Source organism: Thunnus maccoyii, chromosome 20, assembly GCF_910596095.1.
Source record: "Thunnus maccoyii chromosome 20, fThuMac1.1, whole genome shotgun sequence".
NCBI classification, from domain to species: Eukaryota; Metazoa; Chordata; class Actinopteri; order Scombriformes; family Scombridae; genus Thunnus; species Thunnus maccoyii.
Genome location: NC_056552.1, coordinates 13,993,600 through 14,237,392, shown reverse-complemented (window position 1 = coordinate 14,237,392; position 243,793 = coordinate 13,993,600). Strand labels below are relative to the sequence as shown.

Here is a 243,793-nt window from a genome sequence, read left to right as displayed (position 1 = left end):
GCAAAAATAATGAGCTATACTTAATTAGTGTAGCTGTTTTTAGGTTTTTAGGTTGGGTGTAGTCTGATTAAATCCACCCTGAAAAAGAAAGAAGTGCATGCTACAGGTGTCAGTTGCCATGGCGATACTGTACAGGCCATAATTCAGATGATATTTATCCTAACCTTGGAATATTTTGTGTGAGAAGTGACGTGAACATCTCTGGATTTTTTTTTTTGTATATTTATATTGATTCTTTTGTATATTAAAGACAATAAGTTGAAAACAAGCACAGACATTCTCAGGGTCATGAAGTGAAAATGGATCGAGGTGAACAAAGCCCTTACTTAACACTGTTATCTTAGTCTTTATTTTGTCACAATTGTATGTCAAATATATATACGTCTATATGACATATATTATATGACATTTATAATTTCATTTCTTTACAATAGAGAAACAACATAGAGATGACACACTATTTTGGTTTCTAAGTAGAAGCTCCCTTTAAATAGTGGCATTTTTTCAATACACTGTTTAAGTCAAGCTCCCACCCAAGTCACGGTTTTGTTTTCCTTATTGAGTCACATTTATTCACAATGTGTGCTTGTTTGTCTCTTTTTCTTTAGAATTGGATGTCTTTTGTTGTGTCAATATTCTTTCCTCTGCAGTTCAATCTGTTTGCGTTCCTTCAGAAATTGAAAGCCATCTGTTGTTGGTCCATGTGGCCACACAGATGGTCCCACCTGCTAACCATCCTGTGACACCAGCAAAGGTATATAGTTATTGAAAACAGTGTCTTTGAAGCTTTACAGAGTTAATCCAATCAGCTTGCAGAAGGCCTTGCATAAGCATTTCCAGTTCCTCTGCAGCTGGGTCCTTTGGTGGCCAAGGAGATGTTTGCTCTTCCGTACACAAGGGATGTCTGACCTTGGCTCGGTCCCTGGGCTTCTCTTTGGCCTGCTGCCTTCAAACCTCTGGTACCACTGCCTGTGTGGAGAACTCTGGCTGAATATTGGACACTTTTCCCTTCTGACTCCAGCACAGTCCCAGCCTCCAGAGTGTTTGTGCCACCGCAATGAATCTCGCTGTGAGACCCAGACATTTTCATGGGGTTGGAAAGGCTTTTCTGTTTTAATTCCGGCGTGAGTTCCACTGTAATTTCAATGGAGGAGGGTGTTTGTGTGGAGCTTGGAGCAGCGGTGGTGGCAGGAGGGCTAACACTGCTGGGCATAACACCAGGCGCCAGCACAACAGTCTCACGGGGGGTAGAGGGAGGGTTGCTAATTGGCACCGCTGTCTTTCCAGCCAACATGGGGTGCCACTTGAGAAGTCCCCCTTGGTTCCGGTCACTTGTGTCCGCATGCCCTGCCTCGCGGTCACATGCCTGGAGCGAGGGGATGATGGGCACAGAGCGGGTGCGCAGGGAGGGTGGAAGGAAGGTTGTTCCCTTATCCAGGCGGGTGCAAGGGACCTCAGTCCATCCCTTCCTGGCTGCAAAGTGAGAGAGTGAGGTCCTGCTGAGGAGGGTGCCGACCCTTCCGCTGGCAGAATCACACCTTCAGGCAGAAGAAAGAATAGAAATGGCAGGGTGAGAATTAGAGAGCAAGTCATTTATGCTGTGACCTTTTCGTTCTAGACACTCATTTCCTAAGATGAATAAAAGAGAGTGAGTAATATAGAATGTGGTGATAAAGCTGCTTTTGTGCTTTCACCCATTTCATTCCTCTCATCATTCCATGCACCACTTCCACAAAAGCAACCTTCTTGTACCAAAATGATTATTATTTAGGTATTGTTCCTTCATAATCTTTGTGTAATTATTTATAATCCTCAGCATGAGCAGCCTGTATTATTGCTGCATGAATGTTTAACTGAAAAATCCCTTCTCTCATGAATGCCTTATCGGAGATTTATGGCTTTAGCAAAACAGCTGCTGGATTCCTGACCCTGGCCAGTGTGAGTATGCGGGCAAAAAAAGCCTTTTTGGACTTATATGTGTATTTTAATTTTGATTTTTTGACATGAAACTTATTGTGCAGTCTCACTGAACACGCCTTGTCTGACAGGCTCATACTGTAATGTGACAATTGGGGTGAATGTAGGTGTGCTAATGGGTGTGAGAGTCTCTGCATGTATATTTGCATGATAATACGTTGCTGCAGTCAAAGATCTCAAAAGAGTGGAGTATTACAGTGGCGACAAGATTGAAACACATCATTTTCAGTATGAAAATAACACAGGAAAGCAGAGGGAACTTATCCAGAGCTAAGTGGGTATGTTTGTATATGTGCAGAATTGTGCACTAGAGCTAATATTGTTATTGAAGACTCAATTCACATTTAGAATCACCTTAGCCTTAGGAGACAGCCAGTTTTATTGTCAGCCTTCAGAGACTGGTTGTAGCATAACCAAGTTTAAATAATTGAATTACTTTCCCACTCCTCCCTCGGTATTAGAAGAGGGGAGATGCAAGCTGGAGGTAAATCCGGCAGATTAAAACATATCTAAAAATAACTTCCATAGCAAATTTGCCTTCAATTCTGCACTTATCTTCGATGGGTAAATATATGTTTTGACAGCGGATAATGAAACTGACAATACTCTGCTGGGGATTTGTTGTCACAAAATGGAAAACATGGAAGGGTTATTCTCGTGTTTGTTTGCTGTTCTCGCCTCTTTCTTTTTTTTTTTACACTCTCTATGGCGCGCATCACTCTGCGCCTCCATCTTTCCTCCACTGCACTCTCATCATCTCTGCACAATCTTCCTTCTTTCCTCACTTTCCCTCTCTCGTTCTCTCACTCTCCCATCCACCTCCCATTTCTCATTTCCAGAGATGAGAGGATGTATCCATGGCAACAAGGGAGAGGTGGGGGCTGGAGGAAGAAGAGGAGGAGGGGAAGGAGGAGGAGGAGGAGGGGGCTGTGAGCTTGGTAGCATGGTGTTGTATGTCTGGTAAGTCTAGAAATAGGTCATTTCAGCCTCCTGGAGGCCAGCGAAAGCCATACTCGACTGATGGATCTGTAAGGGAATTATCAATGACTAATGAGATCTGAAACTGTTTAACTATACAAATGCAATCTTATCCCCAAGAAGATGAGAAGCCCTCTTATTTCATCTCTTCTCCTAAACACTTGAAAATGCTGTGTTAGATTTAATTGCCTATAGCTTACAGATTTTGCCTTTGTGATTTTAAAAAAGAATTCTCATTAGTTTCTTCATTAGTTAGTTAGTTTGTTTGTTATTCTGCGTGTGTGCTTGAGCACATGAATGAATGTGTGTGTGTGTGTGTGTGTGTGTATGAAGGAGGGAAACTGTTATGCTCCTGGAGGATCTCTCTGCACAAGCATTTGAAAGAACTGCTGAGCTCCATGGAGCTTTGTTTAAAAATGTAAATTATGGAAATAGGTCACATAAAGAGTTTGGCAGCTTGCAGTGTATCTTACAAGTCACTGTAACGCTCAATCAGGTTGGCATGCTAATAGGAACATTGCTAGGCACTTTTAAGTGTGTGGAATGCACGAGGGACACTACTGCTTTAATGACAGGCGTTTTTGATAACAGTGCCATCGCTCAAGTTGCACACACTGACAGCAAATTAGGCTGTTTCTGAGTCATATGCTAAATAGGACTGCCTTACTCAGGCTTAAAGACGCTCTCGTCTGCATCTGTAAATAAAACCTAAAATTATTCAGTGTTTTCAGTGTTACTTTTTTAAGTGGAAATGCCTGTGGAGCTGCTTGACATTATGCGTTATTCTACTTAGGAAAACAAGTACCTCAATGAGCAGTGTAAGATAAATATTTTCCAGCTCTGGTAGATGTTAAGCAACCACCAGTCTTATTTATAATCTCCAAGTCTTTCGGGCAAAAAGAAAAGTTTTAACGGATGTGAAATAATGCGCAACTTTGTCTTCACATCTCTTCCCTCCTTGAGGACACCGGATGAATGCTCCTCTTTGATAACAAATGTGTCAGAGAAGATTTCACATCAGGCTACTTTTTTGAACTCATGCCAGCGGAGAGCATCAGACTGTACTTTTAAAATGTTGAAGTTATTTTAAGCCCCCAGATAGCCAACTGGTGAGAGGTGGCTCTGCCAAAAGTCCTTCCTGCTTTTAATGCCTCCTGAAACAGCGCCAGTAGCTGTACTTCACTCATGATAGCCATGAAAATAGGGCAACTTGCTGGCCTTCCTCGACATCAGGCCAAGCATGAGAATTCAAAATGTGTAAATGCCTGAAATTAATGCTTTGGAATTTGTAGTCTTGTTCTTTAAAGCTGCCCAATGTGGGTTTGTGTTCAGTTTGTAAGAGAAAATTAAATAATTTCTTTGATATACTGTATAAACCATGAAGCTTTCACATAACGCTGGAGCATTTGCCAAAATCAAACCATTCCGGACATCTTGAAAATCATGTGAACTCGTGTATCATCTGTTAATTAGCTTTGGCGCTGTCGTTGTATTTCTAACCCTGATAAAACCATTGCAGATAAAAACACATTTTCATTCACAGCAGCAGCCCAGTGGCAAGTGAAGGGAGGATTACACACAGACTCATATCTTGCTCTATCCCAGTATCAGGATACGGTTGGGATCAAGTGTGTTCTCCAAATTAATTGTGACAGTCCCAGTTGAAGGAGGGCACAGCAGATTTCATTTATTTGTCTGGATCAGATTTCATAAGCCAGTTCACGGATTTGAACTGAGCGCATTTCAGTCATAAACTCATTTCTCCCAAAATTATCCCTCTGCCACTCCTACTTAACCTCAGTTAGTCCGGGGGGCTGTATCACTGAACCATCTATTTGACCTCAGTGTGCAGAGAATTTCCTCTTTGAGGCTCAGATAAGCATGACAAAACAAAACAAAAAAGAAAAACAGAAAAAGTTTCACCTTCCTATGGACTCCATATCTGTTGACTCATCCTCCTGTAAGTGTTTGTATACATGGCCAGCCACTCTGGATCCATCGATGAGATTTGTCGATATTTTGTGTTTTCCTCTGGAAATTGGTGGGGTCCTGAAGTAATTGTTCTCCCTCCGTTGTTGGGCAGGACTGAGCGAAAGGGAACTACTCCTATAATCAGAGGGGAAAACAACAATGGGAATGAATATCAGTGATTTAACACAACACTCCACACAGTGCTTACTAATCCACTGTAACATCTCTGTCTCATCTTTTGTGCTCATTCATGTAAAATGGACTGTAATGGGTTGACCTTTCTGTTCAACGTTTGAGGGAAAAAAGCATAAATTTAACCCGTGCATACATAAATGACCTTGATATTGTGTTCAAAGCATCAGGCTGGGGTATCATATTCATATGAAAAGAATAGTAATTTACCAGTAAGCAATACAATTTACATAATCATTAGTTTGTTATGGCTGAATCAAAGAGAGGAGAGAAGGAACTGAGGTAGAAGACCAAGAGTCTACAGTCCTGCTAATGGCTCTGTGAGGCTGTACTTAGGCACAGTGGTGCTTTTAGCTAAATGCTAACATGCTCACAGTCACAATGCTAATATGCTGATGATTAGCAGGTAATAACCAAAGTATTGAACAAACTAAAATGTTGATGTTTGATCTATTTTGGCTAGAAGTCAAGGGATCACCAAAGGGATCACAATTCATCCTGAAGGGAACATGAATGTCCCAAATTTCATCCAATAGTTGTTGAGCAATTTCACTCAAAATCACAAATGTCAACCTTGTGGCGCTAGAGGACAAGTCAGTGAAATACATCATCATCGTTTATAGAAATGTCATTACCTTTGCAGGTATTTGGTCATAAACCAAAGTATTGTGTAAACTTTGACCTGCTTGTGGTGCTACAGGAAAAGTATTAGAAATAATGCAAAGCTTTGGTGAAAGTTCAAGAAGGAAGATCTCTTCCCTCATGTTCCTCCTTTATTCCACTATGAGTGAATGTCTGCTATTTCCTCCTGTTCTATTTCTCTCCATCATGTCAGCTTTCCCATGCTGTCAAAATCCTTTCATTCACAATTCTAACATCACCATACCTGACCAATGATCTTTCTGCCCGCATTCCTCAAGCCATTCAGTCCCTAGATGCCATTCTTTTAATATCGCAGCAAATCTGCCATCCTGTCTTTCAGACCTATTGCGCAACACACCTCCTCCCCATAACCTCCATGATATCCATGGAAACGCTAAAGGTTTCCATCAACCATCTGCTGGCTTGACTCAACCATCACTCCGGGGGGATCCTGTCCTATCTCCTATCTTCATAAGGGCCTATGCTTTATGAAGATGCTTCACATTGCTAGTCGCCAAGAATCTTTGTGTTGCTGACATCAATAAATATTCCTATACACTTCCAATTGATCTCTCCTTATTGAACTTCTATCTTTTCAGGGCAGCAACAGTTGTTAAGATATTTCAGTCTGAACCACAAATGTTAACCTTGTGGTGGCAATAGAGGAAAAGTCAGGAGATCACCAAAATCAGTTTGATTCATCCTCTGGGAACCATGAATGTCTGTACAAAATTTCATGACAATCCATCCCGTAGTCCTAGGCACGTAGCTGTGGGTGGGCCTAGATGGGCCAGATTGCCGCATTACACAGAGGAACAGAAGCCTACTTTCCACTATCCAGCTGCTTTTAATGTAGGTTTAGATAAAAACCATGGTGACACAAATCAGTTTGCTTAAGTTAGTCACAAAAAGACGTCATGAGGAGCAGGAGGAAGAGAATTCAGCTCAAGTTCAGCCATCATTCTCAACCCAGACACCTCCTCCTGCGCCAATTTCTACTTAACAAGTGCCAAGTAGAAACGACACGTACGTGTCTGCTAATTCAGCCCTTTCCCTGACAGCAGCAGCATGTGACTTAGCACTTGATCCTCCAACGATGACATCCATCCCTCCATGCCAAAGCACAGGTACCTGCAGCCAATTGGATTTTATGCTGATGTTGCTGTGTCTGCCATCTGTGTGTGTGTGTATGTGTGTGTGTGCATGTGTGCGTGCATGTGTGTGGTTTATGTGGCCACTGTGCCAGGCTATGTTCAACTGTCATTTTTAACGTTACTGAGCGTGTTAGTGCCGGTGTACCTCTATCCATACACTTGATCAATGATGCTGTTATGTCTGTCAGCTGTGTGTATGTGTGTGAATATGTGGCCGCCATGCCAGGCTATGCGATGCTGTTAATGTTCATCTTGGTGCCTGTAACATTACCTCTGATGATGTATATGGCTTGTATGATTAAACTGTGGTGCATTCAGGCAAGTGTAGTGGTAATGACCTAGCTTGTCCTTAAACTGAACTCTCTCTTTATTTCATGCCGTAAACTAGTCTAGTAGACGTTTGGTTATTAATTAATAGCCGACTGAAACAGTGCAAAAATACTCAGCTATAACAATTTCCCAATGTTCATGGCTGTGGAACAATTAGCATGGCTAATGTTGGCTCTAGTTTTTTCCAGCATTAGCTCTTGTATCGACTGATGTTGTAAAAGGTTGATATGAATAAAGCTGAATTATGCCTGTTTTGTTGGCTATTAGCGTGCTTTTTTAATTAGGATTAGCTGAAAATGACAAATCATTGACAAATCGTTGTTGAATGTCAAAGGTCTAACTGAAAGGCAGCTGCTTATATCCACAATTCACCAAAAATATGTCTGATTTTAACAGGAATGTCCTACTGTGAGAATAGTCCTGCACATATTTTAATCAGTTTTGCACTGTTTCTGCTTTAATTGGGCAAAACCAGAGAGAGCCCGAGGGTGATGACAGGTTACAGAGGTACTGGGTATGTCAACAGAGCAGATACTTTCCTCCACTGAACCAGCAGGGTACTCCAAGCACTCCCACTCAGCATGAAAAGAAAAACTCATGCCCACTCGACTTGAGCACATTATCGATTGGCCTTCAATACTCCAATTTCCTCATAATCCAATGACAACGATGAAATCTTGGTGATTGATCAAATTCCACAATAGCACCTATGAAAACAATGATTGACCACTGGCTGTGTGATGACACATTGATTTGGAAAGTGTTATTTCTGTCAGAATTTGCTGGCAAAGCAACAAGGAAAAGCGAGTGAACAGAGTGAGCCATGCTGGTCAGTCTATTCAGTATGTATCAAACGTAAAAAGGACTGATTCAAAATGATTGATTTGTGCACTTTCTCTACTTGGTTATGTATAGCAAGCATTATGAAATGTAAAGGGAAAAACAGAATCCTATACTTTGAAAGTAAACTCACAATATAGCTTTTGGCTGAAGAGCAGGGTATGTGTTTTTCTAATTTATGAGGTCTATATTTTCTTTACTGTTCTAGCAAAATATCTGTTCAGCAGATAAAATAAGCATTCAAGCAGGTAAATCAATCTGCACATACCCATACCCTATGATAAGGCCCATGATGCACAGGTTACCTTCTGAGGCAATATTGATGGCGCATATTGACATGTTTTTATGGGGCATTTCTCTTTATAGCTCGCAATGTGGTCCAGTTTCTCAGGTCAATAGCCGAAAGCATCTCAACATCATCCATCACAGTCTAGTTCTCCCCCCGCCTCCCCCTTACTCTGAGAACAAGCTGAACAGATGATTGACTGTCAGCTGCCCTCCATGAAGCACCTGCATGACACCGTGGAGAATAAAAAGCCAGGACGAGTTGGCAGCGTCCCTGCAGCCACACATAGACAAGCTTTTGGAGGAAAAAAAAAACGTTCCTCTGTGACACAGCAGCGGTCCATTAAAACAAAGAACAACTGCCGCCTCAGCGGGGGTTTCACTAAAGTTGTCATCATAGTCAACCAGGCATCCAAAGACTGCCTGTATAGACAAAACCTGTGAGTTCCCCATTATCTCCCCAAACATAGCCGCCTTTAATCACTTTACTTCATGTGCTTCACAGTGTGTCCTTGCTACAGTATATAATGCTGAAAGCTTGTCTAACACACATAGCAACAAAACTTAAAATAAATGTCTGGAGCTTTATGCACAGATGACCTGGTCTCATTTGTATCCTATTATACAGTACAGTTAAAAAAAACTCTTTCAGTGTTGCTTGTGATTAAGACAACACCATCAGATCAAGTGAAAAGTAGACATCTAACAGCAATCAAACAATTCTAGTGATTTACCAACAATAAATGCAAAGGGTGCTCAGGGAAATTAAGTTTTGCCATGAGAGTGAGTTTTCTGCGTTTTGCGTGGTGTGAGTGTCATTAATTGTCAAAGCGTGCCTGCATCCACATCATCAGAGGAAATGAAGCTTTTCTGCAAACATCCCAGATGGGGCTATTGTTGCATGCTCTATATTCACACCCCTGTGTTCTTCTGAAGGGTTTTATATGGCAGCATTTGATACTGACTGCTGTGATCACAAAGCACAACCACTTCAGAAATCCCTTGTAGCAAAAATGTTAATTTTGTTTGAATCTTCTGTCATTTGAAGGATAGCGTGAAAAGAATTTGGCTAAATCAATGTTTAACTCCGCACATTAAAATTCCCTTTTTTATCCCTTTTTTCAATATGCTTTTCCTGATCCGAGAGCAAGTAGTAATTTCAGGATCTGCCTGAGTACACATTTTATCACTTTGCACAATTTACTGGACATGCATGTAAATAAAGACTCTATCTACCCTAAGAATCTACTCTCCCAACTATTTTGAGGCAGTCTTTTCATTTTATTAAATTAGATAAACCAATAATCCTCCTATAAAATGTCTGATTCTGACTAAGGATATGCTCACAGGCAAGGTACCCAATATACTATATAATAGTTGTTCCCACTTATAATCACCATAAATCTTTTTATAAATGTTTATAAATGATCTGTTTTTTTATTTTTGAAGTCTAATATTTTACCATATTGCGGGATGATTAAATTTCTTACTTGGCTGCCTCTTATATCTGGATCTGGGCTGAGTGAAAGATATGAAACAGGAAATAAGAGGATGCCACATTTTCACCTGAAGCGTTTCCCTTTAGACAGCGCTCTGCTGAGAATAGGTGGGGCTACTGTTGATGCGCCTGGTGCCACATTGCCGCCTTTGACAGACGATCCATGGGAACTGCAGCTCTGCAAAAATGAAGAAGAGTAGAGCATGTGGTAAGTGGTGAAATATACAAATAAATATACATGGTATCTGTGGCTTCAGGATACAGCTTAATTTCTATCACTGTTGATCAAAATCAAAAATAAAGAGTGTGCAAGTGCAAGGAGTTACAGCATGTAAGGCACAACAGGAAAAATGCTCAGAGTATAATACATAATGGCAGGAATACGTGGCTTAGTAGCAGCAGTGCCCACTCAGGTTAAAGTCCCCTGTCAGGTTGAGGATGTTCTCTCACTGATGTATCCCCCCATAGTCAGACAGTGTCTTTAATTACACTTTACATTTTAAACTGCAGATTAGGAGGGGACGCTTTGTGAATAAACTCCACACTGGCCCTCACAGCACTCCCGCTGCACTCAAGAATTAATCCCACACAAGATTACATTAATGGTTTCCTAAAGAATTTCCCCCCTCAATTCTTTCCCTTTATTCTTATCAAAATTAACACCATTATCTTACAACAAGCCCCAGACATTGCTTTGGCACAGCGACCATGAATGCCCCAAGAACCCCCCTGTGAAATACTAAATCATGAGATAATTCTGTTATTCCTCTTACAGTACTTCCTGCGCTGCCCTTTCTCTCTGTCTGATTGTACATCATTAAAGCAATTGCATGTGACTTAGAGCTGGCTCAGGGTTCTCATGCCTGATAAGCCTCTTTTTCTCCCTTACACCCTTGACTCCCAGAGGGAGCTGTTACTGCTGTTCACTAGTTGTGCAAGAAAATAGGATAATTTTGGCCACCCTCTCATATACCCCGCGGGTGCAGAACGTCTCACTTTCTGGAACAATTGCCATGGCAAACTTTCCTGGAGGTTGATATCTGTGTCAGGGGATAAAATAAATAGCTTGTGGCAGACAATGGCAACCCTGCATGGTGCAACCCATTTCACTTGTTCCTTCCTATCTCACTTTTACCTTGTTTTATGCCACTTGTGAACAACTTGGATAAACACAATGCAATGTGGATTTATTTCAAGGGGAGACAAAGGGAGAATACAGGAGCCTGTAGAGAAAATCTATCAATATGTTGACTATCAGCTACATAACAAGGAGAAAGGCAAACCAATGCATTCAGAGCAGCATTAATCCTACTTGGATTACTATCAAATCAAAGGTCCTGAACTGTGCGTAATGGGATATTTGACCAATCTTCAAGAAGGACAGTCCATTGGCTGGCAGCACAAGCCGCCGCCAGATGTAGTTCACCGCTTAAACTGAGCCATGTCTCTGTGCCAAGATGAGACAATTTAGGCTGTACCTGATAGAAAAATGTTTAAAAAAAAAAGCTATTTTAAAATTATGCACCGACATGCACATAAGTGTAGAGTTTGTAACACTTGACAGCATTATTAATTTTCAAGCAGCACTGGCCTGTCATTTTATTAATCATGGAGATACCTACCGAAGCTTTCATATCATCCCCTCTGCTGTCACAACACTTGCTATACAAGTGGCTAATATTCCTCCTACATTTCCCGTTCATACTAGCACGCTGGGTAATTCTCTGATGGCATCTGTTTTGTATATCTCAACTTCAAGAGACGTACTTTCATCCACAAGAACATCAGACTGTTTCAAACCTCCCCTTCATTTGAAAATACTCAAAAGGAAAGTAGGCAGTAAATTCACTGATTACCTGCCCTAATCCTGTTTATTTAAACATTTCAGTCGGGGGTTTTTGGATATTTTAATTCCACAAACTGCACTCAAAAATAGTTAATGATCCTCTACTTAAATGATTCTGCTTCAACTTTTTCATACATTTGATGGAATAATCTGAAAATCATCTGAGGTAGGTGCTTTCTTGGTTCAAGTCTTATCTAAGATACTATGTACTTTGTGATACTTTGAAAACATAAACTGACTTTGTTGTAATAAAACATCATCAGATATTTCATTACAATATTCTGACGTCTGGATTTTGGTCTGTTCTGCAGCCTTCAAAATTCTCTATTCCCATGAAGTATTCATACAGTATGCTCACCTCTACCTCTAAATCATTCCTGAGGTTGGCTCAGTCTCTTCTTAGAACAAGGCTGGACTAGTTAGTTACCACCAAATCAGCTTTCTGCTGATAGGAAATGAGTTTTTGTATCTTTGTCTTCCCAGTCTGGGTGCCCCTATTCCTTCATGTTGGTGCACTTCCGTTTCATTGCAATGTGTCTCATGGGTGTATACCCTCCCTCTTTTTATTTGAGACACAATTTTATCCCAACAGAGGTGTTAATTTAATTCTCCAAGGTGGTGAAAGGTGTTTAACTATGCAATTACATTTCTTCCTTGGTTTTCCCTTCCTTAAAAAGTGCCTCAAAGGGATTCACACTATCATATATGACTTTCAACTGTTCAAATGTCTGTGCTTTTATAGTTAAGTGCAGGCGCAAACACTACTGTATGAGTAGTGTGTGCAATTCAAACCGCTATTCAAACACAGATGGAGGGAGCATATGCACAAGGAATGTTTCCAGATGCGCAAGTATTCATAGGTATTCACAATCGCAGATGGAACATACGCGCAGAAATATGTACAAATGCAGCGTGTGGCAGGGCAGGTGCACAAAGAAGTCAGAGATAATAGTTCAGAGCTGTAAAGTACATATAGGTACCGGGAGCATGTGGCTATTTTGAAAAGATATATGCTTTTGTAACCTTTTAGTAGGCTCAGCCTTGGAGCATTGCTGCAGAAATCATTGTGTAACAATGATGTCAGCATATACAGTGTAAGTCCTTCCATTGCGGCTCAGTGCACCTTAAGGGTAAGTGTCTTAGGCTGTAATGCCTTGGTCCAGAGAGCTGACATATTGTTTGGGACATTACAGACACGCTAGCGATGCATCAGTTTATCACAGGGATGGTATGGAAGACAGTGACCAAAATGGACTTCAGTTTCATCCTCCCTTCTGCACCTGCCTCAACACAGCCAGCCTTTCGTTTCCAGCTCACTGCGCTCATCCTCCACCTTATTGCCTCAAAAACACACACGCACACTCACACACACGCACACACACACACGCACAAACCCGCTGTGTTCTGATGCATACACCGAAATGTTTTGAGCCTCCTTAAGAACACTCTGCTCTGTTCTTCCTTGTACAGTGTTTCCATTTTGTCAGTCTAACTTATCCTTGATAGAAACACCAGAAGACTTGTAGGGCTGCACCACCCACAGCACATGTCCTCTCCCTAGATGGTCGCAAGCTGAGGGAGTGGGTGGAGAGAAGCAGTGGTCTGGGGTCGCTGTGTCAAATCTGTGGAAAAATAGGTTTCACTTGTTAATCTTTCCTTGGCCTGTGCAGCTCATGCCCCCTCCTGGGTGCTTATAGCCGGTGATCTTTCACATCCCACCTTAAGCTTCCCTCATGCTGTTCTATTATAGCTTGTGTTTCTGTGTTGTGGTGTTATTATTACTGTCTTTTACTTTTGTCTTTTCCTTCCCGTTGGCTTCCTCCCTGTGTCCACCTCTGAAAGCATTTTGTGGCTGGAAACACAGCTTCACTGCATGCTGAGCCCTCATACATTGCTGTCGCCACATTCGCTCAGTCATGGTGTTAATATAATAGCCTGTGTTTGTGCTATGGGACAATGGACCTGTATCTGACTAAAATACATTAAACTGGGCTTTGATGCGCTGAAACTGGTTTGGTGTCGGTAGAACTTTGCGGACTCGTTACAGTTGCAACACTTCAGGTTTTTGAGTTGTATGTGCAAGAGTGAAATTATTTGCTGCTTCTTGCATTTTGAGTTTTGCACATTTGAATTTGTTCTTGCTTATTTCAATTTAACAGCTCCGACATTTATATTTAATGTTCCACCACTTTTCAACTGTCAACAGCTCAAAGCCATAATTTCAAATGACACCCTCAAAAAGCTTTGAGATTGTGCCAACTGCAGTTCCGTGGGTGGGGCCAGTAGCTCGAGGGGTGTTTGTTTCAGTGGGTGACACTAGACACTGTTGCATTATTAAAGAGCCTCAGCAGAGGCTACATTTGGCAAAGTACTAACACAGAAAAAAAAAGACAGAATAAGGCTGAACCTGAACTAAGAATTTCAGACAACAAAATGCAACCGTGTCTAAAACACCAGCCCGAGAGATACATTTTCATGTAATCTGAGCTGCATCTTATTTGTAATCAGTGAAGTGTGTTCCCTACCTTTACACACACATATTTAAGGGAAAATCATGCAAATGAAAAAAGAAAAAAAAAGAGGAAAAGGCAGGCAAACTAGCAAATTAAACTATATTAGGAATATTATATCTTTTTTCTTTTATTCAGGTTTTGTTACTAGTATCGTTATTATTATTGTTATTATTAATGTGGTGGTAGTAGTGATTAGTAGCAATGGTTTTATTAATATTCTTAGTATTGATTATTATGGTAAATGGACTGCATTTACACAACGCCTTTCTAGTCTTCTAGACCACTCAAAGCGTTTTACACTACATGCCAAAATTCACCCATTCAAACATACATTCATACACTGATGGCAGAGGCTGCCATGCAGGGTGCCTGCACATCAGGAGTCACACACACACTGATAGCACAGCCTTCGGGAGCAATTTAGCATCAGTATCTTGCCCAAGGACACTTCGACATGAGGCATTCGACATTGTCCGATTAGTGGATGACTCGCTCTACCTCCTGAGCCACAACTGCCTGTTGGTATTGCAGGTATCTATTATTATTATTGCCATTATGTTATTATTTTATTATTATTAGTGCTGTCGCGGTTTATTATTGTTACTATCAATGACAGTGTCATTATTATTAATACTCTTGTTTGTATAATTATTGATATGTGTAATTTTTTTTTTCAATATTTATTTCTGATTATGACATTAACACTATATTATTATATCACTGTTGTTGCTGTTGCTATGATCGTCAGTACTATCACCAGTACTATTACTGCTATCAATGATTATTACTAACATCCTCATTGTGATGTTATTATTATGTTACTATTGTTATTGTTTATTATTATTATTATTATTGATATTAATATTATGGCCGTTGTTGTTGTAATGGTGATATCATTATCACCGTCACTATTATTGTCACAAAATGTTATTAGAGAGTTGCCCCAGCTCGCCTGACCCATCCTAGTGTCACCCTGGCACCCCAACCAGAAATACCCTCCCAACAGCACTGTAGCTTTCTTCTTCTTCTTCTTCTTCTTCTGTCCCTTCTGCACTCTCTCCCCTCTATATCCTTACACCTTACTTATCACCTACCCACATTAACACACAGACACAGTCACAGACACACCTACACACATGCATCTAGTATTAAGCCAAAATTGTATTTATTTATTTTTGTTCATGTTGTTTTGTCTGGGTTATAGTCTGGTCCTGTTGCTTCTCCCGTTTGTACTGTCCTGTGTCATATATGGGTTTTGTTTGTTTGTAATCACTTGTCTTACACAAAATTAAAAAGAAAAAAGAAAAGGTTATCTGGAAAGACAAGCATGTACACAGACATTCACAGACACACACAAACACATGCAGTACACAATACTGATTGAGTTGAAGGCTTGAAGGCACTGCAGTAAATCACTCTGGCTTTTCTTGGTGTTTGAAGAGGCCAAAAAGCCTTCTATCTTACTGAGGAAGAAAAGGATCATATTGCAATCTCCAGTAAGAACAGATGAGATTATTTTAAATCAGGACATGAATAAAAAAGAAGAAAAAAAAGAAAGAGGAAAAAACAAAAAAAGACAAAGAAGATCATGCAAATGGCAGACAATATGAACAACTGTGATCGTGGCTGACTGACATGTACTACAGGATTTATTTATTTATCTCCTTACAGTTTGTAAGGGTCAGTTATACCAGGAAATTTCCACATCTGCAGTATAAACAGTTGGAGCACATTATAAGAAAGTAGAGTTGGATATAACATCATCTAACAATGACAGAAAGCTGCACGCTGAGCAAATTCCTCACCAAAAATAACGTTATCAAAAAGACAAAGAAGTTGAGGAGCAAATTATAAATGAACACAATATGTGACCATTTTCTAACTCCATACAAAGAGGATGCATTCAGGGAAGTGCTAATGCGCTGTGGCGATTGCACTCTCTTGATGAGACCTTTACAAGTGTGCATTAGGCTGCAATTACCCTGGGATTCTGTAGAGACCATCAGCCTTATCGGTGACACCTACATCCTACACTTGCTCTTCCATGGATGTCGGGGTCAGCTCTCTCTCCTGCAGCATCTGCCGCAGGATGTGGTGGCTTGTAAGTCGTTTTTCCAGCAACTTTTTCTTTTGTGTCTACACCCTGTCCTCTCTCTTTCATGCTTTTTCTTTTTTTTTTTTACTGTTGGAAAGAGTTGCCCAAATTAGATTTTCTCTCCTTTGGCTCATTGGGTTTCACTCCAGAATGTCTTGGTATTATGTCTCTTCATTAATCAATAATTCAATCACATAACTTCATTTTTCTTTTCATTCAAAAGCTCTTTGAGGGTTCCTAATTGTTTTTTAACTCTGTTACGAAAAAATACAAAAAAAAAGTGACTGGAAGGCAGTCTGAAAATACAGTTTTGGCGTTCTGAGTAGTGAAAGGGCCACGAGAAAAGTGCCACTTAACATTATTTCTCTACTATATAGTACTGCTGCTGTGCTTGCACAGTGAATACAGGATCCCTGACACGCTACAGATTAGAATTTCCAATCTGCAGTTCGTCAAGGGAATCTGTCATTGTGAACATGACAAGTAGATTTTTCCTATATAACACATGATGCATTTATTTTAAACCATAATACCCCACTGTCTCTCGAGCCTTGTCAGATATGAGCGTGAACAAAAGGCTTGAGCCAGTACAGAGATTATTAAGACATACATTATACATCATCCTGTCAAGCACTCTGTTTTCAGTGCTCTAAAAATGATATTCTAAAGATGATAATGATTGGAAATAAATCAATTATAGGTTAAGACTTGCCTTTTGGAGCTGAAGGCTGTATTGAGGCCGAGGTGCAGATTTGGACATGAGGCCAGAGGCGTTGATGCTGCAGTCCCTCAGGCTGCGGCCATCGGAGAAATGAGCCTGGAGTTTTTCCCTGTGTCTCCTGAAGGAAATAGAAATTACAATATTACAGCTATAATTTCTAGACTTAAAGGATAGGTTCGCAATTTTTCAAGTCTCTCATAAATACAGATTAATTAAAAAGTAATTAAAAAGCAACAATATTTCCATGAGACAGAAATGGGCTGGAATACAAAAGATGACCATGGTGGTACAGTTGGCTATAAAATGTCTGGCAGTATTTTCTATTTGTAGCGGTCGAAACCTTCTCTCTAATGATAACACCCTCCGATAACTGTTTTTAGTCTAGTCATTGATTTCTACGACTCTCTTAGCCATCTCTTCTCACACACACACACACACACACACACACACATCTAACAGAAATGGTAGGTGATAATTTTTATTGACCTGTTACCTTTTATTCCTGACACCCACTTTACTGTATGTGTGTAAAAACAGGCACATACATCAAATACAGTACATGAGCCTTGAGATGAGAACTGCCAATAAAACTGTCACAGTTGTCTACTGTATGCCAGGAAGGATTTAAAACTATACATTGTAGGCATGTGTATTGAAAATGTGACAATGTACAAATGCACATTTTTATTACTCCGATTTTTAAAAAGCAATTTTTGATTTGTCTTAACGGTGAAACTGCGAGATCTGACAACATTTGTCAAACGTAAATGTATGAGAGCCTTGAAAGGTCAGGGTGACAAAATCAGCACCAGTCAATTTGTATCTTTCAGAGGTGTAACTGAAAGCTTGATGGTGATGAAAAGTGCTGAAAAAGGGCTACAAAAATAGCATTAGGAGAGAAGATGTCTTTGCACAAGTGAAAATTGAATCCAGGCAATGTACCGTGAAACGAACATTACATGCTCTTGTGATAATATTCAGGGAAAAGAAAGAAAGACAAAGATTTCCAGGAAATGTCACCAGAGACAACAGAGTCCAGATCTTTACTTTAAAACTATAAAGAAAACCAGAGCTTGTAACGGTGATTTAATGTATGGATGATGTACGTATGATTAGTTCAGACTACGAAGGGAACATTTTGCTTGGATGGTTAAGTGGTGTTAATTTATCAACTAAAGCAGAGTTTCCAGTTATTTAGCATAATATCATTTATTTCACCTACATCATATAATTGCTACTGATCTTTTCCCTTAATGATAAAAAAGCAAAATGTGAGACAGAAAAAGCAAAATGGCATCTTTTAGCTATGCTAAATATGAGAGTGTTCCTTCATTTTTGGATTAAACTTTGATTGGATTAAAAATTAATTGATGCTTAAGACTTTTGGATTAAATGTTAATTCGCCATTAAATGTTCATTTTTTAACACTAGGTTGCTAAACTCTCTCTCTGCAGCCGAGCCCTGTCGAGTTTTTCCTGAGTGAAAGACAAAGCGAGGAGTTGAAATGTGGGAAGCAAAACTGGTACAAAAGAACAAAAATCTAGATTGAGTGATTACTGAACACCTGCTTCTCTGAGAGCACAATTAACTCAATTACAACTTCAAAGAACCTGTTCAATAATACTGTATAATATGGTACAATACATATTATCTAATTAAGTTAATTTCATAGTCCAATCTAAGATAATCAGCGACTGCTGGTGGATATTAGGCAAGCATCAGCACTATTGTGATATGTAGTCCCTCTTCCATATCCTGCTTGATTACTAAATGTAACAACCACATATAATTAACTAGGCTTTGATTTTCATTTCTTTGGGTCTTTAAAAATGTAGAAGTAGCTGTCTTATCTCTAACTCCTCTGTATAGTCTTCAAACAATATGGGGAATGCAACTGCGCTAATTGTCTCTGTGAAGCACTGATACAAAGGAAATTTTGGGTCTTTACTAGGGAGCGGAATAAACCTAAGCATTAGCAAAGAGAAACCATCTATCTGAGCGACACTGTCAAACTACATTTGGAGGAAAAAGAGATTAAATTTAACGAGGACTCTGGGTTTGGATCATTTCCGGTGCACTCATACTACCAGTGAGCCAGAGCTCTCTGGTCACGCTGACAGATGCTGCACTTCTTAAGAGCTCTACTCTACACTACCGAAAATAAACCCCTGATTTTGTTTATAAAGTCCCATTCAATCAACACAACCTACATTAACGCCCCCTTTACACTCTGCCATTACTTCTTTTTCTTACATGAGTATCTGTCCCAAATGCATCCTGCACAATTTAGATTTGATGCCTTGCTTAAAACATCCTCTAGCTGACTCAGAATTTCATTGGGCTCCATGCCATGATAGTAAAGTGCTCTTTCTGCACAGCTGGGGGGGGATACTCCACTAATGTGGTGCTGGCTGGCATCGCTTACTTGTTGCGGCGGTAGAGAGCCATACATGCCACTCCAAGAAGACAGATCCCTGAGGCAATGCTGAAGATGGACAGCACCTGCCTCTGGTAGGTGTCACCGCTCTCTGTGGAGGAGAGAATACAGTTAAGGCCATTGAAATTCTACTGTGACACAAAGGATATGGCTGCGGCTGTGATTGAGCGGAGAGGGAGAGATGTATCACGAATTAACATACCGAACACACAAAAACACGGGCGGACGAACACACACAGACATCCACCCACAATGTGCATTAGCATAAAGCGACCATTGCTGCTGTCAGTAAATGTCAGTGTTTGAGCACAGGATAGGGGCATGGCAGACACAGGCAGGGCTCAGTGACATGTGCTAACTGAAGTGTGATAATCATTTCGTTCAGACAAACCCAGCAGGCGCACCGATGGACTGTCTGCACAGCAGGGGCCGCGCTGAGTGTGTGTGCGTGCCTATACTGTATGTGTGTCAGCATTGGGAGACTGATGGCGACAGGGAATTAGCAGCAAATGAATGCTCCCGGAGCTTCTTGTCAGACCCCTGCACATCAGCAACAGAGGCTTAAGGTCACAAGCAGCTGGGACAAGTAGCAGTTGATCCCAGCAGATATCTGTCTGGCTGAGCAGCTGGATTGTGGAGCTGCACTACTTACCATAGTGCATGATGCGGGGGGGTGAAGGCGGTGCATGCACTGGCTTATTGAGAGAAAAAAAAAAAAACTCTCACAACAAACTGTGTAGTGGACAGGATGAGCACGATAAAGCTGTCCGTCCAAACACTGCAACATGGTATGTAACTAATCCACTGACATCCACTGAGTTAGAGAGACTTCTCTGTCCCACTGTCACTCATGACCTTGAACACAACCTCCTGTGACATGACTCAATCACTCAAAAACAATAATTCCCCCGAGTCTGATCTCGCCACCTTGACAACTGCAGGAAAAGTGCAGAAAACATCGCCGCAACCTGTTCATGACCTTTGAGGGCTTGTCTGTGGCTTTTTGTGCTGTCAACAGAGAACTGTCCTGGGAGGTCTTCTTCATCCATGCTTGTCTGCCCAGGTTTATCAACTTCCTGCAACTCTTGTTTTAGGGGCAGAGTGGACTGTTAGAGAGCTTCCTGTGTTCAAAGCTCACACAGGGGTGCAACCAAGCATTTCGTTCCATTTTCCTCCTCTGCGTTACGTCAGTGCTGTATCAATACATTTAAAAGATAGTATGGTGTAACTGAGTTCAAACCCGAGGGAAACCTTTATAATATTAGAATGCTTCTGGCATAAGATAAAGATAACATCAGAACACATCCCGGGGATACAATATGTGGATAAATATATATATCAGAGGTTCAAACTGCCCACTCAGCTCTTGTGAGAAGGAGGCAGGATATACTTAAAAAAAAATAGAGCAAGTCTGAAGAAATGCTGTAGCAGTTGCCAGCTGTGACATACAATTGCACATTTAATGCTGGCTAAATGACAAATTAGTATCCATGTAGCAATATGGTATTTTGAATTGATGAATCAAAAATGGCTGTAATACATATGCATATGATCATATTGATGGCCGAAGAGCAAAACCTTCTATCTGAAAAATGCACTTTTTTGAGAAAAATAAAAAAACCTTTATTGTTTTCTTGCAGAATGCTATTTGTGAAGGATACCCAATGCATAATACACTGTTTTTGGACTATATTAGTATATTATGTGTCAAGAATATCGTAATAACCATACAAACATACCGTAAACAATACCACATAATATAATAATATTGTCCAAAAACAGTGTATTATGTATTGGGTATCCTTAACAGATAACATTCTGCAAGAAAACAAGTTTTTTTAAAACAAGTTTTCTCAAAAAAGTGCATTTTTCAGATAGGAGGTTTTGCTCTTTGGCCATCAATATATTGGGTTTTGCTTTTGTTACGACAAATACGGTTGGAGATTAGGATTAATATTATAGTTATTTGTTTTTGCCGGTATTTTATCATCTTGAAAAGAGACTGTGATTTACTAGTTTAAGACTTAATGTGCATTCGAGCCTGACTGGTACTTTTTGAGGTTGACAATATCAGTATTTGAGAATATTACAAAACTTAATAAATCTGCCTATAGTCATGTTTTTTCATAAACATATAATACACATTTAGGCTAGCAATATCCTTCAAATATCATTAATTTGTTTATCAAGAGTTGTGATAATGGTATGTACACAAAGGATTTGTAGGTTTGTGGAAAAACTTTTTGCAAAAACATAAGATATGAGAACATTTTATATAATTATTTTTTATGGGAAATTAAATTACAGCAATACCATAAACTGTATATACTGTATATTAAATACAATTTATGTCTAAAGCACTGATAAAACAAAAAATATATTAAACTCCAATTACATAAAATGATCAAATATATTTTTATGGTGCTATTTTACCTTCATTAATATTTCTGTCTTTCTATATGTGCCAGCATATAAGATGATGTATACAGCATGTATGATAAGCCAATATCAGCTCTGTGATTTACCTGTCAGGTTCTACTGTGCATTGTGTAACCGATCGCACATTTGATGCTAATATAATATGTCTGAGTGGTGGAGATGCCCAGAAGTTGTTGACTCGCAGATTCTTGACCTGTCCTGTAATTTGTCAGGAACACAGCAGTGGAATGTCTTCAAGCTGCACTTTACAAATGAACCAGATAAGTTGCCTCTGTTCTTTGTTTATAAGTAATGTGTCACTTGTATATTGGTGCCCCTGAAAACCCTCCAGCCTTTACCATCAGTGAAATGACCTCTCAACAGTTGCATCTTTGAAATATATGGGGAATATCTTCCCCTGCTGCCACATCATCAGCGTTCATGTGGAGCACAACCTGAGACAAGCCTCTGCCTTTTTTGGATAGATGAAATAGGGTTTTTTTAAAATCAGAACATAAAAACAGCTGTCTACAAAGCTCTGCTGAATGGCTGCAAGGAAAAACCAACATGCAGTCTGTACATAAAACCATTACAGGCCTTTCATGCCCGATGCCTACGAGGCATTCTTGAAATTAGATGCATGAGCATGTTTGAAAATGGAACGAACCGAACAGCCTCAGCTATACTGACTGAGCCATGTCGTATTGACACAAGGACAAGACAATCCCATATGGCCAGCTATGCCGTATAGCAACCACTTCACACATGACAAGAAAAACGCTCTAATGAAGACCATGCTAAAGTAGCCATGACAAAATGGGGTATTCAGACTGAAATACATCAGAGCAAACTAGTGAGATACACACAGAATGTAAGAGAATCAAAAGACAGCTTTACTGTATTCTGACTGTCTCAGACGCAGACTGTCACATATTGGACTTATATAACAACTATCGAAAGATTCGCTGCTAAAGCTGAAGAAGAAGTCATAATGGAACACAATGAATAAGCAGGTGAGTATGCATAGTGCTTACCTCAAAGCCCCCCAAAAAACCAAAAAAACAACAACTATCTGTGCTTCTGTCTGTCATCTTTCCAGCTATCAATCGATCAATTCTGTTCTCATTTTCTCTAATGCATCCACCCACCTGCAGTAGCATTCTGAACTAATTTAGTCCCCAGATTAAAGTCACTCAACTGAGGAATGTTGTGCGCAGGCTTCTCTTTCAGACTCTCTTCTCCTTCTTCCTATTTCCTGAAGCAAGCGTGTGATACGACGGCGGCGTATGGAGCCGTGTTAATGGAAAACTTCACAACACGCAATGTTGGTTTTTTATATGCACAAAAGGGAGGCAGAGAGCAAGGGAGAGATGGCAAAAAAGAGAAAATGAAAAGCAGTATGAATGTGGTGGAGCCCGTGTGTGTGTGTGTGTGTGTGTGTGTTAGGAGGGGTATGATTGTATATTCCCTCTGGACAAAGAACAGTGGGTCATTATTAAAGGAAGAGAGGCTGATAATTTGGTTTTTAAAGATTTGTTAACCACCTGCAAGGTGTAAAGGCACCTAAAATAATATCAACGCAATTCCAAAGAGTTTTATATTGTATTTCTATTGCTACTGGTGGACTTTTTGCTCATTTTTGCATTATTTTAGATGAATTCTTTTTGCAAATCCAGATGAAGTACACACACCATTAAACACAAACAGATAAAAATGGCTTTGTTTTGTTAACTGGATGACATTTCTCGCATCATATATGCTGTAACATTTTCATAAAGTGCTGCTAGAATGACTGTACATACATGTAGCAGGAAGGTAGACACACATTCACGCATGCGATCTGTCTTTATTGCTCTATCCTCATTACATCACTCCTCTCTTACGGTACTCTTCTTCATGCAGACAGAACACACCTAATTCACCACCACTGTGTTTCCATGGCGACTGGCCCACATTAATTTTCCAAGGTGAGCGGCCTTGTTGTGATGGATTGTGTGTTTTGTATGGTATTTCACAGACACAAGGCACATGAAAGATCGAACACTCCACACATTCAATGAAAAGTTGTCTTACCCATGAACTCGATCCCAAGTTCATCCGCTGTTCCATTCGAGGCCGGATAGCATGAGAAAAGGGAGGGAATGGATAAACAGAGAGGGTGAGAGGGAGAGGGAGAAGAGTATAAAGCAGTTAGAACATGATGCGCCTCTGTCTTACTCAGAATTCACTTTAGGCAGAGACACATGCTGCAACTTGACCATAAATTTGGTTTGACGGCTTCCTGTGACATGACTCTCCCTTGTGCACCAGGTAATGAGCAAGCCAACCCCGGATGCTTGGTAATGCCTTTCCGTGATACACTCTGAATGCACACAGCCTGCAGAGGCTTCGAATGAAGAAAGAAAACAACAAAGATATGTGGGCTGAGAGGATTAGAGGAAGGATCATGAAAATAAAAGTTGAAAATGACATATCATATAGCTTTATGTCACTGATGTTGCTTTGCACAGGGCTTTTATATTGATTTGAGCCCGCGGCATTGCAGTAATTGTTCTCCTCTGTCTCCAAGCATAGCGAGCGTTTCAATATTCACAAGCTGGTCGCTTAAAGATGCGCCACGCTAACACACGCATGCACACACATGCTTGCGCACCCATAGGCATACAGTACATTACACTCTTGTCTGTATTTCTTTGTCTCTCTCTGTCTCACACACACACTCTTTGACATGCACTCTCTCTCACATACATACTACACAGTCTTTCTTCATGCAAGTCTTTTTCCCCCAATCCCAGTGCTGGGGAAACAGATAAAAAGGAGCTCTCGTATTCTTTCCACCCTGACAGTGCCCCTTTTTCATGTCACTGTAATGTAATCTCATTTAAATTAAAATGAAACCCTCACTAGTAATTGCTTTTCTGACAGAGGTGGTCTGAGTTTTAAATAGAATGCGGCTTGCCAAGCTCTCGACAGATTATGTGGTGGTCAAAAAACGGCAAAAAAACCCCCACAAAAAATAAAAAATCTGTTTCTGGATGCATTTTGATTGTGCCATGGGAGAATCTGTCAGTGCTTTGGCTTTAAAGGTTTGAGAACATATAGCGGACTGAGATCCAGATAGGCACAAGACAAATGAACATTAGAATGAATGGATTATGATAATTGTACGGGGTTATCTCACTCAATTAAGGGAGCAATTTGAGGAAATATGTCTTTTTAATGATCAAATTTTAAATACAGAAAGCAAACTTATGCCATTTAGGGAAAGTTTTAGAGAGAATTTAACCTGGAAAATATTAAAATAACTTACTTTATATGAAGCCATTTACTATAAGACTTCGCTGACAGATTCTTAATGAGGCAAGGGGATTTTCATCATAACAGTGATAACGAGAAAAAAGAGAAAAAAAAGCCTGAAAGCAGGTCTGAAATCCCCAATTTAATCAATCAACTCATTCCTTTATGCTTGTGTTTAGAAAGGAAGCAGGTGTCATCATGCTTTTATTGAACACAATGTACAGTAAGTTCATCATTTCCAGATTTATCTCCTGCAGCCTCAAGGATTAATAAACAAGTGTCAGCATTTATTATACGCTCCCGCTGATTCATAGTCAGTCTCATTGCAACTCACAAACTAATGATTAAAACAGTTAAGAGCCAATCAATTCTGGCCGGCGGACATTATGATTTTTGCCATGAGGAGTTTCTAGATATAACGGCGTGATTAAGATAGGGCTCACACTTTTGTTACTAGGCGCTTACTGTCACCGTGGCAATCACTTGGCAAGGCCGAGGAAGTGAATGCAGCATCTTACTGATGTTGCCTGATCTGTATTATCCATTCAAGCCTTTCCCTGTGATTGCCCATGGCAACAGCCAACACTTTTCCACTCTAAATCGCCCTGACTGTCACAGCCTGTGCAGATGATGTCATTACAACACTGATACACATCCCTTCCTCTGGCATCGCCTTGTCTGGAGACATTCACCAATCATAATATGTGCAGGCTCCCAATCCTCCGCACTGGCAACTCAAAGCACCCCGGGGAATCATTTACGGCGTCTTGTGGGAGCCTTGAGCAAGCTTGGAGAATACCTGTGCATCATGTCAGATGCTTTTGGCCTGATTAAGAGGCAGAAATCTGGCAGGTGGGAGAGACAATGGCAGAAGTGAATCAAATCCTTAATCCCCTCCTTCACTTGGGTGAGCAGGGAACTGGGGAGTCAATGTGTGCGAGTGTTTGCCTGTGTGTGTGTTATTGAACCCAATATCCTTTGTAGCTACTTACTCCGGGCTTAATATCTATCCGAGATAAACAGTTCAAATTAGAGGCTTGTTTTCTTCCTCTTTGTAATTTAGCTGGGTAAAACCAAAAGCTTGCTTTCCCTCCCTCCTCAATCTTCCACCAGACATTATCTCCATAGTCTCAAAGGTGCAACTGGCCCAAGCGAACACCATTAGTGGCATGCCCTTAACTCTCTCACAGTTAAGAAAGTAACTTGTCCAGGTTCTTTACCAGGTAAACTAAATTGCAGTCTTCCTACACTTCCATGCCTCCAATTAAAGACCTCACCGCTTCCCCACTGTGCACCAATATGTAAGAGCCCAGCACCTTCTCCCCATCTCATTTCCAAAGCTGAGTTCACAGCAGTATAGCTGGAGCACCTGGCGGGGTGTCTCTTTTACCTTTTGTTGCTGAGCTTTTGAGATGTGCACAACAGTCTCCACTTCTCTTTCTTCCTCTGTGAGGATGTGTGTATGATGGAGCGGTGCTGAGTGCAAGCCAGTGCAGACTGCTCTCTTGAGTGGCCGCTTTGTGGCCGGTCAATACCGAGACAAAGGATGAGGGGCGACGGATTATTTGTGATTGCAAAGTGCACAGAGATTGTTTTCAGAAAAAAAAAGAAAAAGCTGAAAGGAGAAAAGTGTGCATCACAGATAAAACTTTTTCTAACCCCAGGGTGTCATCTGTGTGTAATGCTGCCTGCTCAATGAATGAAGATATAGAATTAAACTCGGCATGCAAACATGCAAGTGAAAAACAAACAATAACTCGCTCACACACACACACACACACACACACACACACACACACACACACACACACACACAAACACACACACACACACACCAACAATGAAATGAATTTCACTGGAGCTTGTCTCACTTGTAGTTGTTGTTAGTGTGTGCATGTATGTGTGTATGTTAGTACATGATTTGGCTTTTGAAAGCAGGATAATCCTCAAAACCCTTGGTAATCTGGGTAAATTTTAGATTACTCTGTATCAACAGAGATCAAAATAGGCTTCGTTCCTCTCTAAAATCATCCAGGGTGCGCATCTCTTATGGTGGTTAACATTTGTGGCCATAACACAGTTTTTTGTAGTGAACAGGTGCATCTGTAGAGTTTTGATACAAGATAATTTGTATGCAGCTCTGTATTCCAGCTGTCAATATTTATTTTTTTCCTATGAAAGAGGAGATGGATGACTTTACAGCACAAAATTACTACTGAAGATTTCTGAAAATATGTTTTGACAAAGTTATAACAAGGTCTTTTATAGTGTTTTTTATTACTATAAATACATTTGTGTAAAGTATATGTCACCCATTGATTCATGCATGTATTCCATGCACCCATTTATTCTTGTATATACTTATATAATATTAACATTAGTGAGACATTATATAATTCAAAGAGAACTGACTACAAAAATATATACTGAATGTTGTATGATATTTTATATTCATGGCAGGTCTGGCAAGGCTGTGCTTAAGATGTCTGCTCATACTGTATGCAGGCTGTATATATGTATATATATATATATAGTGGGGGAGGATGGGGATAACTCTGGGCAACCAGAGTTCACTATGGAGCCTTCTAGAAATGTCTGGAGCCTAATTTAATGAAACACCTGTGATGGGAGGTGTCTTGCAGATCTTTGACACACCAACATTCGCCCATCTTCTTTTTATATAATGTAGCATCCACAGGTTTTCCACCTACAGCATGTGTTCTCTTTCCAAGCAGTACTGGACTATTGTATATACAGTAGTGTATACACATTCTGTATAACTACGGCATGTGAAAATGTTATTCCATATATTTATTTGTACACATTTTCATTCCCACTTACTATCTGGACTCTAAATACATTCACATCTTCTATTTCTTAAGAGTTGTGTTTACCCAGTGTTGAATAAATTGTTTTATAGGCTTACGTTTAGCTACTGTGAAGATGCTGAATCACAGTTTTTAGTCCTCTGAAAGGTATACTGTAGCAGTTTTGCTTTACATTGCAAGAAATGTAGTTTTTAAAGCTGTAAATACTAACAAATGATATACAGTATATTTTATTGCGGAGTCTAAAAAATATATAGAAGTGCACAAAATAACATAAGAAATGCATATAACACATTAAACAAACCCTCTTTTACATTTTGCCTTCAAGGCTTATTGTCTTATACTGTACATTTTTAATAAGAAAAATGTATTGTGAATGTGCTGTAATCCATTTGTTTCCTCAAGTGTCCATTTTTTTGAAAAACACAGGATTCCGCTTATCTCAAATAACACCAAACCAATCTCCTGGGCTGGACACACAGGAAAATTGATGTCTGCCTATAGAAGGTAAAATAAATCCCATAGTGAAAACTGGGTGCCATGAGGGACCATGAAACATACTTCCTGACATTGGCTTTGGACCCCATTAACGGACTCTCAGTGGGCCTGGTGGCATCAAACAGAAGGCAATAGGAGTTAAGTTTTCTCTCTGACTCTTGGTGCAGAAGAGCCAAGTCACTCCATAAAATAGTGTAAATTTGTAAAGCCGCAGTCTCGTGGGAAAGGCTCGGGGCCCTCCAATTTCTCTTTCTTGTACCTCTGACTTTTGCTTTATTTTTTAACTACACTACAGAGCTGTCGTGGGGATTCAAAGACTCCAGGGGAACTGTTTTTCATGAACAACAGGAAAGTGAAGACTTCCTTTCCTTTTAGCTAGACTAAAGCAAAGCAGGATTGAAGACCGTAATAAAAGATATCGGAGGTTTTATACACAGGTTTAATTCTAATAGCATAGCTGCACAGTAGTACCTATGTAGGCTAATAAAGGAATGCAGTCTCATGATACATTTTTACTTTGTCTAGAAACTAAATCATGTTCATTTATTGCTTTAATAATTGCTCAAATTCAGATTTAAATGAAAATCATTATGACAGTATTGATCAATGTTGGACCACCTTTTACGAAAAAAATGGACGAAGTATGGAAATCCTACAGTAGATAATGCACCAACTGAAAACATCTATGTTTTACAAATCATACACTGTATACTGTAACTATGTGGCTCTGTGTACTCATTACAGGTTAGAGAAATCCTGTTGTCTCTTTACTAGATTTACGCATTGCAAGGACCCACAGGACTTTACAATCCTGCACTGCCTGAGTTAATTTAAGGCTGATCTCACTTGATTTATATTTATCTTGTTGACTGATACAGTGCAGTCAGAGATTCGCTCAAGGGCTTGTAACACACATTTGTTATGAATTCATTTTCATGTTGCAGATCAATACACCAAAGCTGTAGGATGAAAAATAGAAAAGAGAGCGTACTTGGGTCTGACAAGATAGCATCTGTCTTGGGTACAAACTGGTCACAGCGTAGTCCATGGTAGCCCTCCTTACACCTGTGAGAGAGGGGGAAAAAGAGCAAGATTTGAGATTAGAAGTAAGACAAACCAAGCAAAAAGTAGCAAAGTACAGCATGAACTATCAGGTGAAGAGGCTTTCAGATAAGGAAAGTTAAGAAAAAGGAGAAATGGATGGTAAAAATTGGAGTGCTCACTGAGGACTGAGGTGGTGGAGGGAGATACACAGAAACTGTCGAGAGGGGTGGGGTGAGAAGAAAGAGGGGAAGGCGGAAGATAGTTGGGCAGGCCTAAGCAGCGCCTGCAGCCGCGCTGATAGCACATGACTGACAGGAATGCCAAGTCCCAGTGGAAGAAATGGGATACTGGGATGGAGAGGACTTGGCTTGATGCAAGTGACGCAAGATCTACAGTGGACGGAAAGCAGCCATAGTTGGAACACCCATATACACAGAGTCCTGTCAAAGTCCAGATATTTGCCTTCATCATCAAATACATATCTCTGCACTGTTGATGCCTGCAGATCCCTCTGCAACGGTCATGAATATTACCACAGAAAGAATGAGATCTGGCTGTGTATGTTCCAGTGTTTTAGAAATACCCTTTATGCAAGAACATTATAACACACATATAATTCTTGTTAATGATCAGCTATTTTTCTAATCTGGTCCATATAACTGACTGAATGAAAGACAGAAATCGACTCTTCCAAATGGGCAAATTAACAAAAACACTGTTACTGTAAGAATACTTGAAGTAATACAAAAATCCAGGACAGAAATATAAAATTCTGTGTAGTTCCTCCAATTTGGCACAATCTTGAATAGTTTTTGTCTCAGACAGAACTTCGGCATTATTTCTCCTATCTTCAATAGTGGCCATACTGTGAGCACATTCAGTGGGCTGATCCATCCCTCTGCTCTTTCAAGGCTTAGAGAAGACAATTGGGGATTTGCTTTGATGTGTCTGCTTCAACATAAACTTCTACATGAGTGAGCGATATGTCAGAGTTGTCTGCATTTTCTCTATTCCATCAGTCGATGACATATTGTGGGTAAACTGGGGGGATTTGCACTCTAACATTATCCATCAATATCTGTTCACCACATTTCCACCAGTGTCACAGATACCATATACAGTATAATGTATTGGATGAGTGACATGACTCCAATGGACCATTCAGTCTTACACAGCTTGGCTTGACCTGATAGCTTGGAAAAACAAACAAACAAACAAAAAAAAAAATACAACTGAGCTAAAGCATTATAAACTAATTGAGCAATTTAGATCACTGTTGAGTTGGACCAGAGTGAATACTGAGAGATTGTCTCCGTAGTCATCTTTGTTTTTACATCTCAAACTACAGTTTCAAGTCCATTTGTTCAGTTTGTCTCAGCTCAACATATGTAGTTCTGATATCTAATATTTTGTCTATATTTCAGTATGGAACTGCACAATTGATGAAAATCAAACACTGTCTTCTAATCTCACTCAGAGTTAATTATTGTGCCAATGCAGATACAATGCCATTTTTGTAAGGTGTCTATTTTTTCAGTTTGCACCTGTTTGGTGATTTTGAGGCTCAAAAGAAACCTGCTCTTACCAAAGGTAGATGGAGTGGCACAGGTGAGTTTGTGTTTAACAAATCACCTGACGTACAGAATGACTTTTTTAGTCCCATGTAGTAAACATAGGCAGAGGTGCACTGGATAACTGCGTTGGTTGGTGATATGGCTAGGTTGTTAGCAACCAGTACTGCACACACTGAGCAATATTAGCATTAATTTAGAGTTGTGTTTCCGGTCACCTGGCAAACATAAATCTGATAGTCACTCTGCTTTTTTGACATGTAGTCTACAGTCAGTTTTTAGAGCTTTTTCACTGAAAAAGGCTGCCTGCTGTAGTCGAAAATAGCCATGTTTTCATTAGATTTGCAAGAGAATTTTAAGCAAACTTTTGAAATATTGCAAAAAGGAAAGTGCGAAATAGGTGCATTTCCTTCAACTGGTTTGAAGCTAATAAACTAGGCTGCGCAGCACATAGTTTCATCAGAAAATGGCAGTATACTTCAAAATGCGCATAAAAATAGATTAATGGAAACATGACTTATGACACTGGGACCAAAATGGTAATGGTACTAGCTGGAAAACCAAAACAAAAAGCTGAAGAAGGTTATGAATCTCAGCAGCCGAGGGGAACTGCAGAGGCAGGAGAAAAGTCTGACCCCTTTCACATTACAAATTTCATCCATATTTACTATAAGAATATTGATTGTAGCTGCTTTAAATAAAATTACATGTAAACAACATCACCGATGATGAGAAGGATAGAAAGTGAGTTTTTAAAGCTTTTGAAACCGCATTGCATTTCATAGTGATCAGCACCCCTGTTAAGCTGCAGGGCGTGATCGTTGAGATGTTCATTTAGCGTTATGTGGCAGTAAAAATCTCTCTAACTGCACCTTTAAACAGTGGGGCTCATTACTGCTCAGATGAAGTGTGAAAAATATCCTTGAATAAACCCCCTCTAAATCTTAAACCTCAAACTCTTTGTGTCATTTCACATCCACAGTAATAAGCAAAACCTTTATAGTTTCTCTGCTCAGGCAAGAAGGGATAAAGAACTTGATTCTCTCCTGCCGTTCTCTCTCACACAGCCAGACTTCTACCTCTTAATCAGCCTGAAAACAAATGACTAATGCAATACACTGGTATTCTCCAAACTCTCTCTCTTTCAGACACACACACAATTATGTTGTGTTATGTTGTCCTACAGAGCAGCACACAGAGTTACCAATAGACTGACAACTGAACACTGCCAAATATCAAATACGACAATATTCTGAACCAAAAACTATAATATCAATAAAATGGCAACATTTTGTGGCTGACTACTGGTGTGTCCCGGAGATATTTTGTGTAAATGAATATGAATATGATGATCAAACCGATAGAAGTAGTCACTGATTGTAACACTGAGCTAAAACAGTGACATAAGCTCAGAAAATCTTAAGTTGTTATTATAATATTGTAAATATCTGTGTTCTTCTGAATCAGAATTGTAACCACTAATGTCTCAATAATCAGTCTTATTGTTCCCTTTGAATTCTGTATAATTTGTTTATGTTTAAAATTAGTTCAGTCTGTTTTGCTATTTTCTTGCCAAATGCCATATTCTTTCACTGAGAACTCACTCTTAAAATTGGTATGTTTTTAGCCCATATATATAAAAAATACTTTTTGTCTAACTTGTCAGCTTTTATTCTCTGCTGGTCTTGTTTTTATACAATTTTATTGCTTTTATCCTCACTGTGGGACAGCAGGAAACCTGTTTCTAAACTGAGTCAGGCCCACAACTGTTTTTCCTGCTAAAAATAAAAGAAAAAAAGAAAAAAAGAAATGATTTTGCCATATTAAGATATCAATGTTGTATCTTGACCATTGTATATTTGTGAGGCTGGGTTTAATTAATTATTTGCATCACACAGTAAATAGCACAATAATAATTTCTATGATGAATAGCATGACTTGGATTCTTATGTTCATTATTCATAGTGCACTCAGTTTCCATTTTACCAAAAAAATTAGGCAAAAGCCAGCATGATTTAAATGCTCTGAAATATAGAGTTTCAGAAAAAAAAGAAACAGATTTGAAAATTATCATTAATCCCCATGGAGACAGACCATTAAATCAGACCGAACATTTTAGAGTGAAATTGAATATGCAAAAGAACATGCCATATGATGCGTATAGTACCAGTCCAAATGACTAATGCAAAGATATCAGATTAATTACCAAATTAGAGCTGCTTTTGTATGGGAGAAATTAAGTCAGGCAACAGTGGGAGAGGGGTATAAAATAAGACAGAATCCCAGGAGAAGCTGGAGTTTTGACAGAAATATTCATCTTTCACACAATATTAAAATGGCATGTTTGTTTTAACCTTTTGCTTGAAAAGTTGTCATCATGCAAATGCATGTCACAGGAAACAGCTTTGACTGTCTCTTTTTTTGTCAGCGTGCCAATGTGAGCCAAACAGCCAATGATGCGCCGCAAAATTTAGAGAGGCACCCAAGGCGACCAGTCAGATTTCAAGGGTAAATCATCCCTCCCCTCCTATTACTTGGCTCTGCCCTACATCACACTTTCAATGCCTGGGTGTGAGCTGAGACGCCTTGTTAGTATTCTGAATCACAAACCCAAAGGCAGAATGCCTGTCTGGCTATCTGTTTACGTCTGGGCTTGCTTTCTGTTTGTCTATGTCTCCATCTCTCCCCTCCTACCATCTTTGTAGCACTGTGAAACAAGCTCAGCCATCCTTCAATAAGATGCAAACAATGCTTTGTAAATGTGTTTGTGTGAACATGAAGTCGAATGCCTGAATGGATGATAAACAATGTGAGATAATGACGAGCTTTGAGTACGTTTGGGTGTGTGTCTCCAATGAGGGAAATAGGAGAACAAAGGACTGTATTTATGCATGTGTACGTTCAAAAGGGGGAAATATTTCAAAGTGAACCCAGATTTGTGTGTGTGGATTGGAGCACATATGACAGCTTTCTGGAGTCTGTGTGTTTATATCCTATAACCAACATACATATGAACAGCAGCTATGGACTCCGAGCATGTTTTCCCCCCACTGCTCCAGAGCTTTCTGTGATTACCCAGCTGCTTTTAACACATGTTCCAGTCACAGAGAAAACACACCTCAGAGTCTGGAGGATGACGGAGGGGTGGGGAGTGCTGCCTCATAACTAATCACCATCCTGCCTGTTAATTAGTGTGAAGAAAAATGGAGGATAGTTTGAGTGCAAGGGGAGGGAAAGGAGGTTCAAGGAGGAGAGAAGGGAAGGGAATGTGATCATGTCAACCAAACTTTTCATTTACCTCCTGACGCCCATGCATATTAGCTCCCACATGTCTTATGAAATTACTCCATATGAGCTATAACTGATGAGGCACAAGGGAGGAACCATATAGCTTCAGAGAATTGAGCACTTGCTGCCTGGAATAACTAAGTTGCAACTTACTTTTGGATGTAAGATATCTGGATGTCACTGATGGTTTAAATAAAATATATTTAAACATATAAAAAGTAAAGGGGTATTAAGTATCCCTCACTTTCTGACATCTGTTGACCACCAATTGCAATGAGCCTGTTGGCCTTTGACTGATGTAATACAGCCAAATCTTTACTATTTTAATTTAGCTGGGTTTCAAAGTCCTTTCTGAACCTTGGAAATAGTTCCAGTTTCCAATTTTTCTGAGTGCTTTAAAGGAATAGTTCAACATTTTTGGAAATATGCTTATTTGCTCTTTTATTGACAGTTAGATGCCACTTTCATGTCTGTACGGTAACAAGACTAGGTCAAAACCTAGTATATGGCTGGACCGTGTATGGTCAGTGTGTGAAATTGTGGCCTATTTGTTACAAGGATAGTCAGTTGTAGTGTCTATTATGTGAATTCCTGAATATTAAATGTTCATCGGCAACTTTCTGTAGTGGTCCCAGTAATATTTGTTGTTAATGTGTACAGAGGTATCATATCACAAACATCTGAGTCAAAAAAAAAGGTTATAAATGCAGTTGCAAGAACTCATGTCTTTGGATGTTTGATTTAAAAGAGAACTTATTTTATTTTTAGTTATAACTATTGTAATTATCTGTTAACTCTCCCTGCTCTTACATCTGTTTCTATCTGCGGATGTCTGTGAACATATGGTCTCATCCATATGTTTACATAGGATTGGCTTGCTAGGCTAATAGTCTGTCAGCTATGTGACTTCATATCTGCGCCGGGACGTCTTTCAGAGCACACAAACACCGCAACGGCTACATCTTATTATCCGCGGGTTGGTGCTCCTGTCAGTGTCAGAGCCTCCTGGTAAATGTGTGTTTTTAAAGGTGCAGGGTGTAGATTTTAGTAGCAACTTGTGGAACGGACTTGGCAGAAATGGAATATAATATTTATAAGTATGTTTATTGAGCTGTTTATATCTACAGATGGAGTAGGTCCTCCTCCATGGAACCCGCTATGTTGCACAGCCATGTTTCAACATTAGCCCAGAATGGACAAACCAAACATTGGGTTTAGTGAGGGCCTTTTGCGTTTTTTCGTGGCCACCATTGGTTATCCTACATGCATGGAAGGGGAGGGGGGCGGGTGTATTCAGTTTGTTGCAATCTGCAACCTGAACGCTAGATGCCACTAAATCCTACACACTGCACCTTTAAAACTTATTTTGGGACTTCGCTCACTCTGTCACTCGAGAATCCGCTGTGAATGCCCCCTGAGGACTTAATAGAAACCAGGGTTGCCAACTCTCATGCTACTGGCATGTGACACGCACGTTCACCGTCAGTCTCACGCTCTCACGCTGACCAAACAATTTTCACGCTAAAACTCTGTGACAGCAACAGAGATGAACAGACAAAAGTATTATGGTCAAAGTCCTCCTAGCATTCGAAAACCGGGTGTTTCATTTTGGTGTTTCTATGGAGCTGCATCCACAATGCTTATCTCCATGTTGATTGGACAGCTGCTCAAGTTCACAGCCAGGAGCCCAGAAGGTGTTCAAGAAAGCCAACCACACTCCAACTAACCTGACATGAACCAAGGTAAGTGATGTGGATTAATTAATTAACAAACCAAGGGTGTTTGTTATAAAGACTTGCACTAGATGGGACACTGTCATCCATTTTGTGCATCAAAAGTAATCGGATCGAACCATGCTGCTACAAATACGAGCCGCCGGTAGAAATGATAATCAAGTCCAAATCTGCTGCTTATAGTTGAACTAGGCCCGAATAGACCCCTGTGTGTGTGTGTGTAAATGTGTAAGTTAGCTGGGCCGGATTATCCATACATCTCATCCAGTGAGTGCCTGAAGGCACCAGCCAATTTGCCGTGCTGGGGGACACCAATGTGAAAAAACCGAAAAACGTAAATAGTTTTGTGGTCAGACACAGCAGCAACATTTATAAAGCAATTGATTTAGCTTTTATTCATCATTATCCTAATTAATAAGAATATGAATAACAATAATAAGAAAACAGTTGAAAATAGCCTCTGCTGTGTGCCTTTCAGCACCACGGAGGCGTGGAGAGCGGTGAGGAGAGAGAGACTCTGTTTATTTCAATAACAGTGGTACATTTTATTGCTGAAAGAAAATATTTCAAAGACCATTTTACTACTCCACCCTCCTGTGTGGAGCGAGCACACCTTTGTATTCAGGAGTGCTACGGTTCATACATTAGTTAACTATTTTATTTTCTGTTTCACAAAGGCAAGAAGGAAAATCAAGCCTGCTATAAATGTTGTATCTGCCGTTTCTGACAAGGAAAAAAAAAATGCCTTTTTGTTTGTGGATCTTGAAATGAAAATTAAATCAATATTCTGTTTTCATTCCTTTAATTTCTTTAGTTTCTGAAAACGATAGAACAACAAAACAACCATCACATTACCTGGCGCTCTATGATCATTGCTTGCAACAGGTGTTATCAGGCTTTCATTGTTCGTTATATGCGTGTAATGATTTTTTTAGACAAACTCTGTTATGGTTTTGCATGTAGACCTCATACAGGCCATTTATGATGGAGATAATAATATTTAACATAATGTGTTGCATTGGGATGTGAGTTGCATTCAGATTGGAGCATCATTGTAAGGGTTGGTATGGCATGTCTATCTATGGTGTCAAGTTTATGGTTGTGGCTTACATTTTTCTGCAGTATGTGTTTTGAGCATGTACTTCAGCAATAAGTTTATGTTAGTCTATGGTCAATATTCTCACAGTAAATTTCACTTTTTTATGTGTAAAGTGGGAAGAGGGGGGCACTTTAAGTGTGGTCACCCTAGGGCACCACACTGTGTTAATCCATGCCTGAAGTGAGTGAATGAGCGTTCATGTATATATTTGGCTAAGTGAGTGAGTGAGAGAGAGAGAGAGAGACACATGTGTAAACTGTATACTGCTTTAAACCCTGATGGTGAATTGAGTCCAAATAGGTGCATGTGATTAAGTGCGCATGTGCATACGTGTGATTAAACCCATGGCATATAAATCCCACTCCAGCCAGGCAGCCAAGTTGGCAATCCTGTAGAAATTGCTTGCGCCAATTCATTTTGAAAGAGCAATGGCAAATGGGAAAATTCCAACACTGGGCTGGCCAACCAATGGTGTAACTTCATCACTCAGTCAGTGAGTTAGTGATGGACAGACATACAGGGTTATATGGCTGGTCTGTGGCCAGTCCAGCCAAAAATGAAGCTACAGCCGGCAGCTAGTTAGCTTAGCTTAGCATTAAGAGTGTAGACATGCAAAAACTGTGCCAAGCCAAGAAATAGTCCCGGATTTTGTCACCTTTGATCAGGGCAAGGCCAGCTGTTTCCCTCTGTTTCTCCCATTCTTTATGCTAAGCTAAGCAAACCATCTATAGAAAGCAAATGAGCCTATCTAGCAAAAGGTTGAACTAGTCCTTTAAAAACTTCCCAAATCTGAGGTTCAAAGTTCATTCTTGACCTCAGAAACTGCTCTGAAAAATCCACAATTTCCTGAAAAAATCCCTCTGCTGATGGTGCTCAAATGACACATGAAGAGCTCTTCACATGAAGAGCATGTGATTTGATAGAAAGCTCCAGAGCAGCTATTAATTAGACCTTGTGCTGTAGTTTTCTCAGATGTATTCTCTCATCTGGATCTATCATGAAGCATTAAATAAAGAGGCACTAATTAATAATTCATGATTTTTTTTCTATCATTGCTATTCCAATAGTAAGAATTGGGATGATATATCATTAAAAGTACTTAATTAAGTTCATTTTTTGTAGCTTTGTAGATTATATACTGCTAAAAATTAAATAAAGCAATTCATCTCTTTTATGGTGCCTATATTCTGAGATAGTTAAATGCAAATGCTTTTCTAAGGACACAAGTAGCTGCATTGGAAATTTAATTAGCGATTAGAACATTTGGAATCCTGTAGGGGTCAATATTTTGGTTATGCCATGTAAGAAGATAAGGTTCAGCACAGTCACAGCCTCAATCTGACAAATCGGTGTATCCCTGAACTGCAAGACATTAATATCACCAGCTTTTACACGTTAGCTGTATGTGCCAAAATGAAATGAATAACTTCTTAGTCAAGCTGGCATTAACATATGACTGAAAAGAAACCAAGTAAACCTACAGTGAGAGGAAGAAACACTGCATGCTTGCAAAACTTGGCACTTGATCCAATCATCAGCATGATGATTGGGAAGTTAACATGAAGAATCTACAAATAAATTGAAACACAGATAACGTTCGACTGAATCCGATTCCCTTAATTACCTGACTTCTTGGAAATGACTTTTCTTCAGTCTCACCATCAAAGGCAATCATTATTTGGCAGCAGGGGTTCTCGACACACTCAATAGACACATTTATCACACTGCACCAAGTCTTTTGACTCACTGCCATGTTTCATATGGCACACCAACTGGCGCAGTTGATGTTGTTAAGTATTACTGAATTGGGCGTTACCCCTAATTTCCATAACTTGACCTACAAGTCATGCATAATAAAATCAAGATTTGCATATGCATAGACAGCACAGATGCAATATGGCATTATGTTAATTGCTAAATATTGAAATAAATTATTTAAATTCCATTCACTATGTAGGCTTGGTGACTACTGTGATATTTTAATTTGCTCATTTCTGAGATATACTGCCCATGCTGCATTCCGCGATGCACACCTATTCTATCAAGTGTATAAATACAGCATAGGAGAAGGTGGAGGGCATGCAGTCCATTTACGCTGAATTTGATTTCCACCACTGCCTAATTTTTACCACTGGGAAGGTCGGAATGACTGACTAAAATACATTTTTTATGAGCAGAAAAATAAGTAGACCTCCAGAGATCTTGTTTCTTTTATAATAAGAAAAATACACACATAAATATATCACATCCATCACACACACACATGCATACACACACATGCACACAGCCATCCCTGCTTCACTCTCAATATCAAAGCCTAATCAGTGGCTGACACTTCTCTCATTGTTATTGATGGGCTATGAGGGAAGAATAGGCTATGAGTTGGCTGCAATCTGCCAAAATTGTTCTATAGTAAAAAAAAAAAAACACAATACAAGGCCAAAATGCCTCCAATAAAGACAGTCTTCTGCCTTTATCGCATAAGCCATACATATTCCTATCTGTCTTTTGCAGCAGTGCAGCGGAGAAGGTAGGTTAGACATGATTTATACCTTAAGCGAATTTGATGGATGTCTATTACTATGTGTGAGCTGTTTACATGCAAGAGTGATATGCAGCTGCCAGGCTGTGTCTGTGTTCAAAACTTTAATGTTATACCAAGAAGGGGCCAAAAAAGAGGTAAAGCTAGAAAGATAGCTGTCACCGAGGAACTTGCTGAAAATATGTGGATAGAAACATAACGCGGCCACAGCAGTTACAGTAAATAATTGGCATCATAAATTTAAGTAGACTTAATTACTGTGATGACAAAACATATTAATAAAGTTGAAGACATGAAAAGTATGATGTATGAGTTTTAGTGCTATAATGCTGTGATTAAAATCAAGACTGTCAGTCAAACAACTGTAGTCTTAGGGTTTTGACTAATGGGCCTCTTTACTGTTGTAATAAATACATGGTGGATAAAGTTAAGTAAAGTTATACTGTCCTGATTCCATTAATAATATTTCACAACTTTTTGGATCCTGAATACATTTTGTGTCCCCGCTATATAATTTTTACAGTATATTGCATTTTCTTGAGCTGTACCCTGGTGTAATTGCTGCAGCAATGTCCTCATGTTGCTGCAGGGATCATTACATTTTCATCAGCTAACACAGTAAACAAGGCTGCTGCAGCCATTTCATTTATCAACGTATACACACACTTATGCAAATTTACTATCAAATGTCATCCGAGCTAACTAGCAGAAAAAAATATTTCAATAGTCACAAACAAGCGGGTAGTTCCGAGTCTGAAAAGTGAAGCCAATGTGGAAATGCTTTAAACCTGCATTCTCACTAATGGTCATTAGGGACGACTCCACTGGCTCTAAAAACAAGTCTGATTGTATAGCAGTCTATGGGAAAATCACCCTCTAAGGAGTCGAATGTTCAGTTTTTTCAGTAAGTACATTTTGTTTTAATGGTTTTAAGCTAGAGAAAATTAGCATTAGCAATAGTGTTATCATACTTAACCATAGACTGTAAATGCACCGTGCAAACCAGGCTAGCAGCTAGCGTTACGGTCAGCTCCACCCTCTCATCCAAATATGGTCACTTCTCATCACTTCTGGCTCCAAAAATCCAAGATGGCGACGGTCAAAATGCCAAATTCAAGGCTTCAAAATAATTCCATAAACCAGTGGGTGACGTCAAGGTGGTTACATCCATTATTTTTATACAGTCTATGGGTACAAAGAACAACACAGCACAAGATGTTCTGGTCTAGTGCACCCTATCCAAAATGCTCCAAAAAGTCATTAGGCTCTTGGAGGATGAAGACGTCCGGCTTGTTTGCCTCACACATCAGCAGGGCTGAATGTGAAACTGGGAGCTGGCACTGTATCACGTAGGAGTGCACACTACATCACGACAGAGCTCCCAAGCTGCGAGTCGGTAACAGGTGCTGTTTCAAAGGACTAGAGATAACAGAGGGGAAGAAAAGGGTGAGGGGAGATGGACACAGTGAGAGAGGGGGGTTGCTGCTGAAGGGGATGTATTCCTCTTCATCTTCAGAGATTTCTTTTCGCTTTCTCTTTCTAGATGTGTATGTGTGTGCACGCGAGCATGTGCACACAATCACATACACACACAAAAAAAAAATACTGACAGACTGGGAAATTCTATTCTGTTTTGAAGAGAATAATACTTAAAGCTACACTCTTGAACAGTAAGGATGAATTTTACCAGCAGTCCACATAGGTTAAATATTTATAACATTTACACTCCCAACCCTGTATAATACTACAGTAGACATCTGCATTGTGTACTATTAACCTCTGCTAGGAACTTGCTTTCCCACTTGTAGTAATTGATCATCTAGAAGTTTCCATGATGGACAAATAGAAAACAAAACCACTCTCTTTGCTATTTGGAACAAGACATTTCTAATTACTTCATATGTGAATATAAGCACAGAGCAAGCCTAACACAGCACATGGGGAGGGGGGGAGATAATGTTATCATCCATCAGCTGTATTTATGTTGATCATCTGGAGTGTTTGCTAAACATCATCAATTAATGTGTTTAGAAACGCCAAAGCAAAAGAACCAACAGCTCATATTCCAGTTTTGGCCGGTTTTTAAAGAAAAAAATGAAGTACTGTGTTGTTTCTGGTTTAGGTTTGTTGTTTATTTTGCCTGCAGGGAAGTACGTTTTTACATAATTCTTACATGCTCAATGGACATGCTAAAGAGACACAAGGACAAGATGAGATACCTATAAATAAGAGTAACAAATTACACTATATCAAACTGAATTATCCAATAATTCACCTACCAACTTTGTTCTATATAAAATACTGCAAACTAAAAATGCCACAACATGGCCATTTGAGTATGGGGGAAACAGATATAGGTTAATAACGTTTTGTTAAATGGCAAATTGAGTCAATCTCTACATTTTACCTGCTGTAACTCAAATCGGGGGAAATAAGTAGAGTGCACTTGTTTTGTCACTTGTTATGTGTTAATCTAATGTCGACTTTGGCCTAGTTTGAGGCTGAACCACTGCCAACAGTTGATGTTAAATGTATTTGTTTACACCCTACCATGGGATTTCTGCAGTGGCAGGAAAGTTAACTGGCTACATATTTTGCCTGAGATCATCCTGACTATTTTAAAGACACCAAAGAGCTTATGAGAGCCATCAAAACAATATCTTCATGAATCACCAGAGACATTTCTGTGACTTTATTATTCATTAGACTTCCCATTTTGCAAGTGACTGCCAGACAGCCACACCACAGACTGTTGGCTGCCTCTACTATGATGCGCTACATTACGAATTTAGCAGGGGTGTTTGAACTATACCTTGAGAGGACATAATGTGATTATTAAACAGTAATAAAGAAAGATGGCAAGAGAGAGGGGAAAAAACCCTCTAGAGCCCACGCTTGTCAACGAGGTGTGTAAAAGCTTATCCTCTTTGATATCATTCACATGCCCCTTTAGGACTGGTGCCAGTAAAAAAGTAATTAAATTCAACTGTGTTGTTTGGAACCTTTACAATAGATAGAAAAATCAAGTCTTGAGTGATTGAGCTCCATTTTTATTTGCTAACAGCCTGTTTCACTTGACTTAACAAAAGGTGGCAAGAGTTGTATTAGGTGCGGCAGATGACATCAGCATAGCAGGAGCAGGAGTGACCTGAATAATTCACCTCCTCCTGGTAATGGGTAAGTGGAGATGTATGTAACATCATATTTTCGTCCGGACACGTAGTGTAAAAAGGGGGGCCTTTTGTCATTTAGCAGGTGATCCTCAGAGTAATGCAGATCACTTGCATGTTATGTTAAGGAAACATGACGAGTGCATTTAAATCTTGAATGGATTTAAAACACGCGATGTCCTACAGAGCTGAGAGAGAACTCACGTACATTTTTACAAGCACTTCCTTTATATGTTTTCAAATATACATAAGGAACAAATCATCTTTTATAAAAAAGCAAATCTGTATTGTAACTATAGGTCTTTTCTGTGAGTGATCATTTCACAGTGTGAAAGAAAGAAAGACTTGTCCTTTGCGAAAGCATGTAATGGTGCAAATTATTTGCTTTAATCTTTTGCCACAATATCAGGTTCAAGGCTTCTTTATTAGTAACCAGGGGTAAACAGAAATAGAGATTCAGAAGACATCAAAACAAAATACATTAAAACAAGTGTCATCATAGTATCAAAAATAGTATCAGCGTATAAGAACTCCTAAGAAGGTCATGACAAAGTGCTTCTACACACACATAAACACTCGCCCACTCACTCAGAAGCTTAAAGTGCCATGCATGGGTGAAGTGCATCATTTTGTGCTAGCTTTGTCTGGTAGTGCAATGGCTGCAGGTACAAAAGCATTTCTGTATTGTTTTCTTCTCCACCTAGGGGCCACAAACCAACAGCCGGAGCGAAGGAGCTGGAATTCGCTATGTAAGGGATGAGAACAGTCCTGAAGAATAGAGCTCGCCTTACACTGCAGCTGTGACGAGTAAAGAATTGATGGGTTGAGTTTAGACTTACCTATTAGCTTACTAGCCCACCTGACAATTTGGTTTAGAGAATTTTTGTATTTGCAGAGACAGACTACCAAACCATGACACAAGGGAAAAAGACAAGATTGACTCAATAAAAACCTGATAAAAGACAATCATCATGGTTTTATCAATGTGAAAATGGGACAGTTTTCTGAGACAAAACAAATGCTGGTCTTCAATGATCATAGTCTCATAGATTGAAGACTGACTTCTAAAATCTATGATCATTTCCATTGTCTTGGAAATGTTTGGCTCCAAGAAAAATTCATCACACCAGGTGACAAACTCATCAATGACTTGACCTGGACTCATTGTCGTGTAGGAGACTCACAATGACTGAATCATCTGCAAATTTCAGTATAGTCCTGTTGTCATGCTTACTTTGGCACATGTTTTTGTACAGAATATTAAGTAAAGGTGAGAGAACATAGCCCTGGGGGGGGGGAAGAACATAATGAATCTGATAAAATGCCGTTCACATTCACCCTTTGTGTTCTGTTTGTCAAAAAATCCATTATCCAACCCACCAGATTGTGACTCAACTCAAAATGCTCTGTCAGCCTCATGGCTAAAATGTAGGATTGTACAGTATTAAAGGCTGAAGAAAAATCAACAAATAGCAATCTAGCATGGGTTTTATTCCCCTCTAGGTGTTTAAACAAAAGGTTAAGTAGGGTGACTGTAGCATCCACAACTCCTCTGTGTGTCCTGTACAGTAGGCAAAGTGCATGGGGTCGAGTACATGCTCAGTTTCCCTTGCAAACTCTGTCTTCATAAGCTTTTCAAAGGTTTTCATTACAATAGAAGTGAGGGTGACCTGCCTAAAGTCATTAAAAGCTTTGGGGCTGCTGCCTTTAGGAACAGGGATGATCAGAGCCTGCTTCCTCAGGTTAGGTACACGTTGTAGGTTCAGAAACATGTTGAAAATATCATAAAAGATAGAACTTAATTGCCTCGCACAAGACTTCAGTAATTTGCCACTGATATTGTCAGGATCAGGGCTCTTCTTTATCTTTAGAGAAAGGAAGAACTTTTCAACTTCTCTCAGCTCCAGGACAAAGTGCTGATTGTCTTTAAGTTTACATCTAAGTCCCTCAACTTCATCTCTAAAGTCAAACTGATCAAGCAGCCCATCCTCACAAGAAAAACAACAGTATAGGTCTAAAATTCAGGCCAACAAAAACGACTGTAGTCTACTATAGTTACATTTACTCCATCTAGCAGCCGTTGTAATTATGCCCCATAGGTAGGTAGACTTTACTGCAGGAGACCACTGTTTGCTTTCCATTTCTAATCATAAGTCAGGACATTTTTTTAAAAACTGTAACGTTGTGGTGTGTACTGTTGCCATGATGACAAAGATTGTATACTTTTGTTTAGACCTTAGTATTTCCACTTTCACCTCGCTTTTGGCTGCATCTGTTTCAGAAGCTCCTCCTTTACTGAAGAACAGCTTCTTCTCCTGTAGACTAGACTTAACTGCCTTGGATATCCAAGGTTTGTTATTGGAATAAACTTTAATCATTTCACTAGGAATAATCATATTCTAACAAAAGGTAACATAACATCAATGTCCTTGCAAGAGTCTTTGAACACCCCCCAGTCGGTGCAGTCAGAGCAGCCCTGAAGACAAGCAGTGAATTCCTCAGACCCTCTTTGGCCTTGATTTTTTCTCCCTAAAGGTATAATGTGTAAAAATTGGTCACCTGATCCAAACAAATAGTGGGCATATCACCCCATATTTAGTTAATTTGTTAATGTTTTTAACTAAAATTCTGGCCAATTCACACATTATACCTTTAGGACAGTTTAATATGTGGGGAGAAGGAGCACACAGTTGTGGTCGGCAGAACCTAAGGAGAGCACAGGGATTGATTTATATGCTCCTTTAACTGTACCATAACAGAGATCGAATGTCTTATTCTGCCTGGTTAGACAGGATATATATTGGTAGAAGTCTGTCAAAGACTTTTTTAGGGACACATGATTAAAATCTCCAAATATGAGTTTTGGTGCTTCAGTTGAAATGGACTGTAGTTTTTGCGCCATATCAAATATAGTACTTGTGGCAGTGGATACACAGTTGTTATCAATATTTGTGGGAACTCACGGGGTAAATAGAGTAGATGGAGAGACACTGATAGAAGTTCAACATCAGGGGAACAGAGCCTTTCTCTGACAGTCACAGAGCTACAGTAGTGCTTTCTGACATAGAGGCACACGCCCTCTCCATGAGATTTTCCTGTCACCTCTGCTTTCCGATCAAGGTGATATCGAGTACCAAATCTGTCTATGAACAGATTGTTATCCAAGTCCTGCATGGTGAGCCAAGAATACCATGACGCAGGTGTCTCTGTAGTCCTGCAGAAAGCTAATTTCCTTGTAGCTCATCAAGTTTATTCCACAAGGACTGGACGATCTCTGTAACCATTTTACCTCCGCTTTCCACTTCCTTCTTAACTCCACTTGAATGACCATAAATCAGAGTTTTGTTGTAGTCCCTCCGAATAAAGACGGGCAACTTAAGATCTAACGTTAGCCCGGCGATTTGATTCTGTGTATTCTATTGCAGCAGGATGTCTCTAGTATACTGTGTCCTCAGAGAATGAAGTGTGACCCTGATGCAGACGAGACTTAAGTTGATTAAAATCCACAAGGCAGTGTTAATTAAAAGCTCCATCACTGCAGATCAATAGTAAAATGTATAAAAGCACTTCATAGGTATAGGCAATCAAGCATAAAAAAACATGCACAAACTCACTAAAAAATAAAACATAGGATGCTGAAAAACCCACTGCCAGTAGCTGCATAAGAATGCGCCCTGTTACAGCTTTTAATCTCCATTTCCTTGTATTCAGTACATAGAAAGTACATAGAACAGTAATGGTGCTGTGGAGAGATAACTGAGAAGAAATGACCTTTACCTAAACAAGTGCTTCAGTTTGTAAATAAGCGTAGAATTAAATGTAGATGAGGGTGAGAGGGATGTTTTTCTGTAGACTAGCAATTTGGTCTTAAAGGAGAAGGCATTGTCATTAAAAGATAATTATACTGTGATTATAGGATAAGAGACTGTGGGGAGGTAAGATGTGATCTCTTTTACAGGACACTTTACTAACACTTGACATAGAGTATCACCAATTTTTTCAAACACTGTCATTATCGGTCTCCTCAGGAACCAAAACATCCGGCATTTCGCCTTGTTTTTGAGTTCACCTTTGCTTTATGAGAGATAAACAGTAACCTATGGTTGGTTCAGCTACTTTTTCTTTATTCTAAGAAACATAGGGTGTGCTGCCCCATCAGTGTCAATTGAATATTTTTGAGTTTTCTGCTGGTTGGACAAAACAAACAACTTGAGAACATCTGCTTGGGCTTTAAGAAATTGTGGTGAAAATAATTGTTAGTTGCAGCCCTAGCTAAAACCATTATCACGATAGTAGCAAGGATATTTTCACTATTGATATATATGACAATATAGTAAATATAAAATAACATAAAACAATTAAACTGTTGTTTAATGCATGTAATACATAAGGTGAAATTGTTTATGTGTGTCAAACAAAACAAAGGACAACTATCATGATCATATGATCATGACATTTGATAGACAATATTATATTATTGCCCAGCCTGAATTACATTGTTTTTGCAATTTTGCTTTTTAAAATTATTATTAGGCAGTGACAGCAAAGATGCAGACAGCTTTTACAAAAAGCAAGAATAAAACACGAAAAAACGAGTAAAAATCAATATTTTAAATCAAATAGCATGAAAAAAGTGAGGAAAAAGGACTAGTAAAATAGCAATATACACACACATTTTATATATACACATATTTGCAAGTTATAATTAAGTTATATGTAATTGCATTTGTTGGTAAAAATGTTGGCAAACAGCATAATCATAGTTGAAAGCAGCATACTCAATATGCCACTTTATAACTTTCCTGTTTGTGAATAACCACTGTTCCACATGAATGTTCACACTGACAGTAACACTTTCAGTCAATAGAACAAACACAGTGATTGGCCAACATATGACATTGTGCCACGCTCAATAAGTTTACATCAAAACTGGGTAGAAAACACTGACAATGTGAATGCCCTCAAGAGTTGCAAGTAAATACTATTATCATATGCGCAGGATTATGTTGTGGTTTTCTCCACAAACATAAATGATATTAGTTATGCCCATTTCCCCTGCTTCTCATCTTCTCCCACATGGTGCAAATCTGGCTCTCTTTTGTGTGTGTGTGTGTGTATCTGGGAGATCATTCCTCTTTGTGATGCGTAACAGAGTGCAAAAACCACAACACCACGTGGCTCCAGGTGTTTCCACTGATCTGCATTCATATACAGCTCATCAAAGAGGTCGAACCGGGTTAACGTTCTGTCTTCTGTCTGTAAATAGCTGAGCTGTTGCTCTTTTTTTTATCCTCACAGGCCCACCCACGGTTGAGTGGGGACACTGCAGTTTTTTGAAAATGATTTTCTGTAAAAGAAAGAGGACACTGCTGCCTTTTGTGCCCAATGTTTTGGATGCTGTTGACATCTGCCTCTACAACCTTAATCCTGTCGGCTACATTCAGCATGATTGAGTTCAAATCATTGCAAATGCTAATGGACTCCAAAGGACCTATACGTACCCACAAACACAAACGCACACACACACACACACACACACACACACTTACAAATACCCAAACACACACAAGATTGTATAACACAGTCGAGGCTGAGCTTTGTCTGTAGATGAACTGTCTTGAAGCCAAACCCTCTGGCTCAGCTACAGTATCAGCTGTAAAAGATGGATTAGGGTCCTCTATAACTACTCTCACACTGAGGCACAATGTAATAAGGTGATTGTGTGTGTGTGTGTGTGTGTGAGAGAGAGAGAGAGACAGAGACAGAGACAGAGAGAGAGGAGAGGGCATCTTAAAGTGACTGGCTGCACAAAGCTACTGTGCCTCCTGTGCGTCGAATGTGGTATGTTTACTTCTGCAGGCTGCCCACAAGTGCAAGAGGTTTAGAGGAGTGTGCTCTGATAGAGACGACTAAAACAGCTTACACTAGCCTCTAACAGAACCCAAACAAGTGTCTGGGGAAAAAAAAGAGATTGCTCCCATTGTGATCAATCTGACTGCCATAGCCAGCCAGCCAGCCAGCCAGCCTTGAATAGATGGTCACATTTCTTTACCCTGCAGGCAGAGACGCTACGCAGTACACTGTCATACACAATGAATGACATCTTAGCCAAGCTTAAAATCTGTCATTAAACTCATATTGTGCATGGTGCCTTTATAATTATGTCTATCCAATATCTCACAGTATAATACTGGCTGAATAGATCCTAAATGCTTCCAATCATAAATCAGAACAAGTGAAGTAGACATTTTTTTTCATAAGACCTAAATTTTCATAGTTTCTTGCACCTGCAGTTACCTTAATAATGTGCAAATGTAAAACACTGTCAAACTCAAACAATTGACTGCCGCAGCCACTTAGAGAGCACTGTGGTTATTGCAGAGTGAAAGCTTTCAGGGGCATCACAGAAGTTAGAAAGAAAAAACTGGAGTAATACTGCAGATTCCCAATAGAATATTTGAACAATCTGAATATGGCAACCATGCTGTGCCTACAATCTGATTGTACAAATCTGAATCTAGTCAAGTCACAAATGTTAACATCCTTAAGGAGTTAAAATGCACAACCAAATTTTACAATGTAAATTTTAAACATTTTATTTTGTTTACCAGAAAATCATACTACTATATGAGTCCTCTTAGCATTCTGATATCTTTTATGTCACCTTTAAAAGGGATGTATCATGCACATTTCTAAGTCTTTATTTATATTTTGGATCTCTACTGGAATATCTCTGCATGATTTACAGTTCAAAAAACTCCTTATTTATCTAATACTGGCTCCTTGTGCAGCCCCTCAGTTCAGCCTCTGTCTGAAATAGGCTGTTTTAGCTCCTATCTCTTTAAGGCCCCTGATGAGCCCACTCTGTTCTGATTGGCCAGCTCCTGGAAGCTGCCCCTCGGCCAACTTCCGATGGCTCGGGAGGTTATGTGAACAAACAGTAGTAGTAGGATTTCACTTCTTTTTCTCATTCTTTACTTGAAATGGAAATTTCTCAAATACATCCATATATGTTCAAGCCCAAATCTGATCTGAAATATGCAAGTGGACGACGTGAACAACCCCTGGAACAACATTAGCAACAAAGTCTACAGAGTGGACGGCCTTTTGTGGGCACGTGGGAAAAATTTGACATTATCACAACAAGAAAGTAGAGATAACATTGCAAATGAAGTGCTCAGAGCCCTGGCTTTTGACTTGCAGGGAGCATTATTACATATGTTAACCTCAGGTTTTGGACAATTGACCATTTTTAACATATACATCTGACATCATAAAGGTATAAAAATAACAGAAGATCACAAAAAGCATGATATGTCCCCTTTAAGTTATAATCTTAACAGTTATGCAGTCAAAGAGTTAATATTAACCACACTATAAGCAGGTCAATACTTTGACAGAGCACAAATGTGAGATCCAACAGGAACAGAAAACAAATATAGTCCTTAGGCAGTAGAGAAAACAAAATCCCCCCTAAAAGATTTAAGGAATGGATTTCACATTTGGAGATGAAAAATGAGGCGGTAGAGCAAAGTTATAGCTGGGATGCTAATTGGAAGAGAATTGAGCCGGAGAAATAACCACACAGTCTCACAGCAGATGTCAACCCTATAGATTTTCTGTATGGACAGTGATCTATATTTACTATATACTCTGTAAATACACCAATATTTTATGATTTACCTATTGGTGAGTTTTTCATTTGAGTAAAGGCTATTTTTTAACTTGTGGACAGCTTTGAATTGCTATTGATTAAATTCTAATTCAATTCCCCCCCTTTTTTTTCCTGTTATTGCCAGCAGAGGCTGAGATGTACCACCTGTCTACGCAAATGCAGCTCCAGCACAGAAATAGATGACCTCTGTTGCTTTAATTACCCTTGATCCCATGGAGCTTGGTCAGTGTGGTCTTTTTTGATTTGTTGAACTATATTATTTACATTCACTAGTATATGGGGTGGAGAAATTGTACATTTGAACAGTATAATGTCTTTATTGTCCTCAGTAAAAATACTACAAATAAGACTTAGCACCTGGTGGATGTTTCCAAGCTGATTTGAGACAGTTTTCAGTGAAATGACAGCATTTCAGAGGAGTGCAAAATACTGCAGTGAGATCCCATGATTCCCTCCTCATTTGTGTCACTGTCCAAAAACGCAAACAAAATAAACCCAAATCATACATCTGTCTGAGGCGAGCAGAGCTCCAACTATGCAGTTGTCAGCGGATACGCTTCCACATTTAGCCTTTGGTTAAATTCAATATATCTATCTATGTCACACTTTGAATCACTGCTAAAAGGATGAACATGAAAGCGATGGGCAAAAGAAATGAAAATGAAGGGTGGGTGAGTCTGAGAATTATAAGCGGGAAAGCGTCAACGTGGAGTGCATCAATGTCAGTCAAGCTCCATCCCCAATGATGGTGGCTAATTAGATTTTCCCATGCTCAACAAATCATGCTGATAGGGAGAAACATTTTGCAACTCAATAGCCAGCTGACATGTACTGATAGCATTGTCAACAGAGTCAGCTGTGCTGCCTGCAAACATAGTTCGAGTGGAGAATTAGGGTTGTTATTACAGATGCATGTTCTGCTTACATGCAGTGACAGGTGGAGGAGAACAGCATCCGTAAATAGAAATAAATGAATAAATGACCTACAGGAATAAGAACTAAATGTTACAAATAAATGAACAGAAATTAACAATCAATCATACATGTAAACATACTGATCATTTATACCAACGATTCTTTCCCCTTTTCTTCTATTCTCATTACTGTAGATTCCCTGCTACAATAACAAGGCTTTCTTAATCCCATGTATGTGGGTGTTGAAGGCCATTCAACAATGTCTTACTTGATTGCTTTACTTGGCTGACAACAAAACAGCTTCCCCGAAACAAACTTCAAAGCCAGCAGAATCACACAGCAAAAGCTGACAATGCTTCCCCTGATTACCTGAGTTTCAGTGTAGAGTCAGTGAACTTCTGGTTTGATTGTGTGTCAGACAAGACACCCACATAAAAATCAATTTAGCATCTTTTGCAGAAGCAAATGCAGAGACACACATGGAAATTAATTATTTGGGGAAAGAATATCGATCTATCTGTCTATCTGTCTATGTTTTTATTCATATTTAACTCTGCCGTCTTCACACAGATCACCCTCTCTGTTTAGGCTACTTGGTTAGAGGCTAGCTAACCAGCTAACGTTAGCCGTGACTTCACAGCCTTTTTGCCAACATTTTCTTGTTCAATATTGCTACAGAATGCAATATAGTGTTAATAAGTGTGTTGTAGTTGATAGTTACTGGGTAGGGGGGGGGGGGGGGGGGGTGTTTTGGTTTTGATCATAAACATAGAAGCCAAAGCAGCTATTGCTGGTAACAATCTGGTTTGGTGTGAATATTAACATAATGCAACTGTTTCCTTCAAATAAATTGAATGCAACACCCCTCTATCTATCTATCTATCTATCTATCTATCTATCTATCTATCTATCTATCTATCTGTGGCTGTCTGGCTGTCTGGGTGTTTGTCTACATGGATGGTGTTTGTCCTAAATGATTCATTGCCAACTCCTCACATCCTTGTTTGACCTTGATGCTGCAGACAGTGTTTTAAATGTTTAAAAGGAATTTGGTTCAAAATGAGCTCTAAAGCCTGTAATAATCTGTCATGTTGAATGTACCACATGCCGTTGCTTATAGCCTCTTTTACTGCCTTCCAACCAATCAGTAGCACTGCATGGTGGAGTGGTAAAAAATCTTCAATTGTAGTCCTCTTGGCAGACTGCATTTTCATTTGGAATCCAAAATGCTGCAATTCAGCAGCAGTGATTCAGTAACTTGGCCAGCTCTTTATAGGGACAATAATGAGGACAATAAAAATAACAAAGACACTGAAATGGTTAAATTAAAACAATCTAAATAAGGAGGAAAGGAGATTTTCTTCTTATATTGACACACATATATTTGTTTGATTGTTGACTTTGCAGAAAAGTGCTTTGCATTTTTATTTTTTTCACCTGTAACTGTCATTGCACTATATGCACATATTTTATCTTGCATGTGAGGTGCTGCTGTAAGCACTAATTACTTTCATACACACTGCTGATTAGCTTTGCCTGGAGCCCAAAGCTCCTAGTGTGTGCGTGGGTTTATGTGTGTGTACAAATGCAAGGATCCTAATCACTTCTGTTGTAACTAAAATAACAACACATCTGCAAAATCAATTTGATTGCACCCAGTAAATAACCATTTTTCATGAAGATGAAGAAAAGTCAAGGTTTGCTATCAGCCACTGCATAAAGCTGGCAATCCTTAGAGCATGACCACGTGTGATTTTGGGATAACTGATCGCTCATCTGCTCAATTAGCATGTGGTGGCTCAAGATCCCTCACTCTCTCCTCTCATTTTGAAGTGGAGGTGATGATAAGATTACATTGTGGCGTGATCAAGGATAACCTTCGGTGTTTTATCTCTACAGCTCCACCCGTTTGTCCACATCTTTGGCACTGACATATTCGCCTGGAAGAGAACACTGCCAGATGTCTAAGCTTATCAGTGCGCAAACGGTTTTAAGAGGAGGATCGCTTTCTGTCACTTGGTTTGTGTTCGATGTTTTTTTTTCAGATGCGTTACTAAGTAAAGCTCTCTCTGCTTTATAACTGGCAGTGCATACGCCACGATGAGATTTAAATTTGTGAGTAGAGTCGAGCAGATTACAATGTCCTTGTAGGCTAACTTTCTTGTTTGGAGGACGGCCAAATAATACTTTTCCTGAGGCAAAATAATTGACATATTTGTTCGGAAATCAAAACTTAATCAAATCCCAGAAACTTCATTTCAGACCTGTGTTGGTTTGGGCACCAGCTGCTCCTGCAGTTTTGTCTGCTAAAAGGGGCGAAACATGAAGGGACCAGTGTCTTTCCTTTTTATTTTGTCCTTTTATATTTTCTTTTTTGTGTGTGCACCTAGGTGAAAACTATACAATCACTTATAGAATCATTTAGATTGAACCCTTGTGTTTTGTTAAGATGGCCTTCACATCCTCTATGTTTGGGGTCCCACAGACTCCACTGCTGTGTGTGTAAAAAAAACATTAAAAAAAAGCAATATTACCCATTTTTTCCCCTTTAAATACTCTGCTTTTATTCCAAACTTATTAAAATACAAACTGCAGAAATAGCCATAATTACACTAAATCAGAAAATATTTTATGTTCTGTATGTACTATTGATTCACAGACAAAGAAATGTATAGTTTGTTATTCTACACCATGGTGCTGAGACCCCAACACTTATGGTACTTTCTGTAGCAGACTTCTGAAACAGGTCGTTGTTTAAAAATAATGATTATAAGCCATTGTAAAATTAGGAAAAGATATGAAGTATCAAGCTGATTGACATTGTTAAGTATGTGTTTTGAGCCCTGTGGGCCTCAGGGATCCCAAACAGATTAGATTAAAGGTAGAAGTACTGAGCAGAATTCCAAACAAGACCATATTCAAAAAAAAAGCAACAAAAACAAAAATCTCTATCACTGAAACACATGATTATATCTGGGAGTATCCAACTATGTTATTCCTTGCATGACAGCCTCAGTTAGCAAAATAACAAAGAATCAGTTTTATCAAAGCAATTATGTGAGCAGAACTGCGCCAGTGAATGTATTCCACTCTTGACTTCTCTTTGATGAAAGCAGCAGGAGCCTTCTCACTCCCTCCTTCTTATCGCATTGTCAAGCCAGCTTGCCTGCTCCCACACTGTGCTTGCCAGCAGAAAGGGCACTGCTCGTTAATGCCAGTGAGCTGGAAATGAGTCACAGCACCTTGTCACGTGGCTGATCTGTACCCTGACGGCGCCCTCTGCTCAGGAACTTAAAGAACATGGTTTTCCCCGCTCGTTGACATTCAGTGCTGCTATCATGACTACTGTTCTCATCAAATTGAGAGAAAAGAGCAAATGCGCCTTGTATGGTGAATTGAACTGCAGGCTTTGCCATGTGGATGCTAGATCCTCCGCTGCTTGTATTGTCTGATAACAATATTCTCCTCTTTTTTTTATATATATTGAACGTTAAGTTCATGGCAGATTTCAAATTACTATAATTTATAACAGCTGCCATGAAAATAAAGAGAGTGCTCTGCAGCTTTAAGTTATAATACAAATGAGCTTCAAAAATTGTAGTCTTCAATAGTTCCCAGACAAAATTATTGATTTTTACTCTCGATCTACTATATGGTGCCATTATTTAAGCTACAGTATCTTAAAATGTGTGATAATAATGTGCAAAACACTTTTTTCTAGTACATCCAAGCTTGTGCGTGCAACAAACAAACACAGGGGAGTGCAACACAACTTTAGTCGTGCGTTGGTGTGCTGAGATTATATAAACATGCATCCTCTCACTCTGTATTTTCAAGTGGGGGTTTGGGAAATATTTGATATAATGAGGTTATATTCCACAGTTTTCCAGTGCTCTGTGGAAGATTGACATAGTTTTTCAAACTGACTCGCAACTGTCACATTAGCTCTGCAGAAAGGTCAGGTCCTGAGAAAAAAAAGCTTGGATACTGCAAGCTAATTAGGTGAATAACAGGTACTAATTAAAAAACGGATATTTACCCAGTTATACACTGTATCACCAATTAGTGATTTGTGTTCACTGCTTTCCAGAAGTTAATTTGTGGCGAAATGTAGTCATTTAGTCTTTTGGTATACCTATTTCCCCTAGTCTAACTGATTTATTTCTACACCATTAGGTTTGTATTAAGAACAGAGATTAGCACTTAGCTTCACCTGAGTCAATGCAAAAAAGCTGTTATAAGCACCACTCGAGCAGATTCTGTATGCACACAGGTGGAAATTACACAAAAGGAGCTGAATTCACTGAGGTTCCAAACTCAACAAAATGTCTGGTCTATTGTGCAGTGTCTGCTCTGGAGAATAGGTAGACTAAATATGAAGTGACAGTGTCACACACAGCTGAGTGCAAAGTAATTTTGTAATAATCTGTTAAAAACTGTTATTATAATCGTTACAAGGTTGTATGCACACTCAGAGTGGACTGGTGACTGACGTGTGGTCACTTCTTATACAGACAGGGCCATGGTAGATTTTAAAGGCAAGCACACTGATATTAAATGTGTTTTAAATGTATTACTATTTATATTTTTTCCCTATAGAGTTTTACTACATTCAAAACAAGATCATGGGCCAGAAGATGCCACATTTTGAACTCTCTCCAGCTTTTATACTATACAGTGTGCACCAAGCACTGTATTATTATTAGATTATAGCCTGAAAACATTATTTTCACATTTCCGTGGTGGTCGATCTAACCTGGGTTCTCAGAACTGAAAAGTACATGAGCACTTGCTGTGTTTTAGCACTGTTTCCATTTCAAATACAGTACATGCAGAAAATGAAATATAGAAAGCACAGTGGACCTACAGTGAGCGCATTTTTAAGATGAATCCTGCCTACTTCCCCCACTTGAGCATATTTTGAGCAAATTTGCTCAGAAACATGACTAAATACTAAATATAATTTTAAGCCTGCCAGAAGACATCCACATGAGGAATTTCACCATCAACATCAATCATCTTAGACATAGATGTTGGAGTAGAATCAAAATTAATACACAAGCACAGAGACACTGATCAAAAATCTGTCTTCTTTATGTCCAGTTTAGAAAAGACTGAGGGCTGTTTAAAGGATAAGCCAAAAAGGGGCAATTTGGCATGCCTTGTCTTTGAAATCGATTTTACATGGTGGCATAACTCAAAGCAGCAGCCCTAATGAAGTAGTGCGTCCTCAGCCAGGTCTAATGAAATGACTGAAGGATGAAGACTTTGAAACTTTGTAAGAGCTTTTGTTGGAAACAAATTCAGTGTTCATGGTCAAAGTGAGCTACTTGGCTCAATTCTTTACGTCTTCCCCTTAAAATCAGCAGTGCTTTAAAAATACCAGTGTTAAGATACAGTTGGTTGCATCGACACTCACAGGATGTGCTATATATCATATTACGTGTCACTACTTTGACTGCTGCTGTCTTGAAAATGAAAGCCACCACATTTAGGATGGTGTCTGGTAATCTGAGCCTTCCCAGTGATTCATGCATGTTGCGTCAGAACCTCTAAATGAGTCAACCTTCCCCTGTTTTTGAGTTTTGCCTTTGAATGAGCTCTCTAGTCTTTATAAAATCTGTGCACCATCCTTGTGTGATTTGTGTAAAATGCTATATAACTTTGATGTAAAAGCAGGATATACTACATTGTATCCTCATAGTACCTATTATAAGTAGGTAGTAGAAGACTAGGATAGTATAAATTTCTTGCAAATAAATGAAAAAGTAATCATTTGTACCTGTATGCATGAACAGTTCAAACACAGTCTTCAGTGAACAGCCTACAGTGACTGCAGCAGATGGGGATAAATGCTTTGCTCATGCTGGGTTTTCAGGCACAGAAGAAATCTCACACATTCACATCTCCCACCTACATTTTCCAAGTTGTACAACTGGAGCCAGCAGCCTCATAGTGTGAACAAGTTTCTCTAATCATTGTGTTTCCAGCCAAGGAAACTGAGAGAGGAGAGAAATAGCATGAACTGAAATACAGAAGCATATATCCACTGTGTTATCACAGATACCCCAGAACACTCTATATGCACATCTCTCTCTCAAACCAAAGAAGTGAGAGTTAACTTATTAAATATGTAGTGTGTATGTTTTACTGGAAAAAAACATTCTGGGTTGCAATTATTTATTTGAAGGTAAAAGAAATGACAATATGTCTAACTGTGCTGCTTTGGTGTAAGCCAACAAAGTTGCCTATATGCGCACGCACACGCACACACACACACACACACACACACACACACACACACACACACCCTAATTGGTCAGTGAACAAAAATAGATCTGTGGTGAGTAATGAATGCAGGTATTTTTCTTTGACTGTGCCACTGTAATAAATATAGCCTTGGTTAATTAATACAGCTGAAAGTGAAAATGATTGATTAACTGCAATGACAATGTAAAGATGCAATCACCAATGGTAATTAAATGGGTCAATGGTAATTAACTGATGATTGCAGATTATTTAATTGATCAATAATACAATTCCATGACTTAATTACATAATTTATTTAACAGTTGGCTCAAGTGACTTCACAAAGGAATTTAATACTTTTATTTGGCATTCAATTTCATGTTCAGTATTCTAATGTATATTCACAAGCCTATCAAACCAATGTTCATATAAACAATTTCTTAGAAAGACAAAATGAGTATTTTTGTGTTGATATGTTATTGGGATTATTTTGTACATCAATCCATTTTAACACGTCAGTATTGCATTTCTGGATGCTGACAGTCATCTTGAAATGTACAGTAATTACATATCAGAGAGACGTCAGAGATTATGAGCAGGTTAGTCATGGGAAAGAGTTAAAGGACCAGTGTGTAGGATTTAGTGGCATCTAGTGGTGAGGTTGAAGATTGCAACCAACCGAATACCCCTCCCCCTCCCCTTCCAAGCATGTAGGAGAACTTACGGTGGCTGCGAACTCACAAAAAACACGAAAGGCCGGTGTTTGGTTTGTCCATTCTGGGCTACTGTAGAAACATGGCAGCCTCTATGAAAGAGGACCTATGTAGATATAAAAGGCTCATTCTAAGGTAACGAAAACACAATGATTCTTATTTTCGGGTGATTATATACCAATTAAAACATACTTATGAATAATATATTCCATTTCTGCCAATATTTCTGCCAATAGATCCCCTAAATCTTACACATTGGTCCTTTAAAAGCTTGATCAAAATTACATGTCAGTGAATGGAAATGAGCTTTGGGCAAATTAGCGATGTTAAGTTTTCTGAGCTGCTAATGATCAGATTAACAGAGGCAAACTGGGGATCCCTCTGGCATGGTTTGAAACCTAGGGATTGGTGGCATGAAAGTAGATTAGACCTCATTTAAGCGGCAAGTCGATAATTCATGGGTTAACTTAGCTTAATGTAATGCAAGCAAATAATGCTTATACTTTCAGCTAATTCTAGTGATCCAAAATATCCTCCTTTTCACAGGAGAATAACACAGTTCAAACAAACTGGGGTAACATTACACTGCCAAAAAATAAAAACTTTATGACAAGATGTAACTACAGCAATCTTTTATTGTGTGTCGCAGGGCTACATTCACAGTCCTATTAAAATACACAGCTATTTTACCCTGGCACTTAATTTATATTGGCTGAGGTAATACAAGAGAGCACTTATTTAGGTCTACGTATTTATTTCAGAAGGGTGACTCAAATTTTGAAGGAAGTGTCTATCCTTGAATGTTAGATTCTCTCAGGAGTCCCACTGTCAACCTGCCAGAAACTTGACTAAAGTAGCCTACAGATTCACTTCAGTGATGTGCAAATATTCATCACTAATATGTGCAACCAGTTCTCCAAATTAAACAACAAAATATGCTGTTGGTCTGTGCACTCCAGAATGACACATACAAGCGCAGGCGTTTTCTGATCTGCCGCCCCTAGGCGACATCATCTGTCTTCAGCTTCCAAAATTACAAATCATTGTTGAAGAAAAAATATGTTTTATGATATGACAACACTATGGTTACGATTTGGTTAGATTTAGGAAAGATCATGGGTTAGATTTAGGTTAAAAATACTTTGTTAAGGTTAGTGAAAATTTTGTGGATTAGGTTAAAATTTCTACTTCCTTAAAGTTATGGTTGTCATGGTTACAATAACAACCATGTGGGTTGAGGTTAGGGGTTAGATTGTGGTTACCCATCGATCCACCCCAATCTCCTCTCTACACGGACTGTCAACAAATATAATCACTGATATTAATTACAACATAGAAGGAAACTCTTTAAATCAAAACTGTAGGCCATAAAGTTTTGACGTTTTACAACATATTTCAAATGTGACGATTGTGCTTCTTTAAATAAATAATTAACAGCCTACAGCATGTGGAGTTAATTCTGGTTATATTCAATGAGGCCTCATATAGTGAGAAGTAGCCTGATTGATGACATTCTACCTGTGTTTAATGAACCTGTAAGGCAAACACAGACACAGCCCATTAATCAGTTACTAAAAATACTGGGTAGCCTGGTGATGATCAGGTGTGTGTGGTTACACTGAAAACAATAAGGGCAGAACACACCCTGGTAAGTCTCAAAGTCACAAAGACAGTACATTGCCTGTGCAGCCATTCAAACATGCTACAAAATGCAGACAACACATCCCATAGTCTTTGGGCATTTTGGTTTGGTTTGGTTATTATTCTAATCAATATTTTCATACAAACAAAGGCTAAAATGACTATTTGAAAGGGCTTACTCTTGGTGTTTTAGCATCTTCCATCTCATTGTTTTGGTTTTACAGTCCACAAATTTACTGTCTTGGTTCAGTCCCACCTGCCACACCTGTCAACCCTGTTTCCTGATGCAACATGCAGCTGTTTTCAGGTAAAAAGCCTTGATAAACCCACTGTACGCTACCTGCCCAGCACCAAACAGCAGACTGCGTTAGCAACAAGCTAATAAAACATAGTGGAGCATCTAGCAAACTAAAGAATAAGATATATTTTTCAGGAGTTGGTGGAAACTAAAAGAAAGCTTGAAGCAGAATTAATATTGGACACAAACATTCATTGGGTCATAAAAAAACACAACTCTGAATAAATGCTAACATCGTTTTTTAATATTGTCTGCTGGATGTGTAAACAGGCAATGTTTTGCTAACTCATTAGCCATACTAACTTTACAGGCGATAATATGATTTTTTAGCTTACTGTAGAGATCCATGAGTGGCCAAAACAAATAAATAAACAAATAGAAAGAGATTGATGTGGCTTTACTTAATAAATAAATGATTCTTTGTGTCTTTCTCAGTGTTTGCCATGACCTTTAGAACACAATACGCTGCTATGTCTCTTATCCAAGTGAAAGTTAATGACAAAGGATGGATTTAGTAAACACAACTAAGACAGTATCCCATCTTGAAAAATCTGTGACCCGTTAATTAAAACTGATGTGTGAAGTTACCATGGTAACTCTGAGACTCACATGAGGTATCTCTATTCAGCAGCACAGCACAGGTGATGAAATAATTATGCAAGTTCAGTGTTGCATATTTAACACTCAGTGAACTGATTGCCTATGCACCTGACTAAGTCAAAGCGGAGTGCATTCTGGCCATGACAGACCTGTAGAGAGAAATAATCTTAGCCTAGAAAGTCATTTGTGAGAACAGGTGCCAGGAACATGGCAACTGAAATTGAGCATAACAGGTTATATTGCTCCAGTGCAAAAAAAAATTAAATACAATTTAAAACACAAAAACAAACAGTTGAACAGGGTCTGTTTTGACAGGCAAGATGAAGAAAGCAGTGAAAATGAAAGCAGGACAATCAGCACTCCCTCCACATATGGGCTGGAGGATGTGAAGGAAAATTAATAAGAAGAAACCTCATTAAGTGCAACCCCAGTAGAGTGTCAATGCAACACATCTTCATAATTAAACAACCAAAGAGGTCAATTGTACCTGCACTTCAGAATGACCCATAAGAACATTTTCAGAACGACCCATGGGAGCGTAATATCCTGCTTTCCAAAACCGTTACAAATCAATGTTGTAACGGTTAGGTTAAGGCACAAAAACAAGTTGGTAAGGATTAGGGAAAGATCCTGGTTTGGGTTAAAATGATCACTTGAAACGTGATTTCTACTTCCCTAAAGTTACGCAACCTTCGTCATCATGGCAATAGTAAACACCACGACAATAGTTGTTACGGTTTTTAAAAAAACTCTGTCCTGACTCGCGGTTCAAAACATGACACTCATGGTTCGAAACAGGAAGTGAACAGTGGTTTCCTGTAGCCAAATCCACTTTTTGCCATCTATCTATCTAGCCAAGGAAGTCACCTTATATTGACGTCATCTGAACTGTGTAACTTTACGTCGTTTTTGCCACCTGAATTTTAGACCTATACTGTTGTTTTTCTAGTGAGGACGGGCTGGTAAAGGGATTGCGTGGAATCTCTGCAAAATATTTACTCTGCGTCTTCAGGTCAAAGCTTGTGAATGTTTAGCTTTATCCTGTTAGAGTGATAGCATTGATGTGATGTCCATATTTTGAAGTAATGGTTTATTTGACTAATTTTGTTCCTGCTGTGAGAACACAAGTAAGCCTCGATATAACTCCTCTTATCCTGCGGGCGACACAAATGCCTCCTCCATCAACTCAATGTGCAGAGGATGTCCCAGGTAGCTCTTATCAGCACTCCAACACATCCCCTTGCCAGCCTCCACTATGGATGCAAACCCCTCAGTCACCTCAACACACATGGCACCCTGCCCACAATGTCAGTGAATGACCTGGGGAGCATTCATCTCTGTGAGAAAAACAACAACTAGAAGCCAACTGACTAATAAATGTACAGTGTAAAAGGTCAGATCAATGTTGTAAGTGTAATGGTTTAAGGAAAAACTGCACTTTGATATGCCACATGTAATTCTTTTCTACATGTGAACTCACACAAAAAGAGAGTGCAAATTTTTCAAATAATGAAGTGATGCTATATTCTACATTTGGAAATCGCACAATCCAAAAATTAGTGGAAAAATGAAAGAAGAGGGCAAAGTGAAGAAAAGGAGAACATAGTTTGTGAATTTAAAGAAAAGTCTGGTGATACTCTATATCTTATTAATGTCAACAAAGACCAAAACCAATCTTAAATTGATTCTACTAGCAAGTCCTTCATTACAATAAACATGGGCACTGTCATTAATTTTGAGCCAATCCTACATACAGTATTGTATATAATCCTGGTGCCATAAATACTCGCTACAAAACGCTTAAATACGCAGCTGAAAATAGTCCTAGCAAAAACACAATTTACACCTGTCTGAGTAATGTTTGCTAAAAACTTCAGTGCCCAGATGTTGAATGAAACTATTTTTTAAAAAACCTGTTTTTAAAGATTTACATCTTCAATAGGTAACAATAGTTTTGGGTTGAGAGCCACAAACAGGGTGTGGAAGGTACAAAGCATTAAGAAACAGGCTAAAACATTATTGATTTTGGTCTTTTCATGGGATTTGTTGACAGTAACAAAAATATAGAATATTGGCTGCCTTATTCTTTAAGCCCTGATAAAATGAATTCAAAATGAAACTGAATAAATCATATTTACATGAGAAGAATAATTATAATAAACTGCATGAAACAAATGATTTATTAATGGCACAAAGATCAACAAATGAATAATTATTTAACACATGATTGACTGATTTATAATTCATTCATTTTTACATGTCAACCAAACCATGTGACATACACACATTGGAAAATCATCCAAACATTTCTGGCCAGGTAATAATTTTTTGATGTTGCAGCCCTGTTTTCTAGCTTTACCATGAATCTGGCTCTGCCTGGCTGAAACTGTATACGTACCAGTTCCTTTGTGCATGTTTATTGCTATGTGCCCATGCCCATCATGACTGATCTCTTCCTTTTTCACAACTTCCCTTTCACTGGCAGACAACCTGCTAATGAATAATTTACACTTGTGCTAACGTCCTCAGATTAGACAGAGAAAACTGTTCGGGAACACATGAATGTTTAAAGACGAGTCACTGAACCTCTGTGGCGTCTGGAGGGGCCTTGCTGGTGTCATTAATTTGTGCCCAAACTACTATCAGAAGGTTGAGGCAACAGCATGAGGTTCCATGCAAATTCAGCAGAAAAAAAAAACAAAAAAAAAAAACAACATCATCATTTGACTTGGTGCGAGGAATCATTTGTTACTGTGCTGATTCCTTTCCAGACTGAAACAAATGAGTGAGAGACTTTACATTTTGGTGCAAAATGCCAGGCTGCTGTCATCTGGGGGGGGTGGGGTGGGGGTAGGTAGGCGGGTGAATTTTAAGCCACCTCTCAGCATTGTTGGCAGTGTATCTGCATGTTCTGGCGATATTCCCTGTAAGCTCTGCATACAAGGATTCACTGTACATGTCCACACTGTGCATGTGCACACAAACACAAACTCTTATCTCTGTCCCAGTCCTGTGCAGGGTATTTACATCAAAATTATATGAAATGAGAAATGAAATCAGAAAATAAGCATCTCTCGGAATGCCTTCTGTGCTGACATACTGTGTAAGATTCTCTAATGATGAACATTTTTCACACATTTTGTCTGCTTTCATACAAAAGCGTATGGGTCCTTTCATTGCAAAATGAAGTTTTATACAAATCAGATTTTATTTGAGATGAGAAATTAAGTTCCTTGTGCACAAATGACTGGGAAAGAAAGAGCTACAAGCTGGTTAAACGTTAAGAAGAGAAGAGCTCTCATTTAAGTGCTTTGCTGTTACTCTCACAGCAGCTGTTGCGACATTTTACACTTAACCTAAGTCTGTGTATTTTGGTGTAGCCAACCTTTCTAGTTAACAACAGTGGAGCCATGGGGTCTCAACTAACATTCCTCAATCACTGCAAAAGCTTTAGTCTCATCCTTCTCTGATTCTTTTCAAATATTTGAGCTTTTAGGGCTCTCCTTCAGAATACAAAAAGGAACAGAAATAGACTTTTTCCACAAAGTATGCCAAACTACAACCGGGCAAGGGCGCTGGAAGTAGGGGGTCCAAGGAGCCATTGGCCTCCTCACTTTACCGTCCTTCCAAATGCCCCTATATTGCACTTATGGTAAAAAGACATTTCAATCATTCCCGTCCAAGACATTAGGTAAAAAAAAAAAGCAGGAAAACATAAAACGGGAAGAATATTTACATTTTAATCCAGTTAGGAAATAAATGGGGCTATATCTGTTTGCTTGTTTATTCCAAGATAAAGTTTGTTGTTAAATACATTAATTAAATACGTTTTTTTCTTTCTTCTTCTTTATGAGAGAGGACCTGCTGATGTGCTGCTACAACTACATTTCTACAGACGAAACCTATTTGGCACATGCAGGCAACCAGCCAGTCAACACACGTTTTGAAAGTTCATGTGTATTGGTTAACTGTGTATTGGTTTATTTAGGCTATTGTAGGCTATGACTGACATTTTCACAACAGCATGGCAAGGTTGATAATTTGCGAAGGTGAAGCAGTAGGACAATAATGTCTTTCTTTGATCGTTAAATATGGATTTGGGGCATGGCTGCTTACTTAATATTTTTATTGCCTGCTTGCTGTGACTCAGCCGCAGAAGTGTTACTGTCCTGTTAACTTGTAGTTTTGGGTAATTGAACAAAAAATCTTGTATCTAATTCCTCAGACACTAGTTAGCTGCTTTGTGTTTGAAATTATACCGCCACCATGTGGTGCAAGCAAGCTACAGTAACTCCGCAAAGGTTAAGTGAGAGTCTCCGGTCTATCTACTGCTACACATACACACACACACACACACACACACACACACACACACACACACACTTTTTGGCCTCTGCACTTCTGAAATGAATTCGGCACCCCTGCAACCAGGCTTCATTTCCTGAAAGCATCTTAAGGCTAAAATGATCATAAATCCCTGTGCATCTTCTTACATTTTCAAGGTGTTTTTGACTTCATAGATTAATGACTGCCTTCTACCCACTCACAGAAGGTTAACAGCATCTTTAAAAGCTCAAACTCCTGCAGGAGGAACAGAGGACTACATACTTTATTTACTAAATAGTGTTTGTGTTCATTTCATTGCATATTTTAGCTTATACTTTTACTATGACCACAAATGCTCTCTATACATGCAATTGGTGTTTAAGGCAACTTTAGTGGTGATGTGTAAGTAATAAAATACCTAACACAACACAAAAAGCAAAACTCGCCATCTTCCACTTGCTCATCACTATCATGTAAGGGTGACATGTGCAGCAATTATATAGACAGATAGATTGTTCTCATATACTTATATTTTATCTTTATTAGTGCGCCCTTGAATTAAGTTTCTATCAGTACCTCAAATATTAATCTCATAGCTGAAATGCTGCTTTTCCTACTCTTTTGTGTGCAATTTCACATTTTCTCCAGTTCATTCTAGTGTTTGATCTTATTTTTGTCACCAATAGTAACCTTAACCCTGCTTAATCATGTTCAATGAAAAGCTCAGAGTAAATATTCTTAACCTCTCAACACTCTTAACCTCAGAGACCAACTTTTATTGGTATAGTACAAAGAGCTACAGTGCTACGCTGCCCAGGTGTGAGTGTTCCTCCGTCTCATTCACACCCACTGTTTTTGTCTTGAGTGAGTGCAACTGAAACTCTGAAATGAATTTCAAACATAAGATTACTGGCATGCATATTGAACAGTATTAATTGTGCAGTATTTCTCTGTGCTTCTGTTTTTTTCATACCCCAGGAAAACCTCAAGAAACCTCTGCTGGGGGAAACAAGAGTGTCACAGAGCTCATTTTATACAGTTTGATATTCTAGTTAGTTATTTGCTTTTGTTCAATATTGTTTAATATTGCAGAGTGTAAGAAGAAATGTGAAAGAGCTGCTTACATACAAGCACATTAGAATCTTTGGGCTAAATTCACCATGATTACAGAAAATCTATTTTCCTTTTTAAACATTCTTTTTGTCACCTTTTATCACACCACTGCTTGGTAGCTTAACAACTCTCCTCGCTGTACTGTTTTTGGTAAGTAACTTTTGATACAGTCTAATAGCTACACCTCTATTTTTCTTTGTATTTATCATTATATTTCAAAAAATAAATATACAGACACTGGTTTGTTTGTGGTATAATTATTCAATGGATGGAGAATTGTATTAAATCATTTTGCCTCTCCGTACAAAAGATTATTACATTTTCTGCTGTAACAATGTGTGCTGTATTACTGTCTAGTCCAGACAATAATGGAAAATAATTTTGTCTGACCATGGTCGCCTCCTAAAAACTAATTTCTTGTCTATATTCTGTCTGGTTTCAGTTTAAATATTCATCATAAGACAGCATCCCAATGATAGTTTTTCTGGCTTTGATTCTGCAACAAGTTAACTATTATAAATCACTGAAATAGCAACTTTCTCTGTAAAATACACAATCGCTTGGTAGCATATGTATGAAACAACTGTTGTGTTTGTGTTTAATATATTCAATGACTCAAGATATTGTAATTATGCATAGCAGTGATTATTAGTGTTTAAATTTCTGCTTGCACATTTTAAGGCAGTGGTTTCTGTCTCTGCTTTTCACAGCTTCAACATAACTAAGCGGAACACGTATGGGCACAAATGGAGGACACGTTGATGATGTTTTGGTAGCATAGTGAAAGATAAGAAGGGAAATATTATCATTAGCAAGCATTCTTCGCTTGAATTGGTAAAACCATGTCAGGAATGATGATTTGGGCTGACCTGACTTGAAGGGTAAACGCTTTTTGAGCAAATTACTCTGAGCCAAACTGATGTTTGATTACGGTCCTTATGACTAAAGGTAAGATTGCAAATACAAGCCCATCTGCTGTTTGCAGGAAGATTCAGGACATTGATGTGGACATGAAGCTGTGTGTAGTCATGCATGACATTTACACTGAAGGAAGTGTAGTATGATATAAAGTAAAGTACACTGATGCATCTGAGTCGGCGACAGTCCACAACCCTGTTGTTTGTAAAACGGAAAATTCATTTGAAAGGAAATTAGTTTTAACTGATTCATTTCTGGGGAATGATTTTAAAACAATAACATCATTAATGCTGCAACCTGTAAATGTTGCACAATAGGACCTTCTATCAATCCACCATTTAGACAGACTGTTGTTTAAAATTTAAAATCCACTTAGCAAATGAATTGATCAGAGCCTAAAGCTTGAAGTGACACTTAAACAGCAATTATTATGTCAGTGCAACAGTGTACTCATCCGTCTCGCTGGAGTAACGGTCTGGCCATGAGTTATTCAAGTTTTTATTGTTCTTAATATTGAGTCTCTTCATTCGGGTCTTGATAAGTTCATGGTTTGTTTATTTGTTTATTGAGAGTATATTGGTATCAAATGCATGCAATAAAAGAGATTGTTCATAGACTGAACATTTGATTAATACTGCTGCTTCTGTGGGCTTCTATTGTCTTGATAAAAAAAAATTGTTTATTTCTTTGCTATCAAGTCAAAGTCGCACATTAGTCATCACTCTGCACTGAGTGATGAATAGTTGGGGTTTTGATGAGTGTTTCCTCATATTGTTTGTATCTTGTGCTCAAAAATCAGTGATGTGATGAACATTTCTGCAGACTGCAGAGACGGCATTACAAATGCATCATGGTGTATATAGCAATTGAATGAACAGACTAGATTTAATGATCAATTCTGTTTTCGGATTTGTCTTCTGAATAGACTGGGCAATTTGAGCATGCCAATATGACTGCCTCCATACTGAGTTACATGCTGAACCTTAAATATTTTATAAAGACTTTTTCTAAAAAAGTACAATTAAGCTCTTATGTTTAATGTGTTCAGGAAATTCTTACTTTGGCTGGAAAAACCTCATCGCTAGCTAGATTTCCATGTCAAATTAATTGATGTGTTAGTACATATCAGCTGTTGATGATATTAAAGCACTGTAAAAAGCAGCAAAGTGCCAATAAAGTAGTAGAAGATGACCATGACCTGATGTAAACAATACAGATTTCCAAATATTAAAAAAAAAAGCTTTGCAAATCTTTCATGAGCAAAGAAGTGCATTCAAAATGTTTGTTCAGCTGCATTTGTTAATAATACATTTTTGAGTACCTTTAAATTCAAATTAAATGTAAATCAGCCTCCACTGCAGTGTGCATAAGTACTAAGTTGGAAAGTGCAGAGATCTGCCATCTGCTTCCCACTAGATAGTCCAAAAACATGTTTGGATAGTCTTAGAGAGGGCCAACAAGCTGTCAACTGAAGGGGGTAAATATAATGAGAAGTACCATTTCTTTGTGTCATTTTTGAAAATCTAGCAACTCTGGTTTCTACAGAAACTGGGTCGAGGAAAAGTCGTGGAGATACATTTTGTAAGATGAATTCTAGGCAGCCGTCAAGCGGAGGTGGCTTGTGGCTTCATGTTTCAAAGCAATAGGCAAATTATACAGTGTTACTGCTAATTGAAGGTCTTATATTGTGCCCATTTTGAAGACAGATATTTAAGAGTAATTAAGCAAACAGGGTAAAATCAAACTTCATTGAATCGTTGCAGATGAATCATTGCAACTTTAAGATGACTGCGAAGCCATAATTAGCCGTTTGTGTGATAAATTCTCTAAATGACTACCGCTGAAAAGGACAACAGAGCAATACGATAACCTCACAACTCAACAAATCTTTCAGGTGACACACAGAGAAGACTGAATATAGCACTTCCAACTGCAGTCTGCACTCCATGCTACATTAACAGCAGAGTGTCTTCCCAGGCAGAGGCAGAGAGAGGCAGACTACAGGACAAGTCGGTTCCAAGAGGTAGGCTCCCATCAGATTACATAACAATGGAGGATGAACTCTGACAAGGACATTATGTGATAAGACATACCTTGATGATTTTTTTTTCTCCTGCACATGTGGAGGATTTCTTGTTTTGAAAAACCACCCTCCAGCCTAACTTTGGTGTCTAAGTCCCTGTGATCCATCTCACATCATTACCAGTCATGGGAAATAAGCGGAGCATCATTGTAGCAGTGATGTGTCACCGAGTAATTCTGCTCAGTTGTACTACAAAGGGATCCTGCCACAAATGTGACTTTGGAGCTATAGATTTTTGGGTCAATTTTCAATGCAGTCGGAAACTCTGCTCTACTTTAATACTTTCTGGGAGCAGATTAAGATAAGCATCTCCCTTCCTGTCCTAAATTCAATGAAATGACAACCCCAACTGTGCCCCTGATTCTGACGAGAGAAAGGCTGGGCTGTGATACGTCTTGCTTAAGCAAACTGGCACTGAATTTCCAATGAGTTTGACCCAGGTCAGACTCAGCTGAGCCTAACCTCAATCCCAGACTTTCAAGCACAGAGCAGAAAACCCTGCTGAATAATCTCACAAAGGATGGGGATAATTAGGATGACTGCAAGTGTTTTTGCAAGGCTGCGGTTACCCTGTGGTTCTTTTCAATATGACTTGTTCTCACACAGTCACGCCAGGATACTTTCATTGACAAATCTAGACATATAAAAATCAGATTTTGCTTGCAGTTTTACTGCACTGTCGATACCATAAATTAATGTGGCCGAGCTGGCATTGTGATTAGCATGATATATATATATACATGCAGGTATGATAAATGTAAAGATATTGTGCAGGAAGGCATGAAAAAAGTAATAAAGGCATATCTAAAGGCACACAGCCATATCTACAACAACAACAGGCCAACAATTGTGAATATGATAAATATCACAATATCTTATCTCCAGTCTTGGTTATTCAAAACTACATATGAATGACAACAGTAGCGTGGATAGCATTCAATAGAAAAAAACCCCCAATGTGATCTAAATGATATTTTCTGTTTACAACAGTTGTTGTGAGCACAACAGGTCAGCAGGTGGCCCACTGAAGGCACAGTTTGGTTGCTCATTTTGTTGTCTGAAATATTATTTAGTGGTTTACAGGACACGGCGAACAGTGTCAACCTCTCCACGTCACACAAATTTTATAGCAAGAATCAAGGTGGCCAATTCAAACTCCCCTGCATCGTATTGATCTGTTGCTGACATGGCTGTAATGCAGGACACTGGTGCTAATGGAAGGTAATAAAGTAACTATAAACCTGCAGCAACTTGCCAGCGCATCACTGTAAAGACTGATATCAGCCAACAAGAGCTGCAGAAGCAAGAAGACTAACAATTAGGATGTCTACATTTTTATACTCCCTCCATAAACACAAATTTTTTGGATTTGTTGCGTGGATGACAATAAGAAAGCATTTCGCCACTGAGAGCAACAAATGTAAAGTGTATAATTTGGGGGTCTTTTATGGTCTTCTGAGACTGTAAGCTCAATGCAGTGGTTGCTTTCCACTTGAGCCTTAAATATGCATGTACTGAGAGCTTGGTGGGGGAAAATAGCTGGCCTTTTTGTTTGTTTACTATGTCTCAGGGGGATTTTTGTAAAATGGCTTAAGAAAGCTAATTGCCTTTTTTGTTACTTCTAACCTTTCACATTTGGATGCATGTAACTTTCTGCAATTACACTGTGTGCCAAAGGATATGTGATTTTTCCATTAGATTTCAGAAATCTGTTCCCGTCAGAGTAAACCCACAGCATGTGCAGCTCACAGGCCCAGCAGTATACTGTAACACTTTAATCAGGAAAATGTTTGATTTGAAAATGTCTTTACCAAATATTATTTTTGTGAGAGTTCACTTACTATCACCCGTCATATGTGCTACTTGCAAAATACTAGTGCGATAATTATTGATCGCTACAGAAGCAATGAAATTTCAAATGTACTCTCTTGCTGCAGGGGTTGAGTCTTGCTCGAGGACATCTCTACTCTGATTTGTCCAGTTGGCTGATCAGCACTGTGACCCTCGGCTGTCCTATATACTGAATATGTAAAATCCATGGAAGCGTAAACACTTAAAGGGGTACTCCAACTATTTAGTAAGTAAGTCACTTTCATAAAGTTGTGAACCTGCATGAGAAAGATCAAAAAAAAAAAAAAAGAATCACCAAAACTCAAGCAGCAGAGGCTGAGATATCCTGACTTTTAGTCCCTACAGTATGTGTCAACCACCAAAAACACCAGATCCTACATTTCCCATAGTGCAACTCAAAAGCAGGGTCCATTTGGCGAGTAAATCTCAGAAGGCCATCCGTCACACTGGCAGGTAAAGGTTTGTACCAAAATAATAAAAAAAATATGTTTTTTGAGAGCACTTTAGCTTAATGAACAGAAAAACATTATACTGAGAGTCTCTAATGTGTTTTGCTGTCATTTATAGGCGCACTGCTTCTTTCCTCTGCTGTCTGTGAGTTTCACCGAGGGCGGGGCTTAGCTCGAGCTTTAGTCGAGTCGACGACAACTAAGGTCATTATTGAAAGTGCAATAAAAGTTTCCAGAGAAAAAAGCCAATAAGAAATTATCAAAACACCTCTTCAACAAGCATAAACATGTAGAAAAGCGCTATTTTTAACTGCTTTGTCTGTAGCGCATTGTTATGAACAAGCTAAAACAAAAGCTGTCTGTATGTAGCCTCACTCAGTTTGCCACAAATCTTAAAATGTGGCAAATTCTTGTTAACTTAGCCACTGGTTGAAACAGCAGCCGCCCTCCCTAACCAGCCCCTCCTCTCTCTACCAGCAGCAGAGGGTTTCTAAACTTCTCTCAGTATTTTGATGTCAGGAATATTATTTATTTTGTTGTAGATTTGTTTCCAGTGAGATATTATTGAGGTTATATAGTGACTTTGCTGACTTACTTTACTGTTGCTGCTCTTAAAACAATATTTAGTTATATTTAAATGTATATGTGACCAAAAAAAAAAGGCAATTTATTATTTTATCCTTGGCTGGTGGATTTTTTCATCTACCAGTCCCCTTGGCAGGTGAGTCAAAAAGTTGATTTTGGATACTGCAATAGCATCTTGTGTTTGACACCACCTGCTTCATGAATGCCAATTTCTTTCAAACCCTACATCCCCAGTTTGTAACACAGGCTTCTAGTTACAAAGTTGAAGTCTCAAGCTCAAGCCAAGATAACCCCTGATGGCATCATTAGGGTTATTTTTTCTCTTTCTTCCCCTCCAGAGCCAAAGGAGACACTTTTGAACTGTTTTTCACAGGCTGAGTAGTACTGCTGATAGGGGGGGGAATCTCATGATTCGATTCGATTCCGATTCTTGGGTGTCCGATTCGATTCAGAATTGATTGTCGATTTAAAACCAATTCTTTATTGAATGAATAGAAAAGGGGGCACTATTTTCAGTCTCTTGCTCCAGTATACTGGACAAGATTACTCTAGTGTGTACATGTTGTAGACTGTCTAAGTGCTGCACTTCTCTCACAGTTGAGTTCCACCTTTTTCGTTCCGTCAACATTGTTATGGAATTTTCCGTCTTTAGAGGTTACAAATTGGGTTACATTGGGTCAAGCCTGGGCCTTGAGGTCACACTGTAATTTTTAAGCAGAAAGGAGACATTCTCTCCTCTCCTCGAGACTCAAGCACCCTATGTGTTTTTTTGGGGAAGCAGAAGCCTCTCTGTTAAATGGTAAATCAGAATTGCCATGGTTACCAAGGTCGGAGGGGACTTTCCTAGACAACACAGATAGGTGAATGCGTAGATTTTATTGACACAATCAGACATTCAAATCAGAATGTGCTGACAGCGACCTGAACTTACATGCAACGTGACCTGAACTAACACAGGTAAAATGCAGTTCCTTGTTTAGAAACTAGTGAACCAATTAGACTATTTTTTCATATTGTAGGCTGATCTGTTGAGGTTAAAGACTAAGAGTCAGACTTTCAGAGGGCAGAATGGAAAGAGACAGCTTCTTGGCCAGAACACCTTGATGTGTACTGTTTCAGTTCTCCGCTTGATCAAGTGCTTCAATAAACATTTTCAGCTTTAAGACATCAAAGGCTCGTGTCCGCTTTTCTCCACTGAAGTGCTGACCATCACTCAAAATATCGACAACAAACATTATAAACTAACTAACTTAGAAAATCATTTTTTGACATTTGTGAATCGATTCAGAATTGTAGGGGATAAGAATCGAGATTCTAACTCCTGATGACAAGTAAAAAGAAATTCACTTGTAAAATTGGTGTAGTGCGCCTTTAAACCTGATAACATGTATAGAAACACACTGCAACAAACATTGTGTGAGAATTGACACAAGGTTATTACTGAGGGACAATTATACCACATCAGGTAGACGCATGTGTCAGGAGACTCATTAGCAAAAGTGTCATCACAGCTACAGATTTTTTTTTTTTAATCATCTTATAATGAGTCTATTTTAAACATATCTGTGACATTTTATTCACCAAAAGTTGTATAGATTTCTCTAAATCCATCTTTCCTTACAGCCCATATTCCCCTCTGTCCTCCAGCAAGCTGTTTCGGAAGCTATTTACATAAAATCTGCATTATTAATGACCACCTACTCCGATTGGCTGGTGTAGCCCCCACCTTTACCCCTAGCCAATCGGAATACTACATAATGAATAATGCAACTTCACTTACACCACATCTTACCTGGAGTAACGGCTGCAGCTGGAAACTGAATTTTTATATATTATGAAATTGAAACTTGTTTTTGAGCTTCACTGAAAATTCAACTCTATATATTTCCACATTCAGTTCTGGCAATTAAAATTCAGTTCTTGCAATTCAATTTCAGTTCATTGAGACACACATCCAGTCGTTGAGGAAGGGCAATCAGGTGTCTCTAAAAAGGAATTTCAGCCATTCCATAAATTTCCATCCTCTGGAAGGCTGTAATGACTTTTTAGCTGCGGAACAACCAGCATCAGCTCCCAGTGTCCTGTTTTGTTCGTCATCCAGCTGAAATGCAAACTGAAGGGTGGGCTCATGCTAAAGCTTCCCAGCATATTTGATTTGACTTTATGGTGTGACATAGTAACGCGCTGGTTCCCCCTCAACACCGCTTGCTGGCGCTGGAATAGTGGGGACAAGAAGTCTTTTTGTCCCCTCACTTTCAGGTGTTATGGTAATAAAGTGGTAAGCCAGGTATTATGGTAAGCCCACTCTAACCTGTGGGACCTTTAAATCCAATCAACCATTGTGTGATTCAGATGAAATCAAAGTGAAATTTGATAATGAATTGTGTGTGTGTGTGTGTGTGTGTGTGTGTGTGTGTGTGTGTGTGTCGTTTGTGTGTTTGTTTGCCTAACTGCAAATCCTGGGTGCTGTCTTTGCTAGCATACTGTATATTATGCAGGTACTGGGGTAGGCTAGGCTAGCTAGCTAACAAAAGGCTGAGACTGAAAGGAAGTTGATGTGAAAAAGTTCACTAGCCTATTATGTCATCCAAATCTGGATGTCCACTCATTCAGGTACTGCTGACACTGCTTTTTCTTAAGCCACAAATTTCAAAAATTCAAATAACTTAAAAATACAGAGGAGATAGAATTGAGTAATTTTACAGCACAGAAGGGCCCCCACCATCACCCTAATCCACCCAAAACTCATTTTCCATGTTTTCTACAATACCAGCCCTTTAAGACAGACTAGAAAGTGAATTTTTGTGGGGTTGCAAATGTGTCACAGTTCTTTCGGTGATGTAGAGTAAGCTCTGAATATGAAAATATCAAAATTCATTCTAAACAGGAAGTAGTGAGCAAAGTGTTGGTTTTACAGTATGTATCCAACAGAAGCAGAAAATGAGATTCAATTCTATCTCGGCATTTCTGAGATTTATAAGCTTCTTGTTAACCTTGTGGTGTGCAGAATTTCATTGTACAAGAGCTCTAATTTGTTAGAGGATATCTCCAATTATTCAACGTTTATAGCTATTCATATATTTGTGTGACCAAAACTGATGGTGTCCTTGAAGTTTTGTTCTTAACAGGAAGGGTCCTGTGTAACAAGCATTTCATCACGTTGAGTGACAGCTGAGTTAGAATTAGTGCTCTCATTAGATGGATGGAGTCACAGTGGATGCTAAGAGAGCTTTGATAAAAGTCATACATTTGCAGGAGCTCACAGTGAGAAGACAACATCTGATTGAAACATATGTTCAGTATGCATAATACACATATGTTACATATAAATACTGCACGGGTATGTACAGTCAATCTGTCGACAGAGCAGTGAGTGAGGAAGACAGATATGGTTCATGAATTTATATATAAACCATCAAAATCAAACGGTCGCACTAATTTGAGTTTTATTCATCCGCAGACTGATTTGCTAGACCTTACAGTTATCACAGTTCAATTTATTATTTGACAGTTAACTGTCTGTCGAAGAGAAAATGTAGTAATATATACAGTATATATAAGAAATTGTAAAAATGCAGAGGAAGTTTCAGGACATGAGAACATTGCAGATGATGCTGACTGTGTTTGAAAGTATTCTTTGAACCTCAAACATTGATTGCACTGTAGTTGAGCATAAAAATAACATATGAATCCTTAAATTGACGGCTATTCCCCCCTTTTCTGCTGTGGTATCGATAGTCTTCATTTTTCGTAGACTTTCTAGGGTGCTAAACGGTCGGCTGATATAGATTTCTATTAAGATGGTGTAGCAAATTTTAATCTTCCTCTAAACTGTTCTGTCAGACTCTTTCACAGCCTTGTAACATTGAATGCAGCATCTATTTTTTGCTCAATTTAATTCCCAAGATACTTCAATATACATCATTCTTCACACTATCACCACCTGGCAAAATAGCCAGTAGCATCTTTCCATTCCACTTACCTCATGTCCATCCTACTCTCACTTCCTCCACTTGACACCCTTTCTCCCTGAACTGACTACACTAAATCCATATTTCTATTTGCCTCTCCACCTCTTTTGACCTTCTCTGTTCGCTTTCTTCTAGACTTCCCTGTCAATCTGCCTGCCTCTTTGCTGTCTGGGGCATTGCAAATTGAGCGAACACGAGTTCAGGTTGCTGGAAGAAAGTGGCTCAAATCTGGCTTGTCTGATGACCTCTCTCACTTTCAGTTGCTCCACACCTTCTTATCGACATTTATTTCAGCTGCTACCTCAACCCTCTTCGTCTAATTCCAATTCTGCACTCCTTACCCCGGCAAATAATTCTCTGGATTTCCTCTCCTCACCTTCATCCTCACATGCCTCCCTACTCTCTTCCCTCTGAGAGTTCTGTCACCTGCCTTGACGAGAAGTTGGACAATATTCGAAACTCTTTCTCTTAACTACCCACCCGCCCTGTCCTCAATTCCCCCACTACTTCCTGTGCTGACCTTAGTGACTTTGGTTTAAATTATCTATCTCGTTTCTCCACAGATGAGGTCCTGAAACTGATCCACAGTCTTGCCACTTTTCCTGATTGCTATCATCAGCACCCCTCTGACGGCAGACCGATTACAATCTACCTTCAAGTCAAGTGAAGTGCTACTATGGGAACACTTCACAATAATGGGACTTTACAAGCTTTAAGAAAGATAATCAATACCAATCATACAATACTTATCTTAGGATAACATTTGATTTAGCAAATCATTAGCACTGATAGTTAAATGTTATATATGAGTCATAGGAGAGGAAAAACATTGATGATAGATAATTTATACTGCATTTCATAATTTACTCTTACTTCTATATATGGTTACACTTAAATACTCTTTTCTTAAGTTTAAAATACTTTACTACTGATATACAAATATTCATCACACACAACATTCAGAATGCCACAGGCAACACAGCAGTAACACATCACAGTGATATAAGTGTCATTCTCAGCTCATTTCATTAGTTTATTGCCTTTTAATTCACTTTAAGTAACCATAATGTGCAAACAGTATGCTTAATCTTTTTTAGTAGCACTGACAATTGTCAGTTGTTTTTTGTTTGGTCCCTCCATTGTTGCTAAAATACATTATTATGAGCATTTTTGGCTCTGCAAAAAGTAACCATGAGGCCAAGAGAACATAATATGCTGACTTGTACAGTATATTCATATTGTATATGTGCTACATGATAATCAAACCTCTTTATGGCACATGACCATATTGTTGTATGGCTATGTGCTGTGGGGATAGATATAATCTTTGTGAGTACAGGTCCAAACTACAGTGGTCAATATGTGCGCTGACCAGGTGAGCTAATGATAAATTTATAAATCCATATGAATTAATATTAGACACTAATGAGGAATTGATTGGAGTGTATAGTGTAAGAATTTACTTGTGTTTAACTGTGAAAAATAATTATTTCAAATCTATAATATAAGTTAGTTAATATTTTTTCAATGAAGGACACACTTTCATCAACATTTGCAATCTGTAAGGCAGTTCAACAAAAGTATAGGTAATACTCATGAGAAAAAAACAACCTTATGCTGTATATGTTTATTATTGTGGTGTTGTTTGATGTATTGCATTACATTGTAAGCTGCTTCTCACTTTTGATAATGCACACCACAAACCAAAGCCTCAAAAATCAATACACAGTTGAATCGACTCTCAAAAGAGTCACATCCTTTGAACATTATAAGCTTCATAAAAGTGCTGTTTATTGCATGGCTGTTGCATTCGATTGCATTATATGATGACCAGGAGCAACTTGTGCCATTTTTTCTCTGGCTGGGTTGATCCAAAGTATTAAAAATGTTCCTTCACTTCTTTTACTAGAATTAGAAGAGAGGATATGGGGCTCTTTAATCAACTTGACTGATAGTACACAATAATTTTCCATAAAAAGATACAAAACACTTGCACACTGCCCATGAGTAATAGAAATACATTAAATTCCCTTCACAAGACTTCAAGGTCTTAATGAACCGCCAAAGAGAAGTAGATGCTAATTATGCACATATAGTAGCATATGGTGCTCTGGAATTTGATTTTCTGCAATAGAATCTGATTAAAATAAAAGTTAAAACTACATAAAAGCACAACTTGTTTTATTATAACATACGTGATTTCTGATACTTGTATTTCTGACAATAAGCTGACATTTTGTTCAGTATAGTGTTTCAAAGTTTACTGTAAATATGTTGATTACAGGCTTTAATATTTAATATATTTAAATATATTTCATGTTGTTAATTTGACACAGGTGACAAATCTAATTGCTGGTGTGACTCATATCATCCTTGAGGAAATTCATGCTTCAAAGATCTTATTATTACTCATCACACTGCATCATCCCCCCTTACATGCTGTTCAGAAAGTCACATGCAACTGATGTTCTGGCTTTGTGAAAATGAACTACAAACAACATTAAACAGAAACAGCACACTGCCGACATTTGAAGTAGCTTCATAGCCTACGAAAAACACTGTGCAGCCTAAAATGAACTCACCCCACCTTGTAATAAATAGCATTAAGTGATTTTCCACTTTATTCTTGTTTCCCTCTCTTCGTTTCCTTTCTGCCTCATCTCATCTCAGAGATTGCGCTTTCATACAGTAAGAGGCGTAACTGCTGTCAGTTTAATGTTTTGAATGCCTTCCTGTTGATTTTCATTTCCTGATCCAACAGAGTCACTTCTCCCAGTGTATGGTGAATTTGAAAAGGTATTTTGCTTTCATGTGGGTTAAAGTCATCGCAATAACATTTTAGCCAATCATGGCATCATGGAGGTTCTTCCAAATATTTTGAACTTTTCACCCTATATTCACCTCCATGATGGAAAAACAAGTGTTAGCATATATGTAACAGGGGTTACAGTCATAGACACATATGAAACATACTACAAATGCTGCACATAGCCAACACACATACGCAAAACACATCACGCTCATGTTCATTTTAATGCTATTAATACCACTAATTAGATTATGTTATCCAATTCAGCTTTTATTGTAATATAGATTTATTAGACTCTTTAGACTGCAGAGGCTAAGGTGCTTTTAGAAATAAACTGTGCATCAGTTATCTCACCTGCAGTTACTGTTAATTTGTTTCACATCTCTGTCTCATCAGTGTATTTTAAGACATAGCTCTTGACTGTGTTTTCATCACTTTAGCTCATTTGCACATTCATATGTTGCTAAACTACATAATGTGACAATGAGAACAGACTTATTTTTCCTCTTCTTTTTAACTCTTAAAGGACCATTTTTCTGTCTTAAAAAGATAGTTAGTTGCCTATATGAACATCAAAGCAGGTTGTGCTTGCTGCAATCATCCCTCCTGTTCATACTGACCATTCAGAGAAATCTTCCTGATGTGCTTCTAATGTGAGCGATGTGGGATAAAATCCACAGTCCTCATTTATCTCAATTTAATATGAGGCTCCTGCAGTCTGACATAATCAAATCAAGCTGGTATCTTCCAAGGTTGCAGTCTTTTTATTTCAAAATTACCTGCTTTGTGTTTCCCCAGACAGTTTCTTTGTTGAGCACTATACTTTGCACTGAAAACGGCTGTAACTTTGGAAGATATTCACTTGATTTGTCTAATTCAGACTGCTGAAGCCTCAGATTGGCTTCAATAAACTTAACAATGACTTTTCAACCTGAACAAGGACTGTGGAAGCAGATTAGGATGGAATCTCTTTACAACCAGTATGAACTGGAGGAACTGTTTCCATGCTCATATGGGCACCTGATTATTAAGACAGACTTGAAAAACTGTGAACCTATTCCTGATGTGTGAATTCACCTTTATCTTGTAATGAGAATGACTGTCATGTGTGCATGAAAAAGTAGTTAAGTGATAAATGTATAACAGGTGGCACAGTGGTGCAGTTAGCACGTCGCCTCACAGCAGGAGGGTTCTGGGTTTGAACCCACTAGCCAGCTGGAGAATTTCTGTGTGGAGATGCATGTTCTCTCCATGCATGCGTGGGTTCCCTTCAAGTACTCCAGCTTCCTCCCACGGACCAAAAATATGCAGGTTAGGTTAATTGCTGACTCTAAATTGCCTGTAGGTGTGAATGGTTGTCTGTGCATATAACCATGGAAACTGTATGTGTGCACTGCACTGTGCAATACTAGGACCATCTGTAGAGGGAAGTGAAAGATACACTGCATGGCAGTAGATAAAAGAGACTGGCTGACAAGGTGGGAGGTAAGGTGGGATGTGTGATGTGTTGAATAAATGGAGTCTGGACTTAAATACTGAGACATCGTCTGGTTTCCTAACAATGGTGGGAAGCTTGTCCACACAGAGGGGTTCCTATTGTCAAAGGTTTTTGTTCCCAATGTGTCCTCTTTCAAATGTATGCATGAGTAATTCTGCAAAGCCATAATCGATATGGGCATTTGCAAAAAGATGGTGAAGAGAGACTAAGGAAGACTGGATTATGTTTGTGATTTTTGCGGACATATTTGTGGATGATTGATTTGTGTGAAAGATTGCAGTTGAGGAAGCCTTTGCATTGTAGCAGTTGCTTCAATTGGATTCTGTTTTTCTCAGCTGCTGAAGAAAATGAGAGAACAAGTAATCCAGACACTATTTAAGATGTAAATAGACTTTTTCGGATAACGCCTTGGTGCAGCTGGCATACTCTCAACCTTTGGGGTAATGTTGTTAGAAAACTGTTGCACCAACTTTTAATGTGATGTTATATACTGTATGTGACTGAAGGGGACCATCTTGGACAAGTGAATAAATCTATACTTTCGGAGTTGCTGAAAACCATCTGAATGATTTATTACTCAGGTATTAGCAAAACCAGCTGAGAACAAGACGGGAGATGCCAATAAGATTGTTGTACTGAGACCAACAGCATCAAAGGCTACACTTGAGTCCCAGAAAACAAGGACTAATGCAGAGCCCTGGTCAAAGTAGCAGGTCATTTGTTACTTTCATTAGACCTGTCTCAATGCTACTGTACACTGCAGTCTGAGGCAGATTCATGGAGGTGATAGATATAGAGAAAGTAAATGGGTTCAAGATTGGAAATTCGCCTGTCATTTTTCAGATTTCAGTGTTTCTGATGAGCTTTTGTAATAGTTGTTTGAAAACTGCAAAACTGCTTCTTTTGTCAATTCAGGAACAAAATTAGGTGGAAAAAAGTATTTATATCATTCATTAAGAGTTTTGCCCAGAGCAGGGAATTGTTCTTCTGTTAAGTTTCCAAGGATGGTGACTGTAAGTAGTGGTAGATCATTTTCATAACATGATTTGCAAAATTCCTGATCAGACTGGAGTAAAATAAATTTGCCCTCTATTGGTTAATTAAAGATTTGTGGTGCTTCTTTAAATTCTAATGCACCAAATAAAGTTGTTTAATGTCCCCCACCACTCACAAAATAGTTTTTCTTCTTGTTCCTACAGAATGATGTATGTGCAGAGTTTGACACTGAAGGACTTTTTCCGCATTAATCTGCTGAAATTGGAAAGTTTCTCAATGAAAATCAGATTTTAAGAGGTGGGCCTACAAGCATGATTTGTGACAATCACAACTAGTTTGCAGCCAATCCTGGTCCAGTATGCAACTTAAACAAGTGTGATGTGGAAGCCTCCAGCACACAAACACTGAAAATAGCCTTTTCAGTGAAGTAGGAGACATCCTGTATTCAGCAGTTAAACTTCTGAAATGAAATATATTTGCATATTCATAGATTCTGGAATTTTTAATGACAGAGAAGGAGTAATGCCATTTTAAGGATTTTAACGAGGCAATTATACATTTTTTGTGGAAAAACCATATCAGAACATACATTATTGAACCAAGCAGAGTATTTTATGTGTCTTTATACATGTTTGGAAGGGATCTTTAACAATGGACAATGACACAACTTTGGCCCTTCTCAAACTTTCACTTATAGCTACAGTAATATGGCAATAAAAACCACCTCAGTGACAGTGGGAAGTGCACTTTAAGGGAGCTGTCCTTTCAGCACCGCAATGCAAACCAGAGACAAGAAACACAATAACAGTATCTTATCCAACTGCTGTCCTTCAGTTGTTGCTCACTCGAATTTGTATTTTTCAAGGCAATTAATGCCTCACAGCACATCATGCATCACACAGCAATCATATTTCATGTTCAATTAAGAAAAAATAGTTTACAGCAGTAACTTTGTGAAAGGAGAGATGTGTATTTTATTCCAGCACGTTTAAATATAATCCATAAATCTAGGACTGGAGCCCACTTTAATTAAGACACTGACCTTTGTGTTGAACAGAGAGCATTACTGAATTGCTATTAGCCTTCATTCTTGCAGAAAGAAAAAGTCCAAAATAGGTTTGCCAAGCTATGCTTAGAGTACTTTATAATTTCTTTTTGCACTCCATTGTACTCCACAGATGCGCAAATCGCATTGTAAATAACCCAGAATTATGTTATCAACTGAAAGAGATGCTGGAGTGTGAATGATCTGTTGTTTATTTTTCATTTCAACGGGGAAAAGTGCCAAGTACCAGAATTGGAAGACATTTCGAATTTTGGATGGAAAAAAATAGAGGAATAAGCACTCCTTGCTTCAGGTAGGAGACAGAGATTTAAGTATTCTTCCAGGCTTTTGGTGGATCTCTAATTAATAAAACGTTTCCATAAATATACTCTTAAAATCAAATAACACTATTTTTCTTATTCAATTCTATAAAGCCAGTAGGTAAATATTAAATTTGTATTTATGTATTCAAGCCCTACAAAGCAACCTATTTGATGTTAACACTTAGTCAGATGTGAAAAAGCTTGCTGGTACTGCTAATCCCACTGACAATCACACTCAAATTTTGCTTTTCACAGCCGCAGAGTTGGAGTTTCAGCTCTTTGTTTTCACAGACTCCCAGCAGATCTCATCAACACATCCATACATTCTGTGTATAGCATTCATTATAACACTGTGGCCAACTGCTCCTGCTACATTATCTGATGATATGCCTCTTTTGTCGCTTCAAATGGCAGAGAGCCACCGTAAACAAGAGCCTGGTGAAGAAAGTTAAGGATTTATCAACTTAAGAGAACCAAATAATTTCTCAGGAGTGCTTTGGGTGGACCAAACCAGATTTATGTGCGGTGAATACTGTACTTCATAAGCTGATAGTATATCTGTCTGAGTTTGTTTGGGAGTTTTTACACGCCAAAATAATCTACTTTCCACACAATTGCTTAGACAACAGTGACAATTTTCAAAAAGTACCTGTATCCTTTGAAAATATTAAAAACAGAGAGTGATGTCAACAGAAACAAGTTGAAATGTTTCCTGGACATGTATTGTGTAATGCTGAATTGAAGCGAGGCAGCTCACTCTATTCATGGCCTACTCCTTGCTGCTGCCAAGGCACTGGACCCTGCAAGAGCTTCCCACGTCCCCCCAGCCCCAAGATTACTCTTCATTTATAGAAGTAATGTGACACTGCCATCTAATTGTTGACTACAGATGGGCAATAACTGGAGCTCTATTGTGCCAACTTCCACCAGATTTATCCATCCCAACAATCAAATGTGAAATCCCCATTAGAGGCTTGGTTGGGAGTGACGGTTAGGACAGATTATCTGCTGGTGTGAAGGCTTTACAGATTTATCCATCCATCTTAATCACTCTTAATTGACTTGTGGACCGTTCTGAGCCATCCTGATAATATGAAAACTCTTAGGTATCAGCGACTGCACACACCCTTTGAAGGGGATCAATGTTTCTCACCTGCCACGGCAAATTCTGTTTTGTAGGTTTTTATCGCCACATGTTAATGCATACATGATCACGCAGGAGCAACCAGATTAGAGGTCTTGACATCAGCGACATATCAGGAGTCTCATCTCGGCTGTATCGCTGAATGTGCAATACTCTTTTTCCTAATCATCTCGCATGTAAAGGAGTGAGACAAAGGAATCTGTTGAGTTTTGTGATGTGATGCATTTTCAAAACGTCTGAGGATTATACAAGTTTTCTCATGTGGCCCCAGCATTTGAAAAACAACTGCTGTTCTCAATCTACCATGACGTTACGCTGTATCTCTCTCTCTCTCTCTCTGTGCCTCTTCTCTCCCTCTTTTTCGTCTAGAGCCATTATTCATCTTATCTCTCATTTTGCCTCATAGTTGCTAATTATTTTGCTTTACAAGCAAACTTTTATTAAAGTTGTTAACTGCTGTGAAATGGATTAGTTTGCCATCTTTCTCCACGCTGTATGGATTTGTGTGTCAGCTAAGGTAATTGGATCATTGATCTGTTCATTCATCCCTTTATTTGTCATATGTAGTAAAACTGTTCTCTATTGAAAACTGAGCCGCATTATATAGTCAGTGTTTTGTGTAATTACGTTCGGCCTCATCAAGTTCAAGCTCAAGTCCACACCTCCCCCTCATAAACAGATAATCACTATCAGAACTACCGAGTACAACTTTATATCAACTTTACCCCTTTTGACACATCAGTATTAATTTGATTCATGTATGTAATCATCCATTAAATTTTTCACCATAACATACACCGACGACATATTGATCGCACACACATTTCACTAATCAAATATTAATTTAGAAAATAAGTAAAGACAAATATATTTACATATTTGTGTAGAGTCCTGTGCACAGACCTGTTTGGCTTCCACAGATTCGGGCCACGACTAACATCGTTAAAAACATCCAAACTTCCCTAAACTTTGACTATTCATAGACAAACACAAGCCCAGAATTTCACTCAGCTTCAAGTATTCGGCGAGAGTTTTAAGGGGTGGGTGCACACGCATTTGCACACATTTGCATGTCATTAGCACTTCAAACCTACAAACTTGAAAGGCTTTCGTTGTCAAGACACTCTAATCTTCCTCTCTCTCCCCGTCTCCCTCTCTTTCTCTCTGTTGTACTCTCTCCCAGGTCTCTGCTCTCTCACACAAGCAGTGATTAAGGAAGCTCAGGACATCAATTAGAAAGTTTAACCTTCTGCTCTGTCTTATGACAGCTCCCGGTGAATTGAAATCTATGATGAGCTTGTTTGTCTGTGAGTGGAGGCAGGTGCCACACTCTTGACAAATATTACAGAAAATGCCTGAAGACAAAAAAGGGAAGAAAACTTTAAAAAAAAAAAAAAAAAAAAGACATTTGAATCTCAAATGGTCCATTTATGAGCTTTCTGGTAATTTGAACAATAAGTGACTCAAAAAGGTTGCCTAGTAGAACACAGATAGGGTATTATATATATTGTAGCTATACTCTAACCCCAATGGGAAATTCACAACAGAATCATAAAGAACAGGAACAGAAACAGGAGTCATAAAGAACAACAACAACAAAAACAAACAAAACACAAGGATACAAAAATAGGTAAATGAGAAATAATAATACAAATACCTAAAGTCTTAACTAGACACTGAACTAAAACTAAAAATTAGGATTATACCATAACTCTACAACAATAGCGCCTGGTAATATTCTGTGCATGGTTAATGCAAGTCTAGTAGATACTGTGTCGTCTAGTATTGTATTAATACGGCATGGTCCTTTACTGGAATTATATACTGTAGATGAGAATTGTGAATCGCTATACAATGTATAAATAACACTGTGATTATTATTTAGTGATTAAAATGTATGTTAGTTTGTTTTGTGTGTGTGTGTTTTTTTTAATAACGTACAACTCATCCCATTCACCAGACTGGCTATGTCTGCATCTCTGTGTGTGGTTTTACATCTCACTTTCCAGTAAAACATCTTTTTTAGTGTTCATTACCTACCATGCAAATTAACTTAACAGATTCTAAATATTTTTTTTTTAGGATGGCTTTAGAGTAATCTCTCTCTGTCCCTCTCTCTACGTGTGTGTGTGTGTGTGTATCTGTGAGAAAGTAGCATTATGTAGTATTACTTTACAATCAAGCATTCAAGACAGTCTAATTATTTTTAATTTGTTGTAATCGGCAGGTTCATACAACTGTGTTGAACTCCTTCAACAATGTTAATAGAATACTAATTTGATTAAGCCATTCAGTTATTAAAAGAATAAAAAAGAAACTAAAAAGCAAGTTTTTAAAAAAAAAATAAACATCAGCAACTCTGGAGCCCATCAAACATTAAATCTGTCCAGACATAGTTTTGATCCATTATAGAACTTAGACTATGAGTGCACTTATGTGAATTTATCACAGTCTGATACTGACTGTGAAAACAAGTAAATAGGGACATGTGAAAGGCGTGCTGCTCTGCAATGCCCTTTTTGGAAACATCATAATATTATACAAGCTTTGGATTTCGACACAATGACACGATCTAATTAAAGATGGCAGGACCTTTCACAAAATTCAGCTCTACTCAGATTAGTAGGAACAGCGCTGACAAGCAGGAGACTGGCACACTTGCAAAAATATCAACAAAGCTTCAACGCCATCAACATCCAAAAACCCAAAGGCATTTCAAAACATGTAATCACTGTCATGCTTCCCTGTAAAATGTTCATATCTACTGAACTGTTTGGAAAATGCAGACGTTGACAACATTGCTCCATTTCTTGACACAAGTTTAGACAGCTTCCTCAACTGAAAAGAACTTCTTGGTGCAGGCAAATAGAGAATACAGCATTGCCTGGTGACATCTATCAAGGAATTTCTTTGGTGTTGGCTAAAAAAAAAAAAATAGAGACATATTTCCTTATGATGTGGTTTATTAATTACAAGTGTAACATGCCATGTGTAAACTTTTATGTATAAACATATGAATCCCTAAAGTGTTTGAATGCTGGTAAAATTGTATCAACATAGAATGACTATCATCATTATTGAGTAAAACATAATGAGAATAGTTTTCTGTTATGCTACTGAAAGTGCAAACATAACTCCGATGAATTCTCAGATTGACACTTGATTTACTTTGTATAGTGAAAGGTGCCAGAAACATCTATTTGTTGAGATGACATGAGAGTCTGTGACAAGGAGTTCAGTGTCTTTCTGCAATTAGCTCAAGGAAAGTTGGAAGACACCCAGTTGGACAGTGACAGATGCTGCAGTATTTCCATTGCAATTAAGGAAATCTAGTGGCTCGCTGCACATACTAAATTAAGCAGAAGTAACATAATCACCAATAAAAACCAAAAACGTACTGACAGATAACCAGTCCGGGGCAGTCCCACAGATGCCAGGGCAATGCCTCAGTTCATTATTTGCAAAGCCAAAGGTTGGGCAGAGGTCAAGCAGCGTAAGATACAATGTCCATTATTCATAGACCATTTGTAACAGATATGGATTTAATCTGCATTTGATTATATTGATTAAATCAAACTCAAGATTTCTCACTCCCAACTTGAGAAAAATAAACAAAATTAAGCTGAAGTTCCATCTCAAGAGGTGAGGTACTTTTTCTCCAACTCTACTTCATGACATAATGTCCGTCAAGGTCAACGGTGAACAAATGTGACCTAAATAGACCTGGAATTTTTCAAAACACTTTTAGGTTTGTTTCCAGCATGCTTTCATCACAATATCAATTCACTACAGTTACCTGGTTAAAGCTGTACACTGACAACTGACTGTTTTCTAAACCCCTCTCCCGAACAGTGATTGTCCAATCATAGCTTAGCAATAGCAACTAGGCACAGAAGAGGCCTGTTCTACGAATCAGGGTTTGGGGTTAGTGAGGTAACTTCAGGGTTAAGTCTGGGTTTTCAGGGTTCCCTTCTTACCAGGGTACATCACCATGCTAACTTATGCTGAACAGCTAACCTGCTCTGGAGCAGGTTAACTTCAGAGGACCAGTTCACAACCTGTCAACACTGCAACTGCTGACCAGTCACATCACTGGAGAAAAGGAGTCATCATTTCTACAGGACCCTGACATGGACAAAAGTCCTGACAAGTAAAAAAATGCAATATATATATTTTTATAGGTCAGTGGAAACATTTTATTGTTCCAGGCTTTCTATTTACAATCTGGTTTTAAAACAGAGCTTCTAATAAACAGAAAGATCATTTACAACACTAAACACATAATGATGATTTTAGCTGCATTTTAATTGTGCAAAGTTTATTTTATCCCCAAAGTGATAGCTGACAGTGTGGATGATTTTACACTCTGATTCCATCACTGTAGCTCAGAATAACATGAGACAACTGTGTGATGATAATTGGAAATAAAAACCAAAGTTTGTCTTTTATTAGAAAAAGAACCCACACACTATTAATTGGCTCCCATGATTATAAATGCAGCGTTTGGTTAGATAGACCTTATCAGTCATTAAATACTTTTCCACTCTTTGCTTCGGCAGCAGAAAGTCTGGCATGACTTTTAAGTTGTTTTATGCGACATATTCAGAAGAGTTTCTTCATCATCCAACTAAATAGCAAAAAATACTCAATCTACACTTAAGTCATATAATTACTATATTATTTTAAGCCTTTATTAGCCTACTTTTAATGTGTGGAAATGTGTTTCTACATCTTCTTATTCAGTTGTATGATTACAGACTATCATTTACATTTCACTTCATTGAATATGACTTTTTGCTGTTCCTAAAACAGAAGTTTTCTGCAGGTACTTGGTATCACTGTTTAATCTCTTATCATATGAAGTACTTCATTCATGGTTCTGATGATGTCACTCGGAATTAACAACCCCACCTCTGAGCAAGTTAGCTAGATAGCCAGCTTCGTAGCACTGGTTATCTGGACGACCAATGTCAGTGAAGCCAGCTAACGAAAAGATATCCTGGGTATGTTGGACTTGCTTCGTAGTATAACGACCAATTCTGTCAAGCTTTGATTTATCCACATCCCAAAGCAGCGTGCTTGGGGCTGCAGTCAGAAAGATACTAGGTATCTAAAGGATCTAGAAGGTGTTGTCTCTTTTTAGCCTTTCTAAAACCAAAAACACAAGAGCAAATGTGTAAGAAATTGACTGAACAATTGATTTAAAACTAAACTAATCTAATTTAAGCTGCAATCATAAGGAAGTCCAGCTAAGTGGCTTTAATATCAAGAGTTAGAATATCATTAAATGACTATATAAGTTTGTGGCATGACAGGATACATAAAAAAAAGTTTGTTCATTAGACTAGAGTCTAATCTAAATCTAAAGCTACTGTTATTACGCTTACATGATAAGCGTGCTAGACTGGATAGCTTGACAGGCATGGCAACAGAAACTGAGGGGGCGGTGCTTGATGAATGGTCAATTAATCGTTGCCACTCTTGTTTTTCCCCACTTTGGTAGCTCCAGCACATGGAGTTACACAGTATGACCTATTTTCCACTCATGACTTCCCATGTGAACGCACCAATTCAGAATAAAACATCACTCTTTACCATAAACTCACTGCACACCAACACTCCCATCTAGTACTCTGTCAATACAGGTCACATGCAAAAGACACACACATTACACAGCTTTCTAAAAAGGGCTCCCTGAGAGTAAATAGTGACAGAGATTTGCATATAGATAAGATGGTTTAGCCTGGAACCGGGTGCACACATGACAGACGCCTGTGTTCAAATTCAAATTCACTGTGGTTACATCAGATGCATGTGAATCAGTAGTCCTGTCTGCTGACTGTAATGTGCATGTAAGTATTCTCATGTGATCATATGAAAACAAGGAAGAAATTCTACAGTTTCAGTGATAATTAAAAATACTCAATAAAAAAAAGGCAATTAAACTTGGTAGTGTCTTCTGCTGCGACCAGTCAACCCATTGGTACATCCAGCCCAGTATAACTCTGAAAAAGGGATGTTATACTGTAGTAGTACTCTATACTGTTAGCAAATATATGTTGTTTTTCATGAGTTATGTTTGTTGCTTCATTAACTTTTAGAAATTAAGCTGGATTAAACTAATGTGAGTAAGTGCTCTTTTGGCAGTCGGAGAATCCTCCTTACATTCTCTCTCTGTGAGTCAAGATCTATCTGTATTGACAAATGAATATTTATCTCCCAGTTTGCTTGTTTGTTTCCCTGAGAACATGGATTAAACTAGTCTGTTCCTTGATAATTGATCTCAGCCTGAGACAGGTTGAGGTGGAACAACGGGATTTCTTTCTGCCTCTCTCTGTCTCCTTTCATTTGCTACTTTACTTCATTAAATTCGAATTTTAATTCAGGAGTGTTCTATCAATAAACATGGACAGTTCTCCCAGTGCAATACCAAAGCAAACTCTCTTGTAAAAAAAAACGTCAAGTTAGAACAAAGACACCAGGAAAATCAAGAATCACGTCAGATCACTTGATGATGAAATATCACCTTGGTCAAGCAGCACTAACTGCACCTATTTCTTTTATTTCTTTCCTTACATTTTCTATCTCTTGTTCAAAGTGGGCTCTTCTTTCCTGATTTTGCTCAATCCTCTGCCTTGTGTTCCCCAACTAACTGATCTGTTTATCTTATTTGACACCCTCCAAAGGATAAAATGTACAAGCCGCAGCTCAAGCAAAGCTGGAAAAGATGCTACAAAGGAGGCTTGAGACTTACTGTACTGCATGTCGGAGAAAGAGAAGGAAGGATGAGGGGAAGACAGAGGTGAAGTTTGGCAATATCATGGAAGTACAACAGAGACTTATTAGTTTCATTTTCACTGAAAGGCTAATTAGATATCTTGTAATCCACAACAATATCTTTACATGTAAAGAAAATTGGCTTCGCATCTGTAATGATGAAACCAGTGGAGCTCCCTCTGGTGGAGTACATATGACAATCCTTGGAACGGTTGTGAAGTATGTTTTAAGATCTACAATGCACCTGATCTGAGAGGCTCTACCATCTGATACCCCTGGCATGGAAGGGAGCTACAGCTTAAGTCCCCATCTCCTTCATTGTTTCCCCCTTAACAAGAAAAAAAAAATTACATCTAATTATCACAAACAACCTACCACCTGTCCCTCTTCTTTTCCTTTTCTGTCTGGTCCTCTGGTCCTAATGACAGAGTAACAGACACAGTTAACAGTCCTTGAGAAAACCTCCAGAGACCCCATCTGCATCCGAGATACATCAAAGTCTGCTGTCAACGTGTTTTCTGTGCTCAAACGTGATGATGTAGCGACATGGTCTTCATTCGGTGTCCACCGCTAAAAATCATTTAGTCTAAACATCGGTAACGAGAAGCAGCTGTTATCCTCCACCAGCTGAGCTCACAATGAAATGACAAGTAAAGTGCTGCAGGCAACTGACTGGGGTTGTACTGCTGCCTTCAAATCCACTGCAGTCTCTTCATGGTGGTTACATCCAAATGCTCTGTCATTACATTATGGAGAGACTAAGCGTGCATTTGATGTGGGGAAGAGAGAGTGGAGAGAGATGCTGTGCTTTTGTATGCGTGGGTGTGTCTGTCATCTTGTTTGTGATCTTCTTTGGCTTTGCAAATGGGATTTTGCAACTACAGTTCTCTCCAGAAATGTGACTTTGTAAATGTGAAAGTGAACAGTGATATAATGTTTTGCACTCTATGGTGGTTAAGGAAAGGCATTGAAGTTCCATCAGTTTATTAGGTGGGTGATGTAAAATGTAAGAAATACATTTCCATCGAGGTTTTTTTTTTTTGTCTTAATTTTCACAGGCAACATGGCAGAAACAAAGGCACGTGTTTGTGCTCATTCCTTTGGAAAAATGTTTTAAAGTCAAACTGAAATTTTAATTCTCACTTTTTGTGTGAAGAAATATTTCTGTCATGATACTGCAGCTATTGTGCATATTTTGTTTTTTTCAAAAAAGGATGAAGATATTTGTGGAAACAGCTTGATTCCACCCTCAGAGTGTTTATTTCCGATGGCAGAGAGATGCACTGTCAACCTCTGTGGTGCGCTACTGACTGAAGAACATCATACTGTACAGCCTACAAACATTGATACAAGATATCTTCCCCCTTTTTCAACAAGCCCATATAGTGCTGCTTGTCAACTGTTAGTGATTTAAACATAATATGGGAGGACCCTGATGAGTTTGTATTCCACTCGGAAAGCAGAAGCTAGCAAGGAAGACTAACTAGCTTCCACTCATAAAGTGGAAGCTCGATTCAAGAGGTGGAAGCTACTTAGCCTAGCTTGGTAACGTTAGCACTAGACCTTAGTTTTGGTCTAAGATCATTTCATTTCTGCTGAGTTGTCAGCATTCAAATCACATGCTAAAATCAAAGATGGGACAACAGTTAAAAAACGGTTAGCCTATATCTGTGTGGCCAATGGAATTGAAGACATATTATCAACTATTTTAAAAATGTACACAACTCAAAAACAACAAAGATATACAGTATATACTAATTTCTTAGCAAAATGAATTTAGTTTCAATTTCAGCTCTACTTGAAGAAAGGGCATTTAACATATAGCACCTTGTAGTACTGTATTTAACAAGGATATATTTGCTCTACAACAGGGCTGTCAACTACTGATTTTAACATGGAGTGAGATTTGTTCCCGAGGGGAGGAGGTTATTTTAGCAGTATTGACCAACTTGACCTCTCTCTGGCCTTATGAACCAACACCTTTTTCACAGACTTTTTCTTTTCTTTTTTTCTTGCTAATTTGTGTTTATTGGGTAGCATTTTTGATACACCCTCCAGATATTACACATATTTTTCTTCAAAACATAGGATAAGAAAGATCGATGCTCTTCACAAAGTCGCTCCCATCATCCGACACTCTCCACTTAATTCTCTCAGGTCTATCAAAATAGAAGTAATATCTGCATAAATTATCAGTTCCACCAGAATGCGCATCACTATGATTTGTTGCTGCATGCTTTGGGTTCAAACAGATGATGATCAGTGCGTTGACGGACAATCCATGAAAAGTTCTGCCTTGACTTTATTACGCTCTTTGCCTCAGTCCATCTGAGCTTGGAAAAAAAACAAACAACTGCTGTTCCTTCACTTAAAAATCACAAATTTTACATCAGAGGAAGTGAAGACAAAAAGTTACAAACAAAGGCATGTGTAGTGTCAGATTATGAGATGCATGAGTCTCACGCTCAATGTGTGAGAGTTGGCAGCCCTGCTCTACAATGACATCAAAAATTCAATTAAATGTACTTTTTTTTTTTTCTAACTAAGCCCAGTATATAAAACTGTAAATCACAGACTAACACTGTGTGAAAGCTTTAATTGTCTGCAGGCATGGTGGAGCGTGCCTGTCCTATGCTCATTAAGTCTTATAGCTTGAAAACCAAGGCAGCCTTTGTAAACTGAACGCATACACGTGACTCTTTCATCTGCAGTGTTGGTGACAGGCCTGCAGAATGTAAAATATAATGCTGAAAGAACCAAGTCGGTAGCAAAGTATGGCAAAATCAGTCATGTGTGTGTACTGTGGTAGTCTGAGTAGTTATAAGAAGGATAATGTTCGGCTTGCAGATGTATTTCGGAAGAAATTGCTCATATATTCAGAGATAATTGAAGATATACTGTTTACTTGTTGCCAGAAAATGAGTGCATATTTTACACTAATTCAATATTTTAGGGAAACTTAACAAAAACTTAATGTGTCAACTGTACTCAGCATCATCAAGGAAAGATATTTGGTCTTGGTCATGGGATTCTGCCAACAGGTAAGTCTACTCCAATGTTTATAATTGTGTTGCTTTCATACAGCTGCTGGGTGGGGTAGTGGGGGACATGGCCCATTGGCTTTAAGCCTGGAGAACGTCATCCCTAGCAGGATGGATCAGCAGAGGAGCGACGGCATCGTGGATTAGTGCAGCCTGTCAAGGTCTGATGGTGCAGTGACAATTTAATCGCTGAACTGGCTCCCCGTAGAAAAAGGAAGATGAGGGGAAGAAAAACAGGAAGGGAAAGTTAAGAGGCTGTGGTCTTCATTTATATGATTCATTTTGTCATATCAGATTCTGTTAATACTGCTGTCAACATCTCCTGGGTCCTGGGAGAAAAACATAAACAGGCTCATGGAGACACAGACAAACACGCACAGGCACTCTCAGCCTATCCTTAAGCTTAACCATACAGCAAACTACCAATAGAAATGGTTCTTTTCCTCATGGGGACTAGAGAATTGTAGAGTGTTTTTTTTTCATTCTTTTTGTGGGATTTCATATTTTTCCTCATCAGGTTACACAAACATGTCCCCTAAGACATTTGGATGCACACACGCACACAACGTAAGCACTTTGCTTATGAAATACTGGTTTTACTAGTTACCCAGATAGGTCTTGGAGGAACAGACATAAAACAAATCAATGTTCATTTAAATGTGATCGAATATCTTATGTCAGCATGGCTTTGGAAGAAGCAATCAAATGTGCAAATTTGGTCATGAATTATTCACGACAGCAGTCATTCATACCATTAGGTGGCAATTATTTTAATGTCTGATCAATCAGAATCAATGCACAAAATATAATGTAAAGGATAAGCAATGATAGAGCATTTGGATGTAACTGCCATGGCAGGCACACTATAAGTGAGTCAACAACTATTTTTTTTTTTTCTGCTTCTGGCCTCACACTAATGAGGGAAGACGTTACCATGGTGATAGTAGACACGAGCTACCTTGAGCTTTGCCAGGCTTTTAATGAACACGCGCACACAAGGACACACACACACAGGGGATAGTGATTTCATCCTCCACGCTGAGGAGAATAATAGTTAAACCATTAAATATGTACGGACATTTAACGGCATGGTCAAGCACACAGAAACCATTGGGGAGTGCCATGGCAGCTGAATGTTTACTATTTATGCCACATATCTTGCAACATCCCGTAGTCATGTCTCTCTCCCCTCGTTCCCCCGTCAGCCTCTTCGCAAGTAACTGTCCAATAAGGGCAAAAAATCCCAAAAAAATAATCTTAAAAGAAAAAGAACCCATTGGGAAAGTCAGACTTTTTCTTCTATAATCATCATTATTAAAAGGCAGCAACAGATCTCCTTTGCCTTTTCAACGTCTATCAAGGCATGACTTTGACTAAAACTATAATTAATGTGCTGAACGTGCACATTCTTTTCATGAACACCCATTATTACAGGATCATTATATCTATGTTTATACTTTTCTATACTGGTTTAATGTTTTAGACCTTTTTAGATCAATTACACATACATGCCACTTAAGCCTTGATACGTGCAATATTACAACATTAGAACAAAAGACATTAAAAGTTCCTACCAGTGGAGATTTAGATGGAAAACTGTCTTTCTTACTTACTACTTAATATGCAAAATGCATCCTGTTTAATTCTTATATAACTACTTTCTCAACTTTGGTCTGGAATAATAATTTTGAATTTTTACGTTATTAGTTTGGATTTGCATATCAATCAGGATGAAACAATATTCGAAACCCATAATAATGGATTTCAGAGTATAAAAAAAACAGCACCCATGCTCCATTTCTCTCAGTTTCTCTTTGGTGAGGAGGCATCATCAAGCTGTTTCAACTATAAATCTCACTTGCAGCAGCTTTGCATCATCTGTGCAACAAAAGCAAGCCTCTGTGTACTGTGTTGTTGATACAATGCCCATACAAGTTAGGAAACATTCTGTTGAAAGGGAGGCAAGTGTTTTCAGTGAAGGGAGACCATTTTCCTACTGATTTTTGCAAGAGAAATCTTTCTTATTTGAGTAAAGAAAAAAGATTTTTTGCAGCCAGGATGATGGTACTGCAGAAAAATATCACTTTGATGAATACATAAAGAATAAAAAAGAGCACCCGCATCATCCAACTCCACATACCAAATCAAGAATTGACACGTTGTCTGTATAGCAGACCCTGAGTACAGAATTCACAGCTTGTCAACGCCTGAATGTTACGACCATTTCTGTGTGTCACCAAAACACTACACAATGCTGCAGGTGGTGGCCAAAGATGCAGTGCGCCATCATTCCAGTTAATATAGTTCACAATACCCCTCCAACCGCAGCTAACTGCATGCTTTTGGGTTGTTGAGCACATGTCAAACTGATACTGCTGAGCCCTCACATCAAAGTCAAAACCCGCATCATTGAGCAGGTCCCATACTTTGAAACTAAAAACCTGTAAGAAATAATTGTATTGAAAAATTCATCAAGAACGCAACTCTATCTGGGGCTTATCATCAATAAAGGCTAATCTGAAATGAAGGGCATCCAGGCAGAATGATCCTGACACAGTTATTTCCATAAGATATTATCGGGGGCCATAAGGTCCTATTTAGTCTCGGGGTCTAGGAGGACTTTAAGTGGCTGTGGCAAGCTCTGCTTCACTGACTTACCCACATGCCCTCCTGTAGTCCACAGACCTCACATACAGAGCTAACCTTTACACCACAAATTAACCTCCCAATATCTATGGACATGTTACAATTTTCTAAGGTTTTGAACCAAATAAAGTTAGACAATAATAATAATTTCTGCTCAGCAAATAGGATTTTTCTGTTTTGCTGGTGCATATTTGGTATTTTGCTGAACTGCCACGAACTTGGCTGTGCTTAAATAGAAGGAGAGAAAAAATATGTTTTGTGTCAGTAGTGATCATGCAACACTGAAATTCTAGTGTGAGGAATTAACATAATTTGCCCTTGTACTGCCTGCCCATAGAGATTATATCAAATGTGCATGGTGCAAGGCACAATCATATGCTATGTTTAGAGAGTTTTCCAAACAAAACACAGGAACAGATATTATTTAAACTCTTTTTGTGGATGATTTGTTAGGCAATTTCACATGTATCCCTCATTTGGGGAAAAAAATATCTTAAATCATTTTTTGTCATTACTTAACACACATGGGATGTGTGTTGTGACTGTTATTCTACAATAAACTATCAGCATGCACCAATATGCATGAAATGACAGTTGTGGAGGTAGCTGAATCCTCCATGGCGCTGTCGGGCACTGGCAGGTCCGAGCTGCATTGGCACAGCCAAAGTGTCCCAACAGTCAGCCGCAGGTACTGTTTGTCTCATCACGTACCAACACTGAATCCTTACACTGGGCAACAGTTCTCGTTGGACCACAGCAACATGTGTTATCTCTTCCAATTCTAATTTAATTTTAAGGTGCCATATATTCACTTGTGGTGATTCTCTACCTCTGGCACAACAATGTACTTTCCCCTTGGGGAGAAGCTTCTTTAGTGGCGGTTTTATTCCAGACTCGCCATCTCAAAACTGTCTGAGCGCTGAACACCAGAACAGGAAAGCAAGTGAAATTATTGGGTATGACGGCCAGCTCTACTACACCTCCTGATAATGTATTCCTCCACCTTTGGCTTTTTCATATTTTCATAGAATATATGTATTCTACTTTTGTGCGCTCAGTGAGTCTGACATTGAGGGCCAATGAGATGTCATCATCTTAGTCTCTACTTTTCTAACTTGTATTGTGCATTTCAAAATCATGTTTCTCCTCCTCCTGAAGGCAGATTTGATACCAGGACAATATTGTGATTTATAATTATTCATGATTTGAAGCCTAATGTTTCAAATGAGACCAGTAATTTATTTTTTAGATTTCTGTGAAGCAAGTCGACACTGCATTGATATAGTATTGCTTTTCAACAGGAATGTGACTCATACTGTACAAGTAACGGAGACATTGGGGACAATTGTCTTATAGCTTAATATTTGTCTTATTAAAGTAAACATTTATACTCTTGCTCATCCACAGATTGACTGTTCAGTATGAGGCTGTATTCTCAAATCTCACATTTTATAATTGTTATGCATACAGTATAATACATACTGTCCAAAATGATTTTAACATTCTATAATATGTTTGGCTTCAATTTTTGGTCCTCTTAGGGAAAAACTTTAAGCACCTCTAATTTAAAAAGATTGAGACAGAAAAAATATATTTTTCAGTTTGATCTTTAAGTGATTCGTCTGCCATTTTCAACTAATCAAAGAAAGAAAATGTTGGGAAGGTCACTTAAGTAATGGCTTGGTTTAAAAGTCTTCGATCAACAATGTATTATTATTCCTCGTTATCTACACAGTCATACCTCTATATGTGGCCGTCATGTGTCAGGCCCCAAATACCTCAAGACCTCTGAATCTTTGTACATTTATTGCACTTAGTGTATAAGAAGCCACGACACTGATGTGAAAGTAGGTCTTAAACTCAAATTTGCATTTTTATTTTGGGAACCTTATTAGCATTGGCAAACATGAACATCCGGCAGAAGGGGGGGTGGGGGGGAGAAGGAGGAGGAGAAGGAGGAGGAGGAGAGTGAAGGAAATGTTTCATAACAAAATTAATTGATTCCCAAGTTCAAAATTGTGTTGGCATCCAATGATTCAAGTGTTCAAAGATTGTTCTGACATCTTTACTTGTCTAATGTTGGAAAAGATCCAACCATCTATTATGCTCTTTGCACTGTGGCCTGGAGGAGAAGATGACGTCGAAGGAGGCAGCAATCATTAAAGCTTTATTTTTCTGTACTTTAGAACAGACTGAGGAGATCAGCTGTTATTGTCATGAGGACACTGATCCGGCATTGCTTGGAGGGATTACTGATCAACACAAATACCTCCCGCACCTGAAACCTGAGTGTAATCATCTACCTTATATTCCTTCAAATAACAACTTTTTCTCTGTTTGTTGTATCCATAAATGTTGATGGACAATATCTTGATTTATCCTCATACACACTACCTCTGACAGGAAGAAGACCACAATCAACCAGCAGGATAATTTACTCTGTAGTGTAAATGGATAATGTACAGCATTGTATGAATATAGTAATGGCACAGAAGCAGCTCCGCAGCGATCTGCAGGTTTCACATCATTGTTTTGGTTTAGAGCTCCATATGGTTGAATCTACAAAAAATAAAACCATGGGAAGCCATTTTCAGCAAGTAGTCTCACACAAGCTGACTGTACGTTACTTGCCCAGCATGAAATGGCGAAGATTTGAAGTAAACATACAGCTGGTGAAGAGAGTTGAACATTTAGCAAGCCAAAAAAGGACAAAATATTGTTATTCTCAGGAGTTGGTGGATCAAACAAGAGATAAAAAAGGGCAAGTGAATATCGGACTTTGACAGAAAGATTTGAATACTCATCTGGTAAATGTGTAAGAAGGTAACTGTTTACTCAGTCATTCTACTTGACAAGTTAATAGTATACAGTATCAGAGCAAAGTGTTTCTTAACACACACAACAAAAGGATTTCTTTTAGCAGAGCTCAAGACAGTTTTCTCAAATCACTATTGAGAAAACTGTCTTGCCAAATTTCTAGAAATAATTCTTCAATTCCATGGGTTAAAATAATTTTGTACAGTGAAGAATGACTATTTTATCCATTTTATCTCATGCATTGACCATGAGACTCACACAATTTACACTTTTCACACACTCTCACACCACACGTCCATTTTCTCAGCGAAAAACAAATTCATAACTGATAATGTCGTGATGCGAAAAGAGGACACTGACAGCACACAGACAAACAAGACAGAGCAGCACAGCACAACAGCGGCACCGTGCAGAAGTGAGTTATTCAGACCATCAAGGGGAAAGCAAGAAATATACACAAATATTCACAAATCTATTATGGCACGTGGGCAGGAGAGTGAGATACTATGGTTACGGGTTGACAGGTATGCAATGGTCATTTGTCTTATTTTATGAACTGGTCAGGTGTTACTCAGGATCTGTCAGTTTAAAGTTGTAGAGCTGGCCTATGCAGAGCAAGGTTAGTAAAGGTATTGCAGCACTAAACAAGGCCAGAGAGAGGTTGAGTGGGTCAATTTACCACAAATAATGATCATGTTATTATGAACAAAAATAAGTGCTACCCCCTGCCCCCCGAACAGGAACAAATCTCACTCCAAGCTAAACTCAAAAGTTGGCAGCCCTGTTTATTTCATGGAAATAAAATAATCAGTTTAAGAGACTGAGTGTTTGGTATAAGTTCAATTGTTTCAACTCTACAGTATGAAGGATCTGCTGAGTGACTTTCTGCCCCCTAGCGGTCAAAAATCACTAAATGCAGCCTTAATGTAGACTTTAGGTTCAGTGTTTTTATTTCCAAACTATTTGTTGCAAGTTCTCTACAAAATCATTCACTTTTGTGATAATTGTTCTCCAAAGCACTTCTTTAAAACCACAAGTACACCTGGAGTTCCACCTGGTAGCAATGATATTGTACATCTACATGGAAGTGATTTTTGAGTAAAATTATTACATTTTCCAGACTTATTACCTGTACTTTTCTCACGCATAAGCTTTACATAAAAGTACTCACAAACCTGTAATCATTCTTTCATACAACAGGCACTCAGCTCGAGAGAAATTGGCAGACAGCGCCTCTAGGTTAGGCCCTCCAGTCTTTTCCTGAGTCCTATATTTAGTCATTCAACTGTCGCTAATTATAGCCTAGAGTGTAGTTGCTACAAGTCTTGGAGGATTCTTGATGTTGCTGTCACACAGGTGGTGCATTCTAAATGGTTGTGCCGGCCACCGTCATATGACATAAAACACACACTATGATTTCCTCCTATCGTGTAATTACTCTCAGAGCCTTAGCCAGACTCATTCAGTGGAATCATATATAATATATTATCAAATATACAAGTATTGAGAACATGAAAACCTGAATCAGTAAAGTTTGCTGCCATACAAAATTATATCTAATTACATATTTGTTCATTTTTTAGTTACTGTACTACTAAAATTGTAAAACAAATTGTACTTTATATTTTTTATAATATTATAATAACTCTAAACTATCTCTGATAATAAATAATGTGATTGATTTAATTATGTTAGTGAGTTTTAATTAAATGCACCTTTTTCCTGACTTTTTTCCAACTTCTTTTACTTAACATTTACTTTTCTAAGAGGCTTGATTCATGCTCATGCGTCATTTATACCTTTTCTTTTTCAGATGAAGATTTAGGCCCTTTAATTCCAGGTAGGTGTACTAATGAGCTGTTTTTCAATTCAGCACCATTCAGCACAAGTCTTCCCTCAGAGAAAATTTCTTATCATGTATTTTTAAAGTGATGTATTTTTAACGTGGTATTTCAGAGTGATTGCAGACTTGAAGTGGTAGTGTATTGGCCCACAAGGGGGGTGGGGTGTGTGTGTGTGGGGGGGGGGGGGGGGGGGGGGGGGGGCAGACATGACATGTCGGAATGTACAAAGAAGAGAGAATAAATACATATATTTCCTATATACATACTATTACATATGCATGATTAGAAGCGTGCTTTCCTTGCATAATGTTACTCTCATGAGTGTGGTTTTTGCACGACAATAAAAACACATTACATTTATTGGCTAACATTACAGTAATGATAGCTAACAGAATATGCTGCTGCTGTTAAACTTATGAACTCTATTATTTGTTTGCTGCAAATCATTATTTTATACCATTTACTTAATTCTATCATCTATACTATATATACACAATCAGAATGAATCTTCTACTATTGTTGGCTCTCTATCATAAAATTTGAAGAAACGTATTGTAACAGTATATGCTTGCTAATAGGCAAATAAGTTGTCAAATGCATTACATATAGTCTAGGATTGTGTCTGTTGATTCAATAAATTGAATCTAGTTAATTGACAACATTTTACTTGCACCTGCCACATTAGTTGTGTCAAAGTCTGCCTCAGGTATATTTATAGGAATTACTTCTATTTATTCTGTTGGGCAGTCAGAGTGTGAGTGACGGTCTGAGTGAAACAAAAGGGGAAAAAAGGAAAGGGAAAAAAATCTGTTGCTTTTAAGTAAGATCAAAGAAGAATCTTGCAAGAGCCCCTTTTCTTTACACCTACCATTAAAAAGTGCCTCATACAGAAGAGGTCATATCATACAACACGTATGTCAAGGTTAATACATGAGGAGAAAGCTGTTTTATAAAACTGACATCACTATTAGAAGGAACCAAAATGAAGACAGAGGTTTGATCACGCTTCCACTCCATGTGCTTCCTAGTTGGATCTACATGGTAACATATCTTTCCATTTGTGTAGTTTGGTTGTGCGGATCAGGGACTCAGCTGCGTCTAATGCGACCAAAGCATCTCTGATCCCTCGGTTAGTGGTTTGGGTGATTATAGACATTCAGTGCATTTTAGGTGCATTTGCACAACGATTTTCCTGTGCTTCATCACTCTAAGAACACAATCTGCCAGGATGAAAAAAAAAAAAGTTACTTGAATGAAAATGACCCCGAGGTTACTGATTGGAGGGGATGGGCAAATAGAGGAAATGTCAATGCCAAAGAAAACTAAATGCTTCACTCACACATACACACATACACACAGTGCCATCACACTCACCTGCAGTGTCTGTGAACCCCAGCCACGGTTTCAATGATGGAGCACTCTCCCTCATTTAGACAAAAGGCCAGGTCCTTGTCTTCCACACATGGCTTGAAGACCTCGGAGCGTAGACTAGGAAGTGTGGGGGCCATTGCTGAAAACAAAAAGAGAAAGGGAGACAGATTTAGTTACTGTTAGACAGAACAAGTAAAAAAGATCATTTCTCTCATTCTTTCAACTTTGTATCTCAAATCATAGCTAATTCGCACAGGAACATTTCTCACTTCTTTAATCTCTTTGATGTGCTACTGCACATGCCATTATGTTTTAGTATACATATATGGTGATTTCTTTTTATACTGAGATGAAAGCTTTTCTCAGACAGAAATAGAAGACTTCAGTCCTTGTTGTTTTCTGAAACTCAATGAGCTAAAGGCAGGATAGCCTGGGGAACACCTTTTTTCAGTATAGAGTGAGAGAAATGAAAAATTCCTGCTTGATAGTTTGAAAGTTGGACCTGCAATAGAGGAAGCTAAGTAATGGACTGCAATCACACACTTGACTATCAGTACCGCACTGCTTTTTGTGGATGTGTTCTATTAGTTGATTTTATTAAACATTTGTACTCTATTCCATGTTTTTAACCACAATTCCTCAGTGAATTTCTTGGTTTGCTGCTTTAATAAACACAGAAATAAATTACAGACGTAAGGAAGTGAAACGATAATATGTTAGTACTCCACTACACAGAGACAGAACAGAGAGAGATGGGTCTGGTGATGTAGCTTTAATTCTCTTCTTCAAGTCTGACCCTGAGCTGCTCTCACATAAAGAGCATGGCTGCCATGTACAAGCACTGCAATGCAGGGTTCTCCACCCTGTGAAATATGCACAGCTGTCAGGCATGTGGTCACAGTGATATATAAATGTTGTGTGCTAGCATGTGCAACCACACGCTAATGTATGCAAAATCCTTCATGCACAAGTACACATATTGACGCGCACACACACACACACGCACACACACAGTGACAGAAATTATTACTCAGATGATTGTTCACTCCATCATGTAGTCAAGTATTGAAAATTGGATTGACTGGTATTGTGCTCAATATCTTGCCAATACAATTGCATGACACATCTGATTCTGCTTACATCCATTTATATTATGCGCATAAACACACTATTGAAATGCACACTCACTCACAATCACACATACACACCATATTCTTGTAATTGTCATTCTGTCCCTATTTCTATCATCCGTTTGCTTGAGTCTGGCGCATCTTTGATGCCCAGTCTGCTTTGTGTGCCACACTTCTGTTGGCCAATGGCCTTCTTTCAGCTGGAGCTCTAGTGAACAATCGCATGTGGCAGAATAAAAACTCTCTAATCCGTTTGTTGCGCCCCAGTGTCCAGTTCAATCTATGTTTTGTTTATGGCCATTGATCGATAAATCTGGGGCTCTTGATGTAAGGCCCAGGAGATGATGAGAGATCAGAGGGAACACAAAAAGAGATATGTGTAGCTCCTGGGGCCGACCAAGACTCCACTCTGTCAGAGTAATAACTTTGGGAGATATCATTTAAATCACGTACTGTAGAGGCTGTAGAAGACAATGGGACATCTTTCTAATGTTAAACTGTATTTTAAAGTACAGAAAAGGTTCACGTTCTGTTATATGTCTTGCCTTTTGCTTGCTACGCAGAATAATTTTTGGATCACTTCTTATTATCAGCCCCACGTGTGTGTGTGTGTGTGTGTGTGCATATGAAAGTAGGCCTCGAACCCGAGCTGACTCTGTTACTCTCTAGGCTTTAAAAGACACTGGATTACATCGTGTAATATTAATTCCACAAATTCCCACAGCGAAATGTTCAAAGGGTTATCTATTCCAAGATGCAACTTTAAGAATAGAAAATAGAACACAACATCCCCCTGTGGTATGCATGTCCCCGGCAATAATTGTCATGGCGTTTAAAGTCCCTCATAGATTTTTATTCAGCAGTGACCACATGTGAGAAAAAGCATGTTTGATCTATACAAATACTGCTATGTTAGGTCAGTAGTTCAGGGTTTAAGCACATGAAACAGAGCTTTTTCTGACAAAAGAGAAAATTGATTGTGCACTATAAGCTAAACCATTGATATATTTACATTAGAAAAGCCAAGGTCATGCAGATATCAGACAACCTTTTAGTAAGTGTATCGCAAGTAATCTTATCTTTACTGAAACGTTTCAAAAACTTTTTTTCCTCCCTGTAATAAAAGTGGTTCAAGTGCAGCATCACTTCATTTACCACATGTTGGTAGAGGAGCAGAGGGGTAGGATGTGAACTACAGAAGGTCACTGTTGTTCCAGTGACACAATGGCACTTTGAGAATCGATGATGATGTATGATGTCTCCATATATTTTTTTCACGAGGGACAAAGCTCTCACAGTACCCAAGTCTACGGCACCACCTTTTGTATATTGGTGCTCTTTTTCAGGTACTGAATGTGCCAGTTTCACAGCCAGAGGGAGGGAGGCTGACATGGGTATCTTAAATTAAACATATTATGGCATACTTTAAATGTGCAAAGGAATTCCAGAATAGCTGATCTTTCAAATGTCCTGCGGTTTTTAATATTGCACAAACCTGCGCCCAGTGAATCATTTGACCTATGCAACACGTGAAAGAAATTACATACATCCCAGCCTGCTCTCTTATTTCCTTAAAAGGAAATAAGGAAATAAGAGAGCAGAAAAATATTTGAGCCTCTTACCTGTCATTTTACAAGATTAAGACTCTGCTATTCTTCAGTGGGTGCAAGGTCTACAAACAAACAGCCTGTACTGACTACCTCTCAAAAATCTGCAAAAATCCCTCTTAAGACTCCATTCTCCACTCCTTTAGCCTGTTGGCCACATCAAGGAACAAGTCATCTTCAGATGTGTTTGGCCTTGAGCAATACAGGCTGTCAATTTCTTATAGGTTCCCTTTTCATCACTGTGACAGGCAAGAAATGGTAAAAGAAAAAATCTGCACCATTGCAAGCACAACTCGGGCAGTTTTGAATGAGCACCTGCCAAACAGGATCCTGTTCATATGTTCTTTAAACATCCCCCTATCAGAGGTTACAAGTTAATAAAGTAATTAGACAATTTCTTGAATGTATTAGAGCAGAACGGTGAAAATCTGTTTCTTTATGTTTTGACCTGATGTTTTATTTTTTTATTTCTTGACTATCAAGGCATTGACCCTGAATAGATCAGTGTACACTCTGCAATTGGTCCAAAACTGTCAGACCATGTACCAAGTATTTTTTCAGACAACAGATGTTCGCACTCTTTTTTTTATACCAAACCAGAACTGAAAGCACACCACAGTTTTTAAATCACTCTTTGTCTTCATTACTGAGCTAATAGCTGAAAAATGATGTGTCCCTTGCTTTTAGTTATTATTAAGATGTAGTGTCATGACTAATTATGAAAAACATACAAGTCATCATTAGGTCCATTTATCAACACTTTTAATGAAGCCTTTCACACACAAAAAAACAAAAAAAACCCAATCTCTCAGTGCAAGCCTCTAGCAAAATCTATGAAACTCAGACTGCTAGGTAGCTGAAACCATGGTGGAAAATGTGCTAATAAATGGCAGCTGCAGTGGGAGCGTGATTCATCCTGGACTCTTTGAAATCATTTTCACGTCTCTCACTCTCCCCGTTGCACAAAGGCAATCCAGATTGCTGATTCCCAAGGTAACTTTCAAGGAATCCACTGGCTGGGGATCACAGATTCAGATGATGCTGGAGAGATCAGAGCTATCTGAAAGGAATACGGAGGCCATAGTGCGTCTTCTCACTTGTAATGAATCACTTTTAATCCGTATCTTAATGTCCAACTGTTTAAAATATGTATAAGATTCATTTCACTCTGAAACGAACCATTATCTCTGATGGGGGGATATCATTACATGCAGATATGTTATTGTGACACAAAGGTTACAATAACTCCACAGGAAAAAAAGAAAATCCCACTGAGTTAAAACTGAAGGTACTGAATGAAAATAGAGCTTGATGCATTGTATATTATTATCACAAGATCTGGTAATTATTGAAAAAGAAGCATGGGAGTCAGACAAATAATCTTTTCTTATAGTAAAATGAAAAAGATGACAATGAAGATCAATTAGTACATTTTTTTTAAGAATACATACAGATACAGCCAATGAAAGTGCACAAAAAGCATGCCAGTGTCTGCAGTCAGAATATTAGTGAAGGAAGGATCTGAAGAGTTTTGTAACCACTGAGACATTTTCAAGGTTCTGCTAGGAACAGATCATTTGAGAGTATGTAACACAATCTGCTTTAGAACATACAATATTTATACCATTTGGATAAGACACAGTTTTATAAAACAAAACATGTCTTGACAGAGCCATAAAAATGTGGGCATCGCTTCTTTACACCCTATGATTATCTTAAATGGAATAAATGGTGAATGCTTGATTCATAATGGTTTGTTCCTGTTGTTGTCAGTGGCATATGTCACCTCAGTTTCACAGTCCCACTTTCACTTTTTAGCTCACACTTTCAACTGCAAATTATAGTTCGGCTGAAAGCGGTGGTTACATTACAATTTTCGCAGCCTTGATTCAAAATACAAACTCTTTTAAAAATGTTACTGTCACAAAAAATAGTGAAGTTGTGTTATCACATTAGATATATTATTATTGTCTGCATGTACGTCATTTGCACATATACCCACAGTATATGGATGTACTGTAGACAGAGCTTTGCTTGGTATGGCTTTCTGCTCTGCTGCACCACACTTGTGGAACAGGGGGCAGCACAGACCCTGGTCTCTTTTAAAAAAGGTTTAAAAGCCTTTCTGTTCAGGAAGGCTTTTTCATCTTAACTCTTATTACTATTTTCTTTATGCTGTGTGTTCTATGTTATTAATACTGTAGCATTTTGAGTTTGACTATGAATGAAAAGTGCGGCACCAATTAAATGTATTATTTATTTATTATTACAGACAACACAAGAGACAATTCCATTTACAACTGTAGCATTTTCCTTCTATGGCTTCCTTCTAATGTGCTCATTAGTGTTCTTGTGCTGAGCCTTATCCCCCAGGAGACAGTGGTCGGGAGAGAACTGCCTGTGTTTACTGCAGCAGACATCAAAGAGGGCCTTACTACGTAAAGGGAGGGTCCTCAGAGAGCCTGCTGATTGCTTACCCATCATGTTCCGCTGCCTTTTGGACAGAACTATATTCAGAGAAATATACAGTGGCTCCAGTATGGACAACACATTGCACTTGACAATGCCATCTGTCACAATGGAAATGACTGGATACTGGTTTCTTTTTTTTTTTTCTGAAGCAGTCTACCAACCTCTGCAGCAGGAATATAGAAATAGTTTATCACTGGAATCCTTATTAAAACGCCTGCATGCAGAGAGGATAAATGATCAGTGTTTCAAGCCTTGAAAAAAAAAAAGCAAAACATGTTGATACAGTTTTAGAGAAAACCTTCCTTCACACAATAACACATGAAAAAAGTGCCTAACATATGGTTAGGATAGTCCAACTCCAAAACACACATCAAAGAATGCTACAAGAAGTCATTCTTGCCATCAGTCTGTACAACGGCTCTCCTGTGTGTCGAGAGAGGGGACTCCTCTGACACTGAAGACAGACTTTTATTTTAGTTTATTACATTGTCCATCACATCTGTTGTATTTCAGATTCATAGTTTTATAATTGTTGGGGTACTGTCTGTATATGCTGTTGTCATATGTATGTATATGCAGGTATCAATATTTAATAAATGCAATTCTGACATCCATGGACAATCATGCACCTTACTACCATCTATCTATCTATCTATCTATCTATCTATCTATCTATCTATCTATCTGTCTGTCTATCTATCTATCTAATCTCATGTTTGGAGCAATAATTTTGCCTCCTAAAAGTGAAGATGTGAATCCTGTGTACAGGGCAATAGCAGCTAAGCTAACGCTAATGCTTGCAATGCTACAGTAGTTACAGCTGCTTAATGCTACACATGTAGCAGGCGCAGTGCTGCCACAAAGCTCTTTCTGACCAACAGACAGTCTCCTTCTCAGCAAGCCACTAACAAGCAGAGACTGTATTCTGCATAAAGAAGTCTAATTTCACTAGTGTGACAAAATGTTTTGCCATTTTTTTAAGCAAATGTAACAAATGTATGTAATACCATGCTTATGCATGTAATTGAACTGCTGCCAAAGTCAACAATCTGATTTCAAGCACTAGCTACAGTAAGCTAGCATTTCTGTTTGACAGTTAACTCCCATGAAAGTAATCTATTCAAACTATCGCACAACACATGGCAAAACACATATACTATATATGTTACATAAGCTTCACAGTAACTAGCAGGGACATAAACAGCATACATGAATATTTAAACTGAAAAAATACATTAAACTAGTGGGCCTTGAAATATAAGGCTGTAGGCGACATGTTCAACAAAAACAGAGGGAAGAGTAAGAACTAGAGTTGCTTTACAGCCATGAATAGCCAATACTTACTAACAGAAAAAACACATGGCCACTACAGTATGAACCTACAGTTCAGTGGCATAACCTTGTAACACAAACACACATACAGACATCCACACAGAAACATGCACATAAATACTATACTATATGTTTTGCATGATCATCAAGACGACAGGCCTTGGGAGACCTTCTGTCCCTGACATGACACAAACAAATAGTAGCTGACCCTCGGGACAGTTGGTTAAAGGTGGCAGTCGCTGCCTGTAAGCAGGGTTAAAGAGCACATGGCCATGGTCGCCATGACAGCCTAGTGATAGGCACTCAGTGGGACATTTGTCAAAGGTACTCACGTTGGCCTTCACTCTACTCCCACTGGTGGTGGCTGTTAAGTGTCAGGCTGTAACATACAGCTTATACTATACCTTAATCCTATGATTATTTTGCATATGTTCAAACAAGAACTTTTTTTTCCATTTCAGGGAAAGCAGATATGGAGGTTTTTGCATGGTTCGAAAAAGAAAATGGAGAATTTAATCCCACTTCAACCTAGAGTGCCTTCAGGAGTTCGAAGTGCTGTTTTGTTCTAATAGCATCATTATTAGATAAACTAAATAGGATTTTCAAAACGTTCTAAATGACAGGTCCAAAGCAGCAGGTTAATAAACTAGACCCCAGAAGACATCAAATATCCATTAAACCTTAAAGGAACAATTCACTGCTGAAAGAAAAGTTTTAATTATCTCCATTATCTCCTGACCCCATGTCAGCTGAATCTTGATTAAAGTTTGGATGACCACCGTACACCGTACACAACAATTGAGCCCCCGCAGTTCCACCCTACAGCCTTCTCCCACACCAGCTCCGAGCAGATCATAAAGTGACCATGAAATTTCTCTCAACAACCCACACAACATAGTGCAAATGTTTTACAGCCAAGAGACTTCACTGTAAGCCCGAAACGCCTGTACTGTGCTCTACCAGAAGGCCCAGCTTGCTTGTTGTGTGATGTGCTCTTTACCTCTGTTGGAGGTGCAATGTGTCTGCACTGTCAGAGACTAGTAGACGAGTGTACAGACATCAGGGGAGCTAGGGTTGACACAGGAGGGAGAACTGAATTTTGGATAGGACTGATTCTTCAAGATATCATAGTAAAATTCTCTGAATCCATTTGAAGCATTATTTTCACCTAAGACATTAAATTGATGTACTTTATTACAAAAGTACTCTTAAGAGAATACACAAGCACACTGATTAAATGAAAATATGACCCATATTGTCAGGTTATTATCAGCACCGTGCCCAAACTTAATGCTTTTCTAAAGGTGTCCAGAGGGGCTTTTCGAAGATAACTTGCCTCCTCAGTTGCACATCTTTCTGACTCAGTGGTGGTAATGAAGTCACAATGCCAACAGACTTCAAATGCCGATCATAACAGTGGCATCACGACAAGAGGCAGCAGTGACTCCACTTCTTTTGGCCTGCAGATCCTCCTGCAGCTTGGTTATCAAGGTCAAAATGAAACTGTTGAATGCTACTGCGTCCCTGTTTAAGATATGAATCAGAAATGATGTTTGTAAGAATACTCAAACACAATATAACATTATTAGATGCAATTCCTCCTCTGCTAATTTGTCTTCACAAACCGTACATGGTAATAAGGAACTAGACAGATGATTTATCCTGATTAATTGATTGTAATTTGTGGTGTAATTATCATAATATACCACCAGGAGGGACACAATGATGTTACTGCTCATGATCTCAGAAATGAAACAAACATGAAATTTTCTGTACTGTATGTGGTGCCTGTTATTCCACTGATATTTGTAATGTGTTTAAGCCATATTTCTTTATCTTGTGACAGCTTTGTTTGTTGTTTTTCAGATGCCTTTGTAATTGAGTATGATCTATGTTACAGCAATATGTGTTACACATCACATTAGCTAAACGACTATGATGTAGATGCAAGCACCAGTGGCCGTGTACGTCCATTCACTTGGGGGTAAACTCGTAAAAGCTGTTAAGTGTGGGATGAGTGCTTCTACCTCATAGTCAACAGTGGGTGATGTACTTATATGCCATTATCTCCATTACTTACAGAGAAAATAACAGAATAACCAGCAACTGGGGAAATAAATGTGAATCTATCAAATGTATATTTAATGAGCAAGGTCGCCTTAGTGCTTTTACCACGGTAATGACATTAAATTTAGATTTGGATTCCAGGACAGGACACGCAAGAAATGAGACCCAAATTAAAGCTTTGCTGGAGTTTTGCTGAAATATACATACCTGTGGTGTTGCTCGAGGAAGGACCAAGTAATTGATAATTCATCACTGTTTACAAATGGGACACCATGAAAGCAGCTGTGAAACTAAAGAAAAACACACAACGCTCGCATGCAAATGTGCAAGAAGGCGTGACAGAAGAGGACAGACTTATAAAATAAATGCATGTATGAGGGATTATGTACTTTTGATAGAACACATTTATATATAAAGAAGTACACTTGGATATTACCTGGCTGTGACTTTGCATTACAAAAAAATAATCAACTATATTACTCATTAAATAACAACAACATAATAAGCTTTAGTTATTTTCACAAAATACTCATTTACAGATATGATTACAATCTGTAATTGGTATGTCTGTGTGTGCTTGCCCAGCATGAGGCCATCAAAATATCTTATTCATTTCCATGGAAAGTCTTTTGTTCTTCATTAAAATTTATTAACAACGCTAACAAACCATTTATCAAACACGGCATATTTGGCTTGCCTGTTAATGTGCATCTAACTGTTACCACACTGCTGATACCAAACTCGGTCCTGCCTTGGCAGTGCCTGTCTCCATCTGCCTTTTTTTTTAAAGACTATATTTAAAAAGATGGCATAAAAATTTAATCCTGGGGGGTTCTAGAGGATTATGCTGTGCCAGCAGAAACTGGCAGTGAGACTGAGAGGTGCAGTCGGACGAGTACCTAATTGTGTCTTAATTTAGTTACTGTAACATCTTCACTGACATGACGGCTGGAGCTAAAAGCGCTGATTTCTTCATGCTGATGAGTGGAGATGCAGTGTTATCAGTGTTATGATCACTGCACAGTTGTTTTAAAATACTTTGCTGTGAAAAACCAGCATTTTTATTTTCCTTCCATGGGTATTCACCACGCTCCCACTTTAAGCCCGACAAACATATTTGAATTGTAAATGACTCAAAATACTGTTTTATGCAACACTCGTCTCTAGATGCAGTTCTGCACATGCAAACAGATCAAATAGTAATGAAAGGAGGGGAAGAGAGCAGAAAAGGAAAAGTTGGAAAGCCTGATTTGTCTCGACCCCTGCCGTGTAAACCAAGAAGGATTGAGAAATCATTTTGATCACGTTATTGATGCTATTATCTCGTTTTTTTCTCTCTCTATTTGGTTAATCCAACATGAGGCATGCAATTATTCACTCCTGAGAGGACAACAGGAGAGGAGGGGTGGTGTGCAAAGGGTGAGAACTTGACAAGAAAGACAACCAAACACCCCTGGAGATCATTGCATTTTTATAATTTTTTTTTAAAGGCACACTGATCTGTATACTCTGTCTCGTCACCATATTCCTGTCACTCTTCCTCAAGGGAACTCCGGTATGCATTTTCTACAACATCAACATGCATCCCCATCTAAGCATGAAAGAGAGTAAGAGGAGGGAAGTTGAATGATTCACCTACGTGGACCAGAGAGTGGCTTCCTGTCAGCGATGTTGATTAAAATTCCTGGGACCAAGAATGCAGGGTGTGATGTACGACGAGCAGGTGGTGTGGGTTTAATATGCATGAGCGGACGGCTCCTGCATCTGCAGATTGGCAGTCACTGAGCTTGCCTGTCCGCTCCCTTGGCAGCTCTCTTGGCATATGGAGCTACTGGGGGCATACATGAGCATAGCAGGGGGGATGGTCTTAGCACCCAGTGATACATTTTACTCTTTTTGTGACTCCTGAGATCAGAAGGTGGCAGCTAGCTTCTTTTGGTTAGCTTTGGTCTCCTCTAAATAGCCGAGATGAAGGTAGAAGAGAGCATTTTTCCGCGGTATATTTTATTGATTTTATACAAAGAGCAGGATCAAAGGGGAGAGGGATTAGAGGAGCCGATGTAAAAATTGACTGAGATGGGGTAGCGACTTAGGCTTACCGGAGGGAAGATGTGATTAGCCCTTACACCATCCCAACTGGTGATTCTATTGATATGAAAAAAAGCAAGCACAATCCTACTCTAGATTTTGAAAGAGGGGGAAATGCAAGCTTAGCTAGTGATGCCTTGCACTCTATTTGACACATAAACTGTGACTTGGAAAGGTTTGGCTGTGTAAGTATTTCAGAGAGCTTTATAGAGTCAGATTCACAGAGTTCTGTGTTCTCGTGGGCATATCGCAATGTGGTATTTTTCTGTGTGTGTTTTTCTTTTTTCCCCTTGGCCCGTGCCTGTTTGTTACTTGGTGATTCGATGTGCGCTGCAGTGGGAGGAGAGGTGCAGTAGGGGGGGTGTGTCGCTGGCAATCCAGCAGCACACTGCAATTTTGATGTCAAGTTTGTCCACATTTTATGCTTTCTGCCTGGGCACTGTGTCACACCTGTGTTTGGTTTATATTTCCATTGCATCAGTTGTACCTCTCTGAAATTCAGCAAAGCCCTTTTATTCATGTTATGCTTGTCTGTTAGACTTTCTTTATACATTATTCAAACCGCAGGTGCATCTAATCGTTCAAAAGAAGATGTTATATTATGGCAATAATGCAAGAAAGGCTGTTCTTTCATCTACACTCTCAAATCTTGTGCAACCAGCACCGTGCTTTTGTAAAATCAGCCATATAAACTTCCGTGCTTTTGTGCTCATTAAACTATTTGGTTATATCAGAGTTGGAGTGTTGGAGACAATGATGATGACTTCTTAACGGCAGCATCACAGAAACAAGCACAGTGATATTTTCAAAAGACATACAAAAACGAGATATGCAGATAAAAGATAATATACTAAAAATATTACACTAATCTGAGCCAGGCAGCTACACTATACAGTGTCAAGCAAATATATGTAGGTTAATAATTGAGTCTATGTTAAGTATACCTGTAATGAGTCATTTAGAGACAAATCTGTAAACACAATGAATGTACTAATTGGATTACATTAATGATAACTAGCTTGGAAAAACTCACCAGGGGACAACGGTTAATCCCAATTATAAAGCCCACTAACTGCACATCTCGTGGACAAAGCAAAGCCCTGATGAGTTTTGCTTTCCCTTAAATGGGGCAAATTTCCCCTGTCAGCTCATTCCGCTGAATAAAGCCATCCATATCTTAGGCTACATTCAGAGGCAGGAAAAAGTTTTTTCATAACAATGTGAACAGCACAAATCACATGGAATCTGGTCGTTTCAATTCTGATTTGGGCCACCTTCATATGTGCTCCTAAATCAGACACAAGTCTGATGTTTTGCATTGCAACCTCACTCTGAAGTCACTCTGTGCATACAAACATGGAAAACAGCTTCTGTAGAGGTGGTCAGTGGAGGGACAGTGAGATGTTTGACCTAAAAAGTATTTGTGGTGACATTTCTGCTCACGAATTCGCTTCCACTGCACATCAACGTATAAATTAAACCGCAAACGCTGACTTCAGTGACCTCCATGTTTACTTCTGTATGATAGCATGCCTCATGTGATGTTTTTGTGCATGTGGGTCAGTTCAGGACTGTGACCAGGTTAATCTGATATTGGCCACATTAAAAAAAAAAAAAAATGAACAACCAAACAAAAAAAAACAAAAAACAGATCTGAGCAATAAATCCGAATTGAGCACTAAGGCTTGCAGTGTGAACGTAGCCTCAGAGGTAGCTCCCTCACACATACACACAAAAAAGAAGTAACTGCAAATTCGCCCTGGCATTATCACCCTAAAGCTCTAACAAAAATAAACATAGGTAGAAACGCGTAGCCACACACACCCGCAAAATGCCTGCTGCTCTCAATGGAGCAGTGGGAACAGGATTACATGCCTCTCAGACTGCTCACTCCAAGCAAAAAGACACAGCTCTGATCCAATCATGGTGACACATGCAGAAACAAGGAAAAGGTTGTGGCTTGGCCTCCCTCAGGAACAAGCCTGTCATCAGCATTTCCTGACAAGAGAGAGAAGAACTCTGACATAACACTGGTAATTTTTTTAAACGGATTCAGCAAATAACAATAAGTGACAAGGGACTCTGACGCGACAAGTTTGTGAGTATTAAGGTAAAGTTTTATGAGTACAAATGTGTCTACAGGCTTTACCCCGAAAGCAAGGCTGCCAAACACATAGTGTGGGGTATCTCCAAGTCCACAGAAATGCTGGACTGGCACTAGGACTGCAGCATTGGCACTGACGCTGGATCAGTGAAATCCTGTTTAGCCCCCCCCTGGCCTTCAGGGAGTGTCTGCCATCTAATTCTAGCCAAATCATGGCCTGCTTAACACCTCACCACCTGCTATGTTTATCTGTATGTGTGGGAGAGAAAGAGAGAAACAGTGTGTTCAGTGCTAAGCAGAGAAAAGTGCGGTGACTGTAGATATAGTTCGACTCCAGGAGTGACCTCATTCTCTAAGACGAAGCATGACTGCAGGAAACACACACACACACACACACAAGCTCGATCCAGTATGCTTTTCCTGTACACTTATTACGTTTTCCATAATTTCCCCATACATATTGAGCAGTGATAATAGTGTAGTCTGTTAATTGGATGTGTTCGGAATGGCCAACATAGGGATTTGATTTTTATGCAAGTCATCCAGTGTGAGTGCGTGAAGTGATTAATGGTGATGATTTCACCTGTCACATCGGAGCAGTTAAATCCCTGTAAAACATATTGCTTCCCCCAAAATATTCTTCTCCATTCTCCTCTACGGCCTCTATCAAAGGACGTATGAAAACATTAAACCTGACGGACAAAAATGTTGTGTGTGAATGATGGTTGTGTTTTCCGAAAGTGGTTCTCTCCGGTGCACAGCGTTCCCTAACAGACATATTAATCAAAGAAGTTTCGCTTAGAGCCATTTGGGGGATGAATACAATGCAGTCCCCTCATTCCTCTGCACAACAATGTTGCCTCTGCTTGATGTGTCACACTCAATGAATGCCACAGGCATTTTACTGACTGGATGTCTGTCTCCAAATTACTGCAAAAGACTTTCTCTTGGGGAAACAAATGTAGAAAATTTTGGCTTCATGGACAAAGTGTGAAATGCTGTTATTTTTGTGTGTTTGTGTGTGTGCGTGTGTGTGTGTATGTGTGTGGCTGTTAAATTTGGCAAATTTAGGAGCAGTAGATACTGCAGGTTGCTCAAAGCTGAGAACAGAGGAAAAACTAAGCTGAAGCACAAGATAAAGTGCTTTGAATGGCAAACAAACAGGGCTTTAGCAGAGAGCGGCTGGGGATGAATCAATGCGGAAATGACAGTGAATTGCGGCGACAATTGCTCCTGACATTCACGCTCACCTTTAAGATCACGTAAAAGAAAAATGCATCATCATAGCTAAGTGAAAAACTAATGCTGCAGTAATTTAGGTTTTTTTTTAAACATGATTCAAAAGCCTTTATATTCACACAAGAATAAATGATGATACCATTAATAAAAGCCATTTGACATCACAATTTAACATCCTCTATTAATAAATATATCACAGCAAAGTGAATTGCCATATTATCTTAATTGTGCCATACCAGCCATGCAGACTCATAAATTCTTATGTAGGCAATATTATTTTATGGTTTCAGTTTGACAAACCCAAATTCTTAATACCCAGCAGGGTATTAAGAATTGTAAGGTAGAATAAGGTTCATCTGTAGCTGATAATATACTGTTATAAAATAAAACAAATAGACACATACTAATACTTTTAGGATACAGTAAAGGAAAAAATAGATTGGAAGATGGTAAACCCAAATTGTGGTAAATCATCACCATTGAACTGATGAGACTAGAGCATATTATGTTGATATTAATATTATTATTATAACAATAATGTGAACACCACATTATTGAGGTAAAAGCTCAGGCTGAAAAATCTCACATTGTCACTATTGACAAATAGGAGAGCAGCAAGGCTTAAGAAATGACAAATTGCGCAGCATACCTTAATCCAGTTACACCACAACAGCAGCTGACATTACCACCCTCGCCGCAATAAAAAGTGGCAGCTCACTGATCTTTGAACAACCATTGCTGTGGAAAAAGATCCATTCAAAAGATAAAGCTCCTGTAAATAAGCTGTCAAACTGATGCTGATTTTAGTTAATGGTTAATATGGCCTTTTTGAGTTGACAAGACAAATGCTCTGCTGTGACACCACGACCGGCCGGCAGTCTTTATTCTTGTCACACTGGTGGGTGTTTTAGCAAAAATTGGGAACTTCTGCCAGAACCTCAGCTTGTCATGTTTACTACTTTCATTCCAGTAGCAGGAAAGGTCAAGTACGAGTCTACCACATCATGGGGCATGAGTGTACGCTGATTGGGACTAACAATCTACGATCACTGTTAAAGATGTCATTGATGTTTTATTTACTGCATCCCTACTGGTGATCAGTGCAGAACCCAAACATAGAAAATTGTTTCCTGTGGTCGACATCGGCTAAAAAAACAGTCGTTTTTTTATGGTTTGTATGTAAAAATAGACAGTGAATTAATTTCCATTCAGATCCAAAAAGTAACAACTGTTCAGTCTTGATCAGGTAGTTTTCAGTGGCATCAAACAACTTCACATTTGTAGTGTTTTGAGTGAAATTAGTGTCTTGCTTTGGTAGGACAAATGCCTGCTGATTGATATATTGGCTGTTACAGTGCTTGAACCAGTGAAACATGAAAAATGATCACTTGTAGTGCTAATATGATAATTGATGCCTATTAGTTCATCAATGCCTAAACAGAAGGAAAGAAGGAAGAAGGCGTAAGTGTAACCTGGCAGTTGTGCTGGCTTTTCTGCTTAAAGCCACTGGTCAAATTGCATTTTAGCAGATTATCATGGATAAAGCTATAAAAAGCATATCCCTTCATGTATACTAATGCACCAGCTATAGGCTTCTAAAACTGCGGAAAAATACTGTGAACAACAAAAAAAAGAAAAATCTGTGCATTCTTTTGATGCTGTCCCTGTCGCTCTGAAAGACACTCTCTTTTTGCCAACCAGTGCTGCCAACTTTGACAGCCATCCACAGCTAAGCTCAAGACAGAGGAGCTAGTAGAGGATTTCTAACAAAGCCACTGACACCTGTCACCACAAAGCATGAGAAAGGGGTGATGGTACACATAAATAACAAACTGGTCAAACTGACTGGACTGATAGCGTGGAAGTATTATAAGACAGAGGGCAGAGAAGTATGTTCTGCTTGGGAGGCTCAGGTCTTCTCAGTGTTTATACAACACTACAGTATGTCAATCATTGGCGGCCTGCACCCCTTTGTAGCCGTGCACTAAGGATGTAGCAAGAAATTGGAGGCCATAGGAATGGTCGGCAAACTGTGGGAAAAGGTTTGACGTGCTGCAGGTGGGATTGTCGAACCGTTAAAAAAGCCAGGGCATAAGTGAGATTACTATTCTGAAAAATAGTCTTGTTACGCTGTAGGGCTGCAGAGCATCTCCCTCCCCATTCAAGATACAACACAGAGCATATTAGGTGCATATTAGCATATTAGGTGTAAGACTGTGCGCTGGTTCCACAGCCCCAGACTCAGTAAATTAACAGGGTTCTGAGGCAGGATGCTTTCACTGCCCTTATGAACTATTCAGAATATTTTTTTCCTGACTTCATATTCTCCCAATTTATCTGAATGGCAGCTGTTGGCATGGAACTCAAAAGTCTCATCTGGCTTGCAAAAACACATATTTCATATTTGTTGGCACATTTTGATTGCTTTTTCTAATTCATTATTCTTGCCTCAAAAAACAAGTACTAGATCCTTGTAGACCCTCTTTCTGTATGCCCCCAAACCAGTAGCTAATGCACTGGCTGAAATAACTTAACACAAGATAGCTCTGTGCTGTCCAGCAGTTCATAGTGTGACACCAGCTGAAAATTTATCATAATCATCATTTTGATGTTGACTGCATTTAATTAATGGACAGCTTTCCATTATGGTTTACATCAGACATTAAAAGTGTAGCAACTGAAACAATAAATTTATTCTTGATTTAGGTGAGATTTTAATGGCCTTTGTATTATATTCTCCACTTTGCATATCATTGATATTCTCACCATTATTAATGTCTCATTAATCACATAGAAGAATTAAAAATTTTTTGAATAAAGCCATTCGTTTCATGAATTTAGCTTAGCTAAGTCCTGCTTGAAATGCAGGGTGTAAAAAATATTGTTTACAGTGAACGTCAGCAAAACATTTATGTCCTATGTATATAAGATATAAGATATCATCTCATACCCAGCCTTTAGAGAGCTAATAAAAAATAGAGATTGTGATGGTGATACACAATAAGCCCTGCAGCAGATACTGTAAATGACATATCATATTAAACTTATAAAGCAGGTGGCTGCAAGTAAAATGCCACCATGCACTAATGCAAATACATAATCCTTGCTAGATCATTAAAGATGCTAAGTCTCTGCCTAACAGGATTTCTGCACACCGTGCGCCTGAAACGACAGCAGGACTGGAACACAAAGGAACCAGAGGTGAAAACAGCTGGAAACCTCTTGGCTTCCAGCATTGCTGGTGAATCAGTCACAGTGGCAACATTCACACATCCATTGGTGGACTTGCATTGCCAGTCTTGATGTAAAGGAGGTTTAGAGGGAAGCAAATACAAACATAATTGGTCCACATAAAGAGCAGAAAATTTAATTTTCATTGTCTTTATCATTAATTTTACAGCTGTATGAAAAACACATGATCAACTGGTCATCAGTGGTTTGCCCTTGATAATTATCCTATGTACAAGCTACCGGTATAATCGCCTGTGAAGAAGATGGATCTAAGCGGAAAAACATTGGAGTGAGGCGCTACCACTTTTTTTTTTTTTTTACACTTGGCTTCCAGCATGTCTTCTGTATGTTTATGTGACTTTTTATCCTATTTTTAGTTGCTACTGTGTTGAAAAAAATCACCAAAGGATGATTTGTTTCACCTCATCTAAAGCCAATTTCTTATCTGTTTAGCCTTAATTTAGCCTTTATGATTCAATTATTCTCCTTTAATAGTCAGTACCTTTACTTGTCCACACTCAAAACAATCCATTATCTGTAGTCTTAGCTCCTACAGAAACTCAATGATGCAGTAACAAGCTTACAGCTTGCATTTTATGTGTGAACGTGTCACTCAGAGGAAATATTCACAGCATGCTCTGGGATGATATCCATTACATTGACCACCAGCTGGTTTTGAAATAAACAGGGCTCATGTATGCACACTTCTCAGCTAGAAAAAGCAGCACGCTAACTCAGAAACATGCAGAAAACAGCAGTGAATCAACAGACTGCTGTTTACATCTTGCTTATGGCTGTTGTTGTAACTCAACACATATCTGTCAGAGCTACACAACCAGTTTCTAAATCACAAAGAATACACCCTATAGTAAAGCTGCATGTAGCTTTAAGTGAAGCAGAACTCTGTGCATACACACACAGAGCAGCCCGGCCCTCTGCAGCCATCAATTCACAGCACTGAAGCCGACTGCAGCCTGCCCCTCTCTCTCTCTCTTCCCCTCTACCAGAATTAATTTCTCCCCAGAGCTGATAGGCTACGCTCTACTGCAGCCAATCCATATAATTAGGCCGTCAGCAATGTAAACCCCTGGCTCAGACTTCAAGTCCATTTCAATATTAGGTGGAGACATGACAATGGCTTCATCAAATGTGAGTTTTTCCTGCGTTAATTTGATGAATTGTTCTTTCTTAGCCCCCCTCTATGTGGCTTATCAATAAACACAACTGGCAAATGTTTCCCTTCTGTTACACTAGTTCCTCTTTGGGGGCTGAGGGGAATTATTCTCATCTTCTGCTACACAGAATGCTAGATGTGTCCTGTCTTCCTTTGGGTTTTATGATGCATTTAGTTTCTCATTACTAATGAATCACTTGCAAGTGTTTTAATGGGCATTTAATATTGGCGGATGCGGAGACCAAGGTGTCCGCCCCTAACCACTTTCTCCCTTCCCCTTCTCAATTCTGATACGCAAGAGTTTTTCCACCCCGAGCCAATTATGTAGGGTTTTGACGGCTGATCTCACTCCATATGGCGACAGCTCTGTTAATCGCCACCTCCCAGAGAATTGCTGCATGACAGCCTGCGTGTCAAAATCACCATCAAAACGACGAGGCGTGGAAAGGGGAGGGTGGGAGATGAATGGAACGTGTTTTTGTGCATGTGCATGTGTGTGTGTATGTTTTTTTTTAGGGGGGGGAGTTGGGTAGAGGGGAGAAAGGAAAAATTAGCCAGAGAAAACAAAGTCAATGAGGCATGAAGGAGGCTTCCCTCTCCTGTGTTTGGTAGAGGTAGTCGTGCCTCCTCATTCACTGTTACCGCCACTCCAGGGGGAAGGAGAGAAAACGGTAGTCTCGAGAGGGAGGGAGAACAGTGAGGCTGTAACAGGATTCTACGTGTTCACTTGGTCTGGTTGTGGTTGTTGACTGAAGCTACACTTGACAGCACAGGCCTTCCAATCCCCTCCCCGTGTGCTTGAGCAGACATTAACTTGTAGAGTGCATTTGCATTTCCCCTGGTCGAATTGGATCTCCTTGGATTGAAAAAGACCTTTGGGATAAAGTGTCAAGAGGGCATGTTGTACACAATACTACAATATCAAGGTTCGGCGCTATTACAATCACAATGGCTTGCTTTGTGCATTGACTGATTACCACTGGGGAAGAGGGAAATAGCTTGAATCAGCCTGAATCCCCTTGTTACACATATTTACTTGAAGAAATTTATGATACCAGCCATGTGATCCTTAGTGGACAAAAGATACAAAGACACATCCTTTTGCTGTAAAAGAGATGTCAAGTCTTCACATTAAAAGCAAAACAATGTTTAATCAAAGTTTACATGACACCTGGCTGCAGAGATATAGAAAATAATTGCCAGTCAATTGTAGCCACTTCTAAAGGACTCAAAATATAGCTGTTTTTCTGTTGTTTTTATTAGATGAAGGGAAAATAAATCACATAATAAGATGTGATCAGCTTTTTGGGCTACTCCTTTGTTTCCTAGAGAAAAGGTAAATGCCTAAAATAGCCTGTATTTAAAGAGATTACAAAATCAATACTTTCCTGCGGTTACATTCCTCCCCTGATTTCCCATTAAACTTGCTAAATCACAGGATAATTGTCCATATCATAGAGGTATTACTTTGTGAACATTAAACAGAAATATACAAACATAATTATCTCAACAGGAAGTCGATTGATTGGTTGTTGCTTCCTTTACAAGCGATGTGTTACAGGCTGAGCTGCTGATTTGGACGGGGTTCCCTAAATATACAAAAGCGTTATGGTAATTTATCTTCCTCATAATCATCATTACCGTTTTGATAAGCCTAACCTTTAAACACAGGTGGGAAAAGACAAGCTCAATTATATCTACTAGCACAGCAGGGTAGCATTGCTATTCCGCTTTTTTAAAATTGTAGGTAATTGAAGGCGAAAATTATTTAAAAATAACTTTTTTTGCCTCTCTCCTTCTGTGTGTACATACCGTGGAGCATTTTATTTGAATGTGCATATAAAAAATTAAAGATGTCTCAAGTGGATCCACAGATTTGAGACTGGGGCTATTCCAAGCAAGGTTTATGCTACATAAAGTTAGAGCAGTCCCAATCGTTTGTTTGTTGTATTCTACTAGACTACGTGTACTCAGGCTATGAAAAACATGGTCCATTAAAATACAGTAAACCTATTCCCAAAGCATTGCTAGCAAGTGAGCTGTGAAGCAACATGAACAAATAAACTCAAACATCCAATTTTAATATCTACAGAACAGGGTTAGTGGAGGTGGAAGGCAAGGCTGTACAAGATCCAAAATGTAACAACCACAAGTTGCTGTTTTACAGCGAAGGAAGTCACTGCACCCGTCCAAGAAATGGTCTGACAGATAACCCTCCGTAAAACTGCAACTTCACCACACTTTGGTTCTTGTATGGATTAAACAAGCAAGATATAAAGTGTGAATTACTGGTCTTATAAGTGCTGGTAGACTTTTCAACCATTGGACAGAGCCAGGTTAGCTGTTTCCCCCTTCTTCCAGTTGTTATGCTAGGCTAAGCTAACCACCTCATGGCTCCAACTTCATATTAAACAGACAGATATGAGAGTGTTATCAATCATGTCGTCTAACTCTTGACAAGAAAAAGAATGAGCATATCTCCCAAAACTATTCCTTTACATAAAAGTGTATTAATTTCTTCTGACATTAGCTCTTTACTTCAAATGCAAAGCTGCATCTCCACTATGACACAATGTGGGAAACCTTGTAGTTAACTTGGGTGATATGGAAAAATGTTGCTACTGTCAGCTGTCAACCGTAATCCAGAAAAAAAACTGATTTATTTGACATATTCTGCCTCATTTGTGGTGAGAAAATGATTGTGAGCCCCAATATGAGTGCTAATTTGAGATAAATATGCATTTGATGATATTTACAGCCAGTGTTTGATGATGTTCAAATGATAGCTTTCTAATTTTACTATTTATTAGACACTGAATTGTAAATATGAATGTTTTTTTAATTTTTATTGATATGAATCTTATAAATTTACAGTAGCAGCCAAAAAGTACACTACAGTACAAGCATATTGAACACATCCTTACAGTGGCTTCATACCTTGCCAGTTGCTTTTGGCACTTTCCATATGAATAATCATGAAATTCTCTGAACCATGTCCAGCCTAACCTTTCTGATTCCTGAGTGAAGCGTACTGAGAAAAATAAAAAAATAAAAAAAAAAATAAAACCCTCACAGGATCCCCAAGAGCTGCTCAATGATGTGAGCATTTTGAATGCTAGGTAAGCAAAAGGAACACAACGCGGTTTAGTCAGTGTGCACTGAGGGTTAAAGTCTGACTGAGTCACTATGGCTCCTGTCAGAAAGCCTTAGACTTCGCCACCTCAACAGACACACATGCCTAAGGTCAGTGTCACTGCCCTGCCAAGTGTTGACCTTTGATCAGTTAGAGGAGTGCTAGAAATGGCCCAAACGTCTCTCTGGGTATATCTCAGAGCAGGGGAAGGAAAGGACAACGACAACAGCCTTTAACTATCCCGGCAAGACTTCTCTTGCCTATAAAAACATTAACATGCTTTGTCAACATACTATAGTATTCTGAGGCAAAGTACAACATGAGTCTAATGGCAAATCTCTGGAGGTAGTGCAGTAGTGCGCTGTAGTGAACTGATAGCTGGACATTTTCATACAGTAACCTGTGCCTGGAAAATACTGAAATTCAGTGAGCAATAATTTTCACCACATTCATATCAGAGTCCTATCACATGCTATACATTTTGCAAAAACATCTCCTTTGATGCCTCTGAGCTACTATGAATTTTACAAAGAAAAAATGATTCATCGTGCCAAGATGGTGGCTATAGTGGAGATAACATTTTTTCTGGAATTGGATTTCCTTTAAAACAGATATTGTTTTAGTCCCTGGGCCCCAATAACGTTGAGCTCAAACCACTTTGTTAAAAAACACTGGCCCCTTACAAAGGGACTGCTGGCAGGAAACGGAGTGGTATCTATTTCACCTCCGATGCTGTTTGAATTCCCATTGCACATAATCAGGCCAGCTCATATACCGTCTTCAGCAATGCTCAACAAGCAGGAAGGATGTTCAAACAGAGCATTTTTTGCACCGACTTCACTTATGGACTCTGTATTCAATTTAGCCGTATGATTTCACATTATCTTAATTACCTTTAATGTCTCATGACAAAAAGCAGCAAATGCATGCGCATCTGACACTAATGAACATAAAGATATTTGGCAAAGGGTCTGGAAACTCATGAACTGATTTATTCAAAGGGAGAAAAAAAGGTCAACAACAATTATCAGGAATAAAGCATCATCTAAATTATGTTTGAAAGAGCCTGGCTTACGTGAAGTATTACAGTTCAGCGTGCCAAGTAGTAAATACAATAACCGGATCTCCCCCATCTCTCATGCTAATTATTGTTTGTGGCTTCAAAGTATTCTGCGGTGTGCTTTTGCTGTTTACTGCTGCTGACTAGACACCAATCAAGCTCAACTCTCCTGTGCAGCTATCAGAAGCCTGTCTTGACCAATCAAAATATCTAGTTGTTTACACTAAAGTGGTGTGAGAAGCAAAAGTCAGCAGTTCCTGCTGTGAGTGTTATTTTTAGAGTCCATTGGAAAAAAAAAAAAAAAAGACCAGAAAAATGCATGTGATATTACATTTCCGACTCTCATGGAGAGTGAGGAGGAGGGGGAGAGAGAAAAAAGGGAGGGGGAGGAGAGATATGATGTGCAAGAGCAGCATGGGGAGCAAGGCAGGGAAAATGGAGAGAAAAAAGGAGAGATGAGAGAAAGAAAGCAAGAGGGAGAGACAGTCACACTTGGTTTGCCTCATCTCTGGGCGTATCATCTGGCTTGCAGGGGGAAAATTACTGTACCAGTCCCCCAAGGGCCAGAGTGACTTCCTTAACCACTTTAATAAACTGGAAGAGTGTGATTGCCCAGACAGCGCTGCTGTCAGCGTGTTAATTAGACACAGTGCTTTATCAGAGCTGGCCACTCATGAACCAACCAAGCATATTACCATAAATGGTTTACTATCAGCCTGCTTGGGAAAGCAAACTTAAAGCATATAATCTAAATCCATTGTCATTTGGCTAAATTATATGTTACTTGCTGTGGGAAAAGTGTTAAAACTATATAGCCTTGCTTAGTTCAGCTGTCAACTTATTAAACAATAAATAAACATGCAATATTAAAACCGTATTTGTTTTGAAGAATGCATTTCAAATCAAATGCCGCCTTTGAGACATTCTTTATTTTGCAATCCTAATTTCCAAACCAGCCCTCTTCCTCATTATCCAGAGGATTCCAATTATACATTCAAAAAAAACTCTTGTTTGCTGTCTGTTGGTGCTTTTTCACCTACAATGTTTCATCCATATCTGATTATCAGCATATGGTTAATCCTCAATTTATCACCTTTCTAATTTAAGACTAATTCATAAATGTATAAACTGTAAAACAAGCGCAGGGTGTTTATTTTCTACTGAACAGCCGTGCATTATATCAAGTGTTATGTAGGTGCAACACACAGTCGAGGATGGAAGACTTGACATGCATTTGTTGACAAAATCACACTCAGATGTGAAAGACAGCTAATTCAAATGCTCATGTAAACTTCATTTACAGTTCTAATGTTATCAGACCTCAAAGTATTTATAGGAATATGACTGTAAAATTAATTGAATCATCTCTGCGTAATGCTTAGTGTAAGGTCTGATCTGCAAGATGCTAATTTAAGCCTTTAATTAATGCAGGCCCTTAGTTTGCCAATGGGAAAACTGGATAATGCTTGGGATAATATCAAATTAGATAAGATCAGACAAATTAGTCAATATAGTCAACCAGCTTTATATGCTCTGGTTTAATAAACAATCCCACTTTAGGCAAATAAATAGAGAAACCCAGCGAAGAGACCCCAAAAAACCCAAAGCTGCATAGTCATTTCTTCAGTTTTTACACATTTGAAATCACACTATACATATGTATACACTATACACTATGTAAACACACCTTGCAGCTACTTCATATTGTGGCTGATATATTCATCCTCTTCAAACCCAAGAATATACAGTGAGGGGTGGAGGGGGGCGTGGAGTGAGCAAAAGCAACAGTGTTTATTCACCCTGAAGACAGTAGATATAATAATCACCTCCCGCCCAAGTTTTTCACAAAAATGAAACTAGGCTATTGAATAATGCATGAGCTCCCAGTGTGTGTCACCAACTCAGCATTTAGCTTGAGGAAACTGTGGGCAAACTCTGAGAGGGATACTATTGTTCCCCTTTCATCTCTTATGTGTAACTCTGTAGTTGATATATTTAAAATTCACATCTTCATAATAAAGGAGAACAAAAATTTTTTTTAAAAAAAGCTGCATCCATACCAAAGGATATGTTTCACTTTGAATCTGCATGTCACTGACTTATCAGCAAATGACAAAAAAGCAACTCTAGTTTATGTATTTCTTTCAGATATATTAGAGAAATATGAGAGCTAGTCGATGCTCATAGGCTGTTTGCAATCATCTAAGAGCTTTGACACAATTATAGTCATGGAAAGGAAATAATACTGGGGTTTTAAGAGACGGATCTTTATGCATCTATGATTCACCATACAAACTGATGAATCCATACATTAGACACTGTAAACTGTACCTTTAGGCTCCTAAGAGAAACAGCTGAGTAGCAGCTCGGGTTGCAGAATGGACGAGACAAAACACACGGTGATTTGACGTAGTGAAGAAGTGGCCTGGGAAATGAAAGGGAAAATGAATCCCACTGAAGTGGGGAGTGTAGGTAGAGAGGGGGTGGGTGAGCGGGCCATGTCTCAATCTATTTCCAGAAGCTTTTGCCTGACTGCTTGCCCTTGAGCCCATTATTTTCCATGCTGTGAGTGAAAATGAAAGATAACAGGTCACGAGCGAGAGACCTGATTGCGTAGGAAGGCAAATGACCATCTACCACCATCCTCATCTGAAATATGCCGCAATAAACACGCCGTATGCAAAATGGGAATATCCTAAAAGAACTGAGGTAAATCTTACATGATGATGATTTGGAAATGAGTTTCCCTTCAAATGGAGTTGCCAAAGAAGGTGGATGTGATAGACGGAGCAATTCAAAGCCGTCTGCCGTCCATCTTCCCTTATTTCCCTTGATATGTCCGTCATGACTTTACAGCTGCAGCTGTTTTGTGTCTGCAACTCAAAATAGCATCAGTCCTTGTCAAGAGTCAATACAAATAATTTTTAGCAAAAATGCAAAACAGTACATTGCAAAACTGAAACAATAAGGCAATGAATAATGAACCTAGGGAGCAAAGTATAACGCTAACTTAGGGCAAGTATATGATATAATATAATGTGGGAAGAAAACAGCAAAACAGTAAAAATACTTCCATACCTTTAGCAAGTTTTACAGTGTTTTTGGAAGAGAGATGTTGTTTTCTGTGTACGTGAGGTGATCACCGAATTCAAGAATGCAAACACAACACAGTGCATGTGTTTGTGGAAGATATTTTTCGGCTTAGAGATAGCAAATTGTCAAAAACGGAGAACACATCCTCACAGTTTGAGAGGAACTATGTACTTGAGGATGTGGAGTCGCGTAAGAAACACAGCGGTTTATTTTTCTAGCAGATTCAACAGACAGGAGAAATGTTTGGATATAAGCTGGGGACTCCTATTTGTTCTCACATAACATGGATTCTTGAAAGGCCAGTAAACATCCTCCAAGCTTGGCGTTCTTTTGCTCTGGAATTCCACCTTTGTTGTTTAATATCGTCTAAAGAGGTACCACAAACAACACAAAAATGGACACAAGTGCCAAGTGTGTGTCTTTCCAACAAACCCCGGACAAGAGGTGATGAGTCAGGTGCGGACTAGTGGGTCACACAGGTACATGCACTCAATTAACCCTTCTCTAAAGTCTGGCTCTGTCTCAGTAGGTGCTGACAAATGAGCTATGGAGATACAAAGTGATTTGATTAAGTGTGAAGCAGCCAGAAAAGACTGTGGAAGAAGTTATTCTAGCTCTAGAGTACTGTGCATGTACTTGAGTTCTCCTTTTTAGCTGTGTGTGTGTGTGTGTGTGTGTGGTTTTTTTATTGGTGCTGGAATAAAAGACAGAACCAGAAGCGAAATCTCCAGTGTCCTTGGTATTGAGAAGACTGAGCTGCTTTCACGGTGCAGCTGTTAATGAGAGATAGTTTTTGAACTCTAAGAAAATGTCATTTTGTCATTGTCTACATGAAGGTGAGACCACATTTGTACTTATGTATTATGTTTAATATTGTTTGTAAGATTGAGTGTTACTCTGGTGAAATGTATGGAGAAATATGGAATAGTATTTCCAGTGTAGAGTGGAATAAAATAGCAGCTATGGAGGTTATTGTATATGGTGAGTAAAAGGACCTGAAACCACAAACTAACCCAATTCCTCGCCTTATACAATAGTCAGATGATGTACTTTGACACAGGGATTAAACAAATTTTAAAGCTATGCTTGCAACCTGTGGTAAAGACAAGCATAATTCAATCGGTTTGGTAAAATGAATGACAAAAAAGTGTGCTACACAATGCTAACTTTGCCTGCAAGACACTTCAAGCAAGACATTCATTTTGGTAAATCTCACTCTCTATTACAGCCTCTGAAAAGACAAAAGGCATTATCATTAGCGTGCAGGCATAAAATGTATTGCAGGGTCCCGGGCTGTGATGAATTCCACTAATTAATGAAGTGTGATTGCATACTATACTCATAAATGTGGTATCATAAGAGTAAATGTGGCAGTCTGCTTTCATGGCTGGCCTTACACGATTTCTAGACACAATAATGCCACTTTAGGCACACGGTCGGAAGGTAGACGCTTTCTTTGCACATTTAGTCACATGACTTTCCCTTAATCTATGCAGAAATGTCCTTCGCTACATCATCAAACAATCAAGTAGTAATTAAAATGGTTGACAATGGCAAGACATTGCTTTAAACAAACATCAAGATCAATGCTCCATGAAACAATAACGCACACTTTAATACTTAATCAGTCATTAACATTAATTGTGGCATCTTTCATTAGACATAAACTGTAATTGAGCATAGAAATGAGTTTATGCTAAGGAGCTGGGAGAAAAGGTTATGTATCTTCTATTTTCTGAAGGGCTGTTTTCAGTTTCATGACCGCAAAGATGTGAGGACAAAGAAAAGAGCCCCTCCTGGTTTTAGATCTGCATCCTCGCTGTTTTCTTTGATTCACCATGTGACAGAAACCGCAGCGGCTCGTCACATCAGCCGGGCCGGTTTGGCCCCGCGCAGAAGCCACCGTCTTCTGCCCTTTCAAATTTGAAAAGTGTCTCTCCTCAGCACTCCCACACTCCTCTCAAGTGAGATTGCTGCTCGAGGGGTGGGTGGATGAGACATGATCTCACTCTGGTAGGTGATGACATTGACAGGAGCAGCCAGTCACTTGGATTTGTTTAAAGACAGTTGAGGCGCAGGGCGATCTGTGGGAGGGGAGGGGATGGGGGTGGGGGGTGGGGGGAGTGAGAGGTTGATGATCCTCTGGACTAGTCAGAACAAACATGTCCACTTACGGCCAGATGATGCGATGTGATGTCTCCCTTGGCCATGTGGACACAATATGCAGAGTCATGACCTGGATTCATATCCCTCGGCGACAGAAGGCTCTGCAAGTGTTTATCATGAATTTCCATTGTTTGCATAGTCACCGAAAACTGTACTTGCTTATACTTGCCGCTGCCAACGTTCAGTTTGATTTAAATTGACTTGTCGTTAGAACAGATTTTAATTTCAGATTTTTGCTGGAGGACATTAAAAAAAATGAACAATCAGTTGATGACTTACTTCAAAAAAGGATTGGTAACTTTACTCATTCAATTTCAATTATTTTTTCTATATGTGTAGAAGTAACAGATTTCAAATTGAATCAAATTAATAGGGCTTATACAGAACAAAGCCTAGGTTGATAGCTGCAGGCACATTGGAAATATCCTTAAGATAAAAGAAATGTCAGCTCCAGTACTTGGAATGTAACATGTAAGAAAACCTTCTTCAAATGATTTTAAAAGACATTTCATTTGGCTTGGAAATGACTGCATACTGTAAGTGCTTTATTAAGCCTCTACCAGTTAATATAATTTAAAGCAGGGCTATGCAGACCACTGCAATGCTCAATGAATTGTATTCCCCTGTTGTCACACAAATAATGATCATCTTAGATTCTGCTGTGGGTGGAGGAAATTCACAGAGCCTCACTTTTTAGAGATGCATCATATTTGTTTTTTCTCACAGTGTCTAAAACCTCACAGTTAAAAAGAAAAACCTACAGTAGGAGAGCATTACTGAGCGACTGCACATGGAAATATGATTTCTGCGGGTCTTAGCAACTTATGTGAAGAGGCGTGTTTCTGCCTTGAGGATCAGATGGAAAACTGTCGGGGTTGGGTTGGCACAATTTCGAAATTGGAGAGTAATCATAATCCTGAGGGCTAATAAAAGGGGGACAAATTTGAGGAGTGCAGACTGAATATTAAATGCATTTGGACCGATGAGAGAGTGTGTTCTTTCACCGAGGAGCTATTTTTAAAACCATGACGTCTAATGGTGAGCAGGGGGCAGCTTTCTGTTCTGACGGTGCTCAGGGTTTTTTGACTGGAGTCAGCACCTCTGTTTCAGATCACATGGATTAGAGGCCAAGAATGAACAATGTGCGCCGTGCTCTGGCACAGACGAGCGTCAGTACTGCCAGCACACTTCATCCATCCGTGCTGGCAGCCCGTCTATCATTCACACTCTGCAGTAGGCCCTCACCTTCCAAACACATCACCGAAGCAGAGATTACTTTTTTGGAAACATGATACAACAACCACCTCCATGCAACACCTGACCGCACCACGCTTATAGTGTATATACAGTACACAAACGCACCACTGCGGCTTCACATTTCAGCACCACAGTCAGCTCTCTGTTTCTCTGGTCACTTCCATCATTCTGTTTAACATTATCCGCAGTGATGGAGAAATCTAGACAGTGCATCAGCCAGCTAGCCAATGTGCTCTCACCAATAGCCTCTTCAGACCTTGCTGCTCTGGGTTGAAGTGTCACTTGACTGCTTTGAGCATCTGTTGTCGATTTTTTTCCCCCTCTCTCTGTCTCTCATTTGCTTTTGCAGCAATTTTTAATGGAATCAACACAAAGGTTGGCATACATGCAAGCCAAATTAGTGCACCGTCTCTGCAACCTTATTTGACCATTACCATCTCCTTCACAGTGCTACATAATTTGGTGCCTACATTTCCTGTGTGTTCCCCTGTGTTCTCATTATCTGCCTTTTATAGGATGCAATTCTGCTGCTCAGCACCACACAAATTCACTGAGCATGTAATAAATACCGGCGACTATGCTTTTGATACAAAAGAGGGATGTGTTCTATGGTTTTGGAATGCAGAGATTTCTAAGTTTTTCTGACAAACTATTTCATTATTTACAAGGTTTTTGCTTCCAAAATCTATCAGTTTGAAGCGTTAATTGTTGCTACAGTTGTATGCTATGATATATGTAAGACTATTAGCAGGTGAGACTAAATATACACACAAAAGAGTCATTTTCAGAGTGCCACACTCTCAGAGTGACAGCGTAGAATTCTTATATCAGCCCTTATATTTCCCATGATATCTTCTGTATATTAATGTGTCAGCTTGGGTTTGTGCTGATTCTATGGAGGCACAAGGATATTACTGTTTGTGGCATGTGTGTTCATGCTGTCTGACATGTCATCATTTCTGTTTTTTTAGAGATTTGCCTGCCAAAGAAATACCCAGGAATGTGCGAAGGAGGAGACTGGTCGGTAAAATATCGTTTCACAGATTTTCTGTCCTCATGCACCTCGGGTTGTGTTTTCCCCAGCAAGAAGATGCTGATCACTGTGTTTTGCAGTAAATGAGATCCGCTTATCAGCAGGACAACGCTGCTGAAAATGGAAAGTATCTCTGCGGTTACTGAAAATCTGATTTTAAGGGGTCTATGAGCATGATTTGTGACTTCACAACTAGTTTGGAGGACAATCATGGTCCAGTATGCAGCTTACACAAGTGTTAAACTGAGAATGGACTTTACAGTGAAGTAGGAGTCATCCTGTGTCTAGCAGTTAAACTTTTAAAATGAAATATATTTGAATACTCATAGATTCTGGCATTTTTAATGAGAGAGAAGGAGAAGATGTCATTTTAAGGATTTTAATGTGGTAGTTATACACTTTATTACAGAAAACCAAATCAGACACACATTCTTGTTCTAAGCAGAGTATATTTATATGTCTTAATACACGTCTCTATCTTTAAACTGAAAATATTGAGCCTTAAATATGCATGGCAGGTAGTTACTCGTATCTGCTAGGGATTTTATTAGTGAGTGCCTGAGATATTCTGCAACAAAAAGAGAACGCAGTGAGTAAATCTTGAGTGTTTCCCTACTGTATCACTTATGTTCTACTTGACACTTTGTTCCCTGTCCAGAAACTGCACTCAAGAATTCTCCACATCCTTTTTCTCTTCATCATTGCAACACTGCCCACCGCTCGCGACACCTCGTTACTGGCATCAGCTCATCTGCCCTCTTAGAGCACCTACTCCCACATATCATATGAGATGAAAAGATCACTGGAGGAGCAGAACGCCCGTGTGAGTTGCACAAAAATCAGATAAATCACTGGAATCTTAACACAGGTATTTATTTTCTAATGCACTCTTAGGTATTTCACCATTCAGCAACTGATCCTTGATGATGGATGATTATTATTTACTCTACCAAAGCTGACATTTATCTTATGTGGCTTCATCTCAAGTGTTCACGCCCATTATTCAATTGATGCACATTCATTTAAATTGTGACAGTGAGAATTGAGTGTGTTATTGTTATGGGTTACATGCAGGAGCGCGTGGCTTTGAGGTTGAGCGGCATCCTTTATGAGCAGCCAGGGGGACAGCCATTAACAGAACAACCAGTGGGTTTCTTGATGTAAGAAGACAGAAGTCTTATAAAATATACATTCAGAAGGCCTGCTATATCTGTAGGGGGATATGCATTATATACTATACATAGCAAAAAAAGAAAAGCCTTGAACCGTACTCTATGCGCCACAATTCAAATTCACACCTAGAATAAATCTGTGGGCTATAAACTCAGATTCTGCTTTGTTAAACTCTGCAGGAGGTAGATAGTGAATGTTTTCCAGATCGTTTTGTTTTTACAAGCAGAATTACGCACAATAAAACCCATTTATACAGATGCTCCACGGGCAAACAATTATTGATACCAGTTTGGATTGAGGCCTCAAATACTCATTCTTGCATGAAAAAAAAGTTGTTTTTGAACATTCTGTAATGATTTTGTTCAGCCATCCCTTTGTGCAATGCTGCTGTGCCTCCATCCAGACTCGGTATTTACTATCAAAGTTTGGTGAATATTGCTGGGCAAAAATGGCTCTGTCAATAGCATGGGCATGTCTTTCATCTGTGAGAACAAGCAGAAATACGTCTATGCACTCTCTGAAACCCTCGCTGACAGCTGTGATTAATTGACAAGTTGTCTGACAACTCAAATGTCAATGACTGTCATTACATTCAGCATTCACCTACAAGCTGGGAGATGTCTTTCCGCTTCTTTCTGTGGACAGAATTACACTAAACTGGGTGGTTTTGACTGACTATTTTAGACATCATATTATTTTTCCTTCCGCCTCACAGGGGTTCAAATCCAATTAAATTTGCTACAACAAATGAACATTTCACAAAGGTACTATGTCTCTGAGGAATTCAATGGAAAAAGGGAGCCATTGCAGATAAAAGCTCTCGTCTTTTTTGAAACACATTCAAAGCTAAAAATCTGAGATGCTTTTTAAATTGTAATTTCTAAGGTAGCTCTGATGGATGGTGTATCAGTTTCATGTCCATACAATAAATACGCAGCTAGAACTAGCAGGCAGTTAGCCTAGCTTAGCATAAATACTTGAAGCAGGGGAAACAGATAGCCTGCCTACAACCACTTCTAAAGCTCACAAATTAACACTGTATCCAATTTGTTTAATCCATGCACAAAACAAAGCGTGAAAATGCCAATTTCTAGTTTTTACAGGGGGTTACAAGCTGGGTGAGCTAATAATTAGTCCAGTAAATAAACCCCTGTATGACCAATTGTTGTGGAATTCATGTGTTAAACTTTGATCTTAAGATTTGGTGGTTCAGTAGATTTTTCAACCTTTGGACAGAGCCTGGCTAGCTGGTTTCCCTTGTTCCTGTCTTTATGCTGAGCTGAGCTAACAGCCATACCTTCATATTTAACATACAAACATGATAGTGGCATTGTTCAATTCACCTAACCATTGAGAGGAAAGCAAATAAGCATATTTACCAAAATGTCAAACTATTCCTTTTATAATTTTTAACATCTGGCCAGAGACAACAGATGGAAATGAGCTTTTTAGACTGATTCTGGCTCATTTACAGTTCTTTTTTCTGTTGTTTAATGAGCATTGTCCCTGTCAAATAAATGAAAAATGATACATATTAAGTATATAGTATCTGTCTGTACAATGGAATGTTTTCATGCCAATAATGGTGCATATACTATGTTGTGGTTGGAGATGCTTGTGTCACAGGTTAACAATGACAAGCCTGTCCACTCCAGTAAATAATATGTTCACATTCATGTGATCTTGTCACCATGCAGTGTGAACAGCAAAGTGAAACAACTTTGCCAAGAGAGGAACACTCAGGTGTGAATGCATCGTCACCCGATCTGACCTGAGTTACCTGATCTGACTACATAAAGATAAAATACAACAACCAGACAAACACAAATAAAATCCAAGTCATTCATGCTTGAAAAATGCATAAAATGAGCTACAGAGGCAAAACAATGTCTGTCAAAAATAAAAATGAGAATCCACATTCTTACAGAGCACACATACACATAATTTTAGATTTCTCAAAATAGACATGACAAGCATTTTAAGAGCACTTCCTGCTTGCTTTCTAGGCGAGCATCAGTGGGGAGGCGAAGCTCAGACAGTAGTACTTTTACCCTAAAGGCCAAATTCTAGATGTCTTTTTCAAAAACTATGAATGTGCAATTGATGTTTGTTTTGTTTCAACGCTGACATGAAAAACTCTAAATAAATATACCAATGATTATGTGGCATGAGTCTTCAATGAAAGCAGACATATTGTTCCATGCTACATTTCTGAATATCACTTCAAAGTTAACATGTATTCTTACACTGGGTTACTGACATAAATATATAAAAGGCTTGATTCTCAAAAGCAGAGAAACACAAATTCTCATTTTAAAAAGTATACAACAATATACCCTCAGTCGGTTTCTGCAATAGACCAGGAAGTGCCCGTTCTGCAAACAATTCTGATTGCAGCTGCATTTTTAAAGATCCTCATCAAACTTGCTGTGACATCTATGTTGACCAGAGCAGAAAGCTGACATGATTGAAAGACTGAGTGAGAGTGATAGATGACAAAGGGGTGGACACAAAACAGACAGCAGAGAAGCAGATTAAAATAGGAGAGAAAGGGAGCTAGGGGCTTACTCTTTTTTTAATAAGCAGATTCAGGTTTTGGAATTTCACATTGCTGCACCCCCCTGCCGTCTACCCATCCCCATTTTCCTATGTAATATTTTGTTGTTTTGTTATTTGTCTGCTGACATCTTTGTTGATTGTATGAATGGATTGCTCAGATGGAGCCACACTGAAGATAACTGCCGTACACGAGTTGCCAAAGGGACGGTTTTTGTTGGTTAAGCACTTTTGAATGATATCAACTTGTACTACGACAGTGCACTGCTGTCCCATTAGTCGAGGGCACGTTGGCACAACATCCAACTACGGAGATGGCGTACAAATCCATCCGTGTTCTCCAGACAGTGATAATCCCCACTGATCTCCTCTCCGCCTCTCTCCCGTCCTCACCAACCGTCAGACAATGGAGAGGGAGGGCGTGAGAGACAGAGAGACACAAAGAGACTGACAGGGGAAATGCAGAGTAAAGAAATAGTGATAGGGGAAGAAGAGAGAGGTTAGACGGGACAAGCACGAGAGAGACAGAGACAGAGAGAAATATGGACTAAGCAGCCCCGCACCAGCCTCCGCCGTGATGTCACAAAGGCTCACTGTGCTGCCATGATGTACATGATATGCTGGAGAGGATTAAGCAGTAATCACAGGGGTTTGGCTGTCCTCACAAGGGAGAGTCTAAATCCTTCCTCTCCCACCAGCAGTTGAGCCCTCTGCTGGCTTGTCTGAGGGATGTACCTGGGCAAACAGTCAATGGGTGTCGGGGAGGATTTAAGAACACTTCTAGGAAGAATTTGGAGGCCCCTTAATCGCAACCAACATAAGTGGTTTGTCCTCAAAAGAGCAAACACATACAGTGCATGTAATAAAGCAAGATGGTTGTATTTTTTTTAATAAGCTGTGTCATATTGAGTCATTCAGGCCAGGTTTTAAACTAATTCAAAGTTTAATCCTTTTATTTCTACTTTTTTCTAAGACACACCTCAATTTTGTTTCCACCTAATTTGAACATATAAATCTTAAAAGGAGTTGCTCTACAAAAATTATCAGGTCATTTTTACAAACTTTAACCATTTTCTACACAACTTTAACCTCAGCACACACACCATGTTTTAACCGCATTATCTAAAGTACTTTTTAGAAAGAGGAGACTCAGGTGAAGGTTAAAAAGGCCCTTGTTTAAAACCTGTTTGATCACTGTTATTGCGTGCCACAATGGACTCCATTGTACAGCTGTGTCGAGTGGTGCCACGTCCTCGTACCTCTTCAATTACTGAATATCTGTGTGAATAGGAACGATGGCCAAAACTATAAAGGAAAAAATTATGGGAAAAAATGTGAAAATGTGGTATCAGTAAGTGCTCGACCTAAAAAGATGGCTTCCCGTTTATTTTCATGAAAATATTCAAACTGATGAAGATTTTGCAGAAATGCTGGAGCTGCATTTGCATTTGTTGTTGCTGCTTACAAGGAATCAGAAAACAGAAGAGGAAACAGATTTTTTCTTAAACATACATAATGCTTAAAGGTTTTGCATGATCAGCTGTAAAATAGTTCAAACATACATGGATTTGGTATTCTGAAATATGGGTAATTTAAATGTTTTTCTTCACAAATCTCCAGAAATGTATGAATAGTTGCAGGTCTCCACATAGGAATACCATTTATAATGGAGATTCTAAATTACATTACATTTATGTCAAATGCTACTGCATGCAAATGCAGAAAGTAGTGTGTTGTTTATGTAGGCGTTTGTGTGGTTAAGCATGTTAAGCAATGGTTGAGTTAAGCATGTAGAGTGGTGGTTTATAACATGACTTAAATTCCAGATACAGAGGTCCCCCCTAACATCAAAAATTAAATTAAAGTGTAATAATTAAGCATTATGATCAAACTTCCTTAAAACAACAGCAATGTTTCCCTAACATTGACCAAGTAGTTGCCCAGGTTACCTCTACTATACTGCACTGTAGTTGCAATGACCAGATTTTATAGGAATAATGAATTAAAAAACATTGTCATTGGACTTAATCCAGTGTTCTGCAGAATTGTCCAAAATTTATGTTCCTCTTGGCAAGTGGTCTGCAGCTGCAGCAATGCCCATCATGGTTGGCTGGTCATTATTACTACTGCCAACTGAATTTCTTTGTTTTTGTCTTTGAGCAGCATGAAATATCACCAATAACGGCTTGAAATTAACACCCTCTCCCCCGCCAATTGTGGGCACAATTTGTCTCATGTGAGTAACTATGTCAGTTCTATTTGGCACTGAGTGAGCAGAGCTTTCTTCACTATAGTTCTTGAATGAATGCCAAGCGTTTCCAGCACAGGAGGTTTTATTAGTGTGACCTGTCCTCTCCAGTTTCTTCCTCCTCTGTCTCTTCAAGAAACAACCGCATCCACTGCTTTTTTAGTCACAGTGGAACTGTTAAGGTCTCCCATGCTTCCCAGTTGTGCTGTATGATACAGTGTGGGATACTGAGACTCAGACAGCACAATCTGTTCATTTTTGTGTGACATCTAGTTGAGGCACAAAGCGGCACAGCGAGTGCTGCAAAAGATCAAAAGAAGAGATTGCAAGTATGGCTATATTTTGATAAAAAAAATCTTGTTTGTTTTTTTCTCTTTCTCACTACGCTGCATTGAGTGTATCAGCTGTAAGGAAGTTCCCATATATTTGATCTCCCGCCTCAACACATCATTACCTCACAGTGTACACTAATTGATTGGCGGTGTAAGTCCTAAACATTTTTTCCTATGCAATACATTGGAAGTACACTATTAATTTAGTGGGTTTTTATTTTGCTTTGATGCAGCAGATAGACCTAATTCTTTTCTTGAAATTTGCTTGACATTTGGCTGGAGTTTTATGAGAGTCAGAAGCCACCCATCCTAAGCCGCAGAACACTGAGTAAGTTGTCTGGGGTAGGACAGCTGGTGGACCCCACCCCAACCACACTGGCTTAATCTCTGATCCCTGCTAGCTAACATGCCCTCCTCACCTCCCATCCCCCATCCCTCAACTTTCAATCCTGTCTGTCTCCCTCTCCCAAATTCTCTCTCTCTCTATTCTGCCTGTTCGGTGTGAGCTACAGTACGTCAACGTTATTCTTCTCCTGGAAGTCCAGGGAGCTCTAAATATTCTTTCCTTTTCCCACACACGCAAAGCAACGCCTATCCCTTGCAGTATATGTATCAGATTTCAATATTTAATTTTAAATGTACTGTCTTTATACATAATATGCAGTCAGGGAGTTTAAAATACACACTGATGCATGTGTAAAGGCTAACGATACAACTGTACTACTGAAGCAGAAGTGATAAGTACTAAAGGAGATGAGTTGTTCCCAGATGCAGATTTGTATGGATATTCCCTCTCTGTTAGCCTGTGAATATTTTTATTTTTGTTTCAACTTCTGACAAATAACACTTGTATTACTTTATAAAACAGTGCTGTTACCTTTTACTTGCCTTCTATTCGCCTGTGTAAATCTGAATATGTTCAGTTTAATTCCCTTAATGATAAGTGCCACCCACACGTTAAAAAAATATGTTTTTGCCATTTAAAATGATTCAAGTGACAGAGGAATATTTGATAGTATTAGCTGAAAATCGTGATACACAGTTGCAACACAGACTTATTTCTTATTTATGTATTTCTTTTCATATATAAATTGACTCTTGAACAAACTACCTTTCTTCAGTAAAAGGAACTGCCCTCAGGCCAGTGCCAGCAGATGCCAAAATAAGCTTACATAGTGTTAAATCACAGTACTAACAAGGCTATTCTATGCACACACCTGACTAGATCTGGCTTGCCAATCTTGTATTAAGTCTGCGTTGACATGTCAGGAAGAATATCCTGGTGGAATCCTTTATGCATTAGCTTCACTCTTCTGTTAAAATGATTCTGATTCCAAATGTATTTTTAATTCCTCTCTCTTTTCCCAACTTCATTACTTCAAGAACTTGTGAGAGTCCGTGCCCTCACAATGACATCAGGCAGATGACTTAGGTCCTTAGTTCATGCACCCGTCCAACACATTCATTATCAGACACCAGAGAGTGGATTCTGACCATTTGCAGGATTGATGCTTTTCACCACTGCACTGTGCCATTTTCAAAATTACACAACAATAACAAGACAAAATAAGGTCTGAGTGGCTGTGAGGGGTACTGTATTCTTTTATGAAGGAAAAGTTTGCTTTTACCATTACTGTATTCTTATTTCTCCCTTGACATGGTCTTTATAGAGGTGCATGATAGAACCAGACCAAAAATGCCTCAAAACAACATTTGAGAGAGGAGCAGCCCAAAAGTAAACAGCAGATCTGATAATAGAGCTGCAACACAGACAGGTATCTGGTGCACTGTAGATCACAAGATCAAAACATTATTCTTTTTTATATTTGAATACATTTTTCTTCTTTGGCTCTGAGACAGTAATGCATCTCTTTTTATCGCATTATTAAAGGTGCAGAACAGGAAAGAACCTAGGGATTAAGGTAAGAGCTGGAGGAAGAAGACTTTTATCTCCAATCTATCATTATGGGAGAAATAAAAACACTGTTGAAATAGAGGGGTGAGCTGGCTGTCCATTTTGGTCAGTTCTCAAAGGGAATAATGAGTAAAACTAGTGAAAGAATAGTGGGGATTAATGTTCTACGCTAAGACATGGCTACACAGAAATACATCAGACTCTGCGACAGAGTACAGGCTGACAGAAAGAATGAGATCGGCGAGGGAAAAGCGATGTGGTCTTGTCTTTTTTTGACAACAACAGATGTTGTAATCCTGGCTGTATTACAGTGAAGGCACATATCTGTAATCGGGACACTGAAACGCTGGCCAGGGGTTTAAGGCAACACTACTTTCACAAGCCATTGCTCTCATTGTTACCCCTCTGCAGTCAGTGCATGCAGATGCTCCGTGGAATGTCGTGCACTCTGTAATCGCAGGATTACAACTGCTGTAACCCGGCGCCATCATGGTTTCAATCATGCCACCCACTCCTCCATTCTCACAACTTTCACAGATATATTTCAGTGTTTTTTGGGGTTTTTTTTTAACCTACACATCTAATGACAGCGGGATGTCATATATACGTTCGCACTTCTGCTCCGCAAATCTGATCCGATCCACGTTTGTGTATTATACTCCACAACTGCTCTTTTCAGTGGTGTAAATTTCAAACAGCAGTAAATCATATTTATGACATCTGCCCTATTTTCCTCTGTCCTATTTTTCTGCTGCAGTGACTGAATTTCCCTGCTGGAATCACTCAAGCTCATCCCAATATTAATCTAGCTAAACTTCCTAAATTTCGTCTGACGGTTGAGTTAAATAAGGAGCAGGAGAGATGAAACAGGAAAAGAGAGGTGCACCAAAAAGACGGCATGACACAGAGGCAGGGAGAGCAGGAGAAACACAAAACATTATTTTTGGCAGCCTCTCCAAGCATCCCCGTCAGTCACTCTCATTACCATCCAATTGTGAGAGGAGGGCTACTCCATCCGGCATAGTGGAACACAACCTGGCAGCTGCAGCACTGCAGGACAAGCCAGGACTCCTCCACCAGGCCAGGCCTGGCACCTCTCTGTTCTCCCACCTATGCAACCGTATTGCCTAAAAATGTCATTTCACGGTGATCTATGTTCACAATTTTCATTATCTGCAACTTAATTTGCGTCAAATGACAGCTGACCCTTTTTCCAGTTCCAGTTCAACTCTATTATGTTATCAATGCCTGCAACTTAAAACTAATTTAAAATGCTTTTCACACTCTGAAATTCAGCTTATTGTTGTTCAGCTGTGGGAAAACATTTAGCTAAAGCAATACCTTGTTTTTCTGACCATTTTTGACCTATTCTTAAGTGTGTGTGGGTTTCGTCATAAAACCAACTTTCAAATTCACCACCTCATAATTACAAGGCCGCTTTTCTCCAAGGAGATTATACAGTGTACAAAAAGAAATAAATTCCTTTATCAGGCTGCATGTGATCACTTAAAAGACGATCAGGATTACCGCTATGGCTCTAGCTGAAGCAAGTCAAGTAAATAAAAAGCTTGAGACAGAAATGAGTCACAAAAAGCAATGTGACCACAGCACTGTGTGAGTCAAAAGCTTATTTTCCCGCTGTTATTTGGAGCATCATTACACATCGTCTCTTATCCGTGTGCTCTGAGCCTAAGAGATACTGTACTGCTTTGGCTTTTCATCGTCCCGGCATTACTGATACCCAACACGACATCAGCTGTCTGCGCTTGTTATATCTTCGCTGGTAATAGCAGTGAGAGGCAGAGGCAAACATGAATAGCGGAGATGACATGTAGGGAGACCCATGAATGTGTGCTTTGCATGGGAGTGCGAAGTACCGCAAATAACAAGAAACCATACGAGCTCAATTGCCAATGATTACACCTGCTGTCAAGAGAATCGTTCAGAGTATTACAAAGATGATGAAAAAAACATTCAACCTCCACATCTACACACTGTTCCGTTACATTGGCTTACATGAAATAAGCTGCAACCTCTCATGCCATTTGATCTGAAAATGGGGATGTGATAAGACATTCACTGGCAACCATTTATTCACCACCATGGCTTTTTTTTTTTTTTTTTTAATTCTTGAAATTAAGGAAAAATCTGGCCTTATACCTCACGTTTCCTGTGCCGCACATACATCAGATTTGAAATTCAGATGACATTCAAACCATTTTTCAAACCGTGCGGTGCTGTATGCGCCAGTGCAGCTGACGAAATCGCAATCTTCACGACTGTCACTTCATCGTCTCAAGACAGTGAGAAGAGAACATGGCCCCTCCTGCCTTTTCTATGATGTCAATACGGTATGTTTCTCAGGGATTATTTTAATAGGCTTTTGAAGTCTCACCAAGATGTATTATAGAATAAAAAAAATCATCTCAACCAGATTTATCAAAGGTCTCCAATTGATGAAAGAGCTGATCTCTGTACTGCTAAGTATGCACAAGGCAAGAACTGCAATGAACTAATTTGAGGATTGCTGAAATATTAATAGCTTTTAACTATATATATTTTCACGAAAATTACATCTCTCTTCTGTGTCTGTGTGATTTGGACCACATCTTCAAAAAGAAAACATTCGTTTTTTTGCCTCCACAACCCAAAGCAATCCCGGTCTTTGAGCTGTTCATGTATTCCTCATACTAACAGGATCACTGCCCTACAACAGAACTACAGATATCAAGGCAAAGAAATGGCATCCAAGGATATCCTGACTGGGTCTGAACTGATTAAAGCCAAAGAAGTAGCCCGTTAATGAAGCAGCATTCCGCTCCAGAGGCTTGTAACCTGATAAATAAAGAAATTGTTGTGTGTGCCAGTTTCATTTCAGAGGAAGGTCATTGTGTGGGTGTTCACGATTCTGTATTTGCTTTGCACACACTGCACATGTTCCTCATCTCTTCTCTGAATTACTTCTGTGTATCTGCTCTGTGTATTTGTAAGTTATTCATCTGGGAGGATTAATATTGTATTGAAATTTGAATTGCATGTACTATATGAATATTTCCATATATATAACATGTCAAAAGTTAACAATCTGAATCCCTATGTTTGAAAACAAATAGCAAAGGGTTTTAAATCACGATCTATGCTGATGCCAGAAATAAAGCAGACCCTCAGCAGAACACTTACTGATAGTTTCCAAGAAATCACAGCATTAAATCAGCTCTAACTACTGCATTGGCGCCTAAAAGCAAAACACTGAGTGAGATTTGGTGGTTAAACAAAGTGCAACTGATTTCACAACGCATTAGATCTGGGCTGCACGACTAAGCAAATATTTGCAATTCATAGAGACTACCTTCCCTGAAATCAATCACGGAGATATTTTCTTTTCTCAAGTACAGCCTTGTTCCGCGTAATCTACAATCGAGATTATGTTAAACGCATAAGGGTGAATTTGCAAATGCCGAAATTGAATGAACTGAAATGCAATCATTGTCAGCGAATCCACCCTTATCTCCATTTCCGAAATGGTTTTCTAAAACATCATTGCATTGTTGTACTCTCTTTGAGGCATGATTGGAAACCAAAGACTTAAAAAGAGAAAAGGCTCAACACCTTTTTGAGTGCAGTATCAGGATACAAAGATGCAGAGAAGTTTATTTCACAATCCATTTCACAAACTATAGGAGAATTCTCTAGGCTACGTAGTTGTTTTCAATTGCTCAGCATACGAGGTGCGAAAACATCCTATCACTCATCCTAAAACTGAAGATGACCTTGTTTAAAAAAAAAAAAAATCAATTTGCACTTGCTACAGGGTAATGTTCAAAGCTGCTAATCTACATTCTGAGAAACTGTGAAACTGCCAGGCCAATCCTTCTGTGATCAGCTGAATATCATCCCTTGAATCTTCCTAAGCATCTGATCACCAATGCTCCTCCTGCCTGACATCTACAAAAGATGGAGATTTCATCCTCGACAATCGAATTAGAACAAAAGGTTAGCCATTTAGATCCATTCTGTGCACTGTAAAATAGTCACTATGATGTGTTTTATGTCTAACAGACAGAGATGTACGCCAATACTCTCTGTAACAAAGCATATCTAATCCTGAATTAGTTATGCCAGGTTACTGACCAGGTCATAGTGGATGCTGATGAATAAGGTAATAACCTGTCTTTAAATCAATGGCTGCTGTAATTAAAGTGGACCGATTTAATCACACGAAGGAGAGAGCAGCCAAGCATGCACAGTCATTATTCAGCTAGTTAAACTGTACAGCAGCACATATTTTACATCAGCTTTCTCTGTCTAAGAAGGTTTTCGGCTTAAGTCACGCAGCCTTGAAATTTGATGAATTTTTATGTTCAAAAGTGACCGAATACAATGTGAAAATGTCTCTACTATATGTGTTGCAAATATGGTTAAAAAACCCTACTATTAAAGACCGACTTCCGTCTATTCAGTTTCATGGTCCTCCAGCTGGATTCAACTGGATTTATTTTGCCGTTCTGGATGCCAAGTGTGGTAACAGTGTGGTAGAGCCTATGAGACAGGTAAAGAGATCTTGTAATGGTAATACTGTGCGTGCTCTGCATTTAAACAAGCAGCGGCAAGGCCCTCTCCAGCCCTATATTATCTTGTGCGATGCATAATAATATTGCATTTACATCAACCCTTTTGACAGCCTTCAAAAATGCATAAAGGTTGAGAAACACATCCCACATTACACACAAGTGTCATGGACTAGACCATGACTCTCTAAAGGCCCCTATTAAGTATACATACATAGATAATTAAGACATACAGTGGTTAAAATATGACTCAGTAAACAAATACAAATTCTTTTCTTTTTTACAGGAAATTCTGGGTTACCTCAAGTCATCACATCACACTACAAAAATGTTACTGAGGGAGATTTCTGAGGTTGGAATGTGTAATTTTCACAATGTGGGCTAGGGGAAGCTATTTGAGATTGTAATGGTAACTAAGGGCTACACAGAAAGAAAAAAAACACTTTCAATCTGAATATGGTCTTGATTGGCCTTTCATGGAACAGTCACAAAACTCGGGCAAATTTGGAGCATTTAAAGTTACTTGAATATATCCCCTTAGCAGGTATACAGGACAGATAAATTACATGTAGGCAGGTAGTATATGTTGATCGGGATCTAATGGTTGGACTACTGTACTGTTCAGCATATTTTGCAGTAACCTACTGCTTAATTTAAATTTAAAAATACCCCAATTAAGCAATTTGTATGTGTTTGCAGAACATATTTTAAAATTTTTAGAAATATGCTTACTTGCTTACTTCGTGAGAGTTAGATAAAAAGATTGATACCATTCTCATATCTGTCCATTAAATATGAAGCTACAGCCAGCAGAGGGTTAGCTTAGCTTGGCACAAGGCTGCTAGTACATGACAGCCTGTAAAACCACAATGTGTCTTTGTACACTTAAACAAACCCTATATGACATTTCACTTGGTGGGCTAGAGTTGCATGCTGTTTGCCTTTGGACAGAGCCAGAGCTGTTTCCACCTGCTTCCAGCCTTTGTGCTGAGCTAAGCTAAGCTAACCGACTGCTGAGCTTCCTATTTACTCACTGGACATGACAGTGATATCAGTCTTCTCATGTCTGCATAAATGCGAGAAGGTATATTTCACAAATTGTTGAACTCTTCACCTTGATTATTGTTTGCCTGAGACACTGTACTGTGTATTTACAAAAAATAATAATATCTGAGAAATACTAAGGCCTTAAAAGGATTTGTGGTCAAGGCTGCACAAGAAACTTGCACAAAAGAGAATCATGTTCAGAAAAACATTTCTGAATGATGCCGACTGTGGAGGGAGAAAGCAAAGAAGAAGGACAGCATAAGGGCAAAAGAGGAAATCATGTGAGAGATGCATGAGAGAGAGTTGGGACAGAGTGCAGCAGTACACTGCAGTGTTATGGTAATGGTGTTTACGGCTCTTGCTTCAGGCTCTTTCTAGGCTACTCTACAAAGCAGGTAATGAGTCTACTCCCTAATTTACTCACCTCAAACCATCCTAACAATTTATGAGATTGTCTCAGTGTTTGCTTACAGAGTGTGGACAAAATTCACCATGTGTTTACAGGAGAGGTTGTGCTTCGTGGGTTTAGGATTGTAGTTCTGGTGGGCGAGTGTGCAGAGTACACACACACGAGAAAACATCGAGGTAAAGTGTGTGAATGTGTTCTTTCAGTGTGTTCTTTAAACTTTAAAAAGTGCCTGCTGGATAGGTTACGCGAGGAGAAGGAAAGAAGCAGAAAGAAAATCTGTGTGTCTTCTGACATACATAAAGATGTGATGACATTTTGGTTTCCAAAGAGAGTAAGGTGCATTTACTAGGAAAGAACATGTGACATACAAAGAGCATCCAGTGTAATGCCTTTATACAATATGTGAGACAATGGCACTTGGTTAATTTCTGTGACCAGGAGCTGAACTCTGTTGTAAATACTGTATTTTATATTTTCAACCATGCATTTAAGAAGCCTTTAAATGTATTCATGATCTGTAAACACCTGTCTAGAAGACAATTGCTGCTGTTAGTGATGGGGTCAACCCTTCTCATGCAAAATTAAAATATGCATGAGCAAAAAGGGGTGAACAAACATCCCGGTTATGTGGGACATCTCCACATTTTTAACACTTGTCTCGCAACAAGGCGATGCAAATGTCCCGCATTTAGATATGTTTACTTATAAATACACTGTATGATGTTCTTTTCTTCTCTATGAATCATTAATTCCTCACATACTGTGAAAATCATCACCCTGTTGCCTCGTATCTTTTGGCTTCTGCACTGGCCTATCAGCAGAGATTGTTTCCATGGTTACAGGGACTCCAATGTTCGTATTTGTACCCTTGTAGCGTTTTCAAGGCTAGCAAAACCAAAGTGTGAACATGGAGGAGATGCTTTTTGTAAACTGCTGTTGGACATTTTGTTGATAAGCTTTAGCTGTACATCCAGGGGCAGAGTAGGACTCACTTTCAGCCCGGGAGTTAAACGATGTTGAGTGGTGCACTGATGTACGGCGCGGGGGTGGGAGGGGTAGAAGGCCAGCCTCTGGTGTAGGCAAAAGTTATTTCTGAAGTTCCAGCTCCATTTAGTAAAGTCATACTGCTCTCATGGTGTGACTTAAGATCATTCATAAAAAATACTCCCCAGAGTTTGAATTGCATTTAGCCTACAGGAATGAACCAACTAGGATCACCAGTTCTTGATTAAAGGCTTGTGAGAGGTGCTGGAGTTGAGATTCAAAGTAAAACGTTCTGCATCTGTGCAATATTGATTTAGCAGGGCAAGCTTTCAGCCATTAGACCCTCAAGCATCAACAGGAATAAAAGGAAACACCACAGTATACAGACACTGGCAATCAGTAAATGAGTCCTGATGCAAAAAAATCTGTGCTTTTAGACCATGTGACCAAACTGTAGTCTCAGACAGTTCAGACCAGAATGGCAGAGTATAAACAGATAATCGAAACACAAGAACTGACATGACAGAGAAAAAAAAGACTATTAAATTATTTATTTGTGAATAACGAACACAGAAAATGTTATTAAAATTAATTCATGACAAAATGGACTTCAACTACTCTTTCAAGCCATCCGATCTCAAAAATTTGAGAGGGCATGTGCTCCTTCAAGCAGAATGGGCAATTCGGCCCTGAGTCACCGCCCCCCGAACCTGATTACTCTGCCAACTGTACATGCACAGTAGCCATTACCTGCAAAGCCAGCAGTGTTCATCCAAGCATGTCAGCACTGGCTGTGATGTAATTAAGACCTGCTGGATGGGGCTTTCACCTGCCTCCTCAATGATACTACTGTATATGTTCATTATCACGCTACAGGGAATTTGCTCTGAGGACTCACATGTCCTGTTCCTCATAGCGCAAGTATGCATGTAATGTATGTAAACACCAACATGAACAAAAGCTGCAAACGCACAACCACAGACCTGATTGCACCCACACAAAATAATATTCAATAATATACCCAGACATTACACAAATGTGCAAATACTACCACAAAAACCATCAACCTACACACACAGTATGACAGCCGCAGGCCTCATACACCCAGGGACTCCAGCTGCGCTCAGAAGATTCCTGCCTCCCTCTCAATCACACCACACTGATTTTAAGGACCTGCCGCTTGGCAGCTTTTCATTTCATGCAATTATGTCTGAAAGCACTGCTTATTTCTGCTAAGCTCGAGTTGCAACTGGGTAAACATTTTGTTCCTGCTGCATGATGATGATCATATGCTGCATGTAGTCATATACAGATTGTAGTAGCATGTATAGTACTGTACATAAATCATACATAGAGAACAGTTAACAAGGCAGGTATGCCCATGCACAGATACATCTATTACAGAGACTCTTTCTTAATAGAATTTAGGTTAAATTCTAGTTTATCTGGTTGAAAAAAGGCATTGTAATACAATTGTGTAATTCCCAATTTGTCAAAGTACAATTTAAGTCACACTGAGATGTTACATTTTGTTCCAAATCTAAATAATGTCATGTCAGAGGGAAATTGAATATCTTTGCTAAACATGGTCAAAGTTCCAAAATTTGGGGTTAACGTAAGCAGAATTGCTCATTGCCAGACAGAAGCCAGGGCTTCAACCTGCTCTGAACACTTCATTTGCTATGGTTGTTTCTATCTTGCCATGTGTGCCCATAACAGCTGTCTGTTCCATAGCCTTGGTTGCTAATATGTTGCTAAGGTTTTTCCATGTCTTGTTTACACTGTCCACTCTCATATTTCGGATTGGACTTTGGCTCTAACATGTATGGATGTATTTGAGAAGTCAACATTTCGAGTAAACAACACAAAAAAAGTAGTGACATCCTAATTTGTTTCATGGTTTGTTGACATAGCCTCCAGAGCCAGAGGAAGTCTACTGAGGTGCAGCTTCCAAGAGCTGGCCAATCAGAACAAAGTGGGCACCTCGGGAGGGGGGCTTTAAAGAGACAGGAACTAAAACAGCCTGTTTCAGACAGAGGCTGAACTGAGGGGCTGCATACAGGACCAGATTAAAATACGTTTTTTGAACTGTAAATCATGCAAATATATTCCAGTGGAGCCAAAGAATAAAAATATAGACCTGTAAATGTGCATAATATGTCCCCTTTAACCATAACCTACAAAGACCAGAAAGTGCAAGCCTTTAAAGTCCATTGCTAATACAACATCAAAAGTTGGATGACACACAACTTTCTACAGTTGAATGAGAATATTGTTTGGCCCCGCAGCTTCTGTCATTACCCAGAGCTTGGACCTGTTATCCTCTGATGTCAGGCCACATGGCGAAAACCTCGGGGTGATATTTGTGCTCTGAAGTTTGACAAACACATAAGCTCGGTTGTGAAATCTAGCTTCATCCAATTAAGGATTATCTCCAAAATCAGACCCTGTCTGTCATTTGATGCACCAACATCCTCCAGGCTCTCTATTTCATATGAATCAGCTATTGATTATTGTTTAAATGTTTAAAAAAAGCACCACAGTACACCAATCCTAGCCTCTTTACACTTGAATTGTCTTCACACCTCTGCATGGTCTCTTCCCCCACAGCAAACTACAATCTCTGCAGCACTGCTGGGCCCTCAGATCCTCCCACCGTGGACTGCAGGCTATCCAGTCTCAGTTGAAAAAGTCTGCTGATAGGGCTTTAACCAGCAGCAGTGAGAATGAAAGTCTCCCTGAATACATAAGGTTGGTTCTCTTGTGTATTTTAATAATCATCTTTATTCCTGCTCTGACTCGCTTGCAGTTTTTTCTGTTTGACCTGATTGTTTCAGCCCTTAAAGTCCTTTTATACATAGTAGGAAAACACATGTCCCAACACAAAACAGCTACAGTTCATATTTAATTTAAAACAAGCAGCAGTTGTAGATAAGAAATAAGTCCAAATTCTGTATTCTAGTCTCCTTCTGTTTATCCCGAACCTCTTTTTTTTCACTTTCTGCAATTCCCTCTGCTCTTCTTCTGTGTGTAACTTTAAAAAACAGGATGTTTGGATTTCCACAGCTTCTTCTTAACTGCTGTGATGTGTGTCCAACAGACAGAACACATCACCAGCCTGTCAACACAGACCGTCCTCTCGCTTGACCTTCTAGCTGTCTCAAAAACAAAAAAACACACACACACACACACACACACACACACACACACACACAAACCCCACAAATTCTTTCTTTTTCCCCTCCTTGTTGTTTTTGGACAGCTAGAGGTGATGGCGGAGGTAAGATGGTATCCACTATGTAGATGCAGTACTGCAGAGTACATTTTGATTAGCTGAGGGAAGCAGAAGCAGTATTTTTTAACCTGGAACTGCAGAAGGATGATGCCGTCAACTGGCTGAAAGTTACTTTTATTTCTATGGAACCTCATTTGACATTTGGGTGAGTTTTACTATTTCTGGACTTGCCTGCTCCCAAACTTAACCCTGGGTGAGTCTGATTTCTTGCCTTTTAACTTAACTTATGAAGCATCACGAAATTGAGACTTGGAGAAAAATCTACATTTTCTTCCCACTGACACTGTCCTTAAATGTCCTTACTGGTAGTCAATGCAAAAATCTGAATTTTTTACCCTTATACATATTACACTTATCTTGGTTGATTAATTTTTTCACACCAAGGAGATTACAGTTGAGGCTTTGAGGAACACTCCAATGAAACTTAACATGTTATCCAAATGAGTTGTATCTGAAATAGCTTTATCTACTTTATGTGAATTTTTCTCTGCAAAAAATTTGGTTTCTTACTATACATTGGCTTTACAAGAATAACTGTCTTTTTCTTAAGGCTGAATACTCCAATGTGAAAATCATGTGACCCTAAAAAATTTAAAATATTTTTAGAAATACTCTCACCACATCTTCAACATACTGTAATACACTGTAGCTTGGCTCATCTTCATCAGGAGTATTTGTGTCAAAAAGTTAAAGCTGCATCACTTCTGTCCTTCTCCTTACCAGTAGATAAACGTCTTAATGTTAAACTGTTTGAATTTTACTTTTACTACTCAATCATGCCTTGAGTAGCAGTCGTGAGCCCAACAAAAAATTAAAAGAATTAACCCTCTCAGTTCCAGGCAAAAAACTGCATTTTTGTCATATATACATGTACTGTATCTGCCTCACAAAGTGTATATTTGCTTCAAATATGTATTGTACATTTTCTTCAAACGAATAAATCACATTCAAGATTTATGATGAATTACTTCTATGTATAGATTTAGGTTAGAATTGCTAAGCAACTGACAGCAACTATGATCTTACAACATCCCTGTAAGCAATAAATAACACACTTGAATAACTGATTAAGTACAAACACAAAGTACCTTTTAGTCAGGATTTACTGAAGTTGGTGTACCCACCTGCTCTGCGGTAATATGAAATCTTATATGTAAATGTATGTATAGGTTATCTGATATTATTTTAGCCATAACCAACTCTAAACTGAGCAAATAATACCAAAATACCAAATAATGAGCTGTGTCCTTAAAAAAGTCTGAATTGAAGTGCGTCTATGTCATTAACCTTTCTAACATCACAGGGGACAAGAGTCAACATTTAGAATGACACAGGCAACTATTTAGTGACCTCGTTACAGCCTCTTCCCCCATTAAGAACAACCAAACTTTATGCACAGATGTTTCTTGGTTTGCCATTAGAACACATTAGGAAGGCTTAAAACCAAGTGCAATAGCTCATTTTACTTGTAAGGACCAGGGCTATTGATATGTTGATTGACAGCACAATAGACCAATTGGTTCGTGTGCAAGCCTCACTTAAACTGTTCTACTGGGACTGATCATCATTATGGTGTCTCTCATTATGTGAAGCATAATGCCTGAGAGACATTTTTACATAAAGGCAAGTGCCACAAATGTTACAAATGTCATATATGCAAGACTGAACTTTTTTGCATTTTGTGAGCAAAAAGTTCTTGTCATTTAGTTGGTTCGATAACGATTCACATGGCATGGTCCTTGGTCACACTGGTACATTAATAGTATAAGCTCTTTGATTACAAACCAGTCAATGAACCTTGAGAAAGGCCTCAGATACACTGCCCCCTCAGTGCTTCAGTGACAGATGATGCAGCCACCAACCAAGGCCAACCAGACTCAACATTCATTTAGGCTTGTCCACAGGCAAATGGAGGACATGACACTTTCTGATTACTTTATATTGACTGTTTTTTCTTAGCCGGGAGAGATGGAGTCCAAAAAGGCCACTTTAACAAAAAGCTGCCCTTCAGGGCTCAACACAACATTTAGGACAGAAACTATTAGTTAGCTTACCTGAAAGGGAACTCTCATAGTGTTTTTAGCAATCTCTGTGTACATGAGATTGTCAATTTGTAGCAAAAAATATCTGGCTAGATCACCACCAAGTAGTGGTGTGGCTGGCAAACATTCACATGCATGAAGTGATTTTCTTGTATATACCTACAGTAGCCACTAACGTGAGTTGCAAAATCCAAGACAATTTGGTATTGTTTGGAACAACTTTTCTGTTTTTTCTGATTGTTCTATTTGCATTTGCAAATACATGTTGCAAAGGAATGTCTCTTAACTTATGTGCCATAATCAGTACTTCCTAAAGTCATTAAATATTTTAAAACATTTCTTCATAGCATTTCCTTTCAAAATGTGATAATACACAAATGAAATCCCAAAATACAAGGAGTTATGTTCTAAATTATTGTTTGTTCTTCAGATTTGCAAATTGCAAATTATTTTCATAGGGAAACATAAAATAATGAGTTGCAAACAAAATGACAAAAAATGTTTTCAAACAGCCTGAAACCGCTCATAGCATGATTTACTGTGAGAAAACACAGCAAAACTTACTGTTTTCACAATTTGCAAAAGTAAATACAAACTAGGATTCATGAATAAAATTGCATTGCTTCTAAATTTATAATTCAACATTTATTATTCATATACCTGCTTACAACCGCTAAATACATCATAAACACACACACACACACACACACACACACACACACACACACACACACACACTTACACACTAGGAGCTAAAACTGCCTGTTAAGAGACAGAGGCTGAACTGAGGGGCTGCATAAAAGGCCAGTATAAGATAAATAAGGAGCTTTTTGAACTGTGAATCATGCAAAGCTACTCTAGTGCAGTCCCAGGATAAAAATATAGAGCTGGAAATAAGCACAATAGGTCCCCTTTAAGTTACGTGGTAAAGTCTCCCACCCAGAGTCCTAAGAATTTATTCTAAGTGGCAGCAGTTTGTTATCCCTATATTGTGTGAAATATTTTATTCTCAGGTTTCACAGCAAGCTGGTGCTCGCAGCTGGCAGCTACTCTCAACCACAAATGGGCCATAATAAAAACATTAAAACTCTAAATCTACTCCACTAGTCTTAGTACACTCTAGCAAGCATGAACAGGTGGGTGACTGTGAGCTCTGAACATGTAAGGGCCCACAGGGGCCTCTAGATGCCTTCTCCTCACACCAACTTTGATTACTGCACCTCTAACCTTCTGACCTGCCAGAACTTTGATGAGACCAGGCTCTAAGATGCTGGATGTTTGTGCCCGCTCCTGCTGCCGATACACATTCCTTCCATCACACTCTGACACTAAATTATAGATGATGTTGTGCATGTGCATGAGTGTGTGCGCATGTCCCTGTTGAAGAGGGGGTTAGGAGTTCTTTGGTAGTGGTTAAAGCTGTTAAGGGACATGCTAAAAATGCTCAAAGAGCATTTTCTCTGCTCTGCATAGTAATTAGCCTCCACCTCAGAGGCTACTGAAGTTCATGTGCACGCTGACTGGAGATTTTCTGTTAAAAGTGGTGATCAGCGCGCGCCTGCATATACAGTAAGCTTTAGGGATCAAAGGGGTCAGGGTTCAAAGACCTCAAGAGGATGCAGCATAAAAATCACTGCAGGAATCCGCCACTGTTCCAGTGTTTGATATGTTCATTATCCTTTCAGATGCATGGATTACGTCACAATGCCCCTCTGAGTCATGCACTGTGGCCAATGTGTGGGCAGTTAAACTGAAGAATAAATAAAGATTTCTATATGAAGCAGCAGAGATTTTTACAGTGATCCAACCAAGAGATTAGTTTCACTCAAGTGTAGCACTTAAGCAGTCTGAAAATGTATGTAACATATTATTTGCAGGTAATAAAAGCTACCACAAAAACCCAGACTAAAGCATGTATATCTGTTTTAGCTTTTTTTGGGCCAAATCTTGTCCCCCTCCCCATTCCAAGCAGTCATGAATACACACCAAATCTGCATCATATTCCATATGCATATAAATGAGACCAAATGCTACTTTTTACACAAAAACTTCAAGGAAATGAAGGAAATTTAAGGAACATAATATTGTTAATATCATCATCATCATCATCATCATCTCCAAAACAACGCCTAATGACCACAGGCTAGTTAAATGAATATTGGACGAGTGTCTAAGTTTGTAGGGAGAGGTTGAAGATAAGTAAAGGACTCAATCAGTAGCTAGAGCCAAAGGGGAGGTTCAATGAACATTGTATTAAAACTTTTCTTTTGTAAGGAAATACAATGATACAGCCTAAGCCAACATTTTTAACAAAAAAATGAATACCTTCAGGTGCAATAAATCTGTTTCACAGTAGACCTACGCAAAACCCACATTTCTCCACAATATTTCAGCAGACAAACATACTATTAAAACTAATAACATAACGTAACCAATTCAACCTCTTTATAAATCATATAGATGTCCTTAGGTCCTCTAAAGCAATGTCCCTTATGGTGTAACAAAGTTCAGTTCTTTGGTATGTTCAAGTTTCCCCAGTCCTTAGTTGTACTCAGTCTATTCAGTGTTTAGGTCAGGTTCAGTCAGTTTTGGATCTATTCTTAGTTCTGAGGTCAGTTTAGAGTTCTGGGTGCACCCAGTAACAAAAGCAAAGGGATTAAGGGGCTTGTAACACAGTCCTACAACACCAGTTTCACCACAAAAGGGGATGAAGGAAAGGTGTCTTCCTCCAGGTAGATGAAGTACAAATGGTGGCTCACCATCTCCTTCATCAAGGAGAGAATCAAGAATCCAAGGTTCAAGGCACGATACCTTCAGGGAGTCTCAAAAACCTAGCCTGTATAACATCAGGGCTATTGCTGTACTTTAGGTCACGTCTCCATTATCTACGGCCATATTAAATCAACACATCATTAAACTCTCAATATGCCACTGTAACATAATAGCAATTAAATAAGTTCAATAGTTTAACAGTATCTTATTTTATGAACTGTGTTTCTTCTCTTTCTTTATCATTAAGCAAGAATAATGAATACACATTTTAACCATTTTAACATTTAGAAATAACATTTCACATGAATTTATTGCATTTTTAACCATGGACTGAGGTACAGTACACAGTGTACTTACACACCTCATGTTTTTATAATAGAAGTAACATTTAAGTGCTTTCACTTCTATATTATCTCCTTATGCACAAATAAAACTGTTTATCACACTAGCAGTAAGAAACCAGAAATGTTATGCTGCTATGCACTTAACACCATTATGACACAGTGGAAAAGTACTCAGCAAAATTAAATAAATGAGCAACATTTTACATCTTAGGTTTTTCATTCGGAGTAAACACCACAGAAATTTCCCTTTACTGTAAAATCTCACAGCAGTAAAATGTAATAGATGTGGCTCACACATCTGCATAGAACATACACACTCTCCCAGCAGTACCGCATGTCCACCCTCTCAGACATACGGGAGTTAGCAACACGAGTTTAGTCAAAAAATTAACTCATCAAGATGTTATGAAAGAATAGTTAACCCATGGCACACAGGTCCCTGGATTAGTCACTCGATCAGTCCGCTTGTCTGCTGTCCTCAAGACTTAGTTTTACATACACATTTATTAACTTTTTACCCTTTTTAATATCCACAGAATTTCTCACTTGCTCCACACTCTTCTCTACATCTGCTCTCATCAACTTTTTCCTCATTGAGTACTGTGGGGAGGGGCGGGACTTAATGTATTTCCTCCAGCAGGAACTTTCGTTACGCTTTCTAACCAATGATAAACTAATGTAAACAAAAACAGTCTGACAGGCAGATAAGGTAACTTAAAATATAGGATTAAAGTGCTATATAAAATATAGCCATTTAAGAGGGCCCTCTTTCTGTGAAAAAACAAAACAAAAACAAAAAAAAACACCACCCCACAGGGGCCCCCTGGTGGTTAGGGGGGCCATTGCAGTCCCTTATAATGCAAATAGGCAAAAACGGCCCTGCTTTGTTTTCACGTTAAGAGGTTGCCTAAAAAAGATGATTTGTTTTGCAAAATATTTGTTCAGTATTTCATTTTCTCCAACTGTCTTTCAAGTGCTGCATATAGATTATGCAATATCCATGTTTGGCAACACTAACAGCTCACTGCTTTGTTCCAATATTGCTCTGTATGCGGCTTATATTACAGGACATCCATATCATTGTATAATACCCCTGTTTTTCAACAAGACTACTCTCGAATTTGCTCAAAAGATGCACATTTTGTTAGATTTTATCTTATGAATAGTGACTCTAAGTTGTGAGTAAATCAGGCAAATAAAATGGAAATACTAGTGGAGTTTATTATAAAAGGGTTCCCATAAGAATTTCTTTATATTGTTAGTCACTGCTTTATTATTTGGAACAGTAAACAAGACAATAGACTGCAAACACTGTATAAGAGGTTGTTCAGAAACACATGTAGGCACACATACCTGTGTGTTGTTAAAGTATATTTTCTGATGGTTTATTGCAAATAATGTTGTTGTGATAGATAATATGGTTTTGAGTATACAAGAAAAATAAGATACACTATTGTACTGTACTTTTTTTACTGAGTTTCATTATTTGTATATACATATACAAATCCAGGCATATTTTCTCAGACTTCTGTAATGAGTACAAGGAACACACTGTGCCTTTGCAATGATCACTGCACCATAATATATTTAAGAAAGATGGAAGCATATGCAAGCCTTTATTCTTGATTTAACTGTGACAAAAGGAGAGGGAGATGTGCTACCCTTTCAGTGTTGAAAAAGACCTGATGAATAATTAATTCTGGATCATGCAGATGAGGGGCTGACTGCTTGATGACTGCTAGCAAAGTGAACAGATTATTCTCTGAGTCACCCACCGTGAATTCAACAGTCTAAGCCCCATCTCTTATTCAAGGTCACCGCGAGCTCAACATCTAAAATTCCTTAGATGTCTTCAAAGTATTGACCCTGACCCCTTTATAGTGCATCCAGAATGCTTTCCAAAACAGGTCCAATTAAGGATTTTTTGTATTATTCCTGATAAAGAGAACATATAAAAAAAAAAATTGTATGACCTTGCAAATTTAATGAAAATTTGGAGCACCAGCTTTTCTCTAAAAGCTGTAAATAAGAGAGCAAAGGCATACTTCCCACCTCACTGTGAGAACCTATAGATCTACCCAACAATAATTAATGATATTGTGCTTTGTTAACAGCCTCTATTATAGGAACATTTTCTGGTGCAGAATTGTAAACTCTCTTATAAAACAGAGCCAGTTTTTTGATGCCAAATCAAATCCTTCAAATTTGACACCAAGTTTGACTAAAATCTGATCTGAATTTGTCAGATCAAATGTTGCTTGAATTCTAGGTTTTAGAGAAAAAAGTCGCAAAAACAGTGAAAAAATGTGAACATGTAAACTTTTGCAACTTTATCTGTATATAAAATTGATGTAGAAAACATGTTCAATGGTTATATCTACTGGTACTATTGACTTTATACTACACCAACAATGTAAAATCTACACAAAAACTCCTAATTTTATAACTGCTCATTGTGAACATTGCATTTTGTCTTTTATCCTGTCTTTATTAGTGCTCTGCCTAGCACAGTAATCTGCTATCATTTTCAATCATTACTGTAACAGTGTTGTGGGCGCATGGCAGCCATTTTGAGTGAATGTCGGGCATCTGTTGCACAGAGATTAAGGAAGATCAGAAGATCACAAATGCTTTCAATCTAGGTTTCACGAGGGAATGAAATCCCTCCCTCAGTGGAACTTTTAGCTCAATCACACATGAAGTCCCCGTATGTGCGTACATCCCGTCCCATCCCCTCTTGTCTCCTTCTGTCTACCTCTCTCCTCCCCGGAGCTCATTTGTTTTAGAGAGTGTAGAGCACTTAACAGTCTCTCCAAAAAGCCTCTCCAAACGGGAAAATGTGAATACAGCTCGTGTCCCCACTCATGAGTGCTTACCTGTGAATTTTTACTTTTCCCTCAGAAGTTACAAATGTGCCAAAGGTGTTGGGTCATGAAAAACCCAACAGGCCACATACTTTATACTTTTTTTTTGTCTTTACCACTATTTCCTGTGGTGCATATTGTACTTCAGAAGGCAATAGAAGCCATTTCATCAAAGGCTGGACACCAGAACAAAAAACACTCTTTGGAATCAAGCATTTGTTCTTCTTGTTAAAATAAAATGTAATTGTTGGCTCCTTCTAAAACACACAGCAGCACAGTGGTGAAGGCCATCACTTGGCACAATGCCACAGCTGTTAATCAAGAATTCTCGCTGCTTTATATGAATATATTCAGGCAAAAAGTCTACCGTCAGTCTGACAACTACAAAATAAGGAAAGTATTTATAATTAATTTACAAATTCTACATCAATTCTCTTGATTTCCACCCTGAACAGGGGGGTCAGCTACAAAGCAGCAACCATAAAGCTGGCACGGATCAGTGTCTTGCTCAAGGATGCTTAAGCAGGGCGAATGCTTACCAACACAGAAGCTTAAACCCGGATCCTCCAGTTGAGGGATGGTGTCCCTTACACCGTGGCATCCTGCCACCTTTTAGCACCATGCATCAGGGCTGGCTACAGTGGCTTTAGTCTCACAGATCATTCTGTTGGTGTATTTGAATAGGAAAACTGTAAACTCATTATTTGCAGTAGAGTTAGGGTAAAGTTGCCTTGTGCAAAGTGAAAAAGTCTGTAACTTGAGAGCTCTGTGCAGCTGTGTTGAAGCTATTATATTTTGGTATAGTCCAAAAATCATTTAATGTGTTTACTAATCCAAATATAAATGAGAATCAGAACTTTAAAAATGAATTTTGCATTAAAACGGGACAAAAAAATATTACTCCAGCTGTTAACTGTCCACAAATTTCAGACTTCTGCACAATCAAATCTGCTATAGGTTGCAGTAGTTCCATAAATAGTAGTAAGGTAGTGTAAGGTGAGCCGGATAGTAAGTTGAACAACCTGCACTTTCACTGAAATTAAAACCATGAATATAACACCACTTATAGATCTGATTAATCAAATGACTGAGTCACTGTTAAAGCGCCTTTGTATTGAACATTTACCTTAATATACAGTACATACAGGCTTCACTCTATTCTCTTATTAATAGACTTGTATAGTGGCTTTAAAAAATGCCTATTTCCTCATTTTTTAGGTATCTATTTTTTAGGTATCAACTTTACCAGTGTATTGTACTTCTACATATTTAACAATAACAATTACAAAAGTATATGATTTCATCTCAATGCAATGGACCAAACATGCTGCGAGATGATAAATACGAGGAAAAACAATAATTAATTGAATTTCTAAAAAGTACAAGTGTAAAGAAACTAAGCAGAGAAAAGGCAGGTGAAAATGAATACTGTCATTGTGTTGCTGCTGATCTTTCTGCTTGTTTTGAGCTTCTGTGGTGCTGAACGGACAGCTCCTGTGAAGTGCACTTTACACACATCTCGTAATTTGCTGCAGTGTTCTTCGTCACTGATGCTGAAGTAGTTTTCATTACAATAATATTGTAGCCATTACCTAAATGTTCGTTGTAAGAAGGGCCAAGGTTGTGTAATCTAATCTCTTTGTCTCTCCTGCTTGATTATTACTCATTACTTGAACACTCGTTACTGTGGTTGAATGGGAAGCCATGACTCTTTTTGGTTGTTTTTCAAAATGAAATGATAGAATAGACAGCAGGGTAATCTTTTAATTTGTTTGACTTGCTATGATAGCACCAGTGTCCCACTATAAGCAAAAAAGTGAACCAAACTGAACAAAACATTGCTATTTTTGCTTCAGGTGGTGCCTGGTTGGTGATTATTATTCTAGGGAGGTTCCACTTGACATTTGTCTGAACTGATTAATGTAATAATGCAAACTGTTTTTCCAGTGACTGGCTTATTACACTTTTTTCCCTGTTTAGTCAGATTTAATTGTTTGATTTCCTCACTTGAAATGCTTTGCAAATGATTTCCGTATTGTTGTACGCAAGATAGACTTCTTACAATCTTGAACTTCATGTTATATTATATGACGTTTTGACTTGTTTTAGCAGAAAACAAAAGGCAGGTGTAACTAGTAACATTGATGATGGCTCCATTCAGTTCATCTGTTCTACTAAGCCATATCATTGAGCCAGCATGCACAATAGCAAGGCACAGGCACTGGTAAGCTAAAGAAAGAAAAAGGCAGAGAGACACAGAGTGAATATTCGCAGAGACGGCTGCAAGCGTGACCTTTAATGCTCTTTGCTGCCTTTGTGCACTTCTTGTAAACTTTTCCACAAGTAAAAAGCACAAAACTCAGAATGACTATTCTTTGATCTGATGCAAAGGTACAAGCCAGTAAGTCGCTTGAGATTATAGCCTCTACAGAGGTGTATAGAATGAGTAAAAAGGGTGAAGTGTGTAGGAGATTGTCAGTCAAGCACAGTCCTATGAGGAGGTCTAATGAGCCAAAATAAGTGAAAATACCTATGTGGGTGCACCACAGGAGGGAATTTACAGCTTTCCTCAGTTGCTTTGGCACAATTGTCGAATGAATATTGTGACTCTCAGCACACTGTGTGTAATTCTCAAATCCTCATTTCATGTTCTCAGAACAGTGTAGGAATTTCTTGTTGCTTGCTCCACTGATGCATTTACTTTGCCTTGGCAATCAAAGTGGATTACACTGCTTTTGTAATGGTCTGAGAGGTCTGAATTACTCTCAAGCACATTTATCAACATACTGTAATCCAGGGGTCAGCAACTGTGTTCAGCCATGGGCCCTTTGTTTCAGCATTATTCATTAGGGGACCAGCACAGTGGAAACAAACGCCTGTGTCTTGAAAATGTATTGTTTATTTTATTTAGCTATCATTTATTTATTTCAGTTAACTTAAAAGTGTATTCATTAAACAATTTGTTTTATAATTCATTCTGAGGGCAGATGACATCCTTACATGTATATTGTTTTATTGTATCATATCATGCTTTTTTTCAGGCAGGATGATGATCTATGATTTTATCACGATTCTTTTTCATGTTGGTTTTTCAGACTATTTGCAAGTTCCTGAACAGTACTCAAGATTAAAGATTCAAAAATCTTTATTTGTAATTTGTCTTAGGTTAGGGGTTCACAAACATAAAAACATACACCCATGAGAGACTAAAATAAAATTACATTAAAATACAAACAATTCCATAAATAAATAAGAGCAGGTGTGCAAAGCTGCATTAAAAAGTAGTGACAGTCTATTTGGCCTTGTTTAAAATGCATATTGCAGTGGGAAACCAAACTAAGAGTACAACCAAACTAATTTCACAGCTGAACAGCAAACAGTGGAGAGGCATTAGTGTTGCATTTCAGATAACTAGCAGAATGTGCTGCATTAAAAAAAGGTACCAACACAGTACACCAGAGCTGACATCATGCTAGCTGACAGAAGTTAGTTCTACCAGTTAGCAGGTGAGCTAACCGCTAAACAGTGGCGTTTACCTGCAGCTGAGCTGTTAGTTTAACATGATGTGCAGCAAGTGAGCCTCCTAGCAGGACATTAAAACTGCTTTAGATTTCACAAACACACTACCAAATATCAAATCTGTGAGTTAACTGGTGAGCTGGCAACATGATGATGCTCACCATTTACTGTTAAAAACAAACAGTTTGGGCTCCTGATGTGAACCGTGCAGCTGTTACTTTACTGTGAATAAGGGCAAGAGAGGCAAACAGTGAAAGTGAGAAATCAGTGAATAGAAAGCTGAAACTGGTGTTTGTATGAGTATATTCAGTTGGTTGTGGAGGATATTTGACCTTATTATTGGGTTACTGTATGTAAGTCTCAATGAGAAATGACAAACACAATTTTAGTGTCGTCTGTCATACTGACACAGTTCCTTCGAGATTTGACTCACGATGATAAAAGGAGAAGTGATGAACTTGTTGGTGAACTTATTTGCTTTTGACACACAAGTTAAATGTTTTGAGAGGGTGAATAAAAGCCTTTTGCAGCACAAATGCAGTGTTGTGCTGCGCGGTATAAAACGTTATGGTGATTGCTTTTCATGTTTCCAGAATTGCAACAATGTTTCAGGATTATTGGCTTAAGCAATGGAGAAACACTGTGAATAGATTACATAGGTAAATGTGCGTGTAGGCGTAAAGATGGCATTTAGGGATATCAGCTGATGCTCAGCTGATGCAGATGGTGTCAATGACTGTGTTCCTGCCTGAACCTACGCTGTGAGCTCCATTTGTGCTTTCTCATCTACTCACTCCTCCTTCCTTCTCCACTCTCTAACCTATGAATCGATCAAGGTCCACCATTACAGGGGATGCTGCAATCAGTTAAATGCAGCTCAGAGGAAATGAGGGGGCAAAGAGAGACTGCCACAGGATATTGAAAAGAAGATACACAGTTGTATCCTGTGCTGTGCATATGTTTTTACTAGACGGTAACACCATTTCACTGGAAATCTGTTTATTCATTGGTCAGTACAGCTCAACTGATTGGACTGTAAAAGGGGTGTGAAAGGCTGGTGTGTGGATTCAGCAGCACTGCAAGACTGTGACTGTATCAAGCCGCCTGTTGGGACAAGACAAACAACAGCACTAACCAAACGTGTCACATTAGTCCCACTTTTTCCATTACGAACTCAAAATTATTAGATGCATGTTAAACGTAATCTGAATCACAAATGAATCATAAAAACACTTTTCCACCTTCTCTATCTCATCTTCACTAGCCAGCCTTCATTAGTTGTATAATATCAAGCTATGAAAGAATACTTACTGCACTTTATGGAAAAAAAAAAAGCTTTAGACTTCATTTTAATTTTCATGGCTGCTCTGAATGCCGCCTCATGTCAGATCTTTCCTTTCATTAATGAAAAGATTCTTATTTTCCGTTTGTGTTATTTTCATTTAGTCACAGTCTGTGATGCATGCAATCGATCTGTCATCAGTATTGGAGCGGAAAGTGTAATCAATCACGGTCTAAAACACTACCCACTACTTTTGAAATGATTTTCCTATCCCACATTAGTTGTTTTTTTTTCTGTGAACTGGTTATTAAATGATTGCTACATTTATGAGGCATCCTCACCATACTCAGGTTCCATTCAAATTAAAATGTAGAAACAAAAACAACTGCAGATTCAATTAACTGGCTTAAATTCTCACGCAGGTTTATACATTTTATATGAGAAGGAAATGACTTCCTGATCTCATCATTTAACCTGCAGTATTACTGTAACACGTGGCACTGAGCTCTGCACACCTGATGTGACTGAAAATCGACAACCCTGATGATGGTCAGTGACATTTTTAATGCGCTTAAAGTTTAATTACACAGCATGCCTGTTTGAGAATGTATTGATGGATGGCCGGAAGATGTAATACTTTATTCCGCAAGGTGGAACACACCGGGTTGATGTGACTGATTTCTATTTCCTTTGTCTCATAGTGGTTTATTGTGCACGTATGGATCTATGGCATAATTTGAATGTAAAATAGGAATAATATTTCACATCCTAGTTTCATATCTGCCATGTTGGCGGGGGGGAAATGACTAAAAAAAACAGGAATCGTGGCAATAATATGTCATGGATACATCAGTCAGTGCAACAGCAGCCCTGCATCACATTATTTTAGCAAGCTCTGAAATAACAAAATAGGGTGACAAGTGATAAAGCTGTGCATCAGGAGTAATTGACATGTCTTTAAAATTTTTCCGGGGAGAGTGAGGATGTCGCAATGAGGTCAATAAAATTCATCCACACATTTTTTTTTTCTTTACATTTCTCCCTTGATTTACAATTGGGAGGAGCTGTGGTACATGGGAATGTATAAATGAGTGTGAAGTGAGGATTCAACACCTCAGATGATGAATTTTTATCAAAGTCAAAATAAAAAAAATGGGAGCAAGAAGAAGTTTTTTTAAGACTTATATTACATTCATAACACAACATTTTATGAGCAACTAGCACTGTTTTAAAAGTGAATTCCAGTGATTCAAATGCAAAGATATGGCTGTTTGTCGGGTCATACGGTCAAGTGAAAAAATACACAGTGTTGACAGCCTCTCAGGAGTAAAGGCCATGAGCGATTAAGACCTTGACTGCAGAAACGGTGTGCCAGAATCTGATCACTTTCAGTCTTTCTCTCTGCGTAGGCCATTATGGATCGCCTTTTAAAGGTCAAGCCATCACTAGTATGAGGACAAACATTCAGCACCAAATCATAGGTTTATGCAAAGCTATTGCGCTCTCAGATCCCTGCCTCTTTTTTACAAATTTGATGTCTTTATTTATTGTTATTTCCCTGTTGCAGAGGACAGGAAAATGAGAGGATATTGTGTAATGGCGAACATGGGGAACACAGCATTGTTATTGCCTTCTTCTGAATAGAATACTGAGACACAGCTGATGCTAATATGACTAATTAATGGAGGTGACATGAGACCTCTATGGCTTCAAGCGATGTTATGGCTGAACTGGCAGGAGCAGAGGGAGAGATGCCTGGTTCTTTATTCCACATTAGTCAGGATTATGACAACGGGAATAGATCTGGAAACCCTCTGGCTGCCCTCCACCCTCCACACATGTGTCTGAAATGGTTCTTCATCCCCCAGGGGTCCTGCTGTATTGCTGCTATATTCTCACCATCTAATCAGCTGGGATTAGATTACACCTGGGATGCCAGGTGAATGCAATTAACCAGCTGGAAGGATAGAAAATTTATAGTCTATTTGAATTTCAGCAATAAATGCAGTATCTGGACCACAATGTCCAGAAGTATATACCTCAACAACTATTGGATGCATTGCCATGAAATTTGGTGCTGAAAATATCTTAATTATCAGATGAATTGCTATGTAATTTAAATTGACATGGATGACTTTTTCATATACTGTAGCGCCATCATCAGGTCAAAGTTTCAGCTTATCTGATACTTTGGTTTATGACCAAATACTTGCAAAACAAATTCTATTCCCATTAGTCTTTACTGTACTTTGTGTTCAGCGCCAATTAGCAAATGTTAGCATGCTTACAAGCTAAAGTAAGATGGTAGCAGTGGACCCTGTTTAACATTTCAAAGCCTGTTTAGCTTTCTCTTTTTAAACTCTGCACATACATAATTCTGCGTAGTGAAACTCAAATATTAAATGAAGTAACAATAAGCAAAACACATTTTTGAGTGGAGGGGGACTTTAACTTACTTATTGTAAGCATGTTGATGTTAGCATTTAGCTTAACAAACGAAAAACATAGCTTAACAGAACCATTAGCGTGGCAGTAGACTTGTTTTTTTTTAGCTATTTTGGAATTATAATTAATTCATAAAAATACAATTAACAACATCAAAGTAATTCTAAAGCAACCCTGGTTTAATACGTTCGTAGAGAGCAGATGCCAAACAAAATGGAAAGGAAAGTCAAGGTCTGGTAAAAAAAAAAAAAAAAGAAGAATTCAAAACAAATAGCAAATGGTTAAAGTGATGAAAATGTTTATGAAAGATTCTTATTTCAGTTATAAAATTTTGACCTTAACATTAAAAAAATGCATTTACAGAATTTGACTGCAGTGTTCAACAATTCCTGGAAATAATCAAACAATTGTACACATAGTGAATCCAACCCATATCTGAAGTATGATTGTGATTATGTGGATTACGTTCAAACCAGGCAAGGAAACCACATAGACTGTACATCAGCTACTTTCACAGCTCATTCCTCATCATTACAACGAAATCCTAAGGTGCAGTTTAAGTATATTTAAAATAAAAAAGCTCCATTACAATGTGTCTTCTGCTGCAAGTGCGGTATAAAACTGCAGTGTGGAGAACTTCCATCAACACCATCATTCCAGACTGCCATGCATTAAAAACAAAACCACTCTCTCAAAGCAGTGATATATTAAGCCTTCACATTTCTAACCAAAGCTTTGAAGTCAATGAGACAATCCAGCCCTTTAAGTCACCATATATTATCCATAAGAAAAATGAAAGCAAGCAGACATACATTTTTCAGTAGTGATTTTAAAAGAGCTACCCCTCCAACCAAAAAAAAGAAAAAAATGATCCGATGTGCTGGCTTTATTTTCCCATGAGCACACGACATCTTTTTGACAATGTCTTACAGGATGACTGTGCAGGGCGTGACTCCCTTTCAATACAACTACACTGCATTTCACTGTATTATACTGTCCGGAACTGTAATATATATGATCTAATACTCATTAAAATTGACTTGTGCTTTTCCCCATGTTTTCATTAAAGAGAATTGATATCAAAGTGCTTTGGAGTATGTCATTTAAAACATGGTCTTCATTTAGTGCTCTGCCTATACTGTAATATTGAGAAATGGAGACAAATGAACAGTGACAGAGGGACAATTACCATTGCTATGCCAAATGGCCATATTAAAATGATAACTAGTTATAATCGAGACATCAGGAAAACTATGACTGCATGACAGAAATGCATTGATCATTTCCCCCATCTCTGTGTTAATAAGATCAAAGATATTGACACTACGCTCAAGAGCCTCAGAGATCCTCACCACCCAGAATCTGTCCATGACGACAGCAGCAATTTGTCTTTGGATCCACACCACAGTAACGGTAAGAAATCTGGGATAGCAAAGCTTAGAGAGGATGTGTGTACTGTCCCTGGAGGTGTGCGAGGATAAATGACCATGTGTGCTCTCAAATTAAGATGTGCGGGATTACTTCGGATTGGAAATGAGTAGGGGTGTCATGATTCTCCAAATCCACGATTCAATTTGACTTTCGATTTTACGGTCACGATTCAATTTTCGATTTAAACAATTTTTTTTCAGCACTGACAGCTACGCCATTCTTAGACTATGGAGTCTTGATTTGTAAAGATTAGTGGTCGACCTTCATGGTTTTTTCCAATGGCTGATGCTGATATTTAGAGAGCAGGGCAGCCGATGGTTGATATATAATACCAATGTCATGTTGTTGTTGGGTTCTGATAAAATACAACAATTTAATAATAATAACAAAAGAGACACATAATTGCTGAACTTAAATGAACATTTATTTAACTCTAATGTTATTGTCTGCATTGTCTCTGTTTGCTTAAGTAGATCTGCACTCTGTCTGCAGTGCGCTTCATTCATACTACTCTGAGAACTGGGTTTACGCAAGTAACCTAAAGCTTTTTTCTGTACCGTCGTTTGTGTACCCTGTATGTTTTCTGTCACTGGACCCTTACTGGACATCTATATGTACACTCGGTGGACATTATATGACATCCGTAGAAAATGCCAAACACGCCGAAAGTGGTGCGCAAGGAAGTGGAAGCACGGGAAGCGAGCCAGCATCCAAGCTCTCCCGCAAATCTTCCTCGCCAACGTCCACCCCTTCGAAAATAAACTAGACTACGTAATGCTGCTTCTGACCTCCCATAGAGAAATTACAAACTTTTTTTTTTTTTTGCTCAGTAGGCCGGGGTGGAGAGAAAAAAAATACTGTGAGAATGGCGAACCTGATTTTGAAGGTCAAACACTCATTTCAATCGATTTTCAATTTAGCTGAAATCGTGACACCTCTAGAAATGAGGCATAATTGATACGATTTGTAAAGCACTACCTAAGAGCACAGACACAGCGATCAAAGAAGAGCAAAACAAAAAACTCATATTATAGGCTCCCATTCCCCCCATAAACCTCATGATCCAGAGGATGTTGTTAAGGTGTTTGCTGTGGAGGTGAGAGCAAATGTCATCTTCGGTGCACTGTATTTCTAGCACAGTTAGAGAAGGCTACAACTGATATAAAATGGCAAATTGTAATTTAAGTTTTTGTGCGGTCACCAGTATGGTAATTTTAAGTTTTAATACTAATATCTGTAGGATGTGAGCACTTATATGTTATAGACAGGATAAAATATGGACATACATACTGCATAATATGGATGTTACCCTTTCATTGCCATTTTTACCAGTTGTTTAGAACCAGGAACTCTAATTTTAGGTAACATCCATGAACCCTGAATAGACTATGGACACTCCATGGACACTCCATGGACACTCCCAAATATGCCCATCTACAAATTAAATCTATTTGAGGGTACAATTGCAAAGAATCTCATGGCACATTAAAAAAAAATGGCTATATCATCAACTTACACAAATAATTTGGTCCACTGTGGCATACTATTTATTAATTAGTAGCAAATATTCATATTTTGCTGATTTTATTTCGATTTTTTGTTTGTTTTTCCAACTCAGTCTGTGTCTGCCTGCATCAGCCTATTAGAGTTACACTAAAAATCTTTGTTTTAAAGTGTATCCCTGACTATTTCTGTGCATGAAGAGCTTTGATTTCTCTTACTGCATTCAATCAACTTTGCACGCCATTTAAGGTTAGAGGGGAGTACTGGGATAATTTGGAAAGGTTTTCGGCTAACCTGATGCATACAAACACATTTTCACCAATGAGCAGTCATTCTTGTGAGCCTATACAGCTAAGGAAAAAAGGAGAGCCATTAGGAGACAGCCAGCTCTTCAAATGGGCTGATGTAATGTCTTGGCCATAGGCCGCCTTATAGCTGCTGTTGTGTGCTGTCAGGCTTGGTTGTGTGGTGTGTTGTGTTGCGTTGTCTATTCCAAACCACTTTGTTTAATACGTCACTGGCAGAAAAGCTGTCCAGAATGATGGGTCTGGTTGCCGAGGAGCATGGCTAATATTTTATCACCCACATCCCTCTGGAATATTAATCCCATCCGAATGGGGCAGCTCTGAGCATACAAATACAATGAGTGATTTAAAACCCTCTGGAATGGGCAGGCACAAGCGTTCAAAAACACAAAACAGACTGAAATAAAATGCTAAACCTACTTAAGATATTAACCATGCAAAAACAGAATCGCCTTTTCACATAACTGTTGAGGTTTCAGTTCCATTGGTCACAGAGAAAGGAGAAATGTTAGAAAGTGGTTCACTATTAGTGACAGTGCAGATAGATAGCAGCCATAGAAATAGGAGAAACAAATACTGCAACCAACGACACATGAAGCATGCATGTGTTAAAGTGCCTCACATTCAGATTTAAGTGAATCCCCTTTCAATTCTTAACTGCTCTGTGATGATGAGGCCTGAATGGGCTCATAACCCCTATAAGCACCTGCTGCAATAGCTGGACTATTACCATTACCACACCACAACCCTAATGGCCGCCACTCTACATCATTATGAAATTGCCCCCAAATGCACCAATGAATGCAGCTAATGTGGTCACAACTTACCCATACAAAGTCTGCAGTCCACTGTCATTGTGGTGAGCCAATGAGGGGTTCAATGGCCAGAGATAATTATGGTTCTGCTCATCACGTCTACTGCATTACTGAATCTACTGTGTGTGTTGCAAAACACCCTATACTGTAGAGCCTTTCGTTTCTTAGGTAGCACATCGCTCTTTGTCTCCCCATCTTGTTACAGACTCATCACTGTGTTCCCCAGATGGTTGGACCCCGGCGTATCGGATGGCATTCCCTCACTGAAGAGCAATTTAAAAGTTAACTCGCTCCACGCAGGCCCAATTACAGGTGAATCTAACCCTGGATTAGACAATATGCAACTAGTCTTTGTTTACAAGGCCAGGGTAAAAAGTGATGCCTGATCTGGAAAGATTCAATTTAAAAGGCCCCAGACAGGGTTGCCCTGACACACCGCTCCGATCGACATCATTCGTTTTGCATTTACTTTGAGAAATTGGAATATTATTGACTTGCTGGAAAGCGGCAGAAACAGAGAAATAGGTGCAATGCATTCTTTTCTACTTCACTGCCCACAGGCTTAGCAATAAGGAAATGTAACTGATGCACTGAACTGGCTTGATTTGACTTGTCAAATCTAGTTGGTCCACTGCACTTATCTGTTTTGGCAATTTTGGATCCGCTGCTCCAAATGTCACATTATGACAGCGACAAAAGATGCTTAAAGGTATTAACTTGTTTTCCTCACATCTGGACACATTAACTCTGGGAACTCACTGTCTGCTTGTCAGCTGTGTGCGTCATTTTCACTCCCAAATAATGGCAGGTATCCAGTAACAAATCTGCGCAATATATCATGCTAGAAGAAGAGAAGCAACATTTTAAATTTCACTACAAGAATATAAAAACTTGTTACCTGCTTGTACAAAATAGTGGTCAATTTATAAATCATGATAGTTTAAATCTCATTATCTATGGAGCGTAAGTCAAACTTTACTATCAAATTTCAGATTATTAAAATACAAAACATTCCCATCTCAGTTTCTATCTCTCAGTAAATTGTACACTATATTTTCTCTAACTGGTACTTCTTTACTTGTGTTTCTGCTACAGTGTTGTCTGTCTGTATCCTCCCCTGTGCCTCTCTTGACATGCCTGTGCACTAGAAAGTCTTGTCGACTTGTCAATCGAGTGAAAGATGGCAGCATCTATATATTACAAACCACTCCAGTGCACTTGCAATCTGGTGCACAAACATCCACATAACACATAAACATGCGTGTTTACTCAGCATACAAGGTCACACTAAAGCACACATTCACGCACACTGTGTGGTAGAGAAAGGATGCTTGGGAATGTGATATTTTAGGAGAATTTTTGTTGAGTATTTGTGCATTAACAGTGAATTTCATATCAAGTAATATCTATCACGGACATATATGTACACACACACAAAAGCCTGGCCTTTTCTATTATTTGCAGAAGCCTGTATGGTTTTTTCTCAGTCCATTTTGGCAGCACTAACCTCTCAATCTCAGGCTAGAAGCCTTCCCGCTGTGTCTCTCCACATGCAATGCATTTGTATCATTTTAAATCACAATCTTTGGCAGGTTGTTGGGCGTGAAAACAGCTCCTCCTCCACCTCCATCATACCTATTTACACTCCCCTTGTAAGTACACATGCATACACACACCTATACAAAGTACTAATGCAGCATTAGTGTCATCTGGTCCTTTCAGCATGACTTCACTCAAGGATCTTTATTTGAGGCAAGCAAACTCCACAAGGGAGGAACTGGGTCCTGTCACACACATCGGAAAATCTTTGATCCCATCCATATGTGTTTAAACATTCATACACAACCATTAGCTTGTGGTAAGTTGGCTTTTAAAAGGGAACCACTGAGGAAGAACCATTAAAGTCAGCCTGGGAGGTCAGGGGAATTCTCCGCCTTGTGCTTTGAGGATGCCCCAGTTTATTTTCCAGCAACAATCAAATTAGATTAGATTTTGACAGTTTTGATGTTTGAAAATCTAGCCTGTCAAGAAACTCAAGAAAATAAGCTGCACATGTTTATTTATGTATGTATGCTACATCATTCTGCCTCATCATGAGTGATGTTTGTCTATTGTGGCAAACATTAGTGAAATCCATAAAAAGTGAGCCTGAGGTCATAATTAGATCCTGTGTCTTTTAATTCCGAAATTGCATTGACGTGAATGACAGACTGTCAAATTGCTCACTGGACTGTTAAGTGTTGGTAAAGTTCATTTCATCTTCCTGATTAGCTGTTTGATGACTGAGTCCTCCGCTCTTTCAACATCTGAAAGAAACTGTGCTGATTTTATCATGTATCTATTGATATTACTGTCGCATAGACATGAGTGATGGTTCATCGCAAAGTGACATTTTTTCAATCTGTTGATCCTGAAAAATATACTGATAAGAGGTCCACCATTGACTGTTGCTGCCCAATTTCTACTTTTTTATAAATGAATGAATGAATGGAGTTTTTATTATTGCGACATGCATATGCACATATCCAGCCCAACCTACAAAACAATCTCCATAAATAAAGAAAACCTACTTGAATGACAATAAGATCTTCAGACTTCTGAGTCAATACTAACTACATAGTCTATCTTGTCTTCTTTTCCAGGCTTCTGACATAAACACATCTACATTTCATGGAAAAATAGACATTTTTAAATCATCATAGTATGAGCAGTATAATAGAATATGGAACTCATTTCTATTTCTCCTAAATCACAAATTCATTTATTGATTCATTCACATTTTCTGTCAATGAATGGCATCATGCTATCCCATTCTAAAAACTTAACATTTTTGCTGGTTTTCATCATCTGTAACAATTGAAATCAAATAGTTTGCCAGACTGGGAGGTGAGTACTCTATTTTTACCCTTTTTTGTGTGATATCATTATGCTGCTGCCTGTTCCTGATTGGCTGTTTTTGATCATTTTGTTTCTGTTGGTTTTGAAATCACACTGAGATGTGTGACACTTAATTTGCAATTCATAGTGCAGGCAGTGGACAGGATTTGAGTTTAAATGTGCCTGTAATCGTTTCTTTGTCAGGATGGGTTACTGCGCAGGTATATAGCTCCTGAAATCTTCTCAGTCTGTCCATTTCTACTTTAGGTACACCTGATGTTCTTATCCAAAGCGACATGAGTGCAACACTGAATCAAGCTTAAATCCCTACATCGCCAAATTTACAAGCAACTAATTAGTACGGAGTGCTGTCCGGGTTAAGCCCACAGTACCGCCATGTTGAAATAAGAGGCACAGAGAGAAAAAAAAGGGCAGGAAAGAGCATGATTCAGTGAGGAAAGGTGAGACTGAACCACCATTTATCATGGCTGTCAATTAATGGTTGCTAAGCTTTTTCAAATTAAATTCACTTTCAATTAAATCAATTTAAAACAGAAACTAAAATCACAATATATCTAGAAAATGAATTCCAATTCAATTTGCTGTCAAAGTGAATCCAGCCTCTGGTACTGCATCGCTGTATTGAACTGCATTAGCACGGTACACATCATTTTTCTCTGGCGAGTGTTATGTCATACACAGGCATGTAAGCACACACATATACAACATTTCACTTCTATCAAGGGATGATTGTAGCACTTGAAGGTCACATTCAATAATGAATTCAGTGGAATTGTGACACACCAACCAATGAGACACACTGACTGTTCATGCACACCTACACAAGCCACACATACACGCACACACCCACATACGTGTGCGTCCCTTGACTCCCTTCACTCCAATGCAATGATGATTGGGTCTCTCCACTGGACTGACTCCACTCTGGCTCTGCCATTCCACTCAGCACAGTGAGAAATCACCTAGTCAGTCTAGGACTATTACAGAGTAATTGGCCTTTTAAAGAGGGGCTCTACCATGTGAAACAGTGTAACTGAGAATGATACTCTCGTTGCTCCATTCCCCATTTTGTCCTCCGTCCCTCTGCTCTTACATTTCTCTCCGTTTTCTGGCGCTCACCTCTTGCTCCCCCCACCCCTCTCCCCTGGCCAGCTGCTCTCAGTGTGTCTCTGCCTCTCGACATCGTGTTCCTGTTGCACCCTGTCTTCTGCTGACTCTTGTTGACCTCTAAAAGCTCCGTGCTGTATTTGCCCGTGTTACCACTTTCAGCACTGGACAGCTCCTTGACTGGACAGGCCAACTTTATTTTCAAGAGGAGAGCAAGATAAGACTGTGGAGCTGCTAGCGCTGTTAGTAATGCTGTGTCAGACGGATCAGCTATGGCAGCGGAGAATGTCCATGGCAGAAGACCAAAACAACCAAAACATCGAGAGGAATACGGATAACAGGAATAAGCTGAGGTTAAACTAACAGTGAGAAAGTGGAATTGTGGCAAAACAGCCAAAAAATACATTTTAAAAATGGCTATAAAGTAGGCCTGGGTGATAAAACTATAGGGATATGTACCAGCGATAGACACTTTATCAATAGCAATAAGAAAATTGTTCAATAGAATGTTTGATAGTTTCACTTAAATGCATTAAATGAAGGCACATAACAAATACACAAAGATTGGTTGCATGAACAAACCCCAAGTGTGCTCCCTGCCTAGCTCATAAACAGCCAGTCATATCCCTTGATAATAGAGTGTGCTATGAGTGACATGCAAACAGCAAATCATTTAAAAGGTGTGTTGTTCGGTCACACCATCGATATGTGACACAACAACAGAAACAGCATGGAGTGAGAAAATGAGTGCAGACAGTGAGGAAACTGTTGATAGAAGAAGGACAGGTCTGCCTTGATAAATGAAGTGGTTACATTCAAAGTAAGGTGGTTAAATTCAACCTTTTTTCTCCTAATCTTTATTAAAAATAGGTAATAAAAAATTGTCAATAATTATCGATGTAAAAATATAACATTTTATCATGATACATTTTTCAGCTACATTGCCCAGCCCTACTATACAGATAACATTTGGCAAAAAAATTATATTCATATCTCCTCCAATGAGAAGTCTGTTGGCTATATCACCCTTAAACTAGGCCCCCAAATTGAATACATAAAGGATTCTCAGTAAAACCCTCTTCATAAACAAGGTGTTACAGCATCAGTTTTCAAACTTGATCATATTCTGTGCGTAAGATTAATGTCTGTGTATAAGTCTGCTGATAATAACAAGAGAATGCACAGCAGAAATGCCAAAGATATGTTTGAGGTGATTCAGGAACAGGGTCTCCATTACAAAGAGAAAACAGTCACAATTCTTGAAGAAGAAAAAACATAGTTTAAAGGATCCTCAAATATATTTCTTTATATTATGTGTTTATGTAGAAATGTATTATGATCAAATACTCATCATTTCTTTCTATTTGATTCCCTTTTCCATATTTGTTTTTATTAGTGAAGTATGGCACTTACTTTTTGACATTAATCTTTGATATTTGAAAATTTCTTATGTATTTATTACAATTGTAATAGTTTTGGGGGACTTCACTTGTATATAATGTTTAACTGATTTCTGATGTACTGTTGTTATTATCTTGAATTAGACAGAAATTAAAGACAGAAAGCAAAGCTAATTTTACTCCTTCCGTCACTCACACCAATTTAACTGCTGGATTGTTTGTGTAGTCCATGTTGATTTACCCCAAACTGCCAATGTTCCCACTGTACAGATGTTAGCTTTAAGCTAACTAGCAACAAATGCACCAATTCCTCTTTGCACCATCAATTCACGTCACATGGAGCCCACTCACATGTTTCTGTTGATTCTGAATTTAATCGCGTTACCTCTAAAATTTTCCTTGCATTCTGTCTAAGCACAGCTTAAGACTGTTCATTCAGTGTCACACACCAGAATCTGTTTGATTCCTGTGTGTGTGAGTATTTTGGCATGTTTGGTGTTCGTGGAGATAGGAGGGATCAGGGAGTGAGCTGTGAGGAAAAGTGATATGAGGAAAGGTGAAGGAGAGAGAGAAGAAATGGGGGAAACAAGAGGGAGGGCGTGTGTCAAACACATCACCACATTAGCACACTGTTTGGCTTAGAGAGAGGCAGGAGGCCTCTAGGGAGATGAATTGCAGAGCTGTAGGTATGTGTGTGTGTGTGTGTGTGTGTGTGTGTGTGTGTGTGTGTGTGTGTGTAATGGAGAGAGAAAGGGGGAGAGAGAGAGAGAGAGAGAGAAACGGTGAGATGGAGTGGGACAAAGAGGAGAGAGAAAACTAGTGTTTTTTTATGCATGTGTGAAGAGACAGTGTGTAATGAGAGTGCGAGCATGTGTCTTGTGCCTAGGTGTGCACGTGTGCTTTTTGCGCGTGTGACATGTGCAGCTCTGGAAAGCGAGGAGGAAGAGAACTTCATTCTCCAACGAACAGCCTCAGGCCTAGAGAGCGGAGGTAGATGAGGGATGACATCTTAAATAGTATGCATCAACTGAACACCATGAGAAGAGAAAAAAAAACACAAGCACAGAATGAACCTGCCAGCTTAAGCTGCTGATTGGAAAAAAAAAAAACACTGGAGTAGTAAGGGTGGCCTGGGTACCTGTAAGATCTCCCTTCAGAGGTTTACTGGGCCAAGAGGAGAGGGTACCTGGGTTTGATCCAAGATACACTGCAGGGAATACATTTCCCAGCAGGAGTAGGGCTGCACAACCCCTCCCAGGTACTCACTGGAGAACGGTGCTCTGCTTGACATGTAGTCACAGTGACCCTGACCTGCACGTGTGTTAAGGTAATGGATGGCTGTTTGATGGGCTTCAGCAGAGGTAAATGATTACAGAGATTATACTTCAAACAGGACGATCTGGGTCCCAACCTGTGTGTCAGGAAGCATCCACAGTGCTAATATGTTCTTTTGCAGATGCCAAACATGGATCAGTGAGGTTCAATGTCAAGCCAAATCACCAGGAACAGCTGCAGCCATTTCAGTGCAGTGGTCACAGTTGGAATTGCAGGTCATGTGACACACTTTGGCCAAGACAGTCTAACACAACCATTACAAGAGAGACAGCTCAAGAAAATGTATCGAGCATTCAGAAAATATTTTAATTATCAGAATTTGTACCATTGGGGCCATAAATTTAACTGAGCCAAATGAGTACATTATTTTCATGTGACGCAGCGCTATATCCCTTGGAATTACGTTCATATAGGCGAATCTGCAACATATGACTTACAATCAATGCCAGCACACAGTGTGCAGGAAGTGATGTTCCCTTAATGCTAGGAAGCAGAGACTACCTGACTTTGTGCAGGGGTTTGCATCCAGACGTGAAACCACGTGTTTTACCATGATTGGTATACTATTTTGGTATACTATTGGCAACTATTTTGATATTAGATTAATCATTTAAGGTCATTTTACAAGAAAATATGCCAAATATGCACTGGTTCCAGCTTCTTAAATCTGAGATGTTGCTGCTTTTTTCTGTTTTCTGTTTTATATTTATGTAAACTGAATATCTGGGTTTTGGACTGTTTGTCAGACAAAATAAGACACATGAAGTTGGACTTTGGGAACTTGTGGTGGGCATTTTTCACATATCAGTAACTGATGATCTCAAAAATGATTTGTACATTAATCTATAATAAAAATAATTGTTAGTTGCCGCCCTGTTTGTCATAACAACAATCTTTCCAAATCTTAACTACACCATATTTGCCATTTGGTGTCTTCCACCTGCTCTGACTCCTTTGCCAGAAAAGGAGGTTAATGCACATGTGCAATGGCTTCAAAAATGTTGACCCTTTCTATCAAAATACCCAGTTCTCTTAAAAACATCCATGCATCAAATTTGCTTTTCAGCTTCTGTTTTGTCAAAACTGTAATGGAGAACAGCTGGAGCGTTCTAAAAAAAGAAAAAGATCTGAGCATCCGTGAACATTACTGTCATTAAAAAGGGCAATAAAGATGCTGTAGATTTTCCCCATTACTCTCTAAAAGCTCGGTGCACAGTCTCTGAGTCCCCTAGGAGGTGCCTTATGACATACCCTGTAAGCCTACGTTCATGGAGCTCTTTTACGTGGCCGGATCACACACATGTGGAGAGGGTTTGTCGGTTCTAATCTTCTTATGCTGGATTTACTTTTCCAGCAGACATGTTGGAAACCTATGCATGTTGTAATAAATGTTATGGTGAATCCTTAGTCTTAAGACAGGATAGATTGACCCGGATCAGATCAAAATGTGATCACAATGGATTTTTCTGACATTTTGAGACAGTGGCTATCTGGCCAGTGACGTGTTGCTGGGTGCAATGTTTCTCCGAGGGGTTTTCATGGCAGAGATATGAGGACAGAACTACACTGTATTTCATCCAAGGTGACATATAGTAGACATAACATGTCACCAAAGAAAGACGAGGGTTGATTGCAAGGTCAAGAGCTTTCAACGCAAGTGCACCTCACACACAAAAACACACCACATTCCCTATTCAAATAGATTTGTCTGCTGCTGATCTACCACTTGCTGTCACAATGAGTCGACAGGGAAGCTTTAAATGGGGGCGTCTACCCTTCAGCAAAACACATTCATGCTTCCAGCCAGAGAGGAAGACATAAAAAGCGAGCAGGATAGAGCAAAAAATTCAGGCCCACTTTTCTGAGCCAGAGAGAGAGAGAAGAAAGAGCAAGAGAGCAGTAATACGTTTTCATCTGAAATATTAAAGCCTCTGCATTAATCTGTCTTCCTTCTCCCTGGGGTGCTGGTGAAGGCTCTCTCTGTCCTAGAGTTCCACGGAAAAAGGACAGCGGCTGGATGCTTCACCTCCTTCTCCTTAGGCCAGCTCTCCACCTCTGCTTTCATAATGGCCATTTAAGTGTTTGTGTGGGAGTGGGCTGTGTGCTGAGGTTGTCTGAAATGGCCGCTATGGGCTGCAGGCACTGCCAGACCAACTTTGAAAAGAAGGAAATTGCTCAATTTTCCAATATTGCCCTCCAGATTTAAAAAAATGATTAGCTGATGAATTGGTTTGTTGCCTGACAGAAAATTAAGCAACACAGTTTTGGTAATTGATAAATTCTTTAAGTCATGCATCAAGCAAACATTTACTGGTTGCTGCCTCTCAAATGTGAGGATATGCTGACTTTCTCTGTTTTGTATAATCGCAAATTGGGTTTTGGATGTCAGCTTGGCCTTCAGGAAATTTTGATTTTCACTAATGTTTGACATTTTAATAAAAAATAACTCTTAGTTTCAGCCCTATTTAAGACTTTCACAAACACAGAAGTTTCCCAATTGATGCGATGATGAGACACAACTGCCTCAGTTGCCATTTTTAAACATTCTTAAAAATTACAGATTTTATTAAAAAGCAGTTCTTAGTGAGCTGAATGTTTGATTTCACCAAGCTTTAACACCTACTCTAAATTTTCTGCTGGCATCTCATGAAGGTGGTGGCACCCATCTAGCCTTTATCTAGGCCACCAGATCCACAGCTGGACCCATCTGGCCTTGCTATCTCCTCTCTCTTTCTCCGCACATACACACATGCACATGCGAACACACACAAAAACACACACACACCAGCTGTTATGGATTACCAAAGAACAAGGACAGGTCTATTTTCTGACTTATGCCCAGTGTTTGATGGCCTTGCCCTGAGTGTGACCCAACACAAAAGCACAGGCTTGCTTATTATTACATACAATAATACTGCATAGTGAGTACAAATGGAAAGAAAATGCTCTTAGAGTGAATTGTGATGAGTGATGGGTTATTGTTTAGAAACTGTTTGCATTTAATTTGTCAGCTAGTGGTCCAAAATCCATCTGGCAACTTAAAACCGTCTGCCAATAGGGAAACCATGAATTATGCCTTGTGCTTTATTTTTTTTTATCTGATGTGGAGAGAGAGATGTGGGTTCTTTTAATCAAGACTGTCTCTATTTCTGAGAAACAGGAAATCTGTCTGCTCTCACCTTCATCTATCTTAACTTCCCTCCATACATTGATCTTACACATTGACCCTCCAATCTTCCCACTACCAGATTTCATCTTAATCTTCATTATTCTCTATAAAGCCAGAGACTCTTTCTGGGTGGAGTGTCAGCCTCAGCTTTACTAACCCTCTCAACCCCCTACCAGCCACATACCAACCTTACCCAACAGACACACACACACACATACACACACGCATGCACGCACGCACGCACACACATGCACGCACGCACATATATTCCGCAAATTCAGAGGGAGCACAGTCCTTTTGTAAACCAGATGGTTTAAGAGTAACAACATGCAAAATAGCCACTTGGGTACCCAGCTGAGGCTTTAAAGCTTAAGTTACTCTGAGGGGGAGAGGGTGAAACTGTCGGACTGAGGCAACCCCACCAATTGCTTTCCCACAACTGCAATAAAATATTCCATCATATCCCTGAAGCATCTCTGACTCCAGCTGAGATCAAAGAGTATACTTGATGACTGAGAGAGGAGTGCATATTAGTGGCTACAACGGCTGTGTCTCACTTGCACTGAGCCCTTCATTCCATTCCATTAATAGCCGTCGTGGAAGACTACATGATAGGGTTTGGTGTTTCCATTTCCTCTGTAAGTATAGATGGATAACAGGAGAAGACACACTGGGCTAAAAAAGGCCAGTGAAGGAGGATGACACTCATATGCCACTGTTCTTTCATGAAATGATGACGACGATAATTAATGGCGCTAGTTTTCTGTTCTCCAATGCTTCACTCTTTTAACAGCTTCCAGCAGTTGAAAATACCACTTTCAAAGTGTCCTAACAGGTACTGCAGTAAACAGCATGACCTCACCGTTATTTGTATACAGAGCCCAATATGCATCATTTTGCCGCATTCTCACTATTCAAAAGATCAAAACAGACTCCACATCTCGGTCTGGTTGTATTCCTTTCAGGCTGTCTGTGACAGGTGTTTTATGGGGAGGAGCGTTGTTGTTGTGGATGTCCTATCAATGATTCAATGCAGCACATCAGATGGAAGGGAGAGACAGAGAGAAAGATGTCTCTGCCTGCATGTGCAGGGGGGGAACTTTCAATATATAATTCACTGAGTTGTCTGACGGGTTGGATGTGAATGTGATGGATGCTCTTTCAGTCTGGTGAAGTTTCAGTGTTCTTAAACCCTCGGATCTCTTAGGCCACTTTTAGCACAGAATACACCACCAAATGTCCTTTTATGATCTTTTGATGCTTACACTGCTACTGAAGAACTGCAGCATTCCACACACGCACGCATACACACCAAAAAGGGTAAGTCACTCCAGTAGCACAGCAGGTTATGCACCTTCACTCTCTTCTTATGCCTGCTCAATCAACTTGAGCAGGCATGAGTAATCAAATATCTATGAGTGCCATGCGTAATAAAAAGACCTGGTACACTTAAATCCAAGGCTAAAATAATATTTAATATGGACTAGCATGAAGACTGATGAATGTGTTTACTCTCTGCTGATTTTATTGATCATGTATTGTACAATAACAGCTGCACCCACTGGCTTTACACTGTTTCCATGCAGCCTTTGTGCCATAATGTGTTTTTTTCAACCAGATATTTGCAGCTGTGTCTACTCAAACAAAAAGGGGCGCTTGATGTACTATAGTTGAATTCTGTCCAATGTCTTTTTTGATAAAAAAGCAACAGTGCAAAGCTACACAGTCCAAAGAGTTTGTGTGTGTATGTTTGTGTTAATCGACGAGCCTGGGCAACAAATCCATAGAACAGAGCCATGTAAGATGGCAGATTAGGGGAATATGAAACACACTCTGGAGTGAGCGCTAGGCAAGGGCTTTTGTCTTGTTATCTTCGGGAGTGAGTTGACATTATCCCCATGGATAAGGTTTTACCATGCATGGATTACCGCATGAGACAAGCTGTGCACGCCCCCAGGAAAATAACATGAGAGGACCTCAGTCGATCCCCGTCTCCTTCTCCCTCTCCACTCAGGCTCCCTCATTCACTATTCATCAATGCCATGATCAGCACACCTGGGGCTCCTGACACTGTTTGAAAATAATGTCATCTGCTGTAACTTCACAAGGGGGCATTGGGCCATCTTTCAGTTTAGACCGAATAATGTGGCAAAAAAAAAAAAAAACAACTCAAAAACTCTGACAAGGTGTTGCTTTATCTTTAAAGCCAGGTTAATTGTACTACCTATGGTATTAATATTGATGTATTATATTAACATAAAAGACTATGTTTACATATAGCACCCTTCATACAGATAATGAAGCTCAAAGGGTTAGTTCGGATCTTTTGAAGTGGGGTTGTATGAGGTACTTATCCACAGTCAGTGTATTACCTGCAGTGGATGGTGGTCAGCACGCCCTCAGTTTGTACAAGCAGGCAGGAGTACCGGCACAGAAGCTAAGCAATGTACTGCTGTGGACAGAGGCAGCAGCAAAACGTGTTTTAGCCACCTAAAAAAAGGCCCACCTAAAAAACTCAAGTGTACGCTATATTTACAATATTTTCACTGCTTTACTTCTCCGTCAGACAGCCCTTTCCTTTGGCGCTACATTTTCTTAACTGTAGAACTTCCAATCAGCTCTCTGACCCCAACAGCTCATCTGCGGAATAATACAGTGCACTTTTTGGGTGTATTTCTTATACCATTAAAGAAAGGTTTGATAGAGGACTTTATTAGGTTTCTTTAGGAGAAGGTTTAGCAAAAGTAGTTTCGAAAGAGTCTGGAAGAATCCCATACTTGAGGGATATGTTTTTAATTTTCAGGACATTATCTGAGACACTGTTGAAGTCACGCTTCAAAATTCTAGAGGGAAGATGACCCATGGAGGATTTACCTTCACTTACAACCTTACAGAGTTTTGAGGCAGAAAAATGTATTCATAAATTTCTGCCTTTTGAAGGAGTGAGTACAGATGGGGCTTTTTTGTTTGTTTGTTTGTTTGTTTTTCAAAATTACCAGCTCTAAGAGTTGTAATTTTATTGTTAGAATTGTTAAAATGAAGCTAATTCCTCAATTGCACATACCTCAGTTTGAGCATTTCAGGCATTACATATTGTCATTATGTAATGCTCTAGAAAATAACAGATGAATTGGATAATCTATTTGTAATCCCATTTGACATCTACAATAAGGTACAAAAAGATGTGAATGGAAACAATTATGTAAGACACTGAGCTGTCATGAAAAAGCAATGCCTAAGTAGGGATGGGAATCTTTGGGAATCTCACAATTTGACTCTGATTCTCTGGTGTCTGATTTGATTCAGAATCGATCATGATTCAAAACTGATTCTCGATTGAATGAATAGTGTGTGTGTGTTTGTTCGTGAGTAAGGGGAGGGAGGAGGAGTGCTCCGCTGTGTTGTCATTAACATTATGTCTCCAGCAGTGGAGAGCAGCCTCTCTGCTGCCCTGTTAGCTCCAGGGAAAGACATCGTAGCCATTGCGTTCAATACACTTAACAGGCACAGGGTTTTTGGAGTCAAAAGACTGTGCACGAGTTATTTTCTTCGTCCCAGAAGAGTTGGTCTAAGTTGTTTAATGCAGCAGTGTGTGTTGGTCAGCCACTCTCATTTGTTACTGCTGGAAATCATTCCTATGCTAACATTAGTCTCTGAGTGATGATGTATAAGATATGATGTATATAAGTATTCGATATACTTGACGTTTGTTTTTGAAGATGAACTACAAGATAACTCTAGCATGTGCACACCGTAGACAGTCCAGGTGCTACACTGTCCTTGCAGTTGAGCTCCACCCTTTTCATTCCGTCAACATGACATTATTAATTAACATTTAGAAAATCAATTTTTGACATTTGTGAATTCAGAATCGTAGAAGATAAGAATTGCAATTCTTATGTGAATTGATTTTTTCACCCACCCCTATGATTAAGCATGTTACACCTATGCAGCTTTAAAGTTCAGCATATTATGGATTTTAAAGAGGCCGACATAAAAATGCATCACACGTGATAATGATACAAGTGGTTCCTTGTCATAATTTCCTTGGGGATTCTTTGCAGGAGGTGGTGACAGAAGTGAATATAGAATGATGAATGATACCCATATCTCTTCCGGTAAACGCTGAAGATAAGAGCTCTCATTGGCTGGTATATTCATACTGTCAGCGATGTGAGGTGAATGAAGGAAGCCCACAAAGAAGCACTGAGAGGAAAGAGAGAGGCAAGAGGGTGTCTTAAAATAGACTGCAGGATGAGGATAAAAAAAGGAGAAACTAAGTATAGAGGCATGAATGATAGTGGGAGGGAGGCATGAGAGAGAGAGAGGTGACCTCCATCTCCACCTCCACCTCCACACACCACAACAAGCCTCTCAATCTCAACCAGGGCACCATGGCACATTTCCCGTCACTGGGGGTGGCAGCGGGCCACACATTGCAGTGAATCAATCCGACTGCTGCAACCTCCGCAATCCACACTTTCCTGCAGGCTCGTCATGTACCCAGATGCTATGTGCGAAGCACAGCTAGTGAGAAATCATGTTCCACATGCTGCACATACCTCAGCTTGAAGTCGTGACTTAAATATCTTTCCTTTTTGGCAATAATCAGGGTTTAGATAGAGAAGTTTGGAGGAATTGATGCAACTCTGTCTAAATTACACGTTACAACTAGAGGCTTATTTTCATGCCAACAAGATAAATGCAAATTTTAAATTAACAACATTCCAGACAGTAACTTAAATTATTATTATGAAATGTTACTTGAGTATCTACTTAAAAAAGCACTGGGCAATGTAATTCAACTTTAAAGGGGACATATCATGTTTTTTGTGATTTTGTGTTATTTTTATACTTGAAAGTCAAGTATGGCTTCAACGGACAATATGTTATTTCAGCCGCTAGGGGTCTCTCAATCAAGACAATAACAAAAGACGGAGTGTGATGATGGTCAGAAGTAGCAAGGGATCATGGGAGTTGTTGTCTCCGTTGTTAAATAACCAGCTTCACCGGGATAGGATTACACCAGTGTTAATCATTCGGGATGTTTTTACCGGGAGCCGAATTACCCGCAAAGGTCTCCTCCTCTCCAGAACAAACGGACCCGGTGATTACAGGTAAAAACACTGAATAAAGCTGTTTCACCTAAAAAATCAGTGTTTCCCAGACGATGTACGGCGACCACCAGACGTCAGGTACGGGCTGTTAGCCGAGCTGCTGCTAACACTTGTTCGGTTTATTTCTCTTATAACTTTAGATCCAGACGTTCAGCTGGTTTCTCCCGGGAGCCGAATTATCTGCAGAGGTCTCCTCCTCTCCAAAAACAAAAGTACACGCAGATTAAAATCGTTAAAATACTAATTAAAGCTGTTCTACCTAAAAAATCATTATTTCTCCAATGATGTTCAGCAACCTCCGGACTTCCTGGAGGGGCTGTTAGCCAAGCTGCTGCTAACATTTGCCCAGTTTATTTCTCTGATAACTTAAGATCCAGAGGTCCAATGACTAAAATCCTTCTTCCGGCTACAAGATATAGTTAAACGCGACCTAAATTTATCATGAAAATGTGGCTTAAAACTGAATAAAAGTCAATTTATAACAGTTTCTGTGGAACAACCAATACGCCGATGTATTATCTTGTATGTGTGTAAGTTACTCTTTGGTAGACAGCATTGTAGGGGACAAACACAGCGCCGCCGTATGCATCTTGTGCGTGTTTACTCTTTAGTAGAGGAGGTATGATGCCATCGACAGGCGACCAAATGAAACGGTCCGTTACTTTGATTAAATTACAGATTTCTCTGGGTTTGTTGTTGGAAACATTTGGGATAATGTAAGTGCACAACTCAACAAAATATATAACATAGGTCTAGTTGTTTTTAGACATTTTAATGTGGAATAATTACATATTATAACTTTCAGCCTACTTCCTCCAAGTGATGATGAAAGATTGTTCGCCCATGCCCACAAACGACCGTCCATTGGAAGCCTTTGTTGCTACGGTTGTTGCTAAAGTTGTTCCACGTGTTGTTTGTGTTGTCCACTTGCATATTTCTGATCACGTTTTGGCTCAAACATACAGATGAAGTTGACATTTAATGTAATGTAATGTGGAATAATAGAGAGGGGAGCTTTAAAGAGACAGGTGCCAAAACGGCCTCTTTCTGACAGAGGCTGAACTGAGGGGCTGCATAAATCGTCAGTATAAGATAAATATAGAGTTTTTTAAACTGTAAATCATGCAAAGATATTCAAGTGGAGCTCCGCAGTATAAATACAGACAAGGAAATTTGCATGATACACCCCCTTTGATGAAACTCAACAACATCATACTGTATGTCATACATATCTTAAAATCATACACACAGTGCTCCCGTTTCATAACCCACGCATACAGCTTTTAAAATGTTGCTCTAAAGGATTTGTGGGCCATAAATAAGTTTTTATAATGGTTAATGAAGTCTTTATGCAGCCACTACAGCTGTAATCCCTCCAAAATGGGACCATATATCCAACTGAATAGGGGAGAACTCAAGCTCTGTAATACCTAAATCACACTTGGCACTGTAGTTGTGTCGCCACTTGGACAGAAAAAATTGGCTGTTATTAGATTCATCGCATCCCACCAAAACCTGCCTCAAAGCCACGCGTCCCTCCACCGCCACCACCACCAGTCCCCATCCCCTTCCTTTCCGCGTTATTCGTTTGCAAATTGATAACGGAACCAGAGACCCCGCAGGGTCCGTAATTCAATATTGGGATCTAACAGTCTCAGATCAGATATGATGGACTGTAATCCTCTCTGCACTGCTACAGCCACATGCACTACTATATCTCCGTGCCCTTTAGCTATCAGCAAGTCGCTGCATTCTCTGCACATGAATGAATAAATGAATGAATGAATGAATGAATGAAAGAAATTGCGAATGGTTTTGTGGATTAGAAGCAGGCCAGTATAAAGTACCCATTCCTAAAAAGCAAAAAAGTGTTGTGGCAGACTTGTGGGTAAGTAGGCATGACAGCATGTGATTAAAATGAGTGAGTCAGTGAGTACTCCCCCAGCACACACACATCACCACCACCACTAAACTCAGTCTTTAAAATTGTTCTCTATCCTCCATTTCTTCCAATTTGAAAAGATATAAAGCGGTGGAGTCATGTTCAGAGACAATAATGATCCCACTGTTTACTTTCAATTAGGATTATTTCTTTCCTTAGGCTAGGAACACCTTTATTTCTCAGTGGAAACATTAGTAACCATTAACTCTGCGGGGGGACTTCTTGCTGCATTTATGAAAAGAGATGAGCAAAAAGAAGCTGTGAATCTAACGTTTTGCTGATTTTGTTTCCTGGGACCTAAAATATTATGACTGTTGGTGCCTCTGCCTTTGAAAGACAGCCTGTGGAGGCCAAGTACTGTACAGTAAGATCCTATACCATGTTTCTGCCATTAGACTCCAGTGCATGGGACATCTCAAGCACTTTATAAAAGGGAAGCTTCATCAATTATTCACACTTCCGGCAACACACATTCCACGTTTCTCTTCCCATACATTAATATTTCAGCCCATACCACCCCCCTACACATTCCCCCACCCTAGCTCTTCTTCTCTCTGCCACCTCCCGGTGGACATTTTGTCTACATAAATCACACAGTGACATTAAGAAGGCCTAAGATGGCCTCAGTCAGTACTTACTAGCCTGCTAGAATAGGCAACAGGGTTGGAAATTAGCACCAGCTACCAGCCAAATGCTTGCAAAATATGAAAGTGGTTGGTAGATTTCAGACGCAAAATAATGACTTACTACTGAGTGGCAGGTGAATTTGAACATTTATCTGTCAGTGGCTGGTAGATTTTCTCAAGATTAAGATTCATATTTTAAAGTTTTTTTTTAAAGTTAATTTTCCACCCTGGTGGGCAAGCCTCTCCTCCGCCAATCTATGAGTTCCCTGAGAGTCAAAGTCATGTAAAAGCATCAGATAAACTTTACAAGACAACTATTGCAGCAGCATCACAGTGTTACTTTCACTGGTATGCTAGCATTCACATAAAGTATGTGGAATGTAATGGACAACAAATTTGTAATTTTAGACATAACTGGTTGGATAATGAATGATATTTGAACCTGAGCACTTGACTTGAAGACTACAGTAGAATTTACAATTAAAAACTTCAGGTTGAATTATTTGATTTTGCTCCTTTAGTGTGTTAAGATTTTTTGTGTGTTTGTGTCATGAACAGTGAAGTGCAATAAGAAACACAAGGGGAGAAACAGGGATTTTCCCAGGCCAATTTCCCTCAGGAAGCACTTGGTCCCAGGCCTTTTAGCACCCCCAACAAGCTCTGTACGCTTTAGGTTGTGGAAGGTTAAGGTTAGGGCCATGAATGTGGTTAAGGTCTGCCAATTTGACTGAAGGAGGTGGGATACTGTATGTACACAGCATGAAAGGAAGTGATGCCTAAGAGGTTCAAATCAAGGATCAAATGTCTCTATGTGATGGAGGATGGCATGCATCAACAATCCAAGGCTCCAATCTTAGATGTTACATGGGAGGTTCTGTACTGAACCGCTCAGCTGACATGACACAATTTGGTCGCAATTTCACATTGGTATGTCTTTGGTCACATGCATGAAGTGGTCAAGCGGTGCAGCTGGTTTCCGCTTTCGAAAAAATGGCTGGAATGATCAAGTGAACAGAAGAGGAGTAAATTTTGTGGATTTTTGCCTTGACATAGGTGATTATCTAACCTCAGTGAACGTTAAATGTAAAGTACTTCTAATACAGCTCATATAATTTCCTGGTGGAAGGCTTTTGAAAATTTTACTGGCAAGGGTTTGAACAGGTGAAGCAACCTGTGCGCCAAGCCTAGAGGACGGCCTTGCTGTTGACGGAGAAGCCTGCTACAAGGAGACAATGTTCTAAAATGGGTTTCGTGGATGAGGTTGTCACGGAAAAGCCACAACAGAAGTTAGATGACCACCATGCTCGAACCGAGAACGAGAGTGCCATCAGCAAAAAACACCCTAACTATGTGACCAACCCATCTCTCTAGCAAAGTGGACATTCCGCCCATTAATGAGAAAAGAAAAAGAGTAGTGCCTCTACAGGAGTTTTCCTATCTAATCATTATGAGACAAACAATGAGGATGAAATTATCATAAAGAGCATGATAGGTGAAAGTAAAGAGAACACTATGCACACAGACATAATGGCAGCAGTTGAGGCTGAAACGGATTCAATTCTGGTCTACTTCTGCACAGAGGATCCATCTAAAATATTGCTGATTACCATCAAAGCAGCAGTACCTGCTATTGTTGAGGCTGTGCAGAAACAACTGGACTTATACACTGCCGATAAAAAGATCAATAACAACATTCTGGATTGCAAATACAAAGAGGATGAGCTCAAACAGAACAGCTGGAAGGTAAATGTCTGAATCAACAGCATCAAGGAGGAACAGGATGGTAAAGAGAGTGAGGACCGGCTGATAGAGAAAGTGTGCCGACTTGCTGCAGCTGCCAGTTTGGATGTAAAGGAGCAGGATATTTCAACAGCACACCAGCTGGGCAGCACAAGGAAGCAGGATAAGAACCGTCCAGTGATAGTAAGATATGTGTGCAGGAGAAAGAAGGCTGGCTTGATGATGAATAAGAAGAAGCTAAAGGAAAACAATATGTACAAGAAAGTATTCAGCTGTGAGGACCTAACAAATTTGAGGTATAAACTGTTTAAATATGCTAAGGAGAAATGCAAATACACATTCATCAAAGATGGCAAAGTCATTTGCAAGAAGGATGGTAAATACATTGCCGTCAACAACTCAACGTCTTCCTGAATTGACTGATAGGACAGGCCCAGAGTACAAATAGAAGGCCACTGGTGTCAGGATCTGCAAATAATTACCCTAAATATTTGTGGCATAAGAAGTAAACCAGAAATCCCAGATTTCATTGAAATGTGTAAAAAATACAATGTCCTATGCCTCAGGGAGACAAAAACAGATGATATATACATACCAAAATCACATGGGCTTCAAAGTGTTTATCAAGAATCGATATAATCGTACAAATTTGCAATCAGGTGGAATTCTAATCGCAGTAAGTAATGCTATTGGGGATAAGTTTGTGCAGAAAATAGTCCATAATAATGCTTGTGTATGTGTATGAATCAATAGAAATTTACTGAACTGTGAGAAAGACTTGTTGCTCCTGGCAGTTTATATCCTGCCATACAAGAGTAGATACGCTAATATTGTTATGTTTGATGATCGAACATAAGCTATCCTTGACCTTTCTATTGATACCAACTATCTTCTCCTCTGTGGGGACATGAATGCACACACCAAAGAAAGAGAAGATTGGGTTATGGAATTTTGTGTACTGCCAAAAAACTGGCTCAAATACCATTGAGGAGAAAGTCAATGGATACATCTAGAAACTACGGCGGCTATGGCATTGCTCTTTCGAGTATGTGCAAAAACCTTGCTCTTTGTATCTTAAATGGCAGATGTGGGTAAGATAAATATGTGGGGAAAATTACTTCAACTGATAATACTGTGATTGACTACATGATTGGTTCCCCTTTTATTAGGCAGAGTAAAAAAAAATATGTGCATGATTTTTATTGCCTGTTCTCAGATAAGCACTGTATTGTTGAATTGGTGTTGTGTGGGAACTATAAAGTTTACAAGGAGGAACCAGTGACTCATCATGACTGCACACGGGATTCTGTTGTAAAAGGCAGTGCAGAAATTGGTAAATGGCACAAGGAGAAAAGAAAGGAGTTTGTAGAAAACATACAGTTAAGCAATTTGGACAATCTGTTACATAATTGGGATGTTATGTCTGTGGATGATGAAATATGCAAAATCGTGATTGATAGTGCGAGAGTTACTTTCCCTAGAAAGATGTGGAAAAGGAATAAGACTGTGCATGTGAAAAAACAGCATGGTTTAATTTTGAATGTTGATATAAAAGACATGCATATCTTAAAGCTAAGAAGATGTTTAATAAATGTAAAAGTGTGGAAAATGGGTAAAACTTAAGGACTAAAAGTAAAGAATATGAAAGAGAATTGATTAAGACACAGAGAGCTCATAGAAAGAAATTTAAGTGAGAATAGGAAAATGAAGGTAAAAAAAAAACCCAAAGCTATACTAGGATATGTTGGCTGACAATAATAAGGATAAAGAGCTGGAAGACTTCTATGAACACTTAAAAAGCCTGGCAGATAGTGAACCCCAAAGGGATGAGTTAACAGAGGAGGTCAGTAGTGATCATATATTTGCTACTGGGGCACTAAATGCTGATTTCACAGAGGAGGAAATTGCAAAAGGTATAGCAAACCTTAAGAGTGGTTAGGCTGCTGGTAGAGATAAAGTTTTGAATGAATACATAAAGAGTACAGCTTGCATCTTCTTACCTGTTTATGTTAATTTGTTCAACACTATCCTGAGCTCAGGGATAATCCCTAAAAATTGGGTTACTGGTCTTATTGTTCCAATCTATACAAAGAATGGGGATATTGATGTTTGCAATAACTATCAGGGTATTACACCTTTGAGTTGTTTTGGCAAGCTTTCTACTAATACATTGAATGTAAGGTTGTACAAGTTTTGTGAAGATAATAGTATTTCGAAGGAAAACCAGGCAGGTTTTAGAAATGGGTACTCCGCAGTTGATCATATATTTGTACTTAAACATGCTGTAGAACTGTTTTGCTTTAAGAAAAGGAGCCTGTTCTGTTCTTTCAAGCAGGTATTAAGGGTAGATTGTTTGATGTCATTGTGAACATATATAACCATATCAAGTCCTGTGGAGCCAAATCTGAATTTTTTGTTAGCTTGACTGGGGTCAGGCAGGGTAAAAACTTATCCCCACAATTATTTGCATTATTTATAAATGATCTTGAGGAATATTTGGTACAAAATGGATGCAAGCCGGCTAGATGTGGTGATGTGGCCATGATAGACAGTAATATTAAACTCATGGTATTAATGTATGCAGATGACACCATTATTATGGTGTCATCAAATGTGCTGTTTTTGTAGGAAATGGACATTGAGAAACAGTAGTAAAACTTAAGTTATAATGTTTGGCCATCACAAAATTGATGTTAAGAAGTATCAATTCTTCTGTGATGGTGAGGAGTTAGAAACTGTATTACTGTACTATTACTGTATTACATTAACTGTATTTAATTACAATGATTCGTTTAAAATTGCTATCAAGGAACTTTGTGAACAGCCCTCAAGAAATACGTTAGCTTTGCTCTGTAAGTGTCAGAAGTGTGATTTACAAATAGATACTAGACTAGAACTTTGTGATAGGCTTGTGACACCAGCTATGTTGTATGCATGCGAAAAATGGAGGTTTGAGAAGACAGACATCTGAAATTCCTCAAGTATAAATTAAAAGTTAACTTGTAATAATATGATATGTGGGGAGTTAGGAAGATACTCACAATGTATTGGTATTTAAAAGAGATTTATTGGTTACTGGGGGAGTTTGTTGAAGGGGAAGGTATCAAAGCTCATCTGGGCAATGTATTGTTCTTTATTCAACTTGTACATGATTGGAACATGTGTATCAACATGGGTTACATCTGTTCAGTAAATATTAGATGAATGTGGTTTCTCCCACCTTTGGTTGGCTCAGAGGTGTGATGATAGCAAATGCTGAAGCCAGCAGCTAAGCAGAGGTTAAAATATCAGTTTTTGCAGAAGAGGCATTACAAGCTCCAGAGTATGTCATCATGTGACTTATACTGTGAATTTAAAGAGGACTTTAAGTTTGAAAAGTATTTACTTTGTGAAAACAGGAGGTATGACCAGACTATTTGTAATTTCTGTGTTTCTAATAGCAGAATTCTTAAAATAACAGGAAGATACAAAGGTCTGGAAAGGAATAAAAGGTTTTGTAATTTATGTAATGACAACTGTCTGGGGAGTATCATGTTTTGTTTGAATGGAAAAACACAAGCATTGTTGAGTACAGAAAGAAGTACGTGCCAGAATACTTTGTAAACCATCTGACTATGTTTAAACTTATATTATTATTGCAGACAGATAAACCAAGGACAGTATGTAAATTGGGTGCATTTTTGAGTAATGTTCTGCCATCTCTTTAAATGACTTAGTTTGTGCTTAAGATCTATTCTGGTTCTTTGCCATTGTACTGCTGTTTTGTTTTATGTTTGTGCTCCATTGCACAATGTGTGGTCTATAGTAAATGAAATCTGAATCTAAACCTTTAGCACATTGCTCATGTTTACCTGTCAAAGCTAGCTTTTTTCTCTCTAGCATACCCTCAATAGTATTATGCATCATGATAATGTATGATAAATACTGAACAAAAAGCTGTGACAGCTACAGTTATTGTCTCATTGCACAATTTTTAAAAATCCAGAAATGTCTCTTAACAAAAGTCATTGTAATAAATGCTTTCCTCATTTTCTTTATGCACAAAACATAGTGCAATATTTAATAGATGTTCACTCATACACCTATGCTGCCATAAAATGCATGTATAATATATAGTATAATATAACCCCACTGATAACCTCCACCGATTTACATGTACTGCTGATTCAGTTCTGTATAGGATACATCATACAGACATTCTGGTGACAGGACTGAAGTAAAATACTTAGAAAAATTCAAATATGGATAATACCTTGGGGGCAATCTGCATAAAAATGAGCGAGATAATAATAGAACGGGGAGAATGGTGGTTTGAGATATGTAAAATGTCTGGCCAAGGCTCATTCACTCAACTGTGATGTCTATATGCCTTAACTGTACAGCTGGATCTTTACTTCTGGAGCATGCTCTCATGGTTTTTGACAGTCTTCGCCCTCAATAAATTAATTTCTTTCCCTTTTGTGTCCAACACACACTATTTCTGTCCTTTTATCCCCCCCTCCCCCGGCCCTCCTTACTCGGGGCTCTCTCCCTCCTTCTTCCTTATTGATTCTGTGAGGTTCAGTGGATAGAGCGCGGCACTAGCAATGGAAAGGGCATGAGATCAATTCCCACAAAATTCCAAGTATTCGCTGGGCTGTCACTCTGGGATAATTTGTCTGCAAGCTTACCCCACTGAACACAATAATATATTCTGCTTTGTAATTGGTGCCCACCAGTGTCAAGTGTCTCTGCTAGCTAAATGTTCAGGGCCAACACTGCAGAATGCTGCACAGTTTCATTAATTTGCAAGTGCAAAATATATGCACACCTCTTCCACTGTCTGATGAATCTCTACTATGCCAATATTGTTCATGTATTTTTAAGAAACATGTCTGATTAATTGGGAAGCGAACCAGAGCTCTTTGTTTTGAGATTGTATATGTACATTTTTTTGCACAACAGAAACACTAATGGAAGCCAGCTGGCACATAGTGTCAGAAGAATTACATATACAGTACTGTAGTGTGTCTAAAAGCATGGCTTTTGCTAATGCCTCCTCTCAATGCTAATATGAATAATTTTGATTTCTGGAACATTCTTGAAAAGCACTTTACTGAAATAACTTTTAACAATTAAGCTTTTTAAAACCACTTAATTTGATGCACAGTGACCACCACAGACAGACAATTTCACATATGTATTGCAAAGCAAAATAGTATTCATTGTGACTAACAGCCTACAAAAAACGTCTTTGAATTACTCAGTGTGTTATCAAATTGCACCGTCTACTCTTTGGAAGCTTACAACACAGCTGTGCAGCTATTCAAGATCAGCAACTCACATTTTGAAACCAAAAGATAAAGACAGCTAAAATATTCCTTAATAACTTTGAGCCAAAAAAATTGATCGAAAGGCAGGCGTAAGACCTTGCCTTCCAACTACAAAGATATTTGTAAGTTGGCGCAGCTGCACACACACGCTGTGCAGAGGCAGCCCTGCTTGGGCCAGCCTCAACGAAACAAGCAGAGCGTGTCTCAGGAGAGACAGAGGGGCCTCAGAGGCAGCCTGGCAAATCTGAGCATGACCTCCCTGGAGAGAGAGAGAGAGAGAGAGAGAGAGAGAGCGAGAGAGAGAGAGAGAGAGAGAGAGAGGCAAACTGGATTTATATCTTTGTTTTTAATCCCCCTTACACGCTCCACTGGTTCTACAGTAGTACTTTGTGCAGGCGTCATGTATAGCCAGGAAAAAACAAAAAAGTAACAGGGGCTTGTGTGTGAGGAAAAACATCCATTTCTGTTCTTTTTTTCAGTGACATCAGAGGAGACGCCCGTCGATGTTGTGCTCCTATATTTTTCTACCTGAATAAAAAACAACTTTGGCACTGGCTTTGTGTGATTCTTGCCTGTTACTCAGACTGAATGTCATATTGTTACCACTTCAGTTTTCAGTCTAACATTGGCTTCTTTCTCCTTACATTGGTTATTTCGCCCAAACCAACCACTTGTAAGTGAAAAATCGATCTGCTAAGTGTCATTTTTGGGCAACACTGAATATGCATCAGCGATGACTTAGCTCGCCATTTATCACGCTGATGGAAGTCTTATATGCTCAATTATTCTATTGTATAAAGGAGTGATGAAAAAACAAAAATGTTGTTCACAGTAGACCCCAAAAATAAAAACCTCTGCACAGGTGGTTCCAAGATGCAAGACTAACTATAGGCATTGAAACCTCCCAATCCAATGTCTCAAGTACCAGAGGAGACAACTGATAAATTAAACCCATAGGGAGAACAGCAACAACACTTTTTCATCTTTTTTTAATGCCTGTAGTGCACAGCTGTTCTGATTTAATAGCTGTTGTTTCACTCAGTTGATTTACAACAGCCTTGATAGCTGTGTCAGTTTCTATCCATTCTGGCTCTTGCCCAGTTTGACAACGCTCTTAAAACGACTCCAACCTATAAAGGCGCTGACTGAATCGGTTGTTTCCTCAACTGGGGGAACAGCCATTGATTCCATTGAAGAGCAACACCAGACCTTTTGAATTGCTTGACAAAAAATTCGAATGTGGGTGGGGATTCACAAGTCTGGAATCAGGCTAGTGAGATGTGCATGGAATTACAACCACACTTCACTAAGGAAGATTTCTTGCAAGTGAGAAGAGTGGAATGGGCCCAGAGCCAACACAGAGTCCCATGGTTTCCCAACAGGCATTCATTGTGCACTGCTCCATTCGCCTGTTATTTCCCTACTTCTGAGCCAATGGGGCTTGTATGAAGAGAGTGGAGTAGGATACATAATAGCGTCAAATGCAGAAAACCAGATAATAGATTCATGAGTATGGACACACACATGCTACAGGCTTGTCTTTGTGTTCACAAGTGCACCAGTTTTTCTGTGTCTGCCCATATGCTCATGAATGTGAGCTGAGGAGCTAACGTATTAAGGGAAATAGGAAGCACAAAAGCGAGGCAAAAATAGACAGAGGAAGACAATGACACGGAGGCAGACACAATAACCATGGGGAAAGAGGGAGAGGGGGAGAGAGGAGGAGGAGAAAAAAAGACAAAAGGAGTAGGTAAAATATGACATTATCCCCAACGGACAGAGCCTGTCTTTCTTCCACGACACAGAGATTAAGTTAGATCTTCAGCAGCAGCAATGTCGATGAGTTGAGTGGAAAAAAAATCATGATAATGCCTCCTATATGCATATTATCTGAAACCCAAGACTGTGCAGTATCTCTGCATTAGCACACAACTTAACATCAAATGTGAGATCACTTGGCTGTGGGTAAAAACAAATGCACCTGAAGCCATGTTTTACAGAGCATTTCATCATCTGCTGAGACATTTTCTGTGTATCATTATAATTTAAATACGCTGCATTGCACAACTCTACATACTATTACAGTAAGTTTGATACAGCCAAGACTACATTCCCGAAACTCTGGAATTAGATTCATGAAAGCTTGTGTTTTGCCCTTAAGAATATTGCTACTGTGTTAGTGCTGTGCATATAATATAGCAGATAAATGCTGTACACAAAGGTTGTGTTAATAAACACACACACACCACAAGAGTTGTGTGAATAAAAAACTAGCATCCATTAAAGAGAATGCTTAAATACTTTAACCCGTAGCAACAGAGTCAATACCAGACAAAGGGTGGAATAACATAGCAACAAGAAGCCATTTAACACACAGCATAGCCTTGACTTGACATAGTACACAATGACAATGGCAAAGGTCCACTAAGCATTCAATTCTAGCCATGTATGCTATCAAGTTAAGTGTAGGTTCAACTGACTCAGTGTAAATTCCAATCATTCATGAATACTGGGAGTGATCATACATGATAGTTGGAGGGTGTATTTTATCAATAGATTCTACATAAACCAAAAGATTTACAGCTATGGTTTTGCACAAGAAGAGCTGTCCTGAACATTTTTTAAAAAGACTTAAAAAGCCTGCAGCAAAGTCAACTGGTGAATCAGTCAAATAAGACTTTTGTTCCTATTGTCAAATGTCTTTATTCAAATGACACAATTACAAGTTTAAGTTTTCATCAAGAAACTTCTTGACTAAACAATTGCATACTTCTAAATAGGCTACAACTAACTTATTAAACCCGCTTTCAGCCTGATTCTGTTAGATATTGCAGAATTATACCTCAAATTTAAAAAATATTAATATGTATAATATATAATGTACACAATGTAAGTATGGTGAACTGGGACATGTCAATGTTAACATTCCCTGAAAAATTGGCAATAGCTTCCACAAAGCTTTATCTTGCAAAAAGAAAAATCTGTTTTTTAATTTGCAGATGCTATGACAGTGAACAGCACCATTTATACACTGTGAACAATAGCTTTAAGACTGCCATAACTTTCTGGTGAGGTATCTAGCTATTAAAATTACACTACTCATTGCTTGACAATGTTAATGGACTTTCTCAGGAAGAGGCAGACAGGTACAGAATCACCGGATTTATTTCCACAAATATTGTTTTTCCAGGAAGGTTTTTATCACCATCATTGATGTCACCAATTACCAATACTTTCCAAAGAGCTTCAATAATGCTTGCTGCCATGGTGATGTTTTTGTCAAACACGGAAAGGGCTGAGAGTTTACAGCTCTTATTAGTTGTTGTTTTTTTTTTATCTACATTGAAAAGATTTTTAAGGATTTTATTTAAATTTAGTAACAACCTCTGCAAAAGCACCTGTTGATTTGAAACTCCTTGAGCATGACAGAGATGTGTTTTGGTGCCTGCAAAGTTCCACCTGTTGCCTGACAGATATTTACTAAATGCAGGTAAACAGATTCCACAAGTGGACCAAAATGTCAGCATGATGTCAAAATGTAGGCTGATCAAAAACATCAGCCTTCAGTGAAAATTACTCACATATCTGAAAGCTTTTATTAACTCATGGCAGCTTTACTAAGCACGCTTTAGCTTTTGAAGCCAATGGCCTTTTATAGTATACAGTACAAACAGATTTCTGATTTTCACACAAGGGAGCTACCCAGATTGGCAGTTTCAGCTGTTTGGTGGCTCTTTTGTCGAGTGATGTAATTGACTCTAGAGCAGTGGATTATGCAGAAGGAGTCTGAGGAGTTTCTGTGGGCATTTTGATAATCTTGACACCAACTTGATTCTCCCTCAACTGATAAAAACAACAGAATTTAAGTTCTTCTATCCAAAGCTGTGCGACTGCAAACACAATACATATGATTTAATAACCAATATCCAACCAGCTATGCTGCAAATGTTTCACCCGGAGGTAAAGAAGAAGAAAATTATGTCACTTGATCACTGTTTGTCTGTGAAATCGATGCCATTGACGCATCCAATTGATGAATGAGAGGATACCATGTAGTCAACCGGAACTCCTGTCCAAACATTTGATCCACACCAGAAATGTTGGGAATTGAAGGTTTCCATTTTCATATTAACATTTTGCCCTCTGGAGTGGCTTGATGGAAAAAAACAAAACATAAAGCTGACAATTTCATAATTCACTCCCATGGTGAATCTATTAAGCTCATTTTTTGTTGATCACAGTACTAATTTGTCACTGGATCCTATGCATTGTTATAGGAAGGTGAGATATAGAAATATGACGCATATAAACCAACCAGTAAGCATTATTCCAGTAGTAGTTGGAATATAGAGCAGCTTGAGTTTGATAGAAAAAAAAATTCCACATAGTCATACAAAGTCAGTACCCATGATTACACTCACATCCTGCCCCAACATCTGAAAAAAAATACCTTGTGATGTTAAAAACATGTCCCTTGTTGGATGAATAATCAGGAAGCCTTCCTTCTTTACACAATGCTAAATATGCAAAATTCACAGCTCCCCTGCTTTATACCCTCTATCTCCCTCAAGCCTTTCCCTCACTTAGCCCACTCCATCTGCCATCTCTCTACTCGCAGCTCCCACTCTTCATTCTCCTTTGTTATGCTTCCTGTATTCTCTTCCTTCCTTCACCATCCTCTTCAGCTTTATGTTGTTTTTCAAAGTATTTTTCTCCATTTCCAACCTCGTCTATATCCACTTGTCCTTTACAACCTTATTCTCATCCCCATATCTGTGTTTTTTTCCCCTCGGAGCCATCTCTTTCTTTCTCTCTCTCTCCTCCCTCATAGTTTCTCCCTGCAGTGTAAAAGCGGTACCTGCGACACTCTGATCCCAGTATCCTCTCATCTAAATGGAATGTGTGGTTGTACTGTTTCTGATTCCTCTAGACAGGAGGTGTGAGCTAACCTTTCTCCCACTTCGACACCTCACCAGCTCCTGTTATTTGTTTTCATAACACAAATATACTGTCCTAGGTCACAGCACACATCACAAAGCTTTAACATCCCAACTCTAGCAGGCAAAACAAAATAAATTCTACGAGATGAAACCCAGCCTTAAATGGTACTTAAATCAGTGAGCAAAAAAAAAAGAAAAAAGAGAAAAAACACTCCTCCAGAAGGAAGATTCATATCAGATTAATGCACAAGTGAACGATAAAGATGAGAGGGGTGAAAATACTGAGAATATCCCCTGATATCTGTCTGTGCTAATGAATACGATTAATGTTAAGCTGCTGGAGTGTACACTTTCCATGTGGTTATAAAAGGAAATAATTTATATTCTCAGACCATGAGTCATATCAGAGCATAACAGACAAAAGATGTTTTCTTTCTTGCTTTTTTTTTTTTTTTTTAACACAGGGATACAGTTATATATGACTACTGGTAGCTATACTGACATACCATTACTTCAGCCATAAAGGCCCAGAAAAAACACTCATCTTAAGATAACCGCACACAAACACACTCACTCATACAACTCCATAAACCAAAAAAAAAAAAAGAACTCACGTGTTCGGAAGCGGTGTGGGCGTGTAGCTGAGCCCTTGCCTTGGCGTCCATGATTCCAGCGTGACGTGGGCTTGACTGGGGCTGACGGCTGGGAGGTGGTCGGCTGTACCTTGGCGGTGGTCTTTACAGTAGTGGTAGTTGTAGTGGATACTGTGGTGGTGATGGTTGCAGAAGTCTGTCCTGGCTTTGAGTTGGCAGGTCCATTACGTCCATTACCGGTGCTGCCTCCTTTTCCAACAGTGCCGCGAGGGGTGCCCTCCTTACCGCTGGGTGGTGGGGTGAGTCGGGTGGTGCGGGTGGTGGAGGTGGTAACCACAGTCCCACTAACACGGGTGCCAACATGGTTATGAGGGTGTGGGGCTCGATTTCCAACTCCATTGGCAGTGCTGCCATTGGCTGAGTGGTTTGCTGATGGCGCAGATCGAGTTCTTGGCGCCGGGGCAGTACCATCCGCTGCTAGCGGCGTGGTAGTCGACACCATAGCTGTTGTAGAGGCAGCTGAAGTAGTGGTGGCGGTGGAAATGTCGGGCCCCTTGGGCATGGCACTGGGTTTGGAGAGAAATATAGGGTCCTGTCCAATGCTACCTTTAGGATCCACCAGATCAGTGGGGACATAGTCTTGGACAGATCCCACCACAATCCATTTCAGCAACATGAGACTGAGTCCCAGTCCCACAAAGCCCATTACCAGGGGCACGGCACACAGCCAGGTCTGCTGGCGAGGCCACACAGCACAGGGGCCACAGCGGAGAGGGCCCGGGGCTCTTGGAGATGCTTGTTCAGCCCCTGGCTCCTCCAGCGTCATGGCTGCTAGAGTGCTTGCACCAGAGCGCTCACTCATCCTGCTGGAGCTCTTATGTCTCTTAGGGTGTTAGGGAGGTCAAACAGGTGGCCAAATGACACAAGGGCATATACGAGGAAGGGGAAGTGGTGCAGAAGAAATGCTGGGCATCTTAAGTATTAATTACCCACACAATACCTATATATCTACATGCACAAACATAAAACATGAACTAATGCACAAGCACCCACAACGCACGATCAGACACAACTACTCACAGTCACGTACGACTAATTAAAAACTGTCACAGCATTCAAATGCATACGCAAGCAATATAACCTACACTCCCTCTGGCGGACAACAAACCAAACACGTACACACACGCGCAGGCACGCGCACACACACACACACAAATGCACAAGAATATACACACTTCCACACAAGCACACAGGTTATGGACAGGTGAGAGAGCGAAGCGAGGGGGCGCCTCAGTGTAGTTCAGCGCTAACGAAGCGATGATAAATCCCAGGATTGCTTCACTCCCTTGTTAGAAAAAAAAAGAAAAAGAAAAAAAAGCCGACGCAAAAATGAACGGAGAAGGATATCGATCCGCTGCGTGGTGAGCTTCAGACTGGAGCTGTAAATCCATGTGCGTGCTCGTGTGCGTGCGTAAATCAACAACCCAGGCTACGGCAGCACCCTTCTCCACTCTCAATTATCGGCCGCATAAGGTGCTTAAAATACAAACCACGGATTGTTCCTCTGTTCCTTTATTCTCTTAGGTTTCATTTGAGTTTTATTTTACCTTCATGAGAGCGCTCCCTTCTTCTCTCGCAGGTGTCTTTATCGGCTACTTCAAGTTTGCTTCTCACAGCCCTCAGTTCTCCATGCCCGGCCACCCTTTTTTTTTGGTCGCTCCAGCTGTTGGTAATCCAGTAGAGAGAAAGCCGGTGAAAGCCACCGAAACCGAGGCAAGGCAGAAGAGATCTGATGTGATCTGCCAGTGAGATGGGGTGGTGGTGATGTCCTGGGTAGCGGTCTAAATCCAACTGATCCGGGTCCAATCCCGTTCGCCGACCACCCCGCTCTGATTTCCCGGAGTGACAGTCGTGTGTCTCCAGAGCTGTCTGTCTGCAGCCCGTCACTGTGATGATAGATCCGGTATTGGTGTGTGCGGAAGATTTTGGGGGAGAAAAAAAAGACGCCTCTACGATTCGTTTACCTTCGCTGCATTCCCACAGTGGTGCAAGCAGCAGAAAGGGAGATGGAGAGAGGAGAGAGAGAGGAGGCGGGAGGGAGGGAGGGGGCTGCTGCTCTGAAAAAAATGATGCGGCGGCTGTTCTTGGAGGCTGCAGACTAGGGAGAGACAGAGAGGGTGAGAGAGAGAGAGAGAAAGAGGAAGGAGGGAGGGAGAAGAGGGGGAGGCTTGCTCAATCCGCGGTGAGTGATGTGGGTTTCACGGCTCCTATCCCATCCGGCGCTCTCCTCCGGTTCACCGCCGTCCTCAATACTCCAAAGTGACGACTAGTGACTGCCCCATCTCTCCCCCCTCCAGACTCCGTGCGCCCACCGCTGTCCTGTAGGTGTGCGCTGACTCCCCTTTCAGCAAAGAAAGAAAGGTAAAAAAAAATCTACTAGGTAGAAATAGGCAGGTAGTGGGAAAACAAGAGACAGGGAGCATATAGATGCGTGTTGGCTAAGCTCTGCAGCAGATGCAGATAGGAGGCAGAGGGAGGAGGCGGCAGTAACAGCAGCGCGCACCACACACACATATACACATGCGCGCGCGGCATGGAGAGGAGAGGCGATGCCATAGACACACCCCAGGGAGATGGAGGGAGGGAGAGGATGAGAGAAGGAGGAGGAGGAGGGAGCCGCCACCCCGATGTCTTCCACCAGCGGCACACAAGAGCAAACAAACCAAACACCAGGCTCATAATTTATGGGCGAGTTAGAGCCCTACTTCAACTTGATACTTCCGTGGGCAGCAGATGAATCCCTTATTTTACAATTCACACGGGACAGGAGTGCTTTAGGCGCACAGCCAAGCAGGTTTTATGAGCAGTACGACTAACTGGTATTTCGCTATGACGTGAAAAACGCACTCAAGTTACAGTATAATCAGGGGCACCTTTAATTGCACATTTGGCATTTTGTTTTGTATTTATAAAAAGCCTGCAACATAGCAACCAGGCATGGAAAGAGCCTTTAGGGAAAGATATAGCTGGCGAACTCAACAGCATAAACAAATTATGCACATATGAAAAAAGGGGCATTTACATGAATCACATTATGAGGTAAATTCAGTTTGAGGCGTTATCATTTATTAGTCGCCCTTTTTAAATATCTAGTCATCACAAATGAGCTTTGAAGTGTGCAAAAGGAGATGCAACTCAGCATCGCTGCGAGTCCCTAATATTATCTATATTTGTGCGTTACTGCAACTATAGTCGTGACATTAATCTCCTACACACAATGTAATCATGGGAGACATGTAGTATCCATGCTGTGTCATTATTAAACTTCCCAGTTTTCCTCAATTCATTTCTGTTGTTGTAATTCTTTTACTCTTTATTCTTTTACTCAGACATTTTACAGTCTTTAAAGATCGCCCCCAGACATGTATTAAGGCATATAAAATACTCTTGGAACAGTAATGTGTGTCTGATATTTTCAGTTTTTCCAAAAAAAAAGTATGATTATCATGTAAAAATCTTTAAAATAGCATCTACTCTTTCTCCCTCATTAAAAATTCCAGAATGTATAAATGTGCAAATATATTTCATTTCAGAAGTTTAACTGCTGGACACAAAAAGTCTCCTACTTCACTGTAAAGTCCATTCTCAGTGTAGGTGCACTCTAAGTTTCCTCATCACACTTGTGTAAGTTGCATACTGGACCAGGATTGGCTCCCAAATTAGTTGTGATGTCACAAATCATACTCATAGACCTGCCCCTTAAAATCAGATTTTCAAAGAGCACAGAGAAACTTTACATTTTCAGCAGATGAATGTAAAAAAACAGCCTTCTGGTGTCAAACTCTGCACATACATCATTCTGCACAGTGAAGTGATCCAACTGTGGAGCAAGAAGAAAAACATATTTTTGAGTGGAGGGGGACAAATTAAGGTTGTTAAAGGACTAATTACATATGTACACTCTATAACACTCACTGCTTCAGTGTCTAGAATTTTCAAAAAGTAGAATTGAATAAATGACAAATACAGAAATATTCTCTAATTTCTCCTTCATCATTATGTTAAGATAAGTGGCATTATTTAAGACCGCCATCTGTTTCTTTAGAGTGTGATTGATTCTTTTTAACAATGAAACCAGAGAAGTTGGCAAGTTCAAGAAAAATCATGTATCATTGAAAAACACAGGTGGATATATACTGTAATGATAATCCCTGAAAATTAGAGTGTGTGTTTGTGTTTACAATGTATGTGCTCTCTGCGTGAAGATGAAAGAAAGTGGGGGAGAGTGGGAAAGAGAGAGGGAGGGGGTGAGATAGAAGGGGGCAGGTGCGGGGGGCAGGTAGGAGAAAGTAGAATGAGCAAAATGTCTGCTGCTTTTTTTTTTACAGACTTTTTTTAAAGACTTATATAAGCATCTGCAACACAGTCCAGGATCCAAAAACTCCACAATCACAAACATCATTTATTAGTGTCTAAACTGCTCAGGGCTCTCATGGCAAAAATCTAGATCCATTTCAAACTCCTCACATTCCCCAAATGACTCTAAAATTATGCCATTCTGAATGCCTTGTTTTCACAATAACAATCTGCATCACCCTGAGGTTGGCTTCTCAATTGATTTTCATAAATAATAGAAAATGACTGACAATTGCAGCACAGTGACATCGCCATGCTTATTCATATTTCAGTATGGATCACATCTTTCATTAGCGGCTTTCTAATGCGCATGATGAGTCTGGTTGCATTGTTTACCGGTTTAGGAGTAGAGGTAATGACCCGCTCTGAAGATGCCTTTGAACTTGACAGGCTGCCGACAGTCATTCCCTACTAGGAATTCACTCTGCTCCTTTTACCCCTCAAAGCATTTGAAGATTCACAGTCAGTTAAGAGAAAAAAAATAAATAACAGAAAACTTCCGGCAGAGGAATATATTCAAATCATTGAAATATTCGTTTCAATTGTGTAACACTTTGTTTTTTGAATAAGGAGGACAGAAAGTTTCTCTAGACTCTCTAGATATTTGTACTAGAGTGTACATGCTTCTCCAAAAAACAACACAAAGGCTATGGAAATTTTCATTGCAGTACCCAAAGCAGTGACTCTCCAAGAAGTAAAAACAGAGACCTTCGATGATCCCCTGCTACAACATCTTGTCAAGGTGATCCATTTGGGCAACTGGAACAACTTGCATGATAATGCTACACAACTTGATCAATCAATGCTGAAAGCATTGTAACCTTTAACCTGTGTTCAAAATAGTTCAGAAACATTGCTTTTACTTACAAAGACAATGGTATGTAACTTATTTAGGAGGTAATATTACATTGCTGAGTCAAACCTACTCTCATTTTCAAAATCTTCTATTTTTGTTTAATCTGAGTCCCATCAGACTAGGTAGTGCTGAAAACAAGGAAGGACATTTCATTTGAAAAAAAAGGGATGTAGTGTAGTGATGCACACTTGCACTTGCTCATGAAGGACATTAAGGCATAGTCAAAACCAAGCGGCTCCTCCAAGAAAAAATCTGGTTTCCAGGAATAAAAAACAAGCTTGCGAACTGGTATCTTGTTGTCTTCCCTGTCAGTCGTCCACACCCAAAACCAAACACCAGCGATTACAAATGTCGGAGCTTCCGCATGGACCCTGGTAAAATGTTGCAGTGGATTTCTGTGGACCCTTCCCTTCAGGTGACTACCTACTGGTCATGCTGGATAAATACTCAAAATTTCCCTTCATTGAGATTACTCAACTGACATGCAAAGTCATCCCTATCATGGACAAAGTCTTCTCCACGGTGGGCATAGCAGGGGACGTGAAAAATGATAATAGCCCTCTATTCTCGAGCAAAGACGTCTTGGATTTTGTAAAATATCTAGGTCTCCACCACAGAAAAATCGCCCCTTACTGGCCACAGGCTAATAAGGAAGTTGAAGATTCAACAGAATTCTGAACAAAGTGATGCACACAGCTACACTGGAAGGCAAGTTGTGGAAACAGTAGCTATACAAGTTCCTCTGGAACTATCATGCAACTCTTCATCACACCACCAACGAGTTGCTGGCTGAAGTGCTCTACGGTCACTCATGTCAGTAAAGCTGCCATCCATCTCTTGTCCTCCTGATGATGCAGCTCAGCTCATACATTAGAGGAAAACAGGAAAACTTGCTACACCATTCGAGCCTAAACCCTACAAAGTCATCACAGTGAAAGTATCAATGGTCACTGAACAGAGACATGAACACACAGTCACACCTTAAGCCTGTAAAACACAAGCCTCAAGTCCCACTGACAACAGGAGATACTGACAGCGGTGACAATGACATTGTAGTTGGACATGCAAGTAATCCTGAACAACAACCTAACCCTGAAGCCAGGAGGAGATACCTTGAGAGAGTAAATAGAAAACCTCCTCAAAGACTTTTGACTGAAGCGTAGCAAAGATAATGAAAGAAAAGACAGGACATTGATAAACTCTCATCACAACCTGTTTTCACAGTTGTGTTGTTGTATCACTGACTAAACAAACTTAACTTGTGTTCAAAATAGTTCAGAAACATTGCTTTCACTTACAAATACAATGGTATGTAACTGATTTAGGAGGTAACATTACATTGCTGAGTCAAAGCTACTCCCATTTTCAAAATCTTCTTTTTTTGTTTAATCTAAGTCCCATCAGACTAAGTAATGCTGAAAACAAGGAAGGACATTTCATTTGAAAAAAAAGGGATGTAGTGTAGAGAGAATTAGGCAGTACCCCTTTAAGAGACAGGTGACGTAATGTCATGTTTGCTAGCTGTGTCAGTAGTTGCAGCAGGGTCTGTGAACCCCAAAGAAGCATATTTGTGTGTGTTGATTTCATGCCAATTGATGTCCATTATAAGCTTCTAGTAAAATGTATACAACGGTGAGGAGATCACGTTTCTACATGTACCCTCCCTATGACTCCACTGTCATGCTGTGTCCAGCCCAAAGACAGCCTGGATTTAAGAACACATCAACATCTGGTTCATTTGCTCATCCTCCTCACTTGCTGTTTTTTGTAGGCATAAACAACAGCAACCTCCATCACTGTATTGAATATTATACTTGAATAATATTAAAAATCAATACCTTCTTCCCACTGCTGGTGTCTGCATTTGATCATCTTCAGTGAGCCACTATTTGCCAAGCACAACTTGTGTAACCCTGCACACATTCAGGGAGAAACTAATTTCTCCCGTGTCACTGTAATATGGGCCTTTTCTCCAGCACAGCAAATGCCAAGGTTTGTATTTGTGTTCTTGGACATCATCCGGGCATATTCCCAGATCAGGGAGCAGGAGCGTGTTAAGCATCTGTTGGAAAACAACTATCCTCAGGCTGAAGTAGAGGAAAGATTTTTATGTTGCTGTGTGATCCATCCTCATGACTTCCTGGGTGTGTGGGGGGGGCAGAAAAGGTGAATGTAGTCTTGGAATGGCCCCAATCCAACTCTGTAAAATAGGATTATTGCTTAATGGGGTTCACCAGTTTCTACCAGCAGTTCAGTAGAAAGCTTAGTACTATTGCTGCCCCTATAAATGCACTTGCTAAGATCCCTACTGCACCTGTCACTGTTGAACCCCAGAGGCAAATCAGGCCTTCACAGACCACATGGAGCTTTAGGGAATGCTTTGTTGGCCCCACATTGCTCTGAACTTCTATTTCTGGCCTTCTTTGTCAGATGTCATGGTGGTCATTGTGAATAGCTTCTCCAAAGCTGCAAATTTTGTTGCCAAGCTCTCATCTTCTCATGACGCAGCAGTCATTTAATGATACACTATTGCATGGTTCTTCACAGTGTTGGCTCTGAATTCAACCAACCATCATTGCTCAGAGGCTTTTTTTTTTCTCTAGGTGTCACTGCGTTTTTCCCATTGACCTTCAGATAAAAGTAAGGGTTAATCAAGAGAAACCACATTGCACTGCCTGGCTGCATCCAATCCATCCTCTTGGAAATCCCAGCTCTTCTGGGATGGATGCACTTGGAAATACCTTTCAGATCTTGTTCACTAGGAAGTCTCTATTTAAATGTTGGATGGGTTACCTGTCGGAGCAGAACCTGGGGGCAGGGTGGGGGGGGGTCTTGTTAGGCAATATGTCCGCTTCTGAGAAAAGGACAGAGCTTCCCCATTGAATTCTAGACTAGATATTCTTGATAGAGGAACCAACAAGACAGAGCATGGATTTATCATCATGTATTTAACTTCTGTGAACATATAACAGCAATGAATGAGTTAGGTTTTTAGATCAGGTGTACTTGGGACATTAGAAGCATCAAGGACTGGGGAGGAGCAGGAGATATTTCAGGGTAGAGGAGCACTGAAATAGATGGAATTGGCGTCATGTCATAGCCAAAGCCACGTCCGCCGTTTGGACGATGGTTAATTATCTCACAGCCCAACAGCCAAATGAGCTTTTCCAGAAAATACAAGAAAGCATATTATACATGTATATTTATAGTACAAATTGTACTTTCAAGAGCCTCATCAAAGAATACACTGCCTGGCTAAACAAGACTACATGTGTAGCAAGCACTTTGGTCACAAATAATTTAATGTTGTTGTTGTGAATAAACAGTAGAACTGTTAAATCACAAGTCTCCAGGCCTAGTTTTACCTCAAACAACCCCACCTACATTAACTCAATGCCACTCCTGATTAGACACTCTGAGAAGTTAGAGAACTCCACCCCTAAGCCAGTGAGTTCTTTTCTTTCCAAACCATTATTCGTGAGCAGAATAAAGAGAGAAAGTACGTTTAAATAAAGACGTTTCACCCTTATCTTCTTCAGTTAATATTCCATGGATTTGTCTGAATGTTTAACTAATTGTTTTACATTGCATTACATTAGATTCCTGTTTAGTAAGGCCTGAGGATAACTGAAATGCCAAGGTTGTGGATGCTTTATGATGTAAGAGAACCTAATTTACTTAATTTATTCAGTTCTTTGTTTACTGCTAGTGTTCTGATGTGTAATATTTCCTCTGTAATATTTCCTTTGTATAGGAAAAAATTATCCACCATCCATCATCCATGCAGCTGTTCATTCATCTTTGATTGCAATTAATAAATCGCTGGAATAGGCTTTTGGATCCTGTATTTCAATGTTCAGCACCACCACTATCCCTGTAGTTTTCTCACTAACTATCCAACTTTTTCCTTCATGCTCTCAGTTACTTTATCACTGGTGACAGTGGATGTCCTTTAAGCAGTGGCCATGGCTAAAACTGTCTGGCTCTATGACTGCCATCTCCATCTGCTCATTTAACTAAGAGTTGAAGGCCAAGGGGAGAAAAAAATGCAGCAGCACCTCCAGTTCAAGAGAATAGAAAGCACTATCCAGAGTGCTGTCCAGGGTGCTGATTCTGAAACTGTTGAAGCCACTCAAAAGACTTGCCTCCTGTTATCACTGGCAGGACAAAAAGGCATTTCTAAAAGACTATGTTTTTTGCACATAATGCCTGAACTGGAATACATAATAACTCTCTGCTCCAACACATCTATCCATATGAGTCACATGGTGGTGTAATGGTGCCCTAACTTACCACTAAATTTAATCGAAACCTTCTGAATAGCTTTTGAGATATCCTGCCAGCTATTAGACAAATAAATGGGATGAAAACATATTCTCTTAGGTAGACATAATGACATTCAAAACTACTAACTGCTGTGCTGAAGTTGTTGCAGCAGAGGTGCTTTAAGAAACTAGACTCTACCACCCATCACATAATCTGTCATTTCAGAGTTTTTACTGAGTAGCAAATGACTAATAAAAACCATTCCTAATGAATACCTCCATAAGATAACACATACCCTCAAGTACCATTTTTCTTAATTAGACAAATTATATTACATTTTAATGAATGTGTTCATATAATGATTTGAAACAACATCAACATCATTACGTTACCAAAATAACAATAGTATTGCTTTAGGCATCAAAGTTCTTTATGAATGCATTTTAGAAAGTTAGTCTGGAGCCATCTTATCATTGGGGTGCAGCAGGCGGACAATATTGCAGATGTAGCAGTAATTAAATCATCAGTCCCCAACTAGAAACAACACAGAAATTAGCCATGTGTATTCCATATTGTTGAGGCCGCCAAGTCATAGGCTTACAAATGGGATCAGATGTTCTCAGCCATTGTTGCCAAAAGCAATGGACCCCCAACATGGCGGCCAGAGGGCATGTACAGTGGCATCATTCAGTTATGAGCTGTCTTCTTCACTTCAGAGCCAGGAGGAGGAGGAGGGCGGGGGATCATTTAGTAACCCCAGCTGAGGACAGTGTCGCACATGCACTACAACCTATGCTTTCAATTTGCCTTTGTCAACTATGAAATGTTTTGCCCGTACTGGAATTCAACTCTGTCTACAGAGCTGCTATTTGGCTCTTGCCAGAGAGGGTGTTTATATTTCCGGCCTTTCAATGACTGAATAGACCTTCAATGGGACTTAGTGGTTGTCCTTTGTGTTTGGTATTTTTCTTACCAGGTATCAGTGTTCAAATATTTTCACCAAAGTTAAAAAAATATATATTTCCGACTGAGTCACACCATTGTGAATGTGAATAGTCTTTGTTATAGAGTGAACCACACACACTCAGACAGGAAAACACTGTTGTTAATATTTCATTTTAAAGAACAGAGATTACTAATCCATATAGAATCAAATGAACACAATGTTTGCTAGATTTCCTTCAGAAATTCATACGTTTGTGCTATTTCTCAAATTCATGCTTGGGTTTGGCTGGGTAAATAGTCAATGTCAAACAGTAAAGAATTCAATTATAGTGGAGGAAACACCGTCAAATCACTGTGTCCTTCACACATCATTCGTTTGCCTTAATGCTTTAACCAGCCAATACTTTGCCTCTCTTTACTTGATTAGCCACCGGTTTCCCACCCACAAACACTAAGCTGACCTCCAATGACTTATTGATGAGAGCTCTATCTGCTACTGTTTTGTGTCTTACTCAAAAGGCGGTCCTGTCTCTGGGGAGCATCATCAGTGAATGGTAAATCTCTGTTAAACTGTGAAACAGCTATATTTCGTAAAGGTAGTATTAGCCTGTCCTTTGCCTTTATCTTACCCAATGGTAAATGGAAGGAGAAATTTCTGACACAATATTTTACTTTGATACCAAGGGGCTTTGAATCAAATGTTTCCAAATCTCCTGAGTCACAGATAAAAAAAAGAAGAAGAAATGCTGTTAGAAAGTGACTTTTGCTGAGGTTTAGCAGATGACCATTAAAAATCCGCTTTTCTGTTGAAAGCAGAAAAATAAAATCCAAAACCCCATTAATTCAAGCTGCAGGACAACCCCATACAAACATGTTCACAGTTTTTTGTTTTTTGTTTTTTTCTGTGGGAATAATTTGGGAAACACTAATCTCTATGTTTTATTCAAACCCCTTCTTAATAATTCATCATATAGTGTGTGATTAGATTGAGTGTTTGGTGTGTGTTTGTTTCTTGGATAATTCTTTTTAATTGGCCAGAAGAAGTAGCCCCCTGACCAGTGTCACATCCATAGGACATAATGAGGAAAGAGGGGTCTACATGGTTGTGGCATATAACTAGTCAGATACAATGTTAAAAAAATATTAGGTTTGCTCCAGTTTGGTCAGACTGTGGAGACATTATACAACACACCACCAGGGACTCAAAGAGCTGGACATAAACATAAAGAAAAAATGTCGCCTACCTGCCTCGCCAATAAAAAAGGCAGTACTGGTTACTCTGCATGTTCTGGTCACAACCATTCACAGTCCAGCATTATCAATATACATTGTTAAACACTCACACAAAGTATTTCAAGCCAGGAAGAGACAGTGTTTTGACTGACTGAACAAATTGGTCACTGAGTCATTGAAGCTACACTGCACAGAAATCTGCTTTGTATTTCAAATCTGCAATTTCAGACTCAACCGCCCACGCTGCAAAATACAAGTGACCAGATCAGATTTGTGTGTTCTGGCAAATACATGCTTTGCTGTTTGCTGCTTTACTGCATCCCTACAACAGTTGTAACAGAACTGAAAAAGATGTTTAGTTAAATGTGGCTGAATGCAACAAGCAGCTGCACCATGGCTTCACCTATTTTAATTTTACATCTTATTGGTTGGTTTACAGTGTTTTTTCATGATGACATTACTGTGCTGTGCTACAATGCTGCGTCTATATGATGTCAAACAAGCATCATGAAGGTGAACCAGAACAAATTCTTCATGTCTGCTGGCAAAAACAGCTCCATAGGCCTATAGAACGATAATCTGGAAAAAAAAAATCTAAAAACATAATTCTTTTCTATTTCTTTTTGCTTGTCCTCTTGCAATTTGTTCATCTTTTACTAAACAAGAACAAGAGGCTATATGCTCACAAAGATAATGCTATCATGCTGATGCTTAGCAGGTATAATGATTACCATGTTCACTGTCTTAGTTTAGCATGTTAGTATGCTAAATTTTGCAAATCAGCACTTAACAAAAAGGGAATGTCTTTAGTTTTAAAGGTATTGGGTCATCAACCAAAAAAAAAATTAGACCTGATGATGGCATTAGATAAAAAGTTGAGGCATCATCAAATATATTATTCATAATTCTAATTATATAATTCATCATGAGGAGCACATGAATGTACAGAATACCAAATATTACATACAATACATCCAATAGTTGTTTAGATCTTTCAGTCTGGACCAAAGTGGTGGACCAACCAGCATTTCAGCAGTATCAGATAAAATGTGATCATGATTAAACTAATAGGATTACAGTACAAAATGCATTCAGTAAGTCACTGCATGGTTATGAATACAGTTAGATTCCGCATATAAGCCATATCAGAAGGGAATTTACTGAGATTAAAAACTAATTTTCAACTCGCTTTGAGGAATGCAGCAGAATGCATCACGTATTACAAGTTGGACTGGTACACTTCACATCTTCAATAGATAACATTGTGAAAGTGACATTCAAAGTCTGGCTTCTTTTTTAAGCATTAGACTCCCATATTCCTACTGGCAAATGTTATATTTGTAACTGGAAAAAAGTTACATTCAGTAATTCAAAATCCACTTTGTAAGCCTTTTCTGTGAACAAACAAGCTTTAATTTCTTAGTTAAAACATTTTAAATCAAATTTGTTTTACAATTAATATTGTAACACATACTATTAACTTTTCAACACCTTAGACTGTCAAAGACACCTCTCACTCAGGGGCACACACACAGAATTTGTCCTTGTAATCCTTCTGCATCTCCATACAGTGAAGCTGCTTAACAGTGCTACTAAAGGTCCACTGATTTGCTGATTCAAAGTGACATTTCACACATACAGTCTCCAACCTGGTTCACAGCGTGTCTCAAGGAATGCTTTCCCCCACTGTGCGTCACCTGTCCTCCTACATTACAGCCTGTCACGTCACCTATGCAGCAGCAGTGATGCACACGGTGTTAATAACCAGGAGAGATATGGACCTCAGCTTACATGTTGCTATGTGGGAGCAAAGTCCTCAAGTTAAGTGTAACTACTTTATAAAAGTTATGTATAAAAGACAGAAATTCCCTCTGTGTAAATTGAACAGATGTGTTTGTATTAATATGTCACAATTTCAGCACCAATGATAAAATGACTCATAGTATGACAGTAATGAAAACTTTTAATGGAATAATGTTGGTAAAGATTAGATAGACGCCTATCTCTTTGCACAGGCTCTTTCAGTCCATTTAAATGTATCTCTTAGCTTAACTAGTACAGGTTTTTTTAACATTACACTCTTTCAATTTGACTTCAAATTTTTGTTTTGTTTTATTGTGTCAGTTTTTGTGTGGACCCCAGGAAGACTAGCGACCACTTTGTGGAAGCTAATGGGAATACAAATAAAGAAGAAAGCAGAATGTCTACCTGGGCAACACTGTTGAAATTAATGGAGAAACAGGAACATTTTACCAATACTGATATTGTGAGTGCATGGTAACATTTTCTAATATGGTATAGGTAATTTTATATTGCAATATTGAAATGGTGATGTTTAAATTGTACTTTTACAGGAAACTCAGTGGAGAAACAGTTTTTAGGATAGAATAACCAGACTGTTTTTGGCTAATTCAGTGAATAAAATCCCTGAAAAAATAAAATGGTACCAAAATACCTAAAAATTTGTCGTGCTCTCTGACAACCTGACACCCTGCCCACAATGTCCCAATACAACCACAACAGTGATACAGTGATGTGACATGATAAAAATGGCACAAAAAAAAAATCTCTGACAACTGACAAATCCCTGTCATCTCAGTGTCATTACATTGCCCAACTCTATGCTGTTTACTGCATGGTAAGTGTACACAAAATCACATATTTATAATAATGTTAAATACATGAACTCCACTTTCTCATGCATTAAATCAGATAAAACTCTTCAGCACAATTACACTTTCACAATTACAGTATGATCATATCATCATGATCCAAATGCGCTGACAGACGATAAATGATGATATTGAATTATTTCCCAGCCCTAAATTATCTGCCAAAACACTGTGTGATGCCATTAACAAATTCTTGAACTACTGTGCGACACAGTTCAGACCTTTCTGATCCCATGTGGTCTAATGTTCATCATTAGTTGATTGGCATATCTCACTATTACATCTACAGTACATTAACCATGTCTATTACATACAGCCCATGTGGATTCTGTCAAACTGAATGTAAAACAGTAATATGTGATTAGGCATGCTGCGATTTTCCTATGTGTCTTGACAAGCATCAGTTTGACATAAAAGCACACATGCAGGGAGAGACCAGTGAGATGTGAGTCATTCTTTTTCTGCAGTTACAGTATATCTGAAATTGTTTGTGTTGTCAACATTGCTCACTGACAGAACAGTGAAATATTAAAAAGGCAGATTTATGAATAAAAAACCAAGGACATAATTTCACATGTTTGCAATTGGATTTTTTTTAATTTCTTTGGTATTATCAGGCTTCTTTGGTAGAAAAATCAAGTAGTAATAGTAACATTATTCGGTGTGAAAATTTGTTCTTTACTCTGGAAACAGTGGTTTGAGAAAATTGTTTCAGTTGTCATGAAGATAGCTGAATTGTCATCACATGACTGAAGTATGAAACTTTGAATAACAGTTGAAACCTTTGAAAAAAAGATTAAAACATTGGAAAAAGCAAGTAAATTGACCCTGAATTAAGAATGTTTTGTCAAAGCAAAATCATTGTTACACATATATTGCACACCAGTGCCACTGACTGATTCACCTTACACAAGAAACTAGTTAAACAATAAGTTCAGTAGACACCAAAAGGAACCCGAATATAGTCTTCTTTTTGGCTTATTGCTCTCAAGCAGAAACATAATCAATGCAAAGTACTGTACATGATGATTATTCTAAGAAAAACATTATCCAAAGAAGCCAGGGGATAACAGCACAGATGGAAGTAAAACTGGCACCATGGTAATAGCATTTTCAGCTGTCAAACTGTCACATACAACATTACATGGGCCCTGCCTTCCTCCTATCTTGCTCTGATAGGTGGGATGACAGGCAGCAAGCTAATTTGCTCAACACTGTATCTGAAAAGTCTGGAATCGCAGGGAGACGGAGAAAAAAAATTCAAAAAGACGCTTGTCATGAGTGGGATTTGAACATTTCAGTATTTCTACTCAAAGACCAGAAACCCTCAGATCAGTCAGCCGTCGTGATGTGTGCGGGGAAACAAAAGATGCACCAAAAGGAAAAATAATGATATATTACTCGTCCTTATGATGCTAGAATTTCCAGACTCCCTGTCGTTGATAAGCATCAAGGTAACTCCCACTGCACTGACTTTTCCTCGGTTTCTTTTTCTTTTCAGTAATGATCAAACGACTTCCAGCAGCGACTTCTCACACTGATAGCAATTTGAAGTTGTCATGTCAGACAGACCTGCTATTGATAAGGTGTAATTGCAATTCCGCACATTTCAAGCTGGCCTTGATGTTTACTGTCGGCCAGTGTGAGACGCTTTCCTCCTCCCTGTAATCTTGTCAGTTTCACCTCTGACGGTAACGACATGCAGAAAGTCAATGAATGGCTTATAAGTGCATGATCTATGACAGACAGCTGTTGAGTTATTCCACCTGAAATCACCATGGTGCCATCTTGCGGATGATAACGTTCAATTTGAAAGAAGTCAAGATGTCAACTTCCTGAAAACGCACACACACATACAGAGATTCTTCAAGGTAACTCTCCATGATAGCATGACTGAGATCCATCTTAACGTAGCCTGATGCCGGGGCTTAAAAGAGACTGCCTGTGTTTGTATTCACAACAGTTTGTGGTGGAATAACATTCCGTTTTCCAGTTCAGGGAACAGAGGGGCCTTTTTTGATAGATGGTGCATGTGTGTGGGAAGAAATAAAAAGGCCGCCCATGTGCACACACACTCATTCGCACGCTCATACACACACATACAGAGTGGCAGACAGAGACAGGAGCTTTTAGTGACTGAGGCACTCTGCTTTGAATGTGCAGATGAAAACAACACTTCAGTGTTAACCTTGAAGCATTGAGCAGTGCTGCCTTCCAAGTACGTGAGAACCCAGAAGGACCACAAAACAAATTATTGGACCTACGGGCTGCAAGTAAAATTACCTCGCTTTCTGCCTCTTTATTTCCATGAGTAACCCTTCATAGTTTATGTTGACAGAATATTAAAGAGCATGGTGAGAGAGACGATGGAAAAGGAGCATATCCATCTCTCCATCTTCGACTCAGAATTTATTTTCCTTTCTCTGTGGGCCACTGCCTTTACGAACGACATCCAAGTCAGACACAACGCTTATCTTTCTGCAGGAAGTTTATCTTATATACAGAGCATGAGGTGTTTTGCCATCAAATGTGCAATCTTTGACAAAAAATATTTTCCTCTATCATGTTTATCAGTGTAAAAACACACCAGTGTTTTCTATTGTGTTGCTGCAATCGCTTGTCCATTTCATTCAATCTAATTTTCTGGATTGCAGCGTTAAGAGGAGCACAAAGATATTCATGGTTTATTCTGTTAGATAAAAAAAAAAAAAACTCTTACTGTGCCAGCACCCAGCATAAACCATAACCACACCTGAGCTGCAAAGCAGCATGAGCTGTGATGTTTAATAATATAAAAGTCTATCTAATATTGATGTGTTTTTTATTAAAAAAGATAAGAACATGAGATGGTCATGAGCAAGTATTACCAGTGAGTTCGAAAAGCTTAGAAGACAGCTGGTGCACAAAACAAAGACAAAAGATGAGAGATTTGGCTAATTTTACATAATGTGATCCAAATTAAGCAGCTGCTGATATTTATGTCACAGACTATGCAATGAATCTGCTAGACAGCCCCTTGATGTATTAAGGGAGGGAAGCGACACATGCAAATAGCTTAGTGGTGAAACTAATCATCACCCTGAAATTATTCTGTATAAGCATTTCTACTTCTGACTTGTTCTCTGATATTCCTGTGATTTGCTCTCTCTTCATTCTCGGCTGAGATGTATTATGGTGCAGTTTAGAATTGGTTTCATTTTCTCTTTCAACCTGTAGCGTCAGATAAGGGTATAACACCTTAAAATCCCAGTTTATCATATTCTCTCTAAACTCAACCTATCCAAAAACCTGACTTATCTTGTAAGTCTCCTACGTCTCCTTGGCAGGAGTTGTCATTCTTGGGCAAGTAGTTGACCCAGGGTTGCCCCTCTCTGCTCCGCTCTCCTCGAGGCTCCCTGTGGTATCTCTTGTCTGTGATTCACGTTCTTATCTCCTCAGTGCATACAGTGAGGTAGACCGCACAGACACAGGTCGCAGGACCAATCGCATCGGCACATCTGAGTGAATTATTCAAATTGCCAAGAGCAAGAGGTGCATACAACCTTTTCCTCTTACGTGAGAGGAATGGCTGGTCAGGCAGCAGTCATTGCAGATCAGGCAGTCATTTAGATTGGACAAAAATGTAATTTGTTCTCATATCTGATTTTATTATAATGGTTGTAATAGTGACTTGGTATTAATGACCTGGTGTCCATCTTGCGTCGTGTGCAGGGTTAAGTTAATGAAATGACAATGAGTCGCAGCTCATGTGTCCTAAATGGGTTACATAGATCATATTTATTCCCATGATTGTAATAAAGTGCATGCACGTGTGGAGATGTTGACACAAGGCAGTAGAAAAAGACAGGCAACAGTAGCGCTGTCTGAACATCACAAATACCAGAGCTAAAGGTAACAGGGTGGAAATCAATTACATGGTCGGCTCACCTAATGATATCCACCTCTGCAAGAAGGTAGATAGCACCCTGAGCAATATTAAGGTGGACGCTTTCCAATGAATTAAGTAAATAACTTAAAATTACTAGAGAAAATGCTGCTTAAGTATATCACAAGTAGGTTTGTAAAGCTCTTCAATTCACACTCTCAGTGGAGAAAAGAACTGTAAAGAGTGCTGCAAAATTGCATTAAATTACGTGTGAAAATACTTTTTTTTAAAAAGAAACTGCTGGGACAGAAATGTACTGCCAGTTTCAATATATTTTGAATAGCATATGTTTTGCTTTGAGGTGAAACCGTTTCGTGAGCCAAATGTTAACACGCTCCACTTAAGCTCAGAAAATACAGTGTTTCAGTGTGAGTTATTTTTCAAAATATTTAATAGTTTCTACTGGACCATTCATCCACAGTTGAACTGCACTTCTGCTGCAGTTACCGTAAATGGTGAATCGCTGTTACGCTGCCAAGTCCAGCAGAGAACAATGCAAACGCTGCACAGTCTCAGAAACCATAAATTTGCCCTAAATGAGGTAGATGTTTCCTCAGATTGGACAAGGAATCCTTCGGTGCCCAAAGCATTGATTTACAGAAGACAATCTCTTCTGTGGATACAATTATCTGAGTTGCTGCTACCTACCCGCTTGTGTGTTTGGCTGATCTTTGCCTGCAGTATGCAGAAATGTCATTGTACAATTATCATGCCGCAAGTGTTCAAGTTTGGACTGTAACCTTTTCCGACCTTTAACATTTTGATTCATTAAGTCCCACTTTTCTTTGTAGGTTAATAATACTTACAGATGCATTTATTTTAAAGGTAATTATGTAATGCCTGCACAGCTACTGTTCAAAACATACCAATTGCTGCTTCAACGCATAGAAAAATTAATACTGTTGATGTGATGTGTGAATGAGTATATACACCAACAACATGAAAGAAATTAACATTCTATTACACACAGATGTTAAGCACTGTAATAGTGACTCTTTTCTAATATCAAGTATAATGAGGGCTGCATTTAAAAATACAATACATAACAGAGAGCTTTTGAAAAAAATGTGCATCCTAAAATAAAGTGGATCGATCATATTGGGCTCTTAGAGTGTTTATTTTCTGTGGCGTCAGTTTGGATCATTTGAATGGGTATACTTGCTAAAAATATTTGTGTTCATATGAGACAACCTGTATTTGAACTACCTGTGGGACATAGCCTAAGAGTCTGTCCATTCTAGATTAAAAGCTGTCTTTTCGCTGCCTACTTTTCTCTTTTTAGAGCACGCCATGTGAAATTACTTTTCTCTGACTGGTTGTTCAGTTCTGATCACCTGCTGTGCTCATGCTTATGGTTTTATTATTGAGTGCTGATAATGCCTCTTTTTCATTCTTCCCGTTTTTGTAAAAATTTGAATGAAGGACTTTGACTTTTACTGTGCAGTATTAATAGTTTTACTATTAATAGTTAATCGTTTTACTTCAGAAAAAAAGTTTTGAGTACCAATATCAACATTGCCAGTTAGAGAGAGAGTGAAAAGTAAAGCAAGACAATGTTACACAGAGCCCCCAAGTCACTAAATCTGTCCCTGAAAAAACACCTCCAAGTCACAGCTACTTGCGGTCAGAAACTGAAACCTGTGAAATGCAGTCTGGTTCATCAGGTGTATTAGTTGCTTTCTTTGACATAACCACCATGGTCGCTTTGCATACATACACTCCACCCACCAGTTTATCAGTAAAGAGTGTAACCCATTACTGAGATTCAGGCATGAAGGTATAATTTTGTTATTTTCCTCATGCAGAGAATTTAAAAGTGTGATCATCAAGGTGAGATTCTCAAGGCAAACCCTCATTCACCCTCAAATTATATAACAGCTCAGATCTGACAAACATTAAAGTCAGTGAGACGGTATCTGTGGCTTTTCTCCCAGATACGCACTTTTCTCTCTGCTGTGAAGCTAGAAGTTGTCTTAAAGCCTCTACTTAATGCAGGTGAGTGGGTGATACAGTACTAATTAGTTTTTAAATGACACTTCACGACCAATGAGAGTATTGCACAAAGGAGGAGAAATGTGTAGTTGCAGGTAAAGAGTCTGAACCAATAGTTTTGATTAATAGATGCTAATGTGGCTTGCTTTACAATTTTTTCAACTAAGCATACTTGTAGACAAGAAGAAATACCATGAACTGAACCCTCATTTAAATATCTGGTATCATGGCTTTTTTGACTCATTTGTATATATACAGAATCTATTTTAAACTTATCTGTGATGTTTTACTCTAAATCCATCTTTCCTTACAGCCCAGTTTCCTCTCTGTCCTCCAGCAGGCTATAAATGACCACTCAGATTGGCTGGAGGTGTGGGCCCCACCTTGACCCCCAGCCAATCGGAATACCACCCTAATGAATAATGCAAGTTCCCTTGCCGCACATCTTTACCTGGAGTAATGGCTGCAGCTGGAGACGTAAGACAATAGCGGTCTATTAACTGAAGTCTGATCCTGAATGGGAAGGGGAAGAACCTGATGTTGAATTGTTGAGATTTCAAAAGGATGTTTCAGAACAGTAAGATTGTGTTTCCTAACAAAGTGCTGAGATATAATTGGAAAAATCATATTCATTGGTGCTTTCATACATTAATACAAGACAATTACATAATTGATTATTGACACACCTGATGCATGTGAAAATGATCTGTAATCTATAGAATCCTGGAAGAATATCTTTTGTTGGCCCTTTGTCATTACATGCATAGATATCAGATGTTATCTTAACTGAGGGTGTAGCATATCACAGTCTTTTGGCATTTGCATGACTCAACAGAAATCAATCCTTATTTCCTCTATCATCTCATTGTTAGGGTCAATGTTTTTGTCGGCATATCAAATTTGAGTCATCAAATTTTCAGTCTGGCCTGCTCTCTATGGCAGATTGACTCATCAGTCACCTGGGTCCATGCAGACTGATACTTGCACCTTTGGACGATTTCTATCCTGGGCTAATTGGTGATACATAAAGATGACTTGAGGCATACCTTTCCTTGAGCACAGGTTTATTCAAAACTGGCTTCTGTGGCCTCTTAGCACAGTGGAAAAGTACACTGTGGACTTTTGACATCTTCCTGCTGATGCAATGCCTGAGGATTGTGGTTTGTTAGAACAGCACAGAATCTGAAAGGCAAAACTCTATTTATCCAGTGTATATTTTGTATATTTTATTATTTGAAGTAGCTATTATTGAATATATAGAAGCTAACATGTAAAACTCAATAAATCAAGATTATTACCTTATGGCAATGACTGTGAAAATGAGGTTAGATATTACACAGAGTATGGTGTCACATGCTTAATATCTGCTAAAATGTGTGAATGATAAATAGTGCAGAAAAGGTTGACAATGGTGAGGTGTCATATGACCAAGGTGTAATACTTTCTGAGGCAGGAAAAAAGGAAGTTAAACCACAATCCATAATTAATCCACAGACATAAGGTCTTGATTAAACTCTGGCTTTAAATGTTGAACACCCCAAGGATTTATTCGTTTTTAAGGTGGCCTCCCAATATTTAACCCAAGAACCCATGAGCTGAAGTAGCCAGAATGATCAAACGAATAATGTTTGAATAGTTTAAAAAGGCCTATTAAATATTTCAAACACTGTGACCGTGCTCTCTGAAGGTACCAGAATTTGAGCCAGTGTCCCCACTCTGTGTGAGTCCAACAAAACAAGCCTTTAATTAGCTAGGGCATTCTGCAAGACCAAAGCCTAATCCCCTGCTTTCTGGCTTTAATGTGGGGAAATCCTATGATGTAGCAACTGCTAAAATGTAGTAATTTGAGGTGTGAATTAATCACAGTGAAAAGCCAATTCATGTTAGTCATGCCATTTCCCCAGAAAGAAGAAATACTTTATTAAATATCAAACAAAAAAATCTTTTAAAATGGTCTTGACTTGCCAGTGAGCTCAAGTTAATATTTAGCCTCCCGCATGGCTACAAAGTACAACCACGCAGGGGAAGTTGATATGGCTTTACACTTAAAATGGCCCTTTCATTTGTAGTTCTGTTTTTTCACGATCTTTTAAAAAACCTTGACAGATTTACCGTTAATAGATGTATGGAAAGCTGGAAAGAACATGGACATAATTATTTCCCATGACTATTGTATTGACGACTGACTCACTCTACTAATGATTATTATTCAAAGAAAATCTCAAGAAAACATTTTTCACAGCTTCAATATTGAGATAACGCAATTGTAAAATAATGAGACACCCAAAATCATTCAATTATTTTGAATTCATTACAAAGTATTATTTTGTGAGCTAAAAAACAAGCTGGTTATACCAAGATTACTAAATAATATTTTCAGGATCATGAGGAAACACATAAAAACATACCTTTAAATATGTTGTCTCTACTGTAAATAGCAGGTATGACAGTACAAGAAAAGTCAAAGTCTCCCTTTTAAGTTGCAGTTTACATCAGTAATTCCTTTAAGGCAGATAGCTGGGTCCTGTCAGCCATGGGACACCCACACATAAAGCAGACCACATGCAGAAAAGTCTCAGAAGCACCACTGTCATCACACATACTCTGCAGCAACCATACTTTTAGATTTAATTGAGAGCACTGGATTCCCAGGAATCTAGGGGCATCATGGACGGCATGCTCATCGTGGTGGCCTTGCAGCAATGAGCGTCTACAGGGATTTGCGGTTTGGGATTACAGCAGAGCACAGACGTTCTTCTGAAGCAGCCAAGAAGAGCAGCCATTGACTGATTGAAAAGAAAAGACACCAGCTGGAGTGTAAAATATGGAAATATATCTCATGACTATTCTAGGAACCATATGATGCCATAGCTAAGGTAGCAAAAGTTTAGAGGCATATACTTTATATAAACATTCTGTATAATGTTCCCATTTTGATTATATAGCTTGATTTCTTAGGGAAAAAGCTCCAGAATATTTCCAATTGGGCGTTATTTCTATTTTATGTTGACCTTTTGGAATCAGCTTCTTCTATAACATGAATAAAGCAGAAGGAAATCAGTCAGCAGAGGAAACAAGTTATGAAATCGTGGTTATTTATGCACATCTGTTACTGCAATCTTGTTCATGTTATAATCGTTTTGTTTTGTTTTTGTTTGACTGTTGTGACACTGTTTTCCAGTGGCTGATTTAAAGAGGATCTCCACACAGTCATTTTTAGCACTATACAAATAAATCACATAGATTCTTGTTGACATGTTAATAGGTGGGGTTTTTTTCCGAACAATACACATATTCTGCTTGGATTTGAAAGTTCAGTTCAGCCGATTTCTCTGGCCCCTCCCTAACCATGATGCAACAGGTGAGACTCTGAGGTATATTCCGTTTGTTGACCCCCCAGCTGTGGTAGCTAGCTGACCCCAGTTTGTGCCTCTCACACATTAGTTGCTAGTAACGTTAGCAAGCCTCCACAAGCACCAAGCAGAGAGACAATGTCGTGGACGAAATGAGCGAGATATTTATTCCTCTTTTGACTCTGTCGATAACTGTGCTATATTCAGAGTTTAGAAAGATATTTAGAGCTGATGAACGGTAACGTTAACTTAACCGAGATAAACAGCAGGGCTACGGCCATGTACAGGCACATTAACTCAAATTTGCTCATCTCTGATTGGTGCACAGAAATACTTGACATCACACATATCCAACCAAGCAGCAACTATCACGGCTTGAGGGTGAAGCTAATGCGGAAGTGCAATGCTGCTGACGGCCACTAGATGCTGGCTCCAAAAAATCCCTGGCTCCAACTGACTCCCATTCAAAAAGCATCCGAGGTAGCAGGGCGTGTTTCTAGAGCATTAAAGGTATATTTGGAAGGTCTTGGCTCCAAATGGAAAAGATGGCACAGGCCATAACTTGCAACTCTGGGCTTCAAACAAGCTCCAATGCAAACCAATGGGTGATGTCACACTTCGCTACATCCATCTTTATATACAGTCGATGTATCCAACTGAGTTCCACCCACTTCAAACCAGTGAGAAAAGCATTGCAAATTTTGTGTTAATGTAGGACCTGATTGCCCATTGAAAGAAGCTCACTAAAAATGGTTTGTCTGGGCCTTTATCTGCTCAGAGTGATGAGGTCATTGTGGTCTAGAGAAGGTGTCATTTAGATGTAAGTGCAATGTCTTAACAGTAGGTCAAGTCACATTAAGTCACATTTATTTGTAGAGCAACTTTAAAAGGGAAGGCTTGAAAAAAAAAGCAATGGAAAATTTGGTTTAAATAAAAATCAGATAAAGAAAAGCTATAGCAAAAATGAAACTCCAAGAGCCAGAGCTAATTTGCATGAGAGGGAGACAGAGGGAGACTGTGTGTAATTGTGGTTGCACATGTGTACAGTATATCACTGCCTATGTGTGCCACACACACAGAACAGCATATCCCCTAATCACATCCAGCCATCCAACAATACCGGCACAGTCTGCAGGAAGAGAGAGTGAAGCACAGGCTGCAGGTTGCAAGCTGTGCTGAATTTCAGCTCTTGAGTGTGGATTTGAAAACTGTCGAGTCTGAATCATTGAAAAGGACTACAGGGAGCGAGTCAATAAGTGAGTTGGGGAGTGAGTCAATAAGTCATAGAGTATATTGAGGAGTAAGGACGGGAATATCTTGTAGGTTAGAAACAGGACTTTAGAGGGAGACGGTGAAAACAGACACAGGCAGGGGAAGTAGGTTTGATTTTCTGGTTTGCATACATTCTGTGGCTGCTGAGATTTCATTATGTTGGATATTGTGTGTGTGTGTGTCTGTGTGTGTGTGTGTGTGTGCGTGTGTATAACAGGTACCAACTCCGGGGCAGACACATCACTTTTTCTAGATTGATAAATTACATGGCATACAGCACAGTACCTGCTCACTGAGATGACACTGACGCATTGTATGTGTTTTCCACCTGTATTTTCACTAGACTGTCAGAAAATCATACCTGATTTTGCACAGTGCTAAAGAAGTGGTACAATGTCATTTGGTGAGATTTGCAACAGTACTGATAAGGGAATAAGAGTTGTTTATGTTTCTCACAATCCCATTAGAATGGTGGGCAAGATTTCCTTATATTTTGATGTTTAGATATCGAATTGTCATTTGTCATTTCACACTGGATCGTTAGCTCTTCAAGTATTTCCAGCTTGACCAATTTAAAAACAGGGGCATTGCTGTAGACTAACTTTTTTCTGAATCTTGTACAGTATAAGATGGTGAAAAAGGCCTTCTCTTTAAGAAAGGCTTTCAATGCACATGGTCGCTACGCTATGCTCTACCTTTGTTTATTTACCGCTTTCAGATCACTTCTGTCATTCCTTGCAGCAAACTGTAACAATTCGCTGATATTTTCAACAAGGAGAAATTTCACTGCTTCACAGCTTTGAATCATTGTCATGTTTTTCTTGGACAGCACATTCACGGTACAATTCTACCTCGAGTGGCATCCTGGTCACTGAAATGACCTATGCAGGAAGCAGGTTTAGAAACTCAATAGAAAAGTCATTCTTGAATTGTCAATAGGGATTCAGGGCTGCTTCCAGGCAAAACTTTAACTGAAGCTCCTCTTCATTTAGGATTGTCAGGCTAGCTGATGAATGACTCGCTTACTGTGAACACCATTGTAATGGCTTAAGTGGCTGTATTTGACTCCAATTTCACAATGTTTGCTCTTATTTTAAGAAGTGAAGCAAAGTTGAGGGTAGTCCAGAATTTTAAACCCATCTTTTAAACAATTTCTTATTGAATATGACATATGACATTTAAGCAGTAAACAGAGTTAAGGATAGCATGAAAGACCTAGAATAATTGAGCACAACCACAGTTGATTGAATGGAAGTGACAAGCAGTGTCATGCTGAGATATAAATGGTAAGAGAAAGTAATATACACGTGGACAGCTGCTGAAAGTAGTTAAGTTGTTAACATCAACACCTTTAGAAAGGACTAATTCAAGGGTGTGATGTAAACAATGGGCCAGAACAACATTGTAAAATTTACCTCAGTCTGCTAGTGATACAAATGCCTCCTGAAAATGGGATGTCAGAATCCCAATAAAATTATTTATTGGGAGCTTAACAGTGTGCAGACCTCACTCCTTTGTACCCTGCAATGAAAATGTTTTTGTCTCGCACCTGAATAATTCGTCTGAAGTTTTGTCAGAGTCACTGACATATAATAACTCCCAAAGTAACAGTGTGCTATCAAAACTGGTCACCGAATCTGCCAGAAAGTAGCACAATCTTGACAAAAATAGATGTATGGCCGCTGTTAATAATTAATGAATGTCAACACTCTCCTATTTAATCAGGTTTTGGACACAGTGTTTACGTCACGGACCAAACAATTCATCTTGCTCTTGAATCCAATGTTCTTGATTTATTCTTTTGTTTTGCATTAGCAAACGTCCGGAGAACAACAGCAAAGCAATCATTGTATCATTACACCACAACCAGCTCAGCTGAGTCATAGACTGTAATCGTGCTCTCAGGGTTTGGTTTTGAAAATAATAATTACTGCGGGAGTGAATCTACATTTGTGCTGTACATGCTACAGCTTAGCCGAGTAAAATTAGAACTTTCTGTACAAAGAAGTAAATAGAGTAGATTTCCTTAGGCGGTTCCACATAGCTGTGAACACTGCCTGTAACCATGGCGATGTTTAAGAGCAGAGAAAAGAAAGTCACTTCAGAAGAGTGAGTTTATCCATCAGGCTGTGATGAACTGACACAAACAGCAATTTCAGATACTTTTCCTCCTGACACACCAAACAGACACTTTGGAAAACAGTGCTTAATGTTGAATAGAGCATTTAAGCTGCCTCCACACCACAGAGCTTGACAACCAGGAGGAGAGTTATAACCTGGGTTGAAACTAGAAACGACTGGGTGATTGATCGACTAGTCAATTACAAAAAGCAAAAATGCCAAACATTCTCTGGTTCCTGCATCTCAAATGTGAAGATTTGCTGCTTATCTCTTTGTTATGTCACTGAAAGTTAAAGATCCCATCCAAACATCTTTTAAGATGTATATAAAATACTATATAAAATATTAAATTTATGTCTAATATGCTTTTCCCACAAAAAAAAAAGTTCACTTACTAAATTACTAAAATCCATATCCATCTCCCTCATTAGGAATTCCAAAATCTATGAATATGCAGCTATTTTTAATTTCAAATGTTGAACTTCTGGTCACATGATGTCTCCTGTTTCACTGAACAGTCAATTCTGTGTGTGTGTGTGTGCACTGGGAGTTTCAGGTTTCCACATCACACTTGTGTAAGTTGAATGCTGGCCCACAACCAGTTTTGATGTCACAAATCCTGCTCGATGTGGCCCCCTGAAACTTTTAAATTTTCAGTGAGCACAGAGAAACTTTCCTCCTACAGCAGATGAATGTAAAAACAGCTCTCTAATGTCAAACTCTGCACATACATCATTCTGCACAGTGAAGCTCAAACATCCAACTTCAGGAACAAGAAGAAAAACACTTTTTTTTAAGTGGAGGGATATTTGGGTTCTTTTAACCTCATTCTAACTGTTGAGGTCTAAGTAATGCTGCCACATCCTCACTGCACATCCTGTTTTTAATTAATAACTTTTATCAGTGTGGTAAGCGGAAAGAGCCTTCAGGATGTGTGATGGGCCTAATTCACTAAAACATCCAATTGGAAGTGCCTTCTTGATAAGCACAAAAAGGGTGAAGGTTCTTTTAATAATAAGAGTAGATTAATGTGACTCTTTGTGATGTGTTCATTGTCCGGTTTGCTGCAGTGTAATGGATATATAATTTGTGGCAAGATAATCTATTCGCAAAAAACAGTTTGTTTTTAACAGTCGCAGTGTTAAACCCTCTTCACGTACTCGCAGCTCATATTATTTTAATGGTAAGTTATATTGTCTCATGGTTTAAGAACTTCAAAAAAACGTATTTGGAGCTGTGGGATGCTGAGGGCCACTGTGTAAACTGTGCAAACGACTACACACATTTATTGTTTATTTTCCCAACAACAAAAAAATCTTTTGTAAAGCAAGAGGAAGGCCTTAGAGATGATTACATGCCTTTATTTCCCCCTTCCAGCCACAAATTGGAATGAAATGATCTTTCATGGTGATAGATGAAAAAAATCATTGCTCAATGCCTGCTGGGTGATTTCCTTATTTTATCTCTCATTTCAAACACCGCACCTAGTAACTGAGCTGGGTACAAAAGACAACATTCAATTTCACTCTAAATCCCATAATAGTCCTCTGTTTTTCACCTTGCAGGAAACTCTGGGACTATGCCCCATGGCTGCTGGAGATGAGGGCTTAACGGTGTGCGGCCCGCAACATTCACACCTGAATGGAGCTGTAGCCACAGTTAAAACTGAGAGGGCCTTTTTCTAATCTTTGTTTTTCCAAGGAGCAATGATGTGCCCAGCTTTCTTTGTCGCTATCTCCTTTTCCATCCATCCGTCTATCAAGGAATCTATACTTTACATAATTCATGATGTTTCCAATCCTCACTCTAATTAAATTTTTGTCCAAAATATATTCATTTCTCCCATGTAAATTATATTTCTACATGCTGTCTAATGCCTTATCTGTCTCTGTTCAGAAGCACTCATTATCATTTGTTGTGTACAGTATATTGCCGCGGTACAGTTTTCTGTTTTTGTTTTTCTACAGTCTTTGTGATTTTGGCCACTGATGTTTTCATGCCCGAAGGAAGGTGCACACTTTCTCTAGTGCATTTTTTTTTTTTAAGATATCTACTTTATTTGTGTGTCTACTGCAGCACATTTGTGTTCATTAAGTCCTGTTTTAAGAGGGAAAAACAGGTGCTGGAAATGGATGTGAAGCATTCAAGACACCCTGCCTGAGATGTAAATGTGTTCAGTGTTTATTTCATAAGAAAAAGAAGTCGCAGATGCCTTTGTTTGAAATGTTTTTTGTTTTTTAGATAGAAGTAAGTAATTCAGAAGGTAATCCCTCTTGACAAGCTCTTAATTTAAAGTTAAGATCATCCCCCTGTGTGCTTTCAGATGCATAAAGAGGTGGGACCGGCATTTCTTGACAATCAAAAGGTTTATCTGATCACTGGTTCTGGCAGTGAATCAACATGTTCATGATGGGTTGGCTGAGACCTGGCAAACATACTGTAGTTTACAGGAAAACAGTAGAAGGACCAGGAGGAAGGCATTCAGAAACATATAAATACCTTAAATAGATGCAAGGCATGTAAGAAACAGTTACAATAAGTTCAAAATGCAATATTTGATTCTCTATTTGTTATCTTTCAGCATTCAGCAGCTTCTCCTCCTGGGTAATGCTTTAGGTTATGGTCCGTTAAATGTGTAACACTTCACAATAAGGTGTAAAAACCCTCCGTAGTTACTAAGGAACAAGTAAAAAAAAAAAAACATTTGCAACTCTCAATCAAATAATATTAGATAATGATGAGATTTGAAAACAGACTGCTAATCTAGAATAATTTATTTAATAATGAATCACCCCAGATTAATTCTAAATCAGCTGCTAAATGCCACAAAACCAATATTATGCCTACTTATATAAATACCAGTGTTGGGTGTTACTACTTGAAATTAATTATTTTCCTCATTTGATAGGGCATCACCCTTCTTTTATTGAAGGGAACACATATGTTTTTGTTTGATCAGTCTCAAATTAATTGTAAATTCTTTTCAAAACAGTGACCTGTGTCTGCTGTGCTCAAAGGAAACAACAACAACGAATTCTTAAGAGAAATTAAGACATTTACTCATATAGCAAAATGCCTTAATAATACATGATGGACAGAATAAAAAACCAAAGAATAATAAGGCCTTTAAATGATAGTAGGAACTGTGAATAATTGGGAAATAGTGGCTCATGGTGTGTGACTTGAACCTAACAAAATGTTAGAGCAACAGGGATGTTAAAGATTTCAGCTTATCTAATGAAATTATTTATCATTTTATTTTACTCAATATCAGCCTTGATCATAAAGCCATGTTACGCCTTACTGTGCTTGCTGCAGAGTTGTCGCTGCAGATGTTGCCTAGGCAGGTCTGGCGTTGTGTTGGTCGCTGTAGTTAGCTGTGGTTGTGCAGCCTTGAACAGCTGGTGCTGCTCGGGCTTGGACGTGCTGTGGATGAGTCTTGGTGGATGCAGCAGTTTAGTCTTGTTTCAGACTGCGCCGTGAATGGTCTTCGCTGTTGGCTTAGCTCCAAGGCAACACTGTGAAAGAGTCTGTCAACTAGCTAGTGAGCCAGACAGAGAGTTATTTCAGTTCGTGTGGCTGTCTAGTTTTGGGCAGGTGACCAGAGGTCTGGCTGAGGTGCCACTGTCTTCTTTGGAGTGATATGAGCTGGTGTTGAATGAAGGCTTTCTTAGGTTTGTATGACTGTTGTTGGGTGTCGGAAAATTTACTTTGGCTGCTGAAACTCTTTAGTTGGCTAGAGTGATTAGTCTGGTTGGATAAACTCTAAAAGTAAAATATTACACATTAAACCGTGAGGTTTCTTGTTAAAAATTATAAAAAGCAAAAATAACTGAACTTTTCATGAAGGATTAAAATTTGCGAAAGTCAAAAACTAAAGAAATAAAAGAAAAAGACATCTAAGGAAGACTTTAAGAGAATAATTGTTTCTTGAGCTCAGAATGAGGACCAGCCCAATGCATTTCCATCAGACTCTGGTTTTTAGCAGTTTGGGGTTTTAGGGTCATGTTAAAAAGCGTTTCACACCAAAGTTCTAATGAATATTAATTTTCTTTGTTTGGGGCTTCTAAGGTGTGGCTGATACTCTGACTTAAGATGGCAGCCTGTAATTTTGAAAACTAGTGACTTATTTCAAGTTTACACGCATAATCACACACACTTCAGGTCACTATGGATTATATATTGTAAAGCATTCAGGAAAAAATATACATATATATATACATTACACATTCAAAAAGGTTAAAGTAACAGTTCAGAGGATTACACAAGACACACACTATAGGACTTCACTGTTCCAGTCAACAGGTGTCAGTGTTATCACGTGAGAGTGAGAAATGTAATAAAATTTAATTTTAATATTTCATCAATAGATTATTATACAGTTATCAAAATTATATAATTCTTTAAGAAAACATTTGCTGAGCACCATTATCTGATTTATATACTGATGATACAACTTAAATCACATGAATTAAAACTTGGCTGACATAGGAGCTTTACCAGTGAGAAGTTAACTACGGACCGCATTTCTCAAGTTTATTGCAGTGCATGTGCAGATAAGCGAGACCCAGAAGGGATGTCTTAACAGTTGAGCGGTCTTTGAGGAGATCTGGTTAGTCTCCTTTCTCCGGTCCAAATGACCCTAAGGTCATTGAAGTGCCCTTAGTCCAGTCGTTACTTTAGCTATTTTGTCAGAAATTATCTGTTTGGGAGATCTGGTTAACTTCCATTCTGTCAGGCCCTCACTCGTTGGAGGAGAGGTAAAGAGAGGGTCAGTTCACTTCTTGGGTGTCTACACTTACCTCTTTTTTGGACATTTAAGAAAGGTTGTGTTTGAAAAATTCAAAACAAGGCTGTCCTCCTACACATTCTGTCTCCTCATTAAAGAGGTGCATAAAAATCATTATTATTTCATGATTTTCATGTGAAGTAGAGCATCATCCTACTAAACTGTCAAGTAGCTACTTGGGGTTTTTAACTGAGAATGCACCACTAGTTCTTGGATGTCAAAAACCTTAGACAGCACAAATATCAAAAAGATTTAAATCATACTCAGAGAACATTTACAGTACATAAGTCATGTTATTCAAATCCACTCCTCCAACCTCAATCCCCATCCCCGGGATCACACTGAAAAAAGGATGTGAGAATTTTTTTAATGGTGCTAAAAATATTAACAGGGGAGAGGAAATGTCATACCAGATGAGTTTTGTGAAGGGGCTAGACTGAGTCTACCATGAAAATGATCTTAACAGGCAGTGTAAGTGGGAAAATCAGCAGAGCAGATAAATAATGTCTTAGTTTGCTATGTAAACATGTACACGTGCATTCATGCAAGCAGACATACTGTCCTGCTTTGTACATTTCAAATTTCAGGAATATTTTATTAATTTATAGTCAGAAAAAGGCAAGAGCTGCTTGAATAATGAACCAACTATGTGTGTATCTATCTATCTAATTAATTACCTAACTATATAACTATCTGGCTATTTATCTATCTGTTTCCGCACCATGAGTGTATTGACTAATGACTATCCAGAGGAAAAGGGAGCAGAAATAGCACACTCTGACTCAGAGCTTCTTAAATGCTTGTGGCAATTCTCTCTAGTCTTTTGGCCCTCTCCAACAAGTCAACCATACTTTTAACTCAGTCTTTAATACACACAGTGAAGTGTGATGTGTCCACGTGCCAAACTGAAGCACAGACCTTTAACTCGCCAAATTTTGTTTTTCTGAGGCCCCCCTGGGGACCTGTTGGGCTCCAGTGGGGCTGGAACAGTCAGTACTTCTCACAAGGATCTGATCTGAGTTTTTCAAAATGTATGGCCTCACATGACCCTGCATGAATGAGAACGCATTCCAGAGCAGAGTTTATACAAAGTGCATTTGTCATTCTGGTATAGCATCTTCACAGTTAAATGGGACAATTGTTGACCACTAAATGCAGGAAATGTGAATTGTAAAAACATAAATATATATATATATATATATTGCAGAAACTGACATCATTCTGTCTCCTAAGTGCTAGTTGCATCATCTCATAATCATATTCTCTCAACAACTGATAAAAACCAAGAGGACTGGAAAGCAAGCATGAAAGTTTGCAGGATGCAGTGGGCAGAGATAATGAGCTTTGAAAGAAAAAAAACAGAGTAATGAGGGGAGATGAAGTGTGAGTTGAATTTCATCTCTGTGCTAAAACTGAGAGTTCTCTCTTCCTGAGTTCTTGACCTCGGACCTGTCCTCGGGCTTTGTGCTGGAAGTATTCTAGTGGAGGCGGACCAGAGGGGAGCTGAGCAATGCTTCAAACCCTGAGCATGAAAAGAGGCCAGGCTGAGGATGGCTGCGGGTGACGTGGGCAGCTGTAGGGGACATCTGAAGCTCCTGGGAGGAAGACACTGGATAGAAATGTGGCAAGGCTGATGACAGCATCAGAACAAGCGGCATCTGCCCAAGGCAGCATAGAAGAGGCTAGAGGCTCAACCAGTGCATTTCCATAATGTCATAACATTATGTAGGAGGATGCTGATGTTCTTTTTGATTTAAAAAAACAGGATTGAAGTAACAAAGTACAGTTTGGTTGGACTCAAATGCCTTCCCTATAGACCTGGAGGATAAACTTTTTATGTTTTGGGTTATTGCCAGGCACTTACTAAAGTTAATTTATTATGTGCTGGAAAGTAAAGTCTCCATTTTAAGAGGTTTTCAAGAATCTAGTGATAACTATGACTTTGATCTGAGCATTAGCCAGATCCCCCAGTAGCACCAGGGAAACATGAGGAGTTGACAACAGGAAGATTTAACCTTGATACCAAAAGCCTGGAAATATAAAGGAGCCATTCTCAAGTAATAAACCATGCCACTTGGTTCCAGGGAGAACATGTGCACCCAATTTGTTCAGATAATATTTAGGGAAAATAATTAAACAATATCAGTCATGAGTCTTGGCTACATTAGAGATGGTTTTAAGCATTCCAAAGCATGGGTGGGTGGTTGATCATGCTGACAGCTCTTAAGATGGTTTTGAGCCAAATGGTTTTTGATTATAATTTAAACTGATCTTGACTTCATGTTAAAATTAAGTTTCAAAGACATGGCTCTTTTATTAATTCGACAAGTCCTATGTGCCAATCAATGAAACCAATTTAAGAATTACCATATTTGGACGCCCAAAAGCCAGATTTAATCTATTAAACTGGCAAAGGTCCTGTCACGATTCCTGCTTAGGCCCTGTGTGTCTGTCCTTCAGCACTCTCTGCTCTAGCCTTTGCCATTTTTCCACCTGTCCACCAGATACTCCTGGACTTTCCTTCCTGTTTAGTCTCGCCCTGCTCCCTAGGTTATGTGTTTCATTGTTTTATGTCATTCATGCATCATTTCCTGTTTAATTTTAAAATAATCACCTCTCCTCTCGTTTCAGATACTTTAATTCCTGCTCTTGTGTGTTTACTGCTTGTGTGATTGTCTACTCCACCCTGATTAGTTTCACCTGTCCCTCATTAGCCTTGCCTCCTTAGTATTTAGTCTGTGTGTTCCCCTCTTTCAGTGCCAGTTTGTCTTGGTACCAAGTGTCAAGCGTTCTAGCCTTTTTGTCCTTGTTTTCTCTGTCACTCACCTTTGCCTTTTCCTTGCTGCATTTTGTTTGCCTGCTATCACCTTTTTTTGCCTGATATACTCCTTGTTATCTGTAAGCCAGTGTTTTTGGATTCCTCATTAAAAGCTTTTCTCATTTAACCTGCCAGTCTGTAGAGACTGCATTTGGGTCCTCCACTTGTCTGCCATGTACGCCCACTCGTTACAGGTCCAGGCCAGCTGCCCGAGCTTCAGTAGCTGTCAAGGACACTTAAAATCATCTTCATTTGGTTAAAAGAAACATTTGATGATTAAGTGTTTGTTTAAAAAGGGTTACAAATGTTAGGCTAATGTGGGCCAAGTAACAAATGATTAGCTTTTGGTGCAGATCCAGGAATGTTTTAGAGGATGTCTTAACATTCTGACAAATGACATTTTCTGAACATTTTCCACCACAGTTTCCTACTGTTAATGCCCATAGGTAGACAGACTATCTTTGGAAAGTTTGTCATACTCCAGGACTAACAGTTGGGCACATTAAGTACTGACAGGTGGGTATATAAGGCCAACTGTGCTTTATTGTTTTTTGTGCCAATTGTTGTGGTAAAAAGGAACAATCTGCATATGGTTTTAAGTGCATACGCAGATACCCATGCTCCTAAATTGCACAAACACAAAATACTAACCAGTTTGTTTTTTTGTGCATAGTGCATAAACACAGGACAGAGGTAGAGACATAAAGTGAAAAAATAACAAGAACTAGAAAATACCCTACAAAACCCTAAAATAAAAACAAACAAAACAAATAATAGGACAAAAATCACCATACTAATTACAAAAAAATATTACATGCCAGCCAGTTACCACTGCTAGGGTCGGTTGTTCAATGTGTGTGTGTGTGAGTGCATCTACTAAAAAAATAATAATAATTGAAAAAAAAAAAAAAAAACAGGAGCAAGGAGGAAGATTAAGGAATGAAGTTATTAAATTGAAAATCAATTAAGAAAGGGGGAATAAGAGGGAGGTGAAAATGACTAAATAAATTAAAGAGGAGATATTTAAAAAAAAAAAAAGTCTTGGGTACCATCACTGGAATGGGAGGGGCTGCCGGGCCTAAGGTGGAGATCAGGTACGTTGGCCTGTTTGTCACACACTGCACACTTAGCTGGTCTTCTTAGGGCCGCACCCAGACCCATGGGGTCAGCCAGTTCTGAGGATGTTCTTGACAAGATCAGGTACCTCAAAAAGGATATTGTGCTATTGTTTATGACTACATTATCACAAGTGACAAGAATGACTATGTGACTATGCAACTCCACTGAACTTTTACATCCATACTTCTATGAAACACATGAAGTAATCCCATTAGACCTTTTAATGTTTGTCTCTTGTCTGTGACGCAGTACAAATCCTGTATAATCTGAGGAGCAATGCTGTGACCTTGTGTGTTATGGCTGAGAATTATAAACTGCTTGTCCAAAAGGGTCACTGGTGTGCCTCTTGTCATAACCATCACCACATCATTCTGTTTATAGTTCTGCAATTCACCTGCTGCTAAAATCCCCTTTATATTGGAGTTCAATAGCAATTTAAACATTCTCTTGTTAATAAAAACTTTTTGGCTGACTTTTTTTTTCCCAATTGTGTCACTTTTCTTCCCCCTCAATATCTCATTCTGCCCTCTCACTTTTTTCAGGGCTCCTTTTCTGATGAGTGCTTTTTATGAATTCATTCAACTGCATATTCTTTTCTATGACTGAACCTGAAGTTGCTGTTTGTTTGTTTGTTTCTTTTGAATCTCTTTATCTTTAACATATTATACAACAATTTAACATATCTTATTTAGTGAGTATATGACAGTTGTGATATTGACATGTTTTTTTATCATGAATTTTAAGGGAGCTTTTATATAATGATTCGAGTGGTCTTAACCCTTGTGACAGCAAGCATGTCAGATGCGTTTTTCACATGCACATCACACGCAAAAGACAAGCTTTCATTTTGATCTATGTAGCTGTCTGCACTGGCTCTGTGCGGGCTCGTGTCTCAGCCATATCTCATGAGTATAACAGCGACCTGAAGTGTTCATTTATGCTTCAAGTCTGTTTTATTTCATTTTACGTGTGTCACTACAATCATGTGTATTCGGCTCTGAGCGCTTCCAACACGCGGGTGACCTATGCTCAACACTGTACCTGAATGCCTCCAGTGTGGACATACAGATGCACTCGCTTGCTTTTTCCTGCCTGAGACCAACTAATCATACAGTACGAAAGGTGTGAAAGAATCATTGCATTTAAATAGACATGTGTTGCCTCAACTGTAAGGGAGTTTCTTATATGTCTAAAATTCGCAGGGTTAATTTTCAGTCTCTTACCCAGTTTTTTAATATGCTTTTTGAAATCAAGAGTGGGATCAAGAGTGACACCCAAGTATATAAATTCATCCACATTTTTAATTTTTTGTCCATTTAGCAGATGTAAGGACAATCTCTAAGTTTGTTTCTATTGGTAAAGTGCATAGTTACAGTCTTTCCAACATTTAAAGTGAGACAGGAGTCATTTAGCCATTTAGCAACATTTTCCATTTCCTTTGTTAATTTTGTGGTGATTTCTATTGCATTTTTCCCATGGGTGTATTGCACGGTGTCATCTGCATACATCACAATTTCAGCATCATAGCAAACAGACAGGAAATCATCAATGCATATACTGAAAAGCAGTGGTCCTAGAATCAAGCCTTGTGGCACTCCCATGGTGCAGGCTTTTAGGGGCAATAATTTATTGTTTATCTGCAAACACTAATGTCAGCCATTTAAGTATGATTTAATCCAGTTTTGTGTAGTTATGGAAAGGTTGTAGTTTGCCAGTTTGTTGGGAAGTGTTTGATGGTTTACTGAGTCAAAAGCCTTACGCAGGTCGAGAAAGACTGCTCCCACCACCCCTCCTTTATCTAGGTTTGCTTTAATGACTTCAAGGATGTAGCAGCATGCCATTTCAGTTTAATGTTTTTTTCTGAATCCAAATTGCATTGTTCTGCTATAGCCTTTTCAGTGACCTTTGAGATGGCGGGGAGTACGCTGATGAGTCTATAATTGTATCTTTGCTCTGCTGTTTGATAGGGTTTAGAGGATTTTGTTGACCTTTGCCTCATTTGTAGGTGTCAGAGTTCAAATTTGTTGCAACAGCTAAGCTATCATTTTGATAAGTACCATTTATTTTGAGCTGTAATGCTACCACACTTGGGTTTTTCCTTTCTAGTTAATTTGTCAATGCAATTCCATAGTATTTTACTGTTCCCTTTTGTTTTTCTAACGATTTTAAGAAATAAAATTGCTTCAGCCTTTCTAAGATAATGACTTTATTTCTCAAACCTTTATAGATTCATCTATCAGTATTCAGTCCTGATTTGAGGGACTTTTTCAGGGAGGCATCTCTTTTTCATTAGGTCCCATAGGTTACTATTAAAACAATGCGTTTTGCATTAGGCTTCGAGGCCACTGTTTTGGTATACTTTAATAAAAGCTGACATTAAATCTGTATGTTTTTGTTATCTTGTCTGCTTTATTTGTAAAACTCAAAACCAGTAGAGTTTGGTAAGCTTTTGTTAGTCTCATAGGTTTTTTCCTTAAGCCTCTTTCGGCATGCTCTATCTAGCGAGTTTAAATTGAAGTCTCCCATAAGAAGAACTTCTTTACCATAATATTGTTTGAGCATTGCAGATAAAAAGTCAAAACATTCGTCGCAGTAGGTGGTCGATAAATTGCAAATTCATCACTATTTGTTTGCTTTGAATGCTCTCTTCAACGTAGATCAAAATCCAACCACCCTTCCCTTTACTTCTGTCTCATCTGTACACATTATAACCTGGGACTTCAAATAAAGCTAAAGGAGCTGTAGGGGTTAACCAAGTTTCCGTAAGACACAGTAAATGTTCAAGTTGTTAAGTCTTTGAAATAATGCTCTGTATATTTAAATGTCCATGAAAGATCCCTTTTGGTGGCATGTTGATTTAAAGATGGTTCTCTGTTGTTTAAAAATCCCAGAGTTGGTGGTAGTCCATGGCACATTTGTCATAATAGTGGGACCAGTGTTTATCAGTTTTTGGCCAATATCATGTGGTTTAGATATCGTGCTTGTCCTCTTGTTGTTACTTTGTAATCTTGCAGGGAGAGAGTGGTGAAGGCAGGTCTCTGGTCTAGCCGCAGGCCCGTGGGGGACAGCTGATTTCCAAGAGTCAATATCTTCCATTTGCCAAGCGTCTGTAGGTCTGGGACATAGGTGAACATCTCCACATAGCAAGAGGACAGTACAGAGAATGAAGGAATAACCCTGGTTTGTTGGTACAGGGGTTGCTCTCTGGCCATGATGTTCACGCTGCCTATGCTGGGCAGACACTCATTCACCATCCAGAAAATTGGAGTATATGATGTACTGACTCCAGGAATCAAGGGATGCAGCGAGATTCTCCGGTGAAATTGCATGTGGAGATGAACAAACACAAGCGGAAGACCAGTTTCCCCAGATATGTATGATCCTGAGAGTAAACAGATACAGGGCCAAGATTGTAAGACATGATAATTCCTTGGTTTTGATGGTTTTCCGAGTATGATCACCATGACACCCATTTACCAGAAGTCTTATATTCTTAATCTTAATAGGATCGACCTGAATAAGAATAGGCAACTTAAAAAAAATGCCAAAAAACACTGTCTGCTACCTGTAGTCTCAGTTGTCAACATTTAGGAGGGGGTGAAGCTTGCTACCTCATTATCTCATTGCAAAAAGGTTCATCCAAGGTGACAGTGATACTTTTTGAAAGCTAAAAGGATTTTAATATAAAGCATGTAATTTCTAAGCCATTCTACTCTTCTTATGCAGAGTCTGCACATTTCCTTTGCTCTTGAAGGAAACAAAAAGCTCCATTGGTTGACAGGTGCACTGTTAACTTTGATATGCTCACTTATATGAAAATCAAAAGGGTTACTGATGTCACAGAACTCCATTTTGTTAATCATCTAAACCAAGGTTACTGCGTCTATATTCAGAATTTAGCTCAGTGACAGTTTCTGTTAAGTAGAGTTATTGTAGTAATATACCTGTAGAAGTCAGGGTTCAACAGAAGCCATGGCCCGGGGGCCAGTAAAAATTTATGCAGGGCAAGTTGAATGGCCAGGGCAAGTTGATTGGCTGTAATTGACTTGACAGGCCAATTAGAGTCTGCATTGTGAGCATGTTTTAGGAGATGTCATCATTTTCGAGTGTAACTGATGAAATGCATCGTGATTCGCTGAAATACACGTGGGGAAGGCTGCGCTCTTACTGGGAATCCACATAGGAAGCGAGACAAGAGCGTGCATTCTATTTGTTCAATCCACATCGACTCTGACCTGACCTGTGTTCAGCGTCTCTGTCCACAGAAGCAGCTGTCTGTGAGCAGCAGCTCCTGGGGAGCTGAGAGGGCAGCTGCCAGCCAAACTGCCCTCACCAGGCTGACTGACAGCACAAATTTACTGAACCAAAATAGTTTTCATGTTGGGTCCATGGGAAGAAATCAACAGCATTTGTATTCATTGATTCATTGATTTTATTTCCCACCGTAGTAGGCGAGGAAATAGACTTCGAATGTAAAAAAACGCAGTGGGTCGCCATGAAACGCACTTCACTCGCATGTGTCTCAGAGTCAGTGTGGATTGATATATTTAATAAAATGGAAGTGTATCTGTTCCATGAGACCAAGTGACAGACGTAAAAAATGCTTTCTATGTGGATTGGCTGTGCCCACTAACCTTTTACCGGTGAATCTAATGAGTCACCAAATATGGTGTAACATCGCTACTTGAAAAAAATGTCAGCATACAAACAAAGACTTTGAAAAGAAATAGTGGCTTTCTGCTTTCATAGAAGCAACAATAGTCCTGGGTGGAAAACAGCAACTGTGGTATGTTTTGTACAGTTTGCTGACTAATTCACTTGCAGGTTAGCATCCTCACTGCATAGTTCTGTGCATGTCTTCTGTGTGACTTTATAGCAGCAGCCAACAACATATACAGTTTAGTTAAAACCAACAAAATGCTTGCTGCTGATCACCAAGGGTGTTTTTTTATGACGTTATTGAGGTATAGCCTTCATCTCTGTGGCTCCTGCCAGCTTTGTCAACATCTACTGCAGAAATCTCTCCTAAAGTACAGATATTACAGCTGTTGCTCTGTATCTGTTTGTTTAACTGCTGTTAATATAGGTTTAAACCTAAGGTAACTCACCTGAGGTTTAACCCAGAGTGAAAACAAACAAATGCCATTATGTTCTTTCTCTAACTGTTCACCGTTACATTTCTGCAGATCTTTCAGCATTTATTTAATTGTTAATGTTGATGTTGTTAATGCTAATTTGTTTAATTGAGTTTATTATCAAGGTCATCCATACTCACTGAAATGTTATTATCATAAATTATGTTCTCTTCTCTAGCTCTGGCTTTATACAAAATATGGAGAAACCTACATTTATATACGCATTCATTTACTGATCCAGTATGTGCCTAATTTTATATTTTTCACATCTGTGTAATATATCAACATTACATATCAATAACTAAAGGAAAACAACCAAATCTGAAGGAACTTCACTGTTGTACATATTATGTATAATAAATAACCAAAATCATGGGAAAAAATCCATATTATATTATCATATTGTTTTTAATTTTTGGTGTTAAGTGGAACCCTGAGGAGGGCTGCATGATTTATCCAAGGCTAAAACTTTTATTATTTTAATATGTCTCTTGAATGTCACGGAGATGCAGTATATGTCCTGTTACTGGGGATTCACACTGCTCAGGATAAAGTCAGGATGAAGATCAGCACCTCTCTAGTAGAAATAGACGGACTGCTTGGTCTCTGAGGAGGAGTTCAGGTCTCATTAACAAGTCATCAAAAGGGATCTAGGGATTGACTAGTAGTTGGGGGATTCAAAAAAGCAAGCTCCCTGAAAACAATAATCTCATTAGATTTCACATTTTTATAAGAAAATCAATATTGATATAACTGGCAAAAGTACAAATGTGTAAAATTAACTCAACTAATATTAAGTTTTACATATATGATTTTAGGGCTACAAAGCTACAGTTAATGTCCAGGTTTGCTAATCCTTTACCTGTGTTTTAAAGTGTTTGTATTTTCTCACAAAGTGCTTGTCCACTGCTGTACGAGGCCAAAAAATACATTGTCACTGTTTAGGAGAAAAAGAGGTCCATCTGTTAAGGACTTGCACTACACACTGCACCTGTGTGTACTCAGCTCAGCAGCATGCAGGACAATCATCCCAGACTTTATACTATTGTAAAGCCATGGTGGTTTAAACGAATGTGTCTTACAATGCATTTTTTTGTTGTTTTGGCTCTGTACTCAAGCGCATTGGATGTGAGGGTAAAGTGCTCACTTTCAACTTTAATTTGAGGGTGTTTACATCAACATCAAATGAACCGTGTAGAAAGTGTAGGTCTTTATTTAACAAAGTCCCAAAATTTCACATCGAAAATATGGTGGCAAAATTAACAAACAGACATCAGTGGATTTTAAAATTTTAATGCTCGTTTTTAAGGTCTCAGGTCATCTGGAACGGGCCGTTTGGTTATTCCCCGCGTCTCCACGAAAATTGGTGAAATTACTTTTAGCTTTTATGCTCCAAGCCACTGGAACATCCTACCCAAAGAGTTATAAGCACAGCTGCTAAAATTTCACACGATCATTAATATCAATGGACTACTTCTAATTTTCACTCTCACACTGTGCGACGATAATACCCTATGTTATTGCGGAATTGTTTTGAGTCATCAACTAGTGCATCAAATTCTAGAATCCTCCTTCTCCTCATTCTTCAAAGGACATCTATGCAAAAGGCACTGTTATAAGAGTAGCGTAGCTGCTTTAAGGAATAGGGCACTGTGTAATGTGTACATAGCAAGTATGTGGTTGAGCGAGTGTGAGAGGGTATGCGGCAGAACAGTGATGGTGAATGCAAGCGGAGCAGAAGAAAAGTTAGGCAGTAAGTTGTCAATCTGCCAGTAAATGCACAGTACAGACTACAGTGTGTGAGTTAATAAATGCTGCAGCTCTCGTCTGTTGTTTCCCCAAATGCTAGAAAAGTAAAGGGGGTTGGCCCCAAAGTTAGCAACAACGGGTTAGCCTAAACTGACCAGGCTCACTTAAGGGGGCTGACCTTTAAGGTGGACCAGCTATTTTCATTTTAGTGTCAATCTCAGCCAATCTTAAACAGAGCTGAGTTTCCCCCGCA

At 39.0% G+C, this 243,793-nt stretch overlaps 1 protein-coding gene and 1 long non-coding RNA gene across 2 annotated transcripts; one reads left to right on the top strand and one right to left on the bottom strand.

The window, feature by feature from the left end:
- Positions 1-330: 330 nt before the first annotated feature.
- nrg3b (neuregulin 3b) lies at positions 331-202,951 on the bottom strand. Its single transcript, XM_042396662.1, has 9 exons — positions 200,901-202,951; positions 102,669-102,804; positions 29,512-29,585; positions 23,971-23,997; positions 19,468-19,570; positions 17,034-17,160; positions 9,936-10,045; positions 4,879-5,061; positions 331-1,538 (listed from the first exon to the last, which is right to left on the bottom strand). Exons 1-9 carry the CDS (start codon positions 201,739-201,741, stop codon positions 806-808), a joined length of 2,334 nt encoding a protein of 777 aa, XP_042252596.1. The 5' UTR covers positions 201,742-202,951; the 3' UTR covers positions 331-805.
- LOC121886576 lies at positions 40,608-44,298 on the top strand. Its single transcript, XR_006092784.1, has 3 exons — positions 40,608-40,701; positions 42,887-42,974; positions 43,672-44,298. It is a non-coding gene; the product is annotated as an uncharacterized LOC121886576 (long non-coding RNA).
- Positions 202,952-243,793: the final 40,842 nt, after the last annotated feature.

Excerpts from the sequence above, each read along its gene's own strand:
- nrg3b (XM_042396662.1), bottom strand. The coding sequence starts at position 201,741 with ATGAGTGAGCGCTCTGGTGCAAGCACTCTAGCAGCCATGACGCTGGAG. Across the intron at positions 17,161-19,467 it reads GCTCTCTACCGCCGCAACAA|GAGACACAGGGAAAAACTCC; the intron begins GTAAGCGATGCC and ends TATTTCCTTCAG. Across the intron at positions 5,062-9,935 it reads TCTAAAGGGAAACGCTTCAG|GAGTAGTTCCCTTTCGCTCA; the intron begins GTGAAAATGTGG and ends CTCTGATTATAG.